Source organism: Calypte anna, chromosome 13, assembly GCF_003957555.1.
Source record: "Calypte anna isolate BGI_N300 chromosome 13, bCalAnn1_v1.p, whole genome shotgun sequence".
Taxonomy (NCBI): domain Eukaryota; kingdom Metazoa; phylum Chordata; class Aves; order Apodiformes; family Trochilidae; genus Calypte; species Calypte anna.
This window is the reverse complement of record NC_044259.1, coordinates 15,117,232-15,370,161: the sequence shown is the minus strand read 5'-3', so window position 1 is coordinate 15,370,161 and position 252,930 is coordinate 15,117,232. Positions and strand designations below refer to the sequence as shown.

The 252,930-nt window shown below is 44.6% G+C and overlaps 9 protein-coding genes and 1 long non-coding RNA gene across 29 annotated transcripts; 8 read left to right on the top strand and 2 right to left on the bottom strand.

Annotated features, from left to right (window-relative positions):
* Positions 1-7,148: 7,148 nt before the first annotated feature.
* UBE2B (ubiquitin conjugating enzyme E2 B) lies at positions 7,149-15,310 on the top strand. 2 transcript variants are annotated; one of them, XM_030459136.1, is made up of 6 exons: positions 7,149-7,371; positions 10,753-10,833; positions 11,521-11,546; positions 12,600-12,689; positions 13,869-13,957; positions 14,766-15,310. In XM_030459136.1, exons 1-6 carry the CDS (start codon positions 7,328-7,330, stop codon positions 14,892-14,894), a joined length of 459 nt encoding a protein of 152 aa, XP_030314996.1. In that variant the 5' UTR covers positions 7,149-7,327; the 3' UTR covers positions 14,895-15,310. The 2 variants fall into 2 exon arrangements, with proteins under 2 accessions (XP_030314996.1, XP_030314997.1); XM_030459137.1 differs by lacking the exon at positions 12,600-12,689.
* A 42,833-nt stretch (positions 15,311-58,143) lies between these two features.
* On the top strand, positions 58,144-123,263 carry JADE2 (jade family PHD finger 2). Of its 5 annotated transcripts, none has more exons than XM_030459324.1 (12): positions 58,446-58,834; positions 65,013-65,070; positions 67,452-67,537; positions 75,610-75,767; positions 92,244-92,413; positions 99,749-99,960; positions 104,505-104,672; positions 105,198-105,314; positions 110,483-110,944; positions 113,190-113,307; positions 117,053-117,181; positions 119,093-123,263. In XM_030459324.1, exons 2-12 carry the CDS (start codon positions 65,013-65,015, stop codon positions 119,953-119,955), a joined length of 2,541 nt encoding a protein of 846 aa, XP_030315184.1. In that variant the 5' UTR covers positions 58,446-58,834; the 3' UTR covers positions 119,956-123,263. The 5 variants fall into 5 exon arrangements, with proteins under 5 accessions (XP_030315187.1, XP_030315184.1, XP_030315188.1 ...); XM_030459328.1 differs by lacking the exon at positions 58,446-58,834 and adding an exon at positions 59,059-59,114 and having other exon boundaries at positions 65,000-65,070; XM_030459326.1 differs by lacking the exon at positions 58,446-58,834 and adding an exon at positions 61,852-61,870 and having other exon boundaries at positions 119,093-122,029.
* A 523-nt stretch (positions 123,264-123,786) lies between these two features.
* LOC115599076 lies at positions 123,787-130,891 on the bottom strand. Of its 2 annotated transcripts, none has more exons than XR_003988130.1 (3): positions 130,648-130,891; positions 130,215-130,336; positions 123,787-123,940 (listed from the first exon to the last, which is right to left on the bottom strand). It is a non-coding gene; the product is annotated as an uncharacterized LOC115599076 (long non-coding RNA). The 2 variants fall into 2 exon arrangements; XR_003988131.1 differs by lacking the exon at positions 123,787-123,940 and adding an exon at positions 129,022-129,101.
* A 5,586-nt stretch (positions 130,892-136,477) lies between these two features.
* SAR1B (secretion associated Ras related GTPase 1B) lies at positions 136,478-150,244 on the bottom strand. Of its 2 annotated transcripts, none has more exons than XM_030458900.1 (7): positions 150,021-150,244; positions 145,392-145,465; positions 142,236-142,355; positions 141,396-141,461; positions 140,793-140,896; positions 140,501-140,632; positions 136,478-139,466 (listed from the first exon to the last, which is right to left on the bottom strand). In XM_030458900.1, exons 2-7 carry the CDS (start codon positions 145,447-145,449, stop codon positions 139,350-139,352), a joined length of 597 nt encoding a protein of 198 aa, XP_030314760.1. In that variant the 5' UTR covers positions 145,450-145,465; positions 150,021-150,244; the 3' UTR covers positions 136,478-139,349. The 2 variants fall into 2 exon arrangements, with proteins under 2 accessions (XP_030314760.1, XP_030314761.1); XM_030458901.1 differs by having other exon boundaries at positions 150,001-150,157.
* A 188-nt stretch (positions 150,245-150,432) lies between these two features.
* On the top strand, positions 150,433-172,963 carry SEC24A (SEC24 homolog A, COPII coat complex component). Its single transcript, XM_030458899.1, has 23 exons — positions 150,433-150,642; positions 155,836-156,339; positions 158,599-158,766; positions 160,003-160,080; positions 160,249-160,415; positions 160,956-161,128; positions 162,082-162,184; positions 163,046-163,172; positions 163,504-163,613; positions 164,007-164,119; positions 164,781-164,899; positions 165,487-165,542; positions 165,842-166,048; positions 166,322-166,442; positions 166,620-166,778; positions 167,268-167,441; positions 168,211-168,321; positions 168,941-169,116; positions 169,688-169,825; positions 170,452-170,556; positions 170,684-170,776; positions 171,306-171,409; positions 172,494-172,963. Exons 1-23 carry the CDS (start codon positions 150,570-150,572, stop codon positions 172,606-172,608), a joined length of 3,294 nt encoding a protein of 1,097 aa, XP_030314759.1. The 5' UTR covers positions 150,433-150,569; the 3' UTR covers positions 172,609-172,963.
* Positions 172,964-177,899: 4,936 nt separating this feature from the next.
* Positions 177,900-182,655, top strand: CAMLG (calcium modulating ligand). The gene is made up of 4 exons (XM_008495517.2): positions 177,900-178,177; positions 179,245-179,699; positions 180,331-180,396; positions 181,963-182,655. Exons 1-4 carry the CDS (start codon positions 177,901-177,903, stop codon positions 182,152-182,154), a joined length of 990 nt encoding a protein of 329 aa, XP_008493739.2. The 5' UTR covers position 177,900; the 3' UTR covers positions 182,155-182,655.
* A 1,861-nt stretch (positions 182,656-184,516) lies between these two features.
* On the top strand, positions 184,517-205,067 carry DDX46 (DEAD-box helicase 46). 3 transcript variants are annotated; one of them, XM_030458949.1, is made up of 24 exons: positions 184,517-184,607; positions 186,924-187,109; positions 187,825-187,965; positions 188,228-188,339; positions 189,106-189,271; positions 189,564-189,712; positions 190,012-190,125; positions 190,649-190,814; positions 191,173-191,293; positions 191,608-191,783; positions 192,216-192,337; positions 192,982-193,060; positions 194,865-194,947; positions 195,704-195,868; positions 196,220-196,382; positions 197,404-197,597; positions 198,157-198,294; positions 198,840-198,989; positions 199,635-199,832; positions 200,412-200,630; positions 201,426-201,570; positions 202,339-202,412; positions 203,152-203,230; positions 204,790-205,067. In XM_030458949.1, exons 1-23 carry the CDS (start codon positions 184,591-184,593, stop codon positions 203,197-203,199), a joined length of 3,126 nt encoding a protein of 1,041 aa, XP_030314809.1. In that variant the 5' UTR covers positions 184,517-184,590; the 3' UTR covers positions 203,200-203,230; positions 204,790-205,067. The 3 variants fall into 3 exon arrangements, with proteins under 3 accessions (XP_030314809.1, XP_030314808.1, XP_030314807.1); XM_030458948.1 differs by having other exon boundaries at positions 204,045-205,067; XM_030458947.1 differs by lacking the exon at positions 204,790-205,067 and having other exon boundaries at positions 203,152-203,584.
* Positions 205,068-209,216: 4,149 nt separating this feature from the next.
* Positions 209,217-220,970, top strand: C13H5orf24 (chromosome 13 C5orf24 homolog). Of its 7 annotated transcripts, none has more exons than XM_030459065.1 (4): positions 209,217-209,442; positions 216,925-217,357; positions 219,243-219,323; positions 220,952-220,970. In XM_030459065.1, the coding sequence occupies exons 2-3, from the start codon at positions 216,931-216,933 to the stop codon at positions 219,281-219,283; spliced, it is 468 nt and encodes a 155-aa protein (XP_030314925.1). In that variant the 5' UTR covers positions 209,217-209,442; positions 216,925-216,930; the 3' UTR covers positions 219,284-219,323; positions 220,952-220,970. The 7 variants fall into 7 exon arrangements, with proteins under 7 accessions (XP_030314925.1, XP_030314924.1, XP_030314927.1 ...); XM_030459064.1 differs by having other exon boundaries at positions 220,947-220,965; XM_030459067.1 differs by lacking the exons at positions 219,243-219,323; positions 220,952-220,970 and adding an exon at positions 219,586-219,995.
* A 4,009-nt stretch (positions 220,971-224,979) lies between these two features.
* On the top strand, positions 224,980-227,744 carry TXNDC15 (thioredoxin domain containing 15). Its single transcript, XM_030459087.1, has 5 exons — positions 224,980-225,080; positions 225,198-225,598; positions 226,103-226,266; positions 226,432-226,562; positions 227,350-227,744. The coding sequence occupies exons 1-5, from the start codon at positions 225,029-225,031 to the stop codon at positions 227,544-227,546; spliced, it is 945 nt and encodes a 314-aa protein (XP_030314947.1). The 5' UTR covers positions 224,980-225,028; the 3' UTR covers positions 227,547-227,744.
* Positions 227,745-229,281: 1,537 nt separating this feature from the next.
* On the top strand, positions 229,282-251,120 carry PCBD2 (pterin-4 alpha-carbinolamine dehydratase 2). 5 transcript variants are annotated; one of them, XM_030459088.1, is made up of 4 exons: positions 229,282-229,447; positions 231,665-231,796; positions 248,358-248,438; positions 249,271-251,120. In XM_030459088.1, the coding sequence occupies exons 1-4, from the start codon at positions 229,367-229,369 to the stop codon at positions 249,364-249,366; spliced, it is 390 nt and encodes a 129-aa protein (XP_030314948.1). In that variant the 5' UTR covers positions 229,282-229,366; the 3' UTR covers positions 249,367-251,120. The 5 variants fall into 5 exon arrangements, with proteins under 5 accessions (XP_030314948.1, XP_030314949.1, XP_030314952.1 ...); XM_030459092.1 differs by lacking the exon at positions 229,282-229,447 and adding an exon at positions 231,196-231,229; XM_030459089.1 differs by lacking the exon at positions 231,665-231,796 and having other exon boundaries at positions 229,359-229,447.
* Positions 251,121-252,930: the final 1,810 nt, after the last annotated feature.

The following is a 252,930-nucleotide window of genomic DNA, read 5'->3' as shown; positions in this document are numbered from 1 at the left end:
AAACTGAAATGGCTCCAACTAGGCAGCTCTGCTGTCCTCCTGTCTCTGCTTCCTCTCTCAGAGAAGGATACATAAAAGCAGATCCTTACCACTGACTCCTTCTGCTCCATAAACTGTGTTTCAGGTGTGAGAATAAAGGAATTATCCTGGCTTGTTACAAAGCTCTTTACCTCCATGTTCAGCACTGCAGTGAGCTGATGTTATTATTACCAATAACTGTAATCAAGGAGAGCAGACAGGCAGGAATTATCAATCCTCCTCTGCAGCGTTTGATAATAGCAGGTGGACAGTAACAGGATTTCATAAAATCAAGAATAAAATCCTTAGTGGGGATGAATTACACACTTGGAAAACCCCAACACTTCCAGGTTACAGCACTGTTCACCACATGTGCTGCATCCCCAAAGTCCCAGGGCTCTCCAGGCAGCCCTTGTTGGCTCAGCACCAACACCACTCTGTGTTTTTTATATGTATAGCATGGAAAATCATCTGCTAAGGTTACCTCAGAATAACATTGCCATCTTCTGGAGATTTATTTTCAATATATATATATTCTTATGTACATTTGACACTAAATTTATACATACATATATAAAAAAGGATTTTTAAAAATTGTTTGGCTTATACAGTGGCAGTGCTGTATTTAAACATAATCCTCACACTGCTTTCACTGAATCTGGAACCAGAGTGTAGCAGTATCTTTAACCTTATATGTAGGCACATTATGTGACACCACTTTAATTTAGCTTTTATATTATCTTTTTTTTTTTTCACTTATATTGAATTTCATGCAGATGTTCATGTGCAGGAGACCGCTTCTACACCAACTGAATTGCCCCTTTACTCAGCCCTGGTGAGGCCACACCTCGAGTCCTGTGTGCAGCTCTGGGCCCCTCAGCTCAGGAAGGAGATTGAGGTCCTGGAGCAGGTCCAAAGGAGGCAACCAGGCTGGTGAAGGGACTCGAGCACAGACCCTATGAGGAGAGGCTGAGGGAGCTGGGGGTGTTGAGGCTGGAGAAGAGGAGGCTCAGGGGAGACCTCATCACTCTCTACAACTCCCTGAAAGGAGGTTGGAGCCAGGGGGGGATTGGGCTCTTTTCCCAGGCAACTCTCAGCAAGACAAGAGGGCAGGGTCTCAAGTTGTGCCAGGGGAGGTTTAGGTTGGATATTAGAAAGAATTTCTTTCTGGAGAGGGTGATCAGGCATTGGAATGGGCTGCCCAGGGAAGGGGTGGATTCTCCGTGTCTGGAGATATTTAAAAAGAGCCTGGATGTGGCACTGAGTGCCATGGGCTGGGAACCACGGGGGGAGTGGATCAAAGGTTGGACTTGATGATCTCTGAGGTCCCTTCCAACCCAGCCAATTCTATGATTCTATGAATTACAGGTGCAACCTCCAGGAAAAAAACCCACAGATATTTTCCATATGTGTTATGTTTTTTTTTTTTAAACTGGTTTAGGAGTCCTGTATTATTGAGTAAACACATCAGCTGTATAAACATCACCAGGGGTAGCTAATGTTTAAGCAAAAACTCAAATTACAAAGTTTAGTAATTCTACTTTGTGTTAAGAAAGTATTCTCAGATTTGAGATCACAGCGTATAACAAAGGACAGGGAGAAAAAAAAAAAAAAGCTAAAGAAAAAACACACCCTCCAAAAGAGTTTAAGTAGAAGCAGGTTATTTGTTTTATAAGTTGTAAGGCATAAGAACTTGGACTGAAAAAAAACCCCTCCTGCTGCTTCAGAGTTGACTCCGAAGCACAGAGTGTCCTTGTTTCACGAAGTCACCAAGTGAAAGCAATCAGGACACCTGCAGAGCACCCCACTCATCAGTGCAGGAAACCCAAAAGTGATTAAAAGGGATGAGACAAAACAAAGGAGAAGGACAAGGTGGGATCAGGGAAGGGCAAGCAAACTTCTGTGAAAGCAAGGAAAAATATTTTAAGCCTTTTGCTACCCAATCCATGCCAATAATGTTCATCTAGAATTTTATGATTAATCAACTTCAAGCACTGAGTCTTCTTTTCCTGCCTAAAGACATGACTCAGGTTGACAAGATTCTTAGGAGGAAATTGCTGGTGGTAAAGAAAAAAAAACCCTACTTTCTACCATGGCTTTTTATTTCAGTTAATATAGACTTCCTCTTTAAAAAGCAGAACTATCATCTGCTTAATTAAAGGTTGATATTCTTTTGAAAATACCCTGGAAGTCTTTGATTCTGCTGTGCCAGCTTCGATATTCAGTTATTTTTCACAGTCCATCTGCAGGCTCTGAACTGATGCTGCTGAGCCATGAACATGGCAAATAACTCGCAGCTCTTTCCTCTAGCTTAAAAAACACCCTCTTGAATATCTTCTGCTTATAAGTTGTAGATACGAACTCACATAGGAAAAGAACCACATTAACAACAAGTACCATCTCACACTGAGGTCCATCTACCATTTATTCTTTACATCACTATCAGTTCATACGTTGAAGCAAGTCTAGGTCAAAACAAAGCTAGTTTTAACTCAATAAAAAAGTTCCTGTGCTTTCAATTACCATAATTATTTTTTTTTTAATTGGGGACTGCAGTCTCCATGGTATGACATCTCCTCTGTGCCAGCAAGACCCAGGACATCAGTTTGCATTCAGAGGTAAAGCCTCTCTGCATACACTCCAAGAGAAGTTAAAGGACTCAGACAGAAAAATGTGCCATTAAGCCTAATTAAAAATTAATAAGAACTAAATTTTTAAAACATGCAGTTATTGCAAAGAATGGAAGGAGGAGGAATGCACAGCATGATAGTAAGAGTCCAAATTCATAACCTTGTAAGCTGGTTACAGGTTTTTTTGTTCTCATTTTCTGCAGAAGTTCACTGAAATCAGACTGAGCTGGTGTCTCTGGTGAGGAGAAAATCCAACAGGACCTACATGCAGGCTACAATTATTGCAGACCTTTTGAGGACAGAAGTCTAAACTCAAATATTACCCCTGGGTTTTTAAGGGAGATCTCCCTGCTGCACCACAACAACGCTGACATAGTTTTGTGAGGAAATAATTGTGGATAATCTCTCTCCTGTTTAGGGATGGCACAGAGCTGGTGTCACCATCCCTTTGGTGGCCAACCTGAACAGAGGATGCTGGGCAGAGAGCCAGGGCACAGTGATGTCACCCACAGATGACAAAAAAGGGACCTGGGGACACCAGGGCAGAAGAGAAGTGTGGGCTGCAAGGCTGAGCTGATTTTAAAATAGCTTTAGATCCTTGTTTTAATTTGGCAGCAAAGTCAGAGTAGAAACAATTTGTTTTCATGCTATTTTGTGCACAAAGAAGCCTACAAGTCACCACAGAGAACCATAGACCTGGCAATGATGCAGGTCTAATTTTCAAGTCATTTCCCCTTTGTTTTACACATTTAAACCTGCTATTTAAACCTGGAGTAGAAACTTTTTTAGATACTTTTGATTTCTCACACAATATTTGAATGGCTACTGGATGTTTGCACTTCACTGCTGCTCCTAAACTTCCCCTCCCAGTTTGGCAAGGCTCTCTCACACCTTCATCTGGTTTTATTTCTTCACAGCACAAAGGTCTGAACTAATTCAAGGCACACACAGTTCTTTAAACATTTCATAGAATCATAGAATTGGCTGGGTTGGAAGGGACCTCAGAGATCATCGAGTCCAACCCTTGAACCACCGTTGCGGTTGCTAGACCATGGCACTGAGTGCCACATCCAGGCTCTTTTGAAATATCTCCAGACACGGAGAATCCACTACTTCCCTGGGCAGCCCATTCCAATGTCTGATCACTCTCTCCGTAAAGAAATTCTTTCTCATCTCCAACCTAAACCTCCCCTGGCACAACTTGAGACCCTGCCCTCTTGTCTTGCTGAGAGTTGCCTGGGAAAAGAGCCCAATCCCCCCCTGGCTCCAACCTCCTTTCAGGGAGCTGTAGAGAGTGATGAGGTCTCCCCTGAGCCTCCTCTTCTCCAGCCTCAACACCCCCAGCTCCCTCAGCCTCTCCTCACAGGGTCTGTGCTCGAGTCCGTTCACCAGCCCAGTTGCCTCCTTTGGACCTGCTCCAGGACCTCGATATCCTTCCTGAACTGAGGGGCCCAGAACTGGCTTATTTATTTATAGACGGTGCATCAGGAGAAGCAACACCTGCAGGCAGCACCAGTAGCACTATCCCAAATGTTTTCATGAACCCCTGAGGCTCCCAACCCTTTTATCTCACTTTTAACATCTGGATATTTTTGCTGAGGTGGGATGTTGGGTTAAAATGGATCACTGAGGACTCGGTTATCAAATGGGTCCCCTCCAGGCAGACCTGGCTGCTGTCACCTCCAGCAAACGGAGGTGAAAGGAGAACTGCTGCTCCCTGACCTGAAAATATAGGTGGGTGAAGTTTGAGGGAATTCCTCTATGTTTTTTAAAAAAATCCTGAAGCAGGTGGCTGCCTTGAGCCCGTGGAGAAGTGGAGTTGCTAAGAAGTGTTAAGTGCCACCTGGTCAGACAGTTTTTTGGGGAGAGAAAGGCAGGTGTGGTAGCCTCGGGGTTTTGTTATCCTTACAGCTCCTGTGAGTTGGGATGGCCTCAGTAAATAAGAACAAGTTTCACTGAAATACAGAATTCACCCTTAAATCAACAAGCTGTGGGGGCTCAGAGGCTGATTCTAGATCTGGTGCTGTGTGGATTAAATAGATTTGTTGTTACTGTATCCCCACTTACTTGCTCCTAAATCAGAGCTATAGGTGAGCAAATCAGTCACTGAGTTATCTTGTTCTCAGATGCTTTGGGAAGAAGGATGTTCCCTCCTCAGGAACAGCATGGCACCTGGCATGGCTGAGTATCCCCATGGTGCTCCTCAGCTGCCACTGCAAGGAAGGAAAGCAAAACCAGTTCCTAACAAGTGACTTGTGTTATTCATTTCCCTAATTTTGGAGTCTTGGGCTTGGCTGATATTAATATAAATAACACTTCCCAGAGGGATGCTGCAGCATGAAAGAGTGACCTGGAAAAAAAAAAAAAAAAAGCTACTAAGAGGATGTTAATTTTTTGGGTTTTGTTTTTTACAGAGAAGCCAGTAGTTAGTTTGCTTTTGCTGTTCATTTCCAAGCTTCTCATCTTCTGATGAGACAAAGTTGCCTTGGAAATGTTTTTATTTTGCAAAATACTGCAGAAATGTAGCATTTGTTCAAGATTAATACAGAATGACTATGCTGCAAAATGCTGCTTTTATATTTAATTCCATCCTTCTTGAAATGTCATTTGTGGGTGGGAAATCTAGGGATAAAAACAACTTGAAACAACTTTCTGATCAGGCACTTGCTTTATCTCTTTCAGTACCACTGAAGAAATCTGTAGAAGGAAAACATCCATGTTCTAGACTTCACACTCTAAGGATTTCTGAGGTTTCTGAAGCACTTGGATAATTTTAACAGTTGCACAGAAAAAAAAATAAACCTGCAGACACAAAGTTCTGAATCTTTTGCTTCCACCTGGCTCTGGGAGTCAGTGGGCCACAAGCAGCTGATAAACACATAACCAAAATGAAATTAAACAGTAATGGCAGTGATCCATTTAAATTCATTATACGAGGAAGTACTAGAAATAATTATCAGCATAAGCAAATCTAAAGTGGTTATTTAGTCCAGATTTAATTCTGAGACCTTTTCAAACACAACAAGGACAGAGTCTTTATTACAGTTGGGAATGATTTTTTTTTTTTAAACTAGCTTAGGATAGAGTGAATTTAATTTTTAAACTTTCGTGTGCAATTGATAGAGCAGAAATTGCAGCTGGTTCTTCAGATAAAAACCCCAAAAGTTTCCATTAAGGAAGGTTAACACATGGTTCCTCAGTGGTGTCTGAGGAGACCACACTGTCCCTGCTGAGTTGTTTTTCAAAAAGTTCCCCAGCCAGGTGAGAACAACACAAGATTTGAGATGTAACTCATCTGGTGCCTGATGTTTTGGGGTTTCTTGTGTTGTTTTTCCTCTGTGCAGGCAGTGAGCATTGCCCTGCAGAGGAGCTCCAAGCCCGGGGGAGTTGAGTGACTTGAGCTTCAAAGGGCTGAGCGCTGGGAATGTTCTCACTGCCCTGTCTGGGCATGGCACGTGTTAATAGTGAAGTAATTAATGTTGTTAAAGCGATTTTAATTATTTATACAGGTCCAAGCTTGCACTTATGCTTTAGTCTGCCTTCTCCCTGATGAATTAGCTGGAGTTAAATATAAACTGTATGAAGCTAGAGGAGCAGCAGTGGAAATGGAGAACTGAAGTGTGTGTGTGACGGGAGGAGGAAAATCCAGAAGGAATGATTGCCTGGTGGGAATTGTTTCCCACTAGAGTCAGGAATTATAATTTCTTATTACCAACCATCTTTTAAAACCTTATTGCCTCACAGTATCAGGCTGTACGTGAATTCCTATGCTTTTATCTCACTTCTAACATCTGGATATCTTCACTGAGGTAGGATGTTAGGTTAAACTGTATCCGTAGGGTCAGTCCTTGCAGGGTACAATCCTGCCCGGTGTGAGGCACTGGTTCAGAGCAGCGCTTGGGTCCGTGTTTGTCACTGGACACCACACAGGACTGGCACAAACTTTGGCTCGAAGCGGTTCTGAGGTTTGTCCAGGCTGGATGGATGATCTCTGAGGGGTGGCTGAAGGTGAAGGGATGGGGGACAGGATGGAGACGGTGTTAATTTCTGGCACTTCATTATGAGTCCCGTGATGGTTTGACCTCCTTAAAACTCATCTGAAGGGAAAGCCAGGAGGTACACGCAGTCCCACAAACCACTTTTTGGGGTAACTTCCATGGCTCTGTGTAGGAACTGGATCACGACATCGAAGGGAGTAATGGGATCAAAAAATTAAAACCCAACATCCCCGCTTCCCCACGACCTTCCTCCACAGCATGGGCCAGCGGAGAGCAAATATTTTTCTAACCCGATTTATGACGCGGGGTTGTTCCTCACGTCACGCCGCGCAGACCTTCCCCCAGCCCCCGCCTTTCCCTGCCTCCTCCCGCGGGCTCCTTCAGGAGCTCCCTCTCCCAAATCGCCTCAGGGTGCAGAGGTTGCCCCCAGGTGTTCCGCGGAGCGGTGCGGAGCTGCGCGCAAGGGATTCCCTCCCCTTCCCAGCGCTGCTGTGGGCTGGACCGGACCGGACCGGACCGGACCAGACCGGGCTGGACCGAGCTCTTCCCCCCGCCCCGACCGCCCGCGACGTCGCCCGGCCCGGCCCCCCGCGGAGGGAGACGCCATTGCGAGTTGTTTGTGCAGGCGGCGGAGGGAGGCGGCGGCGCGGCGGCCGCGGACTCTTTTTCCCCGCGGCCATCATGTCCACCCCGGCGAGGCGCAGGCTGATGCGGGATTTCAAGAGGTGAGCGGGGAGCCCCCTTCCCCCACCCCTAAGCTCCCCCAGCCCGATGTGGGGATACCTTCCCCCCGCCTAGGGGGACAGGGCCGGCCTGGCAGCGGGGGAAGCGCTGGCGGGTTGCGGGCCTGGCTCGGCCGTATTGGGGCCGGCGCTTGGGCTCGCACCGCTGGGCTGCTCCGGTACGGGGAGGGGGCCCGTCCTACCGCGGGCAGCGGAACACTGAGGAGCCGTGGCGGAGGCGGCGTGTCCCGGGCCGTCCCTCTGGCCCCGTTCCTTTGTGCCGCTGTCGGGAGCTACCGCGGAGGCCCCGGGTCCTTCCCCCGGTGGGTGCCGTCGGGGGCTCGGGGACAGCGGCTTCGCCCGTGCCCCTCTCAGGGAGCCCGCCGGGGTGACACCGTCCCCCACTCCGTGCCCTCCGGGGGTCCCGTTGGGCAGGGCCGGCTTTGTTTGTGTCCGCCTCGCCCGGGTGCTGACGGCGGGGGGCGTCTGAGGATAACAGTTGAAGCGGAGCCTCCGAAAGGGGGGCAGCCCCGGCCTGGGAACCGCCCGGGTCGGAGCAGCCTGGGCAGGGGTGGCACTGGGGGAACAGGCGGGGTTAACGGGGTGGGAGTCTGGCTGCTGAGTGAGCTGGGGGTTTGGGAGCGTTTAGGGGAAACTGAGGAGCGCTGGAGTGAGCAGATGTGGAGATCTGAGGGGTGCTCTTGCCCTGGAAGGGTCGGGTGGTGCAGAGCTGGCCCGGCTGAGTGTTTGTGCCAGCCTTCCCTCCTCCCTTTCCTCGCACAAGGTGTTTGAATACCGAAGGTGTTCGGCCCAGTGTTCTGAGCAGAGCAAGCTTCAGATGTGTTCGAATCGTCCAGGACCAGAGGTCTCTCAAGTACGATTTCGAGATGGACGTCTAAAAATGAAGTGCAGAGTTAGCAAGCACTTTGTATGTAATAAAACCCAAAATGCCCTTTAATGTTTTTATGCACATGCTATTCCAAGGCTTTCAACCGTGAGGAGTCTTTTGTATAATATATACAACCTGCCAAAGCAGCAGTTATTAGTTGCAGACTTTTAAATGTTAATGTCTGAACCACAGACTCTAGAATAATTTATTTCCAGTCTGACATGTAAACACACTTAGTGTGGAAAAAGATGGTGGTGGGAGTTCTTTGGTAAGCTTTACAGTATGCTGTATGATTTCTCTGGACTGGAGTTGCTCACAAGTTCTTGGAGGTGAGTCAGCTTTGATAGTGTCTCTTTTTTTAGCATAGTTATGTTATACCAGTATCTGAAAATGCATCAGGAAACAGGTGACGTGGAGTGTAGTTGTTTTACGTGGCTGCCTGTAGAGCTGCCATGGTAAAAGCCTGATTTATGACTCTACAAAAAGCTGGACATCTTGGATGTGGAAACAACCTCCTCTGTCGTGTTTGGGTGTTGGTGTTTGCTGGGTGGGTGTTGCTTGATTCCTGTTCAAATCCAAACAGGATATTCAGTCTTTTTTATTGTATTTGGTTACACAGATGACATGAACCAGTTATTTTTTCATGCCGAGGAACTAAGTAATTTTTCAGGATTGCAGTCAGGCATGGGGTTTTTTAATGCTTCTTTAATCTTAGAAGGACTGGTTTAGTAGTTTTTGAAATTTAAGGTGGAGAGAAGACTTTAGAGCAGTGGAAAAGTAATGAAATAAACGTAAATAAAATTTATTTATCAAATATATGATATCTTTATTACCCCAAAACTTAGGCAACTTTTTTAGGTCATGTGTTTTTACTTTTCTCTTTCTTACAATAGGTTATCTATTTGTTTACCCTTACATTACTTATACCTCATACTGAAAAAGCAGAGTGTGTGCTGTGAACTCTGCTTCACTTTATTAAATATAAACTCCTTTTGCATACTGTGGTTCTCGAGAGCAGTGATGAGAGAGCTTTTCAACAGATTTTGGGTGTCCTCTCTTTTTCTGGATTTAAACCAACAGAAAAATAAATGAATTGCTTTTTGTTTGTGGACTAGTTTTGTTGGGTTTTGATTTGTGTTTTTTTTTGGAAAAGGGGCTACAAATCCTGCATTTTCTTCAAAGTTTTCCAGGCCCTGCGTGGAACAGTCTCTGTCTCCAGTCCTTGCCACAACCATTTTGTAGCTGGGCTCTTTGACAGCAGCATGTACATCAGCTTTTAGATTGCTCTGAAAACCAAAGCCATCCTCAGATGCATTTGTGAGGCTGGATGCTTTGGCATTATTGTTGGCATGCAGCAGCCTCCCTGCTGTGTAGGAAGAAGTCCCATTCCTGCTCTGCCTGACCAAAATAGTGCCTGGTTTATGGTGTTGATACTGAGCTGTCTGAACTGTTTGTGCTCGGAAAGCAAGGAGGTAAACAGAGTTCAGAGGAGATCTGAGCTGCCAAAGGAGCCCTGCTTTAGTTAGCATTTGTCCCTGGGTCTGCAGGACTTCTGGTGGTGACTTGTTCATAACAGTGTGCTCTGATGTGGTCAAATTGCTTTTGAAGCCACAGCAGCCACTTCATTTTCTTTATTCTTGCATAACTGAAGAGGGGGAGAAGGTGGGTGGGCAGGAGCTGTCACTGAAGGGGTCAGATCAGGCAAATGCTCATCAGCTGTCTGGGGACTCACTGGGTCGTGTTGTCCAGGGTTTTGGGTGATGCTGAAGCAGAAACATTGGTATGCAGAAGGAGGATATCTGGATTCCCTTCTTTTTGCTTGCAATGTATATATATATATATTGCATGGTTCAGGTTCATGTGACTTTCAGCAAGTAAGGTGCTTTCCCCTAGTCCAAGGATTAAGGTACTAAAAAGAACTCAAAATGCTTCCACAGTTGCTTTAAAGAGAAACACATTTGTTGAACTGGTGAGAGGGAACAGTACAAAGGTTTTCCCCTTGCTCCCTTCTGAAGCAATCAGCTCACCAGTCAAAACAGGCTTATACCAAATTTAGCTGCATTGTGCACACAGATCAGGGAATGCAGGAAAAGTTCTGACAGCCCCTTGTGCTTGGTCCCTGCAAGTGTCACTGGCTGGAGTTCAGCTCCTGTTTGTAATTTGTTCTTTTTGTCGTGGCAGCCAGCAGCAATTCCTCTCTCATAATTCATGATTGTAGCCCTGTAAATCCCAGCTGTATGTGGTGCTTTAAATTATTCTTAGAGTTAATCCTTTGCTCCCTGCACACTTAATCCAGTGTGTTGGGCTGTCATAGTGTGTTGGTGTAGTAAGGGAGAAAATCTTCATGTGCATTTGTTTCATGGAGTGTTGGTAGTCTGCTTGTGATACTTTTTGTATTTACTTGGAATGAGAAAATACTTACAGATTCTGGATATTGCTGTTAAATTGTATTTCATTTATATCAAGCTTGCTTGTTGTGTATTTGTAACTTTCAGATTGCAAGAAGACCCTCCTGTGGGTGTCAGTGGTGCACCATCTGAGAATAATATAATGCAATGGAATGCAGTTATATTTGGGTAAGAGTTTTTGATCATGATAATATTCTATATCAAAGGGCTAAACATAACAAAAACCTGGGATTTATTTTTACAATTATTCTTTTATTTTATGAACACTGAGTCAGGAAGCTTAGAAATATGACTAAATGTCTGCTGCAGTAAAAATCTGTTTTCAAGGGTAATACAGAATATGTAGGAAAGAAAAAAACCTAAAGTTTGTTCATCTTCTTTGTTGAATAAAGGTTACATATGGCTTAATAAATAGGTTGGACTGTGTAGGAGTTGGGTTATGGAAAAGTAGATTTCCTCCAGATGTATTAGTGGTGATTGGATTGATTCCCAGTCAAACAAGGTACAGATTTTGTCTAGGAAGGTGCATGACATATCCTACAGAACAGGATCCTTTCCTGGCTCAGGATCCTTTCATAAAACTGAAGGATGCTTGCTAGTAATTGGATGGTTAATTACCATCTTGTCACATAATGACACAGTATTGTTCAGGGTGATGAAGCAGATATCTCGACCTGCAGATTGACTATGGGAAGGTGTTAGAGGAGGTTGCCTCTGGATACATCTCTAAATAGTTACGTTATTGCTCCCCGTGTATCTTGGGAAGATGAGGAAGAAGATTTGCATTTATTGTGGATGTTTAGAAGTAGGTAATGATAATTTTTAACTGGAGTTTTATTTTTTTAAACTTTTCAGGCCAGAAGGGACGCCGTTTGAAGATGGTAAGCAGCCAACTTTTATTTCCTCTGTCATCCTTATAAATATTGCCAGCATTAACATTGTTCTGCTTTGAAAAAAATAGATATAATCTGTATATAACTTGGAATAAACTAAGCAAGCAAGTGAAGGAGTAAAGTCTTGTTGGCTGTATGTATTTTGATGTAAGCAGTGTCTTGTCATAAGGGGTTGATAGGACACTGTAAGCAGTGCTGCTGTCAGGGCTCATTTGTACCCATACACCAGAGCTTTCAGAGGGGAACCTGGTCTCCTGCTGCCAGATGTTTCCCCATCCCCACAGCTGTGTGCTCTGCTGAGGTTTCATCTTTGTGGCATGTTTGATTCATCTCTTCTCCTAATGAAGAACAGGTGAAAAATCATGAATTGTTCTGAATATGGAAGGCAGGGAGGGGGAGGGAATAGAGAATTTGTACATAAACATGAAAGTTGGTGTGTAATGAACCTCCCTGAGGCATCTGAGGAATAATGAGTTTAATAATTACAGTATTATTGCAGTTATCAGCAGCAGATGGGTTTTTCTCTATGTTAAGTTGGAAGAGTTACAGTGGATTATTCACTGATCCATAATAAAGGTTTTCAGTGATTCAGTCATGAACTCCAAAGACTGGGATTGTTGATTATGAAATTCCAGTCTCTCTTTGCTGGCATCATGGTGCCTTCTTAATGAAACACCTAAAAGTCATGGAACACCAAATCCATGGAACCAACATGTCAGGTCACAGAAAAAGGAGAGGGGGGAGCAGTGGTGTAGTTGATGTTGGCTCCAGCTGCCTTTGCCCTGTACACTGCAACTCTCCAGGCTTCTCCCCAGCTGGGGCTGTGCTGGGTTTATCTCTGCCACCAAGCAGTAGTTCCTTAGTGCCATTATCACTTGAAATCTATGAAAAAAACCCAGACTGGGTGGTGCTTGGTTATTTAATGGTGAGAAGGAATATTGATCATGAAGCCCATAAATTAAATGATGTTTTATATGTTCCTGGGGGAACTTGGTAGTTTTCTTGTTAGTTATTTGATTGTATTTCTGTTTGCTTGGACAGGTACTTTTAAACTAGTAATAGAATTTTCAGAAGAATACCCAAATAAGCCTCCAACTGTTAGGTTTTTATCAAAAATGTTCCATCCAAATGGTGAGTAAATTACTTTTATTTAGCCATGATACCCATTAAATACTACAGTGTGGTTCATGTATTCTGCAATGCTTCAGAATGCTTAACAGCCTTCCATCTCTCTTCATTGCCACCTCTTAAATAGATGTTTAGGACAGCAACTGCTTGATGAAAAATTAAGAATTATGATGCCATTAAGCAGCAGCTATTTGTCTCTTTCTAATCAATACATAACCTCAGCAGCAAAGCCTGTCAGCTTTTTCAGCAACAGCTGTGCTTAGGCTGGCTTGAAGAGGCAATCTTTGGTTGCAGATTCCTGCCCTGTTCCATTCAGCAATTATGGATGTGTGGCCACGTTGTGAACTGGAGAAGGGAACTGATTGTGCTGAATGTCATTTATTTCTCTCAGGCAGGATTTCAGCCTAGTCTTTTCCCTGGTTCCCTGTACCAACCAGTACAGTGTAAGGAAGAGGGTGGGAGCCCAGGGCAGCCTTGTGCAGAAGTGCCTCAGCTCCTGCTCCAGCACTTGGGTTTTGCCCAGTTACTTGCAGAAAACACAAAGTGCATCTTTTGCTTTCCCAAGCCCTTCTGTAGCAAAGGGGTTTAGATTCAATTTGAGGATTGAGGTGTAAGCCCCTTGCAGCATTTCCTGTAGCCAGAGCCCTCCTTGCACACAGGTGACCTCAGTTTTGTGACTTTTGTAGGCTCTCCAACCATTTGTGTTTATACACAGACTGTGTGTCTCTGACAGGGCATTGGTAATTTGTTGGGTTTTTATTGGTGTGAACAAGTGAGAAGATGAGGGTGCAGGAGCTGGAGTGGCAAATCCAGTTCATACAGGCTCTTCTATTAAAACTACTGACAGGAATCCAGATAGTAAATGTCTCTCTGTGTGTATCTGGGCCAGTCACACAAGAGGAGCAAGAAACCAAGTCTGCCAGTTCCTGTGCTAATGCCATAATTTTTAGACCTTTCTTCTTTTCCTCTTGGGTGTTCTTTTACTTTAAGTAATAGATCTTCAAAATACAAGGCATCAAACTACAAATAATTGTGAAACATAACTGCTGTCCTCTTTTCCTAAAGCATTAATTTAAGCACAGGCTGAATTGGAACAGTTAAGTCTGCCTTGAACAGCATGTAAGGAACAAAAAGATAAAATAAGCTGTTGGTTTCTAAATGTTCTCTGTGTTGTGTTCACAGTTTATGCAGATGGCAGCATATGTTTAGATATTCTTCAGAATCGTTGGAGTCCAACATATGATGTTTCATCTATTTTAACTTCAATTCAGGTAACTGTACACCTACTTTAGCAAATAATTATGCTGCTGTTAGTCTGTATTCCAGAAGTTCAGGGATAGGATAGCAAGTGTCTGTGTCAAGGGGGATTTCAGACACTCATGAGCTAAGCAGTAGCTGTTCAGATCAGATAAAGGCTAAGATGCTGACCTATGAAATTACTGAGTTTGAGCTACAAAACTGCTATTAGATGTTTTTTAGAGGAAAGCAGTTAATGATTTGGATTTAACTGTTTTCAGTGAATTAAGGACACCAGATGTAGAAATTTGCCTGGCTCTTAAAACAGCAGTAACCCTTGGTGGTGAAGCCTTGCCCTGTGAGGTCCTCAAGGAGTCAATAACTGCTGAAACCTCCTTTCCTTGGAATCACTAAAAATGGCCTGGCACAGCAAAAACATACACTTGTTTTTCCCCTGTGTGATTGTTTCAACAGTTTGGTAGCAGGCATCTTAAAGGCCCCTCTTTAGTCCTGAATGACAATGAGAGTGTAATTACCAACTGATCAATTAGCACAGCACTGCTAACTGGCACAAATGACCAGGTATTTGTTATGTTTCTGAACCCAGAAGTGTATGCAGTGCTTATGCTTGGGCAATGTATAATTGGAGGTTCAGCAGTGTAATTATGGTGCCTAACCATGAATTTAACTGGTTTACTTTTTAATTGGGCTCTTCTGAGTCATTTCTCCCTTCTGTAACACAGGTGATGCGAGAGCTACAAGTTGGTTTTCTTTTCCCTCATTTAAAATGTGTTGGTTGATCTAACATTTTCTTTTCCCTTTTTTTTTTCTTTTTTGTGACAGTCTCTGCTTGATGAACCTAATCCCAACAGCCCAGCCAACAGCCAGGCAGCACAGCTCTATCAGGAGAACAAACGGGAATATGAGAAAAGAGTTTCAGCTATTGTGGAGCAGAGTTGGAATGATTCGTAACAGCTGCTTTGTGAAGTTTCAAGTGCCACAGTTCTGAGAATTTGCATTAAAAAAAAAAACCAACAAAAAAAAAACCCAACCTCATCTGCAACCAAAATTAAGCCCTCCAGTTTAGGAAACTTTAAAAGCTTGTGTATCTTGATTAACGTACTTTTTATTGCATGGTATGAACTAAGTTATTGCTACATAAATTTGTAATATATCCTGTTTGTATTTTTTTTTTTTCAAGTGTATAATGTTGGTGTGGAGTTTTCATGACAGAATATACACATTTTGTAAATCTGTACTTTTTCAGATATTGAATGCCTTATTTTTGAATTCTTTAGATTTTTAAATTGGAGAAAAGCACTTAACAAAGTTTTTATATATAAATATTTCGTGTAAAACTGTTAAATACATAACCTTAGTGCAAGACATCCTGCTCTCACTCTGTATCTCTTTCAAAGGGCTCATTTTTAGTTTTGGGGGTTTTGTTTTGTTTTTGGTACATCCTAATTCTACCATGCACTTTACAAACAGAAAACTCAGTCCATGATGTCACTGTCTCTGCTTCTGCACCTGAGTTTAAATTGATTCTGTTTGTCCTCAGTTGTAGAAGAGGAGAAGTATTGGTAGCTGAAGCAGGGGAAAATGTGACTGTTTTTGCTAAAAGGAAACTGGGTGCAGAGTTTGTACAAACAGGACCTGGATGAGCAGGAATGATGATCCTGTATTCTGATAACTTGTATTTTTTTCAGGGAGATGGTGTTTTACCAGCTTGTAAAATGCTGTCATTTAAATATGTTCTATATTCACCTTCTGATAACTGTAGTAGAGTTTTGAATCCCTTTTGAAGAGGTGTCCCATTAGTTTCTCATGCAGGATAGGGAAAAAATTAATCACTAACAGCAGAGAACATTCCTGCAGGTCTGACAGTGTCACTCTGTGGAGCTTGGCTGGGCACCACATGGTCAGCTCCTCTGTCTGTATCACAGAGGTTCCACAAATTCTTAAATTCCCATGTTTGAAGAAGTTTGTGGCTGTTTTTGTCACTGTTGCTGTGGTAATTTCTTCCTTTATACTGCAAGCCAGGCTGCATGACTGCAGTAAAGAATTCAGCTTGGATTTTTTTTCCTTCCCAGCAACAAAATTGTGATCCCTTTGTCACAACTCCAAGCAGCCTGACATGTGGATTAAACCCCCAAATCTCATGCCAAAATACAGCTCAGTGTTGCCTGGAAAGCAGTGGAAGTTTATTTCAGCTAGAAAACTGTTTATTTGCAATAACCATTACCGGGAATCTGTTAATGCAGGAATATCAATTTACACCTCACAGCTGCATGTCAAGTTGTTTTGTAATTTATGGGAGCAGCACTATTAAGTTTGGAAACATGATCAGAAAGCAAGTTAAGCTGTTCTGTGTTACGTGTGAGGCAAAATGCCTTGGGTTAAGAACTGATAGAACACTGCAGCGTGTGAAGGCTCAGACACCCAGGTGCCAGGTAATACTAAACTTGCCATCTTGATCAGCAGTGAATTTCTGCTTAAAAATTCTTCCATCTCCATCTAATTATTGACAGAAACCCCGAAGGACCCAATTTGCCTTTTGACTTTGGTAATAAAATTACAGAAGCACTGGCAGAGCAGGGTTAGAACAGGGCTTAAAGCAGCATCAGTGCAAAGATTGCTTAAAAGACATTTCTGTTTCTTAGACTGAAGTTTGGTGGTTTGGTTTTTTAATACTAAAAGCGGAGGCAAAATCCCGTCCCTTTGACACGCGTGTGCGGGGAACTCTGCCATTCCTTGGAGCCCGCCTGGGTGAGATGCTTCCGAACCGCCAGTTTATCCCCGTGATGGGCTGATGAAGCTCAGAAGGACCGGGACGGAGGCACCGGGTGCTTAGAGAGACCCAACCGGGTCAGGAGGAGTTTCCTTGAGTCACCGGCGCTCCCCTCCCGCACCGCCCGCACAGACCGGGCCGGGACCTGAGGCGGCCGGAAGGGCTCTGCCCGCATGCCCCGGAGGACCGCGGGCGGGACCGCGCATGCGCCCGGGCTGCGGGGAGCTGCGGGCCGGGGGTTCCCGCACGGCGGGGATCGGGGATCGGGGATCGGGGCTGTGCGGCTCTTGCCGCCGCACTCCGGGTTTCTCGGTCGCTGCCGCAAGCCCCAGATGGGAGGCGGGCAGGGGAAGCCCCGGGGAGGTGGTGTGAGGCTGCGGGGGGATGTTCCCCGGGAGGAGGTTTGGGGGGATAAAGGGTGGGAGGATGCCCCAGGTTGGTGTTCAGCGGTTGTTTGGCCACCTGAGTGTTGGGTGGGATTCTTGAGGAGAGGGTGAGAATGTCCGGAACACAGCCGGAGGTTCTGAGCGTCCTGAGAAGTCCTGTTGGCAAAGCATCAGGTAGGGAGTGGGGTAATGGAGGCTTTGGTGTCCGTGTGTGCAAAGAGCAGGAGTCCAAAGGCATTTATGGACAAAAAAAAAAAAAAATAAGTTCAAAGTGTCCCAGCTCAGCACAGTAAAGTCAGGATGAACTGTAGTACAGATCGTTTCTTAAATAACGTACTGGCATGCTTAGTTTTTAAGTAATTATTTAGGAAATGTAATGCACTAAGCTTGTTTGATCAGTTGGATTAATTAAGAAGGTACAGCTAGGTACACAGATTTTAGTTTTACAGCTTATCCCGGGGCTTATGGTTCATTGATATTAAACAGCTGATAACACTTTTTCCATGGGATTCCACACAATGATCTGAAACCACTTCAAAGACATTTTTAAATTATTTATCCCAATGTGTGCATATCCTTCACCTGGTTTTGCAGAGGGACAGGCAGAGGCATCCTGATCTCAGGAGTCGTGTGTAGGTCAGGAGGAAGCTGGTGGCAGGGCATTGGGCACAAGCTGTGCATGGTGCTTCCCCAGTCCAAGTCTCAGGTAGGAGAACACCTTCACCTGCAGGTTTGTGGTACTAATATTATTCATAAGATGCATCAAATCCTGCTCTGCTGCTACTGATTTCTTCAGATCTTGGTTCCCTGAAGATGCCTCATCCAAATACGGTCCCAAGCCAAGACAACAGAGCTCAGATCTTCACAAATGTGATTAATTTCACTGGTGTGAGTCGTCCCGTTGGGATTCTTCACTGTAGTACAGATAAATGTGTGTAATTGCAGAATTGAGGCCTTAGGCTGTGAGAAGGAAAGAAATCACAGCTTGAGGTGGTGTATCTGTAGCTTCTTTGTGGGAGGTTTTGTATTAACAGTCAATTAATTAAAGGTGTCAAACAAATAAAGCTTTAAATATTTAGAGATTAGGAGGTCCCAAATAAAAAGTTTACAGGAGAAGAGGAAGATTCCTTCACCACTACAGTGACTCCAAATAAAACAGGTAGGATAACATAGACAATAAAATGCTTTGTTTAGCTCATGAAAATTCCATCAGAATTGCAGTTGTTACAGATCAAAATGCAGAGGAGGGGAAGAGCCTCATCTGGGCAGACTTTCCTCCCTAGTGTTTTTATTTGAGCATTTTGTGAAAGCTGTCCTGGTCAGATACTTTGTCTTATTTGTTGAGAGTTATTTTTTGGGCAATGTAATCAGCAGATAATCTGCTGTCCTGTGTGAGCTGGCACAGCAGCATCCACCACCCCTCCTTTGGATGGGGCTCTACAGAGCAGGAGAGAACAAGGGATGGTTGGACTGGGAGTGGGACACGAGTGTCCAGAGTGTCCATGTGAGTAGGCAGGAGTTTGTTGTGAGCAGCTCCAGCTCTGGCACTCTGTTTAATTTGTTATTTAAATCACTGAATAAAACAATCACCTGGTTGCCTCTCCCTGATCTCGTTAATCTCTCTAAAGAAGAGGTTCAACAGGGTGCAGATGTGTCCCCTGTGCTTCCCTCAAAAGGGAGAGCTGTGGGTTCAGAATTCCTCAGGCAAGTTATAAACTCAGGCCTACTGTGAAAATAAAGAATAAACCTAAGAATCCTTTAAGGCCCTATGTTGCTCTGCTTTTGCTGTGCATTCAAAGGATGGAAGTTGCCATTTTCAGCAAAAATGTGTGTGTGTGTATGGGAGAGGAGAGGGCATCTAGAGTGGTTTATTATAGAAACTTGAAATAATTAGGTAGTAGTATGGAAAATAAATGGGGCTTAGGAATTGGGCTGGGTTTTTTTGGTTTTGCTCAGCATTGTTATGGTGCCTGGAGTTTGTCTCATTCTGCAGCTCTCATCAGCAGAGAACAAAAAACACTCAGAACATTTTAGTCTCTGATAATGACTGTAGTTAGCATCACAAGCTATGGAAATTGCAACATTCCCTAAAGGTTTCCTGTCATTCTCCCATGCTTCTGCCCTGAAAATAAAGAGTTTTTAAGACAAGGTATCTTTTGTATGCAGTCCTGTCCCACTAATGTCATGATCCGGTCTTAATGCCTGTGTCAGTGGTGTTTTGGAGCTGCTGCATCCTGCCAGAAAGTAAACACTCTGCTCTTCAAAAGTGCCTGCTGTTCAGCTCCCAGGATGAAGCCCTTTTCTTTATGATGTGGTCAGAGCACGTAGCGTGGGATTCTCCGAGCTGGTGAAAATGTTAGTACAAGAAAGTGAGTTTTTCAGATCCCAGTATGCGAATGTTTTAATCAGGAATTCAGTGATGTCATAAAATAAATTATTTTTTGCCCTTAAACGTGTGCCAGGGCTGGGTCAAACCTTGGGATAAAGGCAGTATTATGGTGTGGCAGTGGTGACTGATTTATTAGAGACCTCAGTGTGGAGCTGTTAGCACTGAAGGTCGGCAGACCTCACCTACCCAAACCTCCACCTGTAGCAGGGGGCAGTCAGTCCTCAGCCCCTGTAGCTGAAAAGACCTTGTGTTTCTGTCCTTGTTTTCCAGTTTGGCTCATTAACTGCCATGTCTGATTCATTTCTAAGCTGAATAATTTTGACAGCTGCCAATTTGGTACACATACCATAGGCTGAGACTGTTGAGCCACAAAGCTGGAAAGGATACAGCAGCCCAAGCAGGGGCTCTGCCTGCCCCCCCTTGCAGCTCAGGCATGAAAGGGGAACCTAAATACAGATTCATCAAGGAACTAGTTGGTCAAAGTAAGGTCATCCCCAGCATATGAGACCCGGGTTCATTCTTATCCTGCATAAACCTTTGCTTACAAACAGTGAACACACCCGCATTCTTTGCAAAGCACTGAGTTGAACTTCAAGCTGTTTGATATCAGTGTCAGATTAATAATAATGCTGTTCATTACCATCTCTATTTGTTATTTATATTTCTCTTCATTTTCAAGTTTATTGGGATGTGGAGAGAAGACTGTGGGTTTGGGGTTCTATCTAGAATTCTGCCACACAAGTACAATCTCCAGTAAGTGTAAATATTTTTATTACTTCGTGTTATTGCTGGGAATAGCAGGGATTAGCTCTGAAATGAGGTGCTTCACCCTGGCTGAGAGGCATATTGTCTTCCATGACTGACCAAAACCGGGAAGAAGGCAGAAACACCATTTCTTTTGAATTAATTATGAACCACACAGATCTTGCTATTATCTGTTTACACATTATTGGCCTTATGATGTGCTGATGAGAGATTTCCTTTCACTGTCTGGTCCAAATGTATGTTAAGTCCAATTTCATTTAAAAGGCTGCTCGCTTTCCTTGTTGAAAGGGTCATTGTGTTAGTTATTACAGTGTTTTCTTTGTGATTACTTTCCCCAAATTCCAGTAACTGTTTTGGAGAAAAGTTTGAAAGTGAACATTTGATGCCTGTGAAATCTGCTTCATTGGCTTTATTGACTCCAGAGCCTGAAGTCTTTATCCGCAGAGATCTTTAAAAGGACACTAAGAAGTTTCAGCCAGAGCTTATAGAGTTTGGTACTTATGGTTAAGTATTATAGACCCGATGCTGTTCCCATGGAGACCTGAAGGAATTTTTCCATTGAATTAAGTGGTAGCAAAGCACCCCCTTTATTAAGTGGGAAAAAGAGTAGACTGGAGACCTCAATTTGTTGTTCCCTGTTTTGTTGGTGTGCTTGCTCTTCTGGAGAAGGAAAGAAAGGAGGAGAAATTATAGGTATTTGCATAGCGATTCATCTGCTTCGAGCTTGCTGTGTTTGGAGATAAGGGGGGTGTGTGGTTACACTGTGATAACCCACCAGGCAAAGGCAAAGCTCTCTTTGTGTTGCTCATTGCTGCTTGTTTTCCTGGAACCTGGGATGTGAGGAGAGCATTGCAGTCCCCACGTCTCAGTGCTGGTATGGCTGCGTCTTGGTAGCATTGTGGGTTGTGTGCCACCTCTTCTGGAGGGCACTTTTTAATGTGAATTTGTTAAAAGGTTAGCTGGTGAGCAGTGGAATTCCAGTGATTTACTAATACACAAGGAAATCCCAGGTGTACTCCCACTTACAAAGAGATTTTTCCATTCTGGAAGATTGGGGTGTTGCTCAAGGGGGTGCTGGAGGCCCCTGTGATAGGTGTGTGCATGAAGAGCCAGAGTCATTGACAGAGAAAAACCACAAAACCAAGTCCTCAGATTCTACAGTATGGTGCTGAAAATTGTTTTTTGGATGAAGCTGTGTCATGAAATCCCTGGCTACTGAAGTAAACAGATTTATGATTGATTAAAGTGGAATGAGGGTTTTGTCTATAATGAACTCCTTTCATTTAGTCTCACTGAGATTTCTCTTGTTCTTCCTTGGTGCCTTATGACACATTCACTCCATCCTTGCCTCAAACAAAGGGAAATTATACTATCATGGTCTCCCTTTCAATTTTTTCTATTTGAGGGCCTGCTGAAAGGACTCAGGGGCAGATTCTTGGTTTAGAAGTTGCTTTTTCTGTCTAGACACATCTGAATGCTTTGAATGTTGGGGAGTGCTTCCCGTTTTCTGTGTGGAGATGGATGAGTCTAGAGAGAGAGTGCATTATTTTAAATTAACTTGCAATAAGCTTTAACCAGCTCAGGGTTCTACTTGCTGCAGCTGGCTCCCTTGATAAAAATCCATAACAAAATAAGCAACAGCAGAAGTAGTTCTTATTTATTGGTGTTGTAAAGCTGCGTGGGAACAAGTTCTCATTGTATGACATTGGGTTCTGATGGGATGTTGGTGTTTGAGTTATGGTGATGTCCCAAACTCCCAGTGACAGCCAGGAGGTGACATGCTACAGGGCTCTGCACAAACCAAACCAGTGCCTTGACTTTACTCCAAAGGGATTCCAGGGATTCTTGCTCCTGAATTCTGTACAGGACTCACAGCAGTATTAGCTGGTAAAGTGGTATGAACAGTCAGTCGAATTGTTGAAGCTTTGGGTGGCATCTTCAGGGACATTTCATCCCTAAAGCTGCCAAAATACAGATCAGGTGCGTGCAGGAGAAGTGTGAGACTCTTTGAGTTTACATCATGAATACAAAATACCATTATATCTCAGTTTATCCAATTTAATTGTCTCACTGCTGACTGTGTGCTGGTTTACATTCATGTTTAAAGGATGAAAAAAAAATTCAAATGATCAGAAGAATCTTTTCCTCTTTTCACATTCCGAGTATGGAGTCTGTGAAACATTTATTCAGGAAATTAAATATTAGGGCCTGACAGATATCTCAGATGTCACCGAGTAAGCAGGTTGTCTGGAGATTCCTGGTGCAAACAATCCAGGGCTTTGACGAGTACGTGTGTGAATAACACCATGATAGGAGTTTGAAAGCTGGATTAGATTGGTCTTCAAGTTACAGTCATTCAGAATGATAATAAAGTCTGAAAACTAATAAACTATTGCAACGAGGAACATTGCTCTTCATCAGTGTTCTTCTTAAGCAAGGAATAACAGAGCATTTTGGTTTACAGTGTAAATAATAATAATTTTTTGTTGAGCAGGGGGCTGGATGTAATGGGAAGAGATTGGTACCCAGTAGCTTAGATTGTAGGGAATTTTGCCAGGTCAGTTAAATGTTACAGTCCTACCTGGCCATAGCTTTGTGTTTGTCATTGTTTCTGTGTATGACATTTGTCTGGGGGGCTGACACTTGATTTTCACTCAGTGTTGTCGTCAAAACCTCTCTCTGTTCATGTAAGTGGTTTGGAGCTCTTGAGACCTTAAATTGTAATTACACTGCTTCAAATGTCAGGTTCTCCAGCAGCATATCACTTCTGCTGACAGAAACCTAAGCAGCTTAGGTGATATAAACCTAAGTAGCTTAATAGCTTCTTCCTGATGCCATAGGATGGGTGGGGAATCTCCCTGCAGAGGGAATCTGATAGCGGAGATCTGCGTCACGGCGACAGCTCCACAGCCAGGCAGTGAAGTGAGGGAGCGATGAGCTCAGAGGAGGTGAGCTGATGATTTGCTATTTATAGATGCAAGAAGAGAGGCAGGAACTCCAGGCAGGGGCCACTCTTTGCTTTGCTGTGAAAATGATTCCTCGCCAGAGCTGCAAGCGAAACACAGTTTAGAGCTGGCGCAGTCTCAGAGTGCCCTGATTGTAGGAACACATGGACATGCCACAGGAGCAGCTTTTGATGAGAGCCTGGAATATAGCACATTTCAGCAACACAGGCACTGCTGAGCTTTATCTTTCTGTTTCTTGGTGACTATGCTCTGTTTTAGCAGGGAAAGAATGAATTGATATCCTTCATACCAAAGGTGTATTCTCACATCCTTCACACCAAGAGCATCCTCTCATTATTGTTGGGTGTAATTCAAAAATAAATTTGGGCCAGCTTATTTACTGGAAGATTCTCTTGTCAACCAGATCTGGAAACTTGAGTTACAGCACTTCCATACAGCAATCTTCTCTTTACAAGAGACATTAATGATTACAGAATCTGGTTGCATCTATCTCATCACCATCAGTTTGCCTCAAAACCAAAGAGATTGGGTTTGGTTTCAGTTATTTGATGAAAGGGTTTCATGTCTTAGCTGTATCCTAAAAAAGGGAGGGGAATTCCAGAGCTCAGGCTGACAGTTAGAGGTCTCACAATCATTGCTTGGAGCCTGTGGGCTGTGGCTTAAAGAGGTTGTTCAATAAGCTGCTGCAGCTGGTGTGGAACTGGCTCTCTGGGTGGAAATTTTCATGCAGGGCTCAACGATGAAACTCAGGGCTGAAAATGTACCAGTGTGTGCATCCAAGGAGCTGTCTGTCTAAGGGGATGTGGGGCTGTGGTGGTGGAAGGACACAGCTGGGAAAGTGCTAGCTCTTCCAGGAGGCTCATCCCATGCAGTCTGGCCAATCCCTGAATCAGGACTGGTGCCATCACCATTGCTTCCTGTGGTCAGCTGGGCCTCAGCATGGTTTTGGCTGGGATCAGCACTTTCCCAGACCATTCCTCTTCTACACAGGGCTTAACAGTTTGTTTGCACCATTTTTAATACGTGGTTTGGACATGCCACTCTGCTCCAGAGAGGAAAAGGCTTTAACAGTAAGGATGATTGATAGTCCTCCTGTGCTCGCTGGCCCCAGGGCGAGAGAAAGGTCCAGCATGTTCAGTTCAGCCAGAGAGAGACATGCCCCTTTTTCTTGATAAAAGACAAAGATCCAACTAGGAGAAGCTAAGAAACAACAGATGTTATAATCCTGCAACTAGGCTGAAAGTTTGGTCATAAACCATTTTCTCAATAAGCTATTTTCTGCCTTTCTGCTGCAAGAAAAAAAAACAAAACACATTTCTCTCCCAAAGTGACTGAATGTAGCTCTGCCTCTGGCTTAGACCCATGTGCCCATCAAAGCCAAGGATCAATGTCATGCTTGTTTCATGGATGCTGAACTGAGTGCTTAGGGCCCAGCACTGAGCATCTGCACGCTCTTAAATCCCAAGGAGCTCAGCGAGCACGGGAGGAGCTCATCACCTCGGAGGATCAGGCAGGTATTGAAGGCAGCCAAGCCTTGCTGAAGCCCATGTCTAATGCTTAAAAAGGTCAGCCACATATTTACAAAAGCCTGTCAGAGCCAAATTGCACCCTGATTGAGATTATACTGCAAGCCAAGACGTGTGATTGTGCCGGTGTTTATTTCCCGAGAAGGTAAAATTCCGGCGTTCCTTTTGGATGGCTTTGCAGAGCTCAGAGCTAACAGCCTGATTTGTATTCAGCTGCTGCATATTGAGCCTGGTCATTTCTCTGGGAAGTGGGAGATAGAAGGAATTGCTAGAGCAGAGGAATATTTCCTCTGTTTTAGGGTAGATCTTAAACACAGCCCCCCGACTCCTGATAACCAAAGCAAGAGTTCTGTGTCTGGCATCCCCTGCCCCACGCTCCCCTTTATTTATTCCCTGATATGCAGGAAGGAAGGAGACAGCCCCAATCTCCATTCTTGTTACCAGGAATTGTGCACCTAATTCTCTGTGCATTGTACTGAAAATGAACTAGTAAGATGTGTTCTGCATCAGCAAAAAGGCTCCCTCATTCAGCTGGAATGAGGACATGTACACTATAACTCGGGAGTAAAGAAAATCACTGTAAACGATTTCTTTAAACAGTCTGTTGGGTTTTTTTTTTTTTCTTTCCCTAATTTTTTGCTGAGAGTGAAGATTCTGCAGAGGCTTTTTCTTTTTTTTTTTTTTTTTCCCTCTCCCTTTTCCTACCCAGTTGCTAACCTTTTAGTTGCATGCATTTCTGCTGCTTCTAGCACTTTTTATTCTGATGGCAGTTTTTCATCTCTTGACTAGCTTATGGCTAAAACACTCCTTGTAATGGGACTTGCAGTTACTTACTCTCCAGCAGAATTATTTCCATTTGTTCCCATTTGGGCCCTAGGGGAAAGGGCTCCTCATGCCTTACCTTCATGGTTCCAACTTCTTAATAACTCTACTTGGTGGAAATGTCTCCTTTGCAGGTGTCAATGCCAGGTGACAGCACCTTTCTGAGGTGTATTTTCAAGTCATACTTCACTAAATAATTGCCTGACCCTACTAGGACTGAAATTTTCCTGGTTGGCTACTGAGTTAATAAAAATGCATTGGCGTGTGCATGCATAATTATGGTAATGCCTCTAATTCTGTGACTTATTCTGTCTGAAAACTTTGCAGAACTCTTCAGAGAAGTGCTGTGAAGTGCTGTTAATCACAGCACAGGGACTCAAGACAAGTGCAGGGAACGGAGCGGGTTGTTCTCTTGCTGTTACTCAACCAGTGACTAAAAGGACCAGGGAAACACTTTGAAATTGGGATGTCCTCACTTACTTTCCTTCATGCTAGCCACTACAGAGATGCCAGATGTGTTTTCTGTACCAAGAGATATAACACAAAATCACAACTCAGGGGTTTTTACTGAAGCAAAGTCATTTGTGTGCTGTGTTATTTTATAAAAGCAGAGACCTCCTGCTTTTTACAGTGCCTTGACCTTTTGGAATGACTTGTATCTATGAACCTGAAGGGTTCTGAATCTGATAGATGCTAATGAATGAAAAAAATCACTGAAATTAGAGAAAGAGTAGCTACTTGTCTCCTCCATTCATGCAGCAGCTGAACACCACCCTGTACATTCTTTTTTTCCTACCAGTATTACATCCCCTCAGAAGTCAAGGTGAGGTGCATAGGGTGAACATAAAACCATTGTAGTTCTGTAAAGACAGATTTTTGGGTACACCACACCAACTGTACAGACATATCCCAGGGAAAGGACCAACCCTTGGAGCACAAGATGAGGCACAGAGCTCCCCATGCTGGTGTTTTGCTGTTCTGCCCTTGCCCCGACACAGAGATCACTGCAGGAGGAAGCTATCTCACTGCAACTGAACTCTGAATCTAAATCAATACAATATCAATTTTTGCCAGTTTGGTTGGGAACACATTGGACTAACCCATAATAAGCTACTTTATATGGAAATCTGTGTCTGTGTAGTCGAACTGTATTGGTTTATGGATTTGTGTTAAGTTCTGCAGCAATACAACTTTCTTCTGCAGCAAAGCCCTCAGAGAGCCATCAGCCTCCTGTGGCATCAAGGCATGGAAATATAAAGTTAAGGTTTAGGACATTTCAGCTGTATCAAAGTTATGAATTCTGCCTGAATTAATGAAGCTGTTGTATTATTTAATGCTTCACTGCATAAAGACTCAGACATTTGTTTCAAACTTTACGTTGCCTGCTTCAGGCCTGAGCCTAAAGAGTTGGGAGAGGAGGAAGCCAGTGTCATTTATTGAAATGATCTGCTAGGAGGAGGCAAAAATGATGGCCTGGGTGAAAGGCAGAGGAAATCTGGTCTCTGCAAGCAGCTGTCAACAGTGGAAAACCCCCATCAGAGAGGAGAGAAGGCAAATGTGTGTTCAAGTGCTGTGAAAAGGTGATGTATCTGGTGATGGGAGGAGTGGTACAAACACATTGTGGACAGGAATCGTAAAAAAAACCTCTAACTAGGGATCCCAGAAGGTGTATGACAAAAGTGAAGCAGAAGCCAAGTGGTGGTTGTGGGTTCTGAAGGGCTTGGAATTGCCTGGGAGGTATTTAATATGCCACTTAAATCTGTGTGTATGCTCAGCGTGTGGGTGAGTAAATGCTTCGTGAGGCTTTTAGCTATTCTGTGCACAGCATTCAGGCATTATTCCTCAAGGGTTAAACCATAAACTGAAGTACCCTCAAGTGCAGAGCTCAAGTGAGGGTGGTTTTGAGTATCCAGCAGACTTACAGCAGCAGGAATGCAGAGTCTTATTCCCAGGCAGTGACACCAGACACCGTGGTTGGTGTCTGCACAGATCCCTTCACAGTAGCTTCTGGATTTTTGGTAGGCCAGAAGCTTTCTGCTATTAATTGAAGGGGTTTCCAAAGTACTAACCTGTGGAAAAGTGGTCTGTAAATACTAAATAAAAAAGCCATTTATAGTATCACCACAGCAAGGATTTTCTGCTTGCTGGGAGCAGTGTCTTGGTGCTCAGGGATGTTAGAGCTGCCGGAGGAATGACCCGTGGTGTGATGTGCAGTTCTTGTGTCTCATCCTGTGTGTGAGCATACACAAATAAAACACTGACCCCAGTTTAGATCTTTAAAATTCTACCAAAATCCCTTTGCTTGGTGTTTTGCACTGTCTGGTATTGCTGGTAAGATGCAGAGGGCAGTTAGGAGAAGTGGTCATGTGAAGCCAGAATGTCCCAAAAGCAGATGCCTCCTTTTCCAACTGAGGAACGTAGTCTAAAACTTGGGAACTGTCGGCAGGGATGGGCACAGTGCTGATCAGGAGATGCCTCAGTGTGACCTGAAGGCCCAGCAGTGAGCTCATCAGGTAGCATGGGCATTTCAGGTGAGACCTCCGGGATGCAGGAGCTGGGACACTGACTTGGCATCCGTCAGGGCCATCCCACAGTCTCAGAGCTTGCCCTTACACAAAGGAGGCAGGTGACCAACCACAGCTCCCTGATTCTCAGGGGGTTTTGTGACTAACTTCTTGCCTCCAGATGATGAAGGACATGCTGACACTTTCTTTACCATGGGGATTAATCCCAGACACAGCTTTATGTGAATATTATGAAGACATTTTATCAGCAGCATTGAGTCTGCCATGAAACAGCAAAGTGACCTTGAATAAAACCAGAGACAAAGACAGCTCTTCCCTATGGCTCCTCCTGCTTCTCCTACAGGCATGAATTAAACACCAAATCAAACCTCCCTTCTGCAGGGGTTGATGTCAGGCCCATCAGACATCAATATGATGCCAATACAGAGGTATCTATAAAAGCTCAACTTTCAGGTTATATTCCCTGCAAGGATGCTTTTCCTTTTCCCTCTGGGGTTCACAGCAGGGATTGACACAGGGAGGCTTGTTGTGTGATGCTGTTCCCTGGTGTATCCATGCACACTGACCACTTTATTTTTGGCTGCCTTGTCTGGTTTTTTGTCTTTGGTCTGGTGACTCTGTCCTATAACAGAAGAATATTTAGGGAGGTACCTACATTGTTGCAGTCTTCATCATTTTTGCCTTTTCTTTTGTACAGGATATTTAACTGCCAAGATGAACAGTTGCTGTTCATCACTGATTATTAAACATCCAATACAAATGAAGTGCTTCTTTCATTGTAATCCTGGGGATCAATTTTAGAGGGTTAGATCTATTTCATTTTTTTAAAACCAGAGTAAAGCTAAACTTTGTGTTGCCCCTGGGTTTTCATACTGCAGGCTTGGTCAGCCAAGCATGCAAAAATCTGCTGAAATAAACCTTGGAGACCAGGTCTGAAATGTGCCTTTCACTGTCCAGAATTCTCTTCTACTCAGAGTGGTTGCCCAAACTCAGCACACAAGGCTCAATAATAATTAATTAGTCTAAATCAGATAACGAAAACAGTGGTATGGACTTATTCCATGTAAGCATGCCATTTTAAAGCATTAAATTTGTTTTCTTGTGGTGTAAACCATCAGTAATCAAATTTCCCTTACCCAGTGATAGGTGTGAACAGACCAGAAGATTACTGAGTCAACAGAATTCCAATCAGAGATCTGCAAGTATCCTGTTTTAAATATGGCAAAGTAAGGGGATGTTTTCCCAAGAGGTTTTCTAATGAGTAAGCACAACTCTACGTCATTTCTTTCTTTCTCTCTTGAGAAATGCCCTCAACTTCTGGGTGTGCACCAAAAGAAAGGGATCTGGTCACAGCCTGCAGCAAGCATTTGGCAGGGACAGAAATAGTGAAACAAGCTTTTCCCAAGTGTTAGCTGAAGCAAGGAGGAAAAGTTGTTTGCTTTGTAAATTAGTCCAGTCAGTCTTGCTCTGGAATTGCTCTAGAAAATGTGGAACAGTTTAAAGTATCTAGCAGATGTGTTTCTGCATCTGCAGATTCATGGCACAGGACTTTTTCCTCCGTGTCTTCTGGTTTGGAGAACTTGCTCACCTTTGGGTGGTGGGTGGAGGATGGTGGGAGAAACTGTGGAACCCTAAATATTCCTTGAGAAGACACCATCCTAGGTGCTGGGGAGGAGGCAGGGTTAGGTTTGGTCCTGAAGAGGAAGAAACTGGGAGGGAGGAGGTCTTCTTCTGGCTTCATTATAATCCTCGTGCCTTTTGCGACCCCGTCACTTCTCTGGGGTTTGTCTCAAAACTCTATGTCTTAGCTATATCACATGAGTTGTGAGATTTAATTAATATTAATAAACCCCATAATGTAAAATTAGCCATAGACAGGAGATTCTTTAAAAGGTGAAATTGTAATAGTCATGATCAGAGTGTGTGTGTTGCTTGGAAACTGAGAGCTGTCCTGGTCTGCTCCTCAATACTTGTTTTTCACTGTGGCTATTTCTTCCCCCTGCTTGTAGAAAAGGAATTTTAAAAGAGGGAAATGAATCCATTGACAGTGATGACCACAAAGAAAAGTCTTTTTCAAAGCTTTGTATTTTTGCAGCTGGATCTTGGGTCTGGCTGGTGAAGGCTGTGGGGAGATTTGTTGGCAGTGGTGCCCTGCAAGAGGCAGAAGCCAGAGGCAACAGCTCAGGCGGGTGAAGAACACAACGCTTGTTTGTTTGCTTGTTTGTTTTGGGAATATCTTTTGGGCCATCCTTCGTTACTCATTTTTCCAGTCTGTCTTCAGAATTTTTGGGACTGGTTCCCAGCCAGACAACGTCTCTGCCAACCCATCCGTTCCCCAGCGGAGGCTTTGGCCAGGAACAAACAAATCCGTGCTCCAGCCATTCCACAGCTGTAGATATGCCCCTGGCTTTGAGGTACAGCCTGCAAAGAAAGCAGCTCCATGCTCTTGAAAAACCTGCAGCAAAAGGGCACAAGCTTAAAAATAACCAGATGAGTGGTGTATTCAGCTAATCAGGAGTTCCGATTGTCTCGGCGTTTCTGCACACAAATCAGTGCTCAGGAGGCTGAAGGAGGCAGTCACCACTGGAGCCTGATTACTTCTTTTCAAAGTGCTGCCTGATTAGATTAAACTTGGTGCTGTTTATGGATGATTTGGAGTAAATGGAGGGAAAAAAATCAGAGATGGGATCCAGACAGGTAAGCTCATCCAGATTTTGGGAATGAAAAATTCAGGACTCAAAGCCAGACCTGGACTCAAGTTTTATACTGAGACCAGTGGACTGACAGGACTTTCAAGGAAAGGCTCTGGGTTGTTTCTCTGTAGGAAATTTAAAAATAACTGACTTAATTCTTGAGGACTCTGGAAGGCTTATGTCTTCAGTACTGAGTTCACTTGCCACAAAGATAGAGTGCTGGGTCCCTCAGTGGTTTATTTAGGTGCAGAAATATGTATCAGGAGGCACTTCATCAGTTCCTAGAGTTTGCAGTCCAACATCTTTGCAGGTTAGCACACGTATTCTGTTCCAGGCTCTTGAGTAATTACATAGTACCAAACCCATACATGTTTATGGCTTGCAGAATTAGATAAATTCTCCAGATGTGGCTTCCTTTTAGTTAAGCTGAGATGAATGGAGATCAAAGCCTTTGATCTGCAGCCTGACTGAAACCTGCTCCTGACATCAGTCTCTAGAAAACGATGCAGCAAGGGGAAGTGGCCACTCAGCTTTGGTACAGAAGCAGCTCAAAGAAAGCCTTTGGGAAGCAACTTTGTGGAGATAGATCTATCCACCCCATTGAGTCCCTACTCCTGAAAGCAGAAGGCAGTCTTCAATGAACCTTTTACTCTTAAACAACATGTTTAAAGAGATTGATTTTATGTTCTAGCTCGGAAATGATTTAAGACTTTTCAGTGCACAGGTATCTTCTGTGATACACAGAACTGGCAGCAAATGTCATCAGGAGCTGGTTTATAGCCTCAATTAAAGCTACTTCCATCACTCCAGGTGTGTAAAGCAGACTTATAGCTGAGTTCCTGGTATAATGAAATCCCTGATGCATCTTAGGATCAGTGCTGCCAGCTCAATGATATCTTCTTGATGACCCGTGGGAGAAGGTGATGAATAGCCAGGGAACTGCAAATCCAGACTGAACTCTGGTGACATGAACACTTTGTACAAGTCTTTGCCAGTTAGGCAGATAGCAGGGTCTGGAAACTCCTATCTTGGACCCCGGGCTGTTCTAGCAGCCACAGCTGCAGAGCAATACCAAGTGCTGCCTGGCCACTTGTGACCAGCTTTGTAGCTTCAGAAATCCCCCCACATTTGGAGGGTATTGCCAAGAGAGCTGTGACTTGTGGCCAATACTGTTTCATGACCCGTTTTCTATTAAAAAAACAAAAAAAACCACAAATAACAAAACTCCAACAACAGCAAACCCCCTCAAACTTTAGATTCAGACATGCCATCATCAGGAAAAAAAATCACCAATCAAATGCAGTAGATGTTGAGTCAGGATGGTCAGATGGTTGATGGAAGAACCATCCCAAGACTAAAGAAACAGTGATAGGAGGTTGAGGCTATTAAAGAATGCCATCAAGTCTTAAAAGAGCCTCCTACAAGACTTTTAGAAAGGTTTTGGATATGGAAGATGAGTGAAAGGATTAGAGGGAGGTTCTTGAACATCTTATGCTCTCAGGAGCTGGCAATACGAAGGCAGGAGACAGCTTGGTGGCACTGCCACTGAGACAGTAGCAATCATAGTCCTTGAAAAAAGGGAGATTTGCCTTCAAAATGCCTGATTTCAGCAAACTCAGTGAACTGACAGGTGTTCATTGGAGAGAAAAGGCAGAAATGTGCTACCCCAGTGCAGAGAGAGTATAGGCAATGCAACTAAATCATAGCTTCTTTATCAACATCAGAGGAACAAGCTGTAATTTGTAAGATTACTGAAGGCTATCATAAAGGATTAGCTTAAATATGTAAGGGAAAAGTCAAAATGGAAAAGGTAGAAAACCAAATGCAGCTAGCAGCAGACATCAGGGATAACATGAAATAATTCTTAAGCCCCTTTGTAACAGGAGGAAGAGCAAATGAAAGATTTGTCCATGTGGATAGGTCAGGATGTTAAAAATGAGCTAAAGGCTTTGCCAGGCTGGTAACTTAATATTAATTGCTGGGGATAATGTGTTCAACTTAAACCCCTGCACATGGAACCACATCCATATCTTCTTTCTGTAAAGTGCTGCACAAGCCATCATCCAAATGCTGGCAATTTGGTTACTGGATTTTAAACATAGTCAGTTTGTAATATATGGTCCTTTTTTAAAAAGGGTCAGGCTTATTTGTCTCAGTTATGAAACAGAGTTCTGTTACTGACATAATGTAGACTATAGGATGATCTATTACCTAAGTATACCATTAACTGTTCTTGCACCTTGTACTTCTTCAAATATTTACAGTTCAGCCTTTCTTGTGTTTAATTTCTTCCTCAAATGTCCCAGAGTGGTAGTTTGAGTGACACACGATTGAAACCTTCCCTGTAGCTCAGTGGTAGAGCTGATGGTGATGATCACTGGAATGGCAGCAAAAATATGAATACAAAATGCTGAAATGCAGCAGAAGACTGCAACTTGGAGATCATTTTTATTTGCCTCATTTGCTCCTTAAGCAACCAAAAGTGTGATATTTTGGATAAAATATGTGTTGGGGTATGAAGCCTGTGGTTCTTGACTGCCCTGTTACAAACCTATCCAATGAGGACCACTGGAAATATGGAGTGGAAAATGGGTGGGACTGTGGAGAATGAACAGTCATCTTGGTTTTGTAGTAGGGGAAGGAGGGGAAGGAGGGAGTGGGCACAGTAGAAGAAAATCAGAGGTGAGCAGAGAGAAAAATGACCAACACTCAGCTTACGAGTCAAAGTACAGCCCCCTGCAGCTGTACAGAGTGACTTGTGGGCACTTGTACCAGATATAATGTGTAGCCTGAGACCTTCAACCTGCCTGGATCTGTCAGCTGAGCGAAAGCCAAGACCAAAATCAATTTTTTGTCTTCCTTAGAGTCCAGGCATTATCCTCAGTCTGCTGGCCACCCCACAGCATGCCTCTCCATGGGGTAAATGTTGCTCTCCAGCCCCTCCATGATGGCCATGAAGCTGCTGTCACACCAGACCCAACAACACGTAATCCCTTTTACAATTTGATCTCCCTACATGTTCTTCCATCTATCTCCAGGCCTCCTGACCTGCAGCTCCAGAGCACCTCCAGCCTCTCCATCCTTGGCTTTCTCTTTAATCAGAAAGGTTTACGGTCTCAAAAAGCCCCAAACCCATCTGGTTCAACATCTGATTTGTTTCAAGTCACTCAAGTCACAAGCTGCAAACCCCTCCCTTTCACAGATGCTTAGGAGTTGGGGTGTGGATTCCTCCAGAAAAAGTCTTTTGCCTCCCTTTGAAGGAAGCAGCTTTGCCTTTGATGTAGCCATGAGGTGGCCTCACCCCATGCTGTGTTTCCTTCACAGATACCTGAACTTTTGGGCATTATTTGCAGTTCATATGGAAAACTAGAAGCAGAATCTTACAGCACATTGCTAATCCTGACCAGGCTGGTTTTAGTAACATTTAAAGCATGGTGTAGATACAGGTTTAGAGGCTGTCAGATATATTTTCCTGTTAATTTTTCACCACAACAGGCTCTAGGATCAGGTCCAGGCACTCATGGGCATTAATGGCATCTGAGCAGCCTCAGGTGAGGACTCACCCACACCCTCTGCCCAGGAGCCTACTTAAGCTCAACCCAGCTCCTGGGGGTCTGAGTCTGAGGTGCTGGTCTGGCTTAGCCACAGCTTATGTGGGTCATGGAATCCTCAGTTCTGTGGATTGTTCTCCCTTGGGAATGGTGCTGGAGCCTTGAGGGAGCTGCTGGATGGTGTCTGACCTGGGTTTACCCTCACTGGGTCTCACCTTGACCTCTGGGCTGACTGTGGCTTCTCCTCAGACCTGCCTGGGGGTGTGGGCTCTTGGCTGAACCTGGCCATGACCTCTGAGTCTGCTCTGCTCATCTTGTGCAGGTACCAAGGGCTTTGCTGGGTATTTTACCAGTCCCTACTTTTAAACCTTACATCTGTCTCGAATTAAGTTTGGTGAGATGGGTGGTGGTGGGGACTGAAGAATTCAGTCAATGGGGCTTTTCTCCAGCATGAGGAGTTTGTGCTGGGGAAATGGTGTTGTCCAGGGTTGCCTTCTAATTGATAAATTAAACACCTAATTTTGGAGGTCTACTAATGCAGTGTGGGGTGTGGGAGGGCAATGGGCTGGTTCAAGGGGGATGTGGGGCATTCAGGCTGCTGGCACAGCTCTGTACTCCTGAGGCAATTCTGAATTCTCTAGAAAGAGCAAATTCAAACCATAAATGTTGTGGGATGTCCAGGTTATTGATCTGACCCACTGACACCCAGACCAAGAGTGAAATCTAAGGATGTTGGTGTTCCCAGGAAGTGTAGATGGAGTCAGGGATGTCTGCATTGCAGTCTTTGTGATATTTTCTTAAAGACCCCATGATATCGAAACCATACAGTTTTATTCTGGTATGTTATTGAACAGATGAATCCAAATAACAGAAGATTTATCCCAGATTGAAATTGCAACCTGAATTTCAACAGCTGCTGCTTGATTTTGTACTTTCACCCATCCCTGCTGCCCTGGGAAGCAGAGGAGCCCACCCCAAGCACCCCCAGCCCTGCACCTTGGTCTGGTGGTCAGGGAGCTGTGCCCTGCTCCCCATCTGCTGCATCAGTGTTTTAATCACCAAACAGTTTGCTGCATCCTAACATTGGCACTGAGTTTTATCAGAGGGGGAAGAAACCCTCTTTCCTGGTTATTAAATTGTCTTTCTGAAGCTGGAGAGTGTGTTGCAGCTGAACTGCTGATAAAAGCACTAAATGTGCTGCTGCTACAAAGCCATAGCAGCAATTTAGCTTTGCTATCGTGCAGTAAATAAGAGTTACCTGCTATTCTTTGATCAACCTTTCTTCTGTTATGAGCTGCATGTGTTGACAAATTGTGTCACCAAAAGGCAATTCAAGTCTTTGATGGAATAAGAAGAAACAGGCACGTGCTGGAGGTTTAAAAAATGCTTTTAAATAGATTGCTATAGGGTTTTGAAGAGCTGGAGCCATACTCAAGGTGGATGAGGAAGGGCTGGGGGGGACGGGGCAGTTTGAGGTGGTTTTAGTGTCCTGCTGCTGGCCAAGAGCAGCTGTGGTGGCCTTGGAGTCCCTCTGAGCCCCCCAGAGGCTTTGAGAAATGTTTCAACCACAACACCAGAGCTGTAGCCAGATGAGGCTGACCCTACTTTGGTTTTGTAACAATAAGCTGGCACAGTTTCTGTAACTGGGTGGAAATGGCTGTGTCTCCAGAGGAGAGACCTCCAAGAGTGCAGTAACACATTGTGATAAGTAATAGGTTTAGGGATGAGGTTTGGATCCAGGGCTTTGAGATGAGAACTGGGTGAAACTTGAATATTTAAATGATAACAGTGGTGCTCGAAGTGTTTGAAGCTTGCACACAAGTCTCAGTCAAACTCCAGGTTTCTGAACTGTTTCCCAGAATGTTAGAACCAAAACCAATAGGCTTCTGTGTCTGCTTCTTGAAAAACACCACAGCAGTGCCAAGTGAAACGGGATCCCACAAACAAGGGTGAAGTGTAAAGCTGGAAAGCACAAAATTGGACCTGAACTTCTCTGGAGTCTGGAGGCTTTTAGATCCAAACTCTTCATTTGCTTCACTGCCAGACTGCTCCTTGCCCTCGGTACTTCCCAGAATAAAGCTGGGGCTTGTACTGAGGTAATTTTTTTAGTTCTGGACTGCAGAGGTCTTTAAAAGCTGGTTCTTTTCTAACTATAGGCATGTGATTGAGATTGGCTTTTGCCAAGTATATAAGGTCTCACCTGGTCCACTTGACTTCCTTACCCCTCCTCCAGCTGTGGGCAGCTCCAGATGCTGCAGAAGAGGACACAAGAGATGCAGTGGCAGGCATAGGCACAAAAGTCTATTCCCCTTGATTTATTTTTTTCCTCAAAGATGTTATTCTGGTGCTTAAGGACTGGCTTAAATCTTGATGCTTGCCCAGACTGAGGCTCTGGGTATATCCATCCACACAGGACTTGGGTCTCTCCTTGATTGTTGCTGATTTAAAAGCATCCACGACCTCTCCTAGTGACTCTAACAGCACATTTTACCAGTTTTGAGTTTGCCACTTCACATTAATGAACACTAATTGGCCATTAATTAATCAATATCACACTTAAATTATCATTTGTACAGCAATATACTCAAATTAGTGAGAGTTAAGCTCAGAAGAATGACACAGAAGTCTTGAATTCACCCTTGCAGTGTCTCCAGCCTCTGAAAAATGCAGCAATAGGTGTGACAACAATCAGAGGTATTGTGCAAAAGATGGGGTTGTGCTGCCTAAATGTCCCTTCTCCTGTTGTTGTGGTGTGGGACAAACAGCAGGTGGAAAAGGCCAACGTGTTCCCAGGAAGGGAGGTGACATCAGAGGCTTGGACTTGTGCCTCTTGTGTGCCAGAGTGAATATTGCTGTGGTTACAGGTAAAATATCAGCTGGAAAATGTTACAGGTGGTGAAGCTGAAAGTGTCACTGGACTGGAGAAGCTGAGGCACTTAAACCCTGCTAGGATGGCTTCAATGTCCAAGTACCATTAAAAAAACCAAACCAAAACAAAACCAACAAAAACCCCCAACTTTCTAAATAGTTAATAGAAAATATTTTTAGAAAGCACAAACTGCATGGTCATCACTAGCACTTATTTCTCTTGCTGTAAATAACTGAAACTCAGAAGACTAATAAAATAATATTAAATTTAACTAAAGGGGGGGGATACTCAAATGCCCTGTTTTTAACATGTAAGAACATGCTTCAAAAAACCTGTGAGCCTCTTTACAGAGGTTATTGCTGGAGCTTGGGGCTTCTTCAGATTCTAATGTATTAGAGCCCAGAAATGCTTCTGGTTATGTATATGTGAATATATTACTGAGGTTAACAATTAAATTAAGTTTTTTTTCATGGAAGGCTGAATGTTGACAGGTCTAATTGAGAGGTTTCACTGGTTTTTAGGTGTGTTATGGTATATATTCTTTTTAATTCTTTGTGGCACTTGATTTTGACCAGTCCAAAGCAGCTCTGCCCAGTGGTCTGGGTTCTCATTCCCTTCTCCCATTTCCCAGGTAAATGGGAGCAGCTCCAGCAGGATAATGCTTCACACTGACCTTGTCCAGCAGTTTTTAACATGAATATATTAATTTCTTCAGCCCCACTGACTGCAGAAGCCCATGCTGACTGGTTGGCCAGAGTCTGCAATTAAAGGGTAGAGGCTCACAATTCATCTTAAATCTCTCTCACACATATGGCTCAATAAATACATTTGATGGCAGCTTTGATAAAGCTGCTACAGCTCCAGAGAGCTCATGAAATCAGTGTGCTCAGTCAATTTTTAACCCTCAGAAGCACCCAGCGAAAAGCATAGATCCATTTCTTGTGAAAAGAACTGAATTGGAGAAATGAAACATCTCAGCAGGAACAAATATTGTTTGACAAGGTCAGGGGTAGAAAAATACTTTTTATGGTATTTTTTTCCTGCCTGAGGCCACATCCCTTTTGCTGCCAACATAATATACAGGACAGATGATGGTAATAGCCCTGAGATGTGATTATTGACAGCTTTTCCCACTTCTTTCTTCTGTACCTCTCATCACATCCACCAGCACAGCATGGGGGGGGGGAAAAAAAAAGCCCAACACTACATGGAGTTCCTGTGCTGCCTTTTTGCTAAATTAACCTACATGGGAATGGTGATTGCCCTGGAGGAGAAAGGGGGGAGATAAGGCCTTCAAAATGCTTTTGATCCTCTGAGATCTACAGGAGTCTTGAGACTCCTCCAAATAATATTTCCACTTTTGGTAAGAGAAGGTGTCCATGGGCTCCTTCCCAGGGTCTGAGAAGAATCACTAAGGGAAGGAAACCTCCTGCAGCCCCATGGGGGAAATACTGGGGGCTCACAAGGCTGAAGACCACTCTTTCAGGGGGAGGTACAACCAGGTGGAGATGTCAGAGTCTGATTTTTTTCCTGCCTTGCTGGTTCAGGGTTGGCTGCAGAGACTTTGCCAGCTGCAGCTGCCCACAGAAAGAGTCTGTAACCAAAGAGCAAGTTCCTGAATCCAGCCAAGCTCTGCTGCACCACCTGTGCAGGGCCAGCTCTTTCTTCTCCCCTCTCCTCAAGGTTCACACATTTGTTTTGTCTACAGCTGCAGCTGCTGGATCTTGCAGGGGAGAGCCCTTAAATCCAATAGGAATAGGAGGCCACAGCTCTGCAGGAGCTGAGCACCTTTGTGCAGCAGAGAGAGGGTGAGAGCTGCTGTGGGAAGCCTGGGAGGAATTCCTTCCAAAGCTTTTTTGCAACTTTTGGGTGATGTGAAGGGGACTTAAAAAGCCAAGAGTGGTAAAATGGTCTGCAGTCTGCCCAGATCTGTCCAAATTTGAACTCACAAGTGATCTCAGAAGCCCTGCTGCTCACTTCTGAGCAAATAACCTTCACCCTGAGAAAGCTAAGTTCAACCAGTCCCCAGCTTGATGGCTCTCAGATCCCCATCTCTGTAAAGCAGGAATCCTTCCTTCCCACCCTATCAACCTGCACCAGCCTGCAAGGGAACATCAGTGCCTGTGAACTGAAGGTCTGGGAGGAATTTTTTTGAGCTTCCCGTAGTTATCTCGAGCCTTCATCTCTAAAAGGCAAAAGGCTTCTCTAGACTTTGTATTCTATCAGTGTAACACCAAATGCCCTCTTTCTGCAGGTATTTATAGCAACTTCTGCAGCTCCCATAATAACTCTTTGTGGCTCAGCACCTCGCAACATGGTGCCTTGTTATCCCCATTTCACAGATGTGGAAATAGGGCATGTGGAAATTCTGTGATTCCTGCAGGATTTCCTGTAGCCCACTGCAATGCCTTGGCTCTGACAACACCTTCATGGGAGTTTACAGCTCAAGTCATCTACTTGGTTCTTCTGCTGGTCTCCTTGCTGAAGATTTTATCTTATTAAGAGATATATTGATACAAGGAGAGTAATTTTCAGCAGTTCTGAGGATCCTCAAATGTCCCTGGGCTTGATGCAGACATCCAGCACCTCTGAAAATCAGGCTGGGATTTAAGTGATGAAACAAGGGTGTTGTGCTTGCTGGCAGAGCAGAGGATTAACAGGAGGTAGAGGGCTTGGGTAACCTTACAGCTGAGCTGGAGAAGGACCCAGGGCAGAACTGGAGTGCAGGATTCCTGGGATCAGGTGATGGAGCAAGGAGTCTCTTCTATCTGTCCCAATGAGACTATGGGATGTCCCAGCCTCTCCTGTGCCTCAGTTTCCACACCCACAGATCACACATGGGGACAGTCAAGACCCACACCAAAGTGGCTATAAAGCAAATTATTTTCCAGTAAAATTATTTCTAGCTCCCCAGACTCAATGTGCACCTGTGTGTTACCTGTTGCTGGATATGGTGCTGATTCCATCCCGAGTTATGCAAAACCTGAGGCTGGGTGGTGAAAATGGTGCAGCTGGACCCAGGTTCCACAGAGCTCAGGGTTAGCATCAGAATTGCAGAGTTTTCTTATCAAACTTTAGCCTTTTCATCCTGGCTTGCTGTTAGGGTGCCTTGCTTCAAGGTGTCATCCCCTTACTGCCCTCCCCAGTAACACCAGTTCAGGTTGCAGGCCTTTGACCCTGTGACTGGAGTAATTTGCCATAGGGGATGGATTATTTGGGTGCTTGATCAGCATGATCTTGTCCTGCAAGGTGATGTGATGGTGATGCCTTGTGCTGCCATGGGGGGTTTTAGTTCTTTGCTGCTATTTCCAAGCTTTAGGATGCTGGGTAGATGCAGTAAAGGTGACAGTGGGCACAGGGCTGGTGTTGACACAGGAATCCTCCCCCAGAGCTGATGGATATATCACTGCTGTGGGATGTTTTTTATGCATCCAGAGACATTGTCCTTCCTTTGCTGCAAAGCTTGGGCATCACCAAAGTGCCTTTTTTCCCCTGCTGTCAGGAATGACTTAATTTGGCTGGTATGAACACTGCTGGGATGAGCTGGATCAGCCCTTTGTTTGGCCCTGGTCCCATCCTTTCTGCCAAACACCCAGAGCTGACCCCTCAGCTTTGACAGTTTACCTTGTCCTGAATCACACTGTGCTTGAGATTGGGTTGAAAACTGCTATTCCCAACAAAGCTACAGCACTGGCAGTGGGGAGATGGCATTCATTAATCGTGCTCTGGGAATGTCTATTACTTCCAGGCCCAGTGTCTGGTAGTGCTCGGTGCTGAACACACGTGTAACAAACTGTTCCTGCCCCAAAAAAAGCTGCCAGAGCTTGCTCTGGAGACCTTGGCTTCAGGACGGGTACATCAAAGGTCTGCAAAGCCCACGGTGCTGATGTGTTACACAGATGCAGTCCTGGAAAATTGGTAGGTAGGAGTACAGGAGGTTTTAAGGAGGATTAAGTTTAGTGCAGTACAATAGTTCTTTCTAGCCAGGGCCTTAATGTGCTGCAGTTGGTGATGATAATTAGTTGGATTAAGTTGTACCAATATAAACAAAGTAATAACCAGACAGTTACAGTAAATGGAATAAGCAGGGCTTGTCCTGAGCCAGCTGCAGGGGCACTGTCAGGAGTTTTGGATGCATTGTGCAAAAGCCACAGGTGTTGATAGGACTGAGGGGGTGTCTGCACCCCCACACTGCTGGTTCCAGCCACCCTGAGGACATCCAGCCCCTGCTCTGGCCTTGGATGCTGAAGGGAGCTGGAGTGTTGCTGATGTCCCCCCTGGGGTCCCAAGCCCCAAATAGGGGCGTTTAACATGGGAGAGATGAAAAGGTGAAGCAGACAGGCTAGGAATAGAAAATAAGCTCACATGACAGCTTTGCTGTGTTTTAATTGCATTGGTTAATTCCAGTTTCTAATGCTCAAAGAGCAGACATCAAATGGGCTGTTAAAATTATTCGAAACCGAGCTGCAAGTCTCAACATCAGAATGCCTATTACACTTATCTGTGACCTTCTTAACATTAAAACCTCCATATTATTATTATGCATCTTCAGCTTATTATTTGGCTTCTGAACCCTGCTGCAGCTTGATTTATAGAAACTGCTTAGTCACTGGCAGCAGAGCTGTGCTGGGAGTGGGAGAGCTGCTCGCTGGTGCTTCAGCAGAAGCTCCTGCCAAGAAGCAGCCACTGCCCTTGACAGATCATTGAAAAACATGTGGAACTTCTGGAACTCTTGCAAACCAACCCAAGCACCTTCCCCATGAAGAGTTTGGGGTGGGAAAAAAATAAAATAAAAATCCCAGGGTCAATTAATACACCCCCTCCTATGGGTCAAGGTGGATTATTTTCTGCTTTGCATGAAAAGCAGTAATCTGGTTTGCTGGGAGCACTGCCCTGGATTTTGGGAGGTTGTGCACCTGGGAAGGTGGGATCCAGGCTTCAGCAGCAGCAGGGGAAGGAGATGCTGTACAGCCAGGATGGAGTGGGAGGTGCAGGGGGGGTGTGGTGCAGCATGGCCCAGGCATGGGGGCACCAAAAAAAGCACTTTGCAAATTAAATATAAGGAGAGAGTGCCTGCTGGTTAATCACATTAATAATCCTGATGGTTTCTGTGACCACACTCCCAGGAGCAAATGCTCTGAGCAGGAGCTGCAGGACAGGCCCTTACAAGAAGGGTGGTTTTTTTCCTGGGTTTTACATGCACCAGGACACAGTAAATGCTAATAACTTACAACTGTCTGAACAAACCATTTACAAACCTGTTTCTTTTGGTTATTTGCTGAGCAATGACAATGTGAAGCTCTTCTAAAGCATACACAAAAATCACAGACCTCAGCCTTGTGCCATGTATGCCTTGGATAGGGAGGGAGTGATGCTTTGTCCTTCACCTCTTCAGACAAACTGTGCTATTCCCAGGTCTGTGCAGCTGCAGCCCAGAGCTGCAATAGAAGAAGCTTTAAAAATAGGTATTGAATACTTCCATCCTATTTCTTTGGTGGGTAGTTTCAAGAATCAGCTAATGAAGTGGGCCTGTTTCCAATATGCTGATATCCTGGAGACTTAAATGGGATAGTTCAAAGAATACATGTTGATTAAGTAGCTTGATCTTTAATTTTATCCATACTGGAGGAAGTCATCATCAGGTATTTTCAAGGAGCTAACTGAAGAAAAACAATGGGTCCGTTTGGCAGAGTCCAGTGGATGAAAAGCATTGAGTCCAAAGCTGATGAAAATAGTTGAAAATAAGATTAATTCTTCTCTCCTCATTCAATGCCTTTATTATTCTTGACATTATTTTTTTATTGCCTTAGCACCTGTAAGATGTTGCTGGTGTGTGAGGTCTGTAATGATGTTTCACTGCTGTGAAGGCACCAGATAACTAGTATTAATTCTTAGGTCTTCTGTGATTACAAATATTTATAATACAGCCAGAAATGGGCTGGCATTGATAGAATGGTGTAAAATCAGAGAAAGGGAGAGAATTAAAAAGCAGGTACTGAGGAATTATATACCCAGAAAGCAATGTTTTATGTATTTGCTGGAAATCAGAAGTGCCACGTGATGATTTGTTGGTGTTAGAGTTATTCTATGGGATTGCTGCTGCCACAGCAGTCTGCTGCTACCTTTCTCCTCTCCAAATAATTCCTCTTCTTACAGAGACAATGCCTGAGTCAATATTTGCAGGAACTTTGCAACTTAACTTGGCCTCGGACCATATCTGACACTTCTTGGTCTTTAAAATAACAGGGCTGTAAGCAGAGTGATGTGGTGGATGGATCTGAGTTGGGATGAGGCTCTGGAGGTGGTGTGGTGTAGGTGTTGGTGTCAGAGCAGGTTGAAGGAGTGAGGTTCCACCTCCCTGAAAGCCTCTCTGCCCTGTTTTGTCTTTGCCAGCTCATTTGGATGTCTGAGTACTGCCCTCCAGAGCAAAGAGCCCATTCTTGGAGACCTGACTTGGTTCTCTCTCTTTGCAGGGACACCTGAGGACCATATTTAAGTAGAGACATTAAGGATTAGCCTGACAACAACCTATTGACTCAGGGCATTTGAGGACATAAGCTCAATAAATTTGCATTTTACTGAGCACCATATTGGCCAAATTCCTTTTGCTAAAAGGTTGCTTCACTTCTGAAGCAATCAGGGCCTGAAATGCAGCAAAATGGAGAATGTATTAAAAAAAAAAAAAAAAGAGAGCTGGCTTGACAGCCCCTTCCCGGTCTGTATCCAGTCCTCAACTCTTCTCTGCTTTCAGTCCAAGAGTAAAGTCATATTTATTTACTTGGCTCTGCTATGTTAATGAAAAAGCCACTTAAAACAAATAGAAGGAAGGACATTTGCAACCAATTACGGGATTGCTGATCAGTCAAATTGCACTGGAAATTACACGTTGAAGTTCAGCCCAGGCAGCTGATCAATTACCTGGTAGCTTGGCACCAGCTCACTATCAACTTAATAAATCAATGTAATTTCAGTGGCTATGCCAGGACGTATTTATATGTGTAGTCAATATGACATCAGTATTATATAGTGAAGGTTAAAACTAATTACCCAAATCCCTGCTTGCTTATCTGCTCTATGAGCCTAACGATGCTTGGGCAGGCAGGCTGGAATTTGGCTACTTATTCTTTAAATATACCCCTGGGCATCATTTAAAATCATATTTTTAAAGCCTTTTGTTTTTTTTTTCCTTGCCAACCACAAGGGAAGTTAGCACTCTAGTGTATAATTCAGGGTTGACCAAATTGCCAACTTGCTATCTGCATCCAGGGGAGGACTTGCTGGGTGCTCTGGCTCCTGGAGAAGGTTGTAGGAAATAGGTGGTAGGCACACATCTTGGCTGGTTTTCACACAGCTTCCTCTTCTTAATTAGCTCTGACATTTTAGCTGTCATCAGATGGGTTTGGTTTAGAAGCAAAGGCTGAGAGCACCCAGTTTTGCTGAAAATCAAGTTTGCTTTAAGTATAGAGAAGGTTTGTGATGGGTTGGAGCAGAGAAATACTGGAGCTTCTGGAATGGATGGTGGTCACCTGCTCCCATATCCCCAGTGTTGGTGCTCTGTGCTCTCTTATTTCACTCTTGTCCAATTAATCTGGTCTCTCCTGGCCCTCCTGTTGTGTCCCTGTCCAGGGAATTTGCTGCCATTGGTACATGTTGATATTTTGGGAGCACATCCAGAGAACTGAGCCACAGTTGTGCTCTGTGCTTTGCAAAACCAGGGGGAAAAAATGGCAATCCCTACCCTGAGGGTTTTCTGTTCTGCAGGAACTAATAACCATGGGGATTCAGCATACAAAAATAAATAATATAGATAAATATATATATATAAGGCAAGGACACTTGTTTAGTAGTGTAATTTGAGAGAGGTAGGGGGTAAGGAAAGGAGGAAAGCAAGTTCACCAGTTGCCCAGACATAGGTAAGGAAGGTTTTCTTGGCAGAAGTGGGTTGTAAGGATGGTTTGGAAGGAGGAGAAAAGGAGTGGCTGTTCAGATTTTATCGGGGAGGTTTTCCCAGGCTTAAAAAGCAAGTTGGGGAGAAAGGGAGGCTACAACTAGAGAAGGAGCTGAGGAGGGGTTAGAGAGGCTGAGCTCTAGGGGATGGAGGTTGTTGGTTCAGCGAGGTAAGAGGAGATGGGGAAAGGTAACAGGAATAAAGAGGAGAAGGCAAGAAGCTTGTAAATTATGTATATGAAGGACCAGTACAACTGTGGAGGAAGCTGGTGTGGTGTTGAGGGCAGCTGCTGAAACTGAAGGTTGTGCTGATATGTGTGTGGGGGTGAGGTGTGCTTGGAGGGGTGTATTTAAAATAAAAAAATATTATTCTTTATTTTTATGTCATTGCTGAATCTGGTGACCTCCCCAGTGATAGAAAATGCAGGTGAGCATGGGTGGTAACCTGGCTGTTCAGTCAGCTTGGTTCTTCATCAGCTGACATTGCTGTCACACAGACAAGGTTTCTTTTCCTCTTTCCAGAAGTTAATAGCAGAAAAATACTCTGAGAAAATTTTGCCTTGTGTTAGTTTATCCTCTCTAACTCTGGCCAACACTCAGATAAAAGAAATGGCAGTGGTCTGTGGAAAAAAAGAAAAATAATAATAATAATAATAATAAAAAAAAAAAAAAAAAAAAAAAAAAGAGAGAGAGAGAAAAGAGTTTTCTGCTGATGTTTTTCCAAACCACCAGAGCAGTTTATTCATTTCTGAGAAAAGACACAATCAAGTAACATTTCCCTTAATGTCAGAAAGCAGAATAATGCCTGGATGAGTCTTTCAAAGGAGATATTTTTATATTTGTACTGCCAAATGTGGAAGATGGTCAGCTTGTTCTTTCTCCTACCCCAAATATTTACATGTAGCAATGCTAAGAAGTAAATTTGTTTTCCTTCCTTCATTTGCTTGATTGGGAAAAAAAAATATTTTCCTATTGATTTCTTGGAGTATAAAAATGGGATGTTGAAGAGTTGAATATGGGGGTATATCTGTATATAGAACCAGACTTGGAGAGAATCATATCTCAGTGTGGTGTGATGACAAGAAGGTGTGAAACCCTGGACCCAGACACATCAGGAGCAGTATTTCCTTTCTTAGATAGGAATAATTCATTCTCTTTCAAGAGCAAACACTCATTTCTTCAGAATACTTGACTTGTGATCTTTGTCAAGCTGGAAACCATCTTACTGTTTGTGACCACACCACCAGCAATTGCATTTCTGTCTGGAGAAACCTTCAGCCCAACTTGGCCTCTGAGTTTGCTTGTGTTTCCTCAAGGAGCTCCCCAGCTGTGGATGGGGTGGGACAGCAAGGGGCAGCAAGGGGCAGCACTGCTGGTGTCCCTCAGCTGGGGAGGAGCTCCAGGAGGTGACATTTGGGATCATGTCTGGGGTGGTGTGGTGTGAAGGGACAGATGCCTGCTGGGGTGGGAGTGGAGCTGTAATCTCCAGACCTCTCCTGACAGCTCTCACCCAGGTGGCCATGCAGCCAGGAGCATCCCAGGGCTTTGCAGAACTTCTGAGTACATATCTGCTGGAGGTGGAGGGATGATGATGATGATGATGGTGAAGTGATGCAGTCTCAGGCTCCTGATGCTCTAACATATCAAACCAACCTGCAGGTCTGCAGGCAGACTGTCTGCTGGGAAATGTGGCCCAAAGGAGCCCTGCAGCTGGTCAACCATCCAAGGATGGGCATCTCCAGCAGCCTTGGATTCTCAGACTCCTCACCCTGCTCTCCCAGCCCTGACAGTGCATTTGCATAAGCAGCAAGTGGGGTGAGTAATTCCTGCCTCAGCAGACATCAAATGCTGCAAGTATTTCTTGCGGTAAAGCTGTTGCTGCTCTGGGCAGGGAGGATGCACTTTACTCCGAAAGCAAAGGATGAAAGCCTCTGTGGCAACGGCTGGGCTTTGAAAGCCACTGAGCCCAATCATCTGCACAAGCAACTGTTTTATTATCAGAAGAACCGATCTCCTGAAGCTTTTGCCACCGCTGCCTGCACAGAATGGAGCCACCCATGCTGCAACCCTGCAGCCTTCTGCTCAGGCTTGCTTCAGCCATGGGTTCCTGTAAATTGTAATAAAATAGTGGATATAAGGGATTCCTCTGATTAGGCTGCTGGGTCAGGTGGGCTCAGGGTGGCACACAGTGACAGTAACCACCATTAGGTGGCCAGGCTGTTCCTAGGTGACCCGAAATGGCTGCATTTGCCCAATTCCTGAGCTCCAGGTGTGCAGTGCCACAGACCTCTGGCTGCAGGCACAGAGCTGAGTCTTAAGAACAAACCAGATTTTGCACCTTGTGTAGCTGTTTGTTTGTAGATAAAATCACCACTTCAGAGCCAGATGGTGGATGCAGCTGAGGGATAGACTCTGAACCTGAGTGCTGGGTTATCCCTGACCTCGGCCCCTTCTATCATTGGAGCAAAATTTTGTGTGCTTCTGTTTTCTTACTTGGAGATAAGGATGCTACTGGTCCATGGATTCAAAATGTTAATAAGGAGATATATTATGCTTATAATTATTATTTTATAACGTGCAGAAGCTGGCAGTGCTGCTGCTGAACTTCCTTAAGGAGTGTGTGCATTTGCAAAAGGGAAGAAGAAACCATCCAGGAGGATTTTCTCTGATATATAAGCTGAGGAAACAGGTTATCTGTGAAGCAGCTGACAGTTTTTATTTACTGTGATAATCTGCATCTTGCTCTCAATTTCCCATCAAGACAAAATGCAGGCATTTGGTTAAAATGGTAACTTAATGCTCCAGAGGTTTAATTACAGCTACTCCATAATCAGAATCAACACGAGCGCAGTCTGCAGCTCTCAACTTCAACAAGCAATGCAGCTCCCCACAAAGCAGTCAATAAAAGGAAGATATATTGCATGTGCTCAGATTTTGTGGTCCTTCCCATCACTGAATTTGCAAACCCACTATTGCAGGCAGTTTTCTTTCAAGCCTGAGGTTCTCCCTTAGTTGTTATCAAACTCCATAGCTCCTTGTTTGGGTTTTTAACTTTGTGTGTAATACCTATAGCTGTGGCACTGAATTAAGGGAGTTCAAAGTGCTGGAATCTATGCTTCCAATTTTTTTTTCCCTGTATCAACAGAAAGCAGTGGTCTGAAGTAGCAGTGATTATTGAAGCTTTGTAAGGGACAAAGTTTCTTTGGTTGGGAAAAGTGTCAAGAAGGCAGTGATGTTTCCTGGACTGTGGCTGATGTGGGCCCTGGCACTGGTCTCTGGGGTGAATGATGGAGGGATGCTCCTCCCTTGCAGCTCCTGGTGCTTTTCTTCTTCAGAATGCAAAGATCAGATGTAGGGCCAGGGTCTTGCTTGGTAATGTTTCCAAGTAAACATTTCTTTTTTTTCCATTGTGTGTTCTGAACCAGGTCACCTGGCCATGCCAGCTGCTGTTTATCCCCGTGAAAATTACCCGTGTTCCCTGCTTTACTCATTCTTTGGCAAATCTTTACTTTTGCTACACTTTCTGCTCTCTTTAAGCAAGGGTTAATTCTTCTCATCATCACCAGCTCCTATAAAAAGCAGCACATTTTGTATCCTGCCCTTACTGACTTGTGGAAATGAGAGATACCCTATTAACAAGCCTTGTCCAAACAAAGCGCTGATCTGGTTAGTGCCAGCACTTTCCATCCAGCTCTAGTATTTGTTTTTCCATGTTCTTAATCTTAGAAATTGAATTGAGTCTGATAAAAGTGACTTCCTGAATCTTGCATAACAGTTTGTGTCTGTTCAGGATGGAAGACAAACAAACCTGACCTTGAACTCGGGAAGTTTCCTCCCAGCAGGTAGGAGCTTCCAAAAAGGTTGCACTGAGATTGAAAATGCCAGAGGGGGCTCCTGGTTTCCTCACTGCCCTGGGACAGCAGAGAGGTTTCCCTGGCAGACACCCTCCTTCCCTACTCCCCCCTCTCCCCTCCCAAAAAAAAAAAAAAAAAAAAAAGCTTTGGAAAATTCTTTTGCTCCTCTGGGGATCAGAGAATCCCCGGAAAGAGCTGCAGCAGGAAGACAGCAGCGTGTTCTTGCTCCAAAAAGCAGGCAGAGGAGAAATCCTGTCCATATCTGGCATAGTTTAGCCTCCGGGGATTAATTAAAGGCTTTTTCAGCCTTTTTCTTTCAAACCTCACAACATTCATCTCCACCTCACTGAATAGGGAAAAGGGAGAGGCATTTTCTCTGGTAAATCACCAGCCTGTTTCAATTTTCAGTTTTACATTGCAGTAATATTTTTTCCTAAGGGAATACCACAGGAAGGGCAAACTTTGGCTTCTTACCACTGGAGCATTACGTCATTAATCCGAGTGAAACAAATATTCTCCACATTTAGCAATCCCCCTCCCTTTCCTTGGTGCTTCTCTCCCCTCCTCCCTGCCCAGGAGTAAAGCAGGAGAAGGTGTTGGCAGAGGTGACGGGACCATGTGTGGTGATGCTACAGGAGTATGGAAATGTCCTGCATCCTCACAGCTCCTGGAAGTGCCCAGGATGGAGCCTGGGGCCAGCAAGGATCCTCTCTTCTGCAACTCATGCTGGTGGTGATGGATGCAGTGGGGTGGGATAGAGCCACCCAGGGCTCCATGTGAAACACTTGCAGTCTTTCCCACAGGTTTCCCAGAAACACAGGGATCTTGGGAGAGTCTGGGGTCAGGGCAGTGCCCTGAAGGGACACCCCATCCCCTGGCTCAGCCCACCCCAAATGCCCGAGTGATGCCCTGTCCATCAGCCCCACAGCCCCTCCGGCTGTCCCTGCCTGCAGCCTTTGTTTCCTGACCCCATTCCCTATTCCAGTTTGGATTTCAGCTGCTTAGGCTTGATTATTTTAAACCCCCTCTAGCTGATTATCGGCAGCCCAGCCAGGCCTGATACAAAGCTTCCTGGGGGATCCCTGGCAGCACTGCAGAAGGATAATTTGCCTCTTCTTGCTGCTCCTGGTCAGCGAGGGAGGGACAGTAGAAGATACAGGGGGCAGGCAGGCAGCATCATAAATCAGAAGTTTTGCAGCCCATGGGTGAACCTTGAAGCCGTGTGTGCATGGAGAGGTGCCCACCACCCCCAGGAATCTCGGGGAAAGCCACCAAGGCACACGGTGACCTCCTTGGAGAATGCTGCTGGAAGCAGAGCAGAGCGGGGCCAGCGGGGCCGAGCAGGGTGAGCAGAGAGGTATCCAAGCCAGGCAGCCAGGAAAAGCTCTTGCTTTTAGGTTTTCTATTGTTATCCTAAAGCTATCCACCTCCTCCTCCCCCCCAGCAGGATGAAGAAGCCTCCAGCTGGCCTAGGAGGCTTATCAGCTCTGTCTGGCTGGGTGTTAACAGTCTATTTGCATAAGTACCTGTCCCTGTCATATGCCACTTGCCTTTGTGACTCACTGCATGTGTTTATTGTCCCTCCAGCAGCCAGGCTTGTGGCTTGCTGCTCCCCAGGGTATCCCAGGGCAGATGCCACCACCCCAGGCACCACGATGCCATCTCCTCCAGGGTGCACACCCTCCCTGACTCACCTGCTCATTCTGCCCTCTGGGGCCAGCTTGGAAATAGAGCTTGTTGGGTCCTCTTTTCTCCTGGTTATCAAACTAAAATTAAAAACAAATCCTCTCTTTCACACCTCAGCAGCTGGCCCTGCCCAGGGAGAACACAGCTTCCCCTGGGGCCACCCTCCCAGCTGGGATGGCAGGGGATGGGTGATGCATTTGGGTGCATGGCTGTGTGGATGGTTGTCTCCTCCCTGCTCTCAGGTGAGACCCTCAAAGCCCTCTCTGAGCTCAGGTCTCTGCTCCAAAGGCAGAGGCAGTGTAGCCTGCCAGACCCAGCCTTCTGGATTTATCATGTTCCAGCTCTGCTCCAAGTGTTGGTCATGACCACGGAGTCACCTCCTCAGGTAGGAGCTCAGTGGTCTTGTTTCTGCTCATTAGCTCTGGAAAGTTTTTTCCATCCATAATAAGAAAGTCATTAATGTTAAACTCCTGCTGCCAGGTGCAATTGATTTGAAGATTATAGCCAAGCTAAAGAGGGGTTCTCATTGCATATACAACGTGTTAAAGTCCTGGCATGCAGGAATTGTTGCCTCAGTGGTTGTCTGTCACCCCTGGAGCTCACTGGAGAATGGCTCGGGTGGATGTGGCAGTGCCAGGTGAGAGGTTTCCTAAGGGCAAAGGTAAATTCAAATAACTCTCTCACTGATATTTTACATATGTGGTGTGCAGCCTCAAGGTCTTGTGCTTGCAGGAGGGCAATGCTTCCTCTTCAAGGACCTACCAGGGCTGGAAGATTTTCTTATTTCTCAACGTGGCTCAGAAACTTGACCTACTGGTGTGTTCTACTCCCCCTCCATGGATGATGAGCCAGTGAACCAGCTGTCCATTCAGCCAGCCAGCTACTTCTTGTGTGTAAAAGTTATTTTAGACACATATTTCTGGCATTCATCATTATCAGTCATCACCTAAAGTACTTTTGACACCATATCAGTTGAGCCATGCCAGGCTGGATGTGGCTGGGAGCAACCTGGTCTCGTGGGAGGTGACCCTGCCCATGGCAGGGGATTGGAATCTGATGAACTTTAAGGTCCCTTCCAGCCTAAACCATTCTATGAAATTTTAGAGAAGCAGAAGGTGGAGATCTTGGATCCAAGACCATGTGTTTGTGTGACTAAACATGGCTTTAGGAGCCAGCTTTCAGGCCCCCTTTTAAAAAGCTTTATTCAAGCATATTGTGCTGGCTATAATCACACCTGATGAGTTTTCCTGAAATAAATATTGTGTGAAGCAGCTCAAGAAATCTCCCAATTTGCCATCTTTATCTCCTTTCCTTAAATGCATTACCAGCTGACTGTCTGGCTACTCTTTGGTCCTTCTGACTGGTGCTGGCCCATCCCATGTCCCTTCTTCTCTCCTAGGCTAAGTGTTCTGCTTGGGAATATTGCTCAGGCTATGGAGTATCTCTGTCAGCTCCCATATGGTTAAAACCAACCCCATAAGCAGACTCTCATAATTTTATTTATGACTTTTGGATGAGATAATGGTTTTCCACTTTGAAAAGAAAGCTCTCTCCTTCAACATTTATTTTCTATAAATGCCTTGGCATTTATGTTGCAACAGGAGACTATTCAGTGACATTATCTGATAAATATCATGTTATACAGCTGCAATTTACAATGCATATATTTTTAACAGAGCTTCTAAGCTAAATTAAATGCTTCTAAAATATGGTACTTGCAGAAAACAAATGTCTGTTCTAGCAATTTTGTTTTTCAGGGTACACTATTTTTTTTTTTTTTAACCAGATACCATCTTTATCCTGTCAGGCAGTAAATTATGCACTTACACTTCCATAAACTCTCCCCTTGGGAACTTAGTCAATGAAATGGAAATGTCTTTTTCACACCCTCCAACTCCTGAGAAATACAGGGAAATAGCCAACTTGGTTATAAACTAAATGTCGAGAGGGAATCCATATAAAATGAGGATTAATACAGCCTTGATGCATGTATTGTTTAGCATATGTACCGTTCACTCAAATAGCACATTGAATTGTGACTCAGATCTTTGATGTCTATTATTATTATTATTATTATTATTATTATTATTATTATTATTATTAAATTGGGAGAGGAATTGCATGTTCTGTGGTGGGATCTGCAGGTAGACAGACACCTGCTGGCACCTGGCTGTTGAGCTCTCTGCCAAGCCAGGGCAGCTGGAGGAGGAGGAAGACTCTGCTGGCCTCCTCAGGGCAGGTTTTGAAGCTTGGTGGATCTTTCCCTGGGTGGGAATGGGCAGGACAAGGTCTTGCAATGGCAAATCCTGCTTTTGGGGTAGCCCTTCATGTGGGAGAGAAGTACTGAGGTGGCTGGACTGGATGATCCTTGTTAGGTCCCTTCCAACTGAACTCATCTACATTTTCTAAATCTACTATTTCCATCATCCATCACCCAGAACTCCAGACTTTGCCCACAGCACTGAAACATCTTCATACTGAAGCTCTGGGTGACTGGAGGAGCCACCTTAACCCATCAGCACATGGAAGACTTCAAAGCCAACAAAAAGGGAGCAAAGGATGACAGGGATGACAGTGGGCAAGTGTTGCAGGGGATCTGTGATGCCCAATGATCCATCCAAAGCAGGAGGAGTTACAACAGGTCTGCTTTCATGGGAGAAGTACTGAAGTTGTTTAGCTAACCACTGATGCTCCTTCTCTCCCCAAATCCACCCCTGAGGGCCCTATAAAAGCCCCAGTTCTTCCATCCCTGCCTGAAACGTGCCCCATTAGATGTACTTTGTATTAGAAATGAACTTAGAGAAAATGGAGAAACTGACAACCAGAAAAAGGGATCTTGAAATCCGGCAGAAAAAATTCAGTTGCAAAAGGCACAGGAACCTGAGGATCTCTGCACAAAACCACTTACAGATGCATTCCTTAAAGGTAATCCCTTCAGACAGAGAGAGGCTGCCATTTCTCTGAAAGATATTACAGCAGCTGTTGCTAGAACACAGAGATTTTTTTGAGCTATCCATCAAGGGATGGACATTTGTAATGCTCTATCCTTTTTGTTTGTTTGTTTGTTTACAGTTTATTTTGATCCCAAATTTCTATCTGCTGAAGGTAATTGGGACTGCAAACAAAATCTCACTACCCACTGATCTGCCAAATCGAATTTCCTTCTCCTGTAAGTATAGTATTTTTCCTTAGCTTCAGAGAGGAAAAGAATTATGCAGAATGAATGAGAAAGAAGAGGGATTAGTTGATATAATGACCATAGCAGCCATCTCTCCCTTGATCTCTCTGTAGTAGTTCATTCTTGAAGATAGGAGTGATTATCATTGTAATTTAGAACAGAACTGCTTCTTTTTCCCTCTACTGCATTTGCTTGCTACTCTCCAAATTAACACATTTTAATAATTAGATCCCAATTCTATATGGGATATTCAATGATCCCTACCTGGGATATGGATGCAACAAGATTTTCATCATCTTTGTGCCCTCCACCTGCAATGTCTTTGGTCCCTGGTAGAAATTCAAGTAGCCATGTAGCTATTTTGATGACTTCTGGCTACCAGAGGCCCCAGAAGAGGGGTAGCTAAGGCAGTAAATGAGCAGCCCCATGTCTCCTGCAGTGTTTTCAGAGCACCTGCCTGTCCTGTGGTGGCCCTCCAGCATCAGGACCAGGTGGGAATGGCAGCAGGAGAAGGCTGAGGAGGGAGGTGGCTGGGTTACTGGGTTCCAAGTAGGTTGTTTCTAAAGGTCTTTAAAAATACAGTGAAGTTTCATTATATTTGGGGACCACTCATACTCCCTCAGACCTGTCCTAGCCATGTGGCTGGTGCTGATGTTCTATACCAACCAAACTGGATGCCAACAAGGCAACTGGGTTTTCCTTTCCTCTCCCATGAGGTGTCTGCACTGAGATTTTCACTGGTGTCAATTCAAGGTTTCTTTTTTTAATTAAACCAGTGCCTTGGGAGATTAACTATTCTATATGCTGCTTTTTCTCCTGAAGCTGCTTTAACAGTTTTGGACTCACAGCTCGAGAGTGAGCCAATTCACCCCCAAAATCAATGGATTTGCACTTAGTCAAGGTGCAGCCCTGAGGTATCAGCAGAGGAAGCAGTAGGAAAAGCACTTGAGGGGGGGGGATACTCCTGTTTAGTGATGGGCTATAACCCTGCAAAACTCGCACAAAGCTCATAAAGGCTCCCTCCTTCACTTGAAACCATCTGTTAATTCAACTGACATTCTCATCATCAAAAGGTTGCCTTTTTTTTTTTCTTTTTTTTTCTTTCTTTTAGGTTTGCAAAAATAAGCACTGGTGAATGAAGATGAAAGGAAAATGTTGCTGGGTTCTTCCCCAGAGATCGTATTTCTTACTTGTTGCATAACTGCTTATTTTAGCATCAATCAGCCCAGCCTTCGCTGTGTAGACAATTCCATCCTTTTAGAGGATTTGTGCAGCATTATTTCTTTCAAAATGCTTTTTGTCGATGTTGGTGTTTGGTTTTTATTGTTTTATTTCTTCTCTTTGCAAACACCAGCTGACAACACCCTGTCAGAGCTCTTCAGAAGCGCTACACAAATGTCATGCTAGGTAAACGGAGTCTCATATATATCATATACATGACCTTTCCATGGAACCATCCATCAGGTGTTATCTCTGTGTACATTATATGTGTCAAATTAATGCAGGTGGACACAAGTTTTCTTTAAGTGTGCATAAATGGTAGCCAAAAACCTGTTAGGCACTTGGTTGCTGCTGCCCGGGAAAAGTCCTCAGAATGCAGAAATGCCCCAATTCTTGTTGTCAGTGCAACTTCATCTCTGCCTGTTTGTTGAAGCTGAACAAGATTTTAATTGCCTGCTCAGATGCTCCTCCTGCATTGCTGGTGCATGAGTGGGTCAGTGAGGGGCTCAGCAGTGCTGCCTTTTTCCCCCTGGTTCAGCACATGATCCTAGGCCTTAGCTCAGCACATTATTCACAAGTCTGACCACTTTGGGATTATTTTTTTTTTTTCCCAGCCATAGAAAACATGGCTCTGATATTCCTATGTGCAGTTTTCAAAGCAGGATGTGGAGCTCCTCTTCTGGACAGCAAAACAGCACTAAGGTTGCATCTGGGGATGCTTTGGAGCTGCTGTGCACAACCTGTCTGCACTGAGGAACTGGGCTGTGCACCTGGATTTCAATGTGCTTTGGCCTCCTGTAGGATTTTTTGTAAAGAAATGCTGGAGGAATGGATATGTAATGCTGTAATGCTGCAAGGGACCAGAGCGGGGATGTTGGCAGATTTCTCTGAAGACAGAATTATTAATTTCCTCGTGCCTTTTCCTACGGTGCTTTCTACTACACTGCATTAGTGCTCCAGCACCTTCATTAATCCTCCCCAAATGCCCGTTAGGAAGATGGGTCAAGGTGACACATGGATGGATTAAGGTCAGTTTTGACTAATTCAGGGCACTTCATCTGAGAAGCCTGATGTCTGCTTTTTTCAGAGCATTTAACATGATACAGCACTTCATAGGTGCAAGCACGGCACCCACTGTAGGAAGATGGATGTCAGCAATTCAGGCTAAAGGTTGGCACCCACAGCACAACCCTCAGCACCCAGAGGTTTGGTTTAATGACTTTGTTAGTGTTACAAAGCCTGTGGAGAAGGCAAGGAGGGGATCCTTTTCTTTGGGAGAAGTTTTATCTTATGAACAAAGTGGGGCCATGTCTATCTTGCACCCCTCACGTTGATCCCTGGGCAGTTTTTGGTTCTGCAGAGAAGATGAGGACCTGGACAGAATTTGTTTCCTTTTTGACTTAGAGAGCAAATCCATGGCATGCAAGTGTCATATGGAAAACAGATGGTGACAATGTCATTAAGAACTGTGCTAGAATCTGTGTGGGCAAGAAATTACCTGTCAGTTGGCACAGAATGCCTCATTTTGGACATTTCTGACATTCTGACCAGGTAACACAGTGACCTTTAATGCAGCCTGAGCACACAGGTGAGGTGGGACCCGTGGGGCAAACTCTGGCAGCTCCTGCCAAGATGCCTGTAACTGGTGTGGACTGACAGAAAGGGGCTGTGTTCGTGCATCCCATTGCTCTTGTACTTTAAAAAAAGGGCTTTTTAAACTAGGGACTTAAGTTTCCTATTCCCTGGGTTGTTGCTGAGAGTGCTCAGAGCTCTGGGGCAGCAGGTGCCCCAAGAGCAACATCTGCAGGGACTTCAGCAGCCAGAATCAGGCACTGTTTTGCTGCATGTTGTGATCTGCTTTCCTTCAATGACATCACTGATTTGGGTGGGTTTATCTAAAAAGCTGCTACAGGCCAAATTTCAAGACCTTATTTCCAGACTTGGAGTCCAAAAAATGACAGCAAGTCCCAAAATGACCAATGCTCCTCTCCTCCTCTGCTTTCATCCTTGGAAGAGCCAAAAGGACTTGGAGCATTGGGAAAATATCCAGCATGGGCTGCCAAGGCAGAAAGTTGCAGCCTAATTCATTCAACTTTGGCAAATTATAAGGAGCCAGCACAGGGATGTTCAGTGGGAAGCATCTTCCTAGCTTAGTTGTGGTGGTTCCAGCTGTGGTCTTGATGGTTTTTGACAACTGGTAACTCAGTTTTAGTGCTGACCATCCCAGTTGAAGGGAAGGTGACGGACTGGGATTTAAAGACTGTCCTTAACCTGAATTTTCATTTTATGTAGTGATGGTTTAAGGCAGTGCAAAGCAACTTCTGCGATTTGTTTTACTGAGGGGGCCTCCAAGAGTTAGCAAAGGGGCAAATTGCATGGGCTGCTCAATTATAATTATATTATTATTAATTATTATCATTATGTTTTTATGTAAGCACTGTTGGTGGTTTTAATCCTGGGGCAACAGCTGGCCATGGGCAGCCCTGAGCCACACAGCACCCATTGGCGGGGGGGGGGGACACACGACGTGCGGAGGGTGTCACTCCGCACCTCTCCGCGGAAACTCCGCAAAGTTGGGGGGGACGCCCTTCCCCCCCCACAACCCCGGAGGGGCAGGGGGAGCTTTGCTGCTGCAGCCCCGCCGCTTCTCGCCCCTCCGCGGGCGTCCAGCGCGGAACTACCGCCGCCCTCCCCGCCAATTCCCGCGCTCGCGGAACTTTACTGCGCGCAGGGCGGAGGGGTGGGGGAGAGGAGGAGAGGGGGAGAGGGAACCGCTCCGCACCGCGGCCCCCGCCCGCTCCGCAAGGGGCAAGAACCGTCTTTTTTTGACGCAGGAGAAATGGCAAATTTTAAGTACGTCATTAATATGGCGCCAAAAGGGTGTTTTTTTTTTTTTTTTTTTAAGTATAAGCTTTTTTTTATTTATTTTTTTTAAGGTTGCAGCAGCGGCCCCGTGTACGCCTGTGCACAGCACGGCGAGGGGGGGCCGGGAGGGGGGGTGGGGGGGGGGAAGAGAGAGAGAGGAGGGAAAAGAGTGTGTGTGAGTGTGTGTCTGTTTCTTGTGTGTGTCTCTTGTGTGCAGGCTGCGAGCTCCGAGCTCCAGGCTGGGGCTTAGGGCTCCGGGCAGCTCCATGGGGGGTCCCGGTGGCCGGCGGGGTGGGGGTAAAGAGCGAAACGGGGCGGGCGGCGGAGCGGTCCGGGATGGGACCGACCGACGCTGCCGGCACCTGGCCCTGGGGAAGCAAAAAAACCCACCACGCAAAGAGGGAAAGAAATTGAAGATTTGGGGCGGCGGTGGTAAAGAGGGTGGGGGGGTGGGGGGGGGGGTGGTGGAAGCGCAGCCACCATTATCCGTCCCCGCTCCGAAAGTCGCTTCCCCGCCTCCCTGCCGGAGCCGGAGCCGGAGCCCGAGCAGGCGGCGGGGCGAGGAGAGGCTGAGGAAGTGCGGGGTGGAAAAAAAAGAAAGAGAAACAGGCGGGCAGGGCTCGCCCGGCCGCCTCGGAGCGGCCATCTCGGCTGGGAACGGGGCCGCATCCATGGAGTTACCGGGCGGGAGCTCCTGAAGAAGGGCCCGGCCGGTTCGGCCCCGGCAATGACACCGGATTGAGGCGGTGAGGGGGCTCTCCCGGCGGCCGGGGACTGCGGGAGCATCCCCCGCCCCCCCTCCCCCCCCCCGCCTCCCCCCTCCCCGCCCGTAACCCGAGAGACAGCCTCAACTCTTGGAGGACACTCTCCTGGCAAAGGTAAAAGGCTCGGCGGGCGGGAACGGGCTTATTTTGCAGCGGATGGTTATTTTGCAGCTTCCACTGCTTTGCTTTTTATTTATTTATTTATCTGTCTATTTATTTATTTATTATTTCTTTTTCCCTCTTCCTTCCCCCCCCCACCCCCCCATCCCCGGCTGCGAGGCGGGGGATGTGCAGCATTTCCAAGGGGGGGGTAGTGTTGGTGGGGGGGTGGATTGCGCATGTTGGTCACTCTTGTTTTAAAGTGTAGGAGGGGAGGCAGCGGGGGATGTAAACAAGAACTTTTAAAAGGGTCGGCTCGCACCTTTATGCTATTTTTTTTTTTTTTTAATTTTTGGGTATTTTTTCCCCCAAATTAATGACTGCGGCAGAGCCTGCCCCGCACCCTGCCCGCCGGGAAGAGGGGTGGGGGGGCGCGGAGGGGCCGCGCGCGGCGTTTCCGCGCAGCGTTGCGCGGTACTGGATGGGGGGGGGGGATGGGGGGGTGGGTGTGTGTGTAGCGCGGGGTGCCCGTCTTTCCTTGCCTGGGGCTGGAGGAGCGGAGGGCCCGCGGGTGCGGAGCGGGATGGCGGTGCCCGGGGGCGTGGCGGCTGCCGGCTCCCGCCTGCCTTCCCCTCCCCATCACCCCCCCCCGCCCCGGCCACCGCGCCTCGGGGCTTTCCCCCGAACACCCCCCCCCCCCCCCACCCTCCCTTGTATCATCCAGGGACAAAAACATCCCCTCATCTGCCCGCCCCCGGTGTGTGTGTGGCCCTACCGGGGGTCCCACAGGGCGGCCACCTCGTTCCCCCCCCTCCCCAAGCCGGCCACCTGCCCCCCTCCGCGGGGCTCCTGCCCGCTTCCCGCCGGGATGAGCCGCCCCCGCCGCCGGTCGTGCCCCTTCCTCAGCTTCGCTGCTGGGATGCGGAGCTGGGAGAGCCTCACCTGCCGCCCCCCCCCTTTTCCTTCCCCCCCCTTCCCCCCTCCTCATTCCGATCCGGGGGTGGAGGCAGCGAGCTGGAAGTTGGGAAGCTCTGCAAAGGCGGGGGGTGTGTGTGTGTGTGATATGATGCTGAATTGTCAACCTCGGGTAAAATCGCGGGGAAGGAAAAAAAAAAAAAAAAAGCCGTCAACATTATTATCTCCATACCTGAACATCCTGAGTGCTTTTTGAGTGGGAAGGCATTTTTGACGGCATTTTAAAGAAATAATAATACTAAAAAAAATACCCGGCTCCTTCTCTCAGCACCCACAGTGAAAATTGTTTATTTACGGCTGTGTCCCTCCTACTGCTGGGACATTTCTAAGAGAGGATTTTGCTAGGGGAAAGAAAAAAATAAAAATCAATGATCTCAGCCTTTCTCCCAGGGGTGAGGAACAGGGCTCTTAGGAATGGTGTTTGACCTTTAAGCATTTATTGGCTACTGAGGTTAAAATAAGCTTGAGATAGAAGTAAAAATAGCTTGCAGAAAGGTTAAATCAAAGGCTAAATTTGTTTTTTCTAGGAAAATTGAGGTTGATGTCCGAAAATGAAGGCTTGGGGCAAAGGATGGGGAGGGTCCACGTTAGATCTGTGAGCAGAGAGATGCAATTCATCTGAAGTGTTGGTGGCTACTGGTGGTGGTTGGCACCGAGTTCTGAAAGTTGGTGGACAAGCGGTCCCCAAAGTGAGGTATTTTAGACAAGGTTTGGTCTTTGCCTTTCCCTGGATGCTTGGAACCAGGATCGGAGTGCTCAGAGCTCCTGTTGAATTTCTTTCGAGTTGTGATGCTCAAGAGACCTGCAGGATTGGGGCAGCTGACGGTGTCCCCTGTGTCCCCTCCCTGCCTGCTCCCTCCTGTTCGAAGGCAGAGATGTCCCCCAGTGCCCGCAGTAACCTTGCTGATTACCTGTCTGGGCTCGCTAAAGGAAACAAAAAAAAAAAAAAAAAGAAAAAACAAAAGCTAATTAGAAGGTAACGAGTCATAAGAGGCAAGCAAAGTTATAAACGTGAGTAGTAAAGAAAAAAAACAGAAAAAAAAAATGCCTTTCTAGATGTGGAACAAGGCAAAGCACAGGAAGTAAACGAGGGCTTGTTTTGTTTTAAATGTAAATGAGATGAAATTTTGCCCCAGGGAGCCAAGACAGCCAGCAGAGTTGTTATGGAGGAGAGAAGGAATGGCTTTTCACCTGGGCAGCTGGGTTCTTGCTGGAGACTTTTTGGAGCTGGGAGGCGAGCCCTGCCTGGCAGGGACAGACTGCCAGTTTCCTCCCCAAAAAAAGAGTATTTCTGGGTACCAGTGCATCGTGTCTTCCTGGCTTCCCACTTTTGAGGGCTCCCAGGGAGGTTAAGAAAAGAACAGCTCGGCTTCCCCTGAGATGGTGATGAGGGCAGAGCACCAAGATTTGCTGTTGGCCAGGAGCATCCTTGGGTCAGGGAGATTGTTCTTCTGTTACTGTGAAATTGGGGCTGTGCCTGCGTCGGGGAATGCTGCTGCTCCTAGCTTGGCTCCAAAATTGTTCATGAGAAAAGGCAGCCTTGACGATGACAACCACGGGATAAAAAGCTGGGACCTTCCAGCTCTCCACCCCTTTTCATTACGCTTTCTAACAACCTGCTGGTGTTCCTAGACAGAGGGAAGAAATAGTTAATGCCTTGACTAGTAAAACTATAAAATGAAGGAGCAGCCCATCCATTCCAGCTCATCCTTAAGGTGATGGGACAGCCGGGGTGGGAGTAGGGGTCCATTGGAGTAGGGGACCCCCACTCCCACCCACACCCTCCTGTCCCATCGCTTATGTCCGGAGTGATGTGGATGCCACTGGGGGCACTCGTTTCTATTTGTGTTCCTATTTCTGGGCTGGAAGAGCAAACAGGGAAGTGGTGTGGGTTTTTTTTGGTTGTTTCTTTTTTTTTTTTTTCGGTTATTTTTTTTCTGCAGTCTCATTGCAGCTCACAAACAGAGCAGAGAATTCAGCCGGTGTTTGCTCAAACTGGCACAGGCTCAGAGGTGATGGCACAGGGGACACCGTGCTTGGCACATCCCTCAACGTGTGGGTGAGCGCTGGGAAGAGGTGATGACCCCAAATTATTATTAATTTTTTTTTTTTTTTTTCTCCACTGGAACTTCTGCAGGTTTCTGTGCCTGTCCCCTGTGAACACAGGCATGTATGAATTTCTCCTAGTTTGTTTGCTTCGGTCTTGTGCAAACAGCTCTTGCACATGGTGCTGTGATGCCACCAGGAGCTCTAAATCCCACGTAGATGTGATGGTTGCAGGGAGCTGGGAAAAAGTCAGAGGATTCCCCAGAGCCCGAGGATCCTGGAGGGGTTTGCAGGGGATGAGGTGTTGGTCAGGAGCAGGTGGTTGTTGGCTGGAAAGCTGGCTGAGACATTTTGCTGTAGTGTGGATGGAAGCATGGGAGGAGTGTCCAGGTGGGAGAGGAGCTCAGGATTTGGGGATACGAATCTCTGGGTGTGCTGAAGGGTACTGCTGGCCTTCTTTCTCTCAGGTTACTTGTGCTGGGCAAACTGCATCTCCAAAAGCTCCTCTTCAGCCATCCCCTGCTGTGAGCCAGGACCAGGCAGCCTGAGGGCATCATCTCAGATTTTACCACCAATCCTCTGGCTAATTTTTCCAAGGCCCTGGTGATTTACATTTGTTTAGGTCGATGGAGGGCCATCATCTTCCTTGGTTTAGTATTTATCCCCCTTTCTCAGCTTGAACAAAGGCCATGCCTAACATGTGTTAGTTTTGGGGTTTCCAGACAGGCTGTGCCTGTGAATTTGAGTTGCAGACACTTAAGGGGGATGTTCATTTGTTTATAAAAGAAACCCACATCTGTTTCTGTTTGAATTTTTTTTGTTGTTGTTTTTAAGCAAGCTAACATAGAAACCTTTCCCTTGGTTTCTGGCTCTGTAAAGGCTAGATTTTGGGCCAAGCTTGACCTAACAGTGACCTTTTCAAAGGATTACAAATTTTTTTGGTATTTGTTTATGACTCGAATAATAATGCCATGCAGGGAATGGGTCAGTCAAAGGTGAAATTGGCTTCTAATGTAAACAAGGATTAATTTTTGGAGCAGAGACCATATTTTGTGGAGACTTGAAATGGCACTGTAGCATACCAGTGGACTTGCTCCTGAGAGCTTTCTCTGTGCTAATCTTGTTGGGGTCCTAGGGGTGGGAGGGATGTGGAGGAGATGCTGGGGAGGTGTCAGAGCCATGGCTGACCGAGCCACCATCGGACTTTACAACCCCGATGAGGAAGTAGCTTAATTACCCTTCCTCTACAGTAAATTCCTCTCTTAAATACCATGGGGTTTACTACTGTTTGGCTGCTCAAGGAGTCCCTCAGCAAACACCAACCTCTCAGCAGTGCCCGCAAGTAACCCGTTTGCTGAAAAGACTTGGTTGAGCTCTGAACTTTGTTCAGGGAATGCTCTCCTGGATCCTGCCAGACAGTGTCAGAAGGATTTACTGAAGCAGGGACACTTTTACCTGCAACTTGAGCCACTTCTGTGTCACTACCGTTAGTAGTGAACATGCAAAAGTGTGTTGTGTGGTATAGGAACAGGGTGCAGGGACCAAAATCAGTCCTGAAGCAGTCCCAGTGTCCTGACATCTGTGCTCTGCATGAATCCTGTCCCTTTTTCTGTTCCTTTGAAGGAGAGGGATGTCAGTGACTTGCTGCAAAGGAAAAGATGGGAAATACCAGTACTATTCCTTTGCTTCAGCTCTGGTGTTGTTTTTCCCCTTTGACTTTGGCCTTTTTGGGCTCTGGGACTAGGAACTGCAGGATCAAGCAAAGCATAGCTCCAGTTTTGTGCTCCAAGCCTCTTTGCCACTTCAGACCAGTAGGAACCAGTTTAAAAAGTTCAGGTAGGATTCCCATTAGAAGTAAATTAACTGTAGCTAGGGCTTGTCTGCAATTTAATTTTCCCCTAAGCAAAATCTAATGGCTACTTGGAGCAAGGCGGGTTAATAACATCTATTTCCCTTTGAATCACAGGGTGCGGGGGGAAAAGTATTGATATTGCCATATTCTCAAGGAACATTTTCAGTCGTGTTATGGCAGGGCAATGCCTTACCACAGTAACTTTAGAGAGTTAAAATGTTTATGGTGCTCTGTAGTTGTATCCCTTACAATGGCATGATAAAATATGGCAGTGATGCTGTAAAATACAAGCCTTGCAAGATTTTTTTATATGCTTATGGGCAGCTTTTCCTGTTGTTTGGGGGGAGATAGTGTGCTTTTAGCATGCTACCATGTCTGTGTGCTGCTAGTACCTCCTGTGACTGAACCACACAAAAATAGTGTTTTGTTATCATTCCTACTTTACCATTTGCAGAAGCAGTAGTATGCATACCATGGTGACACCTTCAGGATCTTCCAAAATATCCCATAAAGTACTGGGAAGATTTCCACTTGATTAACATTGTTTCCTGGGGGTGCACTTTAGCTCACAGCCTGTGGGATAGTTGTCTGATCCATGGATAACCTTTTCCCTGGCCAAACCTTGTGTTGTGGACTGCCTTGATCAGCCACCAGCCGTGGGATTAACTACTGGTTGGCTGCTCAAGAGGATGAGTTCCTTAGAGAACGATGTCTTCTTAGCTTGGCTGTGTGACAGATTCACCAGAAGTCTTCAAAGAAGTCAGTAACTTCTGAGTGGGAAGATGAGTCAGAGGGTAAAACCCCAGGCTCCTTGTTACACAGGGGTCCTCTCTGCTCCCTGATTCTTGGACTTCCCCCTGCAGACATAGGCAGAGTAGGTGTAGTTTCCATTCTTCTTTCTGTGCATTTCCAAATTTACAGCCCAGACAGATGGTTCACGGGCTTTGGTCCTCTCTACCAGTTCACCATAGTCCATGATGGAGCATCCTCTGGTGGCAATGGTCTTTCAGCAAAAGAGTTGTTTGGTTGCCCATCCTGCACAGGAAAATTGGCACGCAGGGCTGAGCAATCAGAATGTCCTCACTGTACCTTCTGGGAGCTGGGAAAACTGGTGGAGAAACACTTGACACCCTTCAAGTTTTATAAAAAGCCCTAAAATGATTGTTTTCTTCTGTTTTTTAAGCCCCTGGGTAGCTGTGGGGGTAGGTGCCAGCTGGTGCCAAGGACAAGAGGGCGTGCAGATGCCCAGGATCACAGTGGTTTGGTGCTGGGATGAGTTTTCTGGGCATGAAGTGTAATGTTCAATTTCTTTTGTTACAGATGGAAGAAAAACGACGCAAGTACTCGATCAGCAGTGATAACTCGGACACCACTGACAGTAAGACCTTTAATTCAAGGCTTTGAACGAGATAACTAAACGATTCACCTCCAGCAGGGAAAACACTTGAATAATTACTTTGCAAAAAGAGTGGAGGAGACTGCATTTACTGGGGAAGGCTCTGCAGGATGAATCGGGTGCTGGGCTGGGTTTGTCAGGAGGACAGGAACAAGCTGCTACCAATTTAACTGAGGTTTCTCTGAACTGATGAGGCTGGGCAAGGGAGAGCTGCTGGTGGCAGATGCTAATGAAGCAAACACCCTTTGTAGACAAATTGTCCTGTCCCCTGAGCTGCAGCCTGAGACTCCTTAGCTTGTGACTGGGAAAGTTCTTGTCCTTGTACAAGCTCAGATCTCAGCTCAGAGCCTCACTTGAAGTCCTTGTAAGCATGTGTTTGCCAATTGCTTATGTGCATGGGGTAATTTCCTCCTGTTCAGCCACCTAAGGATAGTCACTGTTAAATAGCCCAATCAGTGGTTAAATTTGTTGCCTCTCCATGAAAACATCTTTACATAGTTGAACCTGGAGGTGTCCTGCTTTATATAAACCCAACTATCATCATTATTATACAAAGATATTTAGTTTATTATTTATTATTACTTAATATATAGAGTTGTTTGGTTTTGTTTTAAATTATAGTAACACTTATGGATTAGAAATAAAGGTTAGTAGCATCATCATCCTAGGACATTTCAGGCTTTAGCTGCCCTTGCCCTGTGGAGGTGTTTGGGGTGGTGATGGTACTCCTCCAGTTAGGATGTTTTTACTAGGAAGGAAGTTTTTACTGGAGGCAGGCTAAAACCAGAGCTGCATTGTTCCCTTCTTGCAAGCTCAAGAGTGCCATGGGAGAAGGGATAAAGCTCAAGCCAGCAAAGCTTGCAAGCCCATACTTGCTTTTTAACATCTACCTCACTTCATCCTCATTCAGGAGAGTACAGAAGCATGTGCTCCACAATAACCACGAGCAAATTTTGGCTATAAATAGAGCACTTTTCCTCTCCTGCTTATTCCAGGGTTTCACCCACTGCAGACATACCCCAGTGCTGCCTCAGTGTTCGCTCCCCTCCAGGCACTGGTTAATCCCCTATCTGAGCTCTGGAGTTTCCTACTAGTTGCTCTTGGTTTCTTACAGATGTCACAGTAATTTCATCTGGGCTGTGCTGGGAATTTGCTTTCCACACTTCACAGGATCTGGCTGCTGGATATCCCAGAGCGCAAAGAGACTTTGCTAAAAACACCAAAACTCCTGGGCCTTTCCCTTAACAGGATGATGGGGAGATTACAGGGGGTTATGGAAAGGCTGATCTTGCTAGGCTTGGCTGCTGTTCCCACAGCTTTAGCCAAAAAAAAATTGTCAGTGTGAACTGAGTTTGCACCATCACAGCCGATGGGAACCTGGTGGTTGGCTGCAGGAGACCCCCATCCTGCTGGAACCCTGGTGGGAGGGGTTGGGGACTGAGCCATGCCATGCTTACTGAAATAATTTCAGGCTTGCTTCTCGTAAAATCAACCCTCTTCCTCTCCAAAAGGGGTTTGTTTTGGAAGCTGTGCTCCAAACTTCCCATCTCCTAATCCCCAGATGCTTTTGGGGCTGAGCTGGCTTTGCTGCCGTCTGGGGGTGAGGTACCTTTAATCGCAGTGTTAAAGAACATGGGTCTTATCTCTCTTGGGCTTGGATATTTCTGCTGCAGGTGATCTGTCAAAGCTGTTGACAAATGTTCTCCTGTAGGATAATTGTAAACAAAGTGACCACCTTCTTTTTTTTTTTTTTTTTATGCCTCTGCTGGTGGCATGTTCTCTGAACCTCCCTGGTTGTAGCTCCAGTTTGTAGATGGAGAAGAATAAGCAAGGTGGAAATTATGGGCTCCATATCTTGGTAGAAGCTGTGGATCTGCTGCTGTAGGGCTTTGAGGAGCTCACCAAGTAAAGCAGCATTTTGTGGGACTTCTGCCCAAAATTTTAGTCCTGTTCTGGACCAAAATGATGAAAAAAAAAAAAGTTCTTATGTTGAGTACAACTTAATGTCATCAAGCCTAACACTGCAGGGGGACTAAGTTTACTGTGCTGGTGGAGGAAAGGGTGTTTCCCACCATGCAGGTACCACACCTGGTTCAGCCCTGCTCAGCTTCCAGCCTGGAGCCCCTCCTGAAGTTCTTGCTTGCCACTTCTCCATCATTTTTGGCATTTGCTTCTGTGCATGGGTTGTTTTTTCCTATCCAGCCACCCAAGGATGGAAATAATGCCACATCAAGGTATCATCACCTCAGTGGTTACCCAAAGCATTGGTTGAGGCTCTGGAATGATCAGTGGGGCTCGTGATAAAGTTATGGACAAGGTCTTGTCACTTTTCCAGCTAACCTGTCTCTGTTGCCTCGTTGCAGGTCACACCACGTCCGCTTCCAGATGCTCCAAAATTCCAAATACCAAATCCACCTGGTCACGGCAGAAGGAGAAGAAGCCCTCTGAGGTATGTGAGCTTTTAGGCTTTAGCCAAAGGAAATTCCCCCCTCACTGAGGCCATACTTGCCCAGATGTGGTGGCAACCAGAGGGTGCCAGGACAGGGAATCCTCCAAGAAGGCAGAGCTCACACTGCAGAGCCTCAGTTCCCATGGTGGTGCCCACTTCTGCTTTGTGGTCACCTCTGCTAGGAGGGAGCTGGTAGAGGTTGTTGGTACTTGGTGGGCATGTTGGATGAAGGATCTTTTTGCCCTCTCCATGGGGACCATGGTCCCCCAGGAGGGATTTCTGGTGATGCAAGTGTGGAGAGGTTGAGTTTGTTGGGACTGGGAGGTCCCATGGTATGGAGATGGCTACATGCTGAGGTTTGAGTTCCCTGGCATTAATGGTTCAGGTTATAGCACTGGTGGCAGGGGAGGGTGGTTGGGTGGTGTGAAGGCTCCTCCCCATGAACAAGTGGGAGGTGCAGATTGCTGTGACATGAGGGACATGTCACAGCACAGCTCAGGTGCAGATGATGTTGTGTTGCTTTCTTCCTTGCCACAGGGCTTAAGGGCATTGAACCAGGGCTGTTGGTGTCTGACCTTGCTGCAGGGTTTTCCCTCATTCCTCCCTGCAGCCCTGTCCACCCTGGGGTCATCACACAGGTCACTCCAGCCAGCTCTGGGGTGCAGGATCTGCCTTCCCTGAGGAGCATGGTGGAAGGGACACTGCTGTGCCCTGTTTCTCCTTGCGTGCCTTGGCTTCTTTTCCACTAGACATGGAAACTATACCAGGCATGAGCTGCTGTTGTAGCAACCTCCCTGTTTAGCAGTGGTCAGTTTCCCTTGAAGAGCAGTCTGAGCAAAGCCAGAGGGACATTGTTCTCACATTCCCTTTCCTGTGGACCAGGAATCTGGAGTCAAACAAGAGCTAAGTTTAGAAGCAGGTGAAGCTGCCATGACAGGCTGGAAATTCTTTCCCAGGCCTTCTGCTTCTCCCTGAGTCTGTGCCCCCTGGTAACATCCTCCCTTTGCATCAAGCTGAGTAGAGATTTTTAGGTTTTTCTGTGGTCACCACCTGCATTGCAGCCATGCTTGCCTCCTGTCACTGTGACATATTTGTGTCAATGCATCTAATGTGTTGGCAGGGGACAGGGACTTAAAAAAGTTCTGAGTTGCTCGTGTCATGGGTGAAAAAACAATAGAGAGAGGTTTAAAAGCTGTTATTACCAGCTAAGGTAATTGGAAACACTCCCAAGAGCAAAGAACCTGGGATGCAGATGTCCCTGGCTGCTGAGGAGGCTGGGCATTAGGGTGGGAAATGTCATTTTTTGATTATAGAGGTGTCTCTTGAAATGGGTGAGGGGATGGAGGGATTCTGGGAGCTGAATCCCATGTTGGAACAGCAAAGTGCTGAGGGCATCTCTTCCTCCTGGGACACAGTTACCCTCCCTGAAATAACTGCCCAGGTTGGCTGTGTCGGTGCCTTCTAGAGTCCTGTGGAGATCTGGTTAGATGTGCCTGGATGTCACTTGTGCCACATGTAGCATCCTGCTGCTGCTTAGTAAAGTTCTCCTCCAGAAGAGCCTACATCAGGACTTCTCTTTCCACATTGCTGGTACAGACACCGTTTTGTCTTTATTCTGAATTAGCTTAAATGAAAACTCCAGCTAGGAGTTCCCCTGGTTGATAATGAAATTGCTGGATATAATCCTGAGCTGAGACCACAACTGAAAATTCATCTGTGCTTTATGAAGGATGTTGAGACAACAGCTGGAGTGAAAACTGGATCTTAGTCCGTGGCATCTGGGGAAGATGTCAGATGTAGGACCAGCACAGGCCAGGCTCATCCCTCTGCTTCATGCTCCCTTCTGCCCAGAGTATGGTTCTCAGGGAAATGTAACTCTGGAACAAATAAAGTGGAGCAAAAGGTTAAGAGTGCCCAGCTTAGCAACAGTTGGGACAGAAAGTGAACCCTGGTGTGTTATCTGAACTGAAACTCCAGGGGAATTTGGGGAGGCAGTGGGTAATTGCTGAAGTTGGAGTTTGGCCAGGATGCTCAGGATGACAAACCATCTCGGGGAGAACTTGAGCACATGGGACCAGGCCAGATCTCAGCTTTACTTCCCTTGCCCTATAGCTCCTCCGTGGCTGCTGGCATCCAGGTCTGCTTGAATCCAGCTCCAGGTGGGGTAAGGACAGCATGGACTGTGCCTGGGCTTGACATCAGATTGACCTGTGCAGCAGGTCCAGGTATAGTGATGATTTGGAAGTTGCTCAGGTGAGGACTGATTGTTGAATTTAATCCACAACATCATCTTCCAAACTTTTCCATGAGTGGCCCAGCTCCGTGAACCCACCTGGTCTGGATCACCATTTGGCACATCCTGGAGGATTTCTCACAGGAACTCTAGAAGATTTTAGGCACAGGCTGGGATGGGCATCATTGTGGTCCTGCTGGAGCAAGAAGTGTAGAACAAGTGATACCACTCTCAATTCTATTTCACTGAATTACCTTTCTCTTTGCTGTCCCATTGAGGATGGAAAGCATGGGGGGGTAACTGGGGAAGTGAGATGAATGTTTTATCAGATGTTGGACCTCTCTGGGCAAGGTGTGGAGAGTCCAGGCAGGTCCTGAGGGGTGGTGGTGCTGGAGGATAGAGGAGTGGGGGTTGTGTGTCTGGGGGGTTTGTGTGCTGGGGGGAACCTGCCCTTCTTGAATTTGTGTTGTTGCTGCCGTCTGTGTTCCCCCTGACAGCCCAAGCAGGAGAGAAAAAATCCCTCCAAAGTATTCATGTTCCCGTAGTTATTAGCCAGGTCAGGGGGTGATGTTTATTATGAAAGACTCTGTGAGAAGGGATTAACTACACACATTAAAAACCACCCAATACAAGGCATCTGGAAAAACAAGCTTCTTAACATGGAAAAGTACTGAGCTGTTTGTAAACATCCGCCACGGGGGCCATTGCCAGGGAGGGTGATTATATTTATCTGGGCCTGTCACAGGGCTCTGCCCGGGCTCTTGCCTGATGGGTCCCAGGCACCAGGCCTCTGTTTCAGCTGTTTTCCTCATGAAGGGGACATTTGTCCTCCTTCTCCCCACACCTGGGCAGCAGAAACCTCAGGGCAGAGCCCCGGTGTGATGCCAGCAGTGGGCATGGCTCCTGCCCTGCCTGTATGCAGAGGGTGTTCACAGACAGCTGCCAACAGCTGGTTCTGCAGTGATAGTGCTCTACCCATCTGGTCATTTTAATTAATCTTGTTAGAGCTTGTTTGTCACCCAGCCTGGCCTCAAACAGAGCGTGGTGGCCCACCAGGAGCCCTGTGAGGAGATGCTGGTGATGCTCCCAGTCCCAGGAGCTGGAGGGAAGGGGGTGCTTGCTCAGGTCCTCCCAGCCTTGGATGCTGCATTTGCAGCAGGGAACATGACTTGCCTGAATTTGGGATTTTTGCATCTTTTAGTGGCTCCTCAGTGTTATCCTGCCCCCAGCTACAGTGCTGCTAGGGATGTGAGCCAGGCAGTTTGATGGCAGTCATCATGGAGCGAGTCAACTCGCTCCTGTTCCTGACAGGGAGCAGTTGTCAGTGTCTGAGGAGAGGATATAAGAACAAGGCAAGTGTGTAATGATGGTCACTGGCTCCATCTGTCACCTCCCAGCCACCCATGGCCTGGGGACTCCCTGGGATGCTGCGTTTGAGGCTTTGCCTGCTGGGTTGGTCATCAGCTCAACTGTTTTATCCTGGGGGGAGGTGGTAAATAAACCTGATTTTTTGTGCAGCCCCTCCAACCACCCCTTTTCAAAGCTGGAGAGCCCTGTGCAGCCCCATTATCTCCTCTGTGGGTGGTGGTCATCTCGTTGGACATCCTCATCACCCTTCTCCTCCAGTCCAGACCCTCTGGAGACCAGGGGCCCACAGCTGCAGGCAGGTTGGAAGATGAAGGGGAAACCTCAAATTTATACGGTTTACATTACTTTCTGCTTGCCTCATTTAGATTTTACTTCCGTGTTTTGAAAGATGCTTTTTTTTTTTTTTTAATATCACTTTATGAGGATTTAACCCTTTTGAATAAACATCCTCATGGTTTCCCTTCTAAAAATGCAGTAGGTCTTGGGTTTTTTTCCCTGCAATAGAGATAGAATGGCCTTGTGCAATGTGATTTTAGTCTCTGGGCTCTCCATACTTGTAGAAGTGGTTTTATGAGTATGGCCAAGCAAGACTGGACATGCTTTTACTGGGCTGGATGAGGAGAAAATCCGTCTCTGTTGAAAGGTTTGACTGCAGTGGCTTTGTCACTTTTCCCAAGCTGGCATGGGGATAACAGATTAATACCATTGTCTTCTGAATGCTGAGAAGGGCCAGACAAAAATGCTTCTTGTTCCTATTTTAAATTCTGTTGTTCATTGACTCTTTAACATTCAGCATTTCGAGAGGAAACAAGGCTAGATGACGAGATAGCAGGCTGGCTCCCAAATGAACATGGGAGTAAGTATTTTTTCTCCCCACAGGCAGATGATACTGCTGCTTACAAACACACACCAAGCATCACCACATTCTGCAGCCTTTCTATCCAATATCTCTTCCTGTCTCGTTTCAGAGAGGGCTGAAAAAGCCCCAGTTTTAGAGAAGGGAAATAGTTGTGTTTGTTTTCAGGGGAGGTTGGAGGGGAGTGGGTCAGGGCAGGGGAGGGCTGCACCCACTGAAGTGCCTGCTCAAGCTGATATGAAGACAGTTTGTACAACCAAAAACTATTCCCAGGGCTCCCATTGTTCCCGTTGTTTTCTCTTTCTTGAAAGAATCCTTGTGACTCATGAGCTACAGCAAACAATTTAATGCTGGAGAGAGTGAAAGGCTAATGGTGCTGGCTGGAAATGAGGAGGGAGCCCTGCAGAGGAGGCAGCTGGAGAGTCCCCCCCATGTCCTGATGTGGATGGAGCAAGGGGGTTGTGGCCAGAGGGTGCACAGGACATGTCAGTCAGCACTGAAATTCTTTGGGGAAAAAAAGAGTTTTGAGCCAGAACTTGTTTCCTGGCTGAAACAAGTTGACCATGAGGAATGGTGTCCTCAGGAGTATTTTTATCAATCCTTACTCTTCATCCATCCTCTAATATCCACAGGCACCTGCATTTAGTGTGCCGTAGCCTGTTGCTCTGTGGGAAGGTGGTGATGGGTGCCATGGGACATGGTGACAACGTGGGCTGGGGTTTCTCCATGTGTGTTTCTCCTGTTTGGGCTCTGGGGCTGCATGAGCACCCCCACCCCCTTCCTGCTCCTTCACTATGAAGTACAGAGGCAAAATGTCACACAATTTTGTGATTTCATTTATTTTTTTCCTGTCTTCAAAACTGATGGTAGTGAGGGGGGCCAGGCTTGGGGCATGGAAGGGGGATGTGTCTCCAAGCATGGCAGGAACCTTTTCCAGGTTCTCAAGTGAGCAGAGGTAATAAAGTGAATGCCTGGGTGTGGCTTTCCCTGTTGTCAGCAGATCGATAGGCAATAAACTGGATCCTACTGCCAGGCTGGAAGGGGAGGACTGAGCCAGGGCAGGGTTTGGGGGGGAGCAGGGCAGTGGAGCCTCGGAGACAATTTGTCAGCTCCCGTGGACGGGGAGAAACAGTAAACACTCTTATTGAGGGAAAATTGCTTGTTTTCTGGTACCCAACTTTCTCTTCACCGCCAGGTCCTTGGTTCATCAGTGCCCAATTTATCCTTTATTTGGTTTTCATAAATAATTCAGAAGAGTTTGAGTAGAATAATTGAGTCTTTTCCCAACCCTAATCCCAGACAATTCAAAACAAAACGACATTTAGATTACAATTTGAGCGTATTAGCTGTTGGGAGATTTCCAGACAACTGATCTGCTTTCCTTTACAATTTTGGTGCCGTTCTATCATTTCTGAAGTGTTCTGCTTTGATAGTTCATAATTTGAGCATTTCCGGTTCTCCGTGAAAAGACAAGAGGCAGGGCTGTGATAAAGTGTGTGCGGGATGCTGTTGGATGGGTGAGCTTATCTGTTTTCCAAGAAGGACTAAATAAATGAAGTACTGAGATTGCAAATCTAGCCTGCAGTGTGCCTTATCATCTTCAGGGAGATAGATACTATCGTGCTTATTTGGCTGAAAATTAAAATTGAAGCTTCTATGTTGATGGGAGCTGAAAAGCCTGAAGGGATGAATTTGGGGAAGACTTAATGCTGGAGAACACAAGCTTGGGAGCCACACCGTGCAGAGGGGAGAAATGGCAGTGAGGGCTGATCCTGTTGCTGTGCTCTTCAGTGTGGAGGCTGTGAGGCATGTGGTGGTGTTTGCTGGAGGGTTTTCCATCCCTTGAGGTTGTTAAGAAGCTTTGGTGAGGCTGGTTCTGTGGAACAGAGTGGTGGTGAGCAGCATGGGATGCTCCCAGGACTCCTTGACCTTGCAACCAGTTGAGAGTTCTAAAGAAATTACCCATCAGTAGTTATAGATAAAGCAAAATTTGTTAATTTCGTTGGATGGAGATGTTTTATTTCTTGCTTATGGACAGCAGCCCTTGGCAGGGGACCAGGGCTTCCCAGAGGCATTGCTGGCCCCTCCTTCATGTTCTTGGAGGAATTGTGTAGATGGATATGGTGTATATCCCATGGTGTGGAACAGGGTGTCCTCAGGAGGCAACTGAGTTGGTGGTGAGGGAGGTGGATGGCAGGGTCCAGTCTGGGGAGCTTTGAATACCCGTTGGGTGCCCAGTGCCTTTGGAGACCATTCCTAGTTGGCTTTGCCCATGAATCTCAAGAGCAAGCCTCTCCAAAGTAGTGGTTTTTGTAAAAATTTTGCAAATGGAGCAGTGCAGATGTGCTGCTCCTGCCCTGGTGCTGTTTGCCAGAGCAGGGAGGTGGCACTGTCCCCCTCTGCTGTCTTTGACCAGATATGGAGGTACATGAGCACCTGTCACTTCTTATGTTTAATTATCATCTATCTTAATTATTTTTCTTTAATTTATGACACTGCCAGTGTATTAAAAGCTTACTGTGATGCCTGTGACCATGCGTTTGTAGCACATAAAGACTTAAAGGAACCTGATCTTCCTCAAACTGAACCTAATTTTGACTGTAATATGTCGGCTGTTAATTATCTTTGTTGAAGGATGCTCTGAGACTGTGTCTGGCTAACTCAGATCAGGTTTATATGGACAGAGTCAAAAATGTCTCCAGGCAGCTGTGTTGAGAGGAAGGTACCAGTGAAATTCAAAGAGGTCCCACCTTAGAAAAGGTTGTTTATGTGTTGTATTTACCTCTAATTGGGTTAGCAGTTGAGACTCTGAGGATTAAACCAACTGACCTAAATACTGGTCTCAGTGGTCTTAGTTAATGTCTAGTTTCCTGCATCTTAGCCAATTTGGTTTCCCAAAGCATGTTATCTTCGTTATCAAAAGCATAAAGCCACACTGGATCAGTTCTGGTGGTTCTGACAAAGCAGCCCTCACTCTGGAGGCCACGTTCTGCAGAGATGAAACGGGGAGGGGGACACCTGAGCCCTCCCGGCCCTGCTGCAGGGGACAGAGAAGTAGGAACGAGATGGTGTCCAGGCATGATTGCTGGCACCATCAGTTATAATTTCAGCTAATAGCAGATGGTAGAGAGGAGGCCTCATCCATTCTCGTTTACAATTTATTTTTATGCTGGAAGAGGCAGGAAAATGCAGGGAAAATGCTCTGTAGGGACAGAGGTGAGGTGGAGAGGGAGCCCAGTCACTGTCCCTGGGGTGGAGGATTTTCACAAGATGAGGAGGTCAATGTCCATCTCATGAGAGGTTTATTGGGTCAGGCAAAATCTCCCTGGGTTTGGCTGTGGAAGTGGCAGGCACCTAGATGTCCAGTGAGTTGTGTTTGTTCCAGCTCTGGCTGCCTGCGTTGTCCCTTTGGCTCCTGGTGTGCAGGAACTGGTACCTGATGGGGCATGGATCCCTTACGAGAAAGCAGCCCATCATTTCTTTGACATTATTTTCGGTCCATGTCTTGGCCAAACTTGCACAATCCGTGGCTGGATTTCACATCTGGAGAGGGGGGTTGCAGTCCAGCCTTTGCCTGCCTCTTCACCCTGCTTGTTGTTTTCTTTTCTGCTCCAGGTTTTCCGTACGGATCTGATCACGGCCATGAAGATCCCTGACTCCTTCCAGCTGAGCCCTGACGAGTACTACGTCCTGGCTGATCCCTGGAGGCAGGAGTGGGAGAAGGGTGTCCAGGTGCCAGCAAGTGCTGAGGCCATCCCTGAGCCTGTGGTCAGGTAAGCCAGCTGGGTCCTGACCTCCAGGTCCCCACCACGGAGTCCTCTTTGGTGCGAAACAGCTCGGCGAGCATGCAGAGGGATTGCATGGGATCCCTGGGAGGTGCCTGGGGACTTCCTGCTGTATCAAAGGGAGGATAAAAAAAACAGAAAACCTCTCAGAATGTCAGCTCCTGCCTGGCTGGTTTAAGTGTCTCTGTCTTGGTTGAACTGATGGTGTTAGGGGTGTGGGAATTGGCCCTTAAATTTAAAACTTCCCTCTTTACTTCGGGCTTATTGGGAATGTGTCGGGCATGCTGAGGCTCTGGGCTTGGGAAAAAGAGCCCAGCAAACAGGCAAGCATCTCCCCAGGCTTTGTTTATCATCCTACATGGGTGTCTCATTATAAAACTATTTTAAAATAGGGAATTGAGTTTTAAAATAGACACTTAAACCAGCTGCTCAGGCAGGAAAGAAACGTGGGGGGTGAGCTGATACTCGTTTGCCACATGCCGGGGATTATCCCAGGGCAAAGTGGCAGTGGAAATGGTGGTGCTGCCAGTGGGGGGGGGTCAGGAAGAGACCCCAGAGCCTGCAGGATCGGACCCAAAAAACTCAGAGGGTCATAGCCCAGAACTCGTGGGGTTTGCAGATGCTGTCATGGTGTGTGATTCTCAGTGTGCATCCTGCTGGAGTGCAGCATCGGTGGGATGCTGGGGCTGCAGGGGGTCCAGGAGGGTTTGGCTGAGGGGTTTGGGGAGGGTACTAAAGCCCAGCAGAGGCTCCTCTTGTCCCAGGGCTAGAGCAGCTGCTGCTTCTGCAGCTGCTGACCCTGCTGCTGAAGTAAACTTTTGTGTAGGCTCCCCCTCCTCCTCCCCTCCCCCGGGGTAAAAGGGAGAAGGAAATGGAACTTTAATGAGGCTGAGCACATCAAAAGGGAAGTTGTAAAGGGGGCTGTTGAGTTGATTTAATCCTTGGGAAAAAAAAAACCAAAAACAAAAAACAAAACAAAAAAACCCCAACCCCAGTGTGTGGAATATCTTTTTTTAGTTGTCTTTGATAGCTAACCACAGTCTGGCCTCTCAAGGGCTCTGCTCCCCAGCTGAGGGCTTGCCCTGGTTCTATTTCCAGCTGAAAAGTGATAGCTGGGTGCTGGCTGGGCTGCTGGTGCCCATGGGCTGCCAGCATGGACCACAGGCTGCCCGTGGGCACTGCTTCTCTGTGTTCTCTCCCCTGAGGTTTTGCCTCCCACACGCTAGAGGTGTCCCTCTGCTCTTCCCTAAACCCTTGGGTTTATGAGTCCCCTGTCCTCCTTGTTCCTGCACAGGGATGCTCCTAAAGCGATGCCTGGAGCAGGTTGTCCCCTCCCCCAAGGTTCTCATCTAGCCTGTTCTGCTCTTTCTCAAAATCTTTCCCATTTCTTTGGGCTGCTATCCTGTCTCCTCTCACTCCTCTAGCTAGAACAGATCCATTCATTTGAAGTTTTCATCAAAGGGTGTTGGTTTCTTTTTTAATTCTGGAGTTGTGAATGTTTTGTTTGCCTTCCAGGCTTCCCCAGCTTTTGTTTGTCACCACAGGGACATGCCCCAGGCTTCAGAGGGGACAGCAGCCACCCCAGTGCAGCCTGGTGCTGTGCACACCTCAAGGCTTAGATCTCACATCCACCCTCAGATCCTTCTTTGAAGAATTCCCCAGTTCTTAGGGTTCTTTTGCTCATAGTTGATTATTCTCATCATTGGTGCTATTCCCTAATGCTTGATGAATTCTTTTTGTGATAGTTCCAGCTCTTCATTTGGTTCCTCTGTGCCATTTTGAGTTCAAGCCACGCTCTTCAAAGAGTTTGTGGCTTCCCTTTCATTGGAGTTAAATTCATCAGGTGGAGGAATCCTGGCCCTGCAGAGGTCTTGGCACAGCCCATGGACATTGGGGATCATCTCCTGATGGGCAGTGTTGAAGCCTTGCTATGTCAAGATGGGTTGTACCTGCTCCTCTTCTGTCCACCCATGGCTTATTTCAAATGCTCCTTACCACATATTATTCTCCATTTGGATTTCTTCAGCCCCTCTGGGTTGTGACATGTCCTGCTCATCCCAGGCTGCTGCAGGATCATGCTGCTCACCCTCAGCTTTACCTTCCTTTGGTGTCTTCCTCTTCTGTCTTGCATCATGTCTCATCTGCCTGAACCACTTCTCTTTGCTGGCAAGATACCAAGTGTGACCTGAAGGGCTTTGTCCTCTGACTGAAGCCTGTTGAGGATGTTTTGCCTGTTGGAGTGTGATGTGAGTGGAATGAAGAGCTGATTTCACAGCAGCATTAATGGTTGCACCTGCTTTGTGGCCATGATGCATGTCCCAGGGGGACGAGCAGTGACACTGCCAGATTCTTTTTAATCAAGACATCATCTCTCCACATGCACACCAGAAGGTACAGCAGAGGTAGGGGTGCTGCTCCCGAGCTGTCCACCCTCTGGTAGCATCCCTGCCCTCTCTGTTCTCCTGCTGGGATCATCCAGGAGAGAGATGGAGATGATGGAGCTGGGGATGGAGAGGGCAGCATTGGGGCTGCCAAGGACAGCTGCAGACTGCAGTCCTTTGCCTGTCTCCTGAGCTTGCAGCTTGTTCTCCTTTCAAGAGGTGTTGAGTATTTTCTCACAGGAGATGACTACATTCCACCTGCCTAAAGCCAGCAGCCTTACAAGGTCTTAACAGCTCCATTTCCCTCCCTAGTTTAATTGCTTTATTTGGCCCCATCTCCACCCTGGGTACCTGGCTGGTCCCACCTCAGCTGCAGCCCCATGGGCTTTTCTCCTTTTCATTCCAAACTTGCTTTTTTGAATGAAAAATGTGACATAAATGCTACAGGATCCCTGTTCCTTTCTCTGCTGAAAAAAAATCCCAGCACTGTTTTTTTTTTTTCTGTAATTTAGGAATTGTAGAGCCCAGCAGCTGTTGGGCCCAGTGTTTTGCTTTTCAACCTTCATCTCCAAGGTGAGACAGAGCATCCTGCCCTTCCTGCAGCAGGGGATGGATGCCCATAGGGACCTAGTTCTAATATTGTCACTCCTGACAACCATTTCCGACTGACATTCCTAGAAAGAGGCATTGGGGTGGGGGGAGAAGGCTCAGGGACTGGAGAGAGGACACTGCAGCCCTGGGGCTGGGTCCTGGGCACAGTAGGGAGCAGGTTTTGCAGCGGAAGGTGTGAGAATCACTTCCCAGTCAAGGATCTCACCCTCCAAAAGGTGCCTCGACTGCAGCTGCTGTTGCTCTTTTCATCTCCCTCCTTGGGCACTTGGAAACCAGCTCTTCTACCTCGAGGTTTTATGCCTCCAAAGCTGAAAATCAGATAATTTTTTTGTATCTTATTTTTTGAAACATTTTCTTTTCCTGGAGTGCTGAAATGTCAAAAGCAGGGAGTGCAGCAGAAGAGCTGTATTTTAAGGAATGTTTTCCCCAGAAAGCAACTGGCTCAAAATGCCTCCACTAAGAACTACCTTAAACTGGAAGGTCCTTTCTGGGTTAGCACAAATTGCAGGGCAGAAGAGGTAGGGAAAGAGGTGCAGCATCTCCTAGCTGGGTGTCCCAGGGGACAGAGAGAACTGCTGGTGAGCACCTGGGATGATGGGATGGTGCAGGACATGAGCTGCTCCCTCACCATGATTATTTCTGGCTGAAAGGGTTTTTACGTTGTAGGGAGACACACAGAGCTTGAAGGGCTCCAGTGTGGTAAGAAAAGGAGCTCGTGGTAGGATGAGAACAGGGGAATGAGGAGGTGAGGTGAGTTTCTCTCTGCATCCCAGGTTACACCTGGGATGTGGGTAGTGTTGATGCTGCACCCATCCCACCCATGTGATAACAACCCATCCCACCTCTTTTAGAGCCTGAAGCTGAAGAATCTCCACCAGTTTTTTTCATAACTAGAGATGAGCTTTCCAGCCCCTGGGTGAGCTCTGCAGTTATTTCACAAATGGGTAAACTGAGGCACTGAGATTTCTACCATGAGTCAGTGGTACAGCAGGTGTGAGGTCCCAGTCTGGTGTGGGATCAATGCTGGAGGATCTCAGCACATCTTGAGTTGAAGGATTAATGGGAAGAGTTACCATGACAGTTGTGTAGCATCAGTGCTGCTCCTTTGTAAAGAGGAAGGAGAAGCTTTGTCTTCCCATGGTCTCACCATGATACACCCAGGAGGAAAGTGGACCTGGGTGGTTTGCTGTGGGTGCCCACAGGAGGCTGTGAAGCCCTTTTTGCAGAGCAGATGTGCAGGGACCTGGCCTGGGCTCATCATACTTTGCTTTCTACAGCTGTGTGGAAAGAGGTTGTAGGGAGGTGGGTGTTGGCCTCTTCTCACAAGTAAATAACAATAGAACCAAAGGAAATGGCCTGAAGATTTGACCAGGCTGGGTATTAGGAAGAATGTTTTTAGTGAAAGAGTGGTCAGGCTCTGGAACAGGCTGCTCAGGGAGGTGGTGGAGTCACCATCCCTGGAGGGTTTGAAAAATCATGTAAATGTGGCACTGCAGGACATGCTCTATGGGGCATGGTGGGTTTTTCTGGGTTGATGGTTGGACTCTGTGATCTTAGAGGGCTTTTCCAACTATGACAGTTCTGTGATTCTGTGATGGCAATACTGGTGCTGTGCAGAGCAGCCCATTGAATTCCATAAAGCAGCAGCACCTGCATCATCGGTTTCGTGCACCTGCGTGGCTTTCAGTTCCTCTTTTATTTAATGATTTAATGTTCCTGGCACGTAGCTACTTCCCTGGGCTGAGAGGGATGCAGGCAGGATCTTGAAGTGGCTCTTGGATCTCTCATGAAGCCACATTAGGATGTGCTGAAGATTTTGTTCCCTGTGAATGTGCACACAGCGGGAGGACGGGCAGGAAGGCTGCTCCTTGCTGGAAGCCTTCCCAGATATTCTTGGCTCTGCAGATCTCTACTTGCATCGTCGCCGTGGCCCTGGTTCAACAGAAAACAGAAAGCTCTGCGGCAGCAGGAGAGGCAGAACCAAGCTCGGCGAGCACCGGCAAACGCCGTCTGCCACCTCGGCGTGGTGTTGGTGTCACCACCCTCCTCCACCAGGTCCCCCCCTTGCACCCACAGGCAGGTGAAGCAGCTCCGTGGTGCTGGGGGTCTGCCCCGTGTTCATCTCTGCTGCTCTTTGGTGTCCTCCAGCCCCACAAGGAGTTGCCTCAACACCTCCTGAAGGTCCGGCGGTTCTTTGGGAGGATGCAGAGTTGTTGGCAGGGGTGTTGGTTGCTGTGGTTTTGCATTAAGCAGCAGCTTTGGAAAAAAGGAGCAGGAGGAGGGATGTGGAGCAGCTGGGGAAGGATCTGGAGAGTAAGTTTTGTGAGGAGCAGCTGGGGGAGCTTGGGGGGTGTTCAGCTTGGAGAAAAGGAGGCTGAGGGGAGACCTTCTCACTCCCTACACCTACCTGAAAGGGGGTTGATCTCTTCTCCCAGGTGATAGAACAAGAGGAAATGGCCTCAAGTTGTGTCAGGAGAGGTTTAGATTGGAGACTGGGAACAATTCCTTCACAGGAAGGTTTGTCAGGCTGCCTGGGGCAGTGGTAGAGCCACCATCCCTGGAGGAGTTTCAGAGCTGTGTAAATGTGGTGCTGAGGGACATGGTTTAGTGGTGGCCTTGTCAGTGCTGGGTTAACAGTTGGACTTACTGATCTTAAAGGTCTTTTCCAACCAAAATTAATCCAGGTCTGCTGGTGGGGACCAGTGCTGGAAAGAGGTGTGCTGGGGCTGGGAGAGGGATGGGCTGGTGCACCAGTGATGGGTGTAGGACTGGGGCACAGCCCCATCCTTCTGTCCTTCTGCTTCCTTGGCTCATCCCAGCCATGCCTGGACTTCTCCTCTCCTTCCCCCGCGGGCCCGGGCAGCCCTGGATGGAGGCCATGCTGTCTCCTTGTGGCTCCCAGCCCGGGGAGGCCTTTCCGAGGCACTGGATGAACCAGCACACGTTGTTCTCCAGCTGAGGTTGGGCTTCCTCTGCTCCCTGGCTGTTGACTCATCAGCAGCTTCCCCTGGGCTTTGCTGCAGAAGGGGCAGGCAGATTCTGCAGCAGTGTGTGGAGCTTTTGAAGCAGAGCTCTTTTTTTTTTATTTATTTGTTTTGTTTTAACATGATTTTTTTTTTTTTACCTTTTTTTCCCTTTCCCTTTTTTCCATTTTTTTCTCCTTTTCTCCTCTTTCCCTCCCTTTTCCTTCTTTTCCTCTTTGTCTTCCTTTTGCCCTCTTTGCCCCCCCTCTCCTCCCTCTCCTCCCTCTCCTCCCTCTCCCTTCCCTGTCCCTTCTTTCCCTCCTTTTCCCCCTTTCTACCCCCCTTCCCTCCTTTCCCTCCCTTCCCCTCCTTTCCCTCCCTTCCCCTTCTTTCCCCCTCCCCCTTCCCCCCTCCACCTCTCCCCCTTCTCCCCTTTCCCCCTTCCCCCCTTCCCCCTTCCCCCCTTCCCCCTTTTCCCCCTTTTCCCCCTTTTCCCCCTTTTCCCCCATTTTCCCCATTTTTCCCATTTGTCCCCCTTGTCCCCCTTGTCCCCCTTTTTCCCCTTTCCCCCCCTTTCCCCCCTTTCCCCCCTTTTTCCCCCCTTTTCCCCCCCTTTCCCCCTTTCCCCCCCTTTGCCCCCTTTTCCCCCTTTTCCCCCCTTTTCCCGCCTTTTCCCGCCTTTTCCCGCCTTTTCCCCCCTTTTCCCCCTTTTCCCCCCTTTTCCCCCTTTCCCCCCCTTTTCCCCCCTTTTCCCCCTTTTCCCCCCTTTCCCCCTTTTCCCCTTTTCCCCCCTTTTCCCCTTTTTCCCCTTTTTCCCCTTTTCCCTTTTTCCCTTTTCCCCTTTTTCCCTTTTTCCCTTTTTCCCCTTTTCCCCTTTCCCCTTTTCCCCTTTTCCCCCTTTTTCCCTTTTCCCCTTTTCCCCTTTTTCCCCTTTTTCCCCTTTTTCCCCTTTTTCCCCTTTTTCCCTTTTTCCCCTTTTTCCCTTTTTTCCCCTTTTTCCCCTTTTTCCCTTTTTTCCCTTTTTTCCCTTTTTCCCTTTTTTATTTTTCCTGTTATCTTTTTTATTTTTTTGTCCCTGCCTTCCATCTCATCCTGAAAACCACATGAGCTTTGGGGCTGTGGGTGGCATGCTGCCCATTTAACAAAGGGCTATTTCTTGGGTCAGTTATCCCCATGGATCCTGACATGCTTCAGACATACCCCTGCATTTCCCTTTCAAGATCTGAGGCTCTGCTCTCATCAAAAGAAATCAAAATCCCAACTGCCCTAGGCTGAAATGTTTAGATCACAAGCCCTGGGACATGAGAACAAGGAAAAAGGGAGAGGAAAGCTCTCATGGGGACCTCCCTGGTGATGCCTGGCCATGGTGGCATCGGGGAGGGGTGGGTTGTTTGTGGGGTGCTCTCTCCTGGTGGTTGTTTCTTGGGATGGGACTTTGGACAGTGGTCTGGAGTGATAGGATATGTGGGAATGGCTCTAAACTGGAAGGAGGGAGATTTAGGTCGGACATTAGGAAGAAATTCTCCACTGAGAGGGTGCTGAGCCCCTGGCCCAGGCTGCCCAGAGAAGCTGTGGCTGCCCCATCCCTGGCAGTGTTCAAGGTTGGATGGGGCTTGGAGTAACCTGGGGTGGTGGGAGGTGTCCCTGCCCATGCAGGGGGTTGGAAATGGATGAGCTTTAAGGTCATAGAATCATAGAATCAACTGGGTTGGAAGGGACCTCAGAGATCATCAAGTCCAACCCTTGATCCACTACCACTGCAGTTCCCAGCCCATGGCACTGAGTGCCACATCCAGGCTCTTTTTAAATATCTCCAGACACGGAGAATCCACTACTTCCCTGGGCAGCCCATTCCAATGCCTGATCACCCTCTCCAGAAAGAAATTCTTTCTGATCTCCAACCTAAACCTCCCCTGGCACAACTTGAGACCCTGCCCTCTTGTCTTGCTGAGAGTTGCCTGGGAAAAGAGCCCAACCCCCCCCTGGCTCCAACCTCCTTTCAGGGAGTTGTAGAGAGTGATGAGGTCTCCCCTGAGCCTCCTCTTCTCCAGCCTCAACACCCCCAGCTCCCTCAGCCTCTCTTCATAGGAAGGTCCCTCCAACCCAAACCAGTTTGGGATTCCAGGATACCCGATGCAGGATGGGGATAATCTCTTCTGCAGCAGCAGTGGGTCAGTTCAGGGGTCTGGGTGGTGCAGAGGGGGTGTCAGCACTGCAGGGGTTGGTAAGTCCATGCCCAGTGTGAGTGTGAGCACTTTGTGAAGGACTCAGCCTGGTTTACTCTGGTACTTGTCATCATTTTGGTTTTACAGTCTGCTTGGCAAGTTCTCAGGTGGGCTTTCAGCAAGTCCTCGCCTTTATTAGTTGGCTATGGGCAAGGTGTTAATCCAGCCTGTTCTTACCTACTCCCAAGGCACTTGGACTTTTTGTTTCTAATGTTTTCTAATCCTCCCTGGGGACACTTGTGGTTTCTGCTGCATCAGGCAACAGGAGGTCAGGTATATTCCAGCAGTAAATATATAGAATGAGAGAGCTGGACTCCCCCTGCTCTGTCACAAAGTTTATGGCTCTAGGGGATGGATTCAGGTTTGGGACAGCCTTGGGAGCTTCCACATCTCACTCCATCACCTCCATAAGACTCCAAAATTTCCAGATCTCACTCCATCACCTCCACATCTCCACCCAGACTCATTAATTTAGTGTATGGCCAAACCAAACAGTAGCAGATCTGCTTGCTGCTGCTTGCAACCACAGCAGTAATTAATCACCTCTTGGTGATTTAGTGCACTTTGTGTCCTCATTGAACAATACAAGGAACTATTACTTTTAAGTGCTCTTCAGAGTGATGGCAGGAGCAAGACAGCCTGGAAGGAGAAATAGCTACTGGGTTGTTTGTGTTTCTGTGGATTATCCTGTTGAATTTAGGTGGAATTGCATTGCTGGAAAGCAAGGGGAAGTGGAGAAGAGCTGGTAGGTGGTTTTTCTGGTGCATTTAAAGGAAATGTGGACAGTGCAGCAAGACAGGGTTGGTTGGCTCTGTAGCAGTCTGTGGCTGGTGCAAGAGGCAGACAGATCCCTCCTGGGTTTGTGGGCTGGACCGTGGCTGTCTTCAAGTGACTCAGCGTCAAAACTGTTCTCCTGTGTTTCAGGGTTAGTGCAGTGATTCAAAACACATTAAAAATAAAAATGTTTGGCTGCTGCCTTTTCAGATAGCTCAAAGCTTTGTTTTCCCTGGGTTAGGTTTGTGTGAGGAGACCTGTGTGATAGCACCGGGCTCATGACAGGAATTTGTGTCCTCGCCTGGAGTTTGGAGCTTGGTGATGCTCAGCTCTGTTCCCTGCAGAGTTGGGGAGGATTTGGCTGATTCCTATTCTGCTGCCACTCACACCTGCACCCCCAGCTGGGACCTGCTGTCCCTGGTCCCTGTTGGTTGGGGGGTTCAAGTAGGAGCAGAGCTGTTTGTGTTACTGAAATAATAATGGGAACATTATCTGGTGGAGAGAATGAAATCCAGATGCTTTAAACGTTTGTAGCTTGGCTGGAGTTGCGTAAAGAAGCAACATTTTTTGGCTTATTATATCCAGAAAACATATGCTCAAAGTGTCCCCGGCTTCCCTAGTAGCAATTCCAAGATATATCTTGCTTAAATGAGCAGAATGCCAGCTCTTGTGCCTGCTAGCTGAGTTTGGGGCAGGCTGGCATCTGACATAGGTCCCTGAAGGCCCACGGATGGGTCAGTGCTGCTCTGGGAGAAAGAGAAGTGCAAGACCCATGGGTGTTGGTGCTGGTGCTGGCTCTGCCCAGGTCACCTGTGGAGAGCAGATGCTGCCTGAGCATCCTCTGCAGCTGCCCAGGGGCTGCTGTGTTTTGCTGGGTTTTGGAGGCTCAGGCTCCAAGAGCAGCTCAGGCTGTGTCTCCTCCCAGCAGCAGGTCAGAGCCCCCACCTTGCTGCCCTGTTAAGGCTGGAAAGGAGTATTCCAAGAAGATCTTTGCACAGCATCAAAAATTAGGCGTGCATTTTGCTCTCAGCCCACAGGCTGCTTTTGTCTAGTCAACCAGAAAAAAAACCATCTGTGTTTTGGTGTTGTTGCAAGCAGCCCACCAGCAAACCGCTGCCTGGCTGCCCCTGCAGCTCCTGATTTTTTTCTTCTGCCCATCAGCTGTGCAGATGAACTCTGCTGTGAAATGGTCCCTGTCCTCTCCTCCACCCCATGAGGGAAGGTGGATGCTGCTCTGCAGCTTCCCAAGGTGGCACCTAAGTGTTTTGTTTACGGGGTCCTTTCTCCTGCCTCCACCCAAATGATTTTTTCCGGGCACTGAATCAGAGTTGAGACTTAAATAATTCATGTGTTGAGCTGAATAGCAGGGAGATTTAGGCTGGAATAAGAACGTGAGGAAGACAGGGACAGCAGCACTCAGATCTTCATCTCATCTGCTGAGCATCGGGCTTTTTATGTGGTGATAAACAGCTCAGAAACAAAATTGGAAAAGCTGTCTGGGTTTAACAAGATGGCTGTTTAGTGCCTCCTGTTCACTTGTTTTCCTCTTTTTATCACATCAAAGAAGAGTGAATCACTTTCTCCTCAGAGGATTACATTATTCCAGAGGCCTGGAAGGACCCACTCTGGTTACAGGCTGTTACTGAAGGAGATATTTACGCACTGAGAGGAAAATGCAGCATTTTTCTTACTGCACCTGCTAATTGGCATTTGGAGCTTCAGCTGCATTGATGTAAAACCTCAGGACCTGCCTGTGTAGATCTTCAACCACCAGCAGTACCTGAAGGGCCACCCTGACCCTGTTCCTGACCTTTTGCAGAGAACTGGGATTGTCACAGGGACATTTCTAGACCCGACGGTCCCAGATCCGGAAGGAATTTCCCACCTGAGATGTGCTCTGGGTTGCTCAGGGTCTTATCAGAGCTGATAATGAGAATTTCTGTTACTTCTTGGAAAGCACCGACAGTCCAGGAAAAAAAAAAACAAAAAAAAACCTAAAGAGATGGTGAGTGTAGCTGAGCCATACTGTCCTGGGCTGGTCCCTGCCTTGAAGAGGATCCCAGGGTCCCTGATGCATCCTGCAATCCCCCGACACATTCCAGGGTTTCTGATGCGTCCCAGGATCCCCTGACACATTTCAGGGTCCCTGATGGGTCCCGGAGTCCCTGATGCACCCCAAAATCCCCTGATGCATCCCTGGATCCTTGATGTATCCCAGGATCCCTGACATATCCCTCGGTCCCTGACAACCTCCAGTGAAGGAGGGGTGGGATGTGCAACCAGTGCAGCCCATGACATCACTGCATGATGTCACCAGGAGCCACACTCACTGGCTGCTGGTACCCAGAGGGCAGGACAGTGCTGCAGGCAGCCTTAACCCTTTCTTCATCATCCCAAAAGGGACCTGAGCGGGGCTGAGCCCTGGCCAGAGGTGTTTGGGAGCCTGTGGGAGCCATCTGGGCAGGGGTGCTCCTCTTGCAGCAGCTTGGGGAATCCACTTGCGGTGAAATCCAGCTGCTTTGTTCTCCCCAAAACAACAGTGAGAACCTGAAGAAGAGCTTCTGGTTTCTTAACTACCTGTGTAGGGTTCTGGGGTGAGTGTTTAACTGAAGGTTTAGGTGACAGGAGGGAGTGGTGCCCCCCAGCCATCCCTCACACCCTGTAGCAGCAGTGGTGGACCCTATGGTGACACGGGGCTGCTTGCTCCAGCAAGGGGAAAGGTTGATGTTACATGACCTCCATCAACTATTTTTGCTAGAAATGTGCTTGTTAGAGCCCCCATAGTGAGGCTAGACACAGAATGAGGTGGCAGATCAGGCCACCAGGTCAGACAGGTCCTCTAAGGCAGCTTCAATGCCGATCTAAACATCAAGTCAGTTAATTTAAAACTAATTTAATGTCTTCTTGGTATTCCCTTTCTTCTTTGAACCCATCTTCACGGGTATAATTTCTGGCTCATGGTTTTACAGACTTTACTAGAAGCCCTAAAAGGGGTGTAAGTAGGTGTAACCTGGTCAGTAAATCTGAGCCTGAGTACCCTGAGGGTCACAAAATCTTGTTTGTGGGTTACAGCTCATTACTGTGACCATCCCCATCCTTCACCATCATGTCACCAGGCTCTTCTAACATCTTAAATTCTACTCTGCTATTGAGGAGCAATAGCACCTATAATATCTATTAGCTTAAGTTGATAAGAGGATGGGGCACCTGGTTCAAATGGCCTCCTAGACACTATTTTAATCAACAGAAAATGAAAATCATCCCTTTAAATTGCCTTTTTAAAGTCATCGTGTGCTGCAGGAGAATTCCCCTGTGAGCAGAGTGAGTGGTAAGAACAGTGTCAGCATCTGCTGAAGATTCCTGGCAGAGTTATCTTTCCACTGACTTTCCTAAGCTGATTTATTTATGGCCACTGAACCAGACTGATTTAGACTGGAACGCAGGTAAAGAAAAGATGACTGACTGAAACCTTCCTGGTAATAAAATTAAGGATTTTTAAACCAGAAACACTCAGAAGGATTAATTACTTCTTGCTAGTACTTTAAAAGGGATCATACAGAAAAAAAAAGCCTTCTCCCCTCAGCCAAGTGAAGCATTCAGTTTACAGAGATGATTAACTGTGGGAATTTGCTGAGTATATTTTATTACTGTGCAGTCTTCTCCGGGGATAGATGGGATCCTCAAGAGTATTGGGGTCCACTTACTCCTTTTCCTCAAGTGCCCTTGAGACCCACTTGCAGACTAATGGCCTCAGGTTTGTTGTGCTTTTCAGGCTGATCCTGATTTTCAGCCCTTCGTTTTAAGTAAGCCCTTGATGGTTACAGGTATTTATTTTCTTTTTTAAATGCTGAGTCTCTGCCTGGCTGGATAAATAAAGGAGTAAATGCTCCCCCAGAATAATCCAGCTGCTGCAAATGGTTTGGCTTTGCCTCTGTGCTGCTTTGCTGTGCTGGGGTTGCAGCCCCTCGGTGGTGGCTCATTACAGGAACACGTGTGGTCCCACCACCACATCCCCACAGATCAAAACTCTGGGGGATAAGGAAAAACCTTCGAAAATGTAGGAAATTCCTCCTGTGCTGTGGAGATATGCTCCTGCAGGAGTTGGCCCTGATGGAGATTGGAGAGCAGCATGAATGAGCTGGGCTGAGGAGTTCTCAACTTCAGAAATGTCCCAGCAATGAATTTCCAAGTGCTGCAGTCTTTAGAAAACCATCTTGTGTATCACCAGGCTCCTCCTGGCACCTCCTGCCCACCACAGCAGTGTTGATGGGCATCCCTCACCATCCACATCCTGCTCCAGAGGCCTGGGCTTGCCTTTCTGAGGGAGGTGGGAAGTTCTGCATCTTCCCCACTATGCCTGAGGATGCAATAGGACAGGAAAATTAGAAATCAAGAGTAGAAATAAGACAGGAGGCTTGATTCCCATGGGATCACCAGTGCCTGAACCTGAGAGGAGAAGAGTATTATCACGAGTGCTCATAATTGTGTGAGTTGGTGGCACATTTGCAGATGTCCTTCTCACCCAGCCTGCATTTTTATTTTTCTGCTGAGCAGCTGTTTGCAAATGTGGGTGTTTTTGAGATTAAGCCCCATTTCTGTGTGCAGGTAAAGCTCCAGTGATGTCCTTGCCAGCCCCAGCTCTTAGATCCCAGTAGGAGATGTGCACAAGGGTGGTGGTGACTTCCCTGGGCTTATAGCTTCCCAGACTCTGGTTTTCTTGATGTTTGAGGAAGGGTGCAGAGCACAGTCTGCTTTCTCTGTTGTTATAAATCAGTTTGGGGTTTTTTCTAAAGGATTTCTCTTTTGTACAAAACTGTAGGATCTTTTCCTTCCACTTCCCTTCCTTCTCTTCCAGCCATCTCTGCAGTCATTATCTTTATATCTGAACACCCAGAAGCTCTTGGCAGGTGTGTTAGCATGTGTCAGAGAGCAATGGGTTGTCTTTTAGGAACATGATTTTACCCTCTAAAGCAAATCCAGGGATCAATGGGAGGCTGCAGACCTCCAGGCATCAAATCCTGCTTGGTTTTCCCTGAGGTTTGGGGCGACCCCTGTGAGCCCTCAGCACCTGGCAACTCTCCTTAGGGTGGGATCTGCAGCATTTGTGAGCCATAAAAGCCTCATGTTTAACTAAGTGCTGCAGTTTGATCTGGACCAGGCTTCCAGCAGATCTTTGTAGGGTTCTTTCTGTATGAGAAAATAATTATAGGGTTATTTCCCAGGCAGTGTTGGGCAGTGGGTATCAGCACTGTTTGTGTCACAGCTCAGTACCACCTGTTGGGACAAAGTGTCCCAGGGTCCTGCTCACAGAAGGGGAAATGAGAAAATAAAGTTTAGTGGTTCTCTTAAGATTCATTTCATATTAAATGAAATTTAATTCCCACTGCAATTAAACTGAAGGAGATGCTGTTTAATGGTGCAGTGTTGGGGAAGGCAGAACATGGAGCTCCCTACGATCTCTGCATCACCTGAGAGTCTAAACATGCAGCCGAGTTTTGGGGGGTTTGGTGGTTTTTGGCAGAGGGCTGCATGGCCCTCAGAGTCGTTTGCTTCCCATCTCTGAGCACCAAGGTTGAGTAAAAATCCTTTTCCACCAGGTCCTGCAGAGTGACTGCTCCAGTCACTGTCACCAGCCTCACCAGACCAAGTGGTTTGGTGGCTGTCAGTACAGTGAAGGACCCATCCAGGCTGCTCCTTTGCTGTGTACACAGAGAATTAATCTTTGTGCTTTTATACCAGGCTAAAAATAGCATTTCCCTTCTCCCAGCATCCCGAGCATCCCTGCTGGCCCCGGGTCAGAGTGTCACCTGTTGCAGCCAGCTCTGGGGCCAGCAGCTTGTGTAACTCGGCTTAAGGAAGGACTTAGGTGCCCTGCCTGCAGTCCTTGCCAGCAGGAACATTCCTGGTTGTTTTTGTTTTTCTCAATAACTTGCTGTTTTTCTGCTGCATGACCTCTCTCCCCAGCCTGCCTGCTGATCCACCTAGGGCTGGACACCTTCTCCAGAGCTCAGGAATGGTCCTTGGACCAATACACTTTGTACCCACGACTCCTCTGTAATTCAGGGCTTGGGAACTCCTTAGATGGGTGTCCTGAAACCTGATCAGAGCAGGCACAGTTTAAATACAGATGTTACTGAACCTCCAAGACCTGTCCTAGATAACAAAGAACTCATTTTAAATTCTGGGGACTTTTGCATCTGTCTTTTGCATTCCAGAGCCTCAGCTGAAATGCCAAGATGTTCTCAGGGCATGGGGACACATCTTTATTTTCCATTTATTGGTGGGGAAAGAGGTAGCAAGAACCCCTTTCTTGATATTTCCTTCTCCCAAGCAGTCAAATTATTATTTCTCCTGCTGGTGGCTCTGGAAGTGCCTCCAATAGGTATTCTTGCAGAGGACAGCAATTAAACCAGGTATCTGGCTCTGGAGAAACTCCAGGTTCATTTTCTTGCCCTACCACAAATTTTCTTGCTGAGTTTGGGCAAGGCAGATAGGCTTCTGTTCCCAAGGGGTGCTGTGCCCAAACTTCTTTCTTGGCCCAACTATGGAGTGTCTGGTCCCGTGGTTGAGTTAGTTGCATGATGGACCCAAAGACTTTGCCCCAGACCCATCCTGGAGTGGGCTTTCCACACTCAAGAAGCTGCTTGGAAAGGAGTGAGATGCTGCCAGGGGGTTGTTGTGTGTTTGTTTGGGAGTTTTTTTATTGCTTGTGGTATTCTGGGGGAGGAAACGGGAGCTGTGCAAACCCTGCAGTGAGCTCCAGCTCCTGACATCGCAGAGATCTGTCAGCTGCCACCAACAGGGCTGCTTTTCATTTCCAGCTCGTCCTCTTGCTTGCATGTCATGATGCCTGACACTGTCAGCAGTGCATTGCATGGCAAGTGTCACACGTGTTGCCAAGAAAAGGCAGAAGAACTGCCACCTCCTGCTCAGTTCCCGTGCGAGGGGTTTGCAGGTGGCTTCTCTCCCTGTCCCTGTGGTTGGGATCAGGGAGCTCTGAGGATAAACCTTGTTGACCTCTGTAGGACATTGTCCATGGCTGAGCTGGCCAAAGCACTGCCCAGCACAGGGGTGAACGTGGCAGTCAAGTCCTGGGCATTCTGAAGGTGTCCTCTGGTGGGGCTTGGTCACAGGGGCTGGGCTGGAGGGTGCTTTAAATCAGGGGGTTGCACTGCCTGCAGGTGATGGTGTGGGGAGTGAATACCAGCATGGAGGAGCTGGCTGGGCTCATGTTTCTTGATGGAACTGGAACAGAGCCTAGTCTGAACCATCTCATAAGGTTGCCCAGACCAGGAGTCTCTTGTGAAGTGCTTGTGTCCAATTTGTGGTGCTCCAAGCATCTGAGGCACAGGAGATTACACCCAGTTCACAAAACCCCTTTGCTTTTGCTGGCCTTGCTTTCCCACTTAAGGTCAGGTTTGTACACGGTGTGGTCACACCTTCCATGCAAGGAAGGGGATGCTTTGGCCAGTTGTAGCTCTTTCTCAACCTCTCCTTCTTTTCTTCTAGGATCATACCCCAGCTGGAGAACTCACCTGCACAGGTTTCCCCGAGCAGCCCCCCTGGCTCTGAGATTTCAGAAGCCACAAGGACTTACTTGCAAGGAGTGAGTCGCTATGACCTGGATGAGCTTGATGCTTACTGGTTGGAACTTGTTAATATGGAGCTGAAGGAGATGGGTGAGTGGTGCTGTTGTTTTTTTCCTTTCCTGGGTATCCAAGAGTGGGCATTCTTCTGTCTTTTGAAGTAATCACATTTAAAAAAAAAAAAAAGGCCTTGAAGAAGAAACTTATATTCAGGCTCTCTCCAGAAGAGAGCCCTTCACCACCTATGAAAGGAGATTGTCACCTGCCTGGCCATAAGCAGAGCTTTGTCCTGGAAGATATTAATGACATCCTCAGATTTCTAAACCATCTTTGCTAACGTGGGAGTTCATTAACATAACTGCAGTGGAGAATTGCAACCTCTCCTCCTCTTCTGAGGACCAGGAGTTATCTCCCAGCCTCCAGAGATAGGCTGGGGTTGAAATTCCTCCTGGGTGTTCAGCTGAGCTGTTGTCACTGGGCACTCCAGGGGGACAATGTTTCATTCCCTAAATATTTCATGACAAAGAAGGAGCCTAATCTCTGAGTGGCTCTTGAGAAGCGGTGGGGAGGAGAGCTGGAAAACACCTATGAGATCATCCATCTCCCTTTGCCTTTAGGATCTACGTAGCACATGCCTTTTCCAGTCCTTTTTAGGTCACCCCAGGGATGGAATTTTATCACCCGGGATCAGATAAACCTCCAGATAGCTCCAGCTCTCTTCTCTGCCAGCTCTCCTCACGATTAGGAGGAATTGTTTTGAAAAAAAATCCCTAAGTTTTTTTTTGGCATAACACAGCTTTAAATAGCTTTAAACCCTCCATAAGGTTCTTCAAGAGCTGTTACTGGACTTGGTAGTCACTTACTGGTTAAAAGAACTTGCGTGCACTAGAGATGGAATCAATATTTAAGCATGCCTAAATGTTTTATTTGTTGCTGCTGCAATTTGAGATAGTAAAAAAAAAAAAAAGTGGGTCTGAGGGAACCTGAATGAAACCCTGAGCCACATTTATGTGTATGCCACTCCAGGCACCACAAGCTTTCCTGTTAGAGGAAATTCTTTGGGGTTTATATGTTAACATTTTGTGCTCTGTTTTGTGATCTCCACTAAATCCAAAGCTATTGTAAGAGTGGGGCTAGAGAGACTTCAAAGGCCAAGGCTGAAAAGATCACTTTGCAGTGATGGGCACTTCATAACCAGACAGAAAATCCTGAAGAAATTGCTCAAAATATTGCTGGGATCAATTTTAGTTAAAGGCAGAGACAAAGTTACTAAGTATTGCCTTGACTTAATCCATATGGTGTATGCTGCTCACATATGCCCACCACAGCTTCTATCTTGGGAACTGGAGGTGTTCCTGGTATTTTATGGCAGGAACATGCAAAGGTCACATTTATTGCTTTTGAAGCTCCCAGGGGGAATTCATCACTGCATACTTGAGATATGTCTGTGTACTAATGAGCTGCTGCCTCCCTCAGTGGAGGGGAGAGTGGTCAAGTGGACGTGGAAGAAGCTGAAATAGGTGGAATAACCCCCCCAGGGGGAAGATGTGTTCAGTGGAGCTGAGGTTGTCATTAAATGGACACCATGGGGAGCAGATTCTGGCCTCCCTGGCAGTCTGGGGGGGCTGTGTCCAAGTCTATCCCATCCCACCACATCCTTTAGGGATTCAGGAACTCCCTTTCCCCCTGACCCCAAGCATCTTGGTGCTCCATGGGCACAGCCTGTACTCAGGCAGCTGCCACCCACCCAGGGGTGCCCATCACCATCTGCTCTGCAGGGCCACTCCAAAGTCTGTCATTTGATGTGTTTCTGTTACTTTTAGGACCACTCAGAGCCCTTCCACCCTTTTCCCCCCTTTGCCTCCACGCTCGGGCTTGACAAAGTTTCACCCATTAATAATTCAGGGTCTGTTTGTTTGGATTAATTTCCCCTTCCCCTTGTTTTGAAGAAATCCAGCCAGTTTGGAGCTGTTTTATAACATGCCTGTGCTGCAGCCCACAACAAACATCCACACGTAGCCCAAAATCTTTGTTCTCTGCTGAGATCACAAGCTCGTGGCACAAGAATTTTGGCAGCAGACAGATTGGGTGCCTATCATTCAGATAGATGAACCAGCAGATCCTCCACTACTTGGTGGCATGTTACAAGCAAGAGATGGATTTAATAGCAAATAACCACAGCTTTTAAGCTTGTTTTTAAGCAAGGAGATGCAGAAATATTTTCAGGTGGCAGTTCCTGAAGCTGTTGGCAGAGGGGAAACCCCTGCCAGGCTCTGGAAAGGGAAGCTGAGCTTGTTTAACTCCTTGTAGGAATGGATAGTGCAGGAGAACCCTGGAGTGGTAGGACAAGGGGTGATGGCTTTGAACTGGAAGAGGGGAGGCTGAGGTTGGACATTAGGAGGAAATTCTTCACTGTGAGGGTGCTGAGCCCCTGGTTGCCCAGGTTGCCCAGAGAAGTTGTGGCTGCCCCATCCCTGGAAGTGTCTCAGGCCAGGTTGGATGGGGCTTGGAGCAACCTGGGCTGGTGGGAGGTGTTGGAACTAGATGGGCTTTAAGATCTCTTCCCACCCAAACCAGTCTGGAGTTCTGTGTAGTTCTGTGTTAGCAGACACTTTAGATCTGTTGCCTCCACGTTTCCCAGCACAATCAGTTTTTCTGTCAAGTCGCTGCTCTGCTTTTTGCCATAAATTCCTGGTGGTAAATGCAGGGCTTTCCATCAGTACCCAGAGTTTTGCAGCTGAATGGAGCACAGAGGCTTTCATCAGAAGTGCTCCTCTGTCAGTGCTGAGCATCACTGGAGAGGAGAGAGAGAGACAGCAGCTTAGAAAGAGGCTTCTAAAACATTTTGTCAGCGTCTTAAATTTGAGCAATAATTGATGTCGGTGGGTGGCAGAAAGGGTGATAATTGGTTCTTGTAAACCTTTTAAGTGCTTAGCAGGCTGTGTTTGTAACAAAATAGCTAGAAGTTTCACTGGATGCTCAGCTGGCAGGGATTGTTTGTGGCTGTTGGGTCAGGCTTTACTTTCAGGCTGTGTTTATAAGGAACTTTGATGAGAGATTAATAAATCCCCCCAATGCTGGGTGAGGGGCTGGAGGTGCCTGGGGGATCCAGGTAGGTTGGGTGGTGTTGGGGTGGTTGTCCTTCCTCCCCAGACCTTTTTAAAGGATGTTTAGGACAGGGTCTGGAATGCCCAAAGATTCCCTGGAGCTGGTGGCTGCATCAGTGTCCTGAGTGTGTGGGTGCTCAGCCTGGTTCAGAGGCAAACTGTGCTCCTACCAACATGCTGGTGCCTCAGCTCAGTTTTAGCTTCAGGTTGCTCTCATTCCCCCAGGTTCTGAGGGGAGAAGGATGCTCAGCACAGCATTGCAGAGGCAGAAGCCCAGGCCAGCAGGTTTGCAGTGAGTTGCCCAGGGTGAGCTGGAGGGACAGGGAGCTGGTGACCTCAGGAGGCTGCTGTCCCTGTGGCAACACCCCATCCCATCATGGGGATGGAGTTTTTTCACTCTCATTTTTTCAAAGATATTAAGAGACAAATGTACATCATCTCACAAGTGGGGGTTTTTTTTTGTTGCTGGTTTTTTTTTAATTAAAAATCCACACTGATTTTGTTTGTTTGTTTATCTTTTTACTGAAAAATAGACTGCCAAGCTTTACAGCTTGTGAATCAGCTAATGGCACAGCCTGCAGCACTGATGACTGTTTGTTCAGGAGCTGTTTTATCTCCAGGTATCCCCCCCAGGGGAAAGGATTTATTGTTTCAGTAAGTTGATTTTCGTGGAGCACCATTTAGGCAGAAATAGATCTCTGGTTGGTGAAAGGTGGCACTCCAGCTACTTTTCTCGGTTTTTTTCCCCTCCCTGCTCAGTGAGTCAGCTCACACCACAATAAGGAGTAGCTGAGAATTCATTTAGCAGAAGAATATTGCTCCTTCATGCCACATAAATTAGGATATTACAGAAACAATTAGAACGGAGAGCGGCGTTGTGGAAAGGAATGTGCTTGGTGGTTCTCCCAGGCTCTGGTGTCAGCCCAGCTCCTTTGGGATAAAATATTTAAATTCTGTGTTTTGGGTGCTGTAGGGAGGTCAGGGGGCAAATGAGGTGTCTGGGCTGGTGACTGCTCCCTCCCTGGATAAACAAGGATGCTGGAAGGCTGTGGAGCTGCAGGGACCATGGCAGGTCCCAACAGTGGAGATACAGGGAAGAGTTTTCTGCTGGGAGCAAAGTTCAGCTGAGAGGCTGGGTTCCTACATGTTTTCTCTCCCTGAATCAGATCTGGAGACTTCCTGCAATGCATCATCATCTGGCACCTTTTTTTCCATTTCGGAAGTAGAGTCCCCCTTCTTTCTTCTCTGAGGGCTTCTGTCCTTTGGTAGGGGACCCACCAGCACCCTGCCTTGGCATGGGAGAGGATCTCTTCTCTCCAGGGCTCCCTGTCTGACCATGGGGTGATATCAAGGGTGTCCAGGGTGGCCACATCCAAACCAATCATCATTAATGTGCTCTGTTAATGGGCAGAGGATACAGGTAGCCTCCTGGAAGGGGTGATGAGGCCAGCATTAAATCGTGCCCCTCAGCATCACATCTGCACAGCTTTGAAATCCCTCCAGTGATGGAGATTCCACCACTGCCCTGGGCAGCCTGAGGCAGGGCCTGACAACCCTTTCAGGAAGAATTTGTTCCCAGTATCAAATCCAGACCTCCCCTGGCACAGCTTACTGTACTGAGATGTGAGATGAAATTCTCACTTCTGCCAGTGTCTCTCCAGACAGAAGCTACAGAGAGCTTTGTGCAGGCTCAGAGAACCTTTCCTCCCCACCCTTCATGCAAGAGCTTTGCATACCTTAACCAGGTGAAAATTCTGTTCACTTGGTCAGCAGAGGCCATGGTCCCTGTGACTGTCTGAGACGGGACTTCACTCCCTGGAAGTGGCTGATTGTAGCCAAGGTCAGTACCTGGGTCTCTGTTCTTCATGGGGACAGTAAGGTGGCACTTGTGCATGGACACAGGGAGTGTTTTAGTGGAGGTTTGGGGTGGGTTTTTTGTAGCAATTTAGCTAGCCACAATCAATCCAGATAGCTTTTTTGCAGCCCAAAAGTTGGGCAGTTTTATGAATGGAGTTTAATGGCACAAACCTCATGTGATGCAGAAGGAGGTAAATGGAGTACAAATGGCCCAAGCACTTCACCCCCAGGCCCCATTGTTTAGTGTTTCATAAGCGATTAATCGCTTCATCCCCATCAAGTGCAATTGTCAGTTCAATAAGCTCCCAGGTCTCCTGAATGGTGCTTGGCAAACGAATTCCTGATGTAATTACATCTAAATGGAGTGTGAGAGCACACGAGGGTGGGAGGGAGAGATCTATATTTCCTCGATCTATTGGTAGAAGGTTGCTGGGAGGGAAACCCCACTGTGGGACTGGTCTGGCTCCTGCACAAGGGTTTGGGGGATTTGCTGCCCAGGGGTGGGGATGCTGAGGTATGGCTGGGGATGGAAAGTGCAGGAGGTGGGCTGGGAGCTGGTTCTTGCTGCTGGAGGGGAAATGGGAACAGTGGTGATGTCAACGGCATCCTGGTAGTGATGCCTGTGAGATTCTGGTGATGATGCCAGTGGCATCCCAGTGATGCCAGAGCAGTTCTGACCCTGCAGGCAGGTCCAGTTGGTGATTCCTGTGATTCCCTCCTCCCTTTCCTTCCTGGAGCTGCCTGCACCTGCCAGCTTGCTGCTTTTTTCCTATAGCACAGGGTGGCTCTGGAAAGTGCGTGGGAAAAAGCACCAGGAACAGTTTAATGATGGTTTTGCTTTCCAGAAGAGCAGAGGGAGCAGAGCCTGAAAGGCTGGGAGAAGAGGGATAACTCCAGGCTGATGCTGAGATGCCTGGGATCATAGCTGCAGATGTGGACCTAAGACTCTGACTGAGTTTGTATGACATTGTAACTTCCAGCTTTCCATCAAAAAGTGTCCAAAGGGACACCTTTAAGGCAAAAATAACACTCTGGCTTTGTCTGTAACCTGCTCCCTGCGTTCTATCCAACCAAGCCAATGCCAAGAACAAGGCCTGGGCAGGCTTTGCCATCCTGGGGCTCTGCAGAGCTCCTGCACCCATCCCATCACCAGGGCTGCTGGAGATTAAAACAGGTATTGTCAGGTTCCTTGGCGTGTCAGGGCACGGGCAGCTCTGTGATAGGGAATGGAGTTGTCTGTCTTCGATGGTATCTCAGCCTCAACAGAGACCCGTGGAATGCCAGGCTAGATGTTTGCAGAGACTTGTTGAGCCAAGGGAAACTGTGCCAACATGAAACAGTGGTGGGGAAGAGCTTAAAAAAAAGGCAGACAATGGTGTGTGTACTTCCTGAGCTCACCTATGGGTTGCTCTACCCCCTTGATAGAGTTTTGTGGCCATCAGAGGAAGGCATCGTCCAGCTGGAGGGGCTGCCCAGGACCTCCCAGCCTTGTCCCTTCCTAGCCCTGGGGGTCTCTTGGGACCCCAGGCCTTCATCGTGGATAATATATCCAAATAGAATGCAAAGATGAAATGTTTTTTGTTGCATCCTGCTGTTATCTCCATTCCCATCTCTATCATGAAACGGTGCTCGGAGACAGGATGCAGTGGGGTCTTAACTCTCTCTCTTACACCTCTCTCCTCCTGCTGACAAATATTTTTTCCATCTTTTTTGCTTTACCAGGAGTGACCTTATGTTGCATTTGTGGCACTGGGATCTTTTTGGGTGGGTGAGAAGCAGCAGCAGTGCTCAGCCTGGCACTGTTCTCCTAGAAGCAGCCTCCTTTCCCCATAATAGTGGCCAGGTATCCTGCTGTTGGAGGTTTCTGCAATGAGAAAGGCTCTCCTGGTTATTGACTTCATATTCCTGGTTGTCATTCTGGAGAAACCTCTGGTAAAGCACCCCTGTGCCACTTCTTTCACTAAAGGTCCTGGTACGGGGGGAATAAAATGTGACACAGTTGTGTCTGACCTTCTCATTCCACCAAAACCAACCAGGAAAATACCCCAACCCATATAAGTCCTTGGTTTTAGCCTTTGGCTTCACTTTTACAGTTCCATTTAATTGGCCTTAAAAGGGTCAATTTTCAGCCTTAACAATTACAGCGTTGACTTTGTGTTGCCAAAGCTTGTCTGAGCCCTCGCTGCAGAAAGCATCTCTGAAGAACTTGTCTCGTTGAACATTGAAACTGTCAGACCTAATTATCCACATTGCTTCAGCTGAATGGGTTTCTTTCCTCTCAGCCAGCAGCAAGATTTTGTTACTGTCTATGAAACACAAACTGCAGCCCCAGTCAGAAGCAGTTTGCTGAATCGCCGTGGGTTTTCCTCTCGAGTTGCAGTTGGAATCGCTCAACCCTCGGCAAAACGTTCCCCGGAGTCTGGGGGGCTCCAGAGCCTCATCAGTGTCCTCTTCTGCCTTGCAGAAAAACCTGAGCTGGATGAGATCACCCTGGAGAGAGTGCTGGAGGAGCTGGAGACCATGTGCTACGAGAACATGAACATCGCCATCGAAACGGAGGAGGGTTTGGGCATCGAGTACGATGAGGACGTGGTGTGCGACGTCTGCCGCTCGCCCGAGGGGGAGGATGGCAACGAGATGGTGTTCTGTGACAAGTGCAACGTCTGTGTGCACCAGGTGAGCAGCAGGCTGGGGCTCGTGGCACACCACGCTGCACCTCTGTACCCCCTGTAGACACACACTGGCTTCATATAGAATCCCAGTCTGGTTTTTGGCTGGAAGGGACCTTAAAGATCATCTAGGCTCACCCCCTGCCATGAGCAGGGACACCTCCCACCAGCCCAGGTTGCTCCAAGCCCCATCCAACCTGGCCTGGAACACTGGGGCAGCCACAGCTTCTCAGGGCAACCTGGGCCAGGGGTTCACCACCCTCACACTAAATAATTCCTCCCATCCCCCTTGTCCTCAGCTGCTCCAGATCCTTGCTGAGCTTTTTGAATGGATTTCCAAAAGAGCAAGGGTAAAAAGTGGGCTCTTGGAGAACTGGCAGACAGCAAACTTGGTTTTCTTACTTTCTTAGCCTCAGCCCTTAAATTCCCACAGAAATACACAGCCAGACATTTAAAACCACTTTTGTGAGCCACTTTTGCCCCCTCCTCCTTATTCTCTGGTTTCTGTGATGTTTTGTTTTATGCCTTCTCTTCCATTCATGGACTTGTTCTTCTTTCTTTACCCAATCTTTCTTTATGAATTTGCACCCATGGGACCTTTAGCACTCAGGGGTAACCAGCACCATGTTGGGATGGGAGGGCTGTGGTCTGCAGCCTTGCACTCCCCAGACCTCCAGCCTCCACACTGAGGGCAGTGGGACCTTCCAGCTCCACCAGCACTGTCTCACATCACAGGGTTTCTGTCCTCTGTACAAGTGTAGGATTTCATTTTGTTTTCCTGCCTGGAGGAAAATAATTTTATTTTTAGAATTGAATGCAAATGCTTCAAGCTCTTGTGGGGAGGTGTGGGGGGGTCTGTGAGCTCCTGTGCCTGGGTAAACCTTGGCCAGGAGAAGGATCTGTGAGGGTCTTTTGGGGTCCTACATGGATCCGAGGAGGTTTTGGTGGTTGAAGCACCTTGTGGTACTGGGATGATGGTGGCAGCTCCTGAGCTTCGCCCTCTGCATGAAGAGTTTGGGGGTTTTTTTTCCCTCTAAAGAGAGACATTCGCTCATCTTTTGGGCAGCTTTTCCATCAGTGCTTCCTGGAGGTGGGAGAGTGCTGGAGATATCTATAGTTGTGGGATGTGGGTGTTCTGAATGGTTTCCATCAGTGAATCAGATTCCACAAAATACCAGGGCGATTCAGTGTTGGTTTGGGGGGGGGGGGAGGTTGTGTGGGTTTTTTTGTTTGGTTTTTTGTATGTTTTTTCCCCCTTATTGTTTTGGTTTTGTTTTTTTTTTAACCATCCCAAGTGGCAACATCAGTCCTTGGGCTGACACTGTTGTCGGGCAGGTTCTCAGGGAGGTGGTCAGGAGATGTGGAGATGTATGGACCTCATCTGGGCCCACCATGGGTTGTGGCAGCCCAGTGGGCTCCACTGTTGGTGGGCTGGGTTTCAAGGCTGTTGAAAGAACTGGGAGATTTTCCCTCGTTTTCAGGGAGCAGAGTCCAGCCCTAAGCCCAGCACCAGCCCCTAAGCTGCCTTGAGTTAATCTCTGTCCTGATACCAACCCTGAGAAAACCAGAGAGGGACTTTTTACAAGGGCATGGAGTGGTAGGACAAGTGGGAATTGTTTCAAACTGGAAGAGGGGAGATTTAGATTAGATTTTAGGAAGAAATTGTTCACTGTGAGGATAGTGAGACCCTGTCCCATGCAGCCCAGAGAAGTTGTGGCTGCCCCATCCCTGGAAGTGTCGAAGGTTGAATGGGGCTTGGAGCAACCTGGGCTGGTAGGAGGTGTCCATGCCCATGGCAGGGGGTTGGAAATAGATGGTATTTTAAGGTCTCCTCTCACCTAAACCAGTCTGGGATTCCATGATTCTATGATCATGTCTCTTACCTGACCTTCCTTCATCAGCCCCATATCCCAAACCTGCTGGGGACCATGGGGAACAGGGTGCCAGTGCCATGGGCTTTCATGTATTTGGGCTGCAGCAGAGGGGTCCTACAGGACATGGCCAGAGTGATACCTTGTCCTCCTGCATCCCAGAGAGAAGGATTGTACTCAGACACATGTTGGTGGGTTATGGTGCTGGAAGGTTGTAATCATCTCATCTGCATAACACGAGCTGTGAGGCTTGCCCAGTAATTAATTCCTGTGAAGCAGAGCTTTTGGAAAACACATGCAATCTTCATTTGAAAAATGAGGAAACTTCTCCCCCCCCTGCTGCTAAATCATTGTGGCTCATGGCTTTCATGGTGGCAACACCACACTTCTCTGTAGCATGGGAATGAACCATCTCCAGCTTCCAGCCACCACCCCAGGGTCCTGTCATTATGGAATTCCCATTCCCTGGTGTGGGGACACAGCTGAGCTCTCCCTGTTATGTGGACCACACCAAGCTTTTCCATAGCTCAGCATCCTCCTCAGTTTTTTGATGTCCCCTTTTTGGTGACTTTGATCCTGTGACAGGCACAGATATAAAAATAGCTGCTCTGCTTCTGTTCCCAGAGCATCTTCTGGCTGGTGCTGGCCAGGGAGAAGGTGTTTTGCTGATAACTCTCCTCATTTCCAGAGCTGCTCCTTGTCCAGGACAGAAGCCCTGTAGTATTTGCTTCTAGGAGCTGAATTTCACCTTCAGCTGCTCTAAAATCTCTAGGAATAAATAGCAGCAAGTAAAAAATGTGCTAGAGATGTACACCTGGTTGTAATTCCTGTTTTCTGTGGGAATTTGAGATCAGTCTACCAGTTTATTCTCCTGGTAGTCCATACCAGGCTGACTTTTGTCTGGTGCTAAGTCAGTTATTTTATAGAACTCTGCTACAGGAATGATTTATCTTTCAGACTTGGATGTGCCATGAAACACACAGTTAAATTTCTCTGACCCATGTAGACTCAAGGCAATAATATTACCTCCTGAAATTCCTTGTTATCCCAACAGCTTGTTCACAAAGTGGCTTTTTTTCTCCTTGGAAACCACTGTTAGAGTCAGTTTGTGCTTTGGGGCAACCTAAAGCAGAGTTATAAATTCTGTCCTTGGACAGTAAAGACGGAGGAAACACTTTTCCTGTGCTCCTTGTGCCCCCTCTGCCCTTGTCCCCACCGTGTCACCTCAGCTGACAGTGACCTGCAGCACCAGGATGAAAAACTGTTCTGGTTTGGTTTTGTTTTTTTTTTTAAAGTGGGTAAACTTCAAGAAGTGGAATTGAGAAATGCCTGAGCTCAATTTCCAGCCTGCAGCACCAGGGGTCCTTATCGGCACTGCCCTCTTGCCTTCTGGAGGGACATCAGAGCAGCCAGATCCAGAATTAATTACATCTCCTCGCTTAAAATAGTGCCACAGCCCCCAGGCAGTTGTCTGCCACTCTATGGAAACCCTTTTAAGAGTGAGTTATCAGGACCTGCCTGTTAAAAACTTGTCTAGTTTTAGCAGGAGCTGTTTAATACAGTCGTAAGTTAACAGGCCAAGTGGAAAGCATTTTATCATCATTATTATGTGATAGGGCTTATCATTTGGCTCCTCCCCAAGCATGGAGGAGAAATATTTATGAAATGCTTTGGCTGGGCTGCTTCCTGCACTATCAGGGAGCTCCAGGGGCAGCCCGAATCCTGTAGCTCTCACTCTTTTGGCTGTAGCCTGGTCCTCGACTCCTTGATATTTATCATCATCAGATTTACCATCCTTCAGGGTTCCTCCCTCCTCATTTCTATTCATGAGCAGCATTTGGCCCTTTTAACCTCTCTGTAATTACTTTCATTTCCCTTTCAGGGCTGGGGGTGTAACCCATCTGCCCATCTTTCTCAGGGTGTGGCTTTTCAACCCTCAGCTCCCTTGGAGTTTTTCTCCTGATATCTCCAAGTCATTCTGGGTCTGGTGTTGGTTCAGAAATGGGCAGGAGAGCTGTGGGTAGATGTCTTGACCACAAAACTGCAGGTGGTGTGGGCTCTGGTGGAGCAGCCTGTTTGATTTCACCCCATCCTCCAGTTTCAAGCTGTGCAGATGCTCAGTGCAGGATCCACAGCATGTTTGTACACTTATATTTTCCTTAAATCCCAGGAGGTGGTGTTTTGGCATTAGTATCCATGCAATAGCCTACAAAAAAGCTGGGGAGGGACTTTTCTATAAGGGTGGTAGGATAAGGGGGAATGGCTTTAAGCTGGAAGAGGGGAGATACAGGTTAGACATCAAGAAATTCTAAACTGTGAAGGTGGTCAGCCCCTGGCCCAGGTTGCCCAGAGAAGCTGTGGCTGCCCTATCCCTGGAAGTTTTCCAGGGGCTTGGAGCAACCTGGGCTGGTGGGAGGTATCCCTGCCCATGGCAGGAGGATGGAACTAGATGGTCTTTAGGGTCCCTTCCAACCCAACCCAACCTGAGATTCTAGGAAAACAAAGAAGGCAGCGAGGAAGGAAGAACTCAGCCTCACTCTTTCACATCTGTTTTTTACCGTGATGCCCAAACGTGGGGGTGATAAACGAGTGGTAGCAAAAAGATAAAGGAGTAAAGCAGATCCAGGGGGATGGTCTTCCCAGGCTGCTGGGACTAACCCTGCTTCCCATCTCCACACAGGCATGCTATGGCATCCTGAAGGTGCCCATTGGGAGCTGGCTGTGCCGGACCTGTGCCCTCGGTGTCCAACCCAAGTGTCTGCTGTGTCCCAAGAGAGGAGGAGCGCTGAAGCCCACCCGGAGCGGGACAAAATGGGTCCACGTTAGCTGTGCCTTATGGATACCTGAAGTAAGATGTTTTTCAGCCTCCTCTTGGCAGTGTGGGTGGGCACGGATCTGGCTTCCAGGTCTTGGCCCAGGATGTACAGGAATGGTCTAAATAGCAAGTCCAGTTTGGCTTAAGGTCAGAGCCATGATGCTCATCCGTTGTTGGGCTGTGTGTTTAATTAGCACCCAAGGGACCCCCTGTTAAGGGAGGACACACAGATGGGGTGCAAGGGTGCAGAGGTGTGGGGCATTCACAAGACCTCTGGGCAGGGTAAAGCTGATTTCATGTGTCCATCTGAGATACAGAGCAATATCCAGATGAAGATTGGTTGAGAGGAAACACTAACGTAATTTTTTCCTTCCATTTCATCCAGATTTGTTTTTTTGGTTTTGGAGTTAGTTTAGGGGTTTTTCCCAAATTATGAGTGACTCTAAAAAATAACAAATAAAAAATTCCATGCCTCATTCAACCTGCCACAGATGTCCCCTTGTAGGAGAACTGGGATGGTGACCAGTGCTGACAACGTGCTTTCTATTTCGTGACCAGGTTAGCATTGGATGTCCTGAAAAAATGGAACCCATTACGAAGATCTCACATATCCCAGCAAGCAGATGGGCTTTGTCCTGCAGCCTCTGCAAGGAGTGCACTGGGACGTGTATTCAGGTATGTAACTCAGCACTGGGGTTGTAGTAGCTACCAGAGATTCTCAAGCTGTTGGTGCGTGCCATCTGTCTGAGTATTATGCCTGCTCTGAGTAAACCCAACAACAGGGAGCATGAGTCCATCAGCCCTCATCAGACGTTTGCAGTTGTTGGATGTGTTGAGTCCTTGGAATTCAGATGAACTTTGCATAACACAGTGATGTTGCTGTAATGACAGTAATTGCCAGGACTGCAAATGCCTTTGGTTTGAAATCGGGAACATCCAGCAGAAAGGCTTGGTGTAGCTGCCAGAAAAGTGACAAAAAAGCACTCTTGGCCTGCAGAGGGGATGGAATAGCCATTAAGCTTGGGAAAATTGGGAGAAAGTTTGGGATGTGTACCAGTCATGACTGACCAGCTCCTCTCATGGAACAGGAGCAGCACCAAGGAGGTCAGTGTAGGCAGCAGTGGCAATTACATTATGATTATCACTCTCTACAGTTACCAGGAAGGAGATTGTAGGGGGATGAGTATTGGCCTCTTCTCCCAAGTAAATACCAATAGGCCAAGAGGACATGGTCTGAAGTTGTGCCAGGGGAGGTTTGGGCTGGATATTAGAAAGAATTTATTTACTAAAAGAGTGGTAAATTCAGGAGCTGGAATAGGTTGCCCAGGGAGAGCTTAAAAAACTGTGTAGAGGTGGCACTGCAGGACATGCTCTAGTAGGCATGGTGGGGTTTTCTGAGTTGATGGTTGGACTCTTTGATCTTAGAGGGCTTTTCCAACCATGACAATTTTGTGATTCTCTGATTTGGGACCAGAATTAGCTGGCTGGTTGCAGGAGGACAGTAGGAGCTGGAGGTCTGCAGGTTCTGCTGCGTTTGTGCCACTACTGTGACTTTAATACTTTAAAGGGAGCTATTTAAAAGCTGTCCCCTTAGCTTGAAATGAAATCTCACTGTGCTTCTTTAAATCTCTGACATTGACTCACTCCTTGTTTGATGGCTCTGGGTGGATCTGCTTCTTCACCCTGCCAGATGGAGATACTGTGTCATAGTGGTGCCTGCTTTCAAAGAACGGAAGGGCAGGGGAAGGAGGCAACAGGCTTGGCAGCAACAAAAAGAGTTCAGCTTCTCTGAAGCTTCATCCTCTTTAGCAGTGGCATGGCATGGCACTGTAGCTGTGAGATCCCTGGGACTGAATGGATTTGCCTTAAAGGTCACCTGAGATGGAACAGGAGCTTTATTGTCTCCTGTGTCGGCAGTTCATGGTTTGGAAGTCTTCAGAGAATTGTCACCAGAGTGTTTGCCAAGGCCACCCTGACACGCTCAGGATGGGGTTTTTTTTTTCAAGAAGAGATAAAAAAAAAAAAAAAAAAAAGCAGGCAGTGCCTTATTTAAGGATTTATGGAGTAAATCAGCAGGTTCAACCATGGGTAAATAAACACACTTCGTACTCATCAGCAGTACAGAGCTGGGTTTTGAAAGCTTGTGTTTATGGAGTGTATTTTTGATGAGTGCCTGTTTATACAGGTGTAATCTAACTACCCTTGTCAGCATTTCGGGTTTATGACCCAGCTTTGAAAGGAGGAGCTTGTTTGCTGGGGAAGCACTGAGCTTCTCTCCTTGGCAGCGGTGCTGCAGGTGGGGCAGGTTTGGGGAAGGACGGATGTTGCTTCCAGGAGGGTTTTTTTTTTCTTTTTTCAAGTGGTTGGATGGATCTGGGCTTTGCTGAAAAGGGACACAAACCTCTCATCCAGCACCCCAGCTTCATCAAACACCCACCTGGACCACATTGATGGAGACCAACCTGTGCTGGTTTTGCATAAGGCACCTCTGTGCCTCGAGGTGTTTTTTTCCATTCAAATTCCACCATCAAAAGGGGAATAAGCCCAGGGAAGCCTGAGGAAGGGCTCCCTGCTGCTCTCCATGCCTTTTGCATACGATTCCATCCTTGCTTTTCTGGTGCATAGCAGTGATCCTGGTGTAACTTTGTGTGGCTGTAGTCAACCCAGAGCTCCTGGTCAGCAGCCGGGATGCAGCCCTGGAGGCATGTTTTCCCCACCTCCCGTTGAGGGGAAGTCATGACTTCATGGTCATTCCTGTGGTCAGACAGCAGGAGATGCCAAAGAGAGCTCAATATCCAGCAGGAATTACCTCATTTGCATTGCTTAGATGAGAACAGAGCGTTCCAGGAGCCAGGCTCCAGCACAGCCCGAGTCCCAACCGTGCTTGCTTAGGACCCAGCTCCTTCCTCACCAGTCTCCTCCTCACTTCTCTGAGCAACTGGAAGAGCTCACCAGGGCCTCTCAACACAGCTCTAAATGCCACGTCTCCATCAGTTACTGGCATGCTTCTCCAAAGGGCACAAACTGTTGCTGTCATCATCTTCCAGCTTTCTTTTTGAGGTTGTTGTTTTGAATGAAAAGCCCTGGAAGTGTCCTCCACCCCTCACTTCTTCATTATGGCTCCTCTGCTGCTGCTGCCCTCTCCCCTTGCAGTGCTTCTGCACTGGGATAACTGGGGTGGTCTGATTGTCCCTTTAGCCCTGAAAACATAGAGTTTGCCATCAGGGGTAGAGCAGTGGGTGTCTACCCTGCTGTCCCCCTCCTCCACCCCACATCCTCTGCTGAGAAGCCCTACTAAGATCCAGACCATCTGTGGTCACTAAAAATCACCTGGTAGTTACTGTAAGGATGCAGAAGTGTCAGGGCTGATGGTTTGGCTGCCGTTCAGCACCGGTAATTAATTTTTCCTTCCCAAGTTTCCCTCTCAGCTCTGTTGGAGGAGCCACTTCCTTCCCCTCCAGCCCAAAGTGCGGCACGGCGCCACTGGAAGCTGGGAAACTTCTCTGGGAATTTCCTCGGCAGATAAAATCATCCTTCTTATTTCCTCAAGCTAAGAGCGGTTTGAGGACTCATTAAGAGCCTGCATGAATTTCTGGTGAAGTTTTCACCCTCAGAGTTCTATTTTGGGGGATAGCTTTGCCTGGAGAGAGCAGAGTTTGCTGCAGTCCTTTGAATGAAGGGTAACGAAGTGCGATCGATAATGAAGCAGACGTGGAGACTGAGCTGGGTTTTGGAGTCTGGTTGATTCTGCGTGGCAGAATAGACCCCCTCGCTCCCTCCTTTCCTCTCTCCCTCCCTCCCTCCCTCCCTTCCTCTCTCCCTCCCATGAAGAGCAGCTTCCTTCCAGTGCCAGTTTGGGGATGGATCAATATGTTTTTATTGCCAGTTTATGCAAGGTCCCTGGGTAGCCATGGCCGACCAGGTACTTTTCTTTGTTGCCCTGTCAGCCGAGCTGCCTAATTACTCTTTATTTGCATTTTGGGCACAGTTTCTGACAAGTGCTGCTTGCCATCTGTCAGAGAAGAGATCTCACTTGATCTGCTTTATTCCGAAGCTGAAGTGGTGGTCGTTCCTGTTAGCAGGACGTTGTCCTGGCAGAAGCCACAACCATTTTGCTAATGCTATTACTAGCCCCTGTGACAGAAACAGGAGCAAGGGGACATAATTTTCCTTTGCTCACATAGTATATTAGCAGTAAATCAGGAGTACATCAGCACAGGGAGCACCAATGGGTCCCATATGATGCCAGGCTTCATGTAAGCCCTGGCAGCACAGCAGAAGGAGATGATTTTTGCAAGCCATTGGCTCTTTTCACGAGCAATTTCAGGCTCAAATTAGGACCAAATGGGCATATTCAAAGGGTTAGGAGTTAATAATCCGATTGCATTTGGTGCCTGCAGGAGTTGGTGCCCAGAACCATGCTGGGACATCTCAGGGTCATGGCTGGGCTGCATTCAGCTCTTCCTGTTGGTTCTGGAGGCTTTGGAGCAGGGCCTGGAGAACCCTTTAAGCAGAGGACTTGGACACCAGTTCCCTGAGCTTTTCTTGGCCCTGGCAGCTGTGCAAGTCTCTCATCTTCATCAGCACCAGCAGATTCATAAACAAAAGTCAAGGGAAAGTAAAAGGAGCAATGTCAAAGTGCTTTTGCACACTGGGTGACTAAGCAGGAATTCAGGGCTGATGGGATTGAAGATTAAAAGCCCTAAAACTTCTGTTCCTCGACTGCTACCAGAATTTCTTCTTATTTTTCTTTTCTTTTGGAGTATTAAAGTGCATCAAAGCCCCAGTAAAACCCTACGGCATCCTGAATTGTCGTCAGCATCCATGAAACTTCATGTGCCTGGGCCTTCAGGTCACAGCTTCATCCCCCACAAGAACAATTCTTCTACAAGTGCTGAAATCTGATGCCTGCAGTAATAATAGCCCACTTAAAATATCTCATTATTGCAGTTTAACTGGTCACTAGCAGCTGGAATAGACTTGATTCCTTATGGGTTATGGCTGAAATAATTACCTGGCATTTTGAGCCATTAAAAATCTGTTAATGAGTAGAGGAGAGGAAGGAGCTGAGGGGAACATGGGCTCCTCTGTGGGAAACCAGGCTGAGGTTTGTTACCTGTGGGACCCAGAGTAATTTAAGCCTGAGGTGAGTGAGGGAAATAGTTAAAATATCAATGTAGTAGAAGTTGGACAACAATCTAATCACTGTACCAGATCTAAGCCCTTCATTTCCTGATGTTTTTGCTGTGTATATGCTCTGTTGCCCATCCTTTGTTTTTTTTTCTTTTTTCATTTTTGAATGGAGCTTGTTGGAGGCTTCTTCTGAGATGCCACATGAACTCAGAAACCTTGACATGTTCTGTATTCTCTCTCTCTCAAAAAAAGGCATGTTGGCTTTAGATGTGGCAACAGAGTGGAGTAGTTGAAAGGTGAAAGACAGGTGAGAATTTCTCCATCAGGAGAAAGCCTTTAGCAGCCTTTGAGCATCCTTTTAGCCATGCTGTTGTCTTTGACTGCTGACAGGTCTTGTTGAAAGAACCATAAGAAGCTTCTGTTTGTGGTAGGTAAAAGATGAGAAGGGTCCACTCCTGAGAAGGATTAAAGCAGGTAAGGTGGGAAGGTACCTGCTGATATCTAGTGATCCCTGGGTGTCTTCTGCTGGCTTTATGGTGTGTAAAACATGGGCAGTATGGATGTTCCTCACTAAGGTGTGGAGCACCCATCACTTCACAGTGGGTGTGGTCACTCAGATGGGTGTCACTGGGTTTGTAGACAGCACATATGGCCCTGTTGTGTTGTTAAGTTCTTTGCCCTGTCCCTAAGCCCTGTCCTTCTCCCCTCAGTGCTCCATGCCCGCCTGTGTCACCGCGTTCCACGTCACCTGCGCCTTCGACCACAACCTCGACATGAGGACGATTCTGGCAGACAACGACGAGGTGAAGTTCAAGTCCTTCTGCCTTGAGCACAGCACTGGTGCCACCAAGTTGCCCGAGGAGGCACGGACAGAGCCTGACCAGGCCCAGCTGGACTTGGAGAAGGTCACGCTGCGGAAGCAGAAGCTCCAGCAGCTGGAGGAGGACTTCTATGAACTTGTGAAGCCTTCAGAGGTGGCTGAGAACCTTGACTTAAGTGAATCCCTGGTGGATTTTGTCTACCAGTACTGGAAGCTGAAGAGGAAAGCAAATTCCAACAAACCACTGCTAACACCAAAAACAGATGAAGTGGACAACTTAGCCCAGCAAGAACAGGACGTTCTCTACCGACGCTTAAAGCTCTTCATGCACCTCAGGCAAGACCTGGAGAGGGTGAGTAGAGCTGTTCCTCCAGTGGTGTGTCCAAATGCTCCATCAGGGCTGCTTTAATGTGTGCTGGCACATATGGAATGTTCCCTCTTGGCTCAGGTCGACTCCCCTGTGTTGTGTCCCTTCATCTGGAGTGTTCTTCAGAATAATGGTGCTCAGCATGCATGTGTCACACTGCCAAAACACATATGAAATAAGTTAGTGGCAGGGTTTTGGGCAGGTTTTGGGGTGGAGCTTGCCTGGTAGGCCCTATTTGTGCCCCCTACAAGGTGCAAAACCTCTGGAAAGGCTCAAGGAGTAGGCAAGGAAGGAGAAAAGCAGGAAAACAGCAGTCTTGGAGTCTGAGAGCCTTGTCCTGTTTAAAACCAATTGGATTACAAGTTACTTGTCTCTTTTCTGTGGCTGTGTTTGCCTTCATCCCTGTGTATTGCCCAGTCTATCCTTCCTCTCCTCCTGCCTTCACTGTGTCAGGTTCTCATTCCAGTTAGATCCCTAATGGATCTTCAGCAGTAGGCTGTAGGCAACAGGCTGCAGCTGCTGGATATGAAGACAAGAAGTTCCACTCACTTTTTCCCCCTCATCTGCTTCTCTCTGTTGTAAGTTTAGCAGGCTGCTCCACCTCCCTCTGCCTCCACGTGCTCCCAGTTTGACTTTCCCAGCTGCAAGGAACCCCAGTGCATCCCTGGGTTCAACACTTTGCTCCAGGAGCTGCCTAATTCAAAGACACAGCAGCTTCTCTTTGATTTTTTTTTTTTTTTTATCAAAACTGAGGGTTTTATCAGATTTCTCATTCTCCAGAGTTGCTCCAGGCTTCCTGGTGTAATTCCCCATCACCCTTCAGCCTCTGCTTAGCAGCTCCCTGCCAGGTCTCACTGCCTGGCCCTAGAAGAGCTGGTTGTTTGCTCTTTTTCTGAGAGAAGGAACAATAAATATTGGCTGGATCGAAGTCCAGTGCTCAGATGGGTGATAGGAGTTTCCATCCCAGTGCTTCCAGTGCATCCCAGTTATCCTGCCTATCATCACCACTCTCAGCTGCCACATTTCACTTGCAAATAGTGAGGCTTTGCATCAGAGCAGAGCAGCCTGAAGGGGTGGCTTTCAGAGGTTGTCCTCAGGGGAATCATATTTGATTTTAGTGTTTTCAGCAATTAATCTGGCAGAAATGGTTGTGATTTCGGGGCTGATAATGCTATCTGGACCAGCACTGGGGAGGGAGAAGCAGATGGTGCAAGGACAGGCAGGGTGATGGCTTTTTCCTTTTCTTTTTGGCCCTTTTTAACTTCAATTTTTTAAGGTTTTTTTCCCAAGAACTGGTTGTTTAAATCAGCTTGAACACAAAGCTCTAGTTTTCCAGGCTTTTCAACAGCTGAGCTTGGCTTGGGGAAGCAGCACTGGCTGTTTAGCTGTGTAAGTGTGTGTAAATACCAGCAGGCTCAAAGCAGAGCACCAAGAAGTGTTTTCTTCCAGGAATATCACATCATAGAGAAGAGATACCACCAAATATTTCAAAATGCATGTTGCCACAGGCAGTTTGGGGTTTTTTTTGTCTCAGAAAGAAATTTTAGTTTGATGTTGTCGCCAATCCAGGAAAAAAAAAAAAAAAAGGAAAAAGTAGTAAAATAGTGTATAGCTTTCTGGTATGTATTTAGGGATTCAACAACAACTACAAATCAAACTCTGCAGCTTCTTCTCCTGTATTCCTAAGGGTTTCCCAGTTGTCCTTAGGTAAAACTGATGCCATTAGGGGTCATGGTTGTCCTGCTGCCTTTGCAGCCTGGTGGCAGATGTTAACTAAGGGTGAGGGCCTGGGTTGCTCTGTCCCTGCAAGAGGCACAGAGGCTCCTGACCCTGTAGGAACAGTCCCCAAAGTCTGGAAACAGCCCAGCAGGAATGGGTTGAGGGTGAGGAGGGAGAGGAATCGGAGCTGTCAGGTTTATAGGTGGGGATATTGGGGACTGCTGGGGTTTGGGGGGCACCTGGGCACCTTCCTGCCAGTGCCATCTCCTCCTTACAGCCAGTTTTTCTCTTCTACAGCACCAGGAAGGTGAGTACCAGTGGAGCAGAGCAATTTACATCCTGTGCTTTGCTGCTGGTGCTTTGGGCTTTCCCCTCAATTAATAAAATTCCTTGTGCTGGGACAAAAGGCAGCAGTGATTTGCAGGTAGATGTGAAGCAAGGATGCTGGCCAGATTTTGGGCAGGGGGGCTACCCTGCCTAAACCAGTCTTGTGTATTTTGTGTCTCTGTAGGTTAGAAATCTCTGTTACATGGTGACGAGACGGGAGAAAATGAAACACACCATTTGTAAACTCCAGGAGCAGATCTTCCATCTCCAAATGAAGCTCATTGAGAAAGATCTTTACCCAGGTCAGTACCTCTTGCCAGAGCTTGTTCTCACAGACACTGTCCCTGCCATCCTCTGAAGCCAAAGACTCATGCCCAAGCCTCAGACCTCCCCCTCCCCAGGGACCACTCTCCCCTGCAGTGTTTATTTAAGCAAGGTTCCTACATTGGCTCTTTGCACACCTCCAGTTTTGTTCAGAAACACACACTGACGTGACCTGAGTGTTGGAGCTCCTTGTTTCCACAGATCCCTCTCCATCCTTCACTCCCTGATCAGAAAGACCAAACGTTTGGTTAGGTGGTAATCCTCAGGCAGCATTTGGGTGACTTTCCTGGAGATTGGAGCTGTTTGGGAGGAGTTGGCAAACCCTGGATGTGGGGCTGCTGACACTGGGTTGATCCATGGCAGCTGTTTCCTTGGCATGGGGCAGTGGCTGATGCTTTGGACTCTTTGCAGATGCCTCTGGCTCTGTCAAGAATCAAAAGTTAAGCTGCTGGTGGGATGTGTGTTGCTCCTGGAGAGCAGCTCCTTTAGCTCAGCTCAGCTGCAGTTCTGTTAGTAGAGAACATCACACTGCTGCATGCAAAGCTGCTGGCAGCTTTTATCAAGGAACTGCAATAAAGCTGCTTTCCTTCTCTCCTTTTTTTTTTTGTTTTTTTTTTCCCCTTTTGCACAAGCAGCGCCGGAGCCCACGGTGCCTGCTCCCTCCTCCTTTCCCTTTGGTGGCAGCTCAGACCAAACCCTGTGGCTGCAGAGGAGTTTTTCCAGCAGCAGCATCTGGTGTTTTGGCAGGCTCTTCCGACGGTTGTTGTGTTTTGTGGCTTTGGAGTTGCGTTTGAACCCGTCACATGGTTGGGGTTTCTTCAGGAACTGTCTGGGCTGAGCTTTCCTTGACAAAAGTTTCCTTTGACTGAAGTTTTGGAGGCTGAGAAATGGGGATGTTGAGATGTTTGTGACTTGGAGCCTGCCCAGTGGTAGTGGGTAGAGGCAGCTGGCAGCGTGGCCTGTAAATCTTGGACCCTGTGACACAGCTCGGTGACACAGTGGGAGGGCAAGGCTGGAGGCTTGGCTTGGGAATAACAGGTGGATAAAAGGCAAGAGCAGCAAACTGGGATTCTGATGGCAGGGGCTGTGGGCTGTTGCTGGCGTGCTTTGTGGGAATGGGGCAGGAATTATCCAAGGAGTGCTGGGACTTGGGATCACAGTGGATGTTGTGATGTTCTTCAGGTTGGCTGGCCAAACCTGATGTGCTCTCAGAAGGAGACAGGCACAGGGTGGTTCACCAGGAAGGCTGCTGGAGTTTGTTAACTCCCTTGCAAACAGGGTGTTAGATGGCTGAAAGTGACCCTGAGGACCCATGTTCCCCAAAATGCCTTGGAGAGTCCAAGCTTCTCTCTACTGCAGCAATAGGTGGGAGCTGGCAGCTCCTCCTGGAGAGAGCCAGGATCCTCTCTGGTGGGATGCAAATGCTTGGTGGTGAGATGTGTCAGGGCTCTGCTGCTCGCTTTTGCAGTTGCCCTTGCTGAAAATGTCCCCTGTGTGCTCAGGAGAAAGCTCAGCTCCCCTGTCCCTGGTGGTTTTTCTGCCTAAAGATGAGTGAACAGAGACAAACCCACCACGAGAGGGTGGCTCAGGTGGCTTCACACCTCTTGATGCACATGTTCTTCTCTCCTGCCCCAAATGGTTGGTGTTCACTGGTCATTTTTCCACTCGAAGCCAAGCTGCTCATCTCTCCAGTGATGGGCTCTGTGGCTGAGCCTGAGCAGGGGCTGCTGCCTCTAGGACTTTGCTCCTGCTGGTCCCTCCTGCCAGAAAAAGCACTCAACTGCAGGTATTTGCTCCTGGGATGTCCAGGTGGTTTGGTCCTCTCATGCCAGGGGGACATTAGGGACCTGACTGTCTTTTGGCATTGGTGCCAAGGGTCTCTCCCAGGGTCCAGAGGAGTCCCCATGCTGGGATACTTGGCACATGGTAGGACTAAAGCTATGGATCACTCAGTGCTGTGTTTTCTATCAGTATGGAGTGTTTGAAAGCAGGGGGGTGGTTCCTGGAGCATCCCACAGCTTCTGACTGGGCTGCTTCTGGAGTCTCTTGGAGAAAGGAAGAAGTCTCCATTATTTTGCCTGGATGAGGCCAGTTTTTAACTGCTGTCAACAGCAGTCATTGACCAAAATCTGTTGAGGTTATTCCAAAGATGGTTTTGGCACTAAGTTTTTTTTGGAATGGCTCCCACATAGAACTCAAAACAGGAGATGTTTATTTTTCCTGCTGACAAATGATTTTTAATAAAGTTAGTGAGAGCTGCCTGTGTAAAATGAAGCCACCTCTCTCCCCTCTGTGTTTTCTTGCACGGAATGGAAAGGAAACACTGCCTGGCTTTGAAACACAGCTACTTATTTTGACAGGTTCCTCTTTAAAAAGTCCTGCTCGGGTTTCTCTTTAGCCCCATTGTGCTGTCTAAACAAAGTTGGAGTTTTATTTTGTAAGTGAAATGAAAAATGCGTCTGCCTTCCTGGGGTTATCTGGCAGGAAGGGAGCAAATTCCACTTCTGCTTTTGCTTGTCTTTCTCTCAGCCTGTCCTTTGGTCAGGAGGAGGGTTCCTGCCTTGGCAACCCCAGGACTGTAAATCCTCTGTTAATCCAGACTTGGGCAGGTGGGATGTGAATTCCCTCCCCTCCTCACCCAGGACATTTTCACTGCTGGGAGAGCTGAGGTTGTTTCCTCTGACCCATCCACTCCACAGTCTCTCAGCTCAGGTTCTTTGTAGTTCTGCAGCTGAATGACACCATAAAACTCAGTTGTTTCTTGAAATCCTTGCACCAAGAGCTGCACAGCTCTGGTAGGTTCAGACTGACAACTTACGTGTCTCACCTCCTCTTCCATCAGCCACCCTTGTGTTGATTTAAGGTCAGTGTCCTTCCCCCCTCTGAAAACTGATAGTTTTAGTGTGGACCTCTGTGGAGTGGGACCTAATGGAGTAAGTAAAAGCTGTTTTGCTTGGCAATACAAGTCATACTTTTTTTACAGGGTATTTGTCCTGTTTACCCAAGAGGAATAAATCCACTAGAAGTTCAAAGTCATTTAGGAAATATTGATTTTTACCTGAATGTCTAGATAGCTGAGAGTTATATCCCTGGCTTTCCATAGGCACTGCTGGTCATCTTTCCTACTCCATTTACTTCTGTTCAATACACTGCTTAAGTTTTATAGCTTTTGGGTTCTTTTTTATCCCTGCACAGTGGGAGTGTGAGTAGATTCTGTCACCAAAAGGTCAAATCAAATCGAGGTCTGCTTTCAAACACTGACAGGACTGTTGCTGTCAAACTGGCTTTGCAGCTGAATCCCTCAAGCTGATGCTCTTGTTGGATGATGGGTGACAGGCCACTGGTTTGGAGGTCCCTGTGCCTCCTGGAAGGTGTCTGAGCAGGGTTTGGAATATGCTGCAGGTTCCAGGAGTTCACGTTGGTGGCTACAGGGTCTCCAGCAAGTCCTCTGCCCTCAGTGGGACTTCTCCTGCAGCTGTGTTAAATTCATGGCCATGGCCCAGACCTCTTCTTTATATAACCAATGGGTTCAGATCTTTTTTTATAGAAACTTCAGGCTACAGCTGGCCAAAACGTGGCTGCTGTTCTCCCTTTGGCTCAGAGTTGTTTGCAGGTCTGGTTCAGGTCTCCTCCACAAGGGTGTGCCCAGGAGAACTTGCTCACCACAGTGTCCCTGATGCCTCGTCTCACATGGAGTTTTCCTTTTTTTCTAAAAAATGCCAGAACAAACTGGGAAGAAGACAAAGGGTAAGAAAAGTGACCCGAGAAGGAAAGGAAGAGATGGTAGAAAAAATAGTCCAGAGAAGAAAGAGAAAAGGAAATCAGTCAACGAAACTGTATTGGGACAACTGGGTAAGTCTGATTTTATGGGAGCAGAGTTGACCTGTGCTGCTGGCAGCTCCCTGTTTCGGGAAGCAGGGTTAAGAGTCCCAGATCCTGATCCCTCCCACACATCCCCAGGCTCTGGAAGCCTCTTCCATCTCTCTCTTGCAGGTGTCAGCCTGAATCACCCATTACCCTGGTCCTACAGGGGAGACTTCATTGGGGACATCATCCCTGTTTACTGCAGGGGGCTTGGACTAGATGACCTTTAGAGGTCCCTTCCAACCCAAATTATTCTGTGATTCTAAAATCCCCCCCTTCAGCCCCAGGGCCTCTACCTGGATTGGGAGAAGGTGTTACAAAACCTGCCGCATGCTGGGATTTTGCTTTTTGGTGATAAAATCAGACTTACCCACCTAACAGTCAGGGCTCATGCCCCAGATCTTCACTGTATGCACCCATGGTGGACACAGCTCATGGGGTCTGTGTTTTTATGGCATTTACCCTCCAGGACTGTGTGGCTGGTCCAGGAGGAAGGCACAAAGCATGGGCAGTCTCTTGAATTTGCTCAGGAGGTGGGGAGATGCTGGCTGGTCCTGTGGGTGCTTCACCTACCTCCAGCTCTTCTCCACCATCTACAACCAACTTGGCAGCAGACAGGGCTGGAGGGGGAAGTGAAAAATCAGAACAAAAAGGGCTTTTTTTAACAAGATCCTTGAAAATCATAAGGTTTGAGGGTCTAGGCCACCCTGACTTGCTCTGCTTGCCCATTGCTTGCCCCAGTGCTGCTGCTTTCTGTTGGGTTTTGAGCGGGAGCCCATTTGGAAATGGGGCCTTTGCTCTTACCCTGTTCTTTGCTGAAGAGACTTTGGTTTTTCTGGGGCAAATTCCATCAAATGATGGAGGATCTGCGAAAATACGAACTTCCACAGGCCAGAGAAACCGGGTGGCCAACCCAAAGCTTCCCCTGAGTCTTGTTACCTCCTGGATTTTGTTTAGGGCTCCAAGCATCTCTTGGGGCTGCAGGATCTGGAGAAGGGACAGCAAGCTTGGCAGTGCCCTTCTCAGCAAGACCTTGGGCTGCTCCTGGGTACCCCACAGTGCCTCATTCCTGCTCCATCTCCCCCTGCATTGGGCTGCTGCCAGTGTCTTCTCCAGTAGGATTGTGGTGACCTGTTAGGAAGTGTGGGATTGACACCTTGACAGTCACCTCCAAGGGGGCACTCAACCTGACTTATGTCCCCAGTGCCACCCTGGGCCTTGCACTGGGTGATTTTTCTGTCCCCCTGTGGTGGTTGGTCATTCATGCAGTGTGGAGATGTGGGGGTCACATCCCCTCTGTGAGCAGAGGGTGATGCAAAGCCTCAGTTGAGACCAGACAATGGTGTCAATGTGAGTCACCTTACCTCTGCCACTTTTGTCCCTTTTGTCTTGCTAGAGTGAGTGCTTTAAGAGGAAAGCCTTTACCTGAAATCAAAAAACAAACACGACTTTTCCTTCATCCATAAAACCAGTTCTGATGTTGAACCTGTGGGTTTCTGTTGCGGGGATCTCACCTCTGGGTGCAGATGGTGAATTTTTAGGCTCACCTGAGCTGGTGGTCCTGCTGCCATCGCATGGGGATGTGTTTTCCATCCACACAGGGGTGGGTTGGGGCCTGGCATCTTCACTGCAGAAGGATGCTCCATTTAGATTTGGGGGGGGGGTCGTGGGGTGTAGGGGGCCACGTGGGTTGTTTTGACCTCAGTGGATCCCAAATTCAGCATTAGTGCTGCAGTAGACCCTCCTCTGTGCCCTGATGTGGTTTGTTATGGTTGACCTTTTGAGCATTTCACCAGTTTTGGTGGTTGGTGGCAGTGTCAAGGGGCAGCATGGCTATTTCTGGCTCCTGAGGCAATCTTCCATTTTTGTGTTTTCTCTTTTTTTTTTTTTTTTCCCCAGGCTTATCAACTTCCTTCCCCATCGATGGGACCTTCTTCAACAGCTGGTTGGCACAGTCGGTCCAGATCACAGCTGAGAACATGGCCATGAGCGAGTGGTCCCTCAACAACGCCCACCACGAGGACAGCACCCCCGGCCTCTCCGAGGAGCTCCTCCAGGACGAGGAGACCTTGCTGAGCTTCATGATGGACCATTCCCTCAGGTCCCCGTTCAAGCAGAGCGAGGCCTCAAAGAAAACGAAAAACAAAACCAGAACGAACACAAGAAAAAAGCTGCCCAGGAGCAGCCCCGGGAACCACCCGGAGAGCTCGGAGCCGTGGACTAACAACGCCAGCGACTTCTCAGATGACTCGGCCACCGCCAAACCCTTCGCTCCTGATTCCAGGCCCAGCAAGTTGGAGAAAGGGGCAGCCAAGCTCCCCGCCGACCGCAAAGGGACGAGTGAGCCCAAAAAGGCGGCCAAGAAGGGCTCTGTCCCCAAAGCTGGGGAGCCTCACCCCCCTGCCGGGGCCCGGGGCTCCCTCAGCCAGGAGGAGGAGGAAGAGGAGGAGGAGGGGGAGACTCCACGTTGTGCCCAGACAGAGCCCAGCCCTGCGGCCCAAGTGCCTGACTCCCTCGGTAGCCCCAAAACCGCCGTGCGGTTCAAATTACCAAAGGAGAGCCGAGGGACCCGGAGGTCGCAGCCCTCCAAGGCTGAGGGGGCCAATGGAGCTCCCTTGAGGCGTTTCGAGGCCGAGACGGACGGGTACTTCTCCGATGCAGAGATGAGCGACTCGGACGGGGAGTCCCGCAGGGCCCAGCGGGGTCAGCTGGAGGCGGCCACCGGCGAGGACATCGTCAGGATGAGCATCTTGGCGTCCTAACTCCTCCTCCCCCTGGGTTCAGACGAGGCCTCCCACCCAGTTCCAACTGCCATGCCCAAATTTCTGCCTGGTATCATAGCAGGGGGGGATTTTTAATATGTGTATATAGTTGGAAATTTGGCACTGTTGTCTTTTTTTTTTTTTTTTTCCTTACACGCCTGAGATACAGCTTCAGCTTCACCGACGTCGATGACCCTGAGAGCAGTGGTCCCTCCTCAGCTCCCCACCAGCCCCCGGGAACCTGAGCTGGCACCCAGTGGGAACAACACTGAGGGTGCCAAGAGGTTGGAGGGTGGTGGTACCTGTGCTTTCTGCAGGGATGAGAGTTTAATTAATGGGCATTATTTAAACGAGGGGCAGATTTCTGCCCTGGGATGGTTGCCCCTGGAGCAGGGAGTGAGCGCGGGGGTAGGGGAGCAGCCAGCTGCACATGTATGAGGAGGCAAATTAACTAAATAATGACTAAAGCACAAAAAGCTTGGTGGAGGAAAGCACGTGGGGTGGAGGAGAGCGACGCTATGTTTCTATTTTTAGGAAAAAAAAAAAAAAAAAAAGAAACAACAAACCCCTTGGTCATGATTTTTTTTCTCCTTACCTTTCTATCTGGTTGGGGTCCGTCCAGGAGCCAGGATGCAGAATTCCTCCCCATCCTTCCTCCTCCTGCATTGAGGTAATTAGAAAAATCGAAGTGATTTACTCAGGTGAATTGATCGGCTGTTCCCAAGCTGGGAAATGGAAACATGGGGCAGGATGGGGAGGAGAGAAGCATCCTTCAAAAACCAACATTGGGGTTTGGGGGTTGGTTTAACCCAGGAGGTTGAGTGAAGTTTTTCTGCCCGTGCTTCTCTCCACTGGCTGGCATGGTCCCACCCTGGGTCCCAGTTGAAATCCCCTTTGCACAATGAAACACTTGGCCCCGAGGGGAAATGGAAATGCTTGCCTTCACCATTTTTTTTTCCTTCTAAACGCTACAATGAAAATGGTGAATTTATTCCTCCCCATCCTTTTTTTTTTTTTTAATGATTATTAATTATTATTACTCCTTAAGTCCTGGTTACAAGACGTTGAGTCATTGTGGGAGGGTGATTCACAGAAGCTGACATTATTACAATAATTTAATGCATAAAATGTCCCCAATAAGCCTTAAATGTTGTTTGAAAAAGCCCATGTTACCTACAAGTCAGGCGAATTTCCATGTTTGCACTTAATTGCACCATTACTTCGGTTTTGGCTTCAAAGGTCACAGTTAAGTCGTGCTACGTGTTTTATTGGAGTGACCCCAGTGTGAGCTCAGGGAACAAACAAACAAACAAACAAAAAAAAGGAATTCACTGAAACTTTTGTTGTTGTTGTTTTTTAAAAATAAAAAATGTTTTAAAAAAAAAAAACTTTAAAAAAAAAAAAACAAAAAACAAAAAAAAAACCAAACCACAAAACCATCAAACAGAAAAACCAAACCTGGGACACTTCTTCAACTGGTTAAACCCATCACTAAACAACAAAACAAAACAAAAAACAACCTTGCAATTGTCAAACCAGTCAGTCAAATAATTGTGTGGATGCCAAAGAATAATTTTGACAGTCAAGCAGCACAGCCAGAAACCGGAAACTTCTCATTCTGAAAAAGAAAAGTCTAAAAATTGGAAGTTCTTTAGCAACAAAGGACTCAAGACACACTCATACCACACTGCTGCGGCGTTAGGTTCCAAGCTTGCTCCGAGGGATGCTGCTGCTCCGAGACTGCATCCTGCCCTTTTGGTTTCCGATGCTTTTTGCTCATTTCACTGTGAGCTTTCCTTTGAAACTCTTGAGACTCCTTCCGATTGATGTTTTAGAGTAGATCATGTTTTTATCAGCCTTCCAAAGTCCTTATTCTTGGTAAAATTGCAGCAAAGCTAAGCGGTGACAGCCCAGCTCAGCCCAGGTGCGGTGAGCGGCAGGGGCTTTGGGTGGGATGCTCGGCGCCTGCACCCATCCCTGGCTGAGCCCAACACCAACTCGGCCAAGACAGACCGTGCCTGGGGAGGAATTGTTTCCCATGGAAAAAAAAAAGAAAAAAGGAAAAAAAAAAAAGGACGCAAGTTATTAGCAGGGAAAAAAGAAAAAAAAAAAACAAACCAACAGAAAATCGACAAAACGAGAACCACCTTTGTTATGAATTAGCATAATCCTTTGAGGTTGAAAATGAAAAAATCAGCTCATTAAGACTCAGAATGTTCAGATAATGTTAAATACAGTAAATAGGACTTAGTTTATCTTATCAGGCTTGCTAGCTTTAGCTACAGTATCCTAGTATAAGAGTCATAACAATAATCAATATGCTGCCTTTTAATGAATCTTGCTTCCGTGTGCTTCACTCAATTATGGTTAAAAAAAAACAAAAAAAAAAAAGCAATCCACAAATTTCACTGTACACAGCTCCATTCATCAGCTTCTGCACTACTTGTCTTCTCAGTACAGGAAAGCAAAAAGGGGGAAGACTTTAAAGAACAGCCAACCCGGAGCTGCCAGCACACGGCAGTAAAGTCTGAAACACTCCCAAAACTACCAAGTTTTGTCATCAGGAGAGGGTGGGGAAGGCTCAAGGGGGCTGGTGGGGCAGCCAAGCTGGGGAGAATAACAGGGAGAAGAGAAAAGGGGCTCTCATGAGGCATGGGGGCTGAGCAAGGGCTGGAGGGACTGGAGCATCCCTTGCCCAGAGCATCCTCAGAGCCAGGGAGCCTGGTGTTAGGGAGAGAAAAAAAGAAAATGCACAAGGCAGATATTTTTGATGTTACTGTAAATGTATTTTGAAATTAATAGAAAGAAAAGGGGTTTATTTTAGTAGAGAAATGTTGTCTTTTAAGATGTATAACTGCAGGAATCAACGTTTGCACTGTAAGAGCCCCTGTCTCCTTGGAGAAGCAGCAGCCGGTGTAGGTAGATGAGGATGCAGGTAGCATCATGGCCTGATCATGGAGCAGAGCCCCACCAGCACCCCCAGCTCCTGAGGACAACTCCCCACCCACCCAGTTCTTAATTTATTTTTTTTATTTTAATATCTTTTGGGGTTTTTTCACTTGCACCTGTTTTAGGGGGGGTTTGTATGCCTGCTGCCCCCAGAGCTCACTCTGAGGGAAGATGCTGCTGCTGGGCAAGGTTTGAGGTTTGGTTGTTCTTTAAGGAAATTTCCCCCCCCGAGTTTGCACCATTCCACATGCAAAACAGACCCACTTCACATCAGTTACAGGAAACGATATGAATGTCACAGGAGGAGAAACCCTTCTGTTTTCTTTGTTTCAAAGAACGTGATGTGCCATTTGTTAATATAAAAGAGAAATATTGAAAATATATTGAAAAGAGCAATTTTAAATTATTTTTGGCTTATGTTGCAATATTTATTTTCTTGTATTAGAAATTCCTTTGTAGAGAAAAAATGTATTTTTCATTAATGCAAAAACCTATTTCTCCTTTTTGTACATTTTCCATGTTAGTTAATCCTTAAAGCAATATAATGTTATCAAACTTGTTCCGTGTGAGACTGTATTATGCATGCTATTTGTGTTGCCTTGGAATAGCTCTGTCATCATTACTTTCATCCTGTTTAGATACAGTGTATGCTTTAAATACACATTGGGACCATGGCCCATTGCTTATGGAAAAGAAAAAACAACCAACAAACCCACCAACCAACCCTTTGCATTCCTCAATGTGTTGGCAAATGCAGTCAATAAAGCAGTGTTTTCTGTGTACCTCTGTGTCAGTGACGTGAGCAAGGTTCCAAGTGGAGATTCACATCTTCTTTTGCAGATTTGGAGCAGAACCCACCAGGGACACCAGGAACCCATCACCTTCCTCCGGTGTAGAACCATTCAGGACGTGGCCACTTCATCTGGAGGGCAGTTGGTCATAAGGAGTTGTTGATCGTTGGCCATCAGCTCTTTTCTTCTTTTTTTGGCATTTCCTGGGCACTTTCTATAACCATAAAGTTGACCAAGTGCCCAAGCTGCTGAAGGAAAATGAGATATTTAATAGACAGACTTGATTCAATTTATTACCAAAGTGATTAATCAGGGAAATCCCAGTGCACAGAGAAGGTGATGCTAAAACCATCAATCTCAGATTGGGGGTGGGAGGGGGAGGAGAGAAGGAAATCCACCTTTAAACTACCAGGGTTTGACATTTTGCTCTTAAATAGGATGGTAAAGCATCACCTTATTGCAAACTATGGATTTTATTGCTGGGCTGTGTTATTGCTTGCAGTGCCTGAGGCACCCAGTGATGATTGTGAACTCCTGGTGGTCCAGAGAGCTGGCGTGATGCCCACAGCATCAGTCAGCATTTAGATGAGATAGAAGAAGGCAGGAGGAATAGATCCCTTCCAGAGTCAGGAGTTGGGTGCTGGAGGTGATGTTTGTGCTGGGGCTGCCCTGAGAAATGAGCTCCAGGGGTGCCCATGTGCTCCAGGGGTGTCCATGAGCTCCAGGGGTGTCCATGTGCTCCAGGGGTGCCCATGAGCTCCAGGGGTGTCCATGAGCTCCACGGATGGATGTGCAGTGGGGGGATGGAGTTTCCTAGCCAAACCCACTCTAGTGAGTCCCAGCCCCACTGTGTTTGATCAGGAGCAGCTGCTGTGCATTCAGCTGCAATAAAGATTAAAATAATTGTCTGTACCTATATTGCAAGTGGTGCTTTACAGTGCTGGTGTTAAACATAGAGAAAGCACAGAGGTTAAAATACTGCTGCTAAGGCTTGGTAAATAGCAGCCCTGCAAAGAGCTTGGACTGGTCAGATCAAAGAAAAGGAGTTTTTCCTGGGAGACAGGTAGGTAAAAAAACCCCCAAATTAACACATCTGAGCCTTAACTCCTGAGACAATGACTCTGAGGAGGGAGGTGCTGGGGTTGGTCCGGATGCTGCTGCCATCAGGGGGACACCAGCCATCCATATGGGGCTGGACCTGCATCTCTTCCAAGCACACCCCTCTGCCAGGGAGGGAATTCCTGGCAGAAAATGAAGTACCAAATACCCTTCCGAGAAATCTCAGCTAAAAATAGGTGTTTGTTGTATGGGATACCACAAATAAAGCTGATGTTGCCCAGGGAGAACTGGCAGGAGGGGGAGAAATTTCTGTGCTTCAGAGCAAAGAGGATCAATAAAGTACTTTTTTAAAGGAAGAGGTGAATCAGCAATTTTCACAGCTCCAGCTTTCATAGAATCATAGAATCTTAGAATCATAGAATTGGCTGGGTTGGAAGGGACCTCAGAGATCATCAAGTCCAACCCTTGAACCACCGTTGCGGTTGCTAGACCATGGCACTGAGTGCCACATCCAGGCTCTGTTTAAATATCTCCAGGGATGGAGAATCCACTACTTCCCTGGGCAGCCCATTCCAATGCCTGATCACTCTCTCTGTAAAGAAATTCTTTCTAATATCTAACCTAAACTTCCCCTGGCACAACTTAAGACCCTGCCCTCTTGTCTTGTTGAAAGTCGTCTGGCAAAAGAGACCAAATGACCATGGCAGGGGGAGAAAAGCAGAGCAGGGAGGATGCCAGTCCTGGTGGCAGCATTCCCAAGATAGCTTGAGCTGGGTGTCATCCTGGGGGACACAGGAGTCCCTGACACCCAGAGAGAGCAGCACACAGCCTGGAAGGCAGCTCCAGAGGGTAAATCCCTGCAGAGGTTTTTCCATCCAGCTCCCATCCAACCAGCAAAGATGAAGCTGGATGGAAGGGAGTGAAAAAACAGCAACCAGCGACAACTGGACAGAATTATCACTCAAAGACAACCTCAAGTTTGGAAAAAACTTCAAAGCCCCCAAGCAGCACCCCCAGGGGCAGCAACTCTACCAGGATAGAAGCATCCGAGATGCTTGGATGCTTGGTACAACACCTGAATCCCCTGGAAAACCCAGCTAAGGAGCAAACCTGACTCACCACGAGGTCCCTGGGGATTGCCAATGACCAATAACTTCCATAAAAATTCATCTGCTCAGGCTGTCCCTTACAAACCTCCATAGAGAAGCTCATGAATGCTGCTGGGAGCAAAGCAAGGAGCAGTGAGCAGCTCTAACCCTAGGAGGGATGATCTCTCCAAGCCTGGTCAGGCTGAGCTCTACACACTTCCCAGGGATTTTAAAGAGAGTTAAATCGTTTTATCTATCTCACACCATTCAAAGTTTCCCCACTGAGCAGGGATGTGAACCCTGCACACTGTGTTCCTTTTGTTCTTGCAGATTTGGTTGGCTTTTACCTAATATTCCAGCACTGAGCAATCCCTCGTTTCACCACACTCTCTTATCTGCATGATACAAATCTGCAGCTGTGACATTTCAGGGTTATTGGTTGCCTTTGCAGCATCTGTAATAATAGGATGAAAACAAAAATTGTCAACATGCAAATACCCACTGAGGATCTGGAGTTATTCTACAAGGAGAGAAAAGAAAAGGGATTTTTTTTCCCCCCATGTGATGAATAGAGAAGTTTCAATGGGGAAAAAACAAAAAAAAAAGTTGGCTCTGAGTGTTTATAGGTCTGGCCCTTGCTGCCCACCTCCCCTCTGGGTTTTGGCAGCATATCAGCAGTAAAGCTGGAAAAAAGAGCTGGTTAAGCACAGGGGACAACACAGCAACCAAGTCTGCCTTGAAAAGTCCTGTTTGCAGCCCTGCTTCTGAGGTTGCCCTTGGGTTTGGTGGTAAGGAATGGTGAACTGCTCAGTTTTCATGCTGTTTTTTAATCAGCTTCTACAAAGAGCAGGCAAGTTTTGGCTGAAATGCCTTAAGAGAAACATTAAAAACAGTTTAGAAGACTGTAAACTTCAGCAGGAGGGTTGGTTTGGAGAGGAAGAGGGTGAGCAGCAGCAGGGAGGATCTGGAGCAGGATGGGAGAGATGTAGCAAAACAAAAACCAAAATCTAGGCAAGATGCTGAAAAATGTTTGTTCCTTCATTCTGTTTCATATTTGTGCCTCTCTGCCTTTCCCAGGAAAGTTGTGACACCCTGTGGGACATGGGTCACAGGGCTGGGTGTCCCCCCTGTCCAGAGGATGCTGATACCAGAGGAAACCTGGGCCAGGCAGCAGCTTGGGCTGCATTTTGCTCTGAGATTTTGACTCAGTCCAACCTGAAATTCAAATCAAAACTCAGAGGGGAAGGCGAGGGGGACCCAAAACCCCAGAGGAGTCTTGCACAGGCCTTGACATTGGGCTGAGAGCAGTCAGTGCTCTCTGCTCCTCCCATGGGTGCTGCAGCCCCTTTTGGGATGCTCCTGGAGCCAAGGCCAACCAAGCTCAGCTCCTCCATGGAGGAATTTGGGTTTCATCCTGTGCCACCATCCAATGGAACCCTAAAGGAGAAGCCTGGACTGAAACACTGCTGCAAGCTCAACCAGCTCTGACCTCTAAGGGCTGGCCCGAACTTCCCAGCTTTGCTTCTCTAGGGGCCCAGGGGCCATCATCTCCTCTGGGTGCAGTTTTAGCACATTCACCTGGAAGAGAGGAAGGGAAAGAAGAGAAGAAGGAGGGAAGGGAGAGGAAGGCACCACTCGGTGACACCAAGAGCATCACTGTCCCCACAAACCCCGTGAGTCATCTCCACACGGAGCAGCCAGGGGCAGACACAGGATCCCAGCTCTCTGCCCACACTGCTGACAGGAGCCAACCCCAAATGAGCCAAACTGAACAAAAACGAGCCCAAAAGAGCAAATTCAGCTTCCTGGCAGCCCCCAGCTCCCTCCTTCCTTCTTTCTGCCCCCTCCACCACTTTCGACAGCCATCAGCTACGCTCCCAAAGATGCTGCTTTTCAGGTTTGGTTGGGGTTTTGTTGGGGTTTTTTTGTGCTCTGTGCATGCTGTGCTCACTGCCTACCAGTGAGAACAGCGTGAAGATGTTGCTGTAATTATTTTTATGACTTCTTAAATCTCATTTGATGGCAAAGTGACACTCCAGCCCCGCAGGCAGGCGAGAGCATTGCAGAGCTGCTCCTCCAAATGACACTGGGCTGTCCCCGTTGGTCTGTCCTGGCAAGCCAGTGTTTGGGAACTAATCTGGGCCTGGCAAAATAAATCCATACATATATAAAATCCCCACAAAAAGCAACACTCAGCTCGCTGCAGGTAGTGTTTGCCCCAGCACACTCTAACTTACCCAGTACAGCCACCCCTGGGATGGATGGGAGCAGGAGAGACCCGGAGGAATGAAGGGTTTGGCACAGATAATAGAATAAACTTGGCTGGAAAAGCCCTTTAAGATCATCAAGTCCAATTGTTCACCCAGCACTGTCAAGGCCACCACTAAACCATGTCCCTCAGCACCACATTTACACAGCTTTTAGAATGCTCCAGGGATGGTGACTCTGCCACTGGGCAGCCTGGGCCAAATGAGAGCATGGAGGAGCCAGGGAAAGAATATTTGGGAAGTGCAGTGCCACTGGGCTGGTTTGAAGCTGCTCTGGGAATCACACCTGTTCAGCAGTTACTTACCCATATGCTTTATGCAGGAAAAAAAAAAAAAAAAAGAAAATAAATAGAAATCAGCAGTAGCTGTAGAGAGTGAGCACAACTAAGGAGCATCCCATTCCATCAGCGGGATCCCTAAAAGCTGCTGCAGCCCTGGGTTTGAGGTCAAGCAGCTCAAAAAGCACTTTGGGATCTTTTGGGGGAATAAAAGCTGTGGATTGTGTGAACCAGAGGGAAATGAGGGCTCTCAAACAAGGGGCTGAACATCTCCTGTGAGTGATTGCAGGCACTCGGTGCATGGGAGCAGCAGGCAGAGGGAGCCTGGGAATAACACAGACTCAGCCCCAGCCTGAGCAGAAGGGGGTTTCTATAAAGTGTGATGTTTAAACTGTAAATTTCTCCCAATAACCTGCAATATCTCCCTTTGGCTTCCTAAGGCAGATGGGAACCACAACATGAAATGCCTTTAAAACACAACCACAGCCCAACACCTGTGCTAACGTTTTCTACACTGCTCTTGCTGGGAGAAAAATAACCCATAAAGCAAGGCTGGATGGCACCAACAGCCACCAAAAAGCAAACCAGCAGGGAAGCTGCTGGATTAAAGAGCATCTCCTTACCTAGAAGCTTGTCATCCATTGCAGCTGAGCATCCCACTGGTGCCAGCATCCACATTCACTTGAAAGGGGTTTTTAGCCTTAAAAGAGTATCCTATAGGCACAAATACACTGAATACCATACAAAAAGAAAATAAATACATACAATTTAAGGTTGAAAAATCCAATTCCACACAGGGAGAGAGAGAGAAGCCTTGACTCATGTCCTTTACAGTCACAACTTGGCACCAGCCATCATCAAGGCTTGGTGGGGTCCCTGCACCCCCTGGCAGGTCCTTGTCCTGGGCAGGGATCATCCCCTCAACTCAGCTTCCAAGGACATCTGATTTTGGGGAGCTAGCAAGAGCTGGGCTGTACAGTGGTAGTTTGAATTGTAGTTTTTTCAGTTCTTTTTGCTTTTTGCTGGTATTCCTGGGTACTGGGAGCCCTCCTGCTGGGTGCTGGGGACCAGGGGAGGTGATGGAGCCTGAGAGTTCTCCTTCCTTCCCACTTTGGGCCAGGCAGAACCACAGTAAGCCCAGTTCTGAGAACAGTCCATGCCTGCCCAGCAACCCTCCTTATCCTCCTTAATCTGTGTTTTTGTGGATTTATATGGATATACATTTATACGGATCTGCATGAAGAGCCACTGTTCTCACACCTGCCATGGAAGCTTGGGAATCTCTTGGAGTGGGGAAGGGAAAAAAATCCACCCAAATCCAGGCAGAACACCACAGGAGCCCAGTCTATGGCTCAGCCTCCACCACCCAGCCAGGTCTCCTCTCCCAGACCCCCTTTTTCCCATCCTCCAAGGTGCCAGCACCCCTCTGGTCTCCAACCAGATCCTGGTGGTCTCCAATCAACCCAGATCACCAGCTTGTTTCATGTTAGACACTAAACAGACAGAAGATGATCACTTCGACTTAATTACACAATAATTAAGCCCTCATATTCCTGCCATCTGCAACTGTCAGCACAGGCAGAGCAGAGCTGTAGCTCCTCAGGAAGAGCTGTCACTCATCTCTGCTGCCTTCCCAGAGGTGTCAAAATAAGGGTAATCCTGCCTGGAATGCCAGCTATGGATGTAAACAAGTGCTTGTGCTTCTCCTCAGGGCTCTGCCAGAACAGGGATGGAGAGGTTCTGCTGGGAGCAGGGGTGGTGGGCATGAGAAGGATCTCTCATTCAGTGAAAGCAGTCACTAATTTTTGCAGAAGTAGCACGACTTACCTGAGGTTTTGTCACCCTTGGCTGTGCTCTTCCCCTGCAGCCATCCCCAGGTCCCTACCATCACTTGGTGACACCACCAGAGCCCGACCCAGATAGCAGCCATGGGGCAGAACAAGAGGTCCCTGAACCCAGGCAGAGAGAGGCAGAAAATGCAAAAGCAAAGTTGAGCAAAGCAGGTTAAATCTGCATCAAAACCACAACTTTTTTTATCCACCTGGGTTTTTTTTCCATCTGCTCACCGGGTTACTTTTCCCCACACACAAATTCTCTGCTCTTTGCAAAAGAGCCCAAATTTGTTGGCCCAAATCAGGTGCTTTCCTACCCTTCCTTTCCCCTGAATCTCCTTTCTGTTTGTCTTCCTAGAGCAACTCAGTGCCCAGCTTGTAAGGGATTTTTTTTTTTTTGTCCCTTGAAAAGAATCCATCCTGCTCACCCCAGCTCCAGCACCCAAGTTCTGGAGATGATTGCACACCCCCCGAGCTCCTGAAAACCCATCAGAGCTAAGAGGTGAGAGCTTTTAAAGCCTGCTGCCACCTATGGATGGAAAGCAGCGAGAGCACCGAGGGCTGGAATAAGTGGGAATAAAAGGGCTTGAAGTGAGAATAAAATCCATTTGTGGTGGGGAGGTGGCAGCAAATTCCGAGGTTTCTTCTCCTTCAGACAAAGTCAAGAAGGTGCAGGACACGGTGGGGTGAGGGAGGGCATTGGGAAATTCGCCCCCAGCATGTGGATACCTGCAGGAAAGGAAAGAAACGTTTTGTTTGGGGTTTTTTTTTTTGTCTTGCTGGATTAATCTGATTACAGCGGTTTTATCGACAGCCCTGAGGCTTGGCCTCCCCCCTCCCTAATTGTTCTGATGGGATTAAAACCTGTACCCATTTGCATTCAGGTGGCTTTGGTGATGATTTCTGCCAGAAATCTCTGCAGAATACCTAAAATGGACATTTCTGGGGCCACTGATACTACAGGGGGGCATATTCATAGAATCATAGAATTGGCTGGGTTGGAAGGGACCTCAGAGATCATCAAGTCCAACCCTTGAATCACCGTTGCGGTTGCTAGACCATGGCACTCAGTGCCACATCCAGTCTCTTTTTAAATATCTCCAGACACGGAGAATCCACTACTTCCCTGGGCAGCCCATTCCAATGCCTGATCACCCTCTCCGTAAAGAAATTCTTTCTAATATCTAACCTAATATATTCCACCCTCTCTGGAGGAACAGAGTTCTCTGCATTGAAGGGGATGAGTTATTTGTTCAGTATCATACCTGGCAGAGCTCCAGGTTCATGGAAGAGGCTGTTTGGTCCGTGGCAGAGGACACTTCCCATCCCAAGAACATCCCTTCTGGGAGCTGTGCTGCCCTCACTCAGCAGGACCAACCTTTACCTTGAACTGGAAAAGTGAAGAGGCCAGGGAGGAGGATGCAGATAAATGCCTGTAGTCCAGTGTTATGTGAGATGGTGTTATACATCCTATTTAGTTATACATCCTATTTAGTGCCCATATTAACCACATTAATTATGTTTTTCTTGCCCTAGTTATCTGCACACACACTCCAAAAGGAAACTGAAGGTGGGTCCAGTCCAATCCTCCACTCTCAGGCACCCAGCACTGCATTACCCTTTAGAATTAGATTCCTACTTTCAACAAACACAGGGTTAAAATTATTATTTTATTCCTCTTTTCTTTTCTTTTTTCTTTTCTTTTCTTTTCTTTTCTTTTCTTTTCTTTTCTTTTCTTTTCTTTTCTTTTCTTTTCTTTTCTTTTCTCTTCTCTTCTCTTCTCTTCTTTTCTTTTCTCTTCTTTTCTCTTATCTTTTCTTCTTGTCATTTTGTAAGCTTCATCTCCTTGGAAAACCTGTTTTGCTTTTTTTTCTTTCTTTCTTTCTTTTTTTTTTCTTTTCTTTTATCTTGAGTCATTTCACACGAAGAAACTATTGTTCTAAACCATGACTCACCAGTTTGCATCACCCCTTTCCAAGCCCCTCGAGGGGTATGTGGGCTTCAAAGCAGTCAATGGCAGCCAGCTTTTATTTACCAATAAACAGGCACTTCATCTCTGCATTGACTCATCCCTCTTTAAACCTCATTTTTCTTTGCCCCCTTACTTCCCAACCATGAGCCCAGGATGATTGTTCTGCTTGCTTTTGCAATCCTCTTTTATGAGGAGCTTTCACATGTCCCACATCTTACTGCTTGAATGCAAAAACTTCGTAAGGAGACACAGGTTTGCACCCAGGAGTGGAGAGATGGTGACAGGGAGTGTGGGTGATGACACAGATCCTGGAGAGGAGCCAGGGGGGGCACAGCCAAGGCAGGATCCAGCAGAAATAGGGGCAGATCCAGCTCCTTCCCCATCACAGCCTTGTACAACTGGTAGCACCTAATGAGTGAAAAAGAGGCATGGAGAAAAAGATACAACACCCATTTCTCCAACACCTTTTTCCCCCCTTATTTCATGGTCTTGAGACATGTTTTGGGGTTTTTTTAAATTTTTTTTTTTGGGGGGGGTTGTTTTTTAGCAATAATTTTGCAGAAAGGATCCAAATTTCACCTGTACATCAGTTTTAGGAATGTATTTGGAATCCAGACTGTACAAAAGAAAACTTAGTTTTCAGGTTGTGGTTTTTCTTTACTTTTCTGATGTCCACACCCTGTGTAAGATGTTACTGCAGAAACTCACAGCACCTTCCCCCTTACCTGCTGAACACACTGGTTTGGTTCTTGCTTTACTGCTTGACCTCCTTTCCCTTTCAATCATCATTTTCCAGCAGCACAACGTTCTGCAAGAAATTCAAATTCACTTTTTGCTCCCCCAGAACTGGAAGAAGAAGAGCTGACCAGGTCAGGGGAGGACTTCACCAGCACCACCTCCACGGCGTGGATTTCCTAAGGTCATGTTTACAGAGCCAGAAATAGACTCCATCCCACAGTCACATGCACCAGGATCTCTTACACATTCCTCACTGCACTCAGACTTGCAGCAGCTCTGTGAAGTTCAACTAAACACAGGGGCTGCAACTTCTTTTGGTTTTCCTCCTTTTGCCCCAAAATAACAGCAGCAAACGACGTGTAAATCCTTTACTGATTCTCTCTGTCACCTTTCTGCCTGACAATGGCTCTGAAAATATGAGCAGAATTTCTTCTTTGGTGGAGGGAATCCTTAGAAATTTCTCCCCCAGGATTTTGGGCAGCAAAGATGTTGAAGAAAAGCTCTGACCCAGGCAGCCTGGGGAAAAGAAGTCATTGGGGTGCTTTTAAACTGAGGAGACAATTCAAATGACAGATTAGGAAACAAAGTAATATTGGAGAAATGGAAATAGAAGACAGAAGGGATAGACAAGGAGTCCAAAAAAATGAAATAGGAAGATTATAAATCAAAAAGGAAGTTCTCTGTACAGACAACTTTCCAGGTACAAATGTCCCATACCTGCTGCAGGGGAGGTTGATCAGAGCCCTTCAGAGCCACCTGGCACAAACAGCAATGAGAGGAGCAAGAGGATGGGACACATGTTCCAAACAGTGCTCAGAATACAACATCTCACTTTGTAGGGACACCCAAACTTCTTTACCCTGGTGCTAAAAGCATCTGGGAGTCCAGTAACAAAGCATAAGCTCTAAAAAACCAAAACAAAAAACACACAAAAACCCCCAAACAAACCACAAACAAACACAAACTAAATTATTAGCTCTGTCTTCTACTCTTCTACCTAAGATCTGTTTCTCCAGGCAGCACCCAGAACTCCAGCTGCTCTCCCTGATGGAGCTGCACATCCGATTTTCCCCCACAGTATCTCCTGTAATTATTTATTCACCAGGAAAGCAAAAAGCTTTTCATTTTATTTACTGCAAACTCCTCCTAATTTTTTTTTTTCAGCCTTTAAGATCTATGAGCAGAGACTTGCACTGTCCTCTGCAATTTCATGCTAATGCACCTCAGTGTTTGGAACAGATTTATTTTAAACCTTTTGTGTGTGTGGGTGTATATATGTATATATATATATATGTATGTATTTACATATTGTAGATACTTTACATACTTAGGCACACACATGGCAAGGAATAGAAGAGTTAAGAGGCACATACAGGAGTGTTATTTGAACCTAAACCAAAATTATGCTCTAACAAAGCAGACAGAAAGCAGCACTCAGATGCTGGGGCTGGAACCCATAGCCTGGGCTGAACTCAAAATCCAGGTTCGAGTGCCAGCAGGCATGAGAGAGCTTAAAATATGGTTTTAAGTGTTGCAGCTGGTGCTTATCTCTGGTCCAAAGTCAAGTGCATGAAACAAGTGACCTCAGCTTTGTCCTTGGGGACGAGTTGCAAAGGACCAGTTGTGCTCAGGAAAACTCAGCTTCACTCTGGGATACTGGAGAGATTTCAAAATAACCCAACAAACCCTGGCATCCCCACAGCATGCCCAGACTGACTGAACACAGCTCCTATCACTCCCTCATTTCTCTCTCCCCTCCTTGGCTTTCACAAGCACCAGCATTTCCAAATACCAGCCCTAGGGGTGCCCCACAAACAAGCTGTGGCAGAGCAGCCCCAGGAGCCCTGGTCCTAATTTTCCCTCTTACCTCACTGGCCAGAGGACGTTTTTCAACCCATTTTTTTTTCCCTTTCCTCCACTGCACAGGCAGGATCAGAAACAAGGATTTCCTGGAGATGATGGTGTCCTCCTTGTGACAGACTCTCTGCTGTGGTCCCCAGCACTGTCCCTCTCCTCCAGCCTTGGAAAGCCCCCAGGTTTCAACAAACCTCTAACAGAAGTTTGTTTAAAACTCAACAGAAAACGAATTCCAACCTTCCAGTCAAGAGCCACATTCTCACAAAGCTCCTGTATCTACATCTGGGTTTGGGTATTCAAATCCAATTCAATTGCCCAGATCAGGTCTCCAAGAGCTCATCCCCACCCCAAGTTACTGCCAGGGGTTTGCTCAGCAAGTGTTGAGCTCCTGGGACCAAACCAAACCAAACCAAACCAAGCCAAACCAAGCCAAACCACTCTGACACTAAAGTGCCACCTTTGTGGGGGTGAAATCTAACCAAACAACAGAAATCCCAATTTGCCTGTGCCAAAAGCAGACTGAAAGCACACCTTTAAATGTCTACTTTTACGAGGGCAGTATTTATTTACATCTGGAAATGGAACCAGAAATGGAACCAGAAATTCCAAGTAGATCCAAGCTTTGCACCCACTGTAGATACTGCAAGTTTTTGTGCTGCTCTTTTCACTTACCCACAAAATACTGTCCCAGGTGACAGCCAGTGGTACACAGAGAGCAGTTTTGCTCTGAGAGCAGAGGAGGTGACCCCAAATGCTGATTTACACATGTGCAGAATCTTCAGCAACCTGCATCTGATGAAGGCTCCTGGACAGGGGCAAATGGTGCCAATCTCTTCCTTCAACATTCCCAACACCCCACTCACCAACATGGCAAATCCAAGGGCAGCTGCATCCTGAGAGCATCATCTGCCCACAAGATGGGAGCCTTCTCTCATTTTAAAATTGCAACAAAGATAAAGACATTTTTTCCATGCTCAGAGCCTCCTGAGTAGAAGTTTTGTTTTCATGCACGCATGAACAGAAATCTTAGCAAGGAAGAGACTGAATTATAAATTATAATACCCAGCTGAAAAAAATAAATTCACAACTGGACCATGTACTAAGCACACTTTTTCCAGGTTTTGATAATAACAACAGCTACCTGTTTAAATCTCCCTTTTTTTTTTTTCAAATTCCAAGTCAGAATTTTATTTTCTAAATAAAAACCTGTTTCATGTTTGAAAAAACCTTCATCTTTAGCTTGTCTTCTATTTTATTCTATCAGTTATGCTTTTGAACATCTAAAACACTTTTTAAAACAGAAAATGTTTAGCTCCCCACTGAGTTAACAGTGCAAAAAGTGGTTTATCTAAGTGCAAATCCCCCACTGAAAGCAGTAATACCTGAACACTCAATCCAGAAGTATCAGTCCTTCCCATCTCCATGCCACCAACTGGTGCAAAAAAAGATTTCTTAAACCAAGACTGAAATGCAGCAATGCCTCCCAGTTACACGATGGATCCTAAACCCCAAGTTTAATTAAATCCAAGCAAAATAAATCTTACTCACCCCTAGATGCCAGCACACAGGGGTGACTGCAGTAAAGCACAGGCCATTTTGTTAGATGGGGTTATTAATATCTTAGAAACCTGAATTAATTTGTCTTAAAGAACTGTTGCAGCACAAAAGAAACAACCAACCAACCAAGAGGAGACATTTCATAAATAACATCTTTATTAATGAGTTTTATTTTTCACATTCTTTAAAGTGGTGTTGAATTGAATTCTGCATAGTCCAGAGTGGAAAAAAAATTAAATAAATTAATAGAAGTCAGGCCCAAATGTGAACGTTGCTTTTTTTTTAAGTTAAGTAAGACTGGTCACAATCATAGGAATAAGCAACCTCCCAAACTAAATGGTCAGGGAGGTGTGGAGGGGCTGGGGAAGAAAACCACCAGAAAAACTCTCAGCAGTATATTTGTCTATTCAGGAAGTCTCACACAAAGACACACAACACTCATTCACATTCATGTGTACAACAGAGTGTAAACTACAGAAGAAAGATACTTCCCCAAGTGAAGGAAATGAAACAGAGCAGGATTATTTGTGTATTTAACCGAGTGTTGATCAGCTGTTCCCACAAGGGAAACCATTGTAATACCCAGGTAAACAAACACAAGGTCCAGGTTTCTTCATGCCCTTGTCACAACCACATTTAAACTAGACCCCACAGTAGGGAACATGAAGCCTGAATATTTCCATAATACTAAGAATTACTCTTAAAACACACTTTTAAATCAGTAACACCTCCCTTCTGTGTAATTCTTCATACCATCCCTTTCCTTCCTGCTCATGTTTTTCACAGTAGGTTGGAGGAGCAGGTGAAGAGGACCTCTCAGTGCCCATGGAATGGCTCAGCCTCTGGAAGTGGTCTGCACCTTCAGCTTCATTTCCATGTGCATGGGCAACACAGTCCCAAGTATCCCACATCAACACCCCAGTGTGACTTCAAGGAGTGCTTTTGATATTGACACCATCCACTGATTCAGCTGCTGTTCTCTGCATTATCACCATCACCAGAAACAAATCTAGAGAAGAAAAAAAGAGGCATGTCCCCTACATAACAGCTGGAGGTAGTAAAGACTCACAAGTTTGTCCATGTGCTGGGGAGAGGCCATTTCTTTCCTCCAGTTTTGATTTCTGCAGCAGAGACTCCTCTACAGCTGAGCACAAGTTTAAATGCAGATTTCTTTTATGTTGGTCATTTGGCAAAGCTGTTCAATACTGACACTCTGAACTTTACCATGCACAAACTAGGCTCAACACTCTGCATATGATTGTGCAGTAATAAACTTCAGTTACAATTTACACTAGTTAGGTTCTGAATTATTCAGATGCACAATCTAGGACTGTGGGGAATTGATCATCAATATTCAATCATTCAGGTTCAGAGCTAGGAAAGGAATAAGTCTCCTTTATTTGCTAGGAGCCTGTAGGCTTTAAATTTGAGATTCAAGCCCAGCAGGTCAAGAGAGAAAGTTATTTATGAAACCAAACCAGTCAGAAATACACCTGCTGCCATGGGTACTGGAAACAGAAGGCCTGAAGTATTCTGGAGAAGATCTAGAATGGAGAGTAAAAGGGATTCAATAAAAACACTCACAGCAGTTTGTAGTCTTAAAGGAGGAAAAAAAATACTGCACAGAGAAACTCAACTCCATGATAGTGAAATGGTGTCTCCAGGGCTGAAACCCTACCTGTGTTTGACAGATGAGAGTAAAGCATTCCCAGCACACAGGAACACCAACCACAGCTCCATGGCAGTGCCAGCCAGCACCAACGAGGCACTGCCAGATGTGTGCTTCAACACCCCTTCTTCAGAAAGAACCTGCTTCACCCAAAGATGAGGAAAAACAGAAGTCTGGAAACAAGGACTGCACATAACCAAACTTCACCCCAGAACTAAGCCACGTGCCTGGCTTTCAGGGCAAAACCACAGGAAAAAAAATCCATCTTGTCCCAGTTCAAAACACCAAAAATAAAAGTGGCTGATGGGGTGGGGGGCCCATACACTTTCATGAGCAGCAATGTCAACATTTTCTTTTTCCCCTGGATATTTCACAAGCAAAGCCACTGGTAGACCCCAAATCTCATTCAGGAAAAGAATATTTAGTGCAATGGTATTCTTAATTTCTTCAGAAAAAAAAATCTGTATTTCTTGTGTCACTCCAGGGGTTTAATTCAAGATACCAGTAGAGTAAGACCACTTTTGACATTAGTTCAAGACTTACATTGGCACATCTGATTGACATTATTTATACTTTCTTAAAATGGTGGTGATAAGGGCTTTGGACAAGATTTTTCTTTTACTAACACAAAATCCTAAAATAAATCCAATTTGGTAGTCTGAAAAAAACACCTTCCTCTACCATAACATGAAACTATTTTGTGGCCTTCTGTGTTTCAGGAAAATATCCTACATATTCAGATCACCAGGCAGCTTCACTAGTTAAGACACATAAAATGAAACATTTTCCATTAAAGTTGCCAAAAATTGGATTTAAATTTATTGCATGACGTTGCATAAGAAAGTATATTATTGAAAACTGTAAGGCATCATGCAATTATCCATCAGCTAATTATTTATTATTCCTTGAAAGATGGTTATATACTCTAAAGTTATAAAACCAGTTTCAAAAAAGTACATAAAAAAATTTAACATAAGCATTAAATATTTTTTCACATGTTCATAGTTTTTCAGCTGTTAAAAAGTGCATTCAAACATACTGGAAAGTTGCTCTGACCAAAAAATGGGGCCTGAGACTTGTTAAATTAAAAGCTGCAAAAGAATGTTGCACAGGATTAGAAAGCTCACAGGTTGGGATAACTTCAGTTTACAAACTGGCTTGAAAGAATTTTTCCATCCTCACATTGATAATTTAGCATACGTGATAGAATTCACTAAAAACGTAGGGGTGGAGAACTGAAGAGTCAAATGAATTCAAGTGACGTACACTGAGTGATCAAATAAGGAGCAGACTTAATATTCAGAGAGGGGACAGAAAGGGCTGATGCAATTTTGGCATTAATCAATGTACTGTGCCATCCAACGGAAGCCTTCTCCATAGCCTTGTCTCTTTAGCACGCTGCACATGAACACTTCCAGCGGTCTGGCGTTCAGTTCTTTCAGGGATACATTGCCCTGCAGAGGGACAGAAGTGGTGCAGGTTACAGCATCATCATGCAAGGGTAGCTGCTTGACATGGGTATTTGTTTCTATGCCATACTCGGGTTGGATTACTGGGGTTTCAGAAAGGAAATGACACTAAAAACGTGGAAGCGTTGCTGAGATTCATTCAGGGCCTCCTGAGGAACAGGCACAGAGTATTTTCCAAACGCCTTGACATCTGGAGAGGGGGAAGTGGATGAAACCAGAAAGCAACAGCAGGCTCTTGGAAAGGGAATTTGAGAGCATATACTCAGTTTTCAGTCGCAGTTACCTGCCTGGTTTCTAAGAGATAAAGGGAGCTGAGACAGAGCCACACTGGGAGGGCTTTGTCAGCTGCAGAGAGGGGTCCTTCCAAGGGCAAATGACAACAGAGCACCTTGTACCTAGTGCCCTGTATCCAAATACCTCTTTACAAGTAGTACACTGTATTTAATTAAGTTAAGAAGAGCTGAGTATCACAAAGATCCACACTAGAAATCTGCCTTGTGGCTACAGGTGCCAGTAAGAACTTTTTTTCCTCTCACAGTCTACAAACTCAGACCTCCACACAGTGGTGACCTACACACAGCCCTGAAACCAGACCACACAGTGGTGTAAAGCTCTTTCTAATCTTTAGGTAAAGATGTGAAACAACAAATTGTACTAAGTCTGCACTCTAGAAGTTTATCCTGTTTTCTCTTATAATTCTCACCCAAAAGACAGCCTCTGAAAACTTACTCATCCTTTTAAAGTATTAAAAACCATCCTAATTTTTTTTCTGAAAAAACATGGCATAAAATGCAATGGTAAAAAGTTGTAGCAGAGATCCACCTAGCACACTCACAAAGAAAGAGACTCCATAATTAATTTATTCCACATACAGTTAATAAGTACTGAGTGGCTTACAAATTATAAAGCATTTTATGTAGCTGGAGTGAACTGGAACCAACACAAAATAAGGCAAATCCTAACAAAAAACCAAAACAAAACAAAGCAACAAACCAAAATAAAAAAAAAGGGAACATTACCTTTCCTGTTGTCTGGCCATACAGACCAAATGTCTCTCGTAACCTCTCTTCACTGATGGCTTCAGGTCTGTCAATCTTGTTACCAAGAATTAGGATAGGCACATTAGCAATAGTTTCATCTGTCATTAGTGACTACAAAAGGAAAGGAGAAAGAAGAGATTAATTTACAATATAGAAGGTCAGACAGCTACTATTCATGTCCAGGTGGCAGCAGAGCTCTGTTGAATACAGGGAATTTGAGATTATTTTTACAAGTTAAAGTTAAAACTTTCAAATATTCATTTCAACTTACATCAAGCTCTTGTTTTGATTCAAGCAATCTTTCATGATCTGCACAGTCCACCAAGAACACAATGCCATTAATTGCAGGCAGATAGTTTTTCCACACTCTTCGGGCTAAAATAGAAAGAAAAGGAAATTACCCCAAAACTCAGAGCAATGCACATCAGTAATTAAGAAGCAAACGGGTTTAAGTTTTAACTTATGCTGCCAGTCCTTGGAATGCAATTTCATGTTTTAAAAAGGTGCACAATAATGAAACAAAAGTATATTTCCTGTACTGTTATTACCACTCTTATCCCAGGTGCACAATGATGTCCTGAAACCTTTTGTTTCCCCAAGAATTATGTCAACAAAGGTAAGTTTGAAGCATAAAGCTTAAGTGTAAGTGTAAGCAATGCAAATATCAGTCTCCCAGTTCTGCTCTACTGCATCTCTTGCTGAATTCTATTTGTGATTTGTGGCAAGTGGTGGAAACAGACAGTGAATATTTTCTCTACTGTCCAAGAGTGTGGGAAGTTAATCTTTGCAGCATGGTCATGTTTCTAACCCAAAACAAGGGAACTGGAGACAACTCTGACTCAACTCAGGGAAGTGAGTTAAGGTATTTTCTTACCTTGAGCATGTCCACCCAGATCGAAGGTAGTGAAAGTCATGCCAGCAATTGTCAGCTCTTCAGAAGCTAGAAATACACAGAATTGTTGTCTCTGTGAAAATTATGCAGGACATTGGAGCAGTCTAATGTCCTAGTGTGTAGATTTTATTTTGTCTTGGTCCTTTCAGGATTTTGTTACCATGAAACAAATGAGCACAATACATTTTCTCTCAAAAATCAACAACATGTTTGTTTAGTGGTTACCAGCATTTTGTTTTTAAAACACGTGTGAAATATCTACAATGCTGAGAACAGCAGAGAATATTTGTACATTATTTATCCCTACAGATTACACACAAACAACAGTTGGCTCTGGCATCTGGTTTGCCACAAAGATGGCATTTCATATACCATGCTGCTCACAGCTTCTCCTCACATCCTTTCAAGTTCTCAGCTCTTTACTGGGCTTCACCAATTCACATTTTTAACCCCTGCAGAACTTCTCCTGTAAGGCTACCAGGATGACAATTGCACAGCAACCTCTGAGCCAAAAAATCATAACAGTACAGAAATGTTAATTTTTCAGCTACACAGAGAAGCTGCTCCCAAACACTGCAAGACACAATAACCCACAGGTTCTGTCATCTAGATTCTCAGCTCCATCATTCTGCTTCTCACTTAATTTTAACTACATCCCATTGAACTACCCTGAATATTACTTGAAGTATCCACAAACTGCAATCCCAGAAATTCCTGTTTCTCTCCAATTGCACTGTTGGTCCTACAATGTATCATCAGGTCCTGCTTCTCCTCCAACACTTTAAATACTCTCCAGCTTTGGAACCAGCAACATGAACTTACTGGGGTGTAATGTGGGGACGTGCTGTCCCAGTCTGTCATCTTTGAGCATGTGCAGCAGTGTAGTTTTTCCAGCATTATCCAGTCCAAGAAACACTAGTTTGCCTGATTTCTTGTACAGTCCTAGAACAAAGAGGAGGTACTGAACAGTTAAAGCAGTAGGAGTTTATTTTTTAGCACTTGGGATGATTTTGCTTGCAGGAACACTGTGGTACAAAACACAGAACAGCCAAGCTCAGCCACACACTTTATCAGTGCCCTTTATCCATGTTCTCCTACTTGTACAAACTACACTCACACTTACTCACATGCCTGCTTGCAGGATGCTCAGTGGGAGGGGAAGAGGCACACAAGTGATGCAAAACTGTCACTCACATAAATGCATTTATATTATCTTAGCAAAACCACCAAAGAGGACTAAATTTTGCCCACAAAGCTTACTCTGCCCCAGCTGAATTGTAAGAACTATTCTGAATGGCACCATCAGGGCAGTTCTGTCACACTTGCTATCATGTGATAATGCTTTCATAGCAGGAATAATAAATTTTAATTTCAGTGATTGTCATATGGGTGAAAATGCCTCTTCCCCCCTTTTTTTTTTCTCCCCTTCTGCTTGCAACCAGTAAATGCAACAGTTGCTGTCAAGGAGAGGAAAGATGTGCAAAATACAAACACCATATTTTCTTAAGTTTGAGATTATCAAAGGGCAATTTGCTTGTAACTTGCCAACACTACATCCTATGCCAGGATTATTTTTCATTCCTTCAAACTGATTGACATTCAAAGTAAAACATTTTTAAGACAAATTGAATTTTAAAAAAAATTACTGAGGGAAGAATCTCTTAACTTTGTCTTTTTAAAGCAGAAAATCTTCCCTTATTCCCTCTTGAAAGAGCTTGGATGCCACAGCTGTGTGCTGGATGCACACTGCACATCTCCTTAGGACAACTGCTGACCTCACAGCTTTCACCAGTGCTGAAGAGGGCAGAAGACTTACAACAGAGGGGAGAAAATACACACACCTCTATATTTATTCAAAAGAAAAACTGAGCTGTATTCCAAGCAGAATTCTCCCTCTGTGTAAAAAGAATTGCAAAATATTGCTGGTTTTACATCAGCAAGATCTTTTACTACATAAAGTCATAGTATTATGGTACTTCTCTTGTGCTGAAATTTATTTTACCACCTCAGAAACATTTTGTGAAGGACACAAACATATCTGACTCAGAGCTCAACTGCCCCAGGGCTGAAGTCCCCACATTACCTGGAAACTCCACAGCACCATCCTGCCCTGTGCTTTCTTCCTTCTTATCTAATGTGTTATCCTCACCCGTGTTTGATTTGCTGGGATTTTAGGACAGCCCCACTGATGCTGCAGCATGGCAGGGACATGTGTGCCTCTGCCTGGCCAACCTTTACACTGCTGCTGTTTGCTCACCTCTCCCCCTGCCTTCAAGCTAATCTCTGGGATCACATTCCAGCTGGACATGTTTTGTAACTTGCAGGAATAATTATTCTTTCCTATTACTCAGCTTATTTCATGAGTGATCTTTATTACTACAGGTACTGTAGAGTGCCTTGAAAGCTCTTTCAAACACAACTCTTCCTAAAGTCACCTTCTCATAGGCCCCAATACACATTCACTATTAAAGCAGAGGAGAAAGTGCTAATATTTGCAAAGAAAAAAGAATTAGACAAACATTTTTGTATTTTAATTTATGTCACAGGAGAAACTCCAGATCACACTTACATTATGAGTTAAACAAACCCTACTAAACCATAGTAAAACAGGTTTTTTGCCACTCTCAGCCTGGACATCCAGAAGTCTTTGATCCCAAACAAGGTGCTTCTGCTTTCTCTGAAAGATTTCACATTTTCCAAGCATCTTTCATAGAAACTCAAGACAAATAAGCAGCCATACACCAACTATTAGCTACACCAAGACCAGCTTTATATCCAAATATGTATATGAAGATATTTTGTGTATTCTAAAAGTATAGATGTGCAAAGATGTACTACATCAAGTGATCTCATCAGCCTGCTGACAGGACAGGGAACTATAGGGACTTCCCAGATGTTATGATCAGCTTTCAACTGTGAATGTGAGAAAGAAAAGTGTTTTTATTAGAATAAGAGGGATATATTGAAAGTAATTCTCCTACTTCAAGCTCCAGTATCTTTCACCAGAATTAGACTTGCCATGTGAAGGAACTGGAAAGCAGGCCAGCATGCAGCAATCACTGCTCAGCTAAGTAAGAGGAGATAAGAAAGATTAGTCAACCTAGTTAAAATTTCACTGCTGATATTTCAATAGCAGGCCAAGGGTCTAACATTCAGCAAAGAAGTTTAAACTCTCAACTGATAAAAGGCAGATGGCACAGCTTACCATGATTCCTTAACCTCAAATATTTTTTATCTGCTTCAATAAAATTTTTGGAACTTGTAAACTCTGCCTTTTAACCATGTGATCTCCAGCTTTTGTTCCTCTTTTTAGTACCCTAACATTCCCTTTCCTCTCATTCTTGCGTTGTCTGAAGGGTGGGGAGTGCTTTTGTTTGCTTATTTGGGGTTTTTTTGTTTGTTTTTTTCCCTTCTTCTGTCTATGACAAGCTAATATTTCACCTTGGATGGATATGGATTGCAGACTCTTTTGCTCAGGGAATACTTTCCTGAGGCTTTTCAGAAGATGCCAGTGAAGCTTCACACAGGGTAACACACTGCTGACATGAGCAAGGGCTTCAACATCCAGCATGAATTTTTTGTAGATAGTCCCTCATATTTGGGTTCTCAAGTAATAGCCTCATGTGCAAAAGAACTGAATTAAAATAACTGAGTTCAGTTTACAGCAGAGAAAAATCAGAAGCTCCATAGAAGGATCACACCTGTTTAAATGTAGCACGAATAGAAAAAACAAACCTATTATGTTCATCAACATGTAATTTTTATCAAGAGGTTAAAGGATTAATGTAAGATTGAGAGGAGAGCACACTCTGGAAATACTCAGTATCTGACAAGTGAAACTTTTGTTTGCATGTTACTGAATATACACCAAAACAAATCCCATTATTTAACCAGCGGCTATGTTTGAAGATAAGAGAAGTGAGCAGACATTTTGTGTAAGAATAGCACAAAGAAAAACCCCAAACAATAAAAACTTACCTAGAAACTGTAATACACTACTGAAACCACTGTAAATCCAACCAAATATGAAGGACATATCTGAATCTTATAGTCTGAAACAAACAGAAAATATATTGCATTTAAGACATGAGAACAGCACATTAAACACTGCAAGGTATTTATTTGTAGGTGACAAAAGTAATAATTCAAAGCCTGAGGTGAAAAACAAAAAACAATTCAGTTTTGGTAAACTCTATCATGGAGCAATTAAATGACCCCACAATTAAATAAAAAACTAGTGTAGAAAGGGACACCAGTATCACCAGCACTGACCTCTTCTTCCCCTTGGAAAATGATATATGGACAGAAGACTTTGCAAGAAATAAAAATATCTGTACTGTAAGTAGGGTGTGGTGGAAGTGAGTGATGCTCCACTGAAGATTTCAAATGGGACCATCTTGTCAACAGGCAGTTTTGAGAGGGCAACAGGAGGATGGCAGGGCACAGTCAGTGCTCCAGTTGCTCTTGGGAGCTGCTGGAGTTTGAAGCAGAGGTGAGAAGAGGTGAAGAGGTTTTGTCAAGTTGAATTCAGGCTGCCATGATTTCAACCTTAAACACAAAACTTAGGTTTTTTAAAAAAAAACAGTGTTTCCCACTGAATTCTTTCTTAGATTCAAGGACAGAAAGACAAGCTGAGAGCAGCCAGGATGACCATGGTCAGTGTCCTTGTACCATACAACTGTCAGTAAACTTCAGCTGGCCATCACGGGCAGGACACCCCTTGCTACCAGGATGAAGCTCTGCTGCTCCACAAATACCCCTTTCTTTATGATACAATTTAAAAAAGACAAAAATAAGGCTGCTATGCCCATCCCTGGGAAAAAAGCAAGTGTCCAGGATGGACTGCAGAGAGTGACAAATTCAGTTCTTTCTGTCTCAGGAAAAGCCCCTCTGTTACAGAAGGGAAGAGGCCCCAGGGGAGGTGTCAGGGGAGCTCTGACACACCTTGGGTGCCCAGGAGGATGAGCAGCACAGAGAAGGAACCACCATGCCTGCCAAAGGGATGCTTTGGGGCATGAGAATAAAGCCACCACTCAAGTTCACTGTAGCCACAAGCAATCAGTTTCTCAGCTTTCATCTTAATTTCCTCATTATCTGAAGTGAGGGTAATGGTACTGAAAGCACCAGTTTGACACAATGAATTGGTATCTAGGGTGAAAAACCTCTTGAAAGACTAAAGGGCAACATCCTTAGAAACATTTAGCCAGCTAATTCCTACTGGAGCTAACATCAAGGCTTACTGAAATTTTGACTGTCCTCAAAAAACTGGAGTGTGGTGCCTTGGGGGGATCACAAGATGACTTCAGGGCAGCTCTGAGCCTGGAGCACAGCACACAGTCACCAAAACAGAGGTCGGAACCAGATCAAAATCCAGGCACCTGTCACAGCAATTACACTCATGACAATGAGCAGAATTTCTCCATTAAACAAAACCAGGTATGTCACAGAAAGATAGTATCAAAAGAGAAGGAAAGAACAGACTCATGGAAGGGTTGGAAGGGACCTTAAAGAGCATCCAGCTCCAACCCCTATTCATGGGCAGGGAAACTCCCACCAGCCCAGGCTGCTTCAAGCCCCATCCAGCCTGGGCTGAGACACTGCCAGGGAGGAGGCAGCCACAACTTCCTTGGGCAGCCTGTATTCTATTCTAACATTCTAATTCTGTTTGCTTGCACTGGAACAACATCTTTCAGCCCTTCTTTGCCTCCCTGGTTGAAGATGAAACAGCACAAGGAGTCCTTGGTTTCTTCACGACTCACCCTGAAACCTGCACTCATGTCCTAGGTTTCTCTGAACCACTGAGCACCTGCAGCAGGCACAGATTTTCAGAATACAAATGGAAGAGGTTCCTCAGTGTGTAAACACCCAGTTACACAACGTCACAGCTGAAACTGTCCCCCTGCACAGCTAAAAAGCAAAGGTCAAGAATAAGCAAACATGTCAGAACACACACGTCAGCAGATTTATTTATTGCTTGAGCAAAATACCAATCGAGAAAAGCCTCTGTGGGGGCTTAGAGGAACCATTGACTCAAATAACCTGCAAATCAGGGCAAACAGCCTGATGTAACAGAAGTGCTCAGATTACTGAGGTGAGAATAACTTCAGTGTTTAGTTCTGCTAACTTTTCCCACCTATTAAAGTTATGGGTAAAACAACGACAGCAACAAAAATCTTTGGGCATTAGAGGCTTTACCAGGCAGATTAAAGTGAGAACAGGACCACTCTGCAAACACAGCTGAAGTGGCATTATTAGAGGTTAAACTGCAATAATCACAAGAAAAGTGGTGTTAGAATCAAAGCTATCCAAATATACTCAGAGCAGCCTCCCTATCAGCTGGCAGGGCTTAAAGGGAAACACTTTTCAAATGGGGAAAAAATGGCCAGCTAATTGTAAAGGCACATTGGTAATATTGGAGAAGCAACATTAAATCTACTCTTACTGAACAAGAAAAGTAACTGCATCATTCAGAGCAGCATCAAATCAAAGCATGAACCAGCCACAGTGGCTCTGTGTTGGGATCAAGAGTTGCTGTGCTGCTAACACAGCCAAGACACAGCAAACTCTGGGGAAAGCTGAGGCTGTCTGATGGACAGGGACCCAAACTCTCAAGCTGGTGATAAAAATACCATAAAAGCAGAACAATGACAGCTCTGGCAATGACTGCTCACAAGCCACGAAGAAGACATTATTTGAAGGTTATTTCAAGTGTTCCCTTTAAATTAATCTGTATGGATACAAGAGAATCTTTTGGTACCAACTATCACTATAAACTCACTCACCCCTCCTTAACAAAAATATGAAAGTTACTTTTCTACCACCACATCAACAGCAGATGGCCATTACTTCAGAACATCTCCAACAACACTGGCTAATATTACTTCATCAGCAAAATCTTGTTTGGTAATGAGCCCTGTAAGCCACTCTAGAGCCCAAGGAGGAGGGGTTACTTACTGGAGACCACTTTTGACTGTGGAGATGCAGAATTTCCCCCCCAGAGGCTTCAGTAACACCTTGACCTGGCCTCCTGAATGTCACCAACAGCAAAAACTACCAAGCAAGCTCACATACACTTACTTCTTTAATATTCTGAAAAACAGGGATTTTTTTCCCCTCCTTTCAACCTGTGTTTTTCTAGCTAATTCTTCGTTTCCTCTCTGAACCAGTTAGAACACTATGTACTCCCAAAGTCTGTGGAACATTAGGTAAGAGCAGGTATCAAGAGAGTTTTAAACCCATTTATGGAATCATTAGGTGACAGAAACCACCAACACCCAAGCTGAAGAGCTCTTGCAGTAGCTGGAATTACACTGTGCTGGGTGGGTACCATCAGCAAGACCTAGAAGAGAAACCTCTGCCCAACAAAACTGGCCCAGCCTAGCACTCCAGCCACAGCTCAGACTGGGAGCTTGAAGTCTCCTGGTCAAGGTGTACTTGCAGTTGATCTATTGCACTTCTGATCATTTTAGCATCATAAAACGTTCCCACAGACAACAAAGCCCAAAATAAGTCCCTCAGAAACTCAGTGAATAAATGGATATCTGCCTGCTACAGTACAGTTCATTCTAGGGCATGGAACTGCAGGTTGATGTAGTATTTTAAAAGGTGAGGAAAGGGAGAGAGCTTGAAAGTGAGGTAACAGCATAGATTCGTTTTGGGTGTTTTAGAGAAGGGGTTTGATAGCAAGTAACCTTTGAGATTCCCAAGAGTAACAATCATCACACCAGCAGTTACTAATGGGACAGAATAAGAGGTAGATATTGTACAGCAGATGATAAATTTGGTTATGGAGCATCTTTTCCTCTGAGACAGCCCATCTGAACTCAGCAGAGAGCCGAAGCACCCCTGACACAGCAGAGCACCCAGAGGGCTGGGCTGGTTCCCAGGGGCTGTGACAGACTCTGCTCCTCGGAGCGGGTTATCAGCGCGGGGCTTATTGCAGCCACGTCCCGACTGATTAAAAAACCCAAACCAAACCGCAACAAATCTGAAAAGTCGCGATTTCGGAAGGCACAGTAACAAACACACCTCGCCAGCCGGGACAGCCGCCGGGACAGCCGCCGGGACAGCCGCCGGGACAGCCGCCGGGACAGCCGCCGGGACAGCCGCCGGGACAGCCGCGGGGACAGCCGCGGGGACAGCCGCGGGGACAGCCGCGGGGACAGCCGCCGGGACAGCCGCGGGGACAGCCGCGGGGACAGCAGCGGGGACAGCCGCGGGGACAGCCGCGGGGACAGCCGCGGGGACAGCAGCCGGGACAGCCGCGGGGACAGCCGCGGGGACAGCCGCCAGCAAGGCCGCAGAGCGCCCGCAGGCTCCGCTCCCACCCCGCAGGCCGCAGGTGACAGCGGGGACGGGATCCCGCACCCGGGACGGTCCTCCCGACCCCAGAGCCCCGAGTGCCCTCTTGGGGAGAGCGAAGCAGACGGGAGCCGCCCGCCCACCCCTCGATCCCCCCCTCTCTGCCTTGCAGCCCCCCGACCCGCGCAGGCCGCGGCCACCCCGGGACCCCCGCCCAGGCCCGACGGCGGCTCCCGGCGCCCCGCAGGGTTCCCTCCTCCCCCGATGCCCAAACCGCGATCCTCACCCCCTCTTCCCCGCGCTCACCCCTCCGCTGCCGAGCTCGAGGTGCGGGCGCTCCGCTGCGCTCCGCCGGCACCGCCAACACGCAACCCCGCGGCTGCAGCCCCGCTCCGCCCCCGCAGCGCTTCCTTCCGGGCCGGCTCGGCTGCTTCGCACGCCCCGCAGCGGGGCTGGGCCCAGCGCTCCGCCGTGTTCCGCTCCGCCCGGCCCAGCGGGGCCCTCCCGGTACCGCCCTCCCGGTACCGCCCTCCCGGTACCGCCCTCCCGGTACCGCCCCCCCCTCTCTCTCTCCCCCCTCCACCCCCCGAGGTCCCGGCCCGGCCCCGCCCCGGTCCCTTTAAGGCGCTTGGCCCCGCCCACTGCCGCAGAGCGTCGCTCCCGGAAGTGCCACGTGTACGCCCTGCGCCTGCGCCCGCCGCCCGGTAGTTCCGGTGCGGGGCCGGCTCGGTCCCTCCCCTCCGCTGCTCTCCCCTCCTCTCTCCCTCCCCAACCCCCCCTTTCCCCGAGCTGGGCCGGGCCCCGCCAGACGGGCGGCACCGCTGAGCCGAGCCCGGCACAGCCAGCCCTGCCGCCATGGCCCAGCCTGCCAGACCCGCCGCTACCTACTCCGGGCAGAACGGCGCCGGGCAGCAGCCCTACAGCAACGGTGAGGAGGGCCGCTCCGGTGGGCCGGGGAGGGGGGAGCTGCCCGCCCTGCGCTCGTCCTTCCCACGGGGCAGCAGCGCAGGCCTCGGCCCGCAGATGAAGGGTTCGGGAGGCTGGGGGCTCCCCGGGGTTCTGCCCTTCGGGACGGGCGGCGGCCCTGGGGGCTGCACTGGGTCTGGCTCCTTCACCGTGTGCCGGGGGGTGGGGGGTGTGAATGAGGGGGGAAAAAAACAAAAAAAGGAAAAAAAAGGGGCAGAAGTGGGTAGCGGTGCCTGTCACCCCCCGCGGCAGCGCCCCGGGGAGCGCCGGTGCCGGGCTCGGTGTCTCTCGGTACGGGTGGGTTTTCTTTGCGCCTCGGGCTTATAAATTAACAGAAGTGTCTCTGAGCAAGCCCGGGTTGGTGCTGCCGGGGTGAAAGGTCCGGTTCGAGCGGCCCCGGGTGCTCCTGCCGCCGGTGTGTCCTGTGCTCTGACCCTTTGGAACCGGCTGTACATGTGGCACCGCCGGTATCGGGGCGGGGGGGGCCCGGGGAGAACCGGGCTGGGCGCAGGCGGCAGATGCTGGATCTTCATTTATCTTGTCGTTCGTTTAAAACTGATCTTATCTCCTGCCATGTGCTCCATTCCGGGAAAATCTTGACGGCTCCTGTTCCGCAGAATACATTTATTTATTTTCAACAGGAGATACCGAGGGTGAAACGGAGCAATTTATCATCAGCCTTCTGAGCAGGGAAGAGAAAAACACAAGGCAGCCCTTGTCTCTGGGTCTCTTTTCTGTGTGTGTGTGGAAATCTGTGCTGTTGGAGGGTTTCCTGATGTCAGGCACACAGACAGCATCCCCTCTGCTTGGTTCCTTAATCATAGAATTGGCTGGGTTGGAAGGGACCTCAGAGATCATCACGTACTTGAGTCTGTCAGGAGTGGTGCTGCATCATAAGCAATTCAGTTATAATGATAATAAAAACGGGTTTTTTTTTCGTTTGTTTTTTTTCCTCCTGCTTTGTGCATGAGTAATGAAATGGTTTGACTTGTCTTTCCCCTTCTCCTTCACAGGAACCTCGTTACTTTTCCCCCCAGTCATCTGCACAAGGATGTTTTGCAAACAACTGGCTGGTTGCTTGTGGGGTCAAGCAAGTGGGAAGCTTTCTGAAGAGAAAGCTTCTCTTCTGGCAAGCAGGGGATGTGCAGAGGAACGTTAAATGGGGTGATTTACACACTGGTGTTTGCTAGCTTCCCTCTACTTGGGTGATGCACATAATGGAAGCTCTGGAGAGGCAGTCAGAGGAGGAATTTCAGGCTTCCCCAGCTGTCAGGTGTATGGAAATGAAAGAAAATAAATGTAGAGTTATGCAAAGGCAAGGTAATAAAATTAAACAGTTGTTGTGGGATGAGTGTGGGTTGCTGGCCTTTTGCATAAGTGAGATTATTCAAACGTGGACTGTGCTTTTCATTGTTCAGAATGTATGTTGAGATGGTGCTGGGATCCCTGAGCTTTCCAGTAAAAATGGAGCTTTTTAGAGCAGCCTAGAGCCTACTTGAGAGCAGGACTGTGGCCTGGGTGGTTTGTGAGGACAGAAAGCTGTCCACAGAGTGATGAATTGCTCTGTAGCTGTCAGCTCTTCGTCTCAACCTGTTGCTTGCACGACTGTTTGCAGGTAACTCCCCGAGCTCATGTTTCCATGAGGGCAGTAAATTGTCACAGCAGCACCCTGTGCTGACCAGGAAATTGTTTAACATGGAGCATCAGGTTGCTTAGCAACCTCCTTCCTCTCCATTTGTTTTTTTTTTTCTTTTAGTAGGACCAGAACTGTGTGTTCATTTGACTGCATGTTACCACTTTGTTTTCCAGTTAATAGTGTGAACAAGGAGAAACAATTGCTTTAGGACTCTTTTGCTCTCCTTATGTGATACCTTTATGTCTTAATGGCTTTAAACTGGAAGAGGAGAGACTTAAGAAGAAGTTAGGAAGAAATTCTTCACTCTGAGGGTGCTGAGCCCCTGCCCCAGGTTTCCCAGAGAAGCTGTGGCTGCCCCATCCCTGGCAGTGTCTCAGGTCAGGTTGGATGGGGCTTGGAGCAACCTGGGCTGGTGGGAGGTGTCCCTGCCCATGGCAGGGGGTTGGAACTGGATCATCTTTAATGTCTTTCCGACCCAAACTGTGTTATGATGTCTCAGTGTGGCACTTCATGGTCACAAACTCTTGAGTCTGGAGACCAGTGGGTCAGAGCCAGCTGAGGCAGGCACTGGTGGTGACCAAGCCTGTGGCAGTTGGGTTGGGATGCAGATTTTCAGTGTGTTTATCCTTCCCATCTCCCTGGTAGCTGGAAAGGCTGGAAAGCTGACAGTGATGTACTAAATAACTGGCTCAGAGTAGGTGATGCTGGAATTCTGTGGGGTAGAAAGTATGGATTGAATCCTCCCCTCCCTCATTTTATAAAACCATTAGGCAACCTTCATATATATTCCAGTGCCACTCCTACTCTCTTAGGAAGGCTAAAGTGACTTTGTGTTCCTATAGAGGTGTCTTCAGCTGGGAAGTAGGTGGCCTCTCTTGCATCAGTAACTTTATCTCTGCTCTGAGGGTTGGTTGTTTTGCTGCCATGCAGGTGGTTTAGCTCTCAAGTGTGTGCTGAACTGCTTCTTGGCTTCACAGAACATCAGAGAAAAACAGCAGCACCGTTTGGGGAAGGATGGAGAGTCTGTGTACTCTCTGACAGGCCTCTGAAGAAGTCAGGGTGAGATGGGTACCTGCTTCTGAGGTTTTTGTTTTCTGCACTGTGAAGCCCTTGGGAAAGGGTCTGCACCCCTCAGTGCTTTTGCTTTAGTTTGGTGTCAGTTTCCTGCAGGCTTGGGCGTAGCCTAATGGGACTTCTTGGTGTGCTTCTGGTTTCAAAAATTAACTGGAAACACAGTGCCAAGGTGAATTAGATTTTTAAAGCAGCAAAGTGCTGTAGAAAATGCCAGGTTGGTCAGTTTTGGGCTTCATTTCTATAGCTTTATCCTCAAACTTATTGCTCAGTTAGGGGAAACAGTGCTTAAGAGACCAATCCAAGTACTGTGATTCCTGCCTGGGCTACAGAGTCCTGCTCGAAGGTGAATATTCAAGTTATGAAGTTGATTTGTATTTGTTCTGGGTTTTTTTTTTTTTGGTTGGTTTGTAGTAATGTTATTGTATGAGTGCACATGCTGATGCAGTCCTGAGGCCTGGCAGCCCCTAGGAACCCTTCATCATTCTTAGGGTGAGCAAGTTTAATTTACAGCAGGTTTTGTAAATTGATTGCTGCAAAGCCATCTGATACACTGCAGGGTGATTTTCAAAGGTGACTCATAATTGTTGGTGTTTTTGTGTGTGCAAGCTCTTTGTTCAGACACCATTGATTTTAGGGAATTATTAATTACTAAGATTTATGAGCAGTGTTGTAAAGGCAGTGGTGTGTAGCTGGATTCCCTAACTGACAGACAGCATATTGAGATTAATGGGAGGAGGAGAGCATCAGACATACTCTTTATGCACAAATAACAGAGGTGGTGAGGATGAGGAGACTGTAGTACTGCCTTGGCCACCAAGTTACCATGGATGTGTAAGATACTCAGTGGAGTAACATCTATGAATTGTAACCTAAGACTTTCTAGGGAGGAAGAAGCTGAATGGCCAGTGCAGTGTTTGCCCTAAGTATTTCAAGTGTATTCTGCATTTACCTCAGTTTATTATCAGGAAGGCCCAAGTTGAAAGTTATTTGAATTTGGTAATGCAAACTACTTCACTTCCCATCCCTGGAGGTTTTTAAGGCCAGGCTGAACAGGGCTCTGAGCAACCTGATCTAGTGGGGAGTGTTCCTGCCCAGGATGGAGGGATTGGAACTTGATGATCTTAAAGGTCCTTTCCAACCCTGAAGATTCTGTGATTCTATGATTCTTTTGGAATGCAACTAGAATGTTTTAATAGGAAAACAGACATCTTTATGCTAAACAAAATTCTGATTCCATCCTGATGGCAGCTGTTTCTAGTACTTGTGTGGTGAATGTATATATATATATATATATATATATATATGAGTACATATCCACTCCCCAAGATCATCTCTCTGGCATGTTTCAGCAAACTGAAGAGTTGAAGCCCACAGGGGTTTTGGATCTGGAAAATGTTGTTTATCCATGTTCATAAAAAAACCTATTTCCAAATCCTAAGTAATTCTGAAAATCTAGGAAATAGTAATGGGTTGCAAAGAGTCTTAACTCTAAACTACGAAGAGGAGTTTTTCTGCTTTCAGATATTTAGCTGTCTAGGTGGAAGACCTCCAGTATTCAAACTGTGTTTGGGTGGGGGACAGCCATAACATGACTGGTTTAAATACATGATGCACCATTAGAAAGGGGTTTAGTGATGTGAGGAGTGGCTGGCTGTGGCATGCTATGAACAACCTGTAGTAGCAGATTTCTTGATGGAGCTCTTACTGAATTGGAGAGCTCATGGTACTCTATTTACTGTTGGGAGAGTTATTCTTATTTTTTCAGTTTGCTTTTCAATTGAGTAAAACTTAGTTCAGCTATACCAACCAGTACATAAAATGCACCCCATTAACCTATCAAATTTCATTTTCCCCATTGGTGAATTACTTTCTGATCAAATTGTCCTTCATTCCATCTTCATAACCAGTTGGCTGCTCACATGTGCAGCATGTATATGAATAGTTCACTTACTAAAATTAACTGCAGAAACTTCCATAGATTAGCTCTGTCACTTGAGAACTAGCACGGTGACCTATGCTGAAACTGCTGCTTGTGTCTTTGCTGTAAGCTGAAGTTGAAGTTGGTGTCAGTCATCAAGTGAAACTGAGTTGTTGCATAAGGGGTTCTTCTTCTGCTTTCCTTCTGCTCTCTTGTCCTGCTGCCAGTGATGTGGGAGAGCTTCTTCTCTTTGGTCTGCTTGCTTTTGGGTGTTGCTGAAGATAGAAATAGTGCCGGGTGTGAATTCCAGTCCAGGAATGCTTAGGCTGCTGTAAAAAAAAAACAAATCAAAACAAAGATCTAAGTTTTGATAGTAAAATACTACATGTTGCCTGCAGCAGTTCTTCTGTCACTTCCACCTGATTGTTTAAAAGACTTGGAGACTAATAAAAGACGTCTCTTCTTTTCAGAAGTGAAACACAACACTGACTTTCTAAAGGGCTTCTTTTTTTTTTTTTCTCTTCCAGGTCCTGTTCAGAATCAGCTGATGCATTCATCAGATGGCCAAGGATACAGCCCTTCAGCTTCAGGATTGTATTCACACCAGACACCAGGGAAGGTTCCTCCCCATCAGTCCTCTGGACAGTATAACTACAGTGGCTCTCAGAATGCTTCTCCATTAAACAATTACCAAGGACCTGGGCAGACTCTCAATAGACCACCAGTGGCACCTTTCTCTGGGTCACCAGTGCAACAAACAGGTCCTGTTCCACAAGGGCTGCTGCCTGTGTTGCAGAACTCAGCTGCTGTATCATCTTCTGGTAGCTTTCCTCCTGGAGCTAGCCCACCAGTGCTTTCCAGCTGGCAGTACAGCCAGGCTCCTGCAGGGCAGCCCAGTGGGGCTCATGGGATGGGGACAGGCTCAGCTCAGCCACCTGCATCTTTATCAGGAAATACAAATCCTCCAGGAAGTTATCAATATGCTGCTTCTCCAGGAGGTCCTCCACTTCAGAACAGCTATATGAATGCAGGTATCTAAAACTTCTTGATATTTGTGCTCATGCTCGTTTCTCAGCATCTTTTTTAAGAAAAAGAAACATAAATAGAGATTTTGCTTTGCAGTGGAATTTTGCTTGTGGAGCAAAAATTCCTGGGTGGTTTCTTGGGATCAGAAATGGAAGCTCCATGTGCAGGTCAGGCATTTAGAAGCATAGAATTGGCTGGGTTGGAAGGGACCTCAGAGATCATCAAGTCCAACTCTTGAGCCACTACCACTGCAGTTCCCAGCCCATGGCACTGAGTGCCACATCCAGGCTCTTTTGAAATATCTCCAGACACGGAGAATCCACTACTTCCCTGGGCAGCCCATTCCAATGTCTGATCACCCTCTCCATAAAGAAATTCTTTCTAATGTCCAACCTAAACCTCATTGACATTGAGCTTCCTGTGGAGAAACAAAGAAGGACACCAGCTGCAGTTCGACAGTTCTGTCTTAAGTCCTCTCACCTAGCTGAGATCAATGTACCTACCTATTCATTTACATACAAAGTCTAAAATCCCTCATACCAATGGAAGCATTAGAATGCATCTGCACCAAGGCTTCCATGGCCCACAGCTTCTCTTTAACAAGCTGAGTAACCTCTTCATCATCTTCCCACTTAATGAGTTTAAAAAACATGCTACATTTAGCCCTGGAACTAGCGGATGCCTGGTTGCATCAGAGATTTCACTTGTTGAAGTTGGCTGAAGTAGTTTATCTCCTGAATTTCATGGTTTTGGGAAGCTGTGGGTAATGCTGCTTCACTGACCTTCAGTGTTTCCTGGGGTGGCTGTGGAAGCATTGGCATTCTTGAGTCAAATGGGAACTCTGGGAATTCACAGGTAAAAGTGTGGTCCTGTTTAGTGAGTGTGGCCTTTTGCAGTTAAATCTTGTTAGCCTTCCTGTTAGCCACTTGATACAGGTAGTTCTCAGGATGATTTAAATAGCTTGAACACAGCTTGGAAAGAGAAATGAAAAGCATTCTGTGCCATTGGAATAGAGGCCAGTCGAGTGGAGAGCATCCTTACTCCAAACTTGTAATTTTCAGTGTCTAATAGTAACTGTCAGTTTTTAGAAAGCACTCTGAAAGCATGAGACACACAAGAATTAACACCTGATTCTGCTGTTGGCAAAAAGATTTTCTAATACTAAATATCTCTTACATAACAAGTATTAACTTTGTTTCCATAATAATCACAAGTTTCTCATTGCCAATCTACTCCTTGTTGTAGAGGTTTTCTTAACCATCCTAATGGGAGTTACTTAGAGAAATAGTTTAAATGTTAAATACCTTTTCCTTATGAAATGTTTTAGAGGTTTTTCTTGATGCTAGTTTTTTTTGTAATAAGCCCAACTAATTCTGCTTTGATACTCAAACTGTCTTAAGCCTACAGAATTTATGAAACTCTTTCTGGCAGTTTGTTGGAATAAAGAATTAGTACTTTGAAATTAAGGAGGAAAATTATGAGAAATTTTGGAAAGTGGCATAATGAAATGAGTGTGTGGAATAGTAGAATTCTTACATCCATTCAACAGTGAATCCTCCTGAGCAATTTCTCTGGTAATGTTTTGTAGAACAATGATCACTTTTAAAATAAGTTTGTTGTGCTCATCACACTCATTCCTAGAACAAAGGTTTGCCAGCTCCCTGTCTGCATGGCCAACTTTGGGCATCCTTTCAGACACATTTTAAAATAGAAGCAATGAAAAACTTCCCTTTGACTCTTACTGTGGAGGGAGTGAGCAAAACACCTCACACTTGCCCTGTACGTTTATTCAAACTGCACATTGATCCCAAGTTAATTCTATTTACCAAGTCATTTTAGTAGCTACAGAATCTGTACATTGCTGGTTTGCATGAGATTATTGAAGTGGAAGATGAGCATCCTGTCACAAAGAATCCTTTTAGACTCTTCCTGGTTCCTTATACTCTTGATATGGTGCTGTACTATAAAGTCCAGGCTTAGCAACTGAAGTTGGGATGCCTTGTGTACCTCTTGAACTTCTTACCAACAATAGCAACAAAAAGCTGAGAGATGTTGTGGGTAAGAGCCACAAGAACCCAGTATGAGAAGAGCAGGACAGAAACAATTAGAAGTTCTGAAACTTCCTTACAAGCATGTTAGGACTTACGTATCTCAAGCAGTTTATCCTTTGCACAAGAGAAGCATTCAGAGTTCCATCTGGGTTTTTTTAACAGAACTTTTCTTTTTCAGCTGGGTTAAACTCCTAAAAATTAATCTCTTCACAGGATCTGTACCTCCTCCAGTGACTCAGCCTTTAACTCCACTCCACCCCCCCTCAAGGCCACCTTTAGGACCTCCACCCCTGGGTGGTCCACCTTTAACTAGGCCATCAGCACTGACAGCAGGACCACCTAACACACAGCCTCTGCTAAATTCAGCTGCAAATCAAGAAGGTAAGAAACAATCTGTTCTTGTTGAACTTGAAGATTGCAGCTTTTAAAGTCAAGTACACTGTTCTATTTGACACTCAAATAGTAAACCTGATACTAATACAGCATATTTCATTTGAAAGGAGCAGGTTAGGAGTAAAATATTTTTTGTTGACAGTTAACAAAGTAAAATTAACACCTCAAAATAGATTTTAAAGTGTTATTTAACATAGAATTGTTTATATAGCTGTACTTTATTCTTCCCTGCTGTGTAAAATCTCTGAAATGCTTATCTTGGATTGGTTCATTTTTCAGAAGGTAGTTTTTACATAGTTTGTTCTGTTCAGATTGAGAATTTCTTGTATGTGGTAGCTGTGTGAGTGCAAGAACATAATATTCAGATTTAGCTTAGTTTTGAACATATAAAATTCACTAGGAAGTGCTATGGCTTAGAAAGGGTTTTCTTCATAATGAAGAGAAACATCTGCAGAGCTCTGGAGAGAGAAATGTTTAGTATGGGAAGTAGGTTGACTGCTGCATCCTAGCTAGACTCAAAATATAATGCAAGTTCCTTTCATTGGGTCATGTTTGAACATTTTAATGGTAATGGAAAGTAAACTGAGTTCCTACTTCTCCTTGGAAATAGATAATCAGGTTTTTGTACTTAGGCACAGCTTACAAAAGGCTGTCCTTTGGCAGCACTCTCAGTTTCAAGGTTTTTCTTATCTTGACTGGTGTGTGGCCATGTCAGAATTGTTGGTATGTGGTGAGCACTGCTGGATGAAGGCTGAAGGGAACTTGGTGTTTTTGTGAATTATCAGTGGAAAGAGTTCTTCAGGGAACTTGGTACCTGAATTTCAGGGTACTTTGAAAACTGCAGCTGACATATAGACAATTCCTTCTCATCACAAGTGTCCCTTGACACCTCACTGCATATCAGCTTGGAAGGTCTGGTGGATATCTCCTCTAAAGTAATCTTAAAAGATCGTTCAACCAGAAGTGTAGGGACTTGGGTTTTCCTTGGAAAAAAAGATTGTGAGATTTGATGAATGTGCTTTGTTGAGGTCATGTCAGCAGAAGATGTGTGTGTGAGACAGAAGATGTCTATTTAAGTCAGTTTTTTTACTGAAACAGAAACTATGTAGATCCAAACCACTCTGATCTTCATATTCACCCATGAAATAAAAGTTCTTTGCAGTTACCTCATTACAATTTCTTAGTAACTTGTGAAAATTTTACTGGGACTGTCTTTCTAAATAGGTGATGCTACATCTGCTGCCAGTGATGGGTCTGTGGTCCAGAACAGCTATGATGCAATTGAAGGTGGTGGCCTCATGGGTAAGGCTTTGGGATTAAAGATGTTTATTGTGATGTAAACTGTTTCAAAATAGAAACTAAACATTTTTAGAAACTAAACAACAGCAAAAAGCCTTCCTGCTGTATTAACACATTGAGCAAGCTGCTGTTCTTCAGTTCATTTTAAATATTTGTCTCCTCTGCCTCTAGCAACTCCACATCCTTCTCCTGGACCCCCAAATCTTAAGATGAATAGGAGTGTTGGGTATTCATACCCTACCTTACCTCCAGGCTACCAAAATACTTCTCCACCTGGAGCACCAGGAATTCAAGCATCTGCTTTGCAGTATCCAGATGGATCAAAACATTTCCACCAGGTAAAGGTTGTCTGCTTTTCATCTCAGTGCTTTCATAAGATGGTGTGTGCATCTCTGGGGTGCTGCTTCTGGGGTTCACTGCTTGGTGTACCATTTCTTTGAGACAATAGACATGGTTTGAAGTGACAGCTTTTGCTGTCACCCTGGCACCAGTTTGGAAAAGCAGCATACAAGCTCTTTCTGAAGTATTTTAAGTTCCTGCTTGGAATATTAAAACTTTCAGGTGCTTTTGGCATGTTTTTTCTTCCCTCAAGTTGTTACTGTTAGCTCAGGTATCTGGGTCTTTTTCCTGAGCTTTCAAATCCAACTGACCAACATGTTTGCCAGCTAAGCCTTTGTCTTCCAAGAGCAATTAGCAAATGTGTCCTAATTTTTACTCCTATTACGTTGCAGGTATTTCTAAATATATCACTGTAATACAATGGAAGTTAATACACAAAACTCTATAAAAATGAAAGGGAAATATGAGTGCTTTTTAAGTTAATTTTGGGTTTCATGCAAATAATTGGCTCTAATTTGTAAATTTTACTTTGGCTCTAGCCTGCCTTTGGCACTAATCATTTAGCTGCATCTATGGGTAGCCTGAGTCTACAGCAAGAAGGTTTAAGACCTGTGAATCTTATTCAAGAAAGAAATATTCTTCCTCCAACCCTCCTGAAGGCTCCTGTCCCAAATTTGCATGAAGAGATCCAGAAGCTCAACTGTAATCCTGAGTAAGATTATCAATTTGCTATAATTCATCAAAATAAACAGAAGTACACATTGCTAGTTGGAAGGGTAACTCTTCACAAAATGTTTCTTTAATTTTGTGAGTAGAAAGCATGGAAAAGATGCTTCACTGCATCTTGGTGGTGGCACAGGTGGTAAGTGGTTTCAGCTTTGAGTTGAGGAAAATGATCTGTGTAGAAGGGTGAGGAAAAATACGTTGTTTGCAAGGCATCAGTTGATAAGCACAGAACCTTTACAGTGAGTATGAGTGAGAAAAGATCTAAACTAGGAGTTAACTCACTTGAGTGAGGTACACCAAAAAGATTGTGACCACAGTGAGTGACCTCTATACTGAATGAAGTAACCATCTGGACTAAATGGAGACCAACAAACTGTATATTACCAAGTCCTCCTGCTTTGCAAGTCCTCTTACGATAGAGGAAATACCAGTGTCTTTATGAAGCTGGTCAGACAAACAAGCTGAACTGGATTTGCAGAAGGATTTCATATCTGTACCTTGTGGAAACCACAGTTCTGACATCCCTGAAATGACTGTGGGGTTCTTAAATATTATTTGGTAGTGCTAAGAAAACTTTTTAAACTTTACTGCTTTAGATTTGTATAGAAGGCCACCTCAAAACTGTGTTCTAAAGTAATGCAAGTTGATTTGGTGCAACTTGGACCATTGTTAGGCCTAGCTTTGACTTGAACAACTAAAATGACACTTGGTTCTGTGTAAAGGACATGTTTATAAAATAACAGAAGAACTCAAAATATGTCCTCTGGGTCAAGCTCAGACTGAAACTGAACAATTTGACAGAGCTGGAGAAGATCCTTTATCTGAAAATGAGAATTCATTATCACCAGCTCTAGGAAAATATCAAGGATACTTTGTGCTACTGAAGCCATCATTTTATTACTTCAAAGCCTCTGAAATAACCCTTTGTCCTCCATGTAGGTTGTTCCGCTGTACCTTGACTAACATTCCTCAAACTCAGGCCTTACTGAATAAAGCCAAACTTCCTCTGGGGCTCCTGCTTCATCCTTTCAAGGACTTATCGGTATGACAAGTATTCAGAACTTTAAATGCTGAAATATCAACTCTGCCTTTATTAAAATCTAGATCTGAACAATAGATTATAAAAGAAGGGCAAGTAGGCTGGTTAATCTTGGCCCACAAAACTTACCCTGGTGACTGACACTTCCTGTTCCATACAGATCATTGTAATTTTGCTGAAATTTTTCTCCCCAACTTTTTAAAAAATTTCAAGCCTCACTTTTTAATTTAAAAAATCCCTCCCTACCTCAGAAAAGTAGCTACCTCAAAAAGTAAGAAGCTTAGAGGCAGCACAGCACTCAGACTGTGCTCAGAAGGCAGCACACACAAATTCCCATATTGCTCAGATAGCTTTATCTTGTTCCTTATCAGCTGTAGCTATTATTTCCTTACCAAACCTAGTATTAAATCTGTATTGAGTTAACAAGATTAAAAGGGTTTTTATGTCCTCAGATAACCAGAAGACTTTGTGAAAGTAGCATGTATTCTATTGAATATTGAAATAATATTCTATTGAATATTGCTATTTTTCACAATGTAAGGGTTGGTGTTTTATTCAGATTATGGTTGAGGTGGTTTTTTTTTCAGATTTGTCATTTGTTCTTGGGTGTATGATTTATTTTTAAACCATCAATGTAAAACTCAAGACTTTAGAGGCTGAGTTTGGCAAGTTTCTGAGCTCAGTTCTGACCAGTTGGTTTATTAAGGAATTGTAGGGGTGCTGCCAGGATGTGGAAATCCATCTTCCTTCAACAAGTGAGCTTTGAGTAACTAACCAGGAAGCAGAGTGTGGATACTGTTGTTATTGGCAGCTGAATAGCTGTAGTGTGGTGATGCTTTAAAACAGGAAGCTTTTCTTTTCCAGCAATTGCCTGTGGTCACTTCAAGTACTATTGTGAGATGCCGTTCCTGCAGGACATACATTAACCCTTTTGTCAGCTTTCTAGACCAAAGGAGATGGAAATGCAATTTGTGCTATAGAGTGAATGATGGTAGGTTTTAAATGTGCTTGTTGCTCAAAACTCTTCAGGTTAACCTTTCTCACCTTCACCTTTGAGGCTGTGATAGCTGTAGGGATCACTGCCAGGCATGTTGGGGCTGTGAGGGATAAGAAGGATTTCTCATGGGCAAATGAAGCCCAGGGATTCTGATGGGGTCTCCCAAAGTACCCCAGCAAGTCACAAAGTAGCTGTCCTGCCCAGTGTAGTTCTCCAAGAAGCATTGCCCAACAGGCACTGAAAAGTTGATGTTTTGTGTTTTTTTTTTTAAATGCACCACAGCTAGTACTAGTGTGAAGTAATAATGTATAAACTTATTGCATAGTTCCTGAAGAATTCATGTATAATCCTGTGACAAGAGTTTATGGGGAACCTCATAAAAGACCTGAAGTCCAGAATGCTACTATTGAGTTTATGGCTCCATCTGAATACATGGTAAGGCTTTATTTGCTTTGTTATTCTCTCCCTTTGTTTTATTTTGAGAGGGAAGTCAGAAGAAGCCTTGTTTAGCTACTGTTTTCTAGCTTAGTAGAACAGTTGCTGCCTCAAGGAGTGTATCAGAACTCTTAGGAAGAACTGCAGATGGTTCTCCATTTCTAAGCATTCATTATATCAAGTTTCTTCTGTATTTAGAATATGTAGGTGTTTGTAGGTTTTCTTCTTCTGGAAGAACACTATTAATTCTAGAATTGCCCAGTATGAGATAAATGCCCTCAGAAGTTCTAGCTATCCTCTGTGTGTTTATAACAGAGTTTAAACTTGGAGTGGAATGAATGAACCAAATCTAATAAATGTGGAAATTAAAGGTAATTTTTTTTCTTTTCTCAGCTACGTCCACCTCAGCCACCTGTGTACCTCTTTGTGTTTGATGTCTCTCACAATGCAATAGAGACAGGATACTTGAATACAGTCTGCCAGACCCTGTTAGACAATCTTGACCTGTAAGTACCTTTTCCTTACAGTCTCCTATTCTTATCCTCTTACCAGACTTGTGATAGACATCAGCATGCCAGTCCTTTCTGTCTAGAGAAGATTCCTACCATTTGCAGCAATGGCCAATGTACTTAAAATGCAGCATAAAGCTGTAGTCTTTTTCAGTTTCACTTGTGTAAAAGGTAGTTTAGAGGCTTGGCTTTCAGTCCAGCTTTTTTATTATTTGCTTCACCAATCCCCCAAATGAATAAACACCATTTTTGTGATGTCTTTTTATCTATATTTTCCTAAAGCTGAAATTATTTAGAGAAGTATTTCCTGAAAGGAATGTCTAAATCCAATAAAGTCTTCGTAAAATACATGCTGGCTGAACTTATAGAAATGCTGCTTCATATTTTGTAGCATGTCTCTTCCTTTTCTTCCATTTCTTATCACCCTCTTAAAAATGTCTTGAGTGCCTGCTAGGTGACTCCACTATGAGCTGCTTTTTTCTTCTTTTTTTCTTCCTCCAAAATGACTTTAATCAGGCTGCTGCAGTGTTATCTGTTAAGCTGACTACTTGGGAACAACCATGGACAGTTGCAGGGGATGTTTTTGTGGGTTTTTTTTTTTTTTAAGCCAGCAGAAATTAAATTTCATCTCCCTGAACACCATATGTCTCTTTTTTAGGCTTCCTGGGAACACTAGAACAAAAATAGGCTTCATAACATTTGACAGCACAATCCATTTCTACAGTCTTCAGGAAGGTCTCTCTCAGCCTCAGATGCTTGTAGTGTCAGATATTGAAGGTATGCTGAAACAACTTCTGTGATGAGTATCTCCTAATGCCTTCTGGGTTTGACTCCTTTTGTTGTGTTTAGTGGGAGTTTCTGATCATTTTTTTTAGTCTCTCTAGTAATGGCTTCAGAAGCAGCTGCTTCATGAAGCCCCTGATGTCTGAGCAATGGCTGTTCATGACTCATGAGGACAGCTTTCTTTGCTTCTAGTTTAATTTTGACAATTATCTGGATTTCTCTTATGATCCCAAATATTGATGCTTGGTAAATTGCTGTTGATTCTGTGGTGACTGATGCTTAGTGCTTGTTTTTCTGCCTTCATTTTCAAGTCATTTATGCTATGAAATAGGGCAGAATGAGCAGTTGAAAAATCTTCACTGTGCATTTTTACATTATAGTTTTCATTATCCTTCAAACCTGTGATTCTCACATGGAATTCTAGCCACAGGTAGGCTTAGAAGAAAAAAAAATGCACAGAATGTTGTTAAAATGGGTTTACACACAGATATTTTTTCATTAGGCATAATGGATAGCAAGAATCACTGGGGAATGTTTGTGTTTCCAAAGCATAACTTCAATACTCTTTTTTTTCCTTCTAGATGTATTTATACCAATGCCAGAAAACTTATTAGTAAATTTAAATGAAAACAAAGAGGTAAGAACTATATTAATTACTGGGGACATTTACACAGTGTGAGATAAGCATGATAAGTTCTGGATTATTTAATGCTTTTTAGCACCTACAGTTTAAATGCCAGGTCTAGGGTGGGAAAATCCTTAAATTTCTCAATATGACTGTAAAAACTTGCCAGTCTGACACAAGATTTTCACTATCACTTTTTCTTTACTCCCTTAATATTAGAAGTGTTATTACATGTTTATGTAAATTCAGCAACCAGCACTATAAAGAAGAATATTCTTTAAGTTTTCATCTTTTTGTCTTCTCAATTGTAGCTAATTCAGGATCTGTTGAGGAGCTTGCCACAGATGTTTACCAAGTCCCTGGAAACTCAGAGTGCTCTGGGGCCTGCATTACAGGCTGCCTTTAAACTGATGTCCCCCACTGGAGGGAGAATCTCTGTATTCCAGACACAGCTTCCATCTGTGGGAATGGGAGCACTAAAGCCACGGGAAGAGCCAACCCAAAAATCAACTGCCAAGGTTAGGAAAGCAAAAAGGTTGAGAGAACTGACTGCCCTGTTCTGTACATGTAGTGCTTCTGGAATTGCCTCTTCTAGGTTAATTTTGTGGTTCTCATGTTGAGAGTATTCCTTGGTTAAAGTAGAAAGAACAAAAGAAACATCCAAGCATAGAAATACAGATTAATAATATGATTTTTAAGAATTAATTATTAGTGTCCCTGAAAACTGGCAAATAAATGTGTTCATCTCTTTGAATTTCCTTTGTATTTGTAATACTCAGTTGTATTAACAGGACATACATCTGACTCCATCAACTGATTTTTACAAGAAAATGGCCTTGGACTGCTCAGGGCAACAGGTTGCAGTGGATTTATTTCTTCTTAGTGGACAGTATTCTGACTTGGCTTCTCTAGGTAAGTCATATTATGCTGTTCTGGGACATGTAACATGTACTTTTGGTAAATATGTACAATCTAAAGTAACATTTAGTATTTGAACCTGATTTGGATTCATCTAGTGTGTCATTGCATTCAACTGGTGTGTTTAGAGGCTACAGCAGCAACTGCCAATGTGCACTGGTTTTGTTTCAGGTTGTGTATCAAGGTATTCTGCAGGCAGTGTTTATTACTACCCATCTTACCACCATAAACACAACCCTGTCCAGGTGGAGAAACTGCAAAAGGAACTGAAACGATATTTAACGAGAAAGATTGGTTTTGAGGCTGTTATGAGGATAAGATGCACCAAAGGTTTGGGCACAGTTCTATTAATTTTTTTTGGGGGGGGGAAAGAAGGGAGAAGGGTGTTTGCTGTTATTTGGGAATGTTTTGATTGGTATTTTGGCTGTTATGTAAGCTTAAATGGTTAATGAAGATTAGAGAAGTAACATCTGTAGCAGGAATTGGATCATTTATTGAAGACTTGTTTGCAGTGTCTTTACTGGCATTCAAGTTCCGTTTTCCAAAGGTTAAAACTGGAAGTTGTTTCAGCAAGGGACTGTTTTTACAATCTAGAGACTTAGTACAACTCTGCATTGATTTGACTTCTGAATTCCTGGAATTCTGTGTATTAGTTGCTTGCTTATGATATTTACTGTTCCTGATGATACTTCATTTCATTGAGAAGAATCTCAACATTCTGATACAGAGCCACATAACAGTGATGGCAGATGTGTAAGGGGTGTCTCTGGTTGATGGCTATAAAAATAAAACTGATTTCCTCCAATGCTGCTCTTGTAGGGCTTTCCATTCACACTTTCCACGGGAACTTCTTCGTGCGATCGACGGATTTGTTGTCGTTACCCAACGTAAACCCAGATGCAGGATATGCTGTGCAGATGTCAGTAGAAGAGAGTCTGACTGATATGCAAGTTGTCTCCTTCCAGTCAGCTCTCCTGTACACATCCAGCAAAGGTAAGATGTAGTGAAATGAGGCAACCAGGTGCCACTAATTGCCAGGGAGTGAGCATGAGCTTGTGTCAAGCCCACCTGTGCCTAATTAGGGCGGGCCCCCACTGCGCATGAGCAGGACCAGGGGGCCAACCCTAATTAGGCACAGGTGGGCTTGATACAAGCTCATGCTCACTCCCTGGCAATTAGTGGCACCTGGTTGCCTCATTTCACTACAGTAAGATACACAGCAGCACTCCAGGGAGTGTTTTCTTACCCATTTATCAGCTCCAGTAGCAGGAACCTAAAGAAAAAATATTTTATTTAATATCAAGGTCATAGCTGTGAGGTGTTACTTCATGTTATTGATGTTATTCTTTCTTCCAAACCAAGAATTTTCTTGGGAAGCTGAATTCTGGTCTGAAAATAGATAAACTTAACCCAGAAGCTGACAACTAACTATTTTTAAAAGCTACTGGAATGGTCTGATTCACCAGATGTATGATACATTTTAGATGACTTTTTTCTTCTTCTTTTTTTCCTTCTTTTTTTTTTTCTTCTTTTTTTTTCTTCTTTTTCTTTTTCCTTTTTTTCCTTTTTTTTCTTCTTATTTTTTTCTTCTTTTTTTTTTCCTTTTTCTTTCCTTTTTTTTTCTTCTTATTTTTTTTCTTCTTTTTTTTTCTTTTTTTTTTTTTTTTTTTTTTTCTTTTTTTTTTTGGTGATGGTGACATTTCTTTTATTGCTTCATAAGACAAAAGTTATATTTGGAGACCTGAGTTTTCTTTTCTCACAGGTGAAAGACGAATCCGTGTCCACACAATGTGCTTGCCTGTTGTAACCACCCTGAGTGATGTCTATGTAGGAGCAGATGTACAAGCCATCACTGGGCTGTTAGCCAACATGGGTAAGCATGATAAGAGCTTGTTTTGGGTATGGATGGATGATATTCCTAAAGCTCTGAGCAGCAGTCCTCTGGGAATTAACATCAGAAGAATGTTAAGTCTGAAGAAGAAAAGGCTCTGGGGGAACCTAATAGGGAGGGGACTTTTTACAAGGGTGTGTAGGGATAGGACAAGGGGTAATGGTTTTAAACTGGAAAAGGGGAGATTTAAGTTAGAGATGAGGAGGAAATCCTTTGGTGTGAGGGTGGAAGCTCCATCCCTGGAAGCATTCAGGGCCAGATTGGGTGGGGCTCTGAGCAACCTGATCTAGTGGGAGGTGTCCCTGCCCATGCAGGGGGGTTGGAACTGGAAGATCTTTAAGACCCCTTCCAACTCTAACCATTGCATAATTCTATAAGAAAAGCTTCTAAAAGTGCCTTCTAAGTTGCAGACCAAAGAAGGGTTTATTTAAATTTTGCCTTAAAGTATCAGTACAGCTGTATGTAGTCACCTGTGCTTAGTGTGGTGCACCCCATGGGGGTTTTTTTCTGAATAATTTGTCTTGACTTCCTTTATAGTGTAGTAAAATCTTCTAATCCCTACCAAGGGAGGAAAAAGCTTGAGCTTTGTTCTTTCTTGCAGCTGTGGACAGATCAGTTTCTGCTACCCTGAGTGATGCCCGGGATGCCCTGGTCAATGCAGTGATTGATTCTTTATCTGCTTATCGCTCATCAGTCCTCAGCCTGCAGCAGCCTGGGCTCATGGCCCCCTACTCACTGAGGCTTTTTCCCCTCTACGTCCTGGCACTCTTAAAGCAGGTAAGAGTTAGAAGGAAATGGTGCAAGAGGATGATAGTCTGTTTGGCAAAAAGACTTTTCTTTCTGTACAAAATAGCCTCTCTCTTCTTTTACAATATTTTTGTAGGATTCAAAGTATCTTGATTTAGTTTGTTTCAAACCAGCCTTCCAGCAATCTGCCATCAGAGTGCTGAGATACACAACAGATTTAACAATGGTCCTTCTTACCCTGCTAAATTCTCTTAAGATGATAATTCAGTGTCTCTCTGCACCCCAGAAAGTGATGATTTGAAAGGTCAATGTAGAACAAAGCCTATTTAGTTGTTTCTCAGGCCTGGGTAGATAGCATACAATTTTACAGATGGTGGATATTTGGTTTTATCTTGGAGTCTGTGTTATAAAGAATTGAGGGGTTTGGAGAAAGCATGGAGAAGTACAGAACAGCAGGGGTAAAATAAACATGTTTTGAGAAAATCCTCATGATTCAATAGTGAGACTTTTAAAGAAGTTAGAAATAAAGAGTAGGTGGTGTGCTAAATTCAACTTATTTCACTTTCTTTTAATGGTGAAATGAAATGCCCATTGTTTGCAGAAAGCATTTCAAACTGGGACAAGTGCACGTTTGGATGACCGCATTTTTACCATGTGTCAAGTGAAGAACCAGCCCCTCGTTTACCTCATGCTCATGACACACCCCAGTCTGTACAGAGTTGATAACCTGACAGATGAGGTGAGTGTTTGCATTGCTGCACAGCCTGTTTGTCTGCATCCAAAGGTTTGTACAATTGGAAAGCAAATTTGTATTAGAAACCTCACAGGTTTTCCACGTGAAATCTGCGTAGCTAAAACGTTCTGATTCCCATTTCCCAGTTGTTACCTTTCTGTGTTTGTTATTTGGGATTGGATTGATGAATTCCAGAGAGAGGGTTTTTCCTAACTGACTTCACTTGTGTCATTATTTTGCACTCTAAATCATAAAGGAAGTGTAACACATGCTTCAACTTTCTGTCCCTGTGTAGCTTCCTTTATTTTAAAATGCCAGCATAGTTCTGTGAGCAGTGAGAGAATGTTTGTGTAAGAGTCTGAGTGATTTTAGAAATCACATTTTTTGTACATAATAAACCTGATATTAGAGTTCTAGAACTAATTAGCTAAGATGAAGATGATGAAGCACACTCACTACATAAAACATTAAGAGATTTATTAGCAAATTATGTGCTTGGAGTATGCCTTCAGCTAAACTGAGGAAAAGCTTCAGTATTCAGTGTAATATGGCCAATTTTTATATAATGCTCTGTTCTTGTGCCTGTTCCAGTGCATCAAGATGTGAACCACTGTTTTTACTTTTTCCTTCAGGGAGCTCTTAACATAAATGACAGAACCATACCTCAGCCACCCATTCTCCAGCTGTCAGTGGAGAAGTTGAGCAGGGATGGTGCTTATCTTATGGATGCTGGCTCTGTAAGTCATGTGCTGATGATTTTCAAAAGTATTCAGATTTTTTTTTTTCTGAGAACTCTGTATGTGGGAGACTGCTGAGGTGTAGTGTTGTGTTGGATTAATGTTACTATTGTTGGCTATCTTTCAGGTAATGTTTATGTGGATTGGGAAGAACTGTGGGCAGAACTTTATCAGTCAGGTCCTTGGAGTTCCAAACTATGGTTCAATTCCACAGAATATGGTATGTGCTTGCTCTGCTGTGCACCAGTTGTACAGTGCTGCCAGAATATTATTTTCAGGATAAAATACCACTGTTCAAATAGTAGCCCTCAAGTTATTACACCCTATAAATCCAGAATCTGGAAAATAAATAATTTCTATTACTTCTCTTAAGAGTTTTTCCAGACAGAATGTTTATAGATCAGCACAGAAAGAAGGGGCTTGTGATGATTAAGTTCAGAACTGTGTGAGCAGACTGAGAACACCTGGGAATAGTAAGCAGAGTGGGGCAGTGGGAAATGGTGTGGTTTCTGCAATGAAACAGGTATCAGTGACATCACTGTGCTGATGGCCAGGTGCTGATACAGTATTGTGCACTTGGCTGTTTCAAACCCTTTCAAAGAGGAACAGACTAAAACTCTGCATCACAAAACACACTCCTCTGGGTTTGCTTTATACCAGATGAAGATAGCTGGGCTATTTTAAGTGTTCCTTTTACTGGTTTTCTGAAAAATCTCATATATATATTAATTATGCCATTTGTCTCTTAGACACAACTCCCAGAACTTGAAACTGCAGAATCTGTCAGAACAATAGCTTTCATTTCTTGGCTGAGAGAACAGAGACCTTTCTTCCCTATACTGTATATCATAAAGTAAGTGGCTTTTAACAGTCTTTGTGCTTCTTGAGGGACCTCTCAACAACACATAGTTGGGTATCATACATTTTACTTTTTTAATGGAAGTTTTAACAGTGGTGCATGCTGTGCCTAAGAGATTTGACAACGGAAATCATTTGTTCATAGAATCATAGAATTGTCTGGGTTGGAAGGGACCTCAGATATCATCAAGTCCAACCCTTGAACCACCGTTGCGGTTGCTAGACCATGGCACTGAGTGCCACATCCAGTCTCTGTTTAAATATCTCCAGACACGGAGAATCCACTACTTCCCTGGGCAGCCCATTCCAATGTCTGATCACTCTCTCCCTAAAGAAATTCTTTCTGATCTCCAACCTAAACCTCCCCTGGCACAACTTGAGACCCTGCCCTCTTGTCTTGCTGAGAGTTGCCTGGGAAAAGAGCCCAACCCCCCCCTGGCTCCAACCTCCTTTCAGGGAGTTGTAGAGAGTGATGAGGTCTCCCCTGAGCCTCCTCTTCTCCAGCCTCAACACCCCCAGCTCCCTCAGCCTCTCCTCATAGGATCTGTGCTTGAGTCCCTTCACCAGCCTGGTTGCCTCCTTTGGACCTGCTCCAGGACCTCAATCTCCTTCCTGAGCTGAGGGGCCCAGAACTGGACACAGGACTCAAGCTGTGGCCTCCCCAGGGCTGAGCACAGGGGCAGAATCCCTTCCCTGGACCTGCTGGCCACGCTGTTCCTGATCCAGCCCAGGATGCCATTGGCTTTCTTGGCCACCTGGGCACACTGCTGGCTCATGTTCAGCTTCCTGGCAATCCAGACTCCCAGGTCCCTTTCTGCCTGGCTGCTCTCAGCCACTCTATCCCCAGCCTGTAACATGTTACATGAGATGTTTTCAATTAGAATTTCCAGAGACTAAAAAAAGACTAAACGTTCCAGAACAATCTTTGGTTAATGCCACATAAAAGAAGTAAACGTTGATAATTGTGCTTGTTGGGATTAATCACAAGAGCTATTCAGGATCCATTTTTTGCATGTTCTTAAGCTCTTGAAATACCTTGCCACCTGACCTGTGACTTTCTGAATGTTTTCATTTTTAAGGGATGAGAGTCCATTGAAGGCAAGTTTTCTTCAAAATATGATAGAAGACCGAACAGAATCAGCCTTATCATACTATGAATTCCTCCTTCATATACAGCAGCAAGTGAATAAATGAAACACTGGTCTTTGCCTCAATTCTTTAAGGAAAGATCTTGCAGTAAAGAACGATTGTGCTTGTAATATCTTCATTAAATCTGTGGCCTGAGAGAGTTGATGAGAAGTTCTCACTGTGATTTCAACAAACTAAAGCAAATAAAGGACCACATCTAAGAATCAAATGTGCAACTACATAATATTGTACCTTTAAAAAAAAAATAATCAAATTATTGGAACTGGTTGAGCACCTTTAATTTGCTGCAAATCATATTTTTACTGTAAGTAGTTGCAACATGAAGTACATTTACAGAAGCAATATTGAAAAGGTGAAATACATTTTGTAAAATAAAGAGTTCTTTGTTGTTCAAAATGTATATTTCTGTAACTCTTTGCTTTTTTTTTTTTTTTTCTTGCTGCTAGATCTAAACCCTCACAATACTGATCATGATTTGCAGGGAGATTCTTTCTAAGTGCATCCAGTGACTACAGACAGAGCATCTCAATGTTCAACTTAATGCTGAAAGTAGCAATGAACCAACTGTTCATTGTGAAACGAACAAATACTTTTGAAGTGTCTAATCCAGTGCTTGGATTGGGTTAGGGCTAAATAGGACTGAAGGTAAGCTTAACCTTGACAAGGTGGCTGTAAAGCTTTTGATAAGCCAATATTCTAATTAAAACCAGCAGAGAGGAGTGGGCCTTACATGAGACATTTTAAAAAGTCAGTGGCAGAGTCAGCAACAAGAGGTAGACTTGGGTAGACTGCAAGCTTTGGTTTTTCTTCAGTAAAAGGAATACTTTTAATTTCAGTTTGTGACTGGTGTGTGAGGGGAAGGACAAGGAGGTTTAGCTCAGATTTTGTTTGTTTGTTTATGTTTAGTAGACTTTTAGCTCTTGTTTACATTAAGTGAATGTGAGGCCCCTAGAATCTAGACTGTTTCTGAAGTGAGTTGGTATGAGGGGACTTCAAACCTAATGTTGAGACAACATGGAGTATTCTGATGTTACAGTTGGAAAATAAATTATTTTTCCAAAGTGAAGAATATTATATTGCATTGAAAGATTTGTTTATGGTTTGAGATATGCTTGAAGTTTTCAAATTATTTTTTTTTTACTGCAGCTGTGTAATGAGCCTAGGTCCAAAGCCAGTGTGCACCAAACAAAAGCTTTAAATATACTCTCAGATGCTTGCCAGAGCTACAGATGGAAGTTGATACTGAGTTTGAAGGGAAAATTTATATACAGAAATAACTTTATAAAAGTGTATTGATAATTGTTCTGATGTGGAGATTAAGCTATCATCAATAATATGTACCAATGTAAAGAGTATTTAAGTTCCTGTATCCTTGTGCCTGTGGAAGTGTTTCCTATGGAAAAAAAATCTTGCTTTTTTTAACAGTGGTAAACTTAACAATCTTGCAAAGTCTACTTGCAGGGGCAAGTAACTTGACCGGGTAAAACACTTCTAAGCAGTCAAAGGTTCTGTGATTAGTCCAGTTAAACTGACATTTTGTGACAAAAATGTCAAAGGACATCATGGGGTAATCATTTGCTGCCATTTCAGGCTGTAGCTGCACGCATTGTCAGGAGTTGCCTTACTTCATGGGAGGAGTTTCTGTGGGGAAATTGTTCTTGTGGCTTGAGCACAAGAGGCTGAAGTTCAGAACAACATCAAAAATAGCATGAGAGAGGCTATTATGGAACCAATTTAAACTTCCCTGTCTGCTGTCTCTGTTGCAAACAGGACTGTATTTACTTGAACATCTTTTTTCAGAGAATTGCACAGTTCCTAGTCATAGTAAAGAGGGGGGTTGAGTTTTGATGAGGTATCTTCATTTAAATCATAAATGGAAGCTATGCACTTGCATAGGTTATGACTTAAAACTTGTGTTTTGAGTATATTATCACCCACATGTTAAAAATCATCCTTCCAACAGCCCACCTGAAGTCTGTTTCTTCCTATGACTGTATTTTGCTACTATATCTCTTATTTTTTTAAAAAAACCATGAATGTTGGAGATGGCTTCACTGCTTTCTGTACACCAGACTAATGGCTAAAGATGTCAGCTTTTGTGGCAACAAACAGCTTTGAGTTAGGGTCCCTAAGTTTTACAGAGCAAAACATTGTTAAACAAGAATCAATTGAACCCTCTGAGAGTTCTCTTCATCTTGGAAGAAATTATTTATTGAACTGTGTTAGTTTATTCCCTGGCAGGGGGAAAGACCTGCTGGTTCTCCTGGTATTGCCAGGAGGGCAGAGCAGGACAGCTGAACATACAGACTACCTGTGATGTGTCATTTTTACCTACAATTGAAAAATAAAGACACTGAAGATGAACTGCAGCAATAGGCAAGAGTGGCTCTGGTACTTAGATCTCAGTATGACAACTTGTATCACTGCAAATGTATTCTATTTTTCTAGTTGAAGACTTTTTTTTTAATAAACTATTTCTCTATTTGACACATTAGTGTTCAGCTAACATTGTTACCATTCATTTTACTTTGCTTTCATTATTGTTTTTAATTTAATATATTTGAATCTAAGTCCACATAGACCATGTTGCAATAACTAGAATGATTCACTTTTATTTAGAATTAACTTCTTAACAGTATTTAATCAGTGGCTGTTAAATGAGGGACCATTAAATGTGATTTTAAGGTTCTGTTTACTATTATGGATGTAATCCTTATAGTAAATTTAATTTTGTAAAGTAGTGTATAATATTGTAATATTAAATCTTTGTTTTCTGAACTCAAACATTTGATCTTAAGTATGACGTTCTAAATCTCCCCCTTCTGAATCTGAGACAGGATTTACTTGTCCTCCTTTTTACAGTTTGTAATTTTCACTGTTTTATTCCTGTAAAAAGTCATTTGTAACACATGCAAATGCTTATTTTATCTGTGCTAATTTATCAGATTTGGCTACTCAATAAAATTCATTGAAAGAACTCATACAAGTCCATCAGTCCTTTCTTGTAAGTAATGTATTTGACTGAGATAGATACCATGTACCAGTTAGTGCTAAAATCTACTTCTAACTAAAATGTAATATTTAGGTGATACAAAGTGAGAGATTGGTTCCAGGTGACTCAGACTTTCCTTTTGTCACTGGCATTTTTTTGTCCCTCCAGAGCATTTCTGTCAGTCAGCACTGTTAGTCAGCCCTACCTTGGGGTTTGTCTTCCTGGTAAGCCCACAGTGGTGCTGCACCTCACCATCTGCCTGGAAGTTGGTCTCAAGAGCCAGCTGACACTGATGGTTGGAATTTAGCCTTCAGCAGTGTTCCCAAGATGGTGCTCAATTTCATTATAGTTAATCCTGAATCCTCATTTCACATCCTATTCTTTCAACACCTTTTTGTGAAAGTTATTCCATCTTGAGCTTGCCAAGTTGGGGTTTTTTTTACAAGCTGTCATCATTGCTGCTTCTGGTTCATCATACCCAAGTTAATGCATGAGCTTGGTACTTTGATCTCTGTACTTAACAGGTTTTGAATACAGAATTCCACCGTTCTCTAAACCACTTAGTGTTGTAGAAATATTAATTGGACTTGTCAGCAAAAAGTTTTTCCTCTATGCATGTAACAATCTGTCCTGCTGCTGCTGGATTTCACCACTCTGGCTGTGTGCAGCCATCCTGGTGCTGCTCTTTGGAACTCCAAGCATCTTGAAGTTGAGTCCTGCTCCAGACTGAGGTGTCTGCTCTGCAGTCTGTGAGTTAAGGGCAGTGCAACTCATTCAGTGTCAAGGATGCTGAAGGTAATTAGTTTGAAGTATTGATGCAAATATCCATGTTGCTGTCTTTGGTTTGGCTTTCGGGTAACTTTGCCATGCGTGTGAGCTGTGTGAATGCTCAGCCAAGAGAAAAATACTGTGGCTTAGTTTTGACACTTCTTGTCACCCCAAGTAGACGTGTGATGGATTTTTTTATCAGAATACTTTGCCAACTCTATCTTGCTAGAAAAAAAATGATGATGATGCTCATTTTATAATACTACATTAAGCCTGGAATCCTTGAGAAGTCCTTATTCCTTTGTTTTTTTCCCCTGTATGCATAGTCAATCCTTCAGGTGCTGACTGTATTGACAGCAGTGCACTGACTTTTCACTGGGAATATGATTCGGGAAGCTGCCCTGTGCTGCCTGACAGTCCCCTGGAAGGCATTTCCCTATGTTGTGTGTACCTTTCATGTACACATGACAATGTCTGTGTGTCCAGAGATGACAAATTAACTTCCTAAGTTCAGATGCACAACAGCAGTTGGAGATTTTTCTGACAGAGAAACAAAGATGGGGTTGTTCAGCTTGGAGCAACCTTACAATATCTGAAGGGAGTCTACAAGAAAGCTGGGGTAGGGCTTTTGACATGCGTGGGTAGTGAGAGGATAAGGGGAAATGGCTTAAAACTGGAAGAAGAGAGATTTAGGTAAGACATGAAGAAGAAATCCTTTAATTTGAGGGCGGTGAGACACTGGAATAGGTTGTCCATGGAGATTGTGGCTGTGCCCTCCCTGGCACTGTCTCAGCCTGGGTTGGATGGGGCTTGGAGCAACCTGGGCTGGTGGGAGATGTCCCTGCCCATGCAGGGGTTGGAGCTGGATGATCTTTAAGGTCCCTTCCAACCATTCTGTGAAACTTTTAAGCCCTGGCTCTGTGCAATCCGAGGGCCTCAGCCTTCTCTGTAGGCTGGGAATGAAACCTCTCTGTGAACTGCTGCTCTCCTGTGGTCACAATTTCCATCTGTTCACTTTACTCATATTTCGTAAGCTCCTATATATAGTTCCACTTTCACCTCTTCAGACGGTAAGGAAAATGTTGCCATCCTGCGCTGTTTTTTTACTGCAGATATTCTTGCAAGGCGGATTTGCCTGGAGTGCTGAAACCAGAAGGAAACGAGGGAGGGAGCCGGGCAGCTGCAGCGCACGGAGCTTGAAGTCGTTTTGCTGCTTCTTTCCTCTTCCTGCGAGCACGCAGAATCCCTCACCCTGGCCGGGGCTGCCATGCAGGTTCCTGTCACTCATGCAGGCTTCTATCACTCATGGAGGTTCCTATCACTCATGCAGGTTTCTGTCACTCATGCAGGTTCCTGTCATGCAGGCTCCCGCCTGCACCGCGTACCCCCGGCCGCCACCACCACAGCCCTCCCTCCCTTCCCGCCCCGGCACTGCCCCGGCACCATCGCCCCTCGCTCCGTGCTGTCACTTCCGAGCCCTGCACGGCCATCTTCAGTGAGGGCGCTGAACCCTCCGATAGCGCGGGCTCCAGGGGCTCTCTCCGCGGAGCTCCCCCGTTCTCTTGCCCTTACACAAGATGGCGGCGCCCGCGTCGGCGGCTGGAGGTGGGCGGAGCTGCCGCCTGCGCGCTGCGGCGGGGCGGCCCCATTGTGCGGCACTGAGGGAGCCACCGCCTCTTCTGCCGGGGATGGAGGACGGCGGCGGGCTGGGAGAGACGCCTGTGATCCCGAAGGCCGGCTCCGGCCTCTCGGCCTCTCAGCGCCGAGCTGAGCTGCGGCGGAGGAAGCTGCTGATGAACTCGGAGGAGCGGATCAACCGCATCATGGGCTTCCACCGGCCCGCGGCGGGCAAGGGTGAGCCCTGTGGCGGGCGGCGGCGGGGCTGCGGCCGCGGTGTGAGGGCTCCCGGCTGCGGTGTGAGAGCTTCGGCTGCGGCCTCCTCTCTGCCTCCACCGCTGCCCGCACCCGGGACAGAACGCCCTGTCTCCCTGCGGCTGCGGTTTGGCTTCTCGGTGTGGTCTCTTGTTTCCCTGATGAGTGGGAAGCGCGACCTTCCGTGGTCCTGGAGAGAGCCGAGGGAAGCAGAAGTGTGTCATCCGTCAGAAAGGTGCCAAAACTGGGTCTGGGGCCTCCTGTTACTGCTGACGAGCAGACGAGCTGTCGTGTCACCTCAAGTGGTGGTTCTTAGTTGAAGACAGGATGAGCCTCCCCGGCCTGTTCATGCAGTAGCTGCTTGCTTTCATAGCTCTTTGATATCAAAGTTCTGCGCTTTTGGATAACAACCAGCCATGGGTTGTTTGTGGACGGCATGCGGAATTTTCTTGCAGATTCACAGGCAGGTGATTTATGTCTGTACTCTGAGGAGGCTGAATATCTTGTCAGGAACTGAAGTTCTCAGATACCAGCTTACAGGGATGCCCTTAAGCCCTGGTTTGCGTTCCTTTAATATGGGAAGGTGCTTCTTAAGTGTTTGTCCTACCTCTCTGGTAGGACCAGCCCTGTTCTGCAAGCCTGGGGATTGTTTGTCTTCTCTGGCATCAGCTCTGTTGCTGTAAGATGGAGTCATCCTTCAGGTTTAATACAGAGCAGGTTCACATTGCTCTGCCTCTGACAATAGAGAAGAACAAGCCAAAATACCAATCGCTTTTTCATTTGTCATCATTCTGTGTGATTCACTTTCTTTCAGTGTTTGTCCTTTTAATGTTGCTCCATGTACTCGGAACAACATTTTTTCTCCTGTGCGTGCAGAGTTGTGGCTTAAAGAATTCAAGTCTTTTTATGATTTATTGATCATAAATCCATCTTTTCCCTTTAAAATGACATCAATCAAGAACCCAAATCCAGTTAGATAAAACAGTTAGATAAACTGTTGTTCCACATACCTGGTGTGCCTCACTCAGTATTTTCTTTCTCTTCTTTAGATGATGAAAGTCACACCGAGTCAAGGCTTCAGCACGAACAAGATAAATCAAACTCCCTTCCTATTCCTTCAGTTTCCAAGCGAATCGTGCTTGGTGATTCGGTCTGCAGCGTGGCAGGCACAGCTGACCACGCAGGCAGCATGATTGACCTCAAAGGGGATAAGGACTTGTTCAGTAAAACTCCAGAGCTTGTCACCGAGGGGACAAATGAGCTCCGGCACCGTACCAGAGGGGAGCTGCCGCCTGACGCTGCCCCACGGCCCCCTAGACATGGCTTGGAACAGTACTTATCCAGATTTGATGAAGCTCTGAAGTTGAGGAACCAGCTGATGAGTGAGAAGCCAAGCCAAGAGAATGGGAATGCCGGGGAGGAGTTTGACTCTTTCCGCATTTTCAGATTGGTGGGATGTGCTCTGCTCGCCGTCGCCGTCAGGGCTTTTGTGTGCAAGTACTTGGTGAGTTCAGGGAAACAATCAGCCCTGGTTTCCTAGTTTACTGCAAACTGACTGTGTAATACTCTTTATCTAGGGCTGAAGTCTGCCTGTAGAGACTGAGCTGGGAACTTAAGGCACTCTTTAAGTTTCTAACAACTGTATGAAACAGTGTTTGAGCATCAGAAGCACTGGAACAGTTGCTGCGTCTTAATTGCTCTGCAAGTTTATTCCCATCTTTGTGAGCACAAGTCAACTGCTCCTCTAGTATGGAGTCTACCAAAGAGTAAGAGTGAAAATGACAATCGTTACCCCAAGAGAAGCAGATCCTACACATTTAGCAGTCTTGTGAAAGAATATTGCAGGTGTCTGACTGTACGTGGTATGGAGGTGTGTGGCTGGTACAGTCTCTGACACCTCCTGTATGACACATTGCTGTAGACTTCTGTGATTTCAGGTTTTTAGGCTCAAAGAAAATGAGGCAGAACCTTCTCTTTGACATTGCAACTTGTCTTGGTTTGTACTATTTAATAATACTGTTGCTGTTGTCTACATACTGTTGCAGTACCTAATTTATGACTTGAGAAGCATTTAATTTCTGTATTTTCTTGATTATTTCTTCTGACCAAATTAATTTTCATATCTTTTCTTTCAGTCAATATTTGCACCATTTCTTACCCTACAACTTGCTTACATGGGTCTGTCCAAGTACTTTCCAAAGGTAAATTCTTTTTTATATTTAAACTTATACTTGGATTGTGTTTATGATAGATGTGTTCTTCCCTTGTTTTCAACTGTAGAATTGAGAGTTACCAAGTGCTGATAGTTTATAGTAGCTGTTAATCTCCCAGGTTTTGTCCAAATCTTTTTTTTTTTTTAAAGTGGCTGTGAAAATGTGGATTAGCAACTTATTTAGCAGTAATGGAAAGCATCTGACCAGGAAAGCCAGGTAGTTCATTAATGTCTTTAGGAGACTTCTGCTTTTCTTCTAGACCATGCTCTTCTCTGGTTACTATTTGCTCTGTCATGCACTGTTTTGCATGCCTGGCCAAAAACTGGGAAGATTTCATTAGAAAATGAGGCAATTCTTGGGTGTTAGGGGTTCTGCATTCCATCCCTAATGTCAGTTTGAATGGCAGCTGGAAATAGGACATTTATTTGTGTGAGAAATTTACTGCTTATTAGCAAGATTTGCTAGATCACTTGCTTTATGTATTCAAACCACTTAGTTTTGCTGAAGTAGTTATTTGGTTGGTGATTTTGTCAGGTCTGCAGTGCAAAGCAGGACTGAATGCTGCTCAATCCAGAGTTGAAAGGGAAAATTTGCACTTCAGAAGGAATAAGAGATTACCTGTAGAAAATCAGAATAAATCAGCAGTTCTTATGAAGTTGGGGATATCACTGAAAAATAACCTTCACATTGTCATTCAAAGGTGATGTGTCACAGCACAAAACAGTAGAATCTGCTTTAGGTTTGCAGTAGCTCATTTGCCAGAGCATTTTGAGCTCTAAAATGAACTCTTCAGTTTCAGAACCTGAAGAGGTGGTTCCTTTCCACCATTTGCTTTTACTGCACTTAGATGAGGTTTTGTTATCCTTCATTTGTTCTCTCATGAAACCCAGGAAGGGTCTTGACAACTTAATTTAGGTTGGATTAAATAAAATAGCCTGCAAATACCATCACATTACCCTTTCCTGCCTGTCAGCCTTCACATCCTCAGGAATCCTCATCATCAGGGCAGAAGAATGGCTTTCAAAAGGCTTTTGGGCACTTCAGAGTTCAGAGGATAAAACTGCCAAATGGAGTAATACTAAAATAGAAAGAAACAGTTGGTGTTCAATTCTAAGTCATATTTCTGTGTTAGAAAAGTAACAAATTATTTTTTTTTGCCAAGTAGAACGATGAGATTAATCTTGTTCTGCCAGTGGAGATGCCTGGCTTGGCTTCTTACACCCAGATTCCCTCTGTCTGGGACTCTTTCCCACTCAAACAGAAGCTGCTGTACAACCTTTCTGGCCTGCCTGGAGTGCCAGTGTGAAGCAGGCATAAAGTCTGTGATGAATTTTATCTGCTGTTAACCAGCCTCTCACTCAGCTCCAGGGGCTCCATCACAGCACAAATCTGGAGCTGGGATAAGGGTGGTGAATCCCAGAGAGAATCTGTGCATGCCTGCTCCTCTTCTGCCTGGCTGTGTGTGAAACTGGCACAACATTTGTGGCTTGTAAAGCAGAATTGGATTGTAACAGAAGAGTTAATGTAATGTTTGGGGTTTTTTCTTTCTTTTAGTGTGAGAAGAAGGTGAAAACAACAGTCCTGACTGCTGCTCTCTTGCTGTCTGGAATCCCTGCAGAAGTGATCAGTCGCTCCATGGACACCTACAGTAAAATGGGAGATGTTTTCACAGACCTTTGTGTTTATTTCTTTACTTTTATCTTTTGCCATGAACTTATTCTGGTTTTTGGTTCTGAAGTACCGTGATGGCTGTAGAATTCCAGGCAGTAGTTACACTGAAGCTTTCTGGACTGTATTCCTGACTGTGCAGAGGTTTAAACCTTCATTAAAATTCTTACCTATTTGAATGCTTGAAAGGAGCCTGAAATCCAGTCGTTTGGGGGAAGGAAGAGCAAGGTCCCAGACTGCCAGTTGTATGGGTTCATTTCTTTTTTAGTTACTGTGTCTGCCTGTAACAAATGTGAAGAGTAGGATGCAAGTTTCAGTGGGTGATTTATTTGGTTTAGTTAGATGGTGCCCTTCTCAGTCTCCTTCATAAACATTTATAAAGCTGCCTTTGTTCTTTTCCATGAGAACAAAGAGAATTCATTTCAGTGGAACCATATATTAATATATATATCTCCAGTATGACTGTAGCCAGCAAAACCTGCTCATTTTGTGGTGTTTCCTCTAATTTTTTGTTTAAGGAAAACTCTAAATAAAGGAAATACCTTTATTCTGCTGTTCAAATTCAGAATGCTGAGTTAAGTAACTGCTTCTGGAGGATGTTTGTGAAACTTTCCACTTCCTTGTCCTGATCCTTGCCTCACTGTGCATTATTTGTTGTGGTTGTGATCAATTTCATGTTGATGATTATGGTGCAAAACAGTGAAGCAAAACCCACAGCAAGAAAAACCCTGTTAGGTGCAAATACCTTTAAGCAAAAAGTAGCAAGAAACAAAATTAATATCACCCATTTGTGAGTTTCCAGCAGCCTGGTACTGGTGTAGCCATGTACATGCTCTCATTTTAATGCTTTTTATAATTTATCTTAGCAGTTTACCTCAGGAGGGGAAAGCCATGTATGTTGGCAACCAAACTGCAGTACCAGATGTTTGTGCTAGAGTCTGTGAGACTTGAAGAGGAACTATTTTTATTTTTTTGCATAAATCAACTTCTAATAGGCCAGTAATTTCTGGAGTTTCTGTTTGTTACCAGGCATTTGCATGTAAACAGGTTTTCCCTGCAGAGTTCTGCTCCTGCTGCCTAACACTACCACAGGGAGAGGAAGGAAGTGTCATTCCTAAGAGCTGAAACTCTGATTATCTGTGAAAATTTGGTATTTTCACTTGTAGTTCTTTCTTTAGAATCTGGACTTTCAGGTAATTTAGGCCAATGCCTTTTTTTAGCATAGAGAAACTCCCTATTTATGTCTGTTTGTCTGTGGACATTTTTTAGGGTGCAGAAGTGTTTAATCATGCCTCTTGAAATTAAACAGCCCTGCTTTCTGCTTGATCTTTCCTGTTAAAGCTTCCTGCCATATTTTTATCACAGCATTTCTGGCTGTAAGTTAGAGAGATGTTGGTTTGTGGCATGTGAACAAGATGCTCTTGGTTTGATTTGTATCTTATTTTGTTTTACTGATTATTTTCTAGTGAGTATCATGTTGCAGATGTGCAGGGCTGGGCTGCAAAAGAGTCTGACCTAGGTCTATGAGCACGAATATTTATTCAGAAGCTTTAAACTTGTTTATATTAGACAGGAATTTTAGTGAATTGATAGAGCTGTCATTTAAATTAAGGTTGAGATATGTAAATAATCAGTTTGCTCAAAAGTGACACTTGTTCTGACTCTTATTTATATGCCCTAATGTAACATAAATAAATTGCAAAAAACCTGTGTACTAGCAGCTGCAAAAAGCAATGAATTTTTAATCATCAGTGTACAAACTTTAATCCTAAATACCAAGGAAAGAGCTGATCTGCCTGCTGGATGCTCACTCAACCGTGTCATGAGAGGCAAGGCAAGATGAAATGGGTTTTCTTATCACGCAGTGAAAGAAATCTTGCTGCAAGATGCAAGCTGGAACTTCTCAGCCCTAAAATCACTCAGTTTTTGTCCAGTGGTGTCAGGGGGGGCTGGAGGGACCCTCCCTGCCCTTGGGTGAAGGGGCATGGTGCTGCTTCACCAGTGGTTAAGAAATGAATCCCTTTTACTTTTTAACTTTTCTGTTCGTGTACATAATTGTTTCCTGGTTTATTTCCAAACGGATTGTTTTTCTATTAAAAGTCTCTTGGTTACCCCTTCCTTGGTGCTTTGTCCTGGCTTGGGGCAGGGGGGGTGATGCAGGCTGGACCCCTTCCACTGGGCATCCTGACACAGCTGGGCAGCAAGGATAGGGCAGAGGTCTTTGTCCGGGCAGTTGCGATCAGCGGGAGGCGGGCAGCTGCCCGTTCCTGCCCGTTTTGGGGGCTCTCTCCCCGTTCCTGCCCGGTTTTGGGGCTCTTTCCCCGTTTCTGCCCCTTTTCGGAGCGCTGCGGGTTTTGCTGCGCTGCGCCCTCGGGACGCCAGGGGGCGCTGCCGGCGGAGGGCAGACCGGAAGCTGGGGGCGGCCCCTTCCCGCCTCCCCTCTCGTTGACCCGGGCGCTAGGGCGCGGAATGGCCGCCGCCACCGTCTAACGCAGGGGCCGCGCTGCCGCCGCCATGGGCCGGGAGTCGAGGTGAGGGCAGCGGGGTCACCCACACGGCCGGCCGGACCTGCGCCGGGACTCACGGCTCCCTCCTGGGGTGCAGCCCGGCGCGGGCGGCTACGTATCGGGGAACAAAGGGCAGCGTTGGGCCGGCACGGCAGGCCCCGGGGCCAGGCCCGGCTGTGCGGGAAGGGCTGCGGGGCGCTGGGCGGGCTTTAGGGACAAGGAGCTGCGAGGAGGCTCCTCTGTGCCCCGGGAGATGCCGTCCTCCTCCAACCCCCGCCCCGTCCTCCGCCGTGCTAAGGGACCGGCGTGGGTCTTGGCCGCGTTCCGGCCTCTGTGCGGGGGTTGCCGGGGTACAGATCCCCCTTGGCCGTGCGGGGTGTTGGGTCCCAAGCGCTGGGGTCTGCCCGGCCTTTGTGGTCTGCTTTTAAGATAACAGCAATAGCATAATTAGCCGGGTGGGTGTTAAATATTTGTTTCTCCTGGATTAGATGTTTGTTGCTTGTTCTTTTTAATGTTATGCAGGATCATCTCACTTTTGTCCTCTCGTAGCGTGTATAAACACCTGATGTGGTGTTGGAGCCAGCTCAGCAGTCGTGTAATCCTGTACGTTGGGTGTTTTCGGGTCAAGCCTGTGCTGCCCGGTGGTTCGGAGCTGCTCACACCTATCGGGCTTTAAACCCACGCCGTAATTTACAAGTGTTGTTACGGCATGTTCTTTACCTCCCAGTTTAACCTAACCACCTGACTTTAACACCAAAACGGTGACACTACAGTCCCCATGTGCTGCTGTCCCTGCACCCGAGCAGCTTCCCAGCTCTGTAACTGGGATTTACACTGAGAGAGGCAGACGAGTTGAAATGTTAACAGCTGGCTGGGTTTCAAATTAGTGATTCAGGGAAGAGCTGAGTGCTCCTGTGCTTTGTCTAAATGAGTTTCAAACCAGCTCGGGCAGCAGGTGTTGCCAGCAGGACACCGTTAAGGGCTCGGGCTGCAGAATCTCCCAGGAACTGAGTTACAAGCTGCCAACACTCAAGCTAAGGGGACTCCTTTGCTTGTCACAGTTCATCTTTTCTACTGATTATGACAGTTCTTTTTTATTTGGTCTCAAAATCGTGTAAAAAGTTGGTTTGAACTTGTTTTAATTTCCTATTTTAATGCCTAGAAAAATTTTAAAGGGGAAGAAGTGGTTCTGTGTGTCCAGTTACAGCTGACACAGGCAGTACATGGATCTGTCATGCTGATACTGTACAGATTCCAAATGTACTTGGTACCAGAATACACCATATTGCCCAAATGAACTGCATTATTTTTAGTGCTGAGGCTGTTGTAACACAACCCTGGGTGGCAGTGAGGGAAGGGAAGGAAGGAGGAGGAGGGAGGCTTGATGTCTTAGTGCCTTCTCTGCTTCTTCCTGCTTCCCAAACCTGGCTGCTAGGCTTGTCAGAGGAAAGGCTCTGTGAGTCCAGAGCTACAGGAAGGTGAACAAGGGAATTATCATGGTGTGGTGACTGAAAATCAGGGATTGGAGGAAGAGAAGATGGTCACAGTTATGATACCTCTGTCATTTGTATGCTGGAGAATTCGTAGTCCTACTCCCTCCCACTGAGTGGCTGGGAGAAGAAGGCATTAATAAAGGGAAAAAAAAGAAACTCCCATCTCCATCATGCACCACTGCAGCCTTGCTGACTTTGTAAAGCTTCTGTTGGGGTTTTGGGGGTGTTACAGAATTTCTTTTGATGTCAGCATCAGAAAGGCAGCGACTGTTGCTGTTGTCACACATGCTCAGGGGTTTGGGTTTCTTTAATTGCACTTTTGAGTGAGCTTTTCCATGCAGGAGAGCTATAATTTACCTAGATAAAAGATTATATATTGTAAAAGATCTTTGTTGCTTTTTAGACGTGTTCAGTACATTTTGGGATAGCTTCCAAGAGTCTTTCACTACGTATATAGACTAGATATGGGGAAGAAGTTCTTCAGTAGAAGGGTGGTGAGGCATTGGCACAGGTTGTCCAGGGAAGCTGTGGCTGCCCCATCCCTGGAGGTGTTGAAGGCCAGGTTGGATGAGACCTTGACCAGCCTGGTCTGGTGGAAGGTTGGAGTTCAAGGCCACTCTGTGATTCTGTGGTAATGGGAATTCCTGAAAAGCAAATTGTTCTTGTGGTTCTGGTGTTCTCATGGTGCTCTCAAGGCCGAGTAACCCCCCTAAGCTCAGCATCCTCAGGAGCACCCGTCCATCCTGCAGCCTGGCAGATGCTTGCAGGTGTTCAGACATTCCCATCTCCATAGCCTCCAGCTCCAGAGGGTTCTCATGCTGACGTTTCCCTGGGTGTTTCTGGGCAGGCACTACCGGAAGCGCTCGGCGTCGCGTGGGCGCTCTGGCAGCCGCTCTCGGAGCCGTTCTCCCTCGGACAAACGGGGCAAACGTGAGGACAGACGCTCCAGGAGCAGAGACCGAGACCGCCGGCGGGAGAGGTCACGCAGCAGGGACAAGAGGAGGTCTCGATCCCGCGACAGAAAGCGCCAGAGGTAGGAGTTTCTGCTTGGGTGGTGGTGTTCACCTGTAATTAGTGACTTTGATGCTCACAGGGTGTTAGGGGTTGGGAGGGACCTCAAGAGATGGTTGAGTCCAACCCCCACCACTCGATGTTGCTCGTGGTAGATTTTACCATGCGTGGTGTTTTGCGCATGAAGTGGTCTCTAGCTGCTGGTGCTGGAGTTTGTAAGCTCTTCATAGAATCATAGAATTGGCTGGGTTGGAAGGGACCTCAGAGATCATCAAGTCCAACCCTTGAACCACCGTTGCGGTTGCTAGACCATGGCACTCAGTGCCACATCCAGGCTCTGTTTAAATATCTCCAGACACGGAGAATCCACTACTTCCCTGGGCAGCCCATTCCAATGCCTGATCATTCTCTCCCTAAAGAAATTCTTTCTAATCTCCAACCTAAACCTCCCCTGGCACAACTTGAGACCCTGCCCTCTTGTCTTGCTGAGAGTTGCCTGGGAAAAGAGCCCAACCTCCCCCTGGCTCCAACCTCCTTTCAGGGAGTTGTAGAGAGTGATGAGGTCTCCCCTGAGCCTCCTCTTCTCCAGCCTGAACACCCCCAGCCTCTCCTCATAGGGTCTGTGCTCTTGGTGGTCTTGATGATTCTTGGATTCCTTTTACAACCCATTCCTCATTGGCAGGCTAAAGTTACACTGTGATTGTGGTCTAAATAAATAAAACTTTGTTCTGTGGCAGACGCTCAAGAAGTAGAGAAAGAGAGAGGAGCAGAGAGAGGAGACGATCCCGGAGCCGAGAGAGGAGACGGTCCAGAAGCAGAAGTAGAGGCAGACGTTCTAGATCCTCCAGCCCAAGCAAGAACAGGAAAACAGAAAACAGGTATTTGTGTTCTCTAATTGCAGTTTATATCATAGTGACAAAGTACTGTAAAACTGTTGGTAGCATGGAGGGAATCATCAGGCAAAACAGTGCAAAGCTTTGGTTTGTAGAACAAGGGGAACGTCATGTGAATGTGCTGTGAGGATCTTTATCCCATTGCTGAATGTGTCTAATGCAGTTTGTTGTGAGAGTGTTTCTGTAAAAGAAAAAGATCTGAGTTGAGCTGTAATGTTTGTAAGAAACCTGTGATCTTACCTTTCAGATCAAGATCTAAAGAGAAGACAGATGGCGTGGAAGTTTCCAAAGAGAAGAAAAAAGATGACAAAGAGGAAGAGAAGGATAAAGATGCTACCACAAATACTGTGGCCTCTGAGGTAGAAGCTTTTAATACTTCTAAATTTAAAACATAGAATTTAAACCAGGATTTGAGGTACCCATAGATTACTGCATTTACAATATAAAACCTGTTCTTAGAGCTGGATAAAATCCCCACTCCTCAAGTCAAGATTTCAAACTGCTTAGAGCACAAACCACAGACAAACGTGGAGGATCTCTCAGTTTCATGTACTAGGTTTTCAGTGGAGGAGCTGGAACATGTTTTTGACCCAGGCAGGAATCAAAGAACAGAGGGAAGCATCATGAAAAGATGTGCCTAGTTGAAGAACTCCCAAACTATCAGTTTTAGCTAACTCTTCTAAACCAGCACGTTGTTGCTTGTGTTAATACTGGCTGCACTGTCTGCAAGGGCATAATACAGTCACTGGCTTTGGTACTAGAAGGATTTTTGGAAGTCGAGGGTAGCATGATAATTCTTCAGTCACCTACAGAACAAGGCTAAAATGAGTTGGGACTCACTGGCATGAGTTATGACATTTTTTCCTAGTAAATAAAGTTAAAATTTATGTTGGTTTTATCTTAAAAATGATATACTAGTTACACTCTTTAAAAATAAAATAGTTAACTGCATTTCCTACTTGAAAATGTTACATTTGATGTTAGTATTTCTCATTTAGTTCTGTTGTGGTAAGTTTGTGGATGTCCAGTTTTCTGCAGCATGCTCACACAACAGTTACACAGTTTGAAGAAGCATAGAACAAAGTCCATTAATTTTCACTGCTGTTTGTTTTTTTTTTAAATCAGAATTTTGATCAGAACAAACTAGAAGAAGAAATGAGAAAACGAAAAGAGAGAGTGGAGAAATGGAGAGAAGAGCAACGCAAGAAGGCAATGGAAAACATAGGAGAGCTGAAAAAAGAAATTGAAGAGATGAAACAGGGAAAGAAATGGAGTTTAGAAGATGATGATGGTATTTAAATTTATAGTTAATAGTTAAATCACTTTTTTCCTAATGATACTTTTACTTCATCAACTTTAAAGCGTTTAATAACTGTTCCGAATGTGAACTCTCAAATTACAAAGCATAAATCTGGTTTAAGATACAATTGAGATTAATAAACTTTAGGTATGATTTGTATGAGGAAAACTGATACAGTAATTAAACTGAACTGGAATTACTTGGGTAATCATTGCACTTTTTGGGTAATCATGAGCACTTTTCTCTTTTCGTGTTTTATTCTCGTTTTTCTTGGTTGTAAAAGATGATGAAGAGGAAACTGCAGAAGGAGAGAAAGAAGGCCATGAGGTTGAAGATGAAGAGTTAGATCCTTTGGATGCTTACATGGAAGAAGTAAAAGAAGAGGTCAAGAAATTCAATATAAAAAGTGTGAAAGGTGGAGGGAGTGAAAAGGTAAAGTCAATTATTAAGATGGGGTTTGTCTTAAAAATAACTTTGTGTTTTAATAGCAGAATGGCTTTTAAGAAACAAGGGAGAGAAGTGAATAAGAGCATGAAGTAACTTTGATGTACTTAATGCTTGTTTAATTTCCTGATGCTTTCATCAATTATCAAGCATTATTCTTTTAAAATTTCACTGAAGTAAAAAAAAACCAAGAAGAACCATATATATATTTTATATATTTTATACACTATGGTTTTTTGTTTATATGATAGCACAATAATTCTTCTTAACTGTTGTTTTTTTTTTAGAAATCTGGACCAACTGTTACCAAGGTAGTAACTGTGGTGACAACCAAAAAGGCAGCTGCAGAGTCAGAGAAGAAGAAAGGGGAGCTCATGGAGAATGACCAAGATGCAATGGAGGTAAAATGAATCTTTTGGGTTTTTTACTATGAGAAGGCAATATGCTGCTTCTAGGAGTCATGAGAATGAGCATAGCCCTGGGATTTTTCCACCTTCTAGGGTATAAATTGTCCTTTAGCAAAAATGAGAGGTAGATTTTTCATTTTACAGTTTAGGAAACAGTAGAAAGGGATTTAATTCTGCTTAGGGCTATGGAATGCTGTACCAAGTCAGGTGTTATGATAAACAACACCCTAAACCAAATTTATAAGCATTTTCTGTTACACTGGCTGTAAGTAATGATTGTTTTAGTAGGGAGAGGTGGTACAGGTAGATAAATATAAACTGAAAGTTAAGGTGTGGGAGAAACATGACAGGAATAGATGGAACTGGGACTCTATTAAAATTGAGTGTGGGTTTTCAGTGTCTGATCTAATATGGTAAGGAGTAACTTGTTCCTGAGTAAAGTTCCACTATAACTGAAAAACCAGAGCCTCTCAGATTACCATTTATAGTAATTTATGACAAATTATAATCTACACAGTATTCCTCAGAAGAGGAGGAAGTTGATCTTCAGACTGCCCTGACTGGCTATCAGACCAAGCAGAGAAAGCTGCTTGAACCAGTGGATCATGGAAAGATAGAGTATGAACCTTTCAGGAAAAACTTCTATGTTGAAGTACCAGAACTGGCTAAAATGACTCCAGAAGGTAAGGCCAAATATGACCAGAAGATCTTGGGTGCTAATAAAAATAATGACCAGTTTTCATGTGCAAAGAAAGAGCAAATTCTTTTGGAGTGTAAAGAGCATTTGAAGCAATTTGGTGTAGAAAAACACCAAGTCAGTTGGGTTGTTATTACTCTTAACTTCATATAATATATGAAACTTTGAAAAATGTACCTGAGTCCATTCCACCTGGCTGCTGTATTTGTGTGTAACAAGCTAAAAGCTCTTGTTCTGGTTGTGGGGTGAAATTTGTATTTCATGTTCAGGGACAGATCAAGAATATTTTCATCAAGGTAACAGAAATGTCAAGTTTGACTGTTGTAATGCAAATTCTCTTTCAGAGGTGAATGTGTACAGGCTGGAGTTGGAGGGAATTACAGTCAAGGGAAAAGGCTGCCCCAAACCAATAAAAACCTGGGTCCAGTGTGGTATTTCCATGAAAATTCTCACTGCTCTCAAAAAGTAAGCAAACACTTTGAGCTGTTTCATGCTTGATTGTGCTCCCTGTGTTCTGTCACATGTTTGTGAGAAAAATCTTTGTTGCACAATGCAGGGTGTCCACGTTTGTGGTGTTACATACCTGGTAATCAGAGTGTTTGTCACTCACTGTTGGTATGAATGTTCCTTCTGCCATTTCTGTCATTTTTAAGCTGCATTTTTGGCATGGCATTGACATGTGTATGTAAATATCAATGTGGAATTTTTTTCAGCATGGCTGTGATTTGCCAAACCCTATTTTATTCTTAAAACTTTTTTTTTTTCTCTCTCTCTTGAAGACATGGCTATGAGAAGCCCACTCCCATCCAAACCCAGGCTATCCCAGCAATCATGAATGGAAGGGACTTGATTGGCATTGCTAAAACAGGAAGTGGAAAAACTATTGCCTTTCTGCTGCCCATGTTCAGACACATTATGGATCAGAGAGCATTAGAAGAAGGAGAAGGACCCATAGGTACAAAGCTTTTACTCCCCTAATTACTATTTAAAGAAATAAAAACTCAAGCATACACTTGAGTTCTTCTTTTGGTTATAGGGAGGAATGCTTCCTTCCTGATGTCCATTAATGAGTGGTTTGGGTTTTTTTCATCTAGTGAATGATAACTGTGCTGTCTGATGTTGTTTGGTATCACTGTGCTGTTTAATATTTCAAGAGCACTTGCAGATCCCTGTATCTGGAATGGAGACCTTACTCCTTTGATTTTTAAACTTTGACCAGAGTTCCACCCCACCTTCATGCTATCTTAACCCTCTTTTTCCTGAAATAGTATTTTTAAAAGTACATAGAAGTGAATTGCTTTAAACACCACTACAAAATACTGATTTTTATTGTGTAAATAATGCCTCTCCTATTAACAGTGTGTGATGAAAATGCTTTACTTTTTAGCTGTCATTATGACACCTACTCGTGAGTTGGCTTTGCAGATTACCAAGGAATGTAAGAAGTTCTCAAAGACACTTGGGCTTCGAGTTGTCTGTGTTTATGGAGGAACAGGAATCAGTGAACAGGTACAGAAAAGCTTTGAACATGCTGATCTCCTTGAAAATTCTCAAGTATGGCCCTTAATCTTTCAGGCTCTTTCTTTTTATGTATGCACTGAGGATGGCAATGATTTTATAGTGGGATATGATTGTTTGAAAGTTATTTCAAAATAATAAGCTAGATTTTTATGAGTTCCCCTCAAGATAACACAAGTCAGAATATGTTATCTTTGGTTTATTGCATGTTAGAGTAATTTAAAGATTAATTTCAACATGTTCCTCCCTCCCCTGTTATGGAAACAGCAGGAGAGACCATCTGTGATGGAAAATAGTTTATGTAGTATCAGTTGTCATAACCTGACATTTCTTATAGGCCCTTAGCTGTACAGAAGTCATATCCCCATTATTACTACTTCAGCAGGCAGAGGTTCCTCCTTTGAAAAACAAACTTTCCCAAAGAATGAAAAGAAATTTGGTAAATTTCTTTAAGTTAAAATCTTTACATAATCAGTAAAAATCTTTGCATAAACAATTCACACAGATAGAACAGCTGTATTACAGGATATATTGTTTTCTTTTTTGCAAATGATACATGTTTGGTTTTTTTTTTTAAAAAAACAACTAAGTAAATCCCCACTCTTAATAGTTTGTTTACTGTGTTTTAAAATCAGATAGCTGAACTCAAAAGAGGTGCTGAAATTATTGTTTGCACACCTGGGCGTATGATTGACATGTTAGCAGCTAACAATGGTGAGTAGAAAACCTTTTCCTATGGAGAATTATTTCTATTTGTTGTGTAATTCTAACAAATTCAGAAGATCATGTATTTTGATAAATGGTCTTACAGAATTTCCTTATATCTCTTCAGGCTGCACTATTTAGCTATTGAGAATCTATAGCACTAATAATAGGCTTAATCATATATTGGTTTGATGTTTTTGGGGGAGGACAGGAAATACTCCATTCTTGAAGAGTTTCTGAGAATGTTTATCCTTGCTAAACTTAAGCTGTGCTGGTCCAAATTGTTTAACTTCAAGCCATATAGATAAAGGTTTTAACAGTTGCTTATTTTGTCTGCCCATTGCTCCTTTATTATTAGTTTAGCTCAGCAGTTGCCCCCTTTTACATGAGAGCCTCTGACTCTGCCTTTATCTGTTGGTTTTAAAAGAACCATAGAAGCCCTCCCTTAACTGCTCAAAAGTAAAAGAACTGACCTTAAATCAAATATTCAGATTGATTAAACTGAGCCACTGCAGCTTTAAGAGGTTTTGTCCTAGTGTAACCATTGCATGCTTATTAGATAAAGTATTATTATTAAAATTATTCCACATCAAAACCTCTACTAAACTGTTGACATTATTTAACTTCTGTGGAAAAAGTACCTTCAAGACATATAGAACTGGGCTTCCAAGACTTAAATCGTCAAAGGTAGGTACATTAATGCTGTTCCCAAGTAATTTTACAAAGTTATTATTTGGGGATGAAAGTATTAAAATGTTAGATATGTAGATTTTAAGAAGTACTCCTTTTGTTCCCTGAATATGAATCCTGTATTGTAAGAAAATGCAGCACTAAAGCTCTAGGAAATAATTTGAGGATTCAGCTACGATTTGCTGAAGCTGAAAGAACCAAATTTAGTTATATAGGCATGAGTCTGAGTGATATCTGTAGAAAACGTGAAAAATCTGCTCCATTCTGAGAGCTTTTGACAGAGTCACTCCACAGCAGTTTGGAACTGAGTATTTCCACATGTTGATATCGTTGAGAAAACGATTCTTAAATCCTTGAGTTAAATCCTTCTCCTGAAAGGAGGGAATTCCTTAGCTGTTTGTTTGGGAAGGGTGCTAATTATCCTGTCAGATTTTCAAAATGTTCACAGCTAGACCACTTGTTTATTTGGTTTCGAGCTGTCCCAGAGTTTGGGGTGGATCTTTATCTTTAAATTCAGTAGTGTTACTGGGTAGGTTTTAACCTTTAGGTACCCGTTTTGACAAGACCGCTTACCCTGTTTTATGCATTTTATTATCAGTTAACTAGAATTAGTATGATTATCCTCAAGTAGTCATTTCTAGCCCCAAGGAAGCTTTACAGATTGTTTGTATAAAGGAGTTTTCTGAGGCTGCAACAGTTAGCACTGGACTTTGCCTTCCACACATGCGCTGTAATCTCTAATATGTTTTTTTCTAGGTGGCGCTGTCAGATAATGGCTGATGTGGCTCCTTGCTTCATCTCAGTCTTAGTTTTATGATGTGTTTTGGCGAGGGCAGTTTTCTGAATTTTACAGGTTCTTCTGGCCCTATGATGGTATGCAAGAGAAGAGTTTGACAAAATAAAGGGCCTTGTGCATACTTAACTCATTTCCCAGAATGTATATGTGGTTAAAATGAGGAAGTTTAAAATTCACGGTCAGTGAATTCTTAAAAAAACTTAATTACTGTCTTTGTTAGAAGATAGTGAGACTATATATAATTTTTAGAAAATATATTATTCCTGAGGGGAAACCAGATTTCCATTTGATTTTGTTTCCCATGTGTTTTTTCCTCTCCTTTCACAGGTCGGGTGACAAATCTCCGTAGAGTCACATATGTTGTACTTGATGAAGCAGACAGAATGTTTGACATGGGTTTTGAGCCTCAGGTAATTAATGACATGAGTGATACTGCCACAAGAGGCTTTTTTTTCCACTTAAAGGATTTTGCAGTGCTACCTTATTATTACACTGCCAGTGAGTGTTGAAAAAGATGGGCTACATATGGACAACAGTTTCACCAGTCTCTAATTTTCCTGTTATCCTCACATGCTGAGTTTTAAAAAAAATCTTATATAGCTTAGATATTTAAAGCTGTATTTTATATCCATAGGAGAGCTATATCTTATATATTTCTTTATGTATTTAGTGCATTTGTTTCAAATACCTGTGGCCACATTGTAGCCCTCTGTAGTTTCTTGATGTCATATTAGGAGTCTTAGACTGCTTACAAAGTCTTCGATATCTCCTGGCAGTGTCCTGGAGACAAGAACAAAGTGTTGGAAATGTTGGTGACACATTACTTGCTGGCAGCTTTGGACATCCAGAACTCTTTCTCTTATCATCAGGATATATTGTCCTCCAAAACTAGAAAAAATGCCTTTTATTTATTCTCTTGAGCTGTCAGGTTTCTGCTGCATGTCTTGGGATTTCTGCTGGGGTGTTGTCAGCACTCAACTTCCTTTCAAATCTGCCAGATTTTCCATCTCTTAAGGCCAGCACTTAGGTCTCAAGTGGAACTCTGTGAAGAAACGTTTTGTTGTCTGTGTGCTGCAGGGACCACTTTGAAGATGACAGCAATGTGTGTGTGTGTGAGGCTGAGCTACAGCACTTGGGTATTAACAGGGGATGTTCTCTTGAACCAGGTCATGCGCATTGTAGACAACGTCAGGCCTGACCGTCAGACTGTCATGTTCTCTGCTACCTTTCCCAGAGCTATGGAGGCATTAGCTCGGAGAATCTTGAGTAAACCCATAGAGGTGCAGGTTGGAGGCAGAAGTGTGGTCTGTTCTGATGTGGAGCAACACGTTGTGAGTATCACACAGCTGCCTTGCTTACCTTCTCTGCTTGCAAAAGATTATTTCCAGCAGTGTGTTGAACATAAACCAGTATACCCATGGAATCTCTAAAAATAAAAGTTTAGCCACCTTATTAAACATGAACTCAGGGTAAACTAACACCCTAATCTGCAAATGCAATGTGATCACCATTGAGGGTTGGTTTTTTTTAAGCTGAAGAGCAGTTTTGTGGAAACAGCCTGAAAAAGTCATCTCCTCTTCCTGGTATTTTTTTTATGCACCCTGAATGCATTTAATGACTTGACATACAATTTATACTGTTTCTGCTTGGCTTTCATATGGCTTTTTTTTTTTTTTTTTCAGATTGTAATAGAAGAGGAGAACAAGTTTTTGAAATTACTGGAACTCCTGGGACACTATCAGGAGAAAGGATCAGTTATCATATTTGTAGATAAACAAGAACACGCTGATGGGTTGTTGAAAGATTTAATGAGGGCCTCTTACCCTTGCTTGTCTCTTCATGGAGGTAATCTGCAATCTGAAGTTATTTATACTAACTACTCCAAACTAGAATACTGGTGCTCAGTATTATAGAAAGTAACTTAGTTCCTGTATAGTACCAGTTATTTCTTCCCAAGCAGGTTTTGCTTTCTAATTGGCAACAATATTTGTGTCTTAATTTGAAATAGAGATTATGGTTTTCCACAATTATTCTTTACTGTTCCCTGTGAGATGTCATCAGGTGCCAAGTCTTGTCTCTCTCAACAGGATTGTTGCTGAGAATGGACACCTCTCAAGTAGCAATATAATGGAAGTAGTTTAGTTAGTAGCAAGGGGAGGAAATCCCATTGGAATCTTGTCCATCCCACAGTATTTTTAAACTCTCTCTGCATAAAAAAAAATCATATGAGACTCTCCCAATGGCATTCACTACTCTACAACAGCAAGTAGTTAGTAACCTGAGTATTATAAGCTATTTTTATTTGAGATTCCACAGTAATAGCAGCTGTTGTTTCACTTTTCTGCCATCAAGTAGTAATATAACAGAAGTAGTTTACAGCAAGAGGAGGAAATCTCTTTAGAATATTGTCCATCCCAGACTCTCTTAAAGCTTTCTATATATAATGCTCTTAAAAGTACAGTAACCAGTAACTACAAAACCACTGTTCATTTACTGCAACAACGGAAGACATAAAAATATTCCTCATTCTTCTGAGATATTTATTGTAGAGAACAGGCAAAGCCTCCAGATGAAGTCTTAAGTGAATAGAAGTTTAATAGAAAATCATATTAAATAAAATTTTGAGGCTTTTGGTATGGGAAGTCATCTGTTTGTAGTGGAAAAACAGTTATTTGGGTGTTATTTCAGATAAAAGACTTAACAGATTTATTATTCTGGCTGGTGTATTTGGCCTGTGAAAGTGAGAATGTATTTAAATTTTATTTACTTAGACTTCCAGTTGTTTGAAGTTGGAGGGTGTTGACCTGTATACAAATTCTTTTGGCCAGAGCAGAGCTTTGTGATGAACTAATTTGTTTTCCTGCAGGTATTGACCAGTATGACAGGGACAGCATAATTAATGACTTCAAGAATGGAATTTGCAAACTTTTGGTGGCCACATCTGTAGCAGCAAGGGGCTTGGATGTAAAACAATTAATGCTGGTGGTCAATTACAGCTGTCCCAACCATTATGAAGATTATGTGCACCGAGCAGGTCGAACTGGACGAGCTGGCAATAAAGTATGTGGAATCAGTTCCTGTTCTGGTTACTCCTTACTACTTTTTCCTTATTTATTGCTTGATCAAGGTGTTCCCAAGGGCATAGCTAGTATTTGATATAATTGGAAAGAGGCTTTTCCTTTAGAGCTCTAAGGTTTCTGAGTGATCACATGTCAAATACATTCTGAATTTTAGCACTCTGGAAGTTGGATTGTCCATGTCCTTCTGACATGTGAATGTGGGGTTTTTAATCCAATTTGTGGCTGAAAGTTTGAATGGTTTTAACTGTTGAAAATGTGCCCTTGCTAAATTTATAAGATTTAATTTTCCAAACCTTGAACTGTGACAATATTGAAAGAGTTCTGTTTCTGCCATCTGTTGTTGATTCACTTCTGTATCAGCTTCCTGGGAAATCACATTATTCACTCTGCAGTCCCACTAAGAAAAGTTCATGCTTGAATATCAGGGTTACTTTTATTGACCAGAACAACAGCATCTGTGCAAGGGTACTTCAATACATTTAGAGATAAAGCATCTTTAGCCATTTTTATTCATTATCTTTTCACTTAATTTTGACCAGGGCTATGCATATACATTCATTACTGAGGATCAGGCACGCTATGCTGGTGATATCATTAAGGCTTTGGAATTGTCTGGGAATCCAATTCCTGCTGACTTGGAGAAGCTCTGGGCTAACTTCAAAGACCAACAGAAGGCTGTAAGTAATTCTTTCTTTAGTGGGCTTTGATCTGGGTTTAATGTGTGTGCACGTGGGTCCAGTTGTGCAGTCTCTCTGATGTCACTGAACACATATGTATGCTTAGGTAAGTGTGCAAGTGTTTTCAGGATTGGGATCTTGAATGTCATTTACAGAACCCACACAAAAGATACTGAAATTCCTTCACAGAATTTGTGTTATTATTTCTAGAGCTCTTGCTCATGCTGAGAAGAGTGACTTGTGAGTTTTCAGATGAAAAAATGGAGCTTTACTTTCTTACTGCATTTGAAAAGCATCTCAAATGAACACTTACAGAAAATCCCAGGAGTGTTTTGGTTTGCTCTGCTGAATTAACATAGCTTTTTTATTCCACTTCACTGTAAAATACTTTTTTTTAAATCTGAAGAGTTTTCTAAATGCACTAGGATTTGCTTTTTAAAATAAAAAGCTTCAAAATTATTTGTATAATTTTATAGTAATTTTATGACTATCAGAATTGGAGTTTTAAACTTCTAATATGGGAATAAATTTTTTTTTTGTTACAGGAAGGAAAACTGATTAAAAAAAGCAGTGGATTCTCTGGCAAAGGTTTTAAATTTGATGAAACAGAACAGGCTTTGGCTAATGAAAGAAAGAAACTACAAAAAGCAGCTCTTGGCTTGCAAGATTCAGATGATGAAGATACAGCTGTTGATGTAAGCACCTGAAAATAGTTGTTCTAGGGATGTCCAATGTATTTCTACATCTAGGTCAAATATAAGACATCTCAGAACACCTGGATTTTTATTATTCTCTGTCTCACAGTACTGACTTAATTGGCTACATACCATGAGCAGATCTATGTGCTCTTCAGTGTAAAAGACACATATCTATGCAGGTAAAGAAGACCTGTAGGTCTGAAGGACATGATGAACTTGAAAGTGTCTTTGTGACTTACTGGTATTTTATACTTAATATATGCACTTGTGTAAATGGCCCAGAAATTATTGTCTTTGTAATATTAATCTTGCATTTGTAATCTCAATTGCAAACATTTTTTTTACTGGAAGTGTTTTAAAGAAGTTCATAGTAGCCTCTTCTATTTCTAAATCCTTATTAGATTTCTTTCTTAAGGTTTGTTAGACTCTTTTTCTTGAAAGTAAACACGATGTTCAGACCTTTTCCTGATATTAGATCATGTCTTTTGTTGAGTTGCAGTTCTAGGCAGGCTTCTACTATTTATGCAAGATTTATTCCTTCAAAAGCATGTAAATTAAATGTACCTTAGTATTTTCTTTCTTTAGGTTGATAAGATTGTGTAACAGTAAATGCAGTGATGCAATAATTGTTTATTTCTTTAGATTGATGAACAAATTGAAAGCATGTTCAATTCCAAGAAAAGAGTAAAAGACATGGGAACACCAGGAACTTCAAATGCTCCAACACCATCAGCTGGAAATGCAGAAAAATTGGAAATTGCTAAAAGATTGGCTTTGAGAATCAATGCCCAGAAGAATCTTGGAGCAGAAGCACAAGTATTTGTCCCCTTCCACTTTAAGGTCAGGCTCTTTTCAGAGCAATTTGTTTCTTGTTTTCTTTATTTTTTTTTAATACAGATTGTTCAATTCTTTATTCTGTGGTTGCCATTTATTTAGTGCTTCCAAACACTAATCATGTGCTGCACTTTAGCTCTTTAGTGCTGGACTAAGTCATAAGTTGTAGGATTTGTAACTGAGCTAATATGATAATAAGATATAATACAGAACTGGTGATGCTTTGTCCTGGCTAAGAATTAATTACTGATAAAATTGCACAATTAGGTTTTGTCAGGTTTAGCAAAGTTGCAGAAAATCTTTCTCTGCTGAAGCATCTAATGCAGAACCCTTTTAGATTTAGGTTAATGTGGCCTGGAATGCAAAAAGGTATTATGAGCTGAAGATACAAAAGACCACTAAGATCTTTACTATGCAGGTGTGAGGGGAGTTAATGAGAGGAAGGAAGGAAGAGGAAGAGGAGTTCAGAGGATGTATTTGTTATGTGGGCAGTTAAATTGCATAGAAAGCTTTAATGAAACCCTTGTTGGTTTATAGGACTTCTTTTGGCTCTGTTGTTCTCAACCTGGACCTGTTTTTTTACAGGATGTGATGCAGCAAGCTACAAATGCTATCCTGAGAGGAGGCACAATTCAAGCTCCTACTGTATCTGCCAAGACCATTGCAGAGCAGCTGGCTGAAAAGATCAATGCTAAGCTCAATTATGTACCCATAGAGAAGCAGGAGGAAGAGAAACAGGATGGAGGACAAAATGAATCCTTTAAGAGATATGAAGAAGAATTGGAGATCAATGATTTTCCACAGGCAAGTAACCATTTGGCTATAATCAAGTGCAAATAGTCACTGTTTATCTGAGGCTATCTTCATAGCTTAGGCTATGATTATACCAATAAAATATTTTGTTCCTTCTTCTTATCATACCTAATTGAATTACTACATTTTCTGTGATTACCTCTTAGCTTATAGATACACAATGCTTTGGACATGTTCCAGGGAATATCAGAGAAACAAGCATTCCTTATCAGACAGATACCTTTTCACCCTTTGCCACTGGCTTCTCTCATCTCCAAATCTTTTGATGCTGTCAGGCATTTTATTTCAAAGGTCACTCTACTAGAACTGATATAACTTCTTGCTGTTTTTTATGATTTGTGTATTTTTGCCACTGTTGTCTGCCTCAGCAGTTATTTGGAGGCTTTATATTCCACCAGACACAAATTCCTTGTATTCATCTTTGGGTTCTGCCCAAGTTTGATTTATTTTGATGAAGTTATTTTATAACTAGTTTGTTACCCTTCCCTCTTAGAAATCCTTATCCTAACAGGTTTCTCATTCATAGGCCATAATCTAGAGTTTACACTTCTGCCAAGGATCCTTCTGACCCATTAAGTACATGTTTGCTAGATGCAAAGCATTGCCTGCTCGTGATGGCTGCACAAGTAACTGTTCTTCAGTCTGCATTTTGAAAGTAGAATGCTGTGTCTGATCCTCACAGTGGAGTGGTGTTCTTGTTTGTCTAAAATGTCAGCTAACCTTTGGATTGCCATTTTGTCTGATGCCTTTCTCCTTGTTGATCCTCCCATATCCTTTTTCTTACAGACTGCCAGATGGAAAGTTACCTCCAAAGAAGCGCTGCAGAGAATCAGTGAATATTCTGAAGCTGCTATTACAATCAGAGGAACTTATTTCCCTCCAGGCAAAGAACCCAAGGAAGGAGAACGAAAGATTTATTTGGCTATAGAAAGTATGTATTCTTTTTCTAAATGTTCTAATGTAAGATATCAAGGGTTGATAAGATGTCAAGGTTGTAAGATGTCAAGGGTTGGACTTGATGATCTCTGAGGTCCCTTCCAATCCAGCCAATTCTATGATTCTATGATATAACCCTGCTTTTTTAGCTAGACATGAAATCTCCATAATGATCATGTCTGGATGCTCACAGACCCACTTCAGATACTTCTCAAATTAGTATAATTACTAAAGAAACACTTGTTTTGTCAAATGATCCATGGGGTTCCCAGAGATGCTTCTCCTAAGACTGATGTGTGGCAGAACAATAGCAAACATGTATGGGATCAGTTTGGAGGGGAGGGAAAGAGAAGAGAAAAGAACAATCAGGAAAAGCACAAAGGTGTCTGTGCCAGTGTGAAATAAAGAAGAAAATGGAATTGTGTGGGGTTTGGCTATAAAAAGTACAAGATAGTAGATCAACAACTGAAAAAAACACTTTGCAAATCTCCTGATGGTTGAGTTGAAGTGTTGTGGGTTTTTTTCAAAGAAACCTCTAATCCTAGGTATTTCTGAACTATGTAATTTATGACTGGTTTAAGTATCAAAACAGAATGTGGTCTTGCTGAGGCAGTCTATACAATACCAGTGTTCTTCAGCAAATAACTGAGGATGTTCAGCAAGTTTTGCAATGTTTCTGAAAACAGCCAGCAATGCTTATTCTGTAGGTTTCATACACAGAAGGTGTTTAAGGTGGTAATTTTTTATTTTATTTTATTTTCAGGTGCCAATGAACTGGCAGTACAGAAAGCAAAGGCAGAAATCACACGGCTTATAAAAGAGGAGCTCATCAGATTGGTGAGTGAAATATCCAGAATGCAGAGGGAAAGTGTCTTACTTTATGCTTGATGAGCTTGAGATCAATCATGTTGACACTTCAGCATACATTTTTATTAATATCAGGGGCTGGAGCCTGTAGATCTCAGAAACACTGTTTCATAGAAAATCTCTGAGTTTTTAGTCAGCCAGACCCAGGGCTGCTATCCAGCCAGCAGATGGAGATACCACATTAACAGAGCTTTTTGGCTGGTGACCCCTAAAGAGTTAGTTACAAATAAATTCCCTTATTTCAGCACCATCAAGCAGGGGAAAGGAGAATTCTTCCCCTCGTTTTCGTACTTAATATGTGTTCAGAGTTTTGGGGGTTTTTTTCTGATATATTGTTACAGCATTCCCAGCTTATAATCAGCTGTATTCAACATACTCTCTTTTCAAGTAAGATACTCTCTTGAGACATTATATTTTGAGTTCTCTGGCTGTAGAAATCCTGTCTCTCTCTAGAATACCCTGCAGGAGATTTGAGAGTGGTTTTGGTTTTTTCTCTTAAGCAGCCAATTCCAGGAGTCCTGCTTATTTTGTTGATACTGACAGTTTTTCCAAATTGCTGACCTCCCCAGAAAGATGTTTTCTGGAGGAAGATGATTGCTAGGAAACTGTTAACTCACATGCAGTGTGGATTTCTTGTTAGTGGGGTTTTATTGCAGTTCATTTATCTGTTTGCACTTTTGACTGTGATTGTTCTCTCCTTTATTTGCAGCAAAATTCATACCAACCAACCAACAAAGGAAGATACAAAGTTCTATGAGTGTTTGGAATCACCTGTCTGCCAGTGGCTGGTGCGTGAAACTTTGTGGCTTCTGTTGTTTTTGCTGTTTACACTGCTTGTTGTAAATTAAGAATTTTTTTTTTATTTTGTCTTGCGGACAGTTTTTTAACAGAAACTTGATACTTGCTGAAACATCTTAATTCTTTCCACTAAAGTTATCAGTCTTAAAGCAGACCGTTTTTTGCAAAGCATGAGTTAACTTAGAAGAACTGTTTATATACTTTTCATCATAAAGAATATAAAATAAAACAACTTTTAATTTTCCTCACAGAGTATACAGTCAAATAAATGAAACAGTGTTGGGATTTGTGTTGGAAATCCATAGAATGTAACTGCTTCTTCTTGTGGGGACGTTCACTACAGAGCAGTTTATACTGGAAAAACAAACACCAAAATAAAGGCAGAATTTTCTCCTGATCCAGAGCATCTCTCTGGCTGGTTCCACACACATTGAGTCCCTGTACTAATGTCCCCCTAAGGTCAGAGAGTCTTGCAGTGATCACAGTAGAGATTTTATCCTCTTCACACCCCACTTTGTCTTTATCATCCAGGTAATAACTTTGGGGTTTTTTGTAAAATGAAATGTTTTGTAATATGAAAATAGTTTTCCTGGTTTTTTTCTAAACATCATAATATAAGATTTGATTTTTTTTCCTCATTCTCTGGCATAAGGATGAAAGCCTGTTTAGTTTAAAAATAAATTCTCAAAAAAAAAAAAAGAAAAAGAAAAAAAAAAAGAAACCTTTTGTAATGAAATACTACTTTGTCACTTTTTTATAGTGTTCTTATATACACACTCAATGTGATTTCTTTTTTTCCCCCAGGGTTGTTGTCTTTAATACTGTTAGGACTTGGCTTTAAGTAAAAAGGAATAATGATATTTAAGAGTGAATTCCACAGCTATTGACTATCATTGGAGTCATTAAGCTACAGGAACAGGGAAGACCTTTCTTTTTGAGGTCTCATCCCCATAACCATCAGTACTAACCATGGACACTTAACTACTCTTAAGCATTTAACTTCCCTCTTCACTTATCTGGAGCCTAAGTGGTAGCAAGTTGAATCCTCTCACTCTAGCAGCTCCAAAACGTTCAAGATGATGACTTCCAAAAGGACTTTTGTAGAAAGCTTTTCTTACCTGACACATTGAGAAGAAATGTGTCATTTTAAAACAGCTCTGTATATACTGCTTTAACCCTGGTGAAGACAAATCATGCAACCTGCATCACAGCTGTATAATTTTACATCTATTTCCCAGCTTCAGGTAATTTAAATGACTATTTCTGTTTACATCTGTGTTACTCTAATGTCAATGTACCTTATTTGCAGTACAGGAAAGGAATGCTTATGCCAACAGTACTCATTTAGGGTAAGAACACTCAATACTTGCCAATATTAATGCATTGAGCAGAGCAAAGAAGCACACACAACACTTCTCAAAAATGAAAACAGAAATCTCAAACTAAGGCTCTGTGGTTCCCTTTAAATACATCAGGTTTCTTTCCTTTAAGAACTGAGGTTTTTCTGTGTTTCATACAACTTTTGTTGAATTGTCTGACTTTTTGACAGTGTCCCCCCAGAAGAGTGACAGATTTTGATGTATGTAATGAAGAGCACTTTCAAGTTTGGAGAGTCTGACGCTTCTTTTAAACCTTGTTTCAAAATGTTCATATATATATTGGGATCTCCTTAAAAAAGGCATGATGGAGACATTTTTGTGATTTCCAGCTTTGCACTGTTGGATTTCAGAGATGCAACAATGTATAATCTTTAACTTCCTGGGGTTTTTAAATGCAATGTCAATATTCCTATGTTTTTTTAATTCCAGCAAAAATAAAAATAATTTCAATGTATATTTTTCAGAAACTGTCTTTCTGAATAGCTCATCTGTTTTCTGCACTTGCATCACTCCTGCTTTTTTTTCCTATGACAGTTAACCTCGTGCTTTTTGGATTTATGTGATGCCTACAGTAACTTCTGTTTTTCTGCTAGAAATGCAATGAGATGCAGCTCAGACTCAGTTGAGAAAGTCATAGTGAAGGAGTCAGGACACATGAAAACAAGAACAAGATGTGTATAAGCCAGAGGAGAAACTCTTAAATTAACAAATACACACAGGAAAACAGTGGAAACAAGATGAGAGTAAAAGTTAATAATGAAAAATATCTTTAGTTCTTTCCAGGTGTGTCCATTGATACAGACAAGTTCTTTATAACATCACAGTTTGGCTGCTTTCCAGGGAATCTGCCCTGCACTGATTCCTGTTGCCAGTTGTTGGAAGAGCTCAGGGATTCTTTGTTGTTTTTTTATTTTTTAATACACATAAGCAGAGATGATTCTGTTGTCTGGCCAAGGTGATAATGCTGCCAGTTTTCTATGCTTTTATATTCCTTGAGTCAAAAGTGGGTTTTTGGGGTGGATAAGTGGTAACTGAAGGAGTTTTTCTTGGATGTTGCAGTAATGTAGTGTTGTCAGCATGCAGTGGTAAGGGGGGGGGGAACTCCAGAGGTGTTGCTGTTCTTGGGGAGCAGGACCCTGGCACTTGTAGGTGGCAGTGAAGTAGGAGAGAACTGCTGTGTGGGTGAAAGTCTGTGAATGTGGAAGAAATGGCAGAGAGAGGGAGGCTTGTGCCACAGAGCACTAAATAGAGTGCTTTCAGTGGGGGAGAAGAAAAATAAATCACAGTTAACAATTTTGTACAACCCTAACTAAATTGCACATTGTTGCTCCTCTTTGTTTCATTAATAGGCAGCTTAAGGCCTAATTTAGTTGTTAGTCTTTATGCTTAAAAGGTTGTAACCAAAATGTAATGTGTAGCTCACAGCCCAGCATGTTTTACAGCTGTTCCCTGTCGCTTGGTATTTTATTTGTACAATTAAAGTAGTGCAGTCTGTTTAGTGTGCATTTGGCTGCTAACTGAATAAAAGAATCTGAGGCTCAAAGTGCCACCTGTGGGAGCTTTTCTCATTCAAGATTTCCAAGTGGAAGACAAAAAAATATAAAATTAAGATTGTAACTGAAGCTTTGGTAAAATCCTGCCATGTTAATGACCCATTATAAAGTAAACACCAACGTCAGGATTTGGGATCTTCCTGAAATAATAAGTGAAAGAATGCCAGAGTCTTGAGGAGCACACTGTAGTATTTCAGTCCTTCAGACTCATACATTTTTAAGAAATGGTTACTTCAGCAAAACTAGAGACAGTAGAGACAGGTATGTCTGCCTGGGAGAATGGGGCCTGCCTAACTTAACTTGCCAGAATAATTCTTAATCTCCTGCCATGAACACATGCTATCAATGGCATGCTGCTGAACACCTCTGTCAAGCAAACCTTATCTAAATTTGCCTTTAAAGAGGCTGCTGAGTTTCTTCCAAGAGGGAAGGGTGGTGTAAAACCAGCCCTTGCCACAGCCCTCACAGTGAGGTACTGGTGAGGGTCTTGCAGCCCCTTGGCTGTATCCCAGCGTTGGCGCTGGGCCCTGTGTGCTCCTTCTGGCCTCTTCACGTGACTCTCCAGGAATGCACTTTCCTTTGATTATTTTTCTTGACCCAGATCTCTTCCAAATATGGTCTCGGCTTAAACAAGTTTGTGTTCTCAGAGCCTGGGCGTTTGCAGAAGAAATTCTGGCTTCCAGCTAACTGTGCCTGTATGGGGAGGAGTGGAGGAGGAAAGTAACCTAAAAATGTAAAGATTAAAGGCACGCAGCTGGACTCAAATTTGTCCCAAAATGTACATTTGGTAAAATGTTTATACAAATCTAGGCAGGAAGATTTGTTTTCATAATTTTAGCTGCAGTGGAAACAATTGTTTTTAAATAAATGACCATTAGGCTGAGTGATTGCCACCCAAACATTGCTTCTCTGAGACTTATCATCTGAAGGAGATTTAAATATTTTTCTTTTGTCAAACTGAGTGATACAAAATTGTCAAGCTGACCAGCGTAAGCAGAAGTAAATTAATTAGTATCTCAGAACTAAGCACTTCGAGTGAGCTAAGACATTATTAATAACCTACCCTGGAGTGAGCATATAATCTTAAGTTATTTTATACTTTGACCATTCTAAATATGTAGTTTATCATCCCAAGCATGTTTCTCAGAACAATAAATACCACTGGGCAACTGTTAGGAAACTAACTGCCCAGCTAGGAAAACATTAAGACAACAAAAATCCTGAATCTTAACTAAAACCTACATTTCCTCTGCCTGTGCACGTTAGCAAGTAAGTGAATTTGGAGAAATTATCAGCTCCAGTTAAATAGACAGGAGGCTGTGGCAATTAAAGTGCTGAATCCTGGCATGCTCAGCTCCAGCTTTGGCAGGAAAAGGAACTTGTGCTTTTAGACTTTGTCTCTTTGAAAATTTGGGTACACTGGTGAGATCTCCAGTAAAGGAAGAAGAGAATGGCACTTTGCAGTCCAGATGTAGGGACAGACAGCATTTCATTGCAGCTTTTACTTTACTTACAAGTAATTGTACTAATTTGCTACGGGTAGTGAGAGCAGTCCTTTAGAGAAATAAAAGGGGAAGCAGATTCACAGCCTGAGTCGGGGCCGTGCTTCAGACCCTGGGGAATTTTCACAAGACAGTCACAGACCAATTCATCTTCTGTTTTTCCTGGTTTTATTAGCATAGTGTGCAGATGGGGAAACCAGACCCAACCCTCTTGCTACTAGATTAACATGTGAGCACTGTGGGTACCTGCATCAGCTCCTCTGGTGGGGGTTTCCCTGGATCCCAGTACAGACCAGTCACAGACGCAGTGCCCTCAGGGAGGCAGGTCCAGGTATGTTGGGGAGATTCAGCACAATTCAGGTCTCTCAGATGCTTAGGATGGGACTTGTCACTGCTTCGTATTACAAGTTCATTCCTCTCTGTTACCTGACTGCTTTTGCATTCTGTCAAGATCATGATTCCTTCTAGACAAATCAGGAGCCTGAGCTCAGCCTGACTCCCCCCACCTTCCAGACTCAAAGGAAAATAACATCATAATACTGAGGTATTGAACTATACTGCTATTGATTGGCGGCAGCTTTTCCAACAAGAGTTAAAAACAGCAGAAAGCTGAAGTTTGTAAACAAACTGAATCATTTGCTAAATTAAGCTAAATAAATGCTGCTTTTCCCTGCTGCTTTCTTATACTGCAAGTGAGGATTCCTGCATGCATTAGGAAGCACTGGCAAAAAAATGAACCATCGTCTTGGCAGGATGTTTCACAGCAATTTTCGGCCTGAAGAGCTCCAAGTGTTGTAGGAATGGAATATCACAGGGTTGGAGTACAGCAGTCAGCTCCCCAAACAACAGCAGGAGAGGAAAATATTTAGGAAAAAAAAAAGAATTAGCCATTTGTAAAAGCTGCAGGGTTTTGTGGGTTTTTTTTTTCCTGGTCCTTCTTGCTTTTATTTTCTAAGACATCATCTCAGTAATGGGGAACATCTTTCAGACTTTTTCAGGTATTGGTCATTTAAGGAAACAGTGTTCTCCCATTCAAAATAAATTGAAGGCAACACTGGGAATCCTGAGTTTCCATGAACATGCTTAGCCCTTTAGTTATTTCACACGTTGAGGATGTGTTCTAGGATTTATTCTACGATACAGTAAATCAGTTATCTGTCCTCTAGAGCAAAGATGAATGCGAATAATGCTATTTATGAGGTGGAGAAGAACAGGAATGCTGGCCCTGCTGTTCAGCACAACCTCCTCTGCTCCCCTGCCCTGCTAGAGGCTCAGGCCGATGATGCTCGCTTGTGGTTAAGGCAGCCGCATGCCGCCAGCCTCCTCGCAGCCTTCCTGGCGGCTGTTTCACCCCGTGTGAGTGCCGCAAGGCTTCGGCAGCCAGCCCGGCCTCACCCCGACCTTCCCCTGACAGCCTCGCACCTCAGACCTCCCGCCCGCCGCCTTCCCGCCCGCAGGACAAAATGGCGGCAGCTGCCGGACCCTGAGCGCCTCCGAGGCGGGAGGAGCCCCCCGCCGGCCCCTCCCCGCGCACGCTCGCTCCCGCGGCGCGGCCCTGCTCGGGAGCGCGCCCCGCCCTCCTTTCCTCCCTCCCTCCCTTCCTCCCTCCCTCCCGCGCCCGCCGCAGCGCCGCTCCCTGCAGCTGCCCGGCGGGGTGTGGGGGAGGCGGCCGCTTGCTCCCTCCCTCCCTCCTTCCTTCCCTCCCTCCCTCCCTCCCTCCCTTCAGCCCGTTCGCCCGCCGCCCTGCAGGCCGCCCCGATCCCCTCAGGTAGGTGCGGGCCAGGCCTGCGTCCCCTGGCCCCTTCTCGCGGTGGGAGGCGGCGGGCGGGCAAGATGGAGACGCGGCCAGCGGGGGAGGGGAACGGAGCAGAGCTCGCTCCCCTCCTCCGCCGTCGGAGTCCAGCCCCGCCGCTGAAGGGGACCCCCTGGTCTCCTCATGGAGGAAGGGGGGGGGGGCCCGCCTGCGCGCCGGTCCGAGGTGCGGGAGCCTGGTCCTGCGGGGCCGCGGGGGAAGAGCTGCGCCATCGCCGCCCCGTCCCGCTGTCCCCCCGCCCGGGCAGGGGGGATCCGTGGGCCGTACCCTGGGCTGGGGGGAGGAGGAGGCCGCACCCTGGGCCGAGGAGCGGTTTGGGCCAGGCCCTGTGTCGTGACACCCACGCGAGACAGGTGACACGCAAGGCGAGCCCCCCCCCACCCTCCCCATCCCGCATCCGTAGCCCGAAGCGTGGTGCCCGATGTTGCGGAGGCGGCGGGCCGGGGCAGGAGGGACCCACAAGCCCCTTTGTCCCCTCAGCTGGCCCGTGGCCTCTTCAGGTGCTGGTCCCCAGCCTGGCCTCTCCGCCGTGCTCAGGCATTACTGAGTGCTTTCAGTACCCACGGGCCTCCTGCGTGAGGGTCGTGTATTCGCTGTGCTTTTTTCTTTTAAACATATTTCCATTAGTGCGTAGAGTCCTCATGCGTGCGTAGAGCCCGTGAATGTATTTCCTGGACATGCCTAAGTGGTGGATGCCTTCTTCCATCTGTGTGCAGGGGGGCTGGATGGCCTCTGGTGTGTTCCTTCTGTGCCTCTTGCCCTGACGTGGGTGTCAGTGTGGATAGCTGCAGTTAGTTTTCATCCTTATTTCTGCATAGCCCTTCTGGAGCTGTTAATTAGTAAGTAGTTACACCTTCAATTTGCATGTGTTTCTCTCTGGATACCACTCTAATAAAAGTAACAGCTATTTTGATCCACGTGGCTCTTCTTGCAAGAGGATAGAGGGAACCACTCCATTGCTACATTTCTTAAGTCATGGTTTATATCTGTCTTTAGTTGCCACAGTTTCTCTTAGGACTTGATCTGTATCCTTCAGGTTACAGATGCAGCCTTAACGAAGAAAAAAAGTCCTGCCTGTTTGTCTATTGACCTTTGTTGAACACGCTCAACAAGTGGACTTTGTCTTTCTGCAGTCTAGCATAAGTTCACTGCAGTGGATGTGTTTGGGCCTGCTGACAGGCATCCAGAGCCTTTCCACTTCTCCTGTCGCAGGGAAACACTGTAAAAATGCTCATCAGGAAGATGATGTTTGATCCATCTCTTCAGCTTCAGAATCATTTTATGGGAGGAGGATAGGGGAAGAGGAGAGGGTAGGTGAGAACACCCACTGAGATGAATGCTCTCACCTCTTACCTCTCTGAACTATTGTTCTAGACTACAAGGTCTGTTCCCTGGGGAGAAGAGCGGGTGGGTGAGGACACCCACAGAGATGAATAGACATCTCCAGCTCCTCAAAGCCCTTGTTCTAGGCTATGGTGAGGTCTGCTCTTTGAGGTGAACGGACAATTTCACAAGCACTAATAGTCCTTTCTTTATAAAGATCTACCTCTACCTGCTGTGTCATTCATATGTGTATTTGGGTTGCTTTGAAGTTTGGTAATTACAGAACCACAGAATAATCAGGGTACAGTTTCACAACCTTACTATTTCTTTTAAGCCAGTCTATCTGGCCTGATGGCTGCCTTGTTCTGTGCTGCCCCATCCCCAGCTGTGGTTTGGGGTTTTTTTCCCCCAGTCTCCATTTCCTGTACAGTGTTTGGGACTAGTCATACTTTTCATTCAGGTCTTAGAAGTCCATGAAGTTGTTGAAGTAATCTTTTTGAGGTCTGGGTAGTTTTAACTGGGACCACAGACCACTGAGACTGTCAGTGGAGCAGTGGCAGCCAGTAGGTAATATGGCTTAGGCTGACCTGGGACCTCAGGCTGTCTCTGTGCTTCTAATGGCAAGGTTTGTTTCTGTTCTTCTCTTGCTTCAGTGGCCCAGCTGCTGCTTTTTCTTTCTTGGTGTATTAGTTTTCACCTGGGTCAGACCCCTCCTGTTGGTTTGTCCTGCTGTTGCACAATAGATTTGGCATGAATAGGAACTGTGGGAGAAAAGGAAAGGATAAGATGAAAAAATGTGGATTCAGAGTGGTTTCTATTGATTATGAAACTGAACTGTCAGTTGTGTCAGTGTAACTGGGGTGCATGGGTAATTGGTTCATTAACATAATCTTTCTTAATTTTTATGAAGCTGTCTTAACTCTTTCAAGTGTTCTGTTTCTCACCATCATGTGGTTGTATGATCTTAATTTTCAGGTGGGAAGAAGTCACCTGACATTCTTGCAGATGTTGGCATTCAGTGAAAGTCTGCCCTTAGATATGATTTAATTGTTTTTTAAGGTTAGAAAGCCTAATAATTATGTGTTTGCCTGATTTTGCAATCAAATAATGATCCCTACAAGTTCAGAGTGTACTTGACACTTTGCTAGTGCCTGAGAGTATCTAATCTGTGAGAGCAACACCAGTTTCCATCTTTAATACAAAGCTGGTGCTTAGGCTTTGGAGAACACTGTTTAGGATTTCCGAGTCAAAAGACCTGGATTTTGGGAGGCACAAAGATGCACCCAGGTTGCAGGTTTTTGCTAAGGAGTAGGAGTCACAGCCCTTTTATGAGGGAAGCCTCTCTCTCTGCCTGGCACGGCTGGGGAAGGGGAATTTGAAGGGGGTGGGTGTATCTGCTCCAAATAACTCTTCCCTTAATAACTCTTTCCCTTAACTTCCCTTAACTTTTGTCATGCAAGAAAATTACCCTGGGTCACAGGGGACTTGTGAGTTCTTGTATTGCTTGGGAATCTCCTAATTTCTTTGTCTTTTTGCACTAAGAATAAATGAGAGAAAAAACAGTTTTAAAAATTATCTCTTCAGTTTGCAGCCCCATGTCATCATTGAGTAGCTGCAGTGAGTCACTGCTGTAAAGAAATGGTTTTCTGCATTTTGTCTGCTTTCAATATATTTTATCCAGTGTCAAACAATGAGAAAAATTGTATTATGCAATCACAATCAGAAAGTGCTTTGTAAGCACATTTTGGAGAAGCTGGTTATCTAGCTTCAGAAGTAGATCAGACTTCAAATGTAGGTTCAGGTGTTATGGGACATGTTGTGCCACTGATAGGATTTCATACTTAGTATTTTGAAAACATTTACATTTCTGGGAATAATCAAGGTGAGGTGCAGCATTGTGAAGACAAGCAGGTCAAAGGAATTGGGTGAAGGGCTTATTTTAGCAAGAGCTAACAAGAGGAGCTGACAGTAGAAGGGACATTTGCAGAACCTTTGGATTGATAAAATTCCTTCTTTAAACTGAGGAATGCATTTCACACACCCCTTATTCTAAGAGAGGAGAGCAGAACCAATATCCTATCTCTGTTGCAACCCTGAAAGGGAAAATATCACTGCTGCTTGAACTCCCCCCTGCAGAGAAAAGGAGCCCTTTGGTATTCCCCAGGGCCTGCAGCCCCTGTTTGTACGTGGCACAGAGCATTCTTTATGCAGACCTCGAACAGAGCTGGTCCTGTGCTCTGCTCCAGTGGTTTTAATTGGTAGTTCAGAGTACTAGTGCAGAAATAATACTGGTGGCTGCTGGTGTTTCTGAGCACTGTGTCTTACACTTTGGGCTGGCAGTAAGTGAGGCTGAGTGATGAGGAAAGTGTATTGCTGCAGTCTCCTACAGCTCCAGCATTACAGCTGAAATGATTGCAAGCTTGGCTGTGGAAAAGTTGAAAAAAATGAGTGGGGTTTATGTACTAACCCTCTTTAAAAGCAGAATTATCCCTGTTGGCAATAGAGGGTTCAGCTTTCCTGGTATTTGGCATTTGAAAATCTGTGGTATAGATGTGCTTCCAGTTCTGCTCAGTTTTGCTCCAATTCAAGTGTGTTTTACCAGAATGCCAAAGCACTTGGTGAGTCAGGTCTGTTCTGGTGTTACCCGAGCTAGTTAGAGAAAACCCGGGCTAGTGGGGTGGGTGAGACCAGAGCAGTTGCCCTGCTTCTTGTGGTGGAATTGATTATTCCTTAGCAGTGGTAAGGTAGAACTGTGCAGTGTGTTAACATGTATTTTGGAACACAAGAATGCACTCTGTCTGTCTAAAACCTGTAATGTCATTGGCACTAGGGGTTCTTAGTGCTGCATCTGTCTTGCCTGTAATATGGTTTCTGTTTCAAGTCCAGTAAAGGGATACCACGCTTGACTGTGAAATATACAAAAGTCATAGTGGCAGCCTGATCCATCATGTATTGACCAGTTAGTAGCCTGGCTGTCTGGGCAAAAAATAAAAACTTCACACTCCCTTTGCTTGTAGGTACTCAGGAGGGTGGCAGTGCAGCTGGGCTTTAAGTTATCATGTCCAGAAATCCCCTGCAGCAAAGCTTTTCAAATCCTGGGTGAATGGTCCTGTTTCTTTCTTTCTAGCAGCAGTGGAGCCTCTGTGCTTCATTCTATGGGAAGTTCTGATCCTTCCTTTTTCCCAAAAAGGTTCAGTTGTCTCCTCCTTTCCCCAGAATTTGTATAGAAATAAATAACCAAGCAGAAAAAATCTTCTACAGTCACTTTCCAGTAAAAAACTTTTCAGTTAAAAACTGATCTAGGTAAATGATTGCAAATACATTTTATATGTCTATTTACAGGTTTAAAACAAGTATGTTCTATTTCACTAGAAACTTTTCTGGCCAGTTGTATTTAAGAATGCTTGCACACAAAGTTGTGTGTGTTTGGCTGTATAATGTAGCTGGAGTGTGTTTTTTTGTTTCTGTTTTTTTTAAATTGGTGTAGCTTTGCATTTTAGACCAATTCTCATTTTTACTGTGTATCTCCCTGCCAAGAAACCTGCTTCCACTCTACAGACAGACTCACTACATTCTTCTATTCCCTGCTGTAATGTGAACGAAGTAAAATTATACTGGAGAAGTCCATTTTAGGGTAATTAAGCTCAATTACAGATTTCCTTTTTAAAACTCATCCCAAAAAGTTCTGAATGAAAAAAACCACAAAATACGAACTTTGGCTATGACTTGAAATTTTCATGATTTGATGAAAAATGGTGCAGAGAGGGTAAAAGGAAGAAGCATTAAAAAAAACAATCCTGTTGGCAGCCTTCCACCAAGATTGTGGGGTTTTTTTTAAGCTTCCTCTTGTAAGAAATTATAAACATTTACTGATTTGTACATCTTTATTCTTTCATCAACTGCAGTGGTACTGGCTGTTGCCAGCTGGAAGGTAAATGAGCACCAGCCATGTTTTGTACCTAAAGTTAGTGTTTGTGAAGAGCTCTCAAGGATATTGCAGTAGACATAAAACACATGCATATGGTGATGAAGCTCCAGCATTGGCCTGGAGGTACAGCTGGAGATACTCACTGTCTAAGAGTACCTGCAGTGGTTCTCCCCAGGAAAGGTGGATGCTGTCTAGGATAAATCCTTTTGACTGTAATGAGGAGAAAAGGCAGAGAATAAGAATGTCACTCAGACAGGAATGAGTCTGAGTGGTGGTCAGTCTCCTGAGAAATACCAGGGCTCCTCACTTTATTCAGTGCTTTCTCCCTGGTCTGGTGTTTTCCTCGGATACAGGGCAGCTGAACTGATCCTTCTTTGTGGCAGCTGAGCTCAGAGCAGCTTTTTGGGGTTGAAGCCAATATTCTGTGTTTAAAGTGAGTCCTGAGACAAGAATGCTGCGAACTGCCCCAAGTGTCCTCCAGTGTATCAACAAACAGATGAATAGCATTGCAGAGCTGCCGGGCTTACTCTCTCAGCAGCAGAAGTACATTTTCAGAACACTTATGTTTGCAATTACTTATCAAGAAAAATTTCAGGTATTTTTTTGTGATACTGTGGTGCCTACTCTAGTGGGGTTGAAGGAAGGTAACATTTTTTTGAGTGCTAATTGTTGAAAAGCTTCCTTTTTTTTTCTGCACAGGAAAAAAAAACCCATCTGTTTGGTCTCTTGACCAATAGCATACTTCTTTGTTCTTTGCTAAGGGCAGGCTTGGTAATTATTTAGTTGTTATGTTTGCTAGTCAACACCTTCAAACCCAGTGTGTTCACATTTGTTCTACTGTGCCCCATTCCTAGAATCGTAGCACTCAGGTAATCTCTGCTAGAGCCATCTAATATTTAAGCTATATTACTATCATAATTTCACTATTTGACATAAAACCATATTCATATATTTGCACAAGAGCAATGTATACACTGTAAGGAGCATTTGGCAAGCCAAGGTAAATTGGGTGTTACAGCAGGGAATGGATCTGTTGTAATCAGAAGAAAAGGGCACGGGGATTTACTCCTGGGTAAATAAACTGTCTCTGCTGTATGCATTCTCTCTGGCTGGGAGGAGACATTCATAACTGCCAAATAAATTCAGTAATCAATGGTGGAATTTAAATTGAGTTGCTGTAGCTGATATTCTAGAACTACTGCAGGGAAAAAGCAATAAATCTTCCAGACCTTATCTGTGAGAGAAATTACCGCAGGAAGAAATATTTGGTGTCCTAAGCATGACTGCAGGGCACAGAAATACTCTGATGTGCCAGATACTGATTGCCTTAATCTTGTCTTCAGCGTGGCCAAGTATTACTATCTTAAACTCAGTATTTCCAGCTTGATTAAGTTGTAGAACCAATATAGTGAAATGGGTGAAATATCATCCTGTTGCTCCACGTATACCTTTCTGGCTTCTTATTGTATTGCCACTATCAAATTTGAGGCAGTGTCTGTGCTGTTGGTTTTTAGAAACAATACTAAAAAAAGTCATTTTTCCCATAGTTCTTGCCTTGGAGCTGGCATTAGCAGCAATCTGTAGCAGTGGCATTTCTGCAGTCCAGCATCTTGCACTTTGTAATGGATCCATTTCATACCTCTGCTCTTCCACTTTGGCACCGTTATCTTTGCCGAATGCCTTAATTATGACAAAAAATGACAAAACTTAGTAGTGTTTTATTAATTTGCTGCAGGTGAATAACAAAAAGTATCTTTAGGAGCCTGTATTAAGGGAGTGATACCATGTTTTCCTTGGCTCCCAAATGATGGGTTAATATTACAACTAGAATGGCAAGAATTCAGATGAGATTCAGTTAGAAGGATTTTGAAATTGAAGTAGGTGAGGGGGTATTGTATATCTTGGTTGCTGAAATGTTCTTGTTTAATTCATTAACATACTTCATCCTTCATTATACCCATCTGAGTAATAAGTAGTTTAAATTGTCGTTTTTAACTATATGTAAAAGTTTCCATGCAAAACTTAAAGTGAAAGATCCATAAAACTTTTTACTAAAAAAAGTAATTTATTGAATACAGACAGAGTAGTTTGGACCAATTTTAAGATAGAGAGGCAGCTTTTGAAAGCTTCTCACAAAGCTGCAGTATTGCTAAATACTGATGCCTGGTTTTCTCTCTTCTCTTTAGTAGAAAATGATGCACCCTGTAGCCAGCACCAATCCAGCTTTCTGTGGGACCGGCAAGAGTTCTTGCCTTAACGAAGACAACGTGAGAGCTGCCGACCAGTTTGACTTGTATGCCACACAGCAAAGTAAATACAGCCACGCAGTCAGCCACAAACCCATTGCATGCCAGAGACAAGATGCGCTGAATGAGTCACACTTGCAGACCACGAGTGGCAGGAGTATAGAGACAAAAGATGAACTAAAGAAAAAGAAAAACCTCAACCGCTCCGGGAAACGTGGAAGGCCGTCAGGGACCACCAAATCAGCAGGGTACCGAACCAGCACAGGTCGACCCCTGGGGACCACCAAAGCAGCTGGATTTAAGACAAGTCCAGGCAGACCCTTGGGTACAACTAAAGCAGCAGGATACAAAGTCAGCCCAGGCAGACCTCCAGGTAGCATTAAAGCTCTCTCACGGCTTGCAAATCTAAGTTATACTTGTGGCAGTGCAGCTTTTCCCTATCCTATGGTGCATAACAGAGGAGTACATGGTGTTGGTGAAACCAGTAGCAAAATGAAACAGCCTAATGAATGAAAGGAGGGAATTAGTAACTCCTTACAAATCTGCTTTACTCTGAATTTTGGCATGTTTCTTGCATTTTGTTGTAGTGTTTGCCTAAGTCTGAATTTTTAGACTTTATTCAAATGGTGCCATTGCCTACGGGTGCAATTCAGTCACTTTTAAAGCAATGTTGAGAAGGCACTGATTTAAAGGGGGTTTTGTTGCTTTTCACTCATAATTTAAAAGGAAGTCATGATGCATATGCCTTGGTGTCAATAATTTAGTAACATCCATGTCCTTAGTTTTACATTCAGTTTCTGGCAAATCAAGTTATGTGGCTATGCATTGAATAACTAAAATGAGGAGGACAGAATTAGCTGGCTGTTTGTTCATTAGGTGGCCTCTCCCACAAAAAGGAACTTTGCCAGATGAGTTCTTACAAGATAAGAAAGCTTGATGAGGAAAGCAGCAAGCTACATTTTCTGCTTCTGCAGGAGGTTCCACAGACCTCAAATAGATACTAAAGAATACCAAACAAAAAAAAACTCAACCATTTTTTTAAAGTGCTGATTTCAGGTGGTTTTTGTTTCTGGACTTGTAAGGAAATTTCAACTAATGCTCAGAAGTTTATTTTTTTTTTTTAAATTAAAAAAAGCTGAGCATTTGTATAGGGCGTTAGAGCTTCCCAACGCCTTATAAATCTGAGCTGATTTGCCTTGAGGTGATAGCAGGATTCTGCTGTGTGATTTTTGAAATGTGTAATAGTATATATACCAAACCACAAGGAATTATTTGAAATCTGAAATATTTTATAGGAAGTGCTGTTCATTCTAGTTACACACTTGGTTAATATTAAACAGTACAGTCTTAAATCTGTAAATAGCTATTTACACTGGGTTTTGCCTTTAAAATATGTCCTTAGGTGGCAACAATTTAATAGCTTTTAAAGTATTAATCTATAATGTTTACAAGTTAAACTTTTTAAATAGACACTGTTGCCAAGTTTTCAGGCGTAGTTTTGCCAGATATTCCTGGAAATACTTATTTTGTTGTTTGACACTTATACTATATTTAAGTTATGGAAGCTTATATATCTACCAAAGGACACCATTTTCATGTTTTATAAAAGCAAACTGTATGGCTGATGCAAACAGGATGCAGTTTACTGCACTGCTACACCCCAGATAGAAAGTAATTCATCTATGCATCATGCAAGCTGAAAAAAAAAAACTTGTTAGTTAACTATAAATACCTTTCTTGACTCAAACTAAAACCTTCCCTCCTTCCAAAAGAAATGTTCCATTTTTCAACTGGGTGTGTTTAGTTTTTTGGGGGTGAGAGAGAGAGAGAGAGAGAGAGAGAGTGTGTGTTTGTGTGTGTGTGTGTGCAAATGCTTTAATCTAGAGTTTAAAAAAATCAGCCCTCAATGTTGCATATTGTTTCTTCTAAATTTATTTTACTGGAATTAAAGTGCTTTTTGCTTTTGCTTTTTTTTTTTTTTTTTGTCTGGAAGAAATTTTAGATTGCTTCACATATAATATGACATTTTGATAACTTTGTAGCTTCAAATATCTGGGGGGTTGGAGAATTATTTAGTTTGCAGATTTGGGGAAGCAGAAGAATTTGAGTAAATTGAGCTTGTGCTGAATGAGTAATGATGCTGATAATTTTTGTTAACATGAATGCTATTCTGGCCTGCTGTCATTTAGATGAGAACTCTTGCTTTCAGTGATGACAACTTAAGAAACAGATGTCATGTTTCATACCTTTTTTATCAGGAAAAAAGCAGCAAGCCTTCAGGTGTTCCAGTGATGCCTAACACATATTGCGCTGGACTTTATGCTGTACTTTACAAATAGGTGTGTTGAATTGTTTTGGGGGAACTGTGTATGCACTGGCAACTCAGACAATGAACCTCAACTGTACTGGATGGCTCCTTAGTCGATAGCTGAACTAATGGCAGCTAAACTGCTACTAAAATATTAGTTTCTTCACGCTGAAGCTATGAATTCCAGTTACCCGTTCTGTTCCTCAACAAACTGGCAAGTCTGAAATTTAGCAATCAGAACGATGTAACTTCTGACACATGCAAAATGCTAACGTGAGTTAATTCACCCTCAGGATCTGTGTTGTAGTGGCTGTTTTTAATCAGATGATTTCTCGACAAAAGACTGCTTTAAGTTCTTTCTGAACTCAGCTGGGCAAGCAGTCCTCTGCAGCTGAATGTAGTAACTGCAGGAGTGTCACACCTCGCTGGCAAGGAACGTGTTGCATGTCACCACTGTACCTTGGAGAAACTCCACTTCTTACCTCCTGTTCACCCTGTTGGCTCCTGTTCTGTTCTCACTTGTGCATCTACTCAGCGGTGCTGTGCCGTGTGTTAGGAGATAATGCAGATGTATTGCTGTTCTGCTAGTAGAAGCAATTCTGTATTCAAGTCTGGTGATGAAATAATGAAATAATCTAAGCAATTTCTGGTCATTACCGTGTTTATTAATTGTATCAGGTGGAATATAATCCCACTAAAAAAACCCAATTAACTTGTCAATTGTCAAATGATAAGCATAAAGTAGAGAAATGTTCAGAGAGTCTGTAATGGGCTGCTGGGCACTCCAGCTGTAAGGAGGAGACCAGAAGTGCACTGCAGGGCATCTCCTCCTTCTGGTTTCTTTTTCTACCTGACTGGTAGCAGGCAGTAAGGGAAAGAAAAAAAAAAAAAAGAGATACAAAGTGAACTAGAAATGGAATTTTCACATCTGCTTTTCTTATGTATAATCTGCAGAATACATTGTGCTTTTTTCAACACTTTTCTTACCATGACAAACACTGAAATAGCATGTTAATGCCTAAACTTCATTAGCACCGATGGGAAAACTGGCCTTTTCCCTCCATAGTAGGAAAACATGATGTGTAAGGTAACTTGCTTCTTTTATATGATATATCATAATTCACCTATTCATAAGCTAGGATCACTGCTGTGTGTTAACACTGTTCTGAAGATCTCCATGTCAAGTTTGGTTTTTTTAATAATTTCTTTTGACTATCGAGTTTCTAACGTCTTATTTATACATAAATGAAATGTATTAGCTTGCTATTATTCCTTAATGATGCTATACGAGTTCACTGTTTAATATACATATAGTAAGTACTATTCAGTTTCTGATGAAATTTACTTAAACTTTTAAACCAAATAATTTTGCTACTATAAAGTCTTGCACTGGACATATCCAAGATGCTAGCACCGTATTTTGGCAAAAAAAACACAAAACAAAACCAAAAAAACAACAAAAAAACAACAGATACCATCAGAAGTGGCTGACTTTGATATCAAAGATAGTATTTTTAAAATCAGCAGTTAGCTGTGTCATAAGAGCAATTTTCCTTATATCTTGGATTTAGTTTAAACTAAACAAAATAACTGTGTATCGAGAGCCATTAAAGATCTTTGTTCTGAATGAATATATTTTCATTTTTTCTGCAAGATCAGAAGAGTTTGGTCAGGATGAAACCGAGCCTTGTCGGTGAAAAGTGATGTGTCTGTGAAAAGAGTCACTTGGAACTACAGTACACAGAGTAATTCAGATGAGAATTTAACTCCCTCCCCTGTTTTTGAAGAGCTTTAAAAGGCAGAGCAATGTGAAGTCATTTGCCTGATGGTTTCATTAGCTGTGACTCTGCTGTTCTTTGTTGTATGTATAATAATGTTTCATGCTATCCTTAGAGTTGACAGTTACCACCGTTGATAACAATCTTAAATACTTTAAACTGCAGACTTCATTTCACAAAAGAAGTTTATTCTTTATTTTAATGCATATATTTTAACACTGCTTAAATATATTTATGACTTTACTTAGTAGAGACTAGAGCTTTCTCCTTGTGAATAAGGAAAATCTGTATCTGAAATTTGAACCACTTTCTGATACTTTAATCTTTCCTCATTTACCTTTCCACAGGTTTACTTTGGGGGCAACAGTAATCTGTTCAATAACTAGTATCAGCACCCCATCCTCTGCTGTAAAAAGCCTGATTAGATACTGTGTATGTTTTTATGTCCATGAACTTGAGCTACTCGTGTGCAATTATGTGTATGGGAATGGAGTAGTGTTCATGATCTGTATTTACATCATCATATGGATGTATATTTATTAATAAAGTTAATACTTTAAAACTTATCAGATTTTTCCTCTGGGCTTTCTTTTTTTTTTTTTTTTTAATGTCTTTTAAATTCTGGCTGGATTCCTGTTGACAGCATTACCAGACCAATAGCCTTAGCCCTTCTCTCTTGTAAACAGAAATGTTTATTCTCCTGAACCTTTCAGTTGTAGTTAAATGACTGGAACTGGCACTGAAGTGTTCTGGTACACCATGTACAGATTTCACCTAAAATCCAGCTTTGCCTTCCAGAAGTGTAATTGAATCTGACTGTGCTAGACTGAGGGTGTTTGTGCTTGTGAGGACTCCAGGACACACACAGGATTTGTGAGCTGGGAGGTCATTGTGTTTTGTCATTTGAAATTAAGCAGCTCACCTTTTCAGTCAGCTTTGCTATGAGATGTGTATTGCTTGTTACAGTCAAGTCCTGTGTATTTAAGTTAAGGCAGAAAGCCTGTATGTGCCAGGTGTTAGAAAACAGGACTGTTGCTTTGTTTTAATAAATTGAAAATGGTGCTGCAGCAACTTCACTGTTCTTATCCTGTCACTGAAATATGAGGAGAGGAAAGGACTTAGAACTGGATGTGTGTAAGCCATGCTTTTTACCTCTGTTGGCAGTGAAATCCATTTAGAGTACTCATTCACTGAACTTTCTGTGGCATGGCAGTCATTATTCTTTATCCCTGTATTCTAGCAACATTCCAGTTTATCTTTTTCTGTGAGATGTGCTCTGCATACCACCCAACGCCTCTGCTTTGGTTTTTTCCCCTTTTTTGAAATTTTTCAGTAAATCTGGGGCAAGACAGGCAGTCCCACCTGCCAGAGGCAGCAACCGAGACTGCTGGGTCTGCCTCCTCCCCTTGCTCTGCAGCACCCTCTGTTTGCTCTGCCCTGTACTTCCAAAGGCCCTGAACACATTTCCAGTGGAAACATTTTAAATGTCAGGCACTGTTACTTTGCAGACTTTTAGGTTGTGTTTACCTGAAAAAGACATCTGATGCCGTTTGTTTGATTTGTTTTCTGTTGGCTATTTTGGTTAATTCTAAATATTTGCCTTTCAAGGTGACTGGATATGTTTAGAACACAGTTTGACTACAGTCTGCTGTGTCCCCTTCTAAAAAGCAGTTCCTGGATAGGATTTCTTAAGCATAATGGATTATTTTGTGGTGTAGTAAAAAAGTTGCAGGGCAGTCTGTTCCCTTGTCCACAGAACTGGTGTGCCAGCTCATGATTTATTCATCCTGACAGACCAGCAGTGTTGGGGAGTCAGCTCTGCAAGCTGAACATCTCAAAAGAGTCTTTAGGATGGTTTTACCCTTTATTTTTAACCATTTCCTTTCTCTGTATGATCAGGTTTGCTTTGGGGCTGGCCTGGCATTTTTATAGTTTAGTACTTCCTTGGTGGGATCACTTGAAGTAGAACAAATAATTAGTGTTGATCAGTGAAGTTGTATCAATTAACTGGCTCAACAGAGTTTCTTTTTGCACCAAGAGAAATGAAGATCTGGTTTTGACAATTAATCACTTCAAGCTGTAATGCCTACAAGTAAAGAACTGCCAGGCTGCAAGCTTGCATTATAGGCTGCTTTTATCCAGGTTGTGCCTGTGGCTCTGTCTTTATTGTGCAACATTTCAGAGAGGTGTGGCATGACCAAGAGAAAACTGGCAGCCCAAAAGCTCCCAGGTTTTGGGGCTGGCTCTGTCCGAGGTTCCTGCTATGGCCTGGGGATGACAATGTCTCTTTTCTCCCCCAGTGGTAGAACTGGAGCAAAAATACCTGCTTATCTTGCAGGGTTGCTGGAAGGAATCATTAGTGAACAACATTTAAGTGCTTTGAAGCTGAAAAATGTTGTGGAATTCTTCAGTGTTGTTTTAAATTATCCGAGGCAGATAAATCTTCCTGCCTTTCATGTTGGATTTTAATACCACAAAACCTTGTTCTCATTAATGAAAAAATATCACAGTAACAATTAAGTTTGATTACACAGAGGAGGCCTTTGAAATATGCATAACACTAAGATGTCTATTTGCTGCTTCAAGTGGTCGTATTTCTAAATAATGAACTGCAGCCACACTGAGAAAACAAAGATTCCAAAGTCACACATCCCAAGGTGAGGTGTGGGTTTAAGTCACTCCTGTGACCTCAGCCAGTGTTGCTGACTTTAACACATCATGGGGTTTTTTTTGGTTGTTTGGTTTTGGGTCTTTTTAATAGACTTTTTCCTGAAAACAGACATTTGGTATTAAAAATCCAAAATATCTAAGCCACTGAAAACAGCTCTGCAACCAAACTGACAGGGATTTTGAGAAACCTTTTCTGTAATACCTGAGCTCTGGGACAGCACATTGATTGGGAGTTTGTTAACTGATTATTTACAATCATTATAAAAAATGGAATTTTACACAAACCTTTTTATTTGTGTCCTGGTAGGGAGGGTATTTTAGCATTAAATCCATGGCAGTGTCTCATACAGAGAGCTATACTGCCAGAAAGCTGATTCCCTTTAAAAGTTTGGGATATTGTCACCTGTGTGATCTGACACCTCCTGGGGCTGGGACAGGGGAGATGCTGGACTCTGGGAACCACGTGCAGTAAAAATGACAAAATACTACATTTCTGTCATAAAGCTGATACCCATCTTCATGTATATCCATGGACAGCATTTTCTTTTTTTTTTTTTTCCTCCTCTCACTGTGTTTGTATGGTTTATACTCCTCTACCTCATGGTACTCACTTTTGTGTAGTTTGGGCAAAATCTCATTGCACGGTGCTGGCACTTTGAAGAAACACGTTTTAAAAAGCACATCTCAGCACTTGAATATTTTCAAAATGTCCCACATGGTCCTGAAGCTTCACAATTAAACTGAAGGTAAGGAATACTTTAAATAGGAGGAACGTTCTCTTACTTTCTAAAAAGAAACACCAGTTATTTCTCTTGGCTTTTGGCTTGGGAGAGTTGCTCGATGTACTTGATGGTCAAAAGCTCATCTTTTCTTACTCCCTTTCAAAATCTGACTTCAATTTGCAGGTTTTTACCCTTTTCCCAGCCTGGCTGTAGCTGGCAACTTCAACTTCCATGCACTAACACGTTCCCAACTGCACCTCTGCTGCTCTGCAGCGGGTGGAATGAAGCGAATCGTGTGGCAGCCGGGCCCAAGTGTTGGAAGTTTCATCGCAGCCATGCAGGGCTAACAAAACAAGTCTGCGTTAAACCCAAACCCGTTTGTGTTTAACCCCTGAGGGCCCCGCACGCTGCGGCCTCCCCGGCACCGCAACCACCCCCCCCACAGCCAAAATGGCGCCCGGAGCTCTCAGGCCGCTGCGCACGCCCGGGAAGCGGAAGTGAATGAGGGCTGCGCCGGAAGTCGCCGTTGTCCGGGGAGACGCAGCCGGGCCGGAGCGGCGCCGAGGATGTGGCGGGTGCTGCTGCTGCTGGCCTGGCTCAGCCGGGCCTTCCCTGAGGGTGAGCCTGGGGCGTTCCGGTGTTGTTAAGCCGCGGTGGGCTCTAAGGGCGGGGAGGTTTGTGTGTGTGTGTGGAGGCCAGGACCTGGGGCTGACTGAGCTCTCCCTCCCGCTTCAGGGGCCGTGACGGAGCAGAGCGCTGGCGGGCAGCCCCTCACCCCCGACGGCAGCTCTGAGCCGGTGCGGTACCGGACCGCGGAGATGGCAGACGCCATGCTGGGCAGCGGGCACCCTGCGGAGCAGGCAGTGCTGCTCTCCGTGGTGCCGGGGGAGGAAAGGGACAGCCAGGCGTCCGCACTCGCCAAGGAGGCTTGCGATACGGCGGCCGGGGGCGAAGGGTGCAGCCCCGCGGTTCCTCTGGGGAAGGGCCGGGAACAGGCCGGGCTGGAGACGGTGCTGCCAGCGCCCGGCGATGAGGTGAACGGCACCGACAGCGCCAAAGTTCCCAAAGTGAACTGCGAGGAGAGGAACATCACCGGCATCGAACGCTTCACGCTGCAGATCCTGAACGTCTCCCAGGTAAGTGGAGCGCCCGGTTCCCGGCTTGGTGTTACCCTGAGTGCAGGGGGTGGTGGCAGATGCCTCCTCAGGTGTTACCCTGAGTGCAGGGGGATGGTGGCAGATGCCTCCTCAGCACAGAGGGTGTGCTTTGTCCAGTGTCTGATTTGGTCAAGTTCTGCTAAGCAGAAAAAAATGGAGATGCACCTCAGTCTGCCTGTGCCTCTCATCCATGTGCCTGAGTGGAGTCTCAGCTCTCCTGCTGCTCTCCAGGTGTCTGTCTCTGAAATTGCTGGTAGCACTAGCACCAGTGCCTATTTCTGGCTTGTTTTTTGTAATGGTTATATGCATATATTTTAAGTCATAAGCTTTTAAAAATGGTTAAGTGCAATTCTGCACCTGTTTCAAAAAAGAAAAAAAAATCTGCAGCTGCTTGATAAATATTGTCAGGTGTCTAACAGATTGCTCAGTTATACATTCCTGCATAGAATTTATCTGTGTAATTGTTTTTGGTTTTTTTTAAAGGACCTGATGGAACTGTTGAACCCCAACAGCAGTGACTGTACCTTAGTCTTGTTCTACACTCCCTGGTGCCGTTTTTCTGCCAGCCTGGCACCTCATTTTAACTCTTTACCTCGAGCTTTTCCAACTCTTCGCTTCCTGGCACTGGATGCTTCACAGCACAGCAGGTAACTCATGCTTTATTTTCATTAGCAAGATTTGTGCTTTGAAAACAAGAGTGATTTTTTGTTTAATTTAGTAAAACTGATGCTTCCTCTGTCATGACTACCTCTGTGTCTGCCTCCATTGCATTTGTTTTCCTTCATGCTTTATATTTGCTTTATGTCCACCAGCTTGTCAACTAGATTTGGAACTGTGGCTGTACCAAATATCCTCCTTTTCCAAGGTGCCAAACCTATGGCTAGGTTTAATCATACAGACAGAACGCTGGAAACACTCAAAGACTTCATCTTTAATCAGACAGGTATGTAAATCAGCCCTGAGGGGGCAGTAGGAAGAACAGCTGGCCTTTCCTCTCCTGCTGAAATGATTTAAAATTTATTTCATGAAGACCCTGAGAGAACCTGGCAGATGTTTATAGAACTGGTTGCTGTTGTGAGCTAGGTTTCAGGGTGTGCTGAGAGCAGAAACTGTGGTCACAGAGAAGATGATTTAATTGGAGAAGTTGTGAAAAGGATTGAGCATATCTTCCTGTCCAGATACTTAATTTGGGAATAGAGGCAGATGAACTGTGGTGTCATTGCTTTGTAAGGTTGAGAGCAGCTGGGGGAGAGGATGGTTTCAGTTCTCAGGCTGGAGAGGACAAAAGGTTTCCAGTTTCCATCACCTGGCTGGCCACGTTGTGAGCTCAGTGCCAGCCAGCTCTCCAGGTCCTTCTGTGCTACTGTAGAGAGAAAAAACAACAACAACAAAGCCAAATATGTATAGACCTATGAGGGTGTTTGTTGGAGGCCAGAAAGTGTTACATTTGCTAATAAAGCAGAGAAAACACAGAGAAGAAAGGCCTCCACCACAGAAAACAACCAGCACAGTGGGAGGACAAAACAAGCCCTCTCCTTTTATGAAACTAGATGTCAAAATCAATTTTATTTAAGCAAACTCTATGCTGGATATACAGTAACTTAAGAGGGCAGTTTCAAGTCTGAGTGTACAGATGCCTTTGTCTGAGAACAGGATCAAAGCTCCAAAGTGAGCCATTTTCTCTGGATTTGATGGTTATTCCTGGTGTGACCAAGTGCTTTCTTATCCAGGTATAGAGGCTAAAAGCGACGTGGCTGTGACAGAGGCAGACTGGGAAGGGCCCCTGCCCAGTGTCATGACCAAAGGCATAGACTGGCTGCTTCTCTTCTCCTTGCTCTTCTTGGCCACTTTTGTCATGTACGCTACCATTCGGACAGAGAGCATCAGGTGGCTGATCCCAGGGCAGGAGCATGAACATCAGGAATAATCTGAGATGCTAAAATAGGGATGTAATTCCCCACTGATGGGTAAAGTCCACTGAGCATGTATGGACTTGGAAGTATAAAAGAATGAAGTGCTGAATTTGTTGGATGTCATTTATAACCTTGACTAAAAATCTGCTTTATTTATCAACTCCTGGATCAGCAAAAAGGAAATTTGTGGCAATTAATGTGGTAAGTAAACAGAAACATGAACTGAAAAAGAATTTATTAAGCTGCTCTGTCCAGCTGCTCTGTCCAGCATGTTTTTCATGCACTGTAATGTAAATATGTCATTCAGTTCTACCTTGCTCTTTTGAAGAGGTCCCTGAGCTTTGTAGACTGAGTAAGGTTTTTATAGCACCTCGGACTGTGTGCATGGCACAGGAGCAGAACTGTTTCCACACTGGTGGGATCTGGGGATCTTCTCTTACAGATCCTGCAGATGTATAAACTAGAGCTTCTACATGGACAATGTGGTAAATGGAACTAGGCTGTTTCAGCCCACACAGACCATGTCCACGTGTTCTGAAATAATAATAATAACAACCCTTTAAAGGGTGAATGGTGATGTTCCTCACTAGTTTGTCAGTAAAATGAACTATGAAGATAATGTTTTTTAAAATAGTGCCCTTCAAATTAATTATTCCTGTGTTGAAAATATTTTAATATTAGCAGTGTGTATACCAGCAATAAGAACAATTCCAAAGGGTGTTACACAGCCTGTGACAGTGTGACTGTTTCCCACCACTGGTGCTGGTTTTGGTGCTGGTTTTGGTGCTTACTGAGCTCTTGAGTTTTGCCTTAGTTACAGTTCTCCATAACATTTAGAAAAACTTTGAGCTCACATAATTTTTGTTAATTTGTGTGTTGTACACGTAACTTATTTACTACATTCCTATAAAATAAAATTGAATTCATTGTGTGTGTTTGTTTTTAAATAAATAAGGTTTAATGTAACCTTCGAAATCTCTTACCAGATCAAAGCATGCAACTTCTGAAGTACAGGTGACCTGCCTAAATTAGCAAGCCCTGTCTTGAGATTTATTTACCTTTCTGATAGCATGTTGGCAGATTACACTCCACAGCTGAGGCTACATAAAAAATTGATACGGGTTTTAGTTCTAATGAGTATGGAAGACTTTAAATAAGGTAGGGACTGGAATGCTGTGGGTGTTTGGATTATTGGCATTTATACTTGATGGAGGCTTGCCATAGCACCCTGGCAGGAGGGTTTAGAGTGGGAAATAAGGTAAGAAACACAGACAGTTGTAAGATTTATTTTTTGACAAAGAACTCATCTCCCAGCAACATAATTCTTCATGTATTTTTCTGGTAGCAACACCCAGTTCGTGATGCTGAGGTCTTGTATTTCCGTGTGTTAAAAGGAAACTGCGCTGGTAAAACTTTGGTATGAGTGCAGATAAAACTCTGAAGTCTTTTATTAATAAAGATTCAAAGTTTTTGAACGGTAAATTGCTCTTGTCTCTACCGACCGCTTCCTCTGAATCCCAGCAGCTCTCTCCATACCTCTGACAGAGATGTCTTTACAAAACGCTGTCCCCGCTTCGGCGCTGTCTCCTGAAGGGAAAACGCAGTGTCCTGTCACCGGGGGGCTTGGGACGCCGGGACCGGAGGCTCAGAACCCAGCTCTGTTCTCCCGGGACAGGTGTCCTCCACCCGCATCCCCCCCGCCGCCATTTTAGGTCTCCTCCCCCTCCCGCCATTTCCCCCCCCGTTCCGCTCTCGATGTGTCCCGCCTCGCAGCCGCCGCCTCTCTCTGCCCCAGAGGGGAAGGCGGAGCCGGACCCGAAGCCGGACCGGGGCCATGCCAGGGGTTGGGGCCGGGCTAAGGCTGGCGCTGCTGGGAGCGCGGCGGGCGGCGGGCTGGAGCCGCGGTGCTGCCATGGTGAGGGGCGGCGGGGCCGGCGGGCGGGAGGACGGGGAGATGCCGGGGAAGGGATGGGGGGGGGAAGCCGCCCACAGACCCCACCACGGCCCCGCAGGCTCGGGGTGCAGCCTTCGCTCCCTCAGTTCCCCGCCCCACGGCGTGATAGATGATTAACAAGGCGCTAATAACTAATTGCACACGCTGGTTCAGACCCCCATCCCTCCAGCGTGGAATATTTTATCTTGAGTTTTATGTAATCGATGACACTTGTTTTCCCCAAAGCTTCTTCCCAATTAACGATCCATTACCCAGGTTCAACCCATCCTGTGGTCCCGGTGGTCTGTACTGTCCTCCATTCGGGGGGGTGAAACTGCAAATGGCATCTCCCACCTTCGTTTTTTTCCATTTACAAGCAATTTCCTGCTGCTTTCTGCTGCATTTCTCGGTATAGTTAGTGTTGGAAGGTCTCGCTTGGAACGTGGCCTTTGCAACCTAAGCAAAAAGCTGCCACTGGTGTGCTCCAGGGTTCATCAAACACTGTATTGCATTAAAAACTCTATGAGCTGATTTCCAGTCCCAGCATCACCTGTGTGTTTTGGGGAGTCCTTAGGAAGGTACCTGCAATGTCCCTATAACTTAGCTGAGAACATCTCAGCTGCCTCCTGGTTGCAGTCCTGCTATTAAAAAAAAACACCACCTCCTAAATTAGCCTCCTAATTTAATCTTGTGTTAGATAAAATAATACATTTCAAGCCAGCCGTTACCTTTGGCAAGATTTGTATCTGCTTGGAAAAAGAAGAGTGGAAGAAATTCACGCCTGCAACTGGTTATAGCAACAAGGAACCCAGTATTTGTGTTTTTGCAAGTCCAAAGTTGGATTGGAAGTGTAAAGAGCCTAAATTTGGGGACCTTGTAAAGCTCACCCTTTGGGCTGGATGTATCCCACTGAACACAAGCGGTGGCAGAGATGCTGTTAGGTAGATTTATCCCGCTTAGGGTTTTTTTTTTGTCCCTTATCAGTGAAAATGTTGCTCCTCGGCCATCCTGCATTTTAAAGCCATGCTCAGGTCTCTTTAATTCCATTAATTCCTGCTCTGCTTGGGCTCGCAGCCCCACCTGGTGGCACTGGGCTCTGCAGCAGAACTTCCAGCACTAGCGGGCAATCCAAAAGTCAAAAAATCTCTGAGCTGGAGGTGAGTACTGGCAAACCAGCCATGCCAGAGTGAACTTTTGGAGCAGCACTGCTTCTGGAAGTTCTCACGAGGCTCTGCTATCTGCTAACATAAAGACTAAAGCAATCTGAATTTTGCTGTAGTAATGAGAAAAGTTCTTCCCATTAAAGAATTGCATTTGTAATATGAGTTTGAGAACCAGCTCTTAGAATATCTGCTAAGGAATCACTCATGCCTGTAGTTTCTGCTTTTAGGAAAAATATTAAACCACTTCCAAACGCCCTGTAGGATTTTTGTCTGTCTCTGGGTCTGGCTCCAATCTCAGACACGGTTCAGACGCTGATTCAGATATTTAAGCAGAGGGTGTAATCTGTTCGTGGCTTCAGAAGAACTTCTTTTACTTAAAAGAAGACTTATTTAAACATATGTGCTTTGCAGAATCTAGTGCTTATACCAGTAACATCTCAAAACTGTGTCTATATTGTAAATTTTGTTTCCCTTTCATTGTTATTTAAAAAGCTCTTTGTTGCTTGCTATCTTTAAATCTATTCCCACTTTCTGAGGAATAACCACATACAAGTGATGTAGAATTCAATCTCCTATTTTGCTTCTGTCGTTCAAATTACAGGTATTAACCTGCTATCCCTTTTAGCTTTGCAATTATATATTTACAATGTAAATAATATCTTATTTAGATGGAAGAATGGAACATTTGGAAATTAATTCTGTTGTAACAGCATCTGGGTAATTCTGATGAAGGAGTGATGGGAACAGGTATGCTGAAGACTGTGTGCATTCCTGTGCAGGAGCCTGTCACTCCTTGCTAGTTTTGTACAAAAGCATTTAGCTAACTTAATGGACCTGACAGAAATAGTGTTTCTTGGCTGGTTTAAGTTCTGCTGGGCTGCTAAATGATAAACAATGAGAAACAGTGAATTTTCCAACTCTTTACCTTTTTTATAATACATTTCCACAGTTTCATCATGTAGTTTTCTTATTGTTGTGTTAAAGAGAGCCTCAACCTCACTTGTATCATGTTTGTATTTTTTATTTTCCTCGATAGTCTTCTCAGTCTCACTGGTTAACAACAGAGGAGAGGAGCCAAGTTTTACTTGATCTCAAAGCTTCAGGCTGGTCTGAGTTGGGTGAAAGAGATGCCATCTACAAAGAGTTCAATTTCAAAAATTTTAATCAGGTAATTATTATTATATACCACTTTTCATATAAATGAAATATAATTTCTTTAAATTCTATGTGATCCTGATGGGAAAATAACTATATTCAGAAATCTGGGAGTATCCTTGTGGGACCAAGCCCTCTTGGGTCTGCCCCAACAGATTGTTGTCTGATTCTGAGCTCATAAGGTAGACTAAATTAATTCAATTTTGTAGTTGTTGTGGGATTTTTTTTTTCTAATATTACAATTTATTGATTATAATATTAGTGTAAAGGTCAGGGCTGATACTATGAGATTAGACAAATAATACTTGTTCCTGGCTTTGGGTTGTTTTTTTTTTTCATCACTAGCAGTTGTAAATGAATCCTGGAAATGATGGGCAGTGGGGTTCATTCTTGTCAGGGAAAACCTGAGAAAAATGTGTAATTATAAGAACAGAAACTTTTGCAGATCAGGTGAGGAAAACGTAGTATATTTTAGTATATTCTTGTGTGAATCCTGGTGGCTGATCTCGCAATGTGTTCAGCATGTCAGGATGTTGGTTAGACTTTGTTGGGTTTTTATTTGCTAACAGGATCCTGAACCAAGCCTCAAACTCACAAGACCACAGCTTGGACATGAGTTATGAACTTCCTTTGGAAATACAGAATTTGTCTTGAGATTTGTGGTCAGTTACCTGCCCCTGAAAAATTGTCTTCTGAGGTATCATGACATGGCTTTAAAAAAAGTCATGTTCCAATGATTTTAATTTTGGGTTTGTTTGGGTTTTTTTTTGCCATTTCAAGCAATAGCTGTTATGGTAAAGAAATCCCAGGCAGTAGAGAGAAAGTGCTTCATGAAACCTTGGTGAGATGTGCAGGCAGCTCCTTGGAGAGCAGGAACATGTTGGAGATAGAAGTAACCCTGGGAAGAGTTGAGATTTTCAGCCTTTGTGCTTTGAATATTCATGAAGCAGAGTCTTCTGGGTCTTGGTCAAAGTCTTTGTTGGTTCAGCAGGACTCAAAGTGACTTTTTTCCCCAAGTTAATAAAAAAGTGGGTTTGCACACTGTAAATAATAAGTCAGCTTTATCAGATGGACTTCAGGTCCCCTGACCTTTTGTCAAGGGACAAATCAGTGCATCCCCACTGGCAAAAAATTACAAAGTTGTTGTTTTACAACATAAGTAAATATTCATACATCTTCCTGATTTAAAGATTGATGGATAGAAAGTAGAAATATAGAAAATAGAGTGTATTTAAATATGCTTCATAGTAATTTATGAAGCATGAATTCATGTGTCCAGGATATGTCCTTGTGGAAAGTATGCTTCTAAAAACAACAAACACTGGGATTGTTTGGGAGATATTCATACAGTCTGTTTCATTCTTGGTTGTACTTCATGGATGTCATTTAAGGCAGAAATGAGAACTGACTTCAGAACGTTTACAACAACTGTTAGTAAATCTTGTGTTTATTACAACCTAGGGAGCAAATGACAATAGCAGAGTGATACCTGCACTGTTCTGTGGGAGAATTTAGTCTTGCATTGAAAAAATTAGAACTTGTAGGTACAACTCCTTTCTTTTCACTAAATAATTCTATTTACACTACTTAAAGTGCAAGTATTTAGTAAAAGTCAGAGCACTGAGAAACATAATTTCCTCAGCGATCCTCCTGCTGCCCTTTTCCAGATTGTGTAAAATCAGGTGTGTTAAAAAAATAGTTGAGCTGACATGAAAGGTATTTCAGATTTATGTTTTGCAGATGATATTGGTATGATTAATGTATTCATTGCTCTTTTTTATTGCTTCTCTCAGATAATGTTCGTGATGCATGGAAAAATTCTGTGGCTTTAAAATCTATGCCAGGTTTACAAAGTCTGTGTATGTCAACAGATGTTAAGAATATAAACACAACTTTTATTATAAAGTCGTGCAAATGTGTAGACATGAGTTTGGTTTATGTATATTATTTTCAGCATGAGAATGAAATGAAACTTCTGTGAAACAAGAGTTACTTAGATTCTTGAAGCTTTCAGGCTGAGATTAGCTCGGTTAAAAGAGAACAGCAATGGGCTGCCTTTCTGAGGCTGACAAGCTAATGACACTTCTGGCTTATGGAATTAGTTTGGAAACCAGAATGAGAAAGTGCTGGTGCTGGTTTTTTTGTCTGAAGATACATTTTCATCGGGCTTTGGTGGTACAGTTCTATGAAACGAGCTGGAAACCATCCTGAGATCCCAGCTAGAAACCCTTTGTGGATTACACTGCTGTGGGTGCACACCATGTGCTGATCTCAGTGTCCTGGACAGGGCACGTCCCTGCCATGCATTGGTGTGCTGGTGAACCTCCCTAAACCTCACAGCCCCCTCAGGGAGCTTGCTCAGATCCTCCTTCCCTGTCTGTAGGAATGAGAAAAAACTTTGGAGTGACTGTAGCACTGAGAAGCCACACTCTTGTCTGGTCATGTCTTGTGCTACTGAAACAAAATGTTTCTCTTCCAGCTGTGGACAAGCTCTCTGCTTCCAGTCTGCCCAAGCAAAATTCAGAATCAGGACAGAAAGTTAATTTGTGCTTCCTGACCATGCTGGTAACTTCTCCCAGTTATTCTCCAGCTCAGCAAACTCAGAAGCTGCAGAAATGTTGGGACTATTGCTGAAGTTATCAAGGAAGGAAAGGGCTGCCGAGGTCCTCAAAGTCCTGGCCTGTATTTTAGGAATTTCCTGGAATATCTCAGCTTTTCAGGTCAGTGCACTTCAGGAGGTGTCATCCTGCAAAGAGGACAGACCTGGCTTAAAAAAATCAGAATTTTCCCCAGGTTTGTCCTGAGGCTGATCCCAGCTGGGCAGGCACTGGGCATCTGTAAAGAGCCCTGAGTGCTGTGTTTGGGTCCCTTACCCAGCTGTTCGTGTTTGCCAAATTTGCAGGAACATCCTAACTCTGTGACTTCCATGTCTCTTGTCAAAGTTGGTTGGATTTGACCAGAGGGTTTAAGGGGCAACTGCCTGTGTGATTGCATTTCCTTCAGTAATCACGCCAAGGCAGAAAATGCAGTTAGGAAATTACAAAGGTGGGCATGTTCACTGATGGTCAGGTTCAGCATTTACAGCTGCTTTCTTTTATAGAGTAAGTTTTTAATTAAGGTTGTTTCTTTTTTTAAAAAAAAAAAAAAAGAAGAAAAAAAAAAGAAAAAAGAAAATTTATGTAGGAAGTCTCTGTAATAGCTCTAATGTCATTTTATAAAATGACAGGAAATCAAATGCTCTAAGAGTTTTAAAAGCTACTTTAAGTGTGTTTTGGGGGTGACAGGACCCAGGTGAAAGATGAGCCTGAGTGGAGGGGACAGTAAGGAAACACTTTGGAGGATGTGTGCAGCAGGAGTAGAAGCACATGTGTTTGGTTGCACTTGTGGACTCTGGGGTTCATGAGAACTTATTTAAAGATGAGCATAAAAAAATCTAGAAGTATTAAATACATTACTATTCTCACTTTGCATTTCCTTTCCAAATTCACAAGCTCTTTTGCTTGAAAGCCAGGAAAGAGAAATCAGATAGAGCATGTTATGGCAGATGCCTTTTTTTCCCTCTCATTGAAATGCCAATTATTTTCCATGCCTCTTTGAGTGGATCAATCTTGTTTTATATCTCACACATACAACTGAATTGGATCATCTGTGCGATGAATACTCTTAATTTGTTTTGATGCTGGGACTTGGTGCCAGTCCCTGTAATGTAATCTGTGTTGATACTTACCTTTTTTTTACTTCTGGCACGTTGCTTTGTCTTTTGCATTGATCAAAGATTGGAGAATTTGTTTTTATATATGTAGGCAGTGTGTTTCCTTGCTGCTTTGTGTACTTAATCTTTTCCCATTTGGCTGAAATGCATCCACGCCTTTTACGTATTGAAAACACGATATCCTCTAACCTCCAATCTGCAGAGTTAAGATGAATTTTATGCTAAATATTTGGTTGTGGACCACATCTCCAGCTTTTTATATGCCACAGTGGTCTTGTGGGTGTTTTTTCTTCTCCATTGTCTGATAGTGAGGTCATTTGCAGTCCTCTGAGAAATTTTATTCCCAGCCAGATGCGGGCCATATATTAAAAGTAGCACCTGTGGCTAATATCACAGCAGCTTACCATAAATTTACATGGTAACTAGGATTATATCTGTCAAGACTGTTAAAAAATGTCTAGATTTAATTTGATTTCCAGTATTGAAGGACCTCTCCAACATTTTACTTCATAACTATATTTTAAAAGTTAAAAATCACTCCATTGTTAAGTTTTATGGCACTCCCAGTACCCATTAAGTTGATTTGTTAAATGGGGGTCAGAATAAAGCAAGTTGGCTACAGGAGGATCGGAAACCAACCCATTTGTGACAAATTTAGTCCTCGTGTGTGAATCTTCTCAGAGCTGGGGGACTTGATTGAATTCAGGTGTAGCCTGTGTCAGTTGTGTTTAACCTCAAAGCCAGAGCAGCCTCAGCCCCTGACTGTCACTTTGTGCTAATCAAGTGAGGAACCTGTTTTCATTCACTGGGGGGAATTGCTATTTTTAATGTAGTATACATCTCCTCCCTCCCTCCTCTACACTTTTGCATTGGATTGCCTCTTGAAGGAAAATACATGGGTTTACTTCTTATCCACCTAGGTAGTTGCTGGTTTTCATATAATCGTTCCTAAGCAGCTCAGTTTTCCTTTATCCTCTGAATCCTCTCCCATGTGCTGTGATTGGTGCACCTGCAAAGTTATGAAAGTATTTCTTGTGGTAGTTAGAGTGTTCACTTACTTCCCCACCTTTATGAATACAATATAACTGATTTACAATAAATCAGAATGATTTATGGGTGGTTTTGCAGAGTTGAGAAAAATCTTTGTATCTGAAAATAATGAATTTCTGGCCTATCTTCCTGTTGACATTTTCCTTTATTAGAAACTGATAGGGAATTTTTGGGGGATTGGCAGAAGGTTAACCTGCAAGCTGAAATGGAGACAATGAAGTGTCTCAAAGCAGAGCACAGGAAAAATACATGATTAATGGATGGTCACACCTTCCTTGAGTTTCTTCTCCTGAATGACCAAATAAATAACCCTTTTGCCTCCAGGCTGGTGAGTTGGAGGGTGAAGGTGCAGCTATGGGACCTGCACATGGTCCACCTGCCCCCACAGCCATCTGGCTCTGTCCGTGGGAAGCAGGGAGCTCCTGCTCTGGGTGAAATGAAAGGAGAAGTTCTGGGTAGATAATTTGTTTGAAACTTTACAGCACCTTCCCTGGACTTCAAGGAGGAGATGACACAGGTGCCTTGGTGGGCTCATCCTGTTTACAGTGATGCTCCCAGTGAACTGGCAGCCAGGGGGTTGCTACACATGGGAAGTTCTGCAAAGCTAGGAGGTTCATAGTGGTGGAAATATGTTATTGGTGCTGAGAAATAGTAAATACAGGATTTATTTTCTTCTGATGGTCAGCACAGCTGGTGGGTACAGTGGCTGGTGGGCACAAAACCATGTGTAAAGTCATCCAGTGGTCCAGAATATTTTCAGACCGATGTTTTGCAGTTGGCAACATTTTTCTCTTTTAAATAGAGTGCCTTGGTGCATCAGCAGCCTCTTAGGTCTTCAAAAGGCCTTCACAATTAGCCTTTCCTTATACATCTGGGGACTGTCGTTGTGTCCTTCAGTCCCTTTGCTACAACTTTATGGCTGTAAAGCACGTGAGAAGTTAATGCTTGATAGAAGTCAAGCAGGTGGTCAGCAGTGGTTGCTCCTCTCCATACTGCAGGATATCATCTCCTGGCAGTACCACCAGTATCAGGCTGCTAGGATTATTTAAAATGTCATGACCTTAATCATATTTAAATAAAATGAGTCGTGTTTAAGGTGAAGACTCAGAGTGGGCATGGGTCCATCATTTCCTTCATCATGCAAGATGTCCCATCCTGGGTGTCACACAGGTTGCATCAGGCTTGTTTTTCTTGTTGTGACTTAACTGTAATTAAAGATGCTCATTTTCTTGATGAGCTAAGTCCTACTTCTCCTTAGAATAAACCATTATTTTATTGTTTATAATAATTGAGGGTGGGGGCATTTCTAATTGCTGACTTTGCCCCACCAAGTAGACCTGTTGTATCTCCATTTAAGCAGGCCCCTGGTTAAATCTGCCCAGCTGACCTTTGGGCTGTTCTCCAGTTGGCTCTAATGCAAACAACTTTCCTTAAGAGATAGATTTATTATCACTTGAATAAAAATAATTACAGCATTTGCCTTATGCTTGGTGCGTGCACTGATCTGGAAGTGCAAAAGTAATTATTTGCCAGAGTGCCTTTTGGATTTCACAAGCTGTCTTGTAGATTTGGAGCAGAAGAAATGTTTCTTTTTTTTTCTTTTTTTTTTCTTTTCTTCTTTAGCTCCACAAATTGATTGTTCATTTTGTTGGAGTTAAACAGAACCAACATTCGAGCAGCCATGTGGGTTACCAAAATAGAGCAAATGTGAGCAGGTCACCTTGATTTTTATGAAAGTTTGGGCCCTTTCCTTGTTAAAGCCATCTTTGGAAAATGAATGGAAAATTCAGTGGGTTTGAATTCAGCTGGACACCTTCATTTGGGAGAGCACAAGCAACACTGATACTGCTTTTTCTGTAGAAGGAGGTCACTCAATTTTTTTACCTTTCCAGTTAAGGAAACCTGATGTCTTGCAACTCTTTCTGCACTGAATTTTAGTTTTATGGGGGTGCCGGAAAGATGCTGATTAAATCACCACCTTGATAATTTAACCTCTTGCATCCCCTTGCTTTTGGAATAAGGCCCAGCTCTATTTTTTAAATCATAACCTGCATTTCACTCCCAGCAGCTCTCACTTTCGTGTCCTCCCACGAAGGAGAGCCACGCTTGGGGATTTTCTCCTCTGCAGTTGTAATTAAAAATGGACTCCGGCTGGCGGAGAAGAAACTCAAATAAAACTGCAACACCCCCATGGCAAAAAATTAACCATTACTCACCGAAAGCACATCAAACCCACTTAGCGGACATCCGTTAATCCTGCCCTGAGCCGTTTCAGGCTTTAATGCACACTGTTTTACACGTTAAGGGTTTTGAAGTCGTGGGCCAGCCCTGACCTTTCGCATCTGCTCCTCTGGCAGTAGGAATCTCCGCTGGCCGCTCCCCGTCAGGGCGGATTAATGTGACGAAGTGCAGCTCTTCTGCTGGCTGCAATTGGCGGGGGTTTTGATCAGAATTACTCCTTTCACAAACAAGCACGTTGGGCTAAAACGTTACATCTGCTTGGGAAAAGCCACTGGCAGTTTATCAGGGTGAGGAGAGTGTAATTTTTTTTTTTCATTCCCTCCTTCGAAAGCTACAAACCTGCTTGATGGTTTGTTTTGGTTTTGGTTTTTGGGGTCTCCTTTTTTCTCTCTTCCCTTTGGCTTTTTCTTCCTTTAATTTTGTTGGGCTGAAATGTAAAACTGCTTTGTGCAACCATAAAGGTGGCTGTGATGTCTCAGGGGGGTTTGGTGGGGAATGAGCTGGTGGGCAGGGAGCCCTGTGCTGAGTCAGCACCACACTGTTGGGTTTGTGTATTGCTCAGGGTGCTTTGTTGGGAAATGGCTTTTATTCCTAGGATCAGAGGGGCAAATCCTGATTTTGTGACCTGGTGTGATTTTTCTTCCTGCTGGGATGGGAGTAACAGGAGGTGGATAAATATATGTCTGTGTATGTCCAAAGTGTCCCTGGTTGGGAGGATTTTTATTCCATGACAAAGAGGGTGGGTGCTTGCAGCAAGGAAAAAATGGTGTTACCTGTACAGGCCAGGGTTGTTGTGTTTATATGTGTGTGTTGTAATGCCCTATCTTATAAAAAATCAGGGGTGCACAATGGCTTTCCCTTTGTGGTGTGCTCGTGAATTTCTAAAAGAAATTTGATGTTCATTGAAGGACTCAAGATTAGTGTTGGTCTCTCCTTGTGAGTCCGTGTCTCTGGCCCTAGATGTGTCACTGTACAAACCGTGGCTTGCCCAGAGGAACCCTTGTGTCTCATTAAAAAACCAAAACAAAACGATGAAAAATCCCATAGAACCTCTCAAAACGTTGCACGTTGGATGTGCCACTTCCAGGCATGTGCTTTGGGGCACATGGAAGGGTCAGAAGGCAACAGAACATGTTAAGTGTAGTTTGTCTACGCTGTTGATTTTGAAGTGAGCCTGGCTCTTAATAATGTGACTTAATGTAGTTGTCTCTTTCTCCTTGACCTGCTCCAGCCATTCTTCTAAATACCAGAAGCAGGAGGTGAAGCACAGGTCTAGATGAGCTACAGATCATGTAGAAAACAGTGGGCATGGCAAACAGGTACCCAGCTGCTTGGAGGTTGAAGGATGCCCCAAAGAGAAACCTGTCACCTGGGAAGATGCTTGCTCTCTCCTACTCTTTATTCAAAGGATCTGTCACTTCTAGACTTGAAATGTGTCAGCAAAACAATGTTTGAATTTTATAGTGCAATATAGATGAAAAGCCTGCCAGTGATAGCCCAGGTAGGTCTGCCTGAGTTCCTTGCCCCCATTTGTCATTTACCATAAGAGTAGATGACACATGAAGACCTATTCTGACAATGTAGCAATCAGTAGGTTGGTTGAATGAAATGATTTCCTGACAAGGTCTGTGGTGAACATTCATCAGTTTGCTTTATTTCATAGTATTAAGTCTTTGAGATCCTGACTTGGCCAAGAGGGTGATTGGATTTCTTGGTAACATGGTTGAATTGTTGACCTTGTGTTTAAAAAAAAAAACAACAAAGCAAAACAAAATAGCTGACAGTGTAGTGGAGAGGAGCATGGTGGAAGATGAAATGGTCATGAGAACAGCCGCTGCTTCTCTTAATCCATCATAAAGCAATGGCTTTCTTATCACTCTTTGATGTTTTCTTAGGATCATAAATGATGGAGGTTTAGAGGATTATCAGAGGCAGGGTATGATTGCCCTTGGATACTCTGCAGAAAAAATTCTGGATATTAAACTGGTAGTGTGTGTCATCTTGGCCAGAAGACCAAGGAGAATTTTATCTGAGTGCTCCCTGTGTTATCAGCATCATATATGGGCACATGAGCTTCATTTTCATGTCTACAGAGTGGAATCATTCCTTTGTGTATGAGTAAGACAAAACATGGAGGGGACAAAAAGCAGTAGGATTTTGTTCTATAGCCAGGGCTGCTCCATCCACACCATGGGTAATAAACTCAGTTCTTCTGCACAGTTCCTGAGTGGGCAGTGCCTCAGCAGAGGGTTCAGGTACCTACATTCAAAAGGTCTGAGCTGGGGACTAGCTGCACCTTATCCCTGTTTTTTTTTTTTTAGAGTGGTTTCTGTGATGGCTTTATTGCAGTACAGGCAGGGGTTTGGCTTGCTGGGCCAAACGTTGGCTTTAACAAATCAAATTATCAATGTTCTTTTGGCTGTGCAGTCGAGAGAGTTTATTATTTTACGTGGCTGATTGCTTTAGCAGGTGCTCAGTTAATGGGGGCTTTGGGCTTTGCTGTGTTATTGAATGTTTTAGGTAGGGTGCAAAAAGTTCATTTTAAAAAAGTCATGCTTCTTGAAAGAGCTGTTTTATTTGGTGCAAACCTTCTAAGTGCAACCTTTTTATTCCATTTTTGTAAACAAATCACACAGAAATGGCTTGGGAAGTGGAGAGCTACATTTAGCTGGCAACATGGCTGGAGATTTCTTCCATCTTCTAGTTCAGTCCTGAAATCTGGGATAATTTTCCTTCTTTTTATCAAAAATTTATTTTGGACATTTATATTTTTAGTAACTAAAAGAATAATTATGAATCTGTGTTTAGCATGCTAAGGGACTGGTTAAAAAATTCATTTTCTGTATTTCTCTGTGAAGTGGTGTATCACAAGCACCATGTGATGTGTTTGGACTTCAGGATGTTTACTTATTCTACAGTTGTTTTTATGGGAAACTATAATTAATTTTATCTACCTAAAAGCAAATTAATGTATTTTATAATAAGGCTGTATTGACCCCGTGGAGTCTAGCCTGAAAACTTTTATTACTTGCAGAAAAAAGTTCTTATGCTACTTTGAGGCCTCTCTGTGTTCTTTCATTTCTACTCCATCATCTACTCCATTTCTGCTCCGTTTTTGATTGGTTTGATTAATTTTAGTGTGAAGTCTGTTATTGAATCACTGAAAATATTATCTGCTTTCTGTTAATGAAATAATCAAGTAAGTGCAATCATTTCTTGTAATAAAAAGAACAGGAAGAGAATGAACCTCAGCACTTAGGCTGCTGGAAAAGTCAAGATGTGATGAGGAAGAAGCTCAGAGTTGTGATGTTTTATCCTGTAGTATCACCAGTAAGAGAAAAATAGGTCTAAATTCAGCAGTTATGAAAACCCTGATATGAAGAGGCATAGTTAAAGTTGAGGTTTGTCTTGCAGATTGCATGCCAGGGTGTTTCACACACTTCATGAACATGAAAGGAGGGGATCAGCAAAGGAAGAAGGCAAAGACCATGCTCTGTCTTCCTCTTAGTCCCTTGCCTTGCCTTTATCTGTGTTCCTTTGGCCTTAGCTGGAAACTTGTACCTGGTTTGCAGACTGTCTGCATCTCAGATGGGGCAAATTTTGCTTGCACCTGCTTTAGGACAAAGTGATGTCATGGCTTAGGTTTGCTGGTGAAGAAGCCCTTGATGAAAACTTCTTTTAGAGAGCATCATCTTGAGCACCTCTGGGACGGTGCTGGTCCTGGTGCTGCACCTGGTCTAGATTGTGCAGAGTGAGTGTAAACTTCCCAGTGACCTGGGCTTTTTCCTGGGACAGCATTCCTGAAACTGCCTTCTGTCATCTCCTGCAGCTCTTGACATTGTGCTGGCACCTGGGTGAGAGCTGTCCCCGTTGAGGAAAGGCCATGCCTCCCAGCTCCCCTTCTCTTTGCCTCCATTTATTCTTCAGGTTCTTCAAATTGGTAAATCATATGACAATAAACAGAAATACCCTCGATGAAGAGGGAAGGGGAAACTGTTGTTTATCTGGTCAGGTGGTTTAGATTAGCAGTGATGCTGGTCTGTATTATGTTACTTTAAATCATAGTGTCCCAACAGGACATAAATTATGAAGATTGTTACAGTATGTTTCATCCAATGTAAGATCAACAAATTGGAATAATTTTTTTTATAGGAAAATCAGTGCTTTGGCAAGGTTATGGTCGAAGAATTTAATTTAACTTGAGCTTTGCTTGCATTATTTCTTAATATATAAAAACTATTTGCATAATGTATGAAGTATAAACATTTTTAGTATCAAAGGCAAGAATGCCTTTTCCAAGACTACATAGAGTGGCAAGCTACTTAGAATAGATCAGTGTTTGTGCTTTTGCTGTCAAAAATGTTTGATATAGAGCTGGTGAGCTAGTTTCTTCACTGACATAATTGTAAACAAGTGTTGGGAGACAGAAACAGCCTTCTTTGTAGGACATGGTGTAAAGGTTTTCACACACACTGCTGCAGATCTGACATGGAGAGCAGTGTTTACAGCTCGAATAGGAATATAAATAGGTAACTTTTTTTAGAGTGCAAAGCAGCATTTCTCTTTTTATAAATGATGTGTGCAGATCAGTGGGGGGGATGCCAGCAGCCAGCCCTGGATCTTAAAGGATATTGTAAACGCAGAAAAGCCTAGACAATTAAGTTGGGAATTGTAGTTGTGGGGTTTTATTTTAGTTGCATGTTTTGTGAAATGGCACCTAGGTACATGCCAGTATCTCTGTAGCATTCCTCTTCCATCCTTTCCCTTTGTTAGTGTCCTTCAGAGGCAGGAGCACTGATCCCCAATACTGAGCAAGGCTTGGGGAATGGGAAGTTTGCCTTCATTCACAATATTTTGCTGCTCAAGCTGTTAAAAGAGGAGAAAAAACCCAAATTATCTCCCTGTGGTTGTCTGGGTGTTGCTCACCATCAGACCCTGCTGACTGAGCATGCCTGGATGCAGTGGGATGGAGGGAGCAGGGTCATGAAGGGGCAGTACCTGAGCTGGCTTGTCTGTGAGTTGCACACTCACCAGGGAGGTGGGAATGTGGATAAATGGAGTTTAGCTCAGTTTTGAGACATGAGTTACTTGCATTCCTAAGGTGTGTCTCTTCTTGGAATGATGGTAAAAAGGGGAATATCAATGGGAAGGTGTTCCCCTGGTTTATGTCATGGATGGATCCAGACAGGGGAAAAAAACCCAAAACACCATGAAACAAAAAAACAGGAGAAAAGAGGAAAATATTAAACTCCACATGGATCTCATGACCCTGAGGATGGGTCGGGCAGGATGATGATGCCAACAGGGAAGAATGCCAATATGGACACATGGCTTTGCAAATGAGTACCTTGTCCTCTGTGCTGCCATCACCTTCCTAAATACGAGTCAGATTCCTCTTTTTTTTGTGCTTTAACTACATTGCCACTTTTAGACAAAGACTGTGGCCTTGTGAGATGATTTTTTGTGTTTATAATATAAAAGTATTTCTTAATGGAGCAATCAGAATTAAAATAAAACAAACCCTGTTTTGTTTTATTTTTTTCCTTGAGAGCACAGCAGAAAATGTCACGAGATTAAGTCAAACCCTCATGATTAGCTAAACATGACTTTCATGTCCAGCTATTTTAAGAGCTTTTTCCTTTTATCTTCTGGCCCGTAGCTCCCTGCAAGGTAGTAACGTCAGCTGGATATTTGAAAGCTTCTGAACTTTGGAAGTGAACCTTAAGGATTTGAGTTTACTGTTGGTTTGAAGTGTCAAACTGCTAAGGAGAACACGTGCTATTCACTGGGGTGAATGGGAAGCAAATGTGTGAGGCATGGTCACCTCTTGCCTTTCATGACAACATCACTATAACCTGCTTGATTTATTCACTTCCCACTGATAAATGATACAGACAGGAGTGGGTGGGTGGGTGGGGAAGGGAAGACAGGTAGCCCTGGCACTGCAGAAGGTCAAGGTTAATGCTACCTCGGGCATTATAATGACAGATGGGAGGCAGAAACCTTAATGGACTTGTGATTAGCATATGGTTTCCTTGGCTGAGCCTTCGAAAGGATTTAAGAAGCCCCGGGTACGTGCTTCAGAGTGTTACTCATTTCAAAGCAAATAAATAAAAAAGTTTCTCCAGTTATGTTGCTGAGCCTTTCAGCTGTTTTTCTAACTGTATCTCCACTTTTGACTCAAGTACTGTCAGCTGCTTTGTTCTGGAGATGCACCAGGGTGATCCATCACTGGGGACTCGCGGGCGGGTGATGTATTAGCACGACATCTCGACCTAGGCTCCTTTGATGTGTAACTCATCAAGATAATGTTGGCAAGCACTGTACGAGAGCAGCCAGTTGAAGAAGTATTAAGATGAATTGATTCCTTGCTTGAAGAAGTGTGAAAGGAAGAATAATAGCAGATTAGCTCCGGGAGCCTGTGGTTCTCCCGGAGCTGTGCGGCGTCTCGTGGCACAGAGGGGTAGATGGAATTTCATCTTGCCTCCCACTTCTGACAGCAGTGTCTGGCCCTGCTTGTCCCAGTCTCATTCTTACTTTGTGACAGCCTATTTTGTCACTTCCCAAAGCAGTTTAGCCAGTCCTGAAGCATGATGTGATAACTGCATTTTTAAAAGGTTTTGTTTTGCTTTTTTTTTTTTCTTTTACTTTATTACATTAACTTGTCCCTCTATGAGTAGCCCTGATTTTTATCTCTTGGAGACATGCTGTGGCTGGTAGTGTTTAAAAACCATTTTAGAAGTGGTGTTGCAACTGAAACACCATGAATTTTTAGTCCCTTCTTTCAGCATCTTAAGAGGCATGAGGGTAAGAGATGTCCTGGCAGACCCAAGGCATCTCTTTGTCTTTGCAGGATGACTTCACTCATGACTTTTAGTGCTCTTTGTGGTTCATTTCAGGGACTCTGCAATCTTCTGTGACATGGGTGACGTGCTGTGCTTATTTAGAGTAACCTGTATGTCTGGATGTTATTTTAGCCCAAATGTCCTCAAAGGATTAGGTTGAAAATATTTGCCTAATACTGACATACCACAATGCTTTATAATATTTACTGCATCAAGGCCTCTTTTAAGACTCCTTTATGGCTGCTAGAACATACACAAATCCTTTCTCTCTCCTCTTCTTATTTTTTTCAAGGACAAAAATGAAAAAATTCTCATCAGGGGCCAAGGGGCTGCAGAGCTTTGTTATAAATACAGTGAAAGTCAAGCTTGTCCTGGGTCTTACTGTCATGAGTAAAGTGCTTGTCCTGCTTTCATCAAGCCAAGTGTGATGGTCTGATAAACTCTGCCCACCAGTGCAGTCTTGACAATGATCTTGGGCCTGCAGACTGCTTAATAATTTTCATTATTTTTAATTAAAGTTGAAGAAGTGCAGACTCCTGCTCAAATTAAGGTTGGTTGTGTTGCCGGAATGTGGTAATTACTTTAATTGATCACAAGATAGTTTCCTTGATCACCAATTAAACCAAATTACCGATCAAGTTTCAAGACGTGAAGAAATGTCCAAACTGATTTTGTGTAATAGTGTTCTCATATCTAATCAAACCTAAATATCTTTTCCTTCCCAAGCCAATTGTATTTGCCCAAAGAAAGGTTACAGCTCTACACATAGAAAGGTGATTCATAAACAATAGCATTCCAATTAATTTAATTAGCAAAGGAAGTATTTAGGGCTTTCATGGAGATTGTGCTGGTGAAATTGCTGGGTAGGACCACAGCTTTTTTTCTTTGTGGGATATACTTTTTGCATATAATTAAAATATTTAAAATTGCAATAAGTTGCTTTGGGTGATGTGTAGTGAGGAGGAATGTCTCTTATCTGAGTGGGGCTTGTGGAAAGGTGGGCATGCATGGGAGAGGGGTTGTGCTCCAGCCTCTGCTGTGACACCAGATCACCCTGGCTGGGACAGTCATGGTCAGCTGGAGCAACTAGCAGCAGGAATTGTCCTGGGAAGGGTCCTCTACACCAGGATTCATTCCTCTTCATGGTTTGGATCACCCCAGGCAGATGCTGGGGTGGAGCACACCTGAACCTGGTGGGGCTTTTCATACACTTCATGGATTTTTCCCTTTGCTGCTGGGTTGCACAAAGGCAGTTGCTGTTTTAAACTTCTGAGGACATTGCTGGGGTGGCAATAGCATTCCTATTTAGCCTGTGGACACTTTAAAACCATTTAAATAATTTTTTTCTTCCAGGACTGTTGATGCAGAAGCATTCCAAATCATAGCTAGCATCGAGTGCACAACTTTGAGCTCTCTGCTTCAAAGCATGCTGCTGAAACATTTGCAAATTTTTAAAAGTAATTATTCACTCGAAGTAAAACTAAACCAAGCGAGAGCTTCAAGGAAACTTAGATTTTCCCCAAATTTTGGAATGCTCTTGGGTCAAAGGAAAAAGCTTTTTAATTGCTGACAGTTTGGTGATTTCCAAATGACAAACCTCATTGGAATGATTTTCTCTGATTATAACGTTTGCATTCATTTGACTGGCAACACCACTAACAAAGTCATACTTCATCCAGGCACTGATTCTTTTTTTTTTTTTTTTTCTTAAGGGTTTTTGTAATTTGTGGGAGGAAAAAAGACTGAAGCTATTATCAACCATTATATGGTATTCATTGACCACATGTTTGTTTGAAACGACCATCGCTTGGTGGAATGTGGGCTTTATATACATTCTCTTCCAAAAATTAGCTCTAAAAAGCTACCTAAATCAGGTGGGGCTTTGTTGAGCTTGTATTATAATACAAACCAGACTAGAAGGTGGATGTTACTTTTGCTTTGCATGTTAAATCAGGTCCTGAACCCCGATGGATGGAGCTCAGTAGGAACAAAGCCCACTGACTTTGAGGCATCCTGCTCACACGCTGAAGCCCTTCAGGCCCTGCTCTGTTATTGTGGTCTTGATTTACATGGACAATCTAATTTTCTTTCTAATACGGTGATTTGCTCCTAAGTATGCTGGCAAGAGCCTGCTATTATTATTTTCTTCTTGAGCCTGTGAATAAAATCCTTGTCTTGGGGGAGTGTGCCATGCCAAATAGAGGGGCAGAGGGCTCTGTCAAACCTATTTTAACTCATTTTAAGGGAATATATTTTCTTGTAAAGCAGAGGGACAAACCCACCTGTTGCCTCCCCCACCCCCAAGTAAAACAAATAACAAACTAGTTATGAGGAAGGATGTGTTTCTGGGAGTGGTGTGGCATGATGCTTAATTAGAAGTGGCATGTTTCTGAGATGCTGTGAGGGAGGGGGGAGTTGGGATGGATGTTTAACATCACTGTTGGTGCCAAAGGTAAAATCATGGCTCTTGCACAGTGGCTTTGAATCCTGGAGTAAGTAGCATTGAGCTAAGTGATGTCCCAGGGTCTGGAGGGGATGATTTCAGATGTCACAGGAGATGCTTGAGTGCCTGGAGAAGGTGACATGCTCCTTTAACACACAAACCTGAGGTGCAGCAATCTGGAGTATTTCTAGGAGTTTTTGAGGTTTTGGAGTGAATTTTGCTGATCTGCTGCTAGTCCTGGCAGGTGGAGGAAGATTTTCCTCTTTGCTCTTTCTCTCCTTAGGCTTTTGGATTTATGACACGTGTTGCTCTGCAAGCAGAGAAGATGAATCACCACCCAGAGTGGTTCAATGTCTACAGCAAGGTAACGTGTTCACCAGCCCTCATCACAGGCAGGGCAGACTAAGGAGACCAACCCACTGGCCCAGTCTCTCTGCCTTTTTTTTGTCATTTATATGCAAGGAGGAGGTAGGGGAATGGGAAGAGGTTTTGTCTTTATAGAGAGATTAGAGATTTTAAAGACATCTTGAGATATTTGTAGTGGTGATACGGCCTCAGGGATCAATGCAATTGCAAAGTCCTGAGCACCTACTCTTCATTATTTTCTTGGTTTTTCAGAATATTCAGAATTTATTTCTCCCTCTTCCCAAAGTCTTGGTCGAAGGCGAGACAAAGTAACACCCAGCTTGTCATCTGGTTTAGCCTAAACAAACCCATGCAGGCAGCTGCCTCATAGCAAAACCACCAGCCCGTTTGTTTTTCTTTTTGAAATTAATCTGCAACAAGCTCAACAATTTTTTCACCTTCAGGGTGCTGGTTTTTAACAAAATGCTTGAGCCCCTGCCTTGGCTCTTGGCAGCTTGGTCATGGGCCCAGGTTCTTCAGGAAACTGATCTGTGGAATTTAAATGTAAAGAACGAGTTATTTAATCGGACACCTCTTCTTGGATGAATCCCAAGAATGCAAAGCCTGGTTTGTGCTGGGAAGGGGCTTGCTTGGGTTGGACTTCAGGCTCTCTTAAGCCTCCTCACCTATGAAGGCTCCTGGTTTACGTGAGCCGTGAGCATCCTGCTTGCAGGGAGCATCATGTCAAACCAGCTCACTGCAGACAAGCAGCATTCCTGGTGAATTACTGCTCAGCCTATGTGGCAGAGATAAAAATGGCTTTATAACCCCTTTCTTTTCCTTCATGACAGGTTCAGATAACTCTGATTTCCCACGACTGTGGTGGACTGACCAAGAGAGATGTGAAGCTGGCTCAGTTTATTGACAAAGCTGCTGCCTCAGTGTAATCAAGATGTGAAACACTTTCCTACAGCATCCACCAGTATTTTGTGTTTAAATGGGATCCCTCCTTCCTTGTAATTGATTTCACAACCCCACTGAGGCGAGATACTTTGTAGGAAGAGTGGCTTAGCTTGCTTTGCCTTTTAGTCTGAGCCCCCTGTACTAGTCCTTTGCTATCACCAGCTCTGCCTGAGGATGGAGCAGATACATCAGCAACAAATAAGAACCATGGAATAATCATGTTTGGAAAGGACCTTCAAGATCATCGAGTCTAACTGTCAGTACAATTTGGAGCAATCCTGTTCTTGGAACTAAAGCAAGCTGGAATGAAAGTAGGAGCCCACGTGTCAGTGTTCCCCAAGTCCCCAGGAGCTGAGGCTGGTGGCAGCTGCCACATGAACCTGCCCTGTGTCCAGATGCTTCCCTCCAATGCATCTGTACATCTCTGCACTTCAGACAGCATGGGAGCAACCAGACTGGGGCAGTCCCCTCTGCCTTGGCACCTCCATCTCTGCTTCTGACTGCTGACAAGAACAGGGATGCTGGTGAGAGGTGTGCAAGCAGCTGATGATGTTTCCTTTTGGTTACAGCTTTGCATTTTGGTGTTTATTTGGTGCTTGTCCAATGGCTCTTCCAAGACATCTGCCCTCTTGGCATCCCCCAGCCTGACGGATACATCCAGCACAAGTCTGGAGAACCCTTCCTCAGCTGAGATCCTGCAGTTGCTGAAAACGTAAGCTCTGGTCCAGAAAAAAATAATCCTAGTCAGCTTCCAGCATTCACATCATTAAAGGAAGCCTGTGCTTCAGTAGTTGGCTTGGGTCAGTGCTCAGCACCCTGCAGGTTTGAGCCATTATTTGTGTTGTATTTTTCCTGTACCCTCTGGGTTGGGGTGGCAGAAAGCTTTGCCAGGCACCCAGAGCTGCTGGTGGTGGAGGAAGCAGCATTAGCAGGATTCTTGCTCAGCAGGGCTCAGCTGAAGCTGTGTTCACCATTGTTTTGTTTTGTTTTGTTTTGTTTTTTAATGCAGCTACAATTACTCATCTCTCTAAGTTCTTCCAAGAGCTGCAGATCCCTCTGACCAAGTTTAAAATAACTTCCCTGGTTTGAAAGTCCTTCATTTTTTTATCTTATGATCCTGCCTGAGACAGATTTCCACTGCTGGCAGAGAGATTTCCAACCTGTTTAAACCTTGGAGAAGGACCTGGTCCTGCTGCCCGAGTGTCCCCAGCGTGCAGCATCATGCCCAGGGTGGGGAGATTGACATCTCCAAAATGCCAGAGAACATTGCTGGGATGGCACTGGTGGCACAGCTCCTGGCTACCCACAAGTGAGACACGTGGGGTGCCAAAATCTCTTGTCAGGTGGATGTAGATGTGAGGTGGGTGGTCTGGGAGCTGTTTGGGATGCAAAGTGCCCGTGGTTGCTGAGCAAGTATTCGTGGATGTAAAATCCGAGGGGTATTTTGAGTAATCCCCTGGCACCTGCTACCTGGTGGTGGGAAAGGGACAGTGTTGGGGTTTCTTGTTTCTTGAGGTATCAAGTTCATGCCTAAAAATCCCCAAATTTGGATGAGTTGCTCAAGTGTTCTTAGCTTTCAGTGCCTTTCAGCAGATTTCCCTGATATGGTTTGGAAATGATGGCTGTGGGGAGGAACAACTAAAAGCAAACCAAACAACCAGTCTGTGATGTCTCTTCTTCCTGATGGGGAAGTAAAAGGAGCTTCATGCAAAGTTTTGGCAATGTATCAAACGAGCTGCGGGTAGAAATTGATATAGAATGCATTGTGCTTTGAATAAAACTAATAAAATTAAATTCTTCCTTTGTAATTTGTTTCTTTGTTGTTATACATACGTGACAAAGCTGTTGAGTTCTCAGATAAATTCAAGATAAATCATATTTAGTCACTGGGAGGTCTGTGGTTTAGAATATTGATATTTATTTGCATACTCTGAGGAAAAAAAATTCCCTGTCAACTAATTTTGCTCAGAGAGCTTCACTGTCCAGCTATGGCAAAGAGGATTTGGGCTGAGGATCCTTGACCAGCAAAGAGGAAAAAAATATTTGAAAAAGAGGAGGGTGGCTTTGAAATGCTTTAGGTTTGTAGTGCTTTTTTTTAGCCACAGTTTTTCTGTAATTCTGGGGCATCCCACAGACCTGTGAGTGCCTTCTGTGAATGTTGCTGTAGTTAATAATTTTAAAGTAATGAATTAATGACTTGCAATTTATTTTCCAGTGAGTTCTGATGTCAGAGGCAGCATCACAAGTGAAATCCTGGCTCAGCTGTTGCCATGAGAAGCTCTGCCATCGTGCTACTTGTGCCTCATGTCCCCTTGGGGCTCCCAGGTGATGCATCCTGGACTCCCTGCTCTCCACAGAGTCAGGCAGGGGATCCTTGTGATGCTGAGGATCCCAAAATCCATGGCAGCCACCTTGCATCCACTCCCTGCTCCTGTATCTCCCCAGCTTTTCTCCACCTGCTGGTGATGGATACTGAGGGGGTGCTGAGCATGGTGTCCCTGACTCCAAAAATGGATTCCTTGGCTGTGTTTGCTTTTCCTCAGGGTGGGTTTGGTGCCTGTGGGGTCACAGTTTGTCTTGATTTAGGAGCTCTGGCTCTGACCAACCTCACTGGGATTCCTGCTGTCCTTCCTTCTCCTCCCAGGCTGGTAGCTGAGGCACTGTGATGGAGTGGCTGAAGAAGAGCAGACCCTAAGGAGGATGTGTCCTCACCCAGCTGCTTCTCCAGGCTGGAAGCACAGGCCAACAGGGTTATTTTTTTAGGATGAGGCTGGAAGGATCACACCATCCCCCTGGGATGTGTCCAGGCTGCTGTTCCAGTGGCCAGCAATTCTGGATCAGCCCCACCTGGAGGTTCAGCAGAGCAAAACCAAGGGTGGATCCCGTTGGATTGGAGTTTTCTCTTTGCTTATGTCCCCCAGATGGCTTGGCCCGGGGTCAGGAATGCTTGCAACATTCCTGGTTTTTGTTGATGAGCACAATTGCTGGGTTTGTCTCCATCCCTGCTTCAGCACTGCTGTCATGTTCAGCCTGCCAGGTCCTCAGCCCCTCTCTGCCTTCCCCTCATCCCTCCCCCTCCTTTTCAATCATGTCAAACAATTTTGACAGCTCTGAGCTTTCTGCACCTCCTCCTAAATGTGTGCATCTCCTCTGGCCTTTTCAGCCTCAGTTTAATGAAGGGATTGCCACTTAACTGGAGTCAATGAGTTCTTCCTCAGTTTGTGTCAGGTTTTCACAGTTGTTTGCTCCAAGAAACAAATATTTGGGCCTTATTCAGAGCTGCACCTTGGGGTTAGCCAAACATGTGGTTGTCCTGGAACAAGAGCTCACAGAGCATCCAGAGGTGCTGACTAACTGGAATAAATTGGCTATAGGTGATACTTTTTCTCCTAAAGAACTGGGGCAGAAAGCAAAGATGGATGTGAAGGATCCAGCTGACATCACAAGCTGGTTTTTATGTGAGTGCTCACCCTGATGATCTGTTGCAGAGTTGGACTCTTTGGCGAGGAGCTGACAACTCATTTGCAAATGAGGTTTGGAAGGAGTCC

Bases quoted from the DNA above. Each gene is read 5' to 3' on its own strand.
- SAR1B (XM_030458900.1), bottom strand. From the start codon at position 145,449: ATGTCCTTCATATTTGGTTGGATTTACAGTGGTTTCAGTAGTGTATTA. The intron at 141,462-142,235 runs GTAAGTTCATGT...GTGTATTTCTAG, and splicing joins CGTCCCCACATTACACCCCA to CTTCTGAAGAGCTGACAATT. The intron at 139,467-140,500 runs GTAATGTTCCCT...GTCCCTCTGCAG, and splicing joins ATGGCCAGACAACAGGAAAG to GGCAATGTATCCCTGAAAGA.
- PCBD2 (XM_030459088.1), top strand. From the start codon at position 229,367: ATGCCAGGGGTTGGGGCCGGGCTAAGGCTGGCGCTGCTGGGAGCGCGG. The intron at 229,448-231,664 runs GTGAGGGGCGGC...TTTCCTCGATAG, and splicing joins GGAGCCGCGGTGCTGCCATG to TCTTCTCAGTCTCACTGGTT. The intron at 231,797-248,357 runs GTAATTATTATT...TTCTCTCCTTAG, and splicing joins ATTTCAAAAATTTTAATCAG to GCTTTTGGATTTATGACACG.
- DDX46 (XM_030458949.1), top strand. The intron at 191,294-191,607 runs GTAAGCAAACAC...TCTCTCTTGAAG, and splicing joins ATTCTCACTGCTCTCAAAAA to ACATGGCTATGAGAAGCCCA. The intron at 196,383-197,403 runs GTAATCTGCAAT...GTTTTCCTGCAG, and splicing joins TTGCTTGTCTCTTCATGGAG to GTATTGACCAGTATGACAGG.
- UBE2B (XM_030459136.1), top strand. From the start codon at position 7,328: ATGTCCACCCCGGCGAGGCGCAGGCTGATGCGGGATTTCAAGAG. The intron at 7,372-10,752 runs GTGAGCGGGGAG...TGTAACTTTCAG, and splicing joins CTGATGCGGGATTTCAAGAG to ATTGCAAGAAGACCCTCCTG. The intron at 11,547-12,599 runs GTAAGCAGCCAA...TTGCTTGGACAG, and splicing joins AGGGACGCCGTTTGAAGATG to GTACTTTTAAACTAGTAATA.
- C13H5orf24 (XM_030459062.1), top strand. From the start codon at position 216,931: ATGATGCACCCTGTAGCCAGCACCAATCCAGCTTTCTGTGGGACCGGC.
- JADE2 (XM_030459328.1), top strand. From the start codon at position 59,059: ATGTTGGTCACTCTTGTTTTAAAGTGTAGGAGGGGAGGCAGCGGGGGA. The intron at 104,673-105,197 runs GTAAGATGTTTT...TTTCGTGACCAG, and splicing joins GTGCCTTATGGATACCTGAA to GTTAGCATTGGATGTCCTGA. The intron at 113,308-117,052 runs GTCAGTACCTCT...AAAAAATGCCAG, and splicing joins TGAGAAAGATCTTTACCCAG to AACAAACTGGGAAGAAGACA.
- CAMLG (XM_008495517.2), top strand. From the start codon at position 177,901: ATGGCGGCGCCCGCGTCGGCGGCTGGAGGTGGGCGGAGCTGCCGCCTG. The intron at 178,178-179,244 runs GTGAGCCCTGTG...TCTCTTCTTTAG, and splicing joins CCGGCCCGCGGCGGGCAAGG to ATGATGAAAGTCACACCGAG. The intron at 180,397-181,962 runs GTAAATTCTTTT...TCTTTCTTTTAG, and splicing joins TGTCCAAGTACTTTCCAAAG to TGTGAGAAGAAGGTGAAAAC.
- TXNDC15 (XM_030459087.1), top strand. From the start codon at position 225,029: ATGTGGCGGGTGCTGCTGCTGCTGGCCTGGCTCAGCCGGGCCTTCCCT. The intron at 225,081-225,197 runs GTGAGCCTGGGG...CTCCCGCTTCAG, and splicing joins CAGCCGGGCCTTCCCTGAGG to GGGCCGTGACGGAGCAGAGC. The intron at 226,563-227,349 runs GTATGTAAATCA...TTTCTTATCCAG, and splicing joins CTTCATCTTTAATCAGACAG to GTATAGAGGCTAAAAGCGAC.
- SEC24A (XM_030458899.1), top strand. From the start codon at position 150,570: ATGGCCCAGCCTGCCAGACCCGCCGCTACCTACTCCGGGCAGAACGGC. The intron at 150,643-155,835 runs GTGAGGAGGGCC...TTTCTCTTCCAG, and splicing joins GCAGCAGCCCTACAGCAACG to GTCCTGTTCAGAATCAGCTG. The intron at 161,129-162,081 runs GTAAGATTATCA...TCCTCCATGTAG, and splicing joins AAGCTCAACTGTAATCCTGA to GTTGTTCCGCTGTACCTTGA.